Consider the following 235,065-nt stretch of genomic DNA (forward strand, 5'->3'; position numbering starts at 1 on the left):
CTGATAAATGCTTCGTTCAGGCTGTATCTTAATTTAAGTACAAACACAAGTGCACTTCTTCAAAGATATATTACTCATTTTAATTGCAATCCATCTCAGCTGAAACAGGACTGAGGCAAATTCTCTCGGAATGAAAAAATAAAGAAAACAGTTTGCATACGAAAATATATTTAGACATTTAGACCTTTTTGCATATTAGCTACAACCAATTAATTTAGCTCAACACACAGATGATCCTCTGCTGGAAAAGAAAGGCAAGGTTTAATCAGGATAGCAAGCAAATGAAGGCACCTCGTTTGGCGATCGGAGAGCCGTTACCAGAAAGTTTAAAATGATCCGTGTAGCTAACATGGTAAACACATTAAGGCACTTCACGTTCCACAAAGTCAAAAATCGTTTTACAGGCTTCCTGCAGAAATGCAGCTGAGTGTCCACTGGGCGACTCTTCTGTCTTTAGAGTCAATCAGATGTTTAGTGCAAGGAGTGTTTTTGCAGTGTGGTTGACACTGTGTGAGGCTTTGCGTTTTTTTTTTCAGTAGGCTATAAATCAGAGCTGCAGCCTGTAAAACCAGTTATAGTACCCGAATGTGTTGCACACGCTAAAATAGTTAGGAATTCAGTTCAGTGTGAAACTCATTGAGACCACATCACAGCAAAAAAAAAAAAGAGAAAGAAATCTGTACATGTTTTTGACACGATAAACTGCAGAAATATACAATCAAGGAGACAGAAAGACAGGAATATGGGAGGGATGGGAATTCTGTAATCTCTATGTAATATGTAATAGTCAGAGTCTGTAGTACAGTTTCTACGCTGCAAGTCCTGTTGACACTAGAGCAGAGGTGGGGAACTCCAGGCCTCAAGAGTTCGAGGCACCTCTGCACTAGAGGGACATAGCAAAACAGGTGATCAGTAAAATTAGCAGCAAACCACGAGAGGAGCCGTACTTAATTCGGGTTAGTACTACTTCAGAACTTCTTGATGCATTCTCAATCATCCAGGAAAATAATTCTCCAAAAGTTGATTCTGTTCATCTGGACGTAGCGTTTTCTGGGAGAAACGTTTCGTCATCATCCAAGTGATTTCTTCAGTCTCAGCTGACTGCAGGTTTCCCCAAACTTATAAACAGTACATTTGGTCTTTGATCAGTGGGTTTGGGTCAGTGGTTGTTGATCAATGGTCATGAGAATTTGCATAATTATGATTAAGGAACTGACCTCCCAACCCATTGTTCCTTCAGTGGGCTGGTTTCAGTCATTATGCAAATGTACTGTTTATAAGATTATGAATGATTATGAATGAGTGACGAAACGTTTCTCCCAGAAAACGCTACGTCCAGATGAACAGAATCAACTTTTGGAGGAGTACTTCAGAACTTCTTTAAAGTTTGGACTCAGAAATGGAGATGTTTTTAATTTATAGATAAATTGGTCTGATATATCAATGTAATCATTATTAATTTGTGACATTTAATAGAATATACAGGTATGCAGGAGCTCGTTTATTCACTGTGGTGTTCCAGTGGGACATTACACTCCCTGTTTTAAGTTCACTTTGTTAAAAGTCTTACTGATCAGTACAAAACCTGTTTTGCATTGCATTTTACCACAACGAAAACTGGTGCGCTCGATACAGAAGCCCCAAATACAGCTAGGAGCATTTTGGGGGTTGATGATTCCCTCAAAATATTGAAAATACACAAACTAAACCTCATCAGTTATTCCTTGCAGTAAAATACTCCAATATGTGTGTGCTGGACTTTCATAGAAGAGCACAAACCAGCTCCAACCAGAACAGAACAGATATGAGAACCTCAGTACCCAAATGAGCAAGAAGTCAAGTATCGGAATTAAGGAAACGTATGTCTCACAGCTCCTCAGCTTGCCTTCATCATATTCAAGAGATGTTTTATTGAATGGTACCTGTAAAACATGCGTCTCGACTTGTCAAAGTGGTGACTTCAGTTTTCAGCACAGTAGATTTAAAGTAGAAGTCATATTTGAGACTGGGCAAGGAGCAAAAATCAAAGAGAAGAAAATGCTTTTATTTCTACAGCTCTGCATAAAGCCACTTTTCACTGCTGATGGTCAAGACTGCTGTTTTGCTTGTACCACTGAAAGGAAATCAGGGGTGTCCAACTCCAGTCCTGGAGAGCTACTGTCCTGCAGCTTTTAGATGCATCCTTGTTCCGACACACCTGAATCAAATGAATGGCTTGTTACCAGGCCGAACTGATGGCATGCTGAAGAGGTAATCCAATCATTTGATTCAGCTGTGCATGGGGTAAAAAAAAAAGGAAAAGTAGCTCTCAAGCACTGGAGTTGATTTAAATAAATTTAAATAAAGCTGCCAGTCGAGGCGTCACCATCACTTTTACCTCTCACGTCTTTCTATTTGGGTTGTAGCTGGTTTGTGCTGTTCTTTAAAGGAAGAACTACACATTGTTTTACAAAGATCTTGTAATATTACTTCACTGTTGTCTATATCAGTTACAAACAATCATTAACTGTATTTTATACCCCATCATCAGCATCAGTATACTACAACACAAATCAACGACAACATAAGCAGGTTTGCTGGACAATCACGGATTGGTGGTTGCTTTTTAAAAAGAGGATGAAAACAATAACTGGACCTTTTCTATGCTTTCATCATTTTGGGTCAGATTATGTTGAAAAGTAACTATTTGTATGGAAGTTGTTGTTTTTTTTATTAGAACTGTCTTACAATAAATTCAAAACAGAAAAACAAATCTAATCCAAAAACTGTTTAATTACTTTAAAATCATACATTTAAAATTCTGAATTTTCTTGTGAGTTCTGCAAATACATTTGCCCTTAATATAATTTATTACCATTCAACCCTGACGTTCGGTTATTAGCAGATATTTTTTAAGCTTGTGGCGCAGTAACAAATATACAGCCTCAGTTTAAAGTCAGTAGTTTCAGTGTTCTGTTTCATGTAAACCACAAGCTGCTGATGAGCCAGTAAAGCAGGCTACAGTGCCTTCAATACCTCTTTAACACCATCTGATACTGGTGCCAGTAATAGTGTTGAGCCAGTTCTGTCTTCAGCACCACAATGCAACAGGTTTTAGGACCGACTATGTAGTGTCGGGGAGTTGAGGTAAGTTCTATTTTAAGAAAATCATGGCAGCCAGAAACTGTGGGCTGTACCTACCAATCATTCTTCACTTTCTTGTGGTAGCCCCTCCCACACCAATGATGTCAGTGATCCCAACTCTCGGCCGGGAAATTTTGTGGTGCCGTTCTGATGCCAGGTTTTTTGGCATGGGAACTGGCTATAGACTGGGCACCTGCATCGGTGGAAAACGGGTATGAGTGCCACCCAGTAGACACAAAGCCTTCTGCTTGTATGTAAGAAGAGTAGAAAAAAAAAAGCTGAAACAGACTCGGGCATAAAGTTTATATGATATTGTGCTTTAAATCTTCTTGCACCATCTTAACAACCCCCCTTCCCAAAATCATGCTTCAGTTCCAGCTATATTCCCCTCCCACCCTCCCGCCCAATGTGATGCTTCACACCCAGAGGCGTCCAATCAAGCCTGAATTTTCTCACACGAATGTGAGGCATCACACACCCCGAACCCGAGATCGCACATGAAAGCTACATGTGAACCCATTCACCTCTGAGTCATAGAAACTTACAAATAAAGTAAAATGCACTGAACAAAAAAGAAACAGTCACTTAGCACTAAACAGAAGCAAACTACCCGTTAAGAACGTTTGTTAAATGATCACGAGAACCACAGTGCAGAGGGGGATTATTCCACACGCGCACTGCAGAGATCATACACTAAGCACGCCCAGCTTACAAATATACACAAATATTTACATGCAGAGTAGCAGTCATAGAAATGCATCCACTTCCTCGTCCCCTGGGCAAGAATGGCTGTGGTGGCTTTGAGGAGGATTGCATGCTACATGCTACATGCTACGTGGTACCAGTCTTGGCAAAGCACACATCGGTGACAACTGGAGGCTGACACTTTGGTACTTAGCATTTGGTTCCACAGCGGTGCCTTGTTTTCCTTCGGTTAGCTGCAGACTTGTTGTCTCATTGATCCAATCTTTTGACATTTAGTGATTTCAAAGGTAATTAAACAGATTTGACAGTTTCTTTTACAACTTCTCGTGTTTAAACAGAAGCATAGATTTGCAAACTTCTGTCAGGAGAACTTTTCTAGAAAAGCTTATTTATAGTGTTCACAGTTAAGAATACTGAAGTCACTTTATTAGGTATATCTGTCTAGTGCAGCCAGTTCAAAGAATGAACAAAAACGGACATGTTGTACTATGATGCATGAGGCTGCACAGGTAGGCCTAATACACTGAACAGAGAGCATATAAAGTATATATATTTCAAACAATCTCCTTCCTCTAGAAAGGAAATGGGAAATAAATAAGAACATTACTTCCTTAGAAACATCTTAAACTATTTTCATCCAAGAATTTTACAGCATGGGAAGACAAACATCCACGTGGAACCAAATCCAAGCTTATCTCGCCCCAGCCAAGTAGAGATGGGACAGATAATCATCAACAGAGCAATATATCACAATGCAATCTCCTGTGAATATTCTTGTATATCAGACTAAGCCTGAAAGATTTTAAATTTCAGGTCATAGTGTACAATTTTTCCCATTTCGAGGACATTTTCTTCTTTAAATACCTACTTTGTGAGGTATCACAGATGACTGTATTGCAGTATATTGCAGAATCACTTGTTTAGTGATTCCATTGAGTGCTTTGTATTAATGTGCTAAAGTGCAGAGTCAAACCAAAGTGAATGTTAAATTTAGTGAATCCAGCAGAATGAGGTTATAAAGGTGAGAAAAGAGAGGAAGCGTCCATCCACGTCGGACAGTTCAACTCTAATCTCAGCGTGTTCCCAGTTGTCGTGACTCTTTTTACCCGTGCCTCAATCCATAACTGGCTGTAGCATCATCTGATCAGATTTGGCCTGTGATTAGTGGATTATTGGTTCCCTTTTTATTTGTTACAAGGAAAAAAATGAAAATTTTGATAAAATTGTCACCCCAAACAATTTGGTCAAAGCAAAGATCCCAAATTTTGGGGCAAAGAAGGGGATTTCAACCACCACCATCCCTGGGAGCCCTGAGGGGAGGGGGAGGAGCATGCAGGGGAATAGGGGTGACATCTGGATCTTCTGGTTGGTCATAGTTCATTCCTGTCGGAGAGAAGCAGTGTGTCTTTAAGGGGTTGTAATGATTTCCTGTTTCAAAATAAAAAAAACAGGTAGAGCTGTTATAATTCAGTTTAAATATGCAAACGCTTCACTTGTTTAATGGAGAAGATGCACAGAAAACACAGTTTCCACAATTTGAACAGCCTCGGTCTTACGGATTCTCAGAGTCCCGACTATCACATTCCTTCACAGTAGATTACTCCTTTACTGCTTCATTGCAAAATACTTTAATGTTACAATTCATGATCAGAAAAATAAAAACAATCTCTGATATAAGCAGGAGGACTTGACAAGTCGATGTAGTCACGGAAAAACTGGCACGTGCAGACACAGACAGTATAATCAGGGCTTTGCTGTTTAGCTGAAGACTTCAAACAGTGTAGGTCAATAATAAAATAAGATATCTTGCTTTCACAGCACACAAAGTGCAGTTTTTATATTTATTATTTCTTAATAATGAACACTGATTTACTTTAACTCTTTTAAGATTTGACATTATGCATGAAATAAACAAAGTCCAAGTTTGAAGTTTGAATTTCCCCTTTTTAACATTCTATTTGTCACTTAAGAGCCGATAATGATGATAGACTTTGTTGCACATGTAATGAAGCTGCTTGACAATGATATAAAATCTAGCTGTATGCCCACGTGTGGATTGTTTTATTAGTTTATTATCACCTTTGTCAGGTTTTTTTTTGTTTGCATCAAGTTGTAAATCTGCAAAATTAACTTAAAGTCACATGTAACCACGGTAACTTCTGACCCCTACTTCCGCCGCTTACTATCGCTAGCCTAGCTAATGCTAGCTAATGCTAGGCTAGCGACAGTAAGTGCAATTACTAGTTTTATTTATTGAATATTGTTGTTTTTGTTTATCCCACTATGGCCGAATGTTGACTTAACGTATCTAGAGTTGAACGAGTGATTTGATTTTTGTAGTTTTGTCCATTTTGGATGGTTTTTGTTACTTTTCTGATGAAATACCAAAACGGCCTATGGGATTTTGCATTGAGTTAAATTCCATTTAGATTTTTGAATCTGTTGCGCAACACCTTTGATTAAATGAGCTTTGTAAATATATTTGATTAACTTTGGATAATGTTTATTAGCTTTATTGCTGATATACTTTGATGGGACCCATGAGAATGTTTTTCTATAATAGTATTTTGAATGAAATTCATTATAAGAGATGATGGTTTATTGGTTGTTGTATGAAACATGGCATTAATTACTTGTCTTTCTTATTTATGGATTTATTTTGTCACAGCAGTAGAATGGTGTTTCATTTTCTTCTGTGAATGATAATTTATTTTTTTGACCTTGTTTAGGTCAGGTTTTTTTCCCCCGCGATCAGCCCTGATCAGCACGGGATGGCGAGCCACCCAACCACCGCTGCGTTGCGGTAGGAATAGTAAACCTATGGACTGAATTAAACTGTTGACACATGACCTATCACAGGTCCATGGAACTAAACTAAATCTCATACTGGACTAAACCTCATCCCACCTCCTTTTGGAACCTAATAAGCTGTTTTGTATTGTCAACATTATTTTTGTTTGTGATATATATGCATTTTTTTTTTTGTACATCCGTCTATATATTTCTCATAACAAACATAACATATATATTTTGAGCTCTACTTTGGTTTCCTGTGTTTTATTCACACACTCAGGCTCCATAGTCGAAACTACTTCTGATAGCTCATTGTCTATGAAGCTGCAGTCAGGCGCCCTGGTCCTTTAACCGCGTTACACACAAAAGTCTTTAAATTTTGTGCAGTTTGTCAGTTTTTCTGTCAGAATCTCACTTCAAATCACGTCTAATTATAAACACATATATGTAAATTCAAGACCATATGAACTTTTGGTCATTTCTTTTTCAACAAACCTAATATTTTTTAATGCAGCTGTATGTACAGGTGCGCTGCTGTCGCTCATTAAATCAGTGTGGAATGTAGAGCAGCTCAGTGAAAGTGACCTGTTCACTCTCACCCTTCACTCTCGCCTCCTGTTTTTACCTGTTTGATCATCTGTCCACTTCTCTCGATGACGATGGTCTTGTCTTCTTTGACAGGTGAGGTGACCTGGTAATCATCGCTGAGCAGACCAAGGATCGGGTACTGGTTCCTGTACCTGCAAACGCACATTTAGTTGTTATTCTCAGAGTGTGAGTCACGTGGATGGTTAGAATTTGTCTGTATATACTGCATTCAAGTGATTCACCTGTCACTTATCTTTTTGAAAGTGTAATAGGTGGCAGTTTAAAAAAACAGATCTCCCCAAAACACAATAGGTTAAATAATTTTGTTCTATTGTGTTTTTCTCCTTTTTCTTTCTCTCTTCGGCCAAACAACACGTTCAACAATCACATTAATTAAGAAGAGCCACACTGGCAAGCTGTACAAGTACTCCTGTGAAATTTGTGATTAAAAATCAAGAAGAAAGGCTATTAAAGGTTTGGTTTTCATGTCATTCCACTTAAGATAAATCCCACTCTTATACTGTGTGTCCAAATGGCCACATTTAATGACCTGCCTTATGCAAAAGATGCCCACCGTTCAAAGACCTGAGAAGATAACGTCAGGCTTTGACTGCGGTTGCTGGGTTAGTCCTACACGTCACGTTGCTTCAAAGCATTTCCAGCATGAGCTAGCAAGAACTCAGTCAGTAGAATCAGCAGAGTTAAGGGTCACTTAACGTAAGTTAACTTGATATAAAGTTATCTTGTCTGGCAGCGATCTGTCATAGTTATTTCGTACCTTTTGGTGATGATGGTCTTAGTGACGTTCTTGGAGCTGCTGTTCCTGTCCTGCATCAGCCTTCTGATCTCCTGAGGACCACAAGAAGATAGCTCACACTCATTCCAGTCACTCTGAATTCATTTAGGCAATTTTTTAAATGTGTCAGAGTAAAATGGACCTCGAGTACCAACACACGGTATGGAATTTCCAGTCTTTTTTACTGTTAACTTCACAGCAAATGATGTCGAGCAAAACTATTTCCTGCAGTTCGTGCCGTTTTAATTGCGCTGGTATGTGATGTGAGCCACCTGAGGTAATCAAACGCGCCTGAGGTTAAATTAACTATCGTCTTTCAGTCAGAGGAATGTAGTTGGACCTGAAAGGTGCCGACTTTGTTTTCTTCATTTACAACCTTCATTTATACCATTCAGTTTGTTTCTGCATGACTAAAGACAAATCTGTTGATCATCCAAAATGTAGTAAGTCTGATGGTGATAAAGGAAAATCGTGGTTTACTAAAATTGCTTTTGCAGTTTGCACGTAATTGAATCCAGACTGGTTTTAACTGGAAACACAGCGAGATCAGTGAACAGAATGAGTCGGACGATCTCACAGGAGCTTTTTTTTGGGTGTGAAAAATGGCCGACGGTAAAATCATTACCTTCACTATCAGTTTATAATCTACATATAAAAAGCCTATTTATCTAGATATTTCTACCTAGAAACATCTAATCAGACTGCTTCCGCATATGCAGATCTCAGTATTAAACTTTGTGACTATATTGATATTGAAGCTGATATTGTGTGGAAAAATAACCCCACTTTAGTTAAATTCAAACTGAATGGCTTTGCAGTACCTCAAACGGACACTTGAGGCTGCTAACTGACTCCATCTCCATCCCCAAATGGCTTTTAGTGTCAAAATACCAAACTTTTACAGCAGCAACAGGCAGGCCTGTAGAAAAAAGTTATTTCTATAGGTTTTCCCTCTTCTTAACAACTGTGAGAGGGCAGAAATTAGAGGCGGGGCTATTTGAACTCAAAGTTGGACACAGGCAGCTGTACTCATCTTTGTTTTAGTCCATCATTACAAACCTGTTGGTCTCATCACAGCCAGGTCTCCAGATATAATTAATACTTGATCTGTATTTAAGGTTTAACAGATTCTTTATAAAACGAACTGAAAACCGTTTTGAAAAACAGCTATTTTACATAATATCCGGCTGATTCTATTTAGTCTCTTGATTCTGAGAGCGCCGGTTTGTCTCGACTGATCCTTTTGATATCTCATCTTCAGGATGAAAGTCTTCCATCTTTGACTGGCACAAAATTAAACAGTGTTGATGTGTTGTGTGTTGCAGACCTCCTCTTGTTTGGAGATGGTGGTCTTCTGCTGCTCCAACATGGTGAGAAGCTCTGTGATCTTCAGTTGAAGACTCTTCTCTGAGGACGACCTGTCAGTGGTGACCTCTGTCTGAATCCTTGTTATCTGGGTCTGGAGAGATTAGAGCAAGAGACGGAGAGCAAACCAGGAAAAAAAAGGAGTTTAGGTAAGACTACGACTGGGAGCATGTTAGAAGATATATTTTTATGTTTCTGGCCTATAACGTGCAAGCGAAAAACAATGCCTTCCTTAAATATAGCACCGGGATGCACCGTCATCTAAAATTAATCATTATTTCATGGTTTCTGGTACCAGCACTCACTATGGGAAGCAGGCAAACAGGAAGCATTGTGATACTTGGGTCCTGCTATCCATGTGGATGTTATTTTGACACATACTACGTACGTAAGCACTGTTGCAGACCACGTACATCCTTTCATGGAAACAATGTTCCCTGATGGCTGTGACCTCTTGCAGCAGGATAATGTGGCCTCCCACAGAGTGAAAATGGTTCAGGAACGGTTTGAGGAGCACAACAACAAGCCTCCAAATTCCCCAGATCTCAATCCAATCGAGCATCTGTGCGATGTGCTGGAAAAACACATCTGATCCGTGGAGGCCCCACCTCGCAACTTACAGGACTTACAAGGCTCTGTCGCTAACATCTTTGTGCCAGATACCACAGCACACCTTCAAGGGTCAAGTGGAGTCCATGCCTCGATGAGTCAGGGCTGTTTTGGCAGCCGAACAGGGACCAATGCAATATTAGGCAGGCAGATCTTTGGCGACAAATCAACTTTTGTGCAGCTTCTGTAGCTCGCCACTTGCCTATCTGAAAACCAAACTTCTGTGGTCTATTTTTTTTTTCATTTTGATGAGAATCTAGTTCTTCCTGTCTTACCCTCAGCCTCTCGATCTCCCGATCTTTCTCTCGGGTCAAGGTGCTGAGCTGCTCATTGTACTGACGGGATAATTCGTCTGTTTTGATCTGAAAGGTGGAGCTGCTACCTTGTCCAGCCAGCTGACAGGAGGGAGAGACAAGACAAAAAGACAAAAGATTTCAAAACACATTTTGCTAAATAACTGCATAACTTTCTTTATTTAAAGAGATGTATCTCATGAAGGGGAAAAAAGCATATCCAGAATGAGATGCTTTACCTTCTGTCGGAGCATCTTGTTCTCGTTCTCCATTGCTTTCATTCTTGCTTCCATCTCTTTCAGCTTGAAGTCACGATTCGAGTCGCTACTCTGTTTGCTCATGATCTGGCTCTCCAGTGAACGCTGGGCGGCCTGGGATTCCTTCAGAGACATCTGCAGAAAGACAACACACACAGACGCTATATAGACGCCCGAATCCAACACAGTCAGAAACTGCAGTACCTGACTGTGTCGAAGAGTAACATTTGTTAAACTGAAGGTCAAATTCTTGCCTCAACGTCGACCTGCTATTTGTGCACATGCAGTAATCCATACTCTGAGGAATCACTACAAACATCTTGCGTGTCCTCATTCCAAATAAAGGATTGCCTTTTTAGATGAACTGACAAACAAAAGTAGCAAAGCTACTTACGTTTCTCCTTCTCTGATACATGAACCCATGCAGATAGATTCACATTTTTAAAGATTAAAAAAATAGCTTTGTTGTTCAGGTTTTTCTCATTTTGATCCTTAAGTGAAACATCTCCACTATTTGCACAGTGACGCTGGCCAGTGACTGCAATGAAATACAGTCTATGAAGAGTGCAACTGAGTCCTGCCCATGCTTGAAGGCAAAACAGTTCATAGCTCTCTGTTGTCTTTGCAAACATGCCTCCAGAAAACTCTGGAATTCTGTTTTCATAGTCGGCCCGCATGAAAGAATGGAAGCGCCTTTGTTTCTGCCAAGTTTCATAGTGTCGTGATAATACGTAAAGTTTGTTTTTTGATTTTTTACACACAGCCTTCAACTGTAGTAAAATACTTCTCTGTGACTATTAGTGGAAATGACAGCAGTCACTCTTAACAACCACAATGTATCCTTCCACATTTCTCTACCATAGCTACCCAGGACCTCCTCTGCTCCCTGCTCCCTTCACCTACATGTCCATTGAAGTCTGCTCCAATCACCACTCTCTCCTCAATGAAAACTCTCTTCTAACACTTAGTCCAGAAATCCTCTCTTTCATCTGACTTCCAACCTGTGGGGCACACACTTTAAACATTCGTCATATTTTCTTATTATTTCCAGCATGAAACTCTAGACCCAGTCTGGCACTCTCTCCACCTCAACACTATTCACATAGGCTGTATCCCAATTCAGGGTCTGCAGCCTTAAAGGCCGCATTTTAAGGCCGATTACGTCACAGCGACGCGACGAAGGCTGTCCCAATTCGAAGGCTGCTCGAAATGCGGCCCTCAAATGCGTCCTTCATTTCCCTGAATTTTAAGGACGTGGCGGTGTAGACTTCGTGGCCCAACATATCCCAGAATGCATAGCGCGGCGGTGGGTGTGGATAATTTTGCCGAAAAAAAACAGCGGATGAGGGGCGCCCGAAGAGGAAACTTTAAGTAAGTACTGAATATTATGTCACTTATTTATGTGCATGTTTACTAACAAAGATCATTAAAACATTATGTGACATTAGTGACGTTTGTACTAACTTGGTTTTAAAGCCTTTACTTTAAAATATACGCCGTTCAATAGCTGACCTTAATCAGAGAATGATCAAAGCTCATGTAGAAACAAACAAACAAATGAACAAAAGATTTTCTCCTTCATTTCTGTCAAACAAAGCTGTATGAAACGTTTCCAGCTGTTAGTATCATGGTTGCTAGGCAACCTGGGCAGCGCAACGGATCGCAACTACTCCATTTTTCTTCCTATCTACACCATCGTAGAACAGTTTGAATCCACCTCCCTTCCACCCGTGTCTCCTGAATACACAACATATCTATGTTTCATCTCTCCATCATATCATCAGCTCTCTCCCTTTACTACTCACAGGTCTTACATTTAGGGTCCCTAATCTCACATTTACACACCTGCCGTTCCTCCTCTGTCTTCACCCAACAGTAGCACATTTTCTCCCATTTCCAGTATCTCATTCTTGATGATCAGCACATTTGATTTAACGCAAACGTTTAACCCTCTCCATTTATGCAGGGAACAGGCACTAGGAGCACACTGGTTTGTGATCCTCCGTCACTGGATGCCAACAGTATGGAGGTGAATTTTTAATTTTACATCTGGATATTGGACTTATGGGCACTTTGACTGACAGCTGGCTTTGCAAGCACTTTGGTGAACTACAGTAGCTTGTTCTGGTGTAGAGACCTAAAGATAAAGGCAACAAAAAATGTAATATTTTTCAGCCTTGGGTAACCAAGTTCTACCTGCTAAGCAGAGAGAGGCCACTAAAAGAAACCTCTGACACTGAAAAGCTTAATAATTTTGGCTGTTTAAAGTAGGGCTGCCACGATTAGTCGACTAGTCACGATTACGTCGACTATCAAAATCGTCGACGACTGATTTAATAGTCGACACGTCGTTTGAAGCTTTGTAAGATCCCAAAAGACGCAGGAATAAGTAGTAGGATTTAAGAGTGTAATAACGGACTGAAACAGAAGATGGCAGCACTGCGTGTACAAGGATGCCAGCTGCCGTTAAACATCAAAGAAGAAGAAACTGTGTCCCAGAATTCATAGCGCGGCCCATCGCGGCCCTGCTCAGTTTCCAACAATGGCGGCAGCTGGTTAGTTTTAATATTACTCTTATTACTCTTTCTGGGTCACAAAATAAACGTTTTACATATTTTCAGGCGAGAATGTAGCTGTGTAAACTTCAAATATCTGCTCAGTTTATCAAGACGCCACATATTTTCAAAAGCGCTCCAACGTTTTCGGAGGCGTCTGTTACCCACCAGCTCGATAGTTAGCCGGGGGCAAGGCTCCCCACCGGACTCCCGGCAAATCGTTTTCAAACCCACTGCCATCTTTCGCTACTCAGGTTAAACATGATATTTAAGTCACTTAGATAACTTAAAAATGTTGTTTGGCTTTTTTCAGTGTTTTATTTGTTCCTGAGTAAATCGGTTTGGATGAGATTAGTTTTTACACAGCTGAATAAACATCAAGCAGACAGCTGATTATCAGAAGTGTGAGATGCTCGAGAATATACTCCGGTGTCCTGTTATATTTTAGATAGCAAGGAGCAGACGGCCGAGTTTATTAAACTCCACTGCAACAATCTGCAAATTTCATTAAAATTTAATAAACTATCATCTTGTCTTTATTTTTAGTTAGCACATACCTTAAACACTTAAAGCTGTAAGCTAATGATAGTTATATAAGAGCAGATGCATGCTAGTTCAATAAGCTGTACGTTTTACATTGAATGGATGATGATCTGATTAGTCGACTAATTGCAAAAATAATCGCCGACTAGTCGACTATCAAAATAATCATTTGTGGCAGCCCTAGTTTAAAGTAATTTTGTAGCCTCTCATTGGTCCATTTCATACTGTAGTACCAGCCTCTCCCTCAGCCTGGTTCTGCCTGCAGGTCTCCTCTTCCAAAACCCTGCCATGCTTGCTCATGATTGTCTGATAGTTCGGGTTCTGTCTCTGCTGACGTAGACACTGACATTAAAAGAAACTGTACTGGAATTAAACCTGCTCTTTTCCCCTCCAGTGTTTTTGTGGTATTATGAAACAAACCAAATACAAGTTACTCAACACCATCAAAACGGTGGTTTCTCCAAGCACAATTTGGAGAAACAAATTTTGTTCATGAATATTTGGCACACACACTAACAGACAGACACACGTGGAGTACCTGGAGCTGTCTGTTGTTTTCTCGGACGGTCGCCAGGAGGGAGTCATACTGCCGAGCCTGGTCTGTTTTGAAACTCAGATCTCTCTCCAAAGATTCCTTCTCACTCTCCAGACGCTGTAATATCAGAAAGACACAAAACACACATTTGCATTTTTGATTCCTTGTCAGTTTAAAACGTTAATTGTTTTTCTTCACCAATGTAAGCACAATGAATGTGACTCACCACACCTCATTCATAGTTTGATACTATCTTTCTGGTGTCCTGTACGTGCCTGTCTAATTGAAACTATTTAACTAACTCGCACCCCTGTGAAAAAGCTCATATACGATGCGTGAAGCCTTTGGGCGCATACTGTTCTACCCTGACAGACGCTGCTGTACAGATCTGAATGTTACTTATGTAGCCACGCCCGCTGTCATGTTCTTCCCTCAGTGCTGATGTTACACTGATTGCGTTATCAACCAAATAGGTTCAAGTGGACACGGCAGAACCATGAGGTGTTGATGTTACGGTCACATTTACACTCCTGACTTAAACCCTTTAATACTGAAATTTGAATGTTTAATATAGAAGCATATTATATGTACCGGTATATTTATTCCCCTACAATATTATAAAGTGTTAGTGTTTCTTTGACTTTCTTTCTTAGGAGATGTTTGCTTGTTTGTTGTCATCATCCAAAGAAGGACTCATCCAGGCTGGAAAAACTGATCAGGAAGGCTAGCTCTGTGGTCGGCATGAAGCTGGACACTCTGGTGTCAGTGGCAGAGAAAAGGACACTAAAGAAACTGCTGGACATTATGGACAATGCTGGGCATCCTCTGCACACGGCCATTAACAACCAGAAGAGTCTGTTCAGTGACAGGTTGCTTCTCCCAAAGACAAGAACCAACAGACTTAAAAACTCCTTTGTCCCACACGCCATCAGACTGTTTAACTCCTCTCTGGAGGGGAGAGGGAGGGGAGACAGGAGGACAAAGGAGGGGGGAACAACTAAGCTGTAGTGCCTCTTCACTTCACTGTGCAATTACCTTTTGTGCAATACTTTTGTTAATAGTCAACGGTGCAATAGACCTCAATACTTTAAATGTGCAATTCACTTGTATTTTTATTTTTATTTTTATTCCTATTTATTCTATTTATCCCCTTTGTATATTTTATCTATATATGTCTTTGTATTTATATATGTGTACATATATATATATATATATATAATATTCTGTAACTCTGTAACTTCTGTCGGTGCTGTGCTTTTTTGGAAACCGAATTTCCCAGAGGAACCCACCCGAGGGATTAATAAAGTTTTATCTTATTTTATGTACTGGAGTTTTCTCAGTTGCTTAAAGATGATCTGACAGCTTTGATTTATACTGCTGTTTGTGTTTGTTACCACAGTTTTTTATTTTCTTTTGCTGTCGCCGCAGAGTCAAACTAGCGGCTCCAGTTTCTCTCCAAGATTCCAAGAAGACACAAAGCCGATCCACCCTACTTTTTATCCAGATACCAAGCACTGTGCTGCAGAGGACAGTGTCTGAGTTCTGGTGACTGAGCTGGGACTCATCTGAAGTGTTTCTCCTTCTTACCCGCAGGTCCTCCGACATGTGCAGGAGCTCCTCTCTCAAACTGTTGAAGGTGGACAGCAGCAGACGCATGCTCTTATCTGCAGTGAGACGAGTCTGACACAAACACAGAGAAGGTAACACCAGAGAGGGGACAGAAAAAACAAAGGTGTGAAGCTCAATGCTTTGCAGTCGTAAATATTCTTTAAAAAGCGGCCCAACACAGATGCTACTGGTACAGACAGAATTTCAAACGGTAACTAATTTAACCTTATTAATAATCTTATCTGGATATGATTATGAGGTCCTAAGTTTCATCATCAGGAGGAATACATTTGTGTCTTTATAATCTCAGTGTGTAATAGTGAGTGTGAAGAACACTCCCCATTTACATGTGATACAATTCAACCTATTTCCTTTAATGGCAACAGTGTATTACAGCCCCTGCATTAAAATATTATGACTGACAGTATTGAGCGCTTTACTAAGGTCTAACAGGATAAACACAGAGCTGAATCCACTGTCAGAGGTCATAAGAAGATCAATCTAACCTTCACTAGTCCTGTTTCTATACTGTGATGAATTCTGAAATCTGACTGAAACTCTTCAAGCAGAAAGTTCCCCTGCAAATGATCACCCAGCTGTTTCACAGCTACTCTTTCAGGAACCTTTTAAATAAGAGGACGGCTGGAATTCAGCCTATAATTAACTAAGACATGTGGTTCCCATCTATCCAAGTACTAACCGGGCCTGACACTGCTTAGCTTCTCAGATAAGACGAGACCAGGTATCGTCAGGTGACAGGCTTGAATTTGTGGGATCATATTCTCATTGATAGCAAAATGTGTTATTAATTAAACTTGTGTATTATTGGAATCTTTCTGTCTGTCACTTACCTGTAGCAGGTAGCGCATTTGTTGCTTGGTCAGTTCAGTAGCTCCTTTTGGAATCAAAGCCTCCACCTCCTCTTTATCCACCTGAAGTTAAAGAATGACAAAAACACTTTTACTTTCGTTTTTGTTTCCAGGGACTTTAGTCAAAATCTCTCACATTCTGCAGAAAATGTCTGGAATCTGATTAGTTTCACGCTTGTGACTCATTTTGACCGCAGCTTATGTTGTTGTGTCTCTCTGAGATCTCCTCAGATTCACTTATCAGTTACTTGTGTGATGGAAGATTGGTTCTCACCATGGAATCTTTTCCCAAATTCATCTGGTGTTTCCTGGAACACAAAGCAAGGAAAACAATGATTAAAACAGCGTGTTTAATGACTCTATCTGAACAAAAACATGTTCATCTCTGATGATGCATCAAAGATTTGGGCTCCTTTTGGTGCACAAACTTATTTTATGGTTGAAAAATGAAATTTAGGTCCATACTGAGATTAGGCACCATACTTAAGGTCACATAAGGATCATTTCCTGGTGCTCTGCTTTTCTACTAATGTGTGGATAAGGTTATGTGTTTTCCTGTGTTCCCAGAGGAGCGCCTGTTGGTGCCACTCTGACTAGCTCCTCTGTCCCATCCATATTCATCAGGGTGTGCGATCTGGCTAATGACAGCTGCAGCATTTTAAAGAGGTTTTCAGCTTTTCACGGAAACATTTCTTGATTATATGAAAACATCCTGAATCTCACCAGACTTGTCAGTGTGATATTTATTTCAGCCTAATTGCTTAGTCTGGACTGCGAGTCAGCGCACGTACAATAGTGTGGAACAAGTAAGTACATCTGTGCTCGGTGATTTCGAGACATGTAGGTGGTTGGCAGGAAGGTGAAAAGTTATGGCTACCCTCTCACTCACCCACACCTCATGAATCAACTGGGTGTTAACTTAATGGAGCTCCATTTCACTCCCATTGGCCTTTTTAGCAAACCTGACCTACAGTTCATGTCATCATCCTTTTTTCTTACCTTGGTTTCCTGTACTAACATGCAGAGTGATGTAATTAAGCAGAAACTGATGACGGTGAATATATGCAAAATCAGCATGGATCATTCAAAATACATGTGCTGTACCAGGTTACGTTTTCAGGTGTACATACTGTATAATAGGGGTGGGGGGAAAAAATCGATACTGTGTAGTATCGTGATATTTTGTTTGCTAATAAAGTATCGATACAGGGACAGCAGAAATCGATATTTTGTTACAAAAAAGGTTTTTGTGCTCTTACTTCAGAGCATGTTGATCCTTTTTCTGAGCAAGAATCCTGACATTCCTTCACTGTCCAAATGTGTTTAACTTTTCTTTGGCAGCAATAAACATGACAGTTTACTTATTTTAATTTAAGACATGTTTTATTTTAATTAAGTTTAAAACTTTTTTATTTAATGTAAAATTATATTTTGTTTTAATTTACTTTCAAATTCTTCAGTTGCTGAAGGGGCTGCATAGTTTTCATAAACTGCATAGTTCAGAATAGCTATAATTGTACCAGATGGTTGCGTTCAGTTAAGTTGGACTAGACTGTAATACAAACCGTTCAGTTTGTCAACAATAAAACTGAAATGAGAGAAAGACTGAGTGTGAGACTTTGATATTAGATAAAATGAATATTGATAAAGTTTACCTTTATGTACAGAATCTGAATATCGCAAAATATTTTAAAAAATTGCAATAATATCGTATCGTGGGATGTATGGTGATTCCCACCTCTACTGTATAATCAATATACGGACGTAACATGCAGGCACTCCTTATGATTCACAGACAACATGTGTACAGCTATATACACAATAAAAAAAACTGCAGAATCCACTGTCAGCAATCCCAAAAGCACAAGAAAATTCCAAACCATGTGATCCAGAATGCTATTACCACTCTTGCACAGCTCAAACACGGCACAAAGAATCTTTTAATCAAGTTTTCAATCTGATTTGAAAATCAGTTTCTTTAATGTAAACCATCTCCAACAAAACTCCAACTAATCACACTCGTGTCCAAAGCACCGAATCTCCCCCAAATGACAGAGCAATCACACAGTTTGCAGATGACACTGATCACCACAGTTCTGTTGTCTCCCACAGCAGCTGCAAACAGTGCTCACACACTGTATAGACCCAGTGCTGTGCTTCATCTCCGTCTTTAGTATATTGATTATAAAATGGGGAGGGACATGCTGGGTGTGTGGATATCTGAATGGGCTTCACCAGAGGTACTGCATGACCTCACCTGGGAATTTGAAGGGGAACTGCGAGGTACTGTAAGAAGATCAGAGACGAGAAACTGCGGGAGTTACGAGCGGGAGAAACCAACCCGAAACTCGCCTTCAACCTGTTTGAGCATGCAGCACATGAAACTAATCCAAGCTGCCAAACCCAGAGTCTGTCTCCATGACAATCTCACACAGCTTATCTTAATGGTGTACAGCAGTCCAAGTCAAAACGATGTATGCGTATAACATCTCATCTTTCCGTGGACAGACAGAAAGGTGTGATGTTAAAGAAACATCCAACATAAAATTACACATCATCATTCGTTGTTCTGATCTCTCAAAGTTCACTTGAGGAATGAAAACAATTCTTCCATTAGATGATTGGTGCTTGACGATGGGGTTGCAGATCGTGCAGGTGTCAATAAAAGATCTCCCACAGGTTTTTTAGTTTTTCATGTCTGTGTGGACTGGAGTCATCATGGAGGCCCCTCCCCTCAGGATAGGAAGGTTTCATCATAGCGTGGAGGTGAACAACTCCATAATGGTTTGAAAGACGACTCCCTCTAATGTAGTGGAGCATGACGCATTGGGTAATTTAACCAAAGCATGACACAGATGTTTCTCAGTTGTGCTAAACTCTATAAATCTGGTAGAAATGGAAGATTCTTTTGCGAAAGGTTATTTGTCTGGCTATAAGGACCGGGGTTTCCTTTTGTCCCCTGGTACTTTACTTATTCCAGAGTAAGATATTTGAAATTTCCTCTTCAAAATAAATCCATACTTCTCAGTTCAAACTTTTCTTTTTTTTTTTTAAAGCATATCACACAAAATAAAAGCTTCGTGTTTTGACTAGGTCATGGCCAGCTTTGCATTCTGCACTAAAACTGTTGCAGAGCATGTCTGAGAACCAGACAATAGATGTCCACATTTCACATCACTGCTTAAATAGCAGTGCAAGAAGTTGAAACAGGGAGCTAGAACCCTGTGTGAGTTTTTTTTCAAAAACTCACTCTTTTCAAGTAGTTCTTGCATCTACTTTATATAAGAATAGAGGTTAAAATGCTAAAATTAAATAAAAATCAAATGTAAGCTTGGATTTAACCCTCTCAAGGCAGACGTTGCCGATTTGCAACAGTTAAAAACTAACAACCTGATTACCCCACATGCATATTTTATGAGTTTTTTTTTACTCAGAAGTACCACTGCAGGACTTGGTTGTGCATTAGCAACAAAAAACTTAATTTGAGCCTGAGAGGGTTAACCTCAAATTATGAAGACTCTTCCCTTGGGCTATTTTATTACAAAACACTGCATATAGTTTAACTGCTATGCAGATGATACCCAGTTATATTCACGCCAAAAATATTCCTAAAATGAGAAACATCCTGTCACATCCTGTGATGCTAAGAAACTAGTCCACACATCTGTTACAATTGGGGCTTGACAATTGGAATTCCTTATTATCAGGCTTTTTTAAAAAACCACAGTCTAGAAGGAGAGACCATAGTAGGCTCCAGAACTGAATTTTAAATCTTTCATCTCACCTACAAAGTCTTGAATAATCAGGCTCCATTATATCTTAAAGGATTAGTACCATATCTTACTATCATACCTGAAATCTGTCTGTGTTTGTTCCTTTTTCCAATGCAGGAACTCCTGCAACACTTAAGGGAAGAGGAAAAGTTTTATTGACTGACCAACGCGTAATTTTTGCTGTGATTTGTTCCTTTTCCCGCCAACTCTTCCTACACAATCAGAAGTTGAGCAATCAAACTTTGCAACAAAGAACAAGATATGTCAACAGGCTAAAACTACCAAACTTTACTTTGCTATAAAAGGATTGCATCGTTTTAATTTCACAACCACCAGCACAAACAGGGCATCTGCTACTTGTTTATTCAGTGGTTCTTAAAGTTTTAGAAAGGGAGGCGGAGCCTCTCCTCTGAAAACAGCTTCAAGTTTGAATTCAGGCGACAGACATCTTATCTACTTTTATGATTATACAGTAAAAAAATATTAAAAAGTATATTTTTTGTTTTGTTTTTTAAATGAACTGAATGAAGCATATCATTAATGCTGGATCAGATGACCCAGAAACATCCATTAGTTATGGCTCAGGCTGCTGGCGGTCTTCCCATGATGCCTTGAAGGTTTCTTCTGTGCTCACGTCATTCACTCCCCATGTGTTTTATTACTGTCTTCTCTCTTATAATGGCTTTTGTCCCCTCTCCCTATGCTCTCTTTTCTTTTCCTTCATTCCCATCGACTAGTTGAGGCACAAAGCTGCCCTTCCCTAAGCCGAGTTCTGCCAGAGGTTACTTCCTGTTAAGAGGAAGTTCTTCCTCCCTATTGTTGCCAAGTGCTTGTTCATAGGGGATGTATTGATTGTTGAGATTTTCCCTCTAATTTTGTGGGGTGTGTAACTTACAATATAAAGCATCTTGAGTTAGCTGTTTTTGTAAATTAGCACCAAATAAAGTAATTTTAATCTTGTGTGTACACTGATGTGGATGTGAACTGCCTAAAGTTTACTTACTGTCCACGGATCTTGGACACATGCTCGGAGATGTAGGAGTGGATGTCGCAGTTCTTCCTGTAGACATCAGCCAGCAGCTCGCCGAAGTAACGCGTGTCCAGCTTTGTTGGCTCTGGTATCTCCTTCAACTCAGTCCTCACCTCCCTCCTTGAGATCTTCTCTATCACTGGAGGTGGTTTCGACTGTATGACATTAACAATCTCCACCTCCTCCACTTCAACAGCATCCCCCTCCTCCTCTTCCTCCTCCTCTTCTACCTCCAATTCAACCTAGAAGTACCAGGACAGAAACAGATCCATAAGCACTGCGTTTTATCCGAATGACACGATTAAGTCCTTTTTCAGTCTTTTTTCATGGTTAGTTAGCCAAAGGCTCTCGGAAACAGACACTGCATCGTATTCAAGAGAAAGCAGACATTTCTGCAAATCTGGACAGCACACATCAAATCAATCAATGAATAAATAACATTCAGATCAGAAGTAAAGTAAATAAGTCTGTTAGGTAATCTGTTGGTTCTTGCTTTCCTCTCCAAAAAGGTATTTTAAACATTTTTAAAGAAAATCACCAGAAGTGACAGCAGGAAATAAGCCACACAAAGCAATTCAGGATTTCACGAGTCAGTATGATGACATGAATCTGTCATCTTTGTCTGTTTCTCAGCCGATAACTGTAAGGAATGCCATTTTGTGCTTTAAGTAAATTCTCTTCTCAGCTACATGTTGAACACCTGCCAACAGGGATCACACTTGAAAAGAAATCCTGACCGAATCACAGCTGCACTAAACGACATCTTAAACCTTTTTAAGGTCAAATAAAGGTTAAATAAACACATTGAAAACTGCTGCTTCAAAGACCCCACTATTCTTGAGAGGACTTTCTAGGAAGGGTTAAAAGCCAACTACCAGGAGGCTGCACTCCTTTATTTACATAAGGATTACTTAAATATGTGGGGAGACAAGGCTTGGCTGGCAGTTTGCATTCCAGTTCATGTCTGAAGCTGATGGGGTTAAGGTCAAGACTGTGCAGGAAACTTGAATACTTCTGCAGAATTGTCTTTATGGCTTTATGCGAAGACGAACCATTGCGTTGAAATGCTGAAGGGGCTTCCCTGACCTGCTGGCCTTCACTACAAATAAAGATCCTATCCAGGCCTGAACCAAAAGTACTGATCAATATTGGACATTTAAAAACAGGTGGCTGAAATCTGCCATGCTATACTTCCAAACTACACTCAATCAAAGACAAACACATGTGTCAGCTGCAGCTATGTGCATGTAGCAGCAGAGTCGGGTCAAGCTATCGTTGCGTAACTGGTTATTGAACACGCTGAGCTGAGCTACTGGCTGTGTGTGCTCTTCCCACAGAGAGCACCTTCACGCTCTGCAATCGTTTGTCAGTCACACTTGTTCGCTGACACACGAGTGCTCCAAATCAACATCGTTTACAAAGTAATGTCTCGTATCGACCTGTTTTCTCAGATGTTTTTATTGCAGAATTGCAAAATGCTGGCTGTTAAAAAGCACTTATTCACAACTCAACCCTCCAGACCTTCAGTGACATCTTACAACAAGACAATCTCATCTCTGAATCTTTGCAGCTGAGGGAAAGTCCCAAGTAGTGGCTATAATTATTTACAGAGGAACAGAGAGACAGAGAGTGACTGAGAGGAAAAAAACACTAAATGGTTTTTCAGACATGTTTGTGTTTTGCCCATAATTTGAGACATTAATATTTCATTCAAGTTTACACACGAGGGGAAAAAAACTAAGATGAACGAAATGAGTCGATACTGTCATATTAAATCTTTAAAAAACTCATTAATATAATAACTGCACTTTGATTTTATATCTAATTTCACTTTCTGTCCACTACAGTAGAGATATGTTTCACTAATACAATATTTGGCAGGTATTTTCACAGGGATACAGATTTTACAGGAATAGTCAAGCTGTAGTTTTTTAACTTTTTCACAATTTTAAAATTCTATCCATCCATCTTCATCTGCTTTATCCGGGGCCGGGTCGCGGGGGCAGCAGCCCAAGCAGAGAAGCCCAGACCTCCCTCTCCCCAGCCACCTCCTCCAGCTTATCCGGGGGAACACCAAGGCGTTCCCAGGCCAGCCGAGAGCTATAATCTCTCCAGCGTGTCCTGTGTCTGCCCCGGGGCCTCCTCCTGGTGGGACATGCCTGGAACACCTCACCCAGGAGGCGCCCAGGAGGCATCCTGTCAGATGCCCGAACCACCTCAGCTGGCTCCTTTCGATGTGGAGCAGCAGCGGCTCTACTCTGAGCCCCTCCCGGATGGCCGAACTTCTCACCCTATCTCTAAGGGAGAGGCCAGCCACCCTTCGCTCATTTCCGCCGCTTGTATCCGCGATCTCGTTCTTTCGGTCACTACCCACAGCTCGTGGCCATAGGTGAGCGTAGGGGCGTAGATCGACCGGTAAATTGAGAGCTTCGCTTTTACACTCAGCTCCCTCTTCACCACGACGGAAGAGGGTGAATTTTAAAATTGCTTACTAAAAAGTAACGTACAGCTGGGGCTCTTTGTTTACAGTTCCAAAGAGCAAACAGGGAGGTGATGTTCGCGTTAAGTTTTGACTTAAAAAACAGGAAAACTTAAAACTGTGACGAGTTTTACGTTTTAACTTTTAACTTTTTTTTCATGCATTAAAACTCAAAACTAAAACTAGACTGAGCTGTCTGACCTGTTTTTAATGTTACAAATCACTAGTTGCACCCTTTCCAAGGCTAAGTATTAACAATTAAATTAATAACACCTTATAAATAACAGTAATAAAACTAATAAAGACTCATCAACGAACACATACTGTTCAGTTTTCTTTTCTTTTTTTTTTCTTTTTTTTTTACAGTTCACAGGTATAATTCATACTGACTTTTATGTGAAAAAAGAACCCTACACAGGTTTCTACTGTCAGTGTGATCATGTTATTGCCTGACTCTGAGCACAGTATGTACTAGCAGGTTTTTTTAAGGCCTACCTGTGACTTGTCATGGTTTTGCAATGTACATCTGTGAGAATGCCAGCATCAACATAAAGAGTCTGGCACCACCGCTGAAACTATTCCTCTTCCTGCTTATGCATTCTGTTACTACAGAATGAGTACTTTTTACTTTCGGTACTTTAAAGTACATTCCACTACTAACGCTCCAGTTCTTACTTAAAAGGTATTTTTACGTGTTGAATTCTACTTATTGCACTTTTAAACTCAGGTATTTAAACACAGCAATTTGGCCAATTTGACGACCAACACTGACGCTAACACTGGAAATCATGGCATTAAAGCTGCAAAAACAGCTACTTTATTATGTTCTAGAACTTTTTTAAAGATTTCTCTGCATTTATTTATTTAAAAATACCTGCCTGAATGATCTTTCCGGACTGAACAACTCAGAAATTTCTTTTTAAAACTAAATACGTTGGACTAAACAAAGATAAGGAGAACGACTGTTTTATGAAATCATTTCTTCCTACAAACTGTGGCTGAGCAAAGTGGTTCAGCCAGATTCCACACAAGCTCGAGGGAAGATCACAAGCTGGAATTTCCCACCAAGTGAAGTTTAGAGCAGTGTGCCATTGGAGAGTCAGCAGGTCCTGCACAGAGCACTACAGGTGCAGCTTCTTTCACCACTGTCACAGAGGTGTTTATTCACAAATACTGTGTTGCACAGTGCTAAAGAGAAAGGTGTTTTAAAACATTTCGCTCATTTTTGCTACAAGAGACAAACACAAGACTACAAACAAAAGAACTCTGCAGGATTTTTCTATAATTCATGCAAAAAAAATACTTTCCCCTCCACATGATTAAACACTGCACACATACACAAAGAAGTTACTGCAAGGTTGTGTCAACAGATTACATCATAATTTACAGCTTTTACAGATGAACTAGTATTTCAGCATATAAGGTACATAAACACTACCAGTGGGAATCTTGGTTGTAATGCTGCAGGTTTCTTTTATGCATGGCTCATATAATAAACTGCTGTGTAAGTCCTATCAGGAAACAGTGGCACAGGAGGTGAGTGGGTGAGTGTTACTATTGTTAAAATAAGGGTCAAGGAAATTCCAGAGAAGGGAAGAAAAACACATGTAGTGAAGCTGTTTAAATGCCTGAAAGACAGCAACAAGCTCAAGTAACTTCTCACAAGCTCTGGGGAAACAGAAATGCAAGACAATCGCTTGCCTGTGTGAGACAAGCCTGACTAAACCAAAAAAACTGCTGAAGTTTCAAAACTTTAATCCCTCAACAGAAAGAAAAGCTTATCTCAATGTTATCTTTAATTTTTTGCAAAGTGAAAATATAAACATCCCTCTAATCCTGAGAAAACCCACAGTAAGTTTCATGCGCATGATCTGTGTTACGTACTAAGTTAAGTCTCCCACCTGTTAGTATATTTTATTTGTACCTATTTTATTTTATTATTTATTTACTTGTATTTATTATTGCTCTTGTTTGGTTTCTGTGAAGCACTTTTAAATGTGCTATATAAATAAAATTGTATTGTATTGTATTATGAGGCACAAGAGACAATGAAAGTAGCACAAAAACATGATAAACAGTAAGTAAAATGCACGTTTTTCTATAATAAATCACACAAAGAGCGATTTTGTTTATTAAAACAGGTCCTGGTCTCACAGAGGAAGAAAAAACAAGCGACTCAGATGACGCACAACTCTGGTATTTGACAGGCTGTAAATCCTATCTAGACACTGTGAAACCTCGAGGTTGGTTAATGATCCCACACAGAACTCAAAGGTCACAGCAGTGCCAAAGACTGGCATTACTTTCTCCTGTTTCTAATTCTTAAACAGTAAGAGTAAAATGGGAAACAAAAGGAATGAGGCACAAAAACTATAACAGCGTGGAGGTGGGTGTGCCTGCTAGAATGACATGCCTGTCATTCTAGCAGAGAAAAGGAGCGTAGAAATGACTGACGGGCAGATCAGTCTGGACACAAACACGACTCTAAACAAGCCACTTGCTATCAGCAGACATGCTGGTAATGGCGTGTAATCTATATAATATTATTATTTTTCACAGGTTAGTGTCAAAAGTGTAAATATCCTCCTTTTTTTAATAAACTACATTATACAGCTACACTCACCAGTCCCATTTAAATTGACTTGTTTTATAGCACCTGCAAATCTGTGATCTCTTTTATCTGTAAACATGCACATACAGGTTGGTAGCAATGTGGGTAGTTCCAATGAATAGAATCTCTCACAACGCACGACAGACAACTGGTATGAATGTCACGGTAGATCCGCACACTGATTTAACAGTCTTTTAAAGCCACTTCCCACACGTCTTAGATTTAAAACACAAAAAAAACAGATATCAAAAAGATATAAAACCGCAACAAAATCTTCAAATTGTATATATTTATATATCAGGTCAATAAGTTTAAGGCTCTTTGAGCAAAAAACTGGATTTTTGCTCAAAGAGCCTGAAATTAAACTTGACCCCTGAGCTCAGTGCTCAGTGTTTGTTACAATGTTTGCTTTTTTGTGCTATTTTAAAGCCTAAAAATGTGTTAGCTACTCAAAAATAATACCAGTCAGTATATCACTACAGATTAATGCAAATAATCATTAGTTACAGCCTTTCAGCAGTATGAGGGTAATTAATCGCGTTTCATGTTTACCATCTCAAATGGGTGAGGTTCTCCAGTTTGATTTTCTTCTTCCTAACTGGAGATAAGATTTTTTTTTACCTGTGATAAGAACTCAGGTATTTTAAGTAAACGTGGTAAAAAAAAAAAAAAAAAAAGTTGAAAAAGCAGCAGCTTCCTGTTTCGAATGCAAACAAAACTCTTTCAGCCTTCAGTAGCTGACTGTCACGGGCTATGAATGGAGCTTCCACAAAGAGCAGTAACTCAATACATCATCACCTCACTTCTTTGGCAGGCCTTCTGGTCAATGTGTGTGTGCGTCCGTGTGTGTGTGTGTGTGCAGGTCAGTGCATGAGCCGCACAGGCTCTCAGAAGCCTGAGTGACTGTGAAACACTAGAGATTGTTACTGGAGAGAGAAGAGTCACGTTACCACACAAGCCTCTTTGTGTGAGTCTCTGTGAGTGTCTTTGTGTGTGCATACTGAAGAAAAATCCTTATCATGCATTTGTGTGTGCATGACTCAGTCTGTCTTTTTAAGTCTTTTTAAATTATTTAATTTAAAAATAATTTAAATTATTTTAAATTATTATGAATTATTGAGCCAGGAACAGTCAGAAGCCGCATTAAAATGGGGAACTGAGATGAAGGTGGGTTGCAAAGCTGCTTGCACATATGCATCTACTGTTGGCAGACTGTTGTGCTTTCTGCTGTGCAATCGGCCATCACGTGAACGGCAGAGACACCTGCTGATCTGTCAACATCTTGGCAAGCCTGAACAAACATTAAATTTAATTTTTAAAGACATCAGACGTGTAAAATCCTTCATTCACAAAAGTGAGACACGAGACATTTTAATCTTATTAAAAATAAACATTAAAATGGGATATTATTACAATAGAGTTTAATGCTGTTTTAAGCCAGACCTTTAGTTCACAGTTTTATCCAAAGTTTTCAGATTCCCTCAGTAGGAAATAAATAACTCAAACACTGGAAGCCACCGAGTAAAACTAAAACAGGAACTCAACAGGATGCATTGAACAGGTGGGATATTTGTTAGCTGGCAACACTGCATGTGTTGGGTTTCCAATTGTAGTGCAGGGGCCTCTGTGATTATGACTATTAAGTTTGACCTTTAACAGGTACAGACTGTGTTACCTTAATGATTAGATGCTTGGATGAACCACAGTTTTGTAGCTCAGCAACAGCACTGACATGTAGTGCATGCTCGTGAAGATGGATTCAGTCACTGAAAACAAAAAAGGCACCGCACTGGTAACCAGTTAAGCTTAGACTATCTGTCTTACTCATTTTTTAATGAATTAGAAGCAACTGAAACAACCTGCCTCCATAGTGCAGTGCCTTATACATTCGCCTAAATTTGAGAACGTGTCAGGAAGGGCATATGGTGTAAAAAATCTGCAAAAACCGCAACATTCAACGCTACTCGCAGTGGTGACTCCCTTGTGAATAAGGGAGCAGCTGAAAGTAGCCAGAAGCAGGTAAAACAACACGAAAGCCTACCAAGCACATAGACTCAATGTCACCATAGCAACAATGAAACTACCTTGGATGTAATAAGCGTGTGAAGCAGTCATCATTAGCAACTCTCTTTAATGCTGTCACAACACAACTACCTTTGATTTGTTTAGTTTACAACTAAATAGTGTGAAAACCAGCTGATTTCAGAGTGCCGCCCAAAGGAGCAGACATTTATTTGCTTGGCACTTGACTGGATGGGTCATCTGTTTGGTACTAACGGCAAACTTCAGTCAGTCAAATCAGCAAGTGATACGAATCATGGAACGCCGAGGAGGACAAACAAGCCGCAGTCTGAGAAGCTGCAAAAGCTAGCAAGCAAATAACAATGGTAACTATGGCGTTAGCATGTCATTAGGTGATTCTATTGTGCATAAAAGGCAGTCACAAACTGAAAATAGTCAAAAGGTGATTGGATGAACCATGTACTGTCATATGTAAAGCATGCAGTACATGATGCTACTTTATTAATCAGTAGTCATAGGACACTGAATGGGTCCAACAAACTGTGGCTTGGCCACAAGTCCACAGCTTGAAGCCAAACCACAGTTTGTCTTGAAGGCAAGACGGATGCACATGTGATAGTGATATCCTACAAGAATCCAGCTGCACCGGAAAGTATTATTTACACAACGTGTTCATCAAATAATGACTATAATTACAAAAACATCTCTGGGCTTTTGGATATGAAGAGGGCAAAAGGTGGGGCTCACTCTGAACAGGTCAGCAGTCTGTATTTCTCTCATTTATGTGCCTTTAATAAATTGTGAGAAAAAAGACAACAAGCATGAATGAGATCAACATAGCTGTGCCGGCTTTTTAACTACAATTGATAAATGACTTTTAATCTGCTAATTTAATGGCAGTTCAACTTTCACAACCACAAACCAAAACAAAATGTATAATCCATTAGCTTCAAAGAAAAAATAAAACATGACACTGACAAACTTGAACAGACACTATGAAGTCAACTCAACTGGAAACCTCACTGAAGCCAAAGTGATTGCAGCATAAGGTTATAACTCTGTGTCTGTGGGTGTTTATCATCAGAGAAGACTGAGGAGCAGATGGTATACTCATGATAAAAAACATGATGCATTTCAGCTCTTTGAAACTTGCTGATGTTTGAAAGGAGTTGACGCTGCAGAAAATATGACAGGAAACTCACGTCAGACAGGCTGGATCTGTGTGGATCACCTGTTTGATCAGCTGTTGATCTTTTTAACAAGATAAAAAAGTGGAAAGTGATCATTCCTAAGAGATTCCTTAAATTTAAACATTTAAAACATGATATCCTCATTCTTGCTTCACCTCAATGTGACTCCCTTCTTCACCATCCTATAATTAGGCTTGAATACCTCACATACCACACAGCGGTGAGAAAAACCCTCTAAGGAAGCATCGGTGCATAAACCCTCAGAAACCTTCAGCTCAAACACAGATAATCACGTTCACAGAAGATAGTCGTAAAGACTGCATCCTCCACAGCAAACATGTCTGTCAACAACCACCCTGCTTAAATACCCATGAACCTGTAGTTCTTAATTTGGCAGAGAATTTTTGTCAGAGCACGAAATACTTCAGGGAATCCTTGAAATCTGATTCTTTACACGGTATCAGAGATGTAGAAGTTTCCATCCATCGTAAAAGACAGAAAAATGTGCTGAATGTTGCTTCCACATCAAATATCTTCCTAAGAGAAACTACAAAGCCACACATTAATGCGTTGACCTTTACTATGTGAGAATTTACTATGTGCTTGCTGAATCATAAGTCATTAAATCAGACAGATCTCCTCTTCGGGGTCGTCTCCCTGTGCACCTCTGCACCTGTTCTAGCCCTGCTGCTATTTTTAAATCACTCCATGCAAGCACATGAAAAATTTACGGGAAGGCAAATCCACAGCCACAGCCAAATGTTGTCCCTGAGGACTCCACAGTAGAAGTCTTTGTTAACGGTCTGGTCCTGTGGGACACATGTAAAAACCCTCTTGGTCCTTCTACTGACAAATAAAGGTTGAGACAGTTTGACAAATATGTTAAAATTGAGGTTCACAGTTAAAAAATTGCGACATATATTCCTGACATTCATCCAAGTTGTCCGAACAGGAGTTCCTTGGAGCTAATCTGCCCTAAGATGACCTTTGAGATGGAGTCTCCAAACCTTAGGATCCCTCCCCTGTTATTCTAAGCTCATATCTGTTTATTTTGGACAACTGTTTTTCTTCTTCATTTTTTCTTTATTTTGTTAAAAAACTGATTGCAACATCTTCCGGCATATAAGCATTAATTCATGAAGAAAAAATCAGAGAAATTATGAAAACATTCTTTAGCTGCAGCCCTGTTCTCGTTCGTCAGAGAACCGTGTTGTCCTCTAAAACTTGCTCCGTGCAGGTAATCCAAGTGCTTTCACACAAAAGTGGGAAAACACGAACCTGGCAGGGTGAATGAACAGGTCAAAACTACTGCCACACAGACAAAAGCCCTCCCGTTTAATAAAAACGAATCCTATCCTCAAGCAACAAGATTTCGCTTCACATAAAGCAAGAAACACATGTGCAGACATGCTTTTTACTATACCTTGCAAAAGCTGCTACCATGTGAAATTTGCGTTTCATTGCACCAGATGTCACAGTCAAACCCGCTCCCAGGTCATAAATATGCTAATATATAGCATTTTAACTTCAGCCTGTACAGACCTGCAACTGTAAACTTGCATTTGCATGCAAAGCAGTGGAGCGGTGTAGAGTGTCCTACGGTCACTGCAGGCTTATGGGCAGCGTTTTAGGTAGTGATGCATTTTAGAGAAGCGTTCCTTGCGTGCCTGTGGAAGTCTGTTTATGTTGTGTGTGAGAGAGAGAGAATAGGTTAAATGTTTTTTTTCACTGTGGGTAACATTTTCAAAACTGGTCCGGCAACTTTTTTCTCCTTTGATCTTTCCGTGTTTATCGCTAGAATTTAAGCCGAGACTTGGCTGGTGACAAACATGATGCAGATCACAGCGGTAATGGTTACCTGATCAGTGCAAAAGGAAGCGCTATATTCATTTTCTTCTCTGTAGGCGCCTGATACAAGTCAGATCTACAAAACAGAGTTTGATCTTGAGAAGATTCAGTTATGCCACACCTTCCATTCAGGTTTAACTGATACTCTTTGTTAATCAGTCGCGTCGTGTTGCTTTTGGAAACATTTTATCTGCCGCTGTCACACACTGTACAGCCTATGAAACATGACTTCATTCAAACCAAAACAAAAATGTGGACAGCCTCCAAAAAGAGTAGCTGGGACTCTCTATCACATAGGTGTCAAACTCTGGCCCGCGGGCCAAATTTGGCCCACAGCCTAATTACATTTGGCCCGCGAAGCCATACCAAATTACTATTAGAGCTGGCCTACTGGTATTATACAGCTAATATATATATTGTTTAGTATTAAGCTTTGCTTGTTCCATATTCAGTTTTCCAGCAAAACTTATTTGAGTCCATAAGAAAAGATTCATTCTTATATCTAGACGAAGATTTTTTTTTCAATAAATATTAATGTTAGCCCGCGACTTTGTTCCAGTTTTGAATTTTGGCCCACTGTGTATTTGAGTTTGACACCCCTGCTCTATCAGTTCATTTAGAACTGAAGAAGCCTTTTGGATGAGAGGTGAAACACACAAGTCCAGTTCTCTTCGTTTCAAGCGCTCAACGATTACCTGGATGATGTAGAACCTACACAGATGTGAGGCAGTTACAGTGGGGCAAAAAAGTATTTAGTCAGCCACTGATTGTGCAAGTTCCCCCACTTAAAATGATGACAGAGGTCAGTAATTTGCACCAGAGGTACACTTCAACTGTGAGAGACAGAATGTGAAAAAAAAAATCCATGAATTCACATGGTAGGATTTGTAAAGAATTTATTCGTAAATCAGGGTGGAAAATAAGTATTTGGTCAATAACAAAAATACAACTCAATACTTTGTAACATAACCTTTGTTGGCAATAACAGAGGTCAAACGTTTACTATAGGTCTTTACCAGGTTTGCACACACAGTAGCTGGTATTTTGGCCCATTCCTCCATGCAGATCTTCTCAAGAGCAGTGATGTTTTGGGGCTGTCGCCGAGCAACACGGACTTTCAACTCCCGCCACAGATTTTCTATGGGGTTGAGGGCTGGAGACTGGCTAGGCCACTCCAGGACTTTCAAATGCTTCTTACGGAGCCACTCCTTTGTTGCCCGGGCGGTGTGTTTTGGATCATTGTCATGTTGGAAGACCCAGCCTCGTTTCATCTTCAAAGTTCTCACTGATGGAAGGAGGTTTTGGCTCAAAATCTCACGATACTTGGCCCCATTCATTCTGTCCTTAACACGGATCAGTCGTCCTGTCCCCTTGGCAGAAAAACAGCCCCATAGCATGATGTTTCCACCCCCATGCTTCACAGTAGGTATGGTGTTCTTGGGATGCGACTCAGTATTCTTCTTCCTCCAAACACGACGAGTTGAGTTTATACCAAAAAGTTCTACTTTGGTTTCATCTGACCACATGACATTCTCCCAATCCTCTGCTGTATCATCCATGTGCTCTCTGGCAAACTTCAGACGGGCCTGGACATGCACTGGCTTCAGCAGCGGAACACGTCTGGCACTGCGGGATTTGATTCCCTGCCGTTGTAGTGTGTTACTGATGGTGACCTTTGTTACTTTGGTCCCAGCTCTCTGCAGGTCATTCACCAGGTCCCCCCGTGTGGTTCTGGGATCTTTGCTCACCGTTCTCATGATCATTTTGACCCCACGGGATGAGATCTTGCGTGGAGCCCCAGATCGAGGGAGATTATCAGTGGTCTTGTATGTCTTCCATTTTCTGATGATTGCTCCCACAGTTGATTTTTTCACACCAAGCTGCTTGCCTATTGTAGATTCACTCTTCCCAGTCTGGTGCAGGTCTACAATTCTTTTCCTGGTGTCCTTCGAAAGCTCTTTGGTCTTGGCCATGGCGGAGTTTGGAGTCTGACTGGTTGAGGCTGTGGACAGGTGTCTTTTATACAGATGATGAGGTCAAACAGGTGCCATTCATACAAGTAACGAGTGGGGGACAGAAAAGCTTCTTACAGAAGACGTTACAGGTCTGTGAGAGCCAGGGATTTTCCTTGTTTGAGGTGACCAAATACTTATTTTCCACCCTGATTTACGAATAAATTCTTTACAAATCCTACCATGTGAATTCATGGATTTTTTTTTCACATTCTGTCTCTCACAGTTGAAGTGTACCTCTGGTGCAAATTACTGACCTCTGTCATCATTTTAAGTGGGGGAACTTGCACAATCGGTGGCTGACTAAATACTTTTTTGCCCCACTGTACCTCACATCTGTTAAATCATAGTATTTAAATGTATATATGTTACCTTACCCTAAAGTAAAAGCCCTTAACAGCTCTTTGTACCGTGCTTTAAGTGTGCATATTTCTATTGTAAAGATGGGCATTTTAACAAGATTGATGTGCCTTTGGAGTCAGCCTGCAGAACTGCAGTTTCTAGCAGGTATGCATTGGCTTCACTTTTCAGGCCTGGAGGTTGCAGCTCATGGGTGAATTTTAGGGGTGGGGGAAAAAATCGATACTGTGTAGCATGGTGATATTTTGTTTGCTAATAATGTATGGATACAGGGACAGCAGAAATCGATATTTTGTTACAAAAAAGGTTTTTGTGCTCTGACTTCAGAGCATGTTGATCCTTTTTCTGAGCAAGAATCCTGACATTCCTTCACTGTCCAAATGTGTTTAACTTGTTTTTGGCAGCAATAAACATGACAGTTTACTTATTTTAATCTAAGACATGTCTTTTTTATTTAATGTAAAATTATATTTTGTTTTAATTTACTTTCAAATTCTTCAGTTGCTGAAGGGGCTGCATAGTTTTCATAAACTGCATCGTTCAGAATAGCTATAATTGTACCAGATGGTTGATTCAGTTAAGTTGGACTAGACTGTAATACAAACCGTTCAGTTTGTCAACAATAAAACTGAAATGAGAGAAAGACTGAGTGTGAGACTTTGATATTAGATAAAATGAATATTGATAAAGTTTACCTTTATGTACAGAATCTGAATATCGCAAAATATTTTTAAAAATTGCAATAATATCGTATCGTGCGTTAAGTATTGTGATAATATCGTATCGTGGGATGTATGGTGATTCCCACCTCTAGTGAATTTCCCTTTACGCTTCAGATTCTACCTCTTATCCACACTGTGCAGCCTCATTGCGCTATGGCTGATGATGAATATGGGAAAAGGTGAGAAGTAAATGAACGGTCTGCAGCATCTGCATTTGCATCTAATAACCAATCCCCACCCCTCTCAAGTGCTCAGGGAATGTCTTTCAGTCCTCAGATAACAAAGGTCAAAAGGCCTCCGTGACATTCAACAGCACTCCAGCCGTCTCTGCACACTACAAGAATCCATCATGTTTTGGGTTTTGTTTTCTGAACTTGCTCCCCTCCCACGGGGATGAACAATTTTAGCCCTCCAATCCTTCCGGCCTCACCGGTGGGTCTGTGTTCATTACAAACATGCTGTGTGTTGAGAAATGTTTTAGTCAAATTTCCAAGAATGTGTCACACAGTAAGAGTGGCGTTTGTGCTCAAAGTGGCTTCAAATGACTTCAAAAAATGTTCAAAATGAAAACCATCATTAAAGTCAGGAGCAGACTGACAGACATTTCTTTTTCTGAGCCTGATAAAAAAAAAAAAAAGTCAGGTAAACCACAATTTGCTTCATGTCACTTTATCCTCACTAAAAATGAAATCATCAAGAAAGAATTCTTCAAGCAGGTCAAGAAAAGCTGATTAGTAATAAGTTGTAACCGACGAGCTGACGGGAAAGAACGCTGCGAGCAAGTTGGAGCGAAAGCAGATTAGAGGCAGGGGTAACTCCAGGACACTCTGCAGGCGGTTGATGTACGAGCAAAGACTGTGATTACGAGGTTTTACCTTTTCATATCAAACCGTTTTATTCTAAGATTAAGTGAAAAGAAATGAAGAAAAAGACAAAAATGCCAAAGAAGACACAGAAAAAGATGAAAAAGTCATAAAAGCAAAGAAAGAACACAGGAAGTGAGTCAGTTTGACCAGACGGGCTTCACCGATGCTGATAAAAAGTGGCTTGTGATATTTTCATCAGACTATCAAAACATGCAAATGACAATGCTGTAAGCTTATAAGGCAATGTAGCTACCTATAATCAGGCTGGTACAATATTTGTTGAATTGCAAAGTTTTACAGCATTGGAATAGTTAACTAGGGTTTCATTTACACAAGCCATTTCTTTTTTATCAAATGGTCAAACGCAGCTTTACCTTCACAATAAACAAGTCAAAGGTCATAAAAGTGGAAATATGTCAGTGATAAAGTATTACATAACTGTGGACTGGCTGATTAATTTGTTAGTGGACTTAACAGACTTAATGGTGTATTTGATACACAGGATTTTCTTCGGCTGTGTCAAGAAAAAAATGCCACACCAGCTCGATAAATCAAAGATCCTCCCTGCTGTAACAACAGCCATATACATGACACTGCAGGTTCAAATCCAAAGAATGCATCCGCCTACAGCAAAGGCCTCTGGGAAGTGGCCAGACACACCTCAATTTTCACACCCACCCAGCGTGGTTTGTCAGTGTTGTGACCGTTTCAGGTCCTGTGATTACGAACAAAGTGCTGTGGTAACAGTGTGACTGTAAAGCAGGGCGTTGCTGCCTGCACAGAAAGCACGCATGTGCAATGAGTTGCCCCTGGCTGAATTCATTTTAAAACAAAACCAGATAAAAACACTTGCTATGCTACTGTATTTGATGAACTAGTGTTCCCATGTTGAGACTGATGGGTGTGTCTCTGCCTAACTGACAGATGAACTCCACACCCCTTCTGCATTTTTCCGTCTTTTTCCATTTTCATGTTGAAGAAACAGCTTTGACTTCAAAGTGTCTGTAACTACAGACAGAAACCAACAATTGTTGTATCAAAAATATTGGACCATGATCAGATTTTTCTGTGTTCAGATTATCAAATTCATAATTTGATTCATAACAAGTTGAAGTCTTGTCTTTTGGGTTTAAATTTTGATTTATTTATTTTTTTGTTGCATCAGTGCTGATACTCAGGTACAAGCAAACAGTCTTTCGGTGATTAGACGTCAATGTGCAGCATGTTTATAACCACACAACTAATGTAGATGTTTAAATATTCGCTGAAATGCGGCAGAAACAAAAGATAGTTTTAAACGTTTTAACTGTCCAGTCACTCTCTGCCTCACAACTTCATACTGTTGATTTAATTTGTATATAACTGTAACGCAGTCCATCCTTTGCGTTTACATGTCAAACACAGTTTGGGGGTTTCCTTGAATGCTTGCAGCGTGAACCTGTTGAACTAGACTGTGGTGTGGTGCAAAACCTCTTCTAAGTTTTTCTTTTTAATCTCGAAATGCCACTGTCAGATAATGGACCCACCTCTGACTTGTTATAACAAGCTACAGTCTCATTTGCCTAATGGTGTGTTCATCACTGACATGAAATGTCTGTTGGTGGAGTTTCGATCTGTATTCCTATTGCTGCTGACTTTTTTCAAATATTATCCTCATCATTATTTGCACTTTTCGTTCGTCTTAACACCATGAAACCAACTAAATATACTTTAAATAGATTTGAAGCTTGTGCTTTTGTAGCTTTAAAATCAGTGATGAGTAGGGATGGGTATCGAAAACCGGTTCTTGTTGAGAAACGGTTCCCACTGTTTCAATTCCTTGGAATTGTTTGCCATTTTTGCAAACGATTCCCTTATCAATTCCAGTCGCCCCGAATGACGTCACCACGTTGCGGAGCGTCATTTACCTGGCAGGAAACATGGCGGCTCAAACGCTCAAAAGTTTGGTTATACTTTACAAGAACGGATGACAACAGGGCAACTTGCAATACTTGCAAAGTAGATATTTCATTTAAGGGAGGAAACACTGCGAATATGCAAAAGCATTTGCTCACAAAACACACGATGACCTTAAATGAATGTCGTGTTTTTAATTCTGCTCCGGACTCGTGAATCTCAACCCAGCAGCAGCGGTAACGTTTGCACGTCCTCTCCCGTTAATGCGGCAGGTAAATAATCAACTAACAGTGCAGATTATGTTAGCGCGATCTGCCTTATTACAAAACCTGCCGTTACTGTGCATTTAGGTGACCATGATGAGACAGACAGAGTCTGGCTCAGATGCTGGCAGTTCTCACTGCAGTCTACCAGTAGCGTCTCCTTTCAGGCCAGGATAGACGAATGTCACCGAGCAGTGACTCAGTTTGTGGTCAAAGGCTTGCACCCATTTGCCACAGCAGATGCCCCCGACATTCAGTAAGTGAATGTGTTTAATTGTAGGCAGGGACATTACTGGATATTCTTGTGTAATTGCTACTGAATAATTTATGTTATACTTTGTTATTGCTACAGAAGAATATTTATTTTATTATTTTACATTTACAATTTTTTTCCCCGGGGACCCTGTGACACCCCATTGAAGAGCCGTAGGCTGTGGATCTCTTAAGATGTCACTGTTGGGTTTGTAAGGCCATGTTACTCCTAAATTTCTATCTTGTTCAAAGAGAAGATATAAAACAAAGTTCTAAGCTAATCGACCTTAGTGTTCTCCTTTTTAAAAAAGAATCGATAAAGAATCGAATCGTTAAACAGAATCGAAAATGGAATCGGAATCGTGAAAATCTTATGCTAATGCTTAGGCAGTACAGAGACTTCTGCTTTATAGAGCATTTTGTACCCATTAAGGAGGCTTTTGTGACTGGGTGAATGTGAGGTCCTTACCTCCTCCTCAACACTTGTCGCAGGGCTCTTGATAGGACTGGTCGAATGGCTGAACACAGATGAAGACTTCCTGCTGGTGCTCTGAAACAGCCGGCAAAAGAGGGAGAGAACAAAGAAGAGACTGTCAGACATAAAGAGAACTACAACAGACCTCAGTCCTTGGGACACTGAACCCATAAACCCCATTGAACTCCATCAAAATAATCATCATTTATCTTATTTTATTTGAGAAGCCCTGTTTGAAACAAGCTGCACCACTCTGTGATGCAATATGAATCCACTAGGAGAAAAAACTCTGAATCTGAAGCTGAGGCATCAGAGCAGTCGGAAGCTGAGGCCCGTTAGTAACATGAATCTTGCTCTGCTAGACCCAAACATGGCCTCACTGTCCTACAACACTCAACCCCATTTTACTTATTCGTTTCTAAGGTTCTTCCTTGTATTCTTTAAATAAATAATTACATGGTATACAAACTCTATGTCCAACATACAGTGTGTTTAAATAAATCTGAATTTGTGATTTTGTATCATGACCTTCAGGATATCCAGTTCAGAGCACTAATAAAGAACAGTGCAAAATAAATGGAGCTCATTGGGAAGTTAAGTGCAACTTGGAAAAATTAGAAAGCTTATTATTTCCCATTTGAGGGCGTCTACCCAGCAACAACGTGCCAGAAATTTGAATACAGCTGCTTTAGCCTTGTATGCTTTAGAAATGTTTTTAAAAATCCTGACATTGTGAGCATTGTTGACACTTGTTTTCACTCTGAAGGCATTAACAAAACCGAAAATTGAATCCGAGCCAGTAAAAATCAAAATACATTCCAATGAGGCAAACAAGCTGTGAATTAGACAAAAAGCGGTCCATGGGTCATGAGGTGTGCCGCTAAGACACAGTAGAAATCTGAAATGCTCAGCTATTTTTCCCCATGAATCTATTGATAATAAAAGTATACACGGATGCACACGCCAATTAAAAGTTTTGCAATGCTTTAAAAATCAGAAAACAAATCGGTACACCAATACACCAGCGGCAAATGTCGTATTTTAAATGAAACATGCTTTACCCATGAGAAACACTACTTCATGGCTCTACTTGGCTACTACTTTTTTCCTTTCTTCTCCACTGAAGCACTGTTGTGTGTAATTCTCCAGGATGCTCTTGTAAGTTACTCGAATTCCCATTCCTAATCAGTCAGTCCTATTAAAGTGAGACGTCTGGACAACGAACCGTTTCAAAAATGATGTTTAACCCTTTATCTACCATGGGCCGGCTAGCAAGCCCATTTTACAAAATTAAACAGTTTAAGAAAGAAGACGGGCTTTTAAGGGAATAATCAGTGTATAATGACAGCACAAGACATTCACAAGGTATTGTTGTCTGAACACAGACAGAACGAATCCCCTCTGCCTAGATTTACCATGTCTGCTTCTATTCCCTTACTTTCCTGAACGATGAGATTTTAATCTTTTTACAATTTTATAGCCAAGATAAAAAAAAATAAGTATTCGAGGCCTTTATGAATCTTGGTCAATAAAGGGTTAACAAACACCTTTGATGATTACTTGAACTATGAAACAAACGAGTGCCAACAGTTACACTGAAATCTGGAAACCTAAAAATGATAAACGGTCAAATACAGCATGTAGTACTACTACATTACTATACTACATGCACAGCCTCCGGTCATTAAGAGCTAACTATAGAGCATGGCAGCTTTTTCTAAAGTGAAAGTCCTGTAAGTTACTGGCACAACAAATCAGCTTCAGCTCCTTTATTAATTAAAAAAACGAAAGACGAGCGGCAGTTAAACACTCGATCACCAGAGTCTACTTGAGCAGATGTGGATCCCATCAGGTGGAACAATAAATGAGTCTTCAAAAGTCAGGGCGTGCCGCCTCAGCAGTCAGACGGGGTGTGGCAGCACGTCTTTATCACACACGGTGTGAGCACTTTCAATGCAGTGGCTTAAGCAGCAGAATGAGCCTGAAATTGTAAGTAGCCAAAGTAAAAAAAGACGCAGAGGAAGTTTTTCAATTCTGCTGCACTCGACGCTAGATATATGAAATAAAATCCTCATTAAAGAGGCAGATAAAAATGTAGAAAGCTGATATAATTCAAATGTTTTCAGCCTGCAGCAGAAACCTTGTGTAAACCATTGCAGGCGCAGAGGCCAACATATTCAGGAAGCGATTACTGGAGCAGGGAAATGTTCGCTGGCAAGACTTTGGGAATTGGAGGACCACACCGGTGTCTCGTAAATCAACAAATGATCAAGGAAGATAAAGATTCAGAGAAATCGGAGCTCAGGCTGAGTGTACTCAGGTAGCAAAACTCAAGAGACCTAGAGCGCACTTGGTAGTGATCATGAGGACGTACTGCTAATAATGCCATATCGTATTTTGCCAGCGAGCCTTAAGCTGTTTGTTTTACTGGCAATGGGCCGAGCTGGCAAAAGTTCCTTAATCCTTGAATAAATGTGGGGAGATAATGCAAGACATTTAAAGCACTTTATTCTTACCTCTACTATAGTAACTTTGTATACTTCACCATTAAAATTATTCCTCATTCATCATAGCTATCCGTGGCTTCTTCTAATTGGCTTCACCTTACAAACTGATGATTTTAACTACAAGTGGATGGTGCTGCTGTTCTCACAGCCAGAGTCATGTGCCTGAGATGACCATTTTCCTTTCTAACTGAGCTCATAAAGAGCTAAGAGCAGAAAAAACTGCCTTTACCTGAGCATTAATAGGAGCCTGAAGCCTGAACATCTGGGTCATACATTATCTGCCTTTTCAGCACGGCAATAATTTACTGGGTAATCAGTTAAGGAAACTAAATACTGTAATCAGAGTATCTAAATCTAAAGAAAAGACCCCCACCTCAACTACTAACAGTTATTCAACAAGGCTAGCAGCCCCCTTCTAGGAGATGTTTTGCAGACACGGTACGACGACCTCCATGTGTAGCTTCAATGTGAGCGATTGGTTGTGTTTGGTGTTTGTATATAATGAACAGAAGTTCTTGCCGTAATACAAGTAAGTATTTATGCACTCATGCATTTCTTTAAAGACATAAAATAATGTTAAAAAAATTTCAACTAAATGTTTTCTGGCTTTATTCTGGATATTTACTTTACTCTGCATATTGTTTTTAATCTAATGAAGCGATACACATGACGGATTTTCACTCTGCTAAACCCCACTTAAAAAAAATAGCATATGCAGTAGTGATGTGTCGGTCGCGAACGAAGTGGCTCTTAGAGCCGGCTCTTTTTAGGGAGCTGAGCCGAAAGAGCCGGTTCTCTAAAAAGAGCTGGAATTCCCATCACTAATATGCAGTATAATGGATTGCATTTATATAGCGCTTTTCGGGGCCCTCAAAGCGCTTTACAATTCCACTATTCATTCACTCTCACACTGGTGGAGGCAGCTACAGTTGTAGCCACAGCTGCCCTGGGGAAGACTGACAGAGGCTGCCATATCGCCCCATCGACCCCTCTGGCCATCACCAGCAGGCGGTAGGTGAAGTGTCTTCCCCAAGGACACAACGACAGACTGTCCGAGCCAAGGCTCATACCGGCAACCTTCCAGTTACAAGACGAACTGCCAACTCTTTGAGCCACGATCGCCCGTATTAAATGGGAAAGGCTCTTATAAAGGCTTTTATATTTACATAGTAAAAATCGAAATTCCTCCTTCATGCCAGCAAATCAGAAAAAGTGTCTTTGCACAAACATCACCTCAGCCTTGAGAAAATTTACAGCACAGTGAGAGAAATGAGAAGCTGATGCCATATTAGGAACATGCTTACATGGCTAATGCTTTCCTGATGGCTGACCCATACTATCTGCACACAGCAGCTTCCCTGCTCTGATAGCTGACTGCAACTTAAACCAATCACCCATCTAAAGATGTTTAACAGCCATGTGTGAGCAGAAACTGATTTATACCAACACAAGATCTAGTAGATTGCATCAAAACCACCAAATCTGTACTGATACTTTAGCATTTTATGCTTGTGTTTTTATCTCTAATGGGTAAAACGCTTAGTTTTAGTGAGTGAAATCAGTCAGTACGTAGCCCACTGTACTGTGTTAAATAAATTTTTGGGGGGGAAATGCAAACACATAACAGTATGAAAAATGTCTGAACTTTTTTGTGTTGACTGTCACGTCTAGTTTATTTATATCTAATGTAAATAGCAGAAGATAACCGAATGTGCTTTAGAGACAGGCACATTCCAGGCCTCCAAAGAAAATACATTTCAAAATACATAAAAAGTTGACAGGTGTGTTTTGTTGTGTTAACCAATAATGATAGTTATTCAGTGGTCATTAAAATGTCTGATGATTAATTTCAAACACACATGGAAAACAAACACAAGTAATATCAAAGCAGTGGTAGAAAAAAGTAATTTTTATATTAAAAAGAAATCCCTGAAAGTGCTGCCTGAAGATATCCGATTTCTAATTAAGCTTCTGCAAGAATCTCATGTTTTGGAAACTCCCTGCGGTGTTTTGCATCACACCAACAAAGAAGAGTTTAATGTGGGTGATTATTGTGGGTATTGTAAATAACATATCTTAAGAAATCTTCATTCTTAGTTGCTGTCAGTAAACCATATTCCTTTTTTGGTTTGCCTCCCAGTATTTCTAACTTTTGAACTGACTAAATAATAAGAGTTGTGGGGGGAATACTGGTTGAATGCGCGCATGGGCCTCACCTCTGTCATGCTCAGATCCTGGTACATGTAGTCGTTTTGGTTGCCGATACTCAGCTGTTGCATATTCTGCAGGTACATCGGGGACACCACCTGCTGCATCACAGGTTGCTGCATCATAGGCTGCTGCATCAGGACGAAGGACTGCTGCTGCTGCTGCTGCACAGGCACCAGGTACCGCAACGTCCCATAGCCGGCGCCGTTTACCGCGTACGGCACCGCGGACACCTGAGACACCTGAGACATCGGCGTCACCGACGACACGGAGCTCCCGGAGAGCACAGGGCTGGGGGAGACAAGCCTTGTAACCATCGGCTCCGGAGAGGCCTGTAGATTCTTGAAGCTGGTCGTCGTCGTGATCGTTTTCTTGCTCATCTGAGACATCTTGATGGATCGGCCCAGAAAGTCACAAAACCGACGGAGCGACAGCTGAAGTGGGGAAAACGCACAGCGGGATAAAACAGAGCAGGTCTGTCAGCGCTGGCTGGGCGGAGGAGTCGATCCACCCGAGTTTAACTTCCACCTCTGCCGAGCAAAGTCTGGTCAGAAACGTACTGCTTGGAAAGGAAAACCAAACTCTTGAGGGAGGCGGGCGCTCTACTCCTCTGTATGCAAATCCTGGCGTACGCGCCACAAAGTGGGAGGGCGCAGGGCGAAAACGCTGCTCACGACTTACAAAGTTCAAACTCACTGCGCTTCGTCACAATGGCCACATAGTTTGTAACCTGTAATAAACGAGTTACCACCACGCCCTGATCTTGGCTGTGCGGGGAATGTGTGCTGCATGCTCCTCCAGCACCGCCAAACACTTTACCTGCACACCTGTGCTAAATGCTGAAGAGGTGTTCTCCTTTCTTTAATGTGTTGTATGTCAGGTTGGACTTTATATAGGCTGTACCTGAAGAAAATACAGGTAGCCAGTGAAGTTTGACATTAAAATGATGCAAGTCAGCCGCTAGGCGGAGACAAACACTCACTTATGATACAGACAAACACTGAACAGCTAAAACAATTACACATAATGTAAGTTCAAATGTAAGCACACGTTTTAGTAAAACAGTGAGTATATAAACTCATCACAATAAGATGTTGCTTAGTTTTTGTTTATGTGAAATTGGTTGCATAAAATGTTCAGCACGGCTGTAAAATTATATTTGACCAAAGGCAGAGTGTAGAAGTGTTTGCAGTATTATTAGTTTTGTAACAATTTTTTACTCATTAGCTGTGTTTTTATTAACATTTACATAATCACATATTTGAAAAGTGTAACTTTACTTGCTTTTTAAATTTATACAAAATGAGACTTGATAAAATAAAAATAATAATAACTCTGTGAATTAATCTTTGTAGCATTATTTCTCCTGCCTTTACTCAAAATAACAGATATTTCTTTGATTCTAGCATTTAAATGCTGGTTAAACAATTTAATAATATAACTCTTTAATAAGATGCATTATCTTGGACCACGCTGTTGCACTTTTTCCTGTAATACTGGGTTGCCACAGCTGATAATCAGGTTATCCCGCCCTATCCCTAGCATCCTCCTGTGTCACACCAACCTTCTGCGTGTCCTCCTTCACTACAGCCAACATTCAGCATCCTACATCCAGTGTTTCCTCTGTTCCACCTCTGCACATGTCCAAACCAGCTCAGCCTTGCCTCTCTATCTTTTGTCACCAAACTGCTCTACCTGGGCTGTCCCTCTGTCTCTCCCTCGACTTCCTGTCTTCTTCAAAGTGTAAAAACCATTTCCAAACCATCCATCATAGCAATTCTCACTACCATGTTGTAAACCTTTCTTTTCACTCTTGCTGCTGTCTGTCACAAATCATCACTCTCCACACACTCTCTTCTTCACTTCCTCTCCTCTTGTCTCCTTTCTGTTTAACAATACTATTTATTTCATAATGTTTGCCCTTATTTTATTTTTGTTTTTGCTGGCTTACTGAATTAAGACAGTAGCCAAACATCTCCACTTTGGTCTGGTCACACAAGTCTTGTGGTTTGCTCACATGTAACTTTGGAAACCTAAGTTGTGCTGCCATGTTGTTGTTGTTTTTGTTGTTGTAGTTTAAGAGAGAGAAGAGGATTTCTCCTTGAAACCTTCCTAAACAAACCATACTTGTTTAGTATTTTTCTAATTCCCCTCTCATGAACATTTAGCATGCTAACCGAAATCTGTAGAGTCTGAGATGTAGCTTTTGGGCTTCTTTTTTTGGGCTTCTTTTTTTGGTGGTGGTGTTGTTGTTGTTGTTGTTGTTGTCGTATGTTTTAATTCCCTTTATGGGGGGAGGTGGGCAGGCAACAAAGTCTCTTTTCTCAGATTATTATTATTATTAAGATTTTTATTGCATATTTAATCTCCAAAATATAAGTGGTTATTTTAATAAAACATAACAAAGATTTTTTTTAAGTAGAAATTGTTTTTATTTGTAGTTACTGTTACAGGTACTGCGTTACACCCAATGACTGCGACAGTGTCCTCACAAGTACGGAAAGGCACACGTGTGAAGGCCAATTCTCGCGATGAGATGAGAATGCGCGAGAACGAGCAAAGGGAACCGTCAAGGAAGCGGCTGTTATTTATCGAACCCAATAATGGCTGCTACCCAACAAGTCTGTTGTTCTCTTTGCGCGCTGGTCGACATTGGAGGGTCATCCATATTTCAATCGTCACTTTGAAGCCGTCATTACCTCCGGTAAGAAAAGGCAAACAAAGCAATGCTAACTTTGCTGATAAAACCGTTTTAAAATACCGTCAGTCGCCAGCTGTTTTGTGTCTTTTTGTCCAGCTCAGACTGGTTCCGCTATCGCGTTCCGCCAGACTCCACTCAGAAAATAAATAACTGAACTATGCGGCAGGTTTTGGTTTGTTTTGTAAACGTGAAAAACTCAGTGCTAGGCTTTTTGTGAATATGTAACAACCACTCTCAAATTCGGGAAGGTTTAAAACGTGCCAAACTGCACCAGTTTTAGTGAAGCTGTGCTAAATTGTTATAGACCTATCTATTCTCTTTGACCTGCACATTATGTGCGTGCAGGAATCTCATGGCATGCTATTGGCTCATTAGCTTCTGAATTTAAAATCATGATAATATGTTATCCCAAAAGCAATTGTACAGGCATGGGGCGGTTACCTTTATAATATTAGACTATAAAATACGAATTTCCTCAGTGGAGTTCTGCGTGTGCAGGGCAGTGGCCTTTATTACGGCTAACCCTGTGACGATTTCTCCATATATCCGCTTTAAGCTTCTTTTAATTCACCCTGTGATTGAAATTCTCAGACAGATAAATTTCTGCATGATAGTTTGAGAAATTGTCCCGGAAGAGGTCGCAATTAGTTTATTTCCAAGATCACCAGTCACCTCTGCATCCTCCCAGCCGTCGTGTTTATAGTGTTGGAGGATATGGCGTGCATGTTTTTTGTTCCATGTGGTAGGAAATATGTGTTTAAGGAAACTTTCAGCGTGTGCCTGATTGAAATCTAAGCTTTTATTTTGAAGTGGTCATTACCGGTGTTGCATGCACCTTGCTGCTGCAGCAGGGATTATGTAATGCAGCCTGTCTGCAATCATCCTCTGGAATAACCCTGCAGGCAAGCGGTGGCTATGTCACTGTTATAGAACAGGATAATGGTCTGTGCTCATTCATTTCACTGTGTCTTTCTCGGTAGCACTAGATGTTTCTCTTTCACTTTGAGAGGATTGTTGGTTTTGCACTCTTTCATGCCTTAAAATACATTTTTTACAACAGTTTCATAAAGTATTGTTGTCATATTCGACGAAGCAAGTTCAACCTCTCTTAATTTAGTGTAACAAGGGTTTGCCTTCAAACTGAAATTTCTCACAGCTGACCTTTTGAACTCTGGTGTCTCTGTAGTTGCTCTGCTGGCCTTGCTGGTCTCCCACAATGCATTGCCAGATGCGTTTCTGTGTGTCTCACCAATCATCATAACAAAACCCATCAAGCCACCCAGTTTACACCAGTGCAGCAAAACGGGAAGGTAGGAGCCTGTCAACCACCGTTCTACTCTTTGTTTGTGAGTTGCTGTTTTAATCAGAGACAGGTAAATATTTATGGAAAAAACACATGTTGAATCTCCTTCTTTTTTTTTAGGTCCTATTCTGGTCTAACTTGTTCCTCATCTTTACTCCAACCATGTCTGGTTCTGGAGATTTACCAGGTGAGTAATTCCTATGACAGGAGTATTCAAATTTCAGTCAGGACTAGTTTTCCATTGTTAGAATTGGGCCATTCTGTTCATGTATGCAGAAAGAATAGTGCGCTTGCAGCTATGCAGAAGCATCTGAATAAGGCTTTTATTTCGTTGTATTGTTGCCTGTTTGGGAAGAGTGTAAGCCTTGTTTTAATACTTCTAGCTACATGTATATTTCCTCTAGATGTGTAACATGCAGGCAATCATGAAGTTGCTGTTTTGATAAGAGGACAACTGCAGTTGTTGGCTACATGAATCATTTTTTTTTCCTGCTTGAAAGGTGGTTGAACAAGCTTTGTCCAAGCAACATGAATGAAGCCATTTGTCAGTTAGACAAAGTTAAAAGTTAGACTCTTTTTTTGGACTTACCCTTAACCGTAAACCTAAATGTAAGGCTTAGTTCTCATGGTGCCAGTATGACATACTGGATTTCCCCCATGTTTGTGTTGTTCCTGCAACTGGATGATTAATATTGTTCCAGGATCAGCGCTACGTATCATACCAGCCACATAGTTGAGATGTCATAACCTTAAAAACTTTAAAAGTAGTGTCGCAAGTGGTAATTGTGGGTGTGTAATGCAATATTTTGTAACCACAGGTGACACAACCCTTTTGTTTTGTTTTTTTTAACATGTTACAGATGATTATCTTCGAGGCTTTTTACCAAAAAGAAAACTTGAAAAAGCTTTCTAACACATGATTGATGTTTGTGGGGTGGGGGCGTTCTTCTGAAGTTTTTCCTTCAGAAGTCAGGCGAGCTGATATAAAGAGAAGCAGTGTAAGGAGCAGGCTGCCGTGGATGAATGGACCCTTTTTAACATGGGAGACTGGCATTTGGGCCTGGGTTAAAATGAAAAGTCACTGCTGGCATAATATTTTTAGACTTTATATATTTTAAATTATGCTTTTAAATTTAATTTTCAGTTGTTTCTTAAGTGCAAAAGTGTCAGGTGGATTTAATTCAACAAGGTCAGGTTTAAGAGAGGACATGGATTTGAGTTTATACCTTTTTTTGCAAACATTAACTATGTTTAAGAAAGTGGGTTTTTTTGTTTGTTTTTTTGTGTGAAAAATGCTGCGGGTTGTCTATTTGTGAATCATAGAACTGTGAGATGCTCCGCTTTGCAAAAATTATTGCATTTTGTGCTAGTTTTACTGTTTTTAAGGTTGAGTATTAACACAACAACATGACTGGTTAGTTTTACCGGCACAGAGATCTCAGGTGGTGATTAAAAAAAGAAAATCCACATTGAATTTTGTTAACTGTGAGTACAACCCCGTGAATACCAAGCTCTACACGATTTCAAGATACAGCAGATTAATGCTTTGAACCTTAATGACCGTGTAAACCTCGGCTGCTATGAACACACACACAAAAATCTGCAGCTTTCTGACGTCATTGCTCCTGAAAGTTACATTTTAACAACCCGTTCGTAACTTTCTCCTCTTTATACCGTTTTTGAGCTTTGTTCCATTATTTTATTTTTTGCATATGTTCAAGTTTTCCTCCCAATGCAAATTGTTGGCATGTGACTGTTGCCAGTCATGGTTTCTTAGTTGTGGTTAAGAGATCAGGAGTTGTTTTTGTTTTTCTAGTTTAAAGCATGATATTTTTTTTATAAATGAGTCATGCAGAATAAATGAAACTTGGGAAAAAATGTGGCATATTTTAAGCTTCGATTTGTAGCAGCAAACCATACTTCACAGATGCTTAATTGAATAAAATGAAGTTGAATATCTAATCAGCACACTTGTCTTTGCAGCATATTGCTGAGAAAAATTGCATAATTTTGGCATCTCTCATCCTTACAGGGAGAGAATTAAAAAATTATCAAATAATTTGCTTTTGTTTCACTTCCATGTTTTCCACTTCATTCTCCATATGAAGGCACTTGCAGTGGCTTCACGCCCACCCTACAGTTTGGGAGTCAATGCCCTGCACACAGAGTGGTGCATTGAGCAGTTGCTCTCCAGATATCTCTGGTAACAGAACAGCTTACAGCAGCTCATCCAAACAACCATGCTCAGCCCCCCTCGGCAACCACATTCTCTATCTGAAGCTGATAAGCTACATGATTGTTGAAGTAGGCAAAGAACAGGCAAATATACTGAGATATTGATTTATTAGTAAATTGATGTAATAGACTGTAACTTCTGTAGGTCCAAAAATAGTTTCCCCACTCATTTCACATCACTGGGATCAGTGAATAGGGTAACTGCCAGGATGCCGTATGATTAATTCTCAGTTGCATGTTAATGTGCAAAAAGTTCAGCATGTTCCTGTCCACATATAAAAGGATTGCACACATTGTTTTGTCTTCCCCACCAAATGCAGCTGAGCAGATTTCAAGTTAACACATTTATAGCGAGTCCCACGCTGAATCACACACGTCCATCAACTATTAATATCTGTATGTACTATGGTTTATTATTGTTCCTGACACGAACATTAACAAAACAGATGCTTATCACAACATTTGCCTGAAACTGGAACTTACAGCAGTAGCAGATATTTCTCAACAGTCAATCAATATGATGTAAACATTAGAAAACCTATAAATACACACTGTTCTCAGGTTTATATACCAAACATGTTTTTTGGGTTTGTTTTTTGTTTTTTGGGGGGGGGGGATTGGGAGAATTGGGTCAGGGTGTATCCACAGGTGTCTTTTCTCACACAGCAGGATTTTCTGCCTTAGCAATATTTATAGTATTTTAAATAATCCATGTGTTTTAGGCATGGCGGAGAGGGCAGAAGGCAGGGTACGTGATAGATAATTAGCTGTGGCGTTTCCACAACCGCACAGTCTAACACGACGTGTTCTTAGCAGGTAAAAGGTCAGCTTATGTCTGAACTGACCATGTAGTAGGGGTGGGGGAAAAAATCTATACTGTGTAGTATCGTGATATTTTGTTTGCTAATAATGTATCGATACAGGGACAGCAGAAATCGATATTTTGTTACAAAAAAGGTTTTTGTGCTCTGACTTCAGAGCATGTTGATCCTTTTTCTGAGCAAGAATCCTGACATTCCTTCACTGTCCAAATGTGTTTAACTTGTTTTTATGGCAGCAATAAACATGACAGTTTACTTATTTTAATTTAAGACATGTTTTATTTTAATTAAGTTTAAAACTTTATTTAATGTAAAATTATATTTTGTTTTAATTTACTTTCAAATTCTTCAGTTGCTGAAGGGGCTGCATAGTTTTCATAAACTGCATAGTTCAGAATAGCTATAATTGTACCAGATGGTTGATTCAGTTAAGTTGGACTAGACTGTAATACAAACCGTTCAGTTTGTCAACAATAAAACTGAAATGAGAGAAAGACTGAGTGTGAGACTTTGATATTAGAGAAAATGAATATTGATAAAGTTTACCTTTATGTACAGAATCTGAATATCGCAAAATATTTTAAAAAATTGCAATAATATCGTATCGTGCATTAAGTATTGTGATAATATCGTATTGTGGGATGTATGGTGATTCCCACCTCTACCATGTAGGGGACATGCATTGTCATGAACCTGTAGGTAAGCTTCAGGGCTACAGTCCGACACAATATGATGATCGAACCACAATCTCAAGCAGTGAATGTGGGAAATCCTGCTAATTCTAAAACACATCTCAGAATGATTTTGGAGACTGCACTAGACGAGGGAGAGCTGGTGTTTAGTCCCCATTGGGATTATTTTTTGTGTTTGCAGCCATCGAGGGATCTGGGATGGGGATGAAGCTTCCTGTCGGAATGACCCGGCGTGCCATCAGCTATGACGATAATCTGGAGGCCCCCATGTCCACACCGCCTCACGACATCAGTATCAACAACCTGTGGAAACGACCGATCATACCCGAAAGGAAGTTCACACACCTGGCTGAGGTGACACACGCTGCTTTACTTTTAAACTGCCCGTATTTTCAGTGCGTGGGTGCTGATGATGTTTTCTCACCAGGAGGATGAGAGTGGTGCGAGTCAGTCTGCAGCGCAGGACACTGGAGCCTCTAGACCACAAGCTGTGGTGAAAACCAAGGCTTCTTCCATCATCATGAATTCTCTCATCAACAGTATGTTACTCCTGTTCATGATGATATTCTGTATTAAGGGTGCATTTATCTGAGTGAGTGTTCTTGACAAGTTTGATCAAATACTACAGCAGAAACGTCAAACTGATTTTACATCACGGACTGGACGAAGTGGTACAGACACATGAAATTCCCCTTTTTGTCAGTGTAAAGAGCTTTAACTACACATGTAATTTAATTAAATACTTTAGGATTAATTTGTAAGAAGAAAATGTGCAAACTTACAGAAAAAGTTCTGCTACAAAGTAGCTTGTTTACTCATTGTTTGAATTTATAATAATTGTGCATGAAAGTGCATTCACATTAGAATCAAACTGTTTTTCTCTGTTTCAGAGCAAACTCAGGATAGCGTATATAAGTTTGAGCAGACGGCAGGGCTCTCTGACACCGGCTACACTCCCCACAAAGGCCTCACTGCTGAGGAGACGAGACATCACCATCGCGTGCCCGAAACAATCCAGGTCAGACACACGTGTAACCCGTGTGCACCCAAAATGCAGCTGATTATTTCTCACGGTTGTTAAATCAGCCTTGAATTGAATTTTTACTTTATGCCACCAACCTGGTTGATTTCTAACGAGATTGCTCACATAACTGTTTCCACCAATTAAATGTGCAATGTGGAACTGAATCCATAAATTCCCACTGAGAAGAGACCAGTGCCAGTCATCAGCAAATATGCATTAAACCAAAAAATAAAATGCTCCATTCGTGATCATCAGAAGTAAGCTGCTGCACCTGTTGTTACTGGTTTTAGGCTGTATCATTTAATTCTTGTTTGGCTCACCAGTTCTACTGTTTTAGTGGGAGTTTATTATCAAAGGGCTCCAGCTGTTTTTAGACTGATATTATAATAGACTGCACATAGATAATACCCAGCAGGGAACCGAAAACTAACAAAGGAAGCCAATGCGCGCGCACACATGCGCAGGAGACCATAATATTTGGAAGAAAATAACTATAAAACTTCTATTTAATTTTTTTTATATAATGCCACATTAAAACAACAGTCACGACACCTGCTGGCGAAATTGTGGTACTTATTTAGGAGCCCACTCACATATATTCTGGTCATGCCCAAAACTCCGCTCATTTTGGAATGACATATTTAAAGTTCTCAATACAGTTTTCCAGCAACCATTAACAAAAGACCAACAGCTAGCCATTTTAGGAGTATTACCAAATGGTTTTGCGGGAAACAATAAAAAGTATCTTTTAAGAATCTTGCTTACAACAGCACTAAAGTGTATCACTATTAAATGGCTGAATCTTGACCCACCTTCATATAGTATGTGGATGGATAAAGTAAGAGAAATTTACCAGATGGAGGAAATAACATCTGCTCTGCAGATTCAGAGAGAATTGTTTACTGAGCGTTGGCGACCCATACATGCTTTACTGTTTCAATAATTTAGCATAGGTCTTCATTTAAGGCTAGATTTGTCACATGTTATTTACTATTACATACAGTTTTTGTTCTGTTTTCTTCTTTTTTTTGTCTGTTTGTTTGTTTGCTTGGGTTTTGTTTTGCTTTCTAGTTTTGTTTTGTGCTTCCTAATTGCAGTTCTTATTTTAATCTACATTTCTGCATTGCGGTTCCTATAACTGTCCTACTTGTGAACATTGACAATGTTGTAAATTATAATAAAAATTGAGTTAAAAAAAAAACAGTCACCTCAAGGTGCTTTATATTGTTACAATAACAGAGAGGAAAACCTCAACAATCATATGACCCCTATGAGCAAGCAGTTGGCAACAGTGGGAAGGAAAAACTCCCTTTTAACAGGAAAAAAACTCCTGCAGAATCAAGCTCGGAGAGTGGCAGCAATCTGCCGCGACCAGTTGGGAATGATGGGAGGAAGACGGGACAAAAGTGACACTGTAGGAGCGAGGTGGAAATTAATAATCACTAATCATTAAATGCAGAGAGGTGTATAAACATTTAGTGAGTGAAAGAGGCGAGTGAAGTGCATCATGGGAAACCTCTTTCAGCCTAGACCTATTGCAGCGTCACTGAGACAGGATTCAGGGTCACTGGATCCAGCCCCAACTATATGCTTTAACAAAAGCCTTATCTTAAAAGTAGAGAACGTGTTTGTTTCCCAAATTAAACTGGGAGCCGTTTCCACAGAATAGAAGAATAGCTGAAGGCTCTGCCTCCCATTCTACTTTTAGACACTGTAGGACCCACAAGTAAACCAGCAGTCTGAGAGAGAAGTGCTCTGTTGGATTGATGCTGTACTACAAGGTCTTTAAGATAAGATGGGGAAGGATTATTCAAGTACTTATATGTGAGGATTTTAAATATTGATTCTGGATTTAGCAAGGATCCAATGATGACCTGACGTTGCCTTTGGAGGAACTGCTGTTGCAAACACTTCCTCTTTCTCTTCAATTTCCCGTGCTTTAGGTGCTTCAGGGTGTTCTGCCTTAGTTGCTTGTTATTACAAATCCTTAAAAAGCCTAACCAGGGTCATAGTCTGCAAATTAGCTGTGGCTAGAAGTCCTACATATACTGTGTCGGTTGCATTTTTGTTTAAATGCAGTGTTATTTATGTGTTGTCCCTGGTATAAAAATAAAAACAATACAAATAAAAGCATTTGCCCTGCAGGCAGCATGTTTGTTTCAAAGTGAGTAAAGTAACTGTTACATTTTCACAGAGGTCAAAGGTTTACAGTGTGTTTTGTTGTTTCTATTGTAGAAACTCCAGATCCAGAGCATGGAGGCCAAGGAAGAGCGCCAGAGCTCCTCCGCCCAGTCCACTCCATCCAACACACCACACAGCTCCCCTAAATCACAGCGCAGGTACAACCACACACTTACACTCAGTGTCCTCAGGTTGTCAGCCTGCTCGTCTAAACCCAACAATGTGATAAATGCTAAAAACCTAACCGTGTTTACACTTTGTGTGTTTGTGAAGAGGCTGGTTCGGTAGTTCGAGTTCAGAGCTCAGTATCGCCTCCTCCTCCAACAGCAGTTTGGACATGGCTGGAGTAGACGTCGGGGGAGGAGGAGGAGGAGGAGGTGTAGTGGAACGATGGGGTGTCTTCGGACCTCGACCACCTGTCCATAAGTCGACCTCTGACCTGGGATCAGACTCCACAACTTCAGGTAACGGCACAGCCTCAGTGTGAACCTGTGGAAATGACTTGAGTGTTTGCTTGTCTTGTGTAAACAAAACTGGAAAAGGTTCTCCTCAGAATTCCCACGAGACGTGTTCAATACAATAAACAAAATAAAGAGTAGAAACATGAAGCGCTGCGGTAATAAACTAAAATAACCCCTCACTATGGAAGAACAAAGACCCATATGACCAGTTCAGTCCAGGAGTGGGGTTAATGAGTGATTGAATGAACTTCAGACTGACGGTAAACACTGAACAACATTCAGGGCTGACAACCCTGAGAGACTGATCAGTCATTGGCTTTTAGCAATGGCGAGCTGAGATTTCTTCATCGCATTGATATAAAACTACAGCTCACCGATGACTTTTGAGAAACTGCGTTTAGGTCTTTACATGTGGGATGTTCAGTTTGAATCAGAGACTTTTAAAATCTTCTTCCCAGGATGACTTTCGGTAGGTAACCCGAGAAAAGTAATATGTTTGCAGGGACCTGAGTGAATTAGATGTTTTACAGCTTAAAGAATTTTTTTCTTTCAAAAGACGTTTCTTTTATAGAGTTTGTTTAAAAAAAACAAACAGACAGCTGCTTTATATTTATAGTGTGGTGGGAGAATCAGATTCTTTATTATTATTATTATTACTATTGTTATTGATTTTTTGGGGGGGGGGAAGAGATTAAATTAGGCTGAGGGGGTTTTCTTGAAGATGGAGAAGCAGTTTTGGGTGTGTTTGTTTTATTTTGGGGGGTTTTGGTGGTGTGGGTTGTGTGTCTGTGTTATAATGGGAATTATTTATTTTTATTAATTGGCTCTGACTAGGGATGCACTGATACCAATACTGGTATCGGGTATCGGGGCCGATACTGTAAAATGTGTGTGTACTCATACTTGTAAAAGTTAACCGACACCATGAACCGACACTAACTTATTTCATTAATCAGAGGCTGGCATGTCATTTCTGTTGTAGTTTGTTAGATTGGCCACTAGGGGGCCAATTATTATTTTATTTGTTATTTATTTTATAATTTTTTATATTTTATTAATTTTATTATTTATATAATAATAATTATTTTGTTTGTTTACAATATGGACTCTGCAATAATTTAAAAGTTTATTTTATTCACAAACCTAATTTGTATTTATTTTATTCCAAACAGAAGTGTTTATTTATTATTCTGAAAGCTCGAGGCAGTACCAATAGATCAGTGATATGTGGAGACTCTGCAATAATTTCACAGAAGTGCTTATTTTTCACTTGAAATTTTTGTGGTCATTTTTATTAAGATTTTATTTTTTAACGGCAGGGAATATAATAAAACCTGTCTTCCAATTAAGTGTGTGTGTGTGTGTGTGTGTGTGTGTGTGTGGTAGAAGTATCGTTTTTTTGTACTCTGTATCGGCAAGTACTCAGATCCAAGTATCGGTATTGTATCGGTTTGAAAAAATTGGTATCGTTGCATCCCTAGCTCTGACAATGAATTCAAAGAGATAATAATTTAAAAAGAAACCCTTATTTGTGGACACATTGTAAAATGTTTAAAATGTATTGATTTATTATTTTATTTTTTTAAATATTGTCACTTTATATCAACCACCTTCTGAGCCTCTTGCAAGTTGTATTATCATCTTTTTTTTCCCAGCAGGCTTTGCTCTGCAGGCGTACCGTGGCGCTCAGAAGCCGACCCCGATGGAGGTGATGAAGACGCAGGCTCGACTGGCCGACGGCTCTTCCATTCAGAAGGTGTCTCCACCCATAATGGAGATTCCCACGGTGGAGGGTCGGCGGCATGGAACCCGAACGCACAAGCTCAAACCGAGAGATATGAACATCCTGACGCCCTCCGGCTTCTGAGAACGCAAGCTGCCTGACGCACCGACCACAGGTCCCATGAAATGATGACGTCCTCGTGCTTAGTTCAGTGCATTCCAGTTCTTCTTTTTTTTCTTTTTTAAGTCCAAATCTCTTCAAATGTTACCGTGTTTAGGTCATTAACGCCCTCAATTTGAGGTCCGGTTACTCTTCCAAATATAAATCCAACAGATTTTGCACTGCCTAAACAGTCCTGTATAAGTTTCTGTCGTTAAGTTATAATTTAACCCACCAAGTAACTACCTTGGATCTGTGAGTGCAACGCTATTTGCCACACAGGAGTTAGATGGAGAACGTTGTAAACAAACCTCCACTTAGTCTAATTTAGGTGGCAGGGTGGCTGAGCTGTAAGCTAAGCACCCGAGCTGACGGTCAAACATCACAATTTACAGACGGACCTCCTAATCAGCTTTGACCTACAGTAATTACTGCAATAATCCCGTTTTTGGTCAGTTAATCCAAGCTTGTGGTTTTGCCTCAAAATAAAAGTGGACCAGTAAATCTGACTGACTGACTGATTATCATCTGACCTGCCAGACAAGAACTCTTACAATCATGTTTCAATTTAGATCTTTTTTTTTTCCCCACGTTATCCAAAGGCTTAAACATCTCTGACTTGAAATTATGCTGGTAATGACTTTTCCCATTCCTCCATAGATTTGGGGGTGAGCAGCTTTATGTAAATATTTTTGAAATATCAACTGTGGAACTTAAACTATTTCATGGGACCTTTTAACAGCAGCTCTAACCACTTAAGATAACCACTGTGCTGTCCACCATCTTTCCCATTTAAAAACAAACGTGGTTATATACATTTAAAAAACAAAAAAGAAAAGCGTGATGCATATTCAGTGTTTCTTGGATGTAAAATCAAACGCATTGACCAACCAGGTCAGCATGAATCACCCCACAATGAAGTGAAGAGCTTATGTTGGTGAAGCTGAAACTGAAGATATAAGTATCATATACTAACGCACTTTATCCTCATCATAACGTCTAACTCGACCCCAGACCCTCTGCTGTCACGCAGCCCTCCAGGGTAACGATGCTAAAGCTTCCTCTGATATGTTCTGCCTGTCACTAAAATATTTTTCTTCCATTTTGGGATGAATAAATACTAAATTTCTCGGGTGCAGTATCAGTATCAGACAACATAAACAGACGATTCTCTAATTATATTGTAACAAGTTTTGTCTCAGGAAAATTGTCAGGCTCCTCCTCAAACGTTCCAGTTATTTCTTTTGCAAAAAATTGTTTTTGTTTTGTTTTGTGGGATATTTAATGTATAGATTGAAGTTTGCTTGTTTTTTTTCCCACTTCCTCTTTTGCAGAAGATTTTATTCCCTTTTTGGGTATGAGAAAAAACTATCTTAGTAAATTTAGGAAGAAAAGCTAAACGATGGGAAGAAGTTTGTAGTTGGTGCTTATTAGCTGATGTGTGCCCAGTGAGCATCCTGCAGAAACCATCACAGATGCTCTTTCTGCTTTTGGCAGTTTCTTTTTTCTTTTTTTGGGTCCCCAGTTGCAACAGTGTGCAAACAAATGTTCTTCATCTCTAAAAGGCCTTAATATAAGAGGAAGTAAATGTAATGCAAGGTTTTATTTTACTTCCCTTAGTGGTCCTACAATGCTAGCTTACTGGTAATTATCGATGTTATATGCAAAGTTTCTGCAGGATGATGCATGCTACGCTTCTTAGAAAATACTGGGCGCTGTAGTAACAACGCTAAATGAAAAGGTGGATCCTGGTTGGAGTTACTGATGATGCACTCTTGTTATGAAGTGGAAACGGTCCCTTTGCTGGGAATAGATTCGGCGTGGACGATTTCATGAAGTGGAAAGTTCCAAGTCCATGTCATCTGCCACCTGTAACTCTGCTGTGGTGTTTAGTCACATGTTTCCTTTTGGTCCTGTGTGAACAACCCTGGACACAAAAGCAAACGTCCACACTGTTGTTAGATGTGTAGCTATTAAATGGCTGTTTTGTTTTTTTGCTGTTATTTTTATGTTCACAAGTGCTTTGTGTTTAAAGTGTGACCCTTTAAATCTCTCTCCAGACCGAAGCATCAGAACCGAACCTCCTCTGATTGTACGTGTGACTCTGTAGTGACTGAAGTAATTTTTGTTTGGTTTTTGTTTTGTTTTGACCAATTAATGGTTCAAAGAAGTTTTCCTGGATTTTTAGTCTCTGTACAGTTTTCTTCTCTTTGAGAATAAATGTTACACTCTCATCAGCCACACAGGAGTCAAGTATTCATTGCGTGTGTTTAAAATCTGTTTCGTCAAACATTTTAAACAGACCCTCCTGCCAGAACAGTTACATTCATCTGTTCATTTTATATATAAAATAAAAACAGTTATATACACACAGTGACATCACTTAATAGTTTATCTCCCACATCCTGCTTTATCGTGCTTTTAAGCTCTAAATGTTACCATCATTTCTAAAATGAACATTTTGCAGACTTTAAACTCCTGATTGAGACGATACACTCAACAGCTGTGTTTATTGCAATTATAGATCCGTTTACAGTTATAGTGGTCTCCTGTTTTACAACTATGAATTTAATTTAGCTTCATTTTTATAGATCCAGAAACAACTGTCTTTTATATACAGTTGTTGTTGGGGTTTTTTTGTTAGCTGGTGGATGTTAGGATGCCAACTTGAAACCCATCTAAGGAAACTGTTTCAGTTGACATCTTTAAAGTTCTGAAGAAGTGCTACATCTTCATTTTATAGAAAGTCTGTGGCTGATTGACGAGCAACAAAGAAAAGAAAAATCAAGTTTTTATTTTAACAAGTTTTCTTTTATTGTTATTTGGAAATGCATCATCATGCAGTCTTCAAGTTATTTGGCACACTACACTGTAGAAAGAAAAACATTTCCCCTCTGCTTCTGTTGCAGTGCATCTCGAGCCTCAGAGATTTCCTGCAGCGTGAATCAGTCTAGTTCCCTAAAAAACAGAAGTCATGTTTAACCACATCCAGTACATACATGACGTAAAACAGTCTGTCAGCCAGCGTTGGTCCACCTGACTCAGAGATCTTTACAAAGTAACCCAGACTGCTCTGATGATTTGACCTGTGAAACATAAATGTTATTTCAAACCAGTCTTTCCATTTAGGACAACAAAGTTGATACCGGCTCACTTTGATGAAAGACATTTTGGTGACAGGTTTTTTAATTTTGTAGGATGAAAAATATGAAAGTGCATGTGAGCTTGTTCAAAAAGATCTATGTGGTTTATGGATGCATGCCAACAACAACCTAGAGATGATCACTGAAAAAGCACTTTAGCTTCTCTTTATGGTTACTGTTTACTCAGCAAGAAACGCTGGGAAAGTCAAATCAATATCAAAATCCTAGATTATGCATCCCACATTGTTCCACACAAACAGTCTTTGTCCTACAAACAGTCAGTTTGTTGGGATCTGGTCACCTGAGTTCTGTCTTTCTGAATATCCTGACATATTCCTCATATGTCAGGTCATAATCCATGTCAGGAAGCTCGTGTTAGAATATCTCTGAGGTGTATCTGTGACTCTGCAGCAGCCTGAAACTCCAAGAAGAAAGTCGAGTAACTGGGCAGCGATAGATCGAGCAGTCCACCTAAGCATAGTTTTAGAGAAGACCAGCATTAGTGTTCCCTCTACTACATGGACACAAAGTGAACAAAGCTGGAATTCCTGGAATTCTCTGACATGTGGTCATAACACATCGTAATCCAAGCATCTCAGATGTGTGGGTCATCTGTGACGTTTTCAACTTGGAGAAGGTCGACGTCCATGCTGAGAGCGTCTTTCTCCCCCTCCTCCTTTCACACCGTTTAGTGCCCTCCCTTCCAGGCTTATCCAGATCTGTCAATACACATCTTCAGATACTCCCTCCTACTCTCCCTTTTTTGTCTTCTTCACTTCTCCTGATATCTCCATACATCTGGAAAAACAGCTCCATGTCTCTCTGCAGTTTGGTGTTTCGGCGGTCGGCGTCTGCTTTGGCTCGCACCATCTTGCGAATCTTGATTTCAGCAACACTTTGGCTGCGCTTCTGCTGCTCCAGGCTGGCCCGCAGGACTGCAACCTGCCTCTCAAGGACGTCATTGCAGCGCTCCAACCTGCAGAGACACCATAAAACGTGGTGAAGGCTTTAAGCAAACACTGGTGGCATGCCACACTGCCAAACATCAGTTTTAATTATTATATAGAATCATTTATGCTGATTCTGTTACAAGGGAGTTTTTCCTTGCCACTGTCGACGAGTGCTTTCTCATAGGCGGTTGTCTGATTGTTGTGATTTCCATTATTGTTGGCTGTATGTCTGTGAAGGTTCTCAGTCATCCAGGTCATTGTAGTCAAAGGAGCTTGCAAAGAAAAGCGTCTGGACTTCTTTAAGTTGCTTGAAGACGTTTCACCTCTCATCCGAGAAGCTTCTTCAGTTCTAAGGTCAAATCTGGGACTCCCCACCATTTGACCTTAGAACTGAAGAAGCTTCTCGGATGAGAGGTGAAACGTCTTCAAGCAACTTAAAGAAGTCCAGACGCTTTTCTTTGCAAGCTCCTTTGATTATTGTTGGCTCTTCATCTTAAAGTGCTTTCAGGCAACATGATTTGGCACTATATAGATAAACTGTATTCAATACACTGAAGGTATTGGTGTCTCACCTCTGTATCCTGGTCTGGTACTCGGACTTCTGCTGGGCCATCCTTTGTCGCAGCTCATCCAGGAGTGAGTGGGTGTCCCTGGGTTGTAGATGATCTTCAGCCCCCTGGAGATCAGGAGAACCTGAGGGAAGGAAGACATCTGAGCTGCCTGTACTAAGAGGGCTGCCACTACGTACTGAACCCGAGGCTGGAGAGTTTGGGTGGTGGATGTGGTCGTCATGGTCAGTATCACTGTTTTCATCATCATCCTCGTTGCTATCTTCATGATCGTCTTTGTCACTGTTTTCCTTCTCTGCTTCCTGATTTGAAGGCAACCCTCCATTTCTGACTGGACTAACTACACCGACATCATCACTGCTTTCATCCAATGGTAAAACCTCGCAGGAAGACCATGAAGAGGAATCCCTCGTGTGCTCCACTTCTTCAAGCTCTGCCTCATCTTCACCAGTTCCAGTGTGGCCTCCGGAAGAGTTCATTTTCAAATGTCCATCAGTGACATCCATCATCGGTGGGTGTAGAGACACTCTGCTCAGATTGTCATAGGCGGAAGGGGTGCTCTCCTCCTGACCCTCACTGCTGCCCCCACTGGCTGTTTCTGGCACTGCACCCTCTTCCTCAGCACCAGCAGAGCTCCAGAAAGCAGAGCTGGCCTCTCCTGGGCCTGGCCAAACTTTGGTCCAGCCCATGAGCTCTGGTCTGGGCTTAGAATTTTCTGGCACCTGGAAGCTGGTGTCAGAGGCTTGAACATTTGGACTGGGTGCTATTTGGTGAGCGTTATGTTGGTGACAGTCGACGTTATGTCTGTCAGAGTGGTGCTGAGTGGGCTGACTGGAGGAGGGCGTGGGGTAGAAACAGTTCCCCGGGTGAGAGGAGGTGTAGCGGTGTCCGAGATGTCTTTTCGGACCGGAAGACAAGTCTGATTTGGCAGCAGCTGAGAAGGCACAGCTAGACAACAACAAAAAGTTAGAATTTGAAGTTGAGGCACATTCTTGCAGCTGAAATCATTTTTTCTTGCAAACTTTAAAAGTTTTAATGACATCAAGTGACAATGAAAGAATGCAAGTAATGATGTGAAGGAAGAACAGGTTGTTGGGATAGACACAAAGACTGGGGATGATTATCTGGGATCATATCTCTTGCACAGGAAGCACGTGAGCAAGGCTTAGATAGAAGACAAAGTCTGGAGGAAAACAGAAGAGGACAGGTACCTATGGCAAGCAGGTGAGGTGTGGGTAAAGCCACACATTCTCATTCCCAAGACATCACAAGTTGATGCTTGGTTAGAAACCTGGTCTCATCATATTTTAATTATATTTAATTTTATTTATTTAGCACCAAATCACAACAACAACCACCTCAGGATGCTTTATATTGTAAGCTAGAGACCCTACAATAATAATCAAGGTATACCCAAATATCATCATTTTCTGAGGCACTGATTTTAATAAGCAGTGTTGGGAAGGTTACTTTTAAAATGTATTCCATTACAGAATACAGAATACATGCCCCAAAATGTATTCTGTAACGTATTCCGTTACGTTACTCAATGAGGGTAACGTATTCTGAATACTTTGGATTACTTAATATATTATCATGCTGTTTACAACTACATGAATGTACTATTGCTGTGATTTATTACTGTTACTGAAGGTCCGCGGCTCCGAACCGTAGTAAAGGGACCTCTGGCTAATACGGTGGGTTCTGTGTCGGGCTCGTAGCCGAAAACTAGCTTTACTTTGTTGTCTGGGTCAACTTTGTTTGCGAGAGACAGAGAGAGGCGTTGAAAGGCTGCTCCAACGGAACTTATTGTTTTTGGAGGAAAACACGAACACGGTGTACAGTCGAGTCTTAATAGCTTACTTACAACTGGGCTCGTCAGGCTCTCTTCTTGGCTGCAGTGGTTATTATTATATTTACATGCTTCCAGCTCCCGTTTTTGCTCGATGACAGCTCGTACTTTTCCTTTTTCTTCCTCCCTCGCTCACAGACACATAACGGGTATGACAGTCCATTCTCCCTGCAGCACGGACTACACTGCCTATGATGCTACATTCTTTAGAGCTATACCTGTAGCATTCTGCCTATTAGCTTAGCACAACTACAACAAAAAGGCCTCTCTCACCCAGGAAACAGCAGAGAGAGAGCGTCACCCTGTAACCATGGCAACCGTAACGCTGCCGCCTGGAACAACAGAACGTAGCTGTCAAACAAAACCCAAACAGTCCTGACCCGCCACAATATGAAACAGGGAAGTACCGCCGTGTAATCCGTTTATTTCAACAAAGTAACTGTATTCTAAATACCACCTTTTTAAACGGTAACTGTAACGGAATACAGTTACTCATATTTTGTATTTTAAATACGTAACGGCGGTACATGTATTCCGTTACTCCCCAACACTGTTAATAAGGAACAACAAAACTACAGGATTCCACAAAAAACAACCAGAAGCCAAATTGTTGAGTCCTCTTTACACCTATTTATTGCACTTTAAGTTGCTCCTACTTTGGTTTGGCAGAATTACCCAGCGTGTCACAATCTGAGGCCAGTGGCTACTGACAAAGTTGACATGTTGACAGTGAGAATGACTTGGCCATGATCTCTATTGTTTACAGCTGTGCAAAATCCTGTCTCTTGTTCGTTTGTTGTTGTCTCATTTCAGACCTTTTAGATTTGGATCTGGAGACTCTGTGTCCTCTCTTAGCTGCTATTTGTTGTTTGTCGTACCTCTTTGGGTCTGTGTGAGCTCCGCCCTTGTCTCCATCCTCCTGTATCTTCTGTATCTGAAATGTGTCCTCATATTTTTGTTCGCTAAGTGAATTGTGTCTTGCTCCTTTCTCCCTCTGAGCTTTGTCCTTATCTCTTCTTCCTCCCTGTAAATTGTGTTTTCTCCTCTCACTCAGCCGGTGGTGTCATCTGTTTTCCATTTGTGGGAAGTGTCCGTCCTTCTCCCTCTGTGTAAATGTTGTCCTTGAGTATTGTGTGTGTGTCTTTCCTCTTCCCTGACCTTTGTTTTTGTGGTGTAGCTGCTCCCTAGATCTCTTCTGTATTTGTCATTAAAGTCTATCGACATATTACTAATCCTTACATTAGGACCTATTTGTGAGTACTGACTTGGTTCCCAGAGCACCCAGAGACAGTGTAAGTTTTGAGTTGTGAGGTTTCCACATTGCGATTGTTAGCTGATGGTGAAGTTGTTAGGGCAGGTCAGTTTTACCTGGAGCTCTCTGCGTCTGCAGCAGGCTGTCCCGTCTCCCTGAAACGCTCTGCTATGAGAGGCAAAGACAGCTGGCGAGGGCAGGGCAACGGGTGGAGATGAGGCTGCTTCAGAGCACTTGGAGATCCATGTGAACTTCTAGTTGGGCGGGCATAGACGGGTGGAGGAATTTTTGCAAACAGAGACTCGTGTTCTCTGATCAGCTCTAACATTAACACCTGGACCAGCGCTGCACCTAGAGCACAGACAGATATTCTCATTAGACCTCGCTGCAGTCAGACCAATCAGATGACCACTATTATATCGGGCTAGTCGGGTGTGTATGCTGCTCACTGTGTTCTAATATTAACTTAAGGAAGAAAGAAGCACTGGCTGCAGCACATGGAGCATAATAGCATCACAGCTAAGCAAACATGGAGTCATGCAGCTGACTAATTTGTGAATTACACTTCTAAACGATGACATCATCATTTAAAACCATGGCATACCGTACGTATTAAGATTAATGTTAAGATTCTTTATTTGTGATTGTAGAAAGATTCAACAACATTTATTTTGGTGACTATCAACCAACGGCAACTGATAAAAGTGGCTTAAAAACTCACATACACACAAAAATACTAGTAATTAAAAGAGCTATCAAAAGTATCGATCAAAATAGCAAAATGTATCAATGAGAGGAATACATAAAATTACACACAATACAAAATATATAAAGATATTTATTAAAGCTGCTCCACAGTGTATATTCTGGCTTTTTGGTGTTTTGAAAGTGACTTGTCAGTCACAAAGAAGACACACCCTAAAGCTTACCCTGCTTTATCATCCATTTAACTCTAAATATGGGACCATAACTTTTAAAAATGAGCTTCACGCTGTACTAAAGAATATCTGAAATTAGTGACTAGTGAGAAACTCATCTTCAGGTCAATCACCGAGGTCATACCCATGAGACGAGTAGTAGAGTCACCCCCTTGTGGCCAATAAAAATCATGACGGTTTATGGCATTTCTGCATTAACTTCTCTTTTCACACTTGGAGGCTGCGTCTGCCTTTAAAATAAAATCCACAGATGGCACAAGTGTTCATGTCCTGTTTACCTCCCACGATGCTTTGTGGGTCTTCGGCTTTGGCTCGGAGGATGTTTGGTCCAAACACGGTGGCCAAATTCTGGACACTCATCTTGTTGGTGCAGGAGTAACTGTGGACCTCAGTCAGAAACCTGCACAAACACACACACACACACACACACACACATTTCCAGTACCCATGACAAGACTAATCAAAAAACACTCATTCGGGGGGGGGGGGGGTGTGGGGGGGGGGGGGGGTGTCTTACTGGCAGATAAAGTTGAGCAGATTGAAGTTTGCAACTGGTAACTCATGAAGAAGAATTCTTAACTCCCTTAAACCCTAAAAGAAAAAGGGGAGCAATGCATCAAGGTGACATGTTAAACCACTGAAGGCTAAAATAAGAGTGCAGATTTCCAGAGGGGTGAAGCTGCTTTTAATCAAACAAACTGCTTGATGGTGCAGTGTGCAGTTACCAGTGTGCGGTCACTCGACAGCTTTTGTCCACAGAGCAGGAAGTCCTGGTAGTGGCTGTAAGGAACCAGCGGTTCAGGCAGCTGTCTGAGGTAGAGCTTCAACAGTGATGCCACCGTGTGGACGTCTGTGTTACTGCAGATAAAACGTTTTATCTTAAGAGAGCAGATCAGAAGAAAAGCAAAGGGAACATTCAGAGAGGAACTTTACCTATCGAAGGATGGCCTCTCTCCTGAATCGAAAGCCTCCTGCAGCTCTTTGACTAAACTGGCCCGTCCAGGCTGGCGAAACAAGCCCACTTCATGCAGGCCTCGCTCTCGAATGAAGGTCACGCATTGCTCCACCACCAGAGGAACCAAACGCACCCCATAACGCCGCTCATACAGCACCGTTTCCTCCAGGCGCTGACCAAAGACCCCTGCAAGAGGGCAAGATTTACTGAGAGCTCTTTCTGAAGAGTCTTCAAACCATAAACAATAATAAGACTTTACAGTGTTCGGTAAGACTTGTAGGTGACCTTGCACATCACATAGCTCTAGTCGCATAGAGTCAATTTGACAACATGAGCAAGAGGAGGCAGGGATGCATGCATGAACTGTATCTGGGATGCTTACAGTGCCAAAGTGTTGTGTTTGTATAACAACACATCTCAATCCTTAATCTCAGATACCCTTCATCTATATCGAGCAAAACCAAACGAAAGCAGGATATTTTTAAGCTGTGTACCAGTGAAGAATGAGAAATAAAGCCAAGGAATACATGTACCTGTGAAAGGGATCCAGACACCCTTGTTAAGGCTCTTCAGCCACTCGTCACCCTGACCGGCGCTGTTGGATAAAAAGAAATAGGAGCCTGGGCTGGCCAACACATCTCTGTTACCTACAAACACACAAATGGGGAGATGTTAAGGAGCTTACTCAGGTCAAGTCTGGACTTGTTATAATAAATCCAGATATTATTACCTATCCTCATAGTACGTTTATAAAAAATCAGATCATAATTTAATTGATTATCACTTGTAAAAGCAGAATAATGGTGCAACATCTGCATTTCAGTCACAGCGTTTACAGTTTCATTCACAGATGCTGCAGCCTCACTTTCACTTCCCTCCCTGCACGCATTTCTTCTTTTTGTTCTTCTGCTTGTCTCTGAGATGTGGAAGTGGAAGGCTAGGTCAAATCACAATTGGCTGGAAGCTCACTTACAAATTAAAATTTAGTGATACGCTCCAAGGCTGGAGGGTACCCTGGGTGGGTAAAACACACGATCAGACCGGATACATATCAGTTAGATTTTGAGCAAAGAGAAAGAGAACAAGGTAATGATTGAATCAGAATAAATATTTCAAGTAATTTTGCAGACACGAACCATAATGTTACTCTGTCAGCAGTGTTGTCTGGATGAGTCATCAGTGACTAACTGTTGTGATATTGGGTTGATGTCATTTTATTTGAAAGTGTTCTGTTTTATTCTGTTATCGTTTGCCCCTCCTCATTAGTTTCAGCTGGGTTTAGGCTGTCACACCTGCGCCCAGTTAGTCATTGGTCTCCTCAGTGTATTTACCCACGGATGTCTTTTCCTCTGATGGCAGATCATCTTGTATTCACTGTAGTAAAGTAATTCAGGTCTTCCTGGATTCCCCACTTTTTTTATTTCCTTGTGTGTGACTGCTGGACGGTTCTATTGATGCTCCTTGATTGTTTGCCACATAGATTGATCTCCTGTTTATGCCTTGGCCTCTTTCGATTTATTCCCTCTTTCTTAATATAGTGCTTCAAGCAGAACGGAGCAAAAAGATAACACGCTTAAACAAACACCCTGATTTTCATTTGCTCTCTTTAAATCCAGCAAATGTTGCCTCAAATGACAGACTTTATCATACTAACATTAGACCTCTCCACACTTGATGAGTAAAACCTTTAGAGTTTGAGCAGCCTCACTGTGCATCGACTTCCTGAATCAAACTGTTTTTATCTCTCTTCCTTCTCTTCCCTTTAAGCTTTCTTGTGATTGGCTGCCCATCATGAACACACACTGGAGCAGCAGGAGGGCGGAGCTTCTGTGGTAGAGTGTGGGGTTGCAGCAGTCTGTCTTACTGGATTACGATTATTCTTTGTGGCACTGATTCAATAAGATGCTGGAAACATTCCTCTGACATTTTGGTCCATGTTGATGTGATAAAATTCATGCAGCTGATGCCATGATGAGCCCAAAAGTGCTCTACTGGATTGAGATTTGGTGACTGTGGAGGACATTTGAGTACAGTGAGCTTTGTGACGCATCAGCCATTAGAAGATGGGTACACTGTGGTCATAAAGGAATGGGCTTAAGCAGCAACAATACTCAGCTAGGCTGTGGCAGTTAAGTGATGCTCAGTTGGTCCTAAGGGACCCAAAGTGTGCAAAGAAAATATCTTCCACACAACCAGCATCCTGAACACAAGGCAGGATGGATCCATGCTTTCATGTGACTTACATGAAAGCATGGATCCAAAGGTAACAGCAGAAATCAAAGCTGCTGACTTTGTTCAGTCCCTGCAAACTGTAGCTCCAGGTATCTGTTCTTAGCTGAGCTTAACTTCAAAGTTTGGTTGTAATGAATTGTTATTTGACTTACTGTCGTCTTCTTATCACCTTGAAACAGTCATTTCCCTCTGATTTCTGCATCAACAAAGCATTTTCACCCAAAGAACTGCTCACTGGACAGTTTGTCTTTTTTTAAGCAGTGCCCTTTAAACCCCACAGACAGGCTTGTGCAGAAAAATCCCAGAAGATCAGCAGTTTCTGAACAGACCAGCCTGTCTGCCATTGACATCCATGCCAAGTTCCAAGTTGCTTCCACATTTTGAACTTCAGCAGGCTCAACCATGCCTAAATGCACGGAGTTGCTACATGTGATTAGCTGATTATATATTTGTGTTTACAAGCAATAGGACAAAAGCAGACTAGATCTTCTTTTAGTAATTTCATTTATAGTTATAATGAGGAAATTCTATATTTTCTATTGTGGCATTGTTGTATTTTTAGAATAGTAATCCTGTGTAAGCTGGACTTCAGCAAAGCAGCACTGTTGTATCTATATATACCCATTCACATATGCATTAACCTTCTGATATAACCAGCATCAGGACACAGAGACATCTCCCCACTTTAATCACTGACTCTTGACGCTTTCCTCTCTCCTCTCATCCTTTCATCCTTTCATGCTCCACTGTCTGTACTCCTCAAAGTCACATGAAACACACAGACACATGTGTCTGAAGCACACTAAAACACACACATCATCACCTGAATCTGAAGACCCTGACTCAGCATTTAACAAGTGTCACTCAAGGGCAACACACACTAACTCACACAGCTGGAGTTTAGGAGAGATTAGCGATGGTGTGTGTGTTGGTGTGTCTTACCTTTGTGGCCCGTACTGTCATGCTTCCAGGACTTGAAGCAGCTGAGTCCCATGCTGCAGCACTCCTGCGAAGCGCAAACTTCACACGGCAATGAGGAATTTTTTTTGAAGACTAGTAACTGAATGTGAGCATTTCGGAGAGTGCAGTTGCATAAAGATGGAAAAAACAAACAAACAAAACAAGAAACTTCTAATTTTGCTGTCGTTGCACTTACTCTTCCTCCTCCTATCAGCACCCAGTTGCATCTAGCAGTGTTTCAGTCTGGTTTTGAACATCTTGGTAGCTCAAAAGGAGTTGGAAAAACCTTTATGGGAGATATTTCTGGATGGACGTGGACCATGACATACACAATCTTGGAAATGTCCTTGGGTGAAGGTAAACTTTAGATTCTTGGTGGATAATACTGCTTAAAGAGAAGTTCTGGTAGAAATATTTTTAATATGAAATTCCAGATGGAAAACTGGCCCAGCAGGAAGCTTTCTTGGGAAGTTTCAGATAATTTTTTTTCTTTCTTGTGTCTTCTTGTTTTCCTCTTCTATTACTACCCAGTTTTAGTTAGTAGAGTAGTTTTGAACTTCTTGGCACATCATAAAGAGCTCATACTTGTTCAAAAAAACTTCAGAAACAGACATCGTTGGTGGACAAAGACCACAAAACACATGTTGTTGTATAGACTTTGGTCTTTTTTTTAGTTAAAACTCTTGCAGAGATGCATTTGATGAAGAATTGACCTCAATTTCTTGATGAATACTGTATCAAATGTACATAAAAAAGTGATCCTGATAGTGACAGAAGCTTAATACTATGGAGAATTGTTTTTTACAAAGAGCTTCCTTCTTAAATGTAAAGATAATCACACATTTCTTAAAAAGAAGTCCAAGTGGATATCAAACCTTAAATATAGGATCCAAATGATTCAGTTCCTCTTGAAGATGATTTCTTGGTGGATATTGTAACGTCAAATGCCTTAAAAGGAAGTTTAAACCAAAGCACGAGATCCAGAGGGATATTAAAGTCCTGGAAACCTCAACTTGGCCTTGATTGACAAAAATTTCGACAAAGAATCTTGTAAAGCTGCTGTTCCTATCTGTAAACAGACGAGGGGTGTGAGATTTTAACTTCAAATGGAATGATATCTCATGGTTACACAGCCTCTTTCGATACAAGATTTCAGCTTTGGGGTTTGCTGGACAAACACATTATGGGAGGTTCCTGGAGGGTGTCTGTTCTTCTTTAAAGTTGTCATGTTAAATTAGATTTCTAGTGGATATTACTGGACATTAAGCAAAGGGAAGTTCCAGTATACTGCATTCTTTCCCACCTCTGCAAGCAGACAGCTCATCTCTCATGCTCTTCTTAAAATAGTTTTCCCATCTTCCTTTGAAAATCTTCATTGGGCTTGAGCACCTTGTGTTGACTACCTAAACAAAAAACAATCAAAATTTTTGGCAGCATTTTTTTCAGCCATCTCTGCTCTGTGAACACAAATGAAAAGATGCATAGCAAGCACAACCTTCCAAATGTTCCAAGTTGCTTGTTAATGAAGCTTCTTCAAATTCAAATCTTCTCCCTGCAGAACTTCTGTCACATGTCAGTCATTACCCCAGCAAATTTCTCTATATCCAGACCCCAAAACGTCCAGTCTTCATTTTTCCTTTTCCTCAGACACCCATGAACTCATCACTACCTCCAGGAGTGAAACGTCTCACTTTACTTCCTGTATCTCACGATGACTATCAACGGATCAGCATGATTTCCACCCGTCTCTCCCTTTGCATTTCTTTTTCATTTTATATTTTCTTTCAGAAGTTAAAAAGTAAAACCATCTATCCCCCTCCCCATTTTCAGTCCCTCCTACCAGAGAATCAAACTACTCCATCCTCTATTTGGAAAGACACAATCTTAATACTTATTCCTGCATCCTTCCTCGTCTCCCTCTTCACGTCCTTTGCTTTATCTGCTCGTTATCTTGCAGTCTCGCTCCAGTTACACTCTACACATCTTAATGTCCACGTCATTGCCAGCCCTTTCCTTCTTCTTCCTCCTCTCCATCCCTTTCTATCTGTATCTCTCGTTGTCCCTCCCTTTGTCCCCATCCAGCTTGTCCTTCTGTCTCATTCCCACTATCCCCTCTCTCTCTCTCTCGCTCTCTCTCTCTCTCTGTCTCTTAATTTCCCAGCAGTCTGTATGCCCCCACTTGCCCCCCTCCCCATTTACCTCATCAATAACCATAGTCTCTGTGTGTGCGTGAAGGCTGTGCATTAGGAAAATTGGTTCACTGCGACGCAGTGCTGTTTTACCAAAGTAATCACAGCTGATGGTGAGAGAGAGAGAGACAGAGAAATGGAGAGAGAGAGATGATCTGGCTCAAATTCTGCTGCTGCTGAAGTATGGCCTGCTGCAGAGAGCGTGCACACACACACACACACACACACACACACACACACACACACACACTGGTACCATGATTCAAGCAGACATCAAAGTAAGAGAGGCTGGCCGGTCCAGTCAACTTTTGAACTCCATTAAAGTATGAGGAGCCTCTCTCGCAATACAGTCCAATTCAATAAGCTTCATTGGCCTGATGTAGAATATAATGTACAGTGTACTCCTGGAGCCTTTTTCAATACAAGGAGTCAAATAAACAGTTGTCCTGCCTACAGGTTAATACATCAAAAGAATGTGGACATGTGAACTTTACAGTCAAGCTCGACCCCACGAGAACAAAAACAAAAAAGGAGTGGTCGATTTTAAAGGGGGCTGAACAGCCACAGGTATAAAGGGGCCCTCTTGTGGTCATATGAATGACCGCATGTAAACCATCCAACATTTGGACAGATCTAATGTTACACAGAATCTGTATGAGAGTGTCTCAGCTGTAGGGCCAGGGGCTCCTGTAGTTGAAATGATGCTGTAGTGATGTGTAGGTGGACCAGTTTATTTTAGGTGTTTACCCTAACATAATCTTCAGGCAAACTTTGACTTGTTTTAACATTTGACAGCACAAAAAATACCTTAACCCTTTAAGACCTACCATAGAACCAAGTCCGCCAGAGCTTATATTATATTTTTACATGCTGTGGAGCCATGTTTGGGAGCATTTCAAGTTGCTATACATCAATACAACCATTACAGCCTAAATTTTAATAATATGTCTGCATTAAGTGTATAGTAATTACATAAATTGCAAAAAAGTGCAATAAACTACAAAAAAATTGAAAATTGTTTTTGTTTTTTTAACATATATTTCTAGTTAGAGAAATTTAAGAGGCTTATCCCTCAAAACTGTAAATACAAAAAAGTTGCACAAAATAGTTTCCCACCACAGGAAATTTATTTTGAGTGTTTTCATAGTTTTATTTTTGAAATACACCAATTTTTATACACTGCAGGAAAAACGAAAATAAATATTATAATTCAAATTTGCAAAAAAGCAGCATATGCATCAAAATAAACTATTTCCAGCAGTGCAATATGAGTCCTAAGCATCCCAGAAACGACACAGAAAGTCATAAAGTCAAACATAACTTTTAAAAACACCAGTATAGGCTCATGAGGCCCTGATGGTAAAAAAACCTACATTTCCGCGAAAATGACGTCACTTCCGGTTTCGGGCAGGTCATGGCGGACATGCGATAGTTCACGCCAACGTCTATTCCACCATAGTAAGTGTTATGAACAGCTGATCGGATCGGCAAAGCGTGTTTCTGGAATATTATGTTTTTGTTGCTGCAAGTGCTTTTTATGCAGTTTTTGCAAAGCTATATGTGGAAGGAAACTGTGACCGAGGACAAGCTGATGGCATAAGATGTAAGTACAACTCCTCCTGTTTCATATGCAAAAAAAATTATTGCGCTAGCTTACGTGGTTGCAGAGCTACTGGGATTTAAAAGTAGTTGCACAAAACGGAGCGTGCAGCTCCGACCGGTTTTAAAGGGGTAAGTGTCATTCTTTTATCCTGAAATTTGATGATTTTTCCTAAAAGTATCCAAAATGTGAATAAAATCTTTACTTTCCCCTGGGGCTGTTCCGGGCCTAATTTAATCTGTATCTGTTCAGATGGATTTTAGATCATTTCAGTGAGTGTGGCAAACAGATGTGTAAGTCCCACACATGCAAGGTTTCCTAACACTGCATTAAATGTACAGACTAGTTTGCAAAAAGCAAACTAATATTGATAATTCTAGATTGTACTCAGGAGGACTGTCTTTATAATACAGCAGTGAAGACAGTGTCTAATGATTGTGGTGGTTATATAATAAAACAGAACAGTTCCAGAAAGTTCTTCCCTTTTCGCTTTTAATAAACTACTTTAAAGTCATTATGGCAGTTAGTTTTTCATGTTTTAGGTAAAATGATGTGTGAAAATACACATTTATCACTGAAAATAAGGGTTGTAAATCCTAAAAAACACGCTCTCCCTGCTCTTGGAAACATTAATTAGACTTTAACAATTGTTTACTGATGTCAGACGAGCTATTTTTACATTTTAAATCAATCTATGATTCAAAATTACTTATTATGATTGGCCTGGGTCACAACTCCCCTGAACTAGATTCATGAACAAATATGAACAGTATACAAAGGTTAATGGCATTATAAAATTGATCTGCAAATGGATTCTAGATGCAGTCTAGTAAGATTGATGTCCCCAACCTAAAAGCAACCATAATGTTAACATGTTCAGATGCTGCCAGATAACGCAGTCGAGCACTACCTGTTTGAAAGCCAAACAATCTCCAACAGCCATCGCGCCTAAAGCTTTTTAGCCCTGTTGAATCACTTCCTCACTTTTTCTGAGACAACAAGCAGCCTTAAGTAGGAAAAATAAAAAACACAATAACAAACACAAAAATCCCAGTTTGCAACACACAGTTGTATCCGTGTCTGTCTGCTCGTGCCGTACTGTAACTCTGCTGGTTTGTGTGACTGATTGACTATATTCTAATCACAGCTGAGAGCTTTCACATCTGCCTGTCAATACATCTGGCAGTGAAAAGGACACTCTTCATTAGAAAGTGGTGTGTGTGCGTGTGTGTGTGTGTGTGTGTGTGTGTGTGTGCGTGCTCTGCACTAAATTAAATGTGTCACGTCCTCACTATGACTGCATGTCTGTAATGAATCACATGCGTGGAAATATTGCTAACCAGGAGCTCGTTGTCTTCTTTTTCTGAAAAAAAGAAGAAGAATTGATCTCCTTAGTCCAGCAACCTCTAATCACACACACATATCAATCACATAAACTGTCCAGTGGGTTGATACTATAAAGAACAATACAATATAGCACACAGACTATTTATATACTGGTTCTGTTGTTAAATTGTAAATGAAAGCTGTTCATGTTACTCAGGAAATATGTTAAATTATCTACTGAGGACTTTATGTTTTAAAGAATTGAACTTGTTGTTCTGTAAAGTGTCTGTGAAGGTTCTCAGTCATCCAGGTCATCGTAGTCAAAGGAGCTTGCAAAGAAAAGCGTCTGGACTTCTTTAAGTTACTTGAACTCACCCGAAACTCTGGCTGATTGGGACCCACACCCAGTTTCACACCTTGGCTCAGGCGATTAGAGGATCATCAGGGGGTCCTTTTGTCCCTCTGTGGGGGGAAACTCCCACTAGGTTTATATCTGGGACTCTCCACCATTTGACCTTAGAACTGAAGAAGCTTCTCGGATGAGAGGTGAAACGTCTTCCAGTAACTTAAAGAAGTCCAGATGCTTTTCTTTGCAAGCTCCTTTGACTTGTTCTGTAAAGGAAATTCCTAAAAAAACAACAACCTGACCAATAAAAGCACTATAATTGCTTTATAAGGAATGAAAGCCTGATTATTGGGTAAAAAGAGAAGAATATACAATGAAAAAGTCCACATTTTAAGATAAAATAGGATTTTGGAACTCAAACTAAGTTCTAAATATAAACAAAATGTCAGATTCAGGTGACTAAAATATGAGGTTAAAAATATCTGCACACCTGAATGAACGACAAGTCTTTATGATGAAGGAAAAAACAGAAACTGATAAATTATACACTGTAATAAAGAGTTCAGCAGAAAAACAGAAAATGTCCTGGTAATTTTCTGCCAGTACATTTTGTTTTTTTTACGGCAGTTGACAGACTTTTCCATAAATGATAAAACGGAAAATTCTGTAGATTTACAGTATACTCTGTACTATTTATGGACATTTCCTTCTGTATCACTAACTGATATTTTCCTTTAATAGAAAAATTGAAAGTTCTGTTTATATAGCATTTTCAGGCACTTCTTTCACTGTAACTCATTAAATGTACTTCTTTATATCCTATATTTCTATACAATTACAACCTAATACACCACTTGCGCAAAATTTTGTAAATTAAAACCTTTTACATCAATCTGTGCTTAGTACACAATAACATTGGTACAATTAATGTCAACTATTCTTCATTCTCCTCAACTCAAAAACTATACTAAAATATAATGACAGCACCCAACTTGTCATTAAATGACTCACAAACTCACAAATTTGAGCATTTTTATTTCCTTGAAATCAGTTTTCCCAAATGTAAACGTGTTTATATACATTCATTCAAGTGGCTCCAAAGTGTTTTATTCAAACAGACAACCTGACAAACAAAAAATGTAATATTTAACAATATGTTTACATTTAATAATATCCAGAGTACCTTTAAGTTAGAATCACTGGTTGTTTTGCCTCAGCCAAACAGTTATGGTGTGGTTTTCATCCATGTCTATCCACTCATGATACAGTATACACACGTAGTCAGTTATAGCCACTCACTTTTGATTACTGAATTGCATTTACTTCATCAACGAAGTGAATTTGTGTGAACATTTGTCCTGGATCAACTCTGTGGGGTCTTTAACTTACAATATAACAAACTTTGAGTCAAGATTTGTTGACTGTTGATGCCACACCAGAGTCTATTTAAAGAAGTTTAAAGTTTACAGTGGAACACCTATATCTATGATCGGATTTTCAAACACTATCTTTAACAAAGAGAGAGTAAATTATCAGGAAACAAATACAGATTAAAACACAATGGGAAATAAAACATCTAAGAGTAATCCTGAAAATGTCAGGAGTAAAGTCACAGCAAATGATATGAGGCTATTCCTAGACGAATAGCTAACAGTGTTACACAGGAGCAGTGGCAGCAGTTTCTATCAGGTCACGCAGATCAAGCCACCACAGAAAAGATTTGTAATTTTGTAGAGAACATCATCGACGTGCTCGCAGTCGGCAGGTGTAGAACTGACGTTTTGCCGGGACATCCCCTTCACTAACAGAAAACCAGTGGTCCCAAAAGAGACAGAGACAGCTCCTGAACGTGGCTCTAGGTGCAAGAAAAAATGCAAAAAACTATATGAATGCTTGTGCATGTGCTGCATGCAGACTCCGAACACAGATGAAAGACAGTGAGGGGCAAAGTACAATAATAAGTGCTTGTCCGGATGAAGACAAACTGTAAACAGCAGCTAAGTGAAAAAAGATCTGTGTCCACAAATCCTCAGCAGTGACAACACTTAAACAGCATAGTTCAAAATCCTCAGTGCACACCTTTTCTTGTTTTTTGTTTGTTTTCAAATTGTCTTAGCTGTTTAACTTTAAGTAGAGGGAAAAGTACATATTTGCACCACTAAAAGGCCTGTCAGCGTCTCTACCACCTCAGACGCTTGAGAGACTTCCGACTGCCCTCCAAGGTGCTCAGGAACTTTTACTCCTGCACCATAGAGAGCATCCTGACGGGAAACATCTTAACCTGGTTCGGGAACAGCACCATGCAGGACAGACGAGCTCTACAGAGGGTTGTGCGTTCAGCTGAGCGCACCATCCGCTCAGAGCTCCCTGACCTGCACTCAATCTACAGCAGGCGGTGCTGGACCAAGGCCAGGAAGATCGTGAAGGACCTCAGCCATCCCAACAACGGACTGTTCTCTCTGTTGAGGTCAGGAAAGCGATTCCGCTCCCTGAAGACCAACACAGAGAGACTGAGGAGGAGCTTCTTCCCGCAGGCGATACGGTCTCTCAATCACACCACCACACAGGACTGACCCACACATATAGTTCTTACACACACTGGACACTCTGGACATTGTTTTCACTTCATCACTTTAAGCATATTTGCACAACACTGGACATTATATTCATTATATTATATTCATTATATTATACTCATTTCCAGTTAATATTTGTACAGCTGCTGTTATTGTGTGTATATATATTTATATTTCTCATACATTCTTATATATGTTTATATATGTCTATACTGTGTATTTTGTTGTACAGTTATCTTATTTTCAACTTTAATTTATATATTTTATCTTATTCTTTCCCAGTTAAATTACCCTTCATTCTAATTTGTGTTGTAGAGTTATCTCATTCTTAACTTAATTTTTTATATTTTATTTTATTTTATTCCTTCCTAGTTAAATTTACACCTTTTTTATTTTCATATTTATTTATTTATTTATTTCCTATCTTATTCATAGCCTTTTTTTTTTTTTTTTTTTTTTAAGGTCACGAGCAGTTGTCCAAGCATTTCACTGCATATCGTACTGTGTATGACTGTGTATGTGACAAATAAAATTTGATTTGATTTTGATTTGATTTGAAATGTTAGAGAAGCCTCTGAAAACGAGGTCGCAGTTACTTCCCAAGCAAAAACTTCTGCTTATGCGCACAGACCCTAACCTGCAACAAATAAGACCATAATAAGACAAGTGATTACAAAGTGACACCAGAGGGTAGAGGAAGAGCAAAGTGACACGTTGTGTGTGCACAATTTCTCTTGGTACGACTTCATATGCCAGTGTGAGTCCTGAATGCAGCCTGCATCGTAGTTTTAGATTTTCTGAGTTGTTCAGTTCATACAGGAAGTTATTCAGAGGAAAAAAAGAGAAACAAAAATACATTTTAAAAAGTTGTTTTTTGTTGCTGTTGTTTATGTTTAAGCTAAAAAATGAATAAAAATACAAAGGATTATAATACATGTAGAGTTGCATACAAATAACAACATTCTGTTGCAACATAAGCAGTTTATAAATAAATTAAGATACATACCTTGAAAAACTAAACAACCACAACATTAAACTCTCCTTATTTGTAGAGAAGGTGATCAGGCTTTTTCTTCATTCCCTGAGACCAGCTGGATCATCACCAGCTTGTATCTTCATCCTTTTTTCACTCACTGAGGTCTTTTATTTTCTTGGCCATTTCTCTGAGCTGGAAAACCAAAGTGTGTGTTCACATATGAAATAAGGAATATTTTCGATTAGTGATAGGTGTTGATCCACTTCTCAAATAATCTCTAAGGACTTGAATTTTTAAGAAAGACACATATATCTCTGCATATATCAGCCTAAAAGCTTGATACAGACATTGCAGTTTATAATATGACAGCATCCCCCACAAGGCATATAGCACCCCTGCACACCAGCACTGTGCTTATATTATACTTCAATCAAGATATAGTTATTATTTATTTATTTATTTATAATTATTATTATTTAATCATATTAGCACAATCACATTAGCACAAGTACAAAAATATTCCACATACTTGATTCACATGCTGCTCAGCATTTCATAAATTACATTTTCAACAAATCTTGGAGTAAAAATAAAGTTACAAGGAAAATGTGTCTATTTGCAAATATTAATGAAACATTTCTATGTGCTACAGAATGGACATAATGATAAATGTGCTGAGGTGAAAATAAACTTTCAATAATATTACCACTCTAGTCTGTTAATCGCCAAATTAATCTATGCTGGACAGCTAGCTAAAAGTCTTTACTTTAGCAGCCCAAATAAGAGGCTAACATTAGCTTTTGTTAGCGTCAACCAGGAAGGTCTGAGGCTTAAACTATGGTTAGTATAAGTTTGCCTGAAACCTTTTAACGTTTACAGTAGAGGCAACCGTAAAGCATAGGTATTATTATAGTATTTATTAGAGTCTAAAATAATTTCTTCCTCTCTATACATTAGTAGAACCATGAATTTTTCACTTTTCCCAGTTATCTACATGGCGGACCGTTGCTAATTAGCTAGCTAGCAGTCACAGCTGTGTAAAACCCACAGAGAAGCAGACAGCTAACTATAGGATTTATGAAAACCGGTCCAGCCACTGGAGGGCAAAACTGGTGTTATCATAGTGAAAAATAATTTAACATTAACTAAAATTAAAAGCTTAAGTCATGTTAAACCTAAGTATCGATTATTTGAAAAATGACTCGGCAAAATATTCCCGACTCATGTAGAGACAGGGCAAGGCGTTCCCAGGCCAGCCGAGAGATATAATCTCTCCAGCGTGTCCTGGGTCTGCCCCGGGGCCTCCTCCCGGTGGGACATGCCCAGAACACCTCACACAGGAGGCGCCCAGGAGGCATCCTTGTCAGATGCCCGAACCACCTCAGCTGGCTCCTTTCGATGTGGAGCAGCAGCGGCTCTACTCTGAGCCCCTCCCGGGTGGCCGAACTTCTCACCCTATCTCTAAGGGAGAGGCCAGCCACCCTTAGGAGGAAGCTCATTTCTGCCGCTTGTATCCGCGATCTCGTTCTTTCGGTCACTACCCACAGCTCGTGGCCATAGGTGAGGGTAGGGACGTAGATCGACCGGTAAATTGAGAGCTTCGCTTTTACACTCAGCTCCCTCTTCACCACGATGGACCGGTGCAGCGTCCGCATCACTGCAGCCGCCGCACCAATCCGTCTGTCGATCTCCGGCTCCCTTCTCCCATCAGACCCCGAGATACTTGAACTCCTCCACTTGGGGCAGGAACTCATCCCCGAACCGGAGTGGGCACTCCACCCTTTTCCGGCTGAGAACCATGGCCTCAGATTTGGAGGTGCTGATCCTCATTCCCGCTGCTTCACACTTGGCTTCGAACCATTCCAGTGCGAGCTGGAGGCCCCCACCCGATGAAGCCAACAGAACCACATCATCCGCAAAAAGCAGAGATGAGATTCTGAGGCCTAGAAATCCTGTCCATAAAAATTATGAACAGAATCTGTGACAAAGGGCAGCCCTGGCGGAGCCCATCACCCACCGGGAACGAGTTCGACTTATTGCCGGCAATGCGAACCAAGCTCTTGCAACGGTTGTATAGGGATCGAATGGGCAATGGCACCCCATACTCCCGCAGCACCTCCCACAGGACACCCCGTAAGAAATGAAAAGCAGAGTTCAGTAAAGTTCCCTAGACTCTGGCTATAGCTTGCTTATTTGGTAAAAAAAAGAGAAGAATATTTGACAAGAAAAGTCAGAATTTTAAGGTTAAATATGGTTTGAATTAGAATGAAGTTCTTAATAATAAAAACATAAAAATCTGGTGAGTAAACAGTCTGAAGACATGATCAGTTTTTTAGAGTGTAAGACCACTTGTCTGACGGTGTTGCCTTTCAGTCTCCGTTTCCCCTTCCCGTCTGTTTGTGGGCGTGGCTCCTTCAGCTCGTTTTAGGCTCTGAACTGCACACCTGTCCCCATTCGAGTACTCATCAGCTGCAGTGTATATATACAGCAATCCTGTCATTCACTGATTACTCTGTCACACAATGCAGTTGAAAGTCAAGGCTAATAGTTTTAGCGTTTGTTCTCAAGTTTAGTTTACTCGAGCTACTAACGCAGCTTTCCAGTGCCTCAGATTTTCCATGTGTGCCAAGTGAAACCTCTTATTCAAGAAGCCTTCCTTTCTTCTCTCCATCTGTTCCTCAGGAATGACTTCTGACGCTCACTTTTTCCATGAGATCGTTTTTAATAAGCTCTTGAAAACGGTCATGTTCTTGTCTCAGAATTTGAAGAATGCCAGTTGTTAAAGGTGCGGATGTCTTTACTTTGAATGTTTTGAAAAGAAATCTAAGTAGTGGTGGGCGTGAAACAGTATCAAAGTGATGCAACAGTGCCCTTTCATGTCCTCTTACCAAATTAAATACGTTTTTATCAAGTTTCATTAAATCTTATCTTAAACTGTGAATCAAATAAACAAGACTGATTTAAATATATTTTGGACTACAATATTTATGTATACATTGTGTTAAATGTAAATAAAGCTTCTTTTAAGTGAAACTGGATGTGTACAAGTAGCAGCTGCAGCTTTTTTATGACGTTTTTAAAGGAATTTCAACATTTCTATCACAGGAGGTAATAAAATGGAGCTCATCTGGACAAATCCAGCATTGACGTCATTGCACAAACCCTGAACATTTGCAGCTAATTGAAAAGACTGCATTTAGACCATAGTATTTGTGTCGTTCTCAAATTTAGTTGTAAAACTTAAGATATTTTAACAGCCAAAAATAAATTTTAACTACTAATGTTTAAGCATCAGTTGGTTTTTCCTTCGTTTGATTATGTACGCTGTTAATTTCTTTTTGACCTAGGATGATCAACACTAAAAGATTTATTTAAATTAGCGCATTTATGAACAGTCATCTGTGAAGCAGTGAAAAAAGGTGATCCTTCAATGATCCCTCTGAATCAACTCTGGGCCTAGAAATGAACTCTGAGCAACACCATATGCAAGAACTGTGACGGGGTTTGGGTTTTTAAAAGGTTGAGAGATTCTAAGATTCAGAGATGACTGAATATCACACTTTAGTGCAGAGCTATGTAGGCTGTAAACTAAATTCAATCTGACACAGCAGAACAAACCTGTTAGCAACTAATTTAGCAGGGATATTGACAATATAATAACATAAGTTCTAGACTTTTTGGGAACTCTAAGTAGGTCTTTGTATTAAACCAGTGGTATTATTCCACAGTTTGATTTTGGATGCATGTCATCCCCTTTAGTCCTTCATCTATGATAATTTGTCAAATGAACCAAAAACAAACTCTTTACTCATAAAGCATCCCAAGAAGAATGAATAACCAGTTTTCATGTTTCTGGGTTTGTCAGCACATAGCAACAAAAGTTAAGTGTTCAAGAGAAAACTTTAACCTCACGAAGTAGTAGTTATCAAACATAACTCTGGTTCTATGCTTACATTTCAGCATGTTTTGTTGTTATTTGCTGTATTTAGACTTTATTATTATTATTATTTGTTATGTTATATTAGCTTTGCAACATTTAATTTAAAGATCGGAAAATAAAAGATACTGCTCTAAAACAGCATCAGTGAGTAATAGCTTACTTTTTGTCTGTGAAGGTTCTCAGTCATCCAGGTCATCGTAGTCAAAGGAGCTTGCAAAGAAAAGCGTCTGGACTTCTTTAAGTTACTTGAAGACGTTTCACCTCTCATCCGAGAGGCTTCTTCAGTTCTAAGGTCAAATGGTGGAGAGTCCCAGATATAGCTTACTTTTTGTGGATCCGAGCCTTAATGCGGCACTGTGTTTACATGGAACCACAGTTATGTATGATTTGCTGGTGGATCGTGTGCCCCGTGTCATTCATAGAGTACATCACCTAATGTCCTGCATCATCCTGTATCCACAGTTTCAGACACAGTAAATGGTAAATGGCCTGTATTTGTATAGTGCTTTACTAGTCCCTAAGGACCCCAAAAGCGCTTTACATATCCAGTCATCCACACATTCACACACTGGTGATGGCAAGCTACATTGTAGCCACAGCCACCCTGGGGCGCACTGACAGAGGACTGTCAGTACACTATGTTTTCTCCTGAAGGATGAAAGAGGAGCCTTTACGGGGTGAGGCTAAGGGTCGAGGCAGGAGCAGCCCCCGTGTCCTTTTTCATTACAGCTGGCAGAGGATTTTACTGCCTTGAAGTTCACTGGAATGTCCATGGCCTGGTTTCCTGAAGGACATAATATTTTATTGCACCACGGACGCCATTTTCCCCATTCCTTCTTTGGCAGCTATGCCATGTGGCAACAAGTGGTTGTGTTGCTTTGGCGGGGCGTGGAATAGTGGCCCGAGGAAGCTAAAGAAGAGGACGATAAGTTGCTCGAACAGACCTGCAAGAGCCCAAAAAGCAGATAGAAGAGAAGCAGACGACTCCACAGCTTCAATTCCAAATACAGGTAAGCAGATAGATCACTGTCACTAAACACGGCAAAATCTGTTGTAACCAGTGAACTGTTTTGCAAATTATTACAAATGTTACTTTTTAAAGTAGTTTATTATTGACTTCAAACAATAATGTATGGTTCTTATTATATGATATATATTATTATATTTTATTTCAATTTGATTTTTTTTTCTTAAATTGTTACTTTTATAGCTAAATGAGTTTGTACATTCGAGGAATTTTTCTTGTTGCTTCAGTGACAAACATCCAATGTGGGTGTGGGGTGAAAAAAAAAGCAAAAAAAAAAATTAAAATAACTTTTAAAATATAAAAATAATCTATAAAAGATTTTCTGTTTATAAACTGATGGAGATATGCAGTAGGCTGCAATGCAAGTAAAAATATGAACCGTGCACCAAATGTTTAAAATGAAAATTATAAGAACTATGTCCATTACTGTGAAAGGATAAATGCACAGAAAAAAACATCAATATAAGAGTTGGATGCAGTGGTTTTATTTTTAACTTGGAATAAGTGAAGCAGTACATTGGTACTTAGCACCCAGGTAAGATGTGGTTCTTTACAGTTACATTGGAATTTGAACTTGTTTACATGTAGTTATTCCTGAACGATGCTGAAGTAACTCTGCATGAGTCGCAGTTAGTAATAATCCTTTTGTATCTTATACTGGGGTCTGGGGTCGACCGTGGCTCAGGGTGGTTGGGAAGCGCATCTGTAACCGGAAGGTCGCCGGTTCGATCCCCGGCTCTCTGTCCTGGTCGTTGTGTCCTTGGGCAAGACACTTTACCCTATCGCCTACTGGTGATGGCCAGAGGGGCTGATGGCGCGATATGGCAGCCTCGCTTCTGTCAGTCTGTCCCAGAGCAGCTGTGGCTTCAACTGTAGCTGCCTCCACCAGTGTGTGAATGAATAGTGGCATTGTAAAGCGCTTTGGGTGCCTTAAAAAGCGCTATATAAATCCAATCCATTATTACTGGGCATTGGAATGGTTTATCCTTTTACCTCCTTTAAGATAAGCCAGCTTCATTCTGATTGGATGCTCTTCGTAAACAACAGGTTTGAAGGGGGGTGGGTTTCCTGTGCTTTTTTTTTTTTTTTTTTTTTTGGCTGTCCCATTTGGTTCTTTAGCCGTCAGAATTGTTGTCTGAAGACCAACAAGGATACCCAATGGATTTATTTTGCCAAATGGATCATCATGGCATTGCCGTATTGGTCCATTTGATCAACCTTTGTTTTTATTATTTATTTTATTTTATTTTCAGTTGTTACAGACGGGACAGACATGAGTGAGGGATAGGAAAGGGAGAAAGAAAGAGGAAGGAAAAGAAAAACAGAAGGGGAGAGGGACAGTGAGAAAGGGGGGGAAAAAAATATCTCCGGGATCACCTGTTGAGAGAAAAAGAGTAGAAAACAAGCAAAAAAACAAAACAAAACAAAGCAACATACTATACACAACACCATCGCATTAATCTAGCTAAGTGTAAACAGCAGCAAATACCAAATATTGAACGTTGTTGTGCAGCACGCAGGACAGACAGCGCACAATGTGCTTTGAAGTAGCAGCCAAGAAAGGTGTGATTCAAGTCTACGAACAGCAAACACCTGTGTGCACACCTGTGTGGATCGGCGCGCTTGTATTCAAATGGTTTCCCCATGTAATGGTCTGCAAGAGGATGTAGAGAGCCATAGCCCTGTCCCCCAGGGCATGAAGCAGGCATGGAGGAGATCCAGGCCCCAGACATCCAGAGGTCCCAGAGTGCAAGAGCCCAAGGAGGACCACCGGAGGGGCATCCGTGCCACCTTCATGGGAAGGGCTGAGGATCCCCAGACGAGGGGTCACCCAGTAGCCGCCAGGCAGAAACTAGAGGGGGCTGCACCGGCGTGCCCGCCGGCTCCGCCGGCAGCCAGCTGTGCCAGAGTGAACCGAGCCGCAGGCACAGAGGCCCGAGGGCCCTCCGCGCCCCGGAAGAGGCCTGACCGAGCAGCAGGCGCCAGGCCCCGCCAAGTAGCCACCGGGAGTGAGCTGGCACATGACCTGAGCGCCCAGCCCCGGACACCAAGAACCAACAATGCACCGACCCCTGAGGGCATCAGTCACTGGCAGGGAGTGTGGTGAGGGGAGATAGGCCTCCACACTTGGAGGGCCTGGGAGTTCCCAGAGAGGTGGAGTCTAAGACCCGACCTGACATATAGACACAGACAAACAGGCACACACAGACACAGACATGCATTCCCACCCTCATGCACACATATACAAACACTCAGCACTCACCCAACGTAGGAATAAACGTAAATGGACATGTACACACAATCACACTCCCCAAACATACTCTATACCCTGGGTCCAGGTATCCTCGCCCCCAGAGGGGGAAACGGCACCCAGACCCAAGAGATGTTACCCTTCCCTCCGGGGTGGAGGCAAGCAGACCGCCCCAGGCTCCGCAGCAGCAGGGAGGCCAATCGGACAGCAGTTTCAGCGGTTTCCTGTGCTTACAGAGCCAATAATAATAATAATGATAATAATAATAATCAGTCTGGAAGGAGCATTTAGAGCCAATGTAAGTCTGAGCTTTTTTAATTATTTGAAGCTTAGTTCACGTTTAATATAAACATCCAACATTTTAGCAATACTCTATATGACGCACAATAATAAGCTAACCAGCCAACCAGAATTTTTATTTATTTTTTCATAGCCATGGTGTTGTGACATTTCACTTTGCTGCTTTATTTAAGCCGTGGTGTGAAAAGACAGAATCTCGTTCTGTCCTGCAGTATTCTTAGTGTGTCGCATGCACGGACTGTACACAGCAGCAGTGTGTTAGCAGACATAGTGCTGATTGTTGGAGCTCTGTGGTCTGGACAGCTTTCAGAGCTCAGTTAGAGCTGTTGTTAGATTTCCTCTAAGTGTATTTTCAGCTGTATCAGATGACCTGTTAAACTACAACTGAACTGAACCAAATAATCCCCTCCAATTAAAGCAGTCACTCACCTATCTCAACCATCCAGGCTGAAATTTATCCTATTACGTAATATAGAAAAAGGGTACAAAGCAATAGAACTTAAAGGAACACAGTAAAAGTCAACTTTAGCAACTTTGGCTGTTTCAGCAGTTGTCCAGAGAACATTTTATGGTAATTTTCCAATGACAAAGACTCTTGAGGTTATGAAATTGTTATTAGAAGTAAAGAAGAAAGCAGGCTGATGTCACAAAGCAGCCCTCTGCAGAGATCTTAAATCTTCAGACTGCTGACTGCCTCCTGATTTATATCCAGTCAACAGCTGTTTCTTTTAATCATTCCTGAAGGAAGTAGCTTCCCTTTTACTTACAGTAACAAGGTACCATAACTCTGACCTGATTTTAATCCAAGCAACATTTCCTTTCCCCAGTTTGTATTTGCACAAGAACACTTCAAGATAATAACTCAAAAACAAAAAAGCTTTAAAAAAAATATTTTGCCATTGTGTTTTGTTAGGAAGTTATTGTGATTTGAGAAGTGTTATTTGCATGTCATAACCCAACGGTGTTGTCAGTCTGGGGCCTCCATGGTCGACCTCCTAACATCAGTCAGGTGTTAACCATATTCGGTCAGGGTTAAGTTATTATCCAAATTTTTTATTTATTTATTTAAATTTTTTTTTTTTCCCAAATCATGGTCACAGTACATAATGGAAACGTTGCCATTATACACAAAAAACAAAACAAAACAAACAAACAAACAAAAAAGAAACCCCCCCTCCCTCCCCACCCGAGGCTCATGTAAAGAGAAACAAAACAAAACAAACAAAAAAATGTATGTCACACATCTGGAAAATACGTTTTTATATAGTCAATAAATGGGTTCCAAGTCGCAGAGAATTTTTGTTGTGATGGGAGAACTCTGTATCTAAGTTTTTCCAAATGTTTTAACATCAAAATGTGCGCAATATAATTTGAAATCCTTTCCTAGCTTGTAAAAATGTGGCATATGGCTAAAACAAGACCCACACTGTCAGCACATCCAATCAGGAACACCTTGTGCTTTGTTCTAGATTTAAAATTTAGGCAGTGAATTTTGTTTGGAGCAGTAAGAGAAGATCTTCTAAGAAGAAGATTTTGTTTTTCACGTCCAAAAACAGAGTTAAATTAGTTTTTTTTAGAGAAAATAAGCAATTAGGTAATAATAAAATCATTGCCTAGCCAAAAATAATCAATCCCTATACAGATGACTCAGGCACAAATGACTGGTATTTTAAATAGATCATGTCTTGGTGGCTGCACTTTTACTGGGTCCTATCCTTCAGCTGTATTGGTTTCTTATTCTGCCTATCAGTAATTAGGAGTGGCATACTCTGTGCTCCTGGCAGTGGCTGGTGAGTGAGTGTTGGATATTCTTAAGTGAGTGACAACGGTCCTACATGTTGTCAGTGAGAGTGAGCCATCCTCACTGCTGATTTACAGTCGATCAGAGACAGCCGACCCAGACGGGCACAGAGAGACAGATCTATGTCTCAGGAGGGAGGAAGAGAACCCTGCAAAGGAACAACTAAAAGCCCCTCAAGAGCAAAACTCCTCAACGTCTCATATGCGAAACCAAAATGCAGTTATTTCATGACGCAGTTCAAAAGCACGCTGCAGTAGTTTTGACTATATTAGAAGTTTCACTTATTCTGAGTGACTGAACAAGCTTGGGGCTTCTACTACTCTTAGTTGACTAAGAAACTGCATATTTTGAGAAGCATGAAGGATTTGTCTTTCAGTTTATATGTTTAAACAGCTGGTCACAATCTCCCATGAACCGTTATGCTATCATGCTACCTACACATCCCTAACTTCACCTTCTGCACAGAACATCATAATATAGGCTTTTCTAAAAGGTCAGTGATAAAGAACCGAAACCCTTGAGACTGTGTGCTATACCTCATGTTCAGTGTTGGGGAGTAACGGAATACATGTACCGCCGTTACGTATTTAAAATACAAATTATGAGTAACTGTATTCCGTTACAGTTACCGTTTAAAAAGGTGGTATTTAGAATACAGTTACTTTGTTGAAATAAATGGATTACACGGCGGTACTTCCCTGTTTCATATTGTGGCGGGTCAGGACTGTTTGGGTTTTGTTTGACAGCAGCGTTCTGTTGTTCCGGGCGGCAGCGTTACGGCTGCCATGGTTACAGGGTGACGCTCTCTCTCTGTGTGTTTCCTGAGTGAGAGAGCGCCTGTTGTTGTTGTTGTGCTAAGCTAATAGGCAGAATGCTACCGGTATAGCTCTAAAGAATGTAGCATCATGGGCAGTGTAGTCCGTGCTGCAGGGAGAATGGACTGCCATACCCGTTATGTGTCTGTGAGCGAGGGAGGGAGAAAAAGGAAAAGTACGAGCTGTCATCGAGCAAAAACGGGAGCTGGAAGCATGTAAATATAATAATAACCACTGCAGCCAAGAAGAGTGCCTGACGAGCCCAGTTGTAAGTAAGCTATTAAGACTCGACTGTACACCGTGTTCGTGTTTTCCTCCAAAAACAATAAGTTCCGTTGGAGCAGCCTTTCAACGCCTCTCTCTGTCTCTCGCTGGCAAAGTTGACCCAGACAACAAAGTAAAGCTAGTTTTCGGCTACGAGCCCGACACAGAACCCACCGTATTTGCCAGAGGTCCCTTTACTACGGTTCGGAGCCGCGGACCTTCAGTAACAGTAATAAATCACAGCAATAGTACATTCATGTAGTTGTAAACAGCATGATAATATATTAAGTAATCCAAAGTATTCACAATACGTTACTCTCATTGAGTAACGTAACGGAATACGTTACAGAATACATTTTGGGACATGTATTCTGTAATCTGTAATGGAATACATTTTAAAAGTAACCTTCCCAACACTGCTCATGTTCTTAAAGTTAAGAATATGAGGTATAGCACGGAGAGCAACTATATTATTCCAAAAAACAACAACAAAAAACAGAGAAGAGTTTCTCCACTTCACTCTTAAGAGTGAAATTTCTCATTCAGGTGCAGCAACAGTAAATTTTAATGCTCTTGACTATTTTTAGAAGCACTTTATGTTTACCAGCACAGAAAAGCATGTTGTCTGTGTTATATTCTACTCATGAAAAGCATTTTTAATGTTGTTCGCTACTTTGGTGATATAAAGGTTAATCCAGTTTCATGAACAAAGTAGTGTATTCAAAGTACCAGAGATTTTTGTTTTTTTAATAAAAGCTTCATCACTCAAGTTTCTACTGCTGCCGTTAACCATTTACATAAAAACAGTTCATAAAATCATGAATATAGATATGCATAAATAACATATATATTACGTGAGTGCAAGATTACATTCCCGCTGCCTCGTGGGAATTTGTATTGACCTCATGTAAGAGTAAAAGACCCTAAGCTTAAAATGCTGATAATGTGCCAGTAAAGAATTTATATATTTGTATCGATAATGTTTGTACCGGTTTGTTTGGCACCTGTCATTCCTAAATTCTAGTGCGATAACACTGCCTCACTCGTGTGTGTAAAGTTTAATGCTAAAGTGTGGCGATTCACTCCTTAGTCTGTGAAGCTAAATGTGAAATGTCCTTTTTGCTTTTTAAAGCTTTCACAAAGCCTTTTTTGAAAATACGTTCTCCTTCTTAGCTTTGCAGACACTACCAGAGTGTGGAGAAGAGGCCTGAGTCAGGTCGAGTGTTGACAACAGTACAATGGGCAGAAAGGACGACAACTCCGAGTACTGGAGAGGTAACATTATTTCCTCTTAGGTTTTGGCCTCATACAGGTTAATTATTGTCTGTGTTTCCTGGAACTGTTTTGAAGTCTCTCTCTGTCCTTTGGTAGATGGCGATGACTCCAAACCTGATTTACAAACAGATACAAAGACTGGAAGTTTCAACCAGTGCATCCACCGCACCACCTCAGAAACTCATAACTTGGTAGGATAATCTTCTTTCTGCTGAGTCCCCCTAAGTTTGCATGAGGCTTTTTTTCCTTATTGTTAAGTACATTAACATTAATTAATTAATTACATTATATACAGTGCATTACATTATATTATTTGTTGCTAATTCAGATGAAAAATAACAGGTGTGAATGAGTAACCGATTAAACTAGGAGCATCATCTAATATGGCAGCAGCAGGGTCTTGTGTAATATGATTACCCCAAATAATCCACTGTGATTCAGTCGATGAAATAGGATCTCTATATAAAATATATTTTTGTAGTTGAACTTTCGTCTTATTTTGGATGGGAACACATCCCAGATGCAATTAAATTGCTGTTTGGAAAACTTTAGCTTGCTAAACATTTCTTATATAATCTAATGGCTTCTCAACACTTCTATGATTTTATCTTAATATATAAAAAAGGACAGAACTGAGTCTTTTATGATTTCAAACTATCCCATTATTGGAATTAAATTCTATGAAAAAAATGGACATTTTTTCAAATTGACACTCTGTTTTTCTCTTTCGCTTCTTATCCATAAATCTGACTCAAACACAACCAACGCTCAGGCTGATGACAACGCTGGCAGCGCCAATGATGATGAAGTGCAGGAGGGTCAGAGGGGAAAGAGCTGTGAGGATGATGAAGAGGGCCACCTGACCTATCACATCGGCCTCGTGATGAAAGAAAGATGTACTCATCACATTTCCCCCCTTTCCCCTTATGCTTTTCTTCTAAAAGGGCAACTGACACCAGAATAGCAACTCTAGAAATAGTTTTCTGTTACCGTGATCACCTGACTACTTTCACTGCTACAGAGGAACTGGCTTATTATTTAATTCAATTCCTCTTTTGTACAATAAATGTACTCTCAGGCACTTAGTCCAGGATGCTTAACCTTTCACTTTTTAATTTGCTGGAATGCATTACTGAAAATTAACCAAATGGTTTGTGATTAAACTTGAACTAAACCTCATGCCATAATTTGGAAGCATCACACAATCGTCTGGCTGTGGAAGAAGAATGAAAGGAAAGCGACTAGTTGACTTTTCAAATGTGTTTGTGACAAGTCAGAAGCTGCAGGAAGTGTGTTTTAGAGTGTTTTAAAAGTGCTCTGCTCTGGACTGCACTGGTGATCCAAATAAATATCTGTCTGTCCTTCCCAGATGAAGTTGTCTCTGCACTGGGAGAAGGAGCATTTGGAAAAGTAGTGAAGTGTATAGACAGAGAGAAGTAAGAACGCATGCTGAAAAATCCTTAGAGTCAATGGGTATTTCTAGTGCTTCGAGATTAGGGATGGGTATCGTTTAGGTTTTATCTGATACCGGTGCCAAACCGGTACTTTTGAAACGGTGCCGGTGCTCAAACCGGTGCTTAAAGAATGGAGAACACAAAATTGGTCCAAAAACCTCTCATGTTCAGCTGTTTTTTTTGTAAAAAGATAACAATGTTAGCCTTTTCTGCAGCTATGGGGCATATATGGTATCACTCTTGGCTGGAAGCAGTGCTTAAACAATGGAAAAAACACAAACTTTGTCCAAAAACCTCTCATGTTTAACTGTTTTCCACTTTTTCTTTGGTCATTTTAGCCTTTTTGGCCAGGGTGAAGGGAGTATCTGCCATCAAACAAGAAGACAGCCACATGTAGCTATGATGATGTTTGCTAGTTCACCTTACATGCATTAATGTAATAACGTGGTTAGCCTACTCAACGTAAATTACACACGAACAACATTAAGCTACTCACGCAGAGAAGAACGGCTGCTGCTGCCATCATCCTCATCATTTCTGCTACACTGGCAGGGCTAGGGGCCAGGACTCTCCTCTTCGGGTTTTTGGGGGATGTTGCTAACTCCGGGTCCGATAACAGGCACCACACCCGCAGTAGATGTGCTCGGTGTGAGCTCTCGCAGCAAGCTATCAAATACGGCGCATTTTTCGGCTTTTCGCTTTGCGTCGCCAGGTGTTTCATCGGATTTGAGGTGTTACTTCCTTTGCACAGTATCACAGTATCAGCTTAAAGCACTTGTTGCTGGCGGCTGAGTTTGCATCTTTTGCTGTGAAGTACAGCCAGACTTTGACCACTTCGCCTTGGGCAATTTTAATCTGTAGCTCTGCTCTAAAAGAACGTACGTACCTGGACCCGCCTACTATCCTCGGAAACGTAAAATGATTGGCTAGAATTCAAAGTGTATGACATCTAAGAAAAAATAAAGCACCGAAATGTGCGTTGCTTTTCGGTCTGGTTACTACCGTTTATGTCAGAACCGGTGCCATCATGGCACCGGATACCGGTACCCATCCCTATTCGAGATTAAATGTTTTTTTTGTTTTCAACATTCAGAGGTCCATATCAGCTTTAAACCTCATATACACCTCTGCATGTTGTGTGTCTGTTCGACAGAGATGAGCACGTAGCTGTGAAGATAGTGAGGAACATTGAGTGTTTCTGTGAAGTAGCGAGGTCTGAGATCGCTGTGCTGGAGGAAATCAACCGCCTGGATGATGATAACAGATTGTAAGTGTAGCTTACATGAAATCCAGGGGGTTACATTTTTCCTTGACAGCATTCAGTTAAATCTTTTTTCTTCTTGTTTAACTGATGGGCTGCAGGAAAGAATAGCTGTGTTATTGCTGTTTGCATTAATTTCTCATTCTAATCTCCAGCGATTGCGTTATTAAAGTGATTTATCGTGTCTTCTGACAGCGCCTGCGTGAGGATGCTGGACTGGTTCGAGCATAAAGGCCACGTCTGCATCGTGTTCGAGCTGCTCGGCCTCAGTATCTTTGAGTTTCTCCGGCAGAATGAGTTCCTGCCGTTCAGCGTGGGGCAGATTAGACGCATGGCCTTCCAGATCTTCAAAGCTGTGTGCTGTGAGTCGGGTGTTTACTTCTGTGAGACGTTGGCGATCTTGGGACTGAAACATCTCTTAGTTCCTAAAGACCTCTTTATTGTTTGTGGGGTTTTTAGATCATTTTAGGAGAGAAATCAAAACTAATGTAGTGTAACAAAGCGTAACCCTGTTAGCTTGTCTGCCACTACATTTTGATCAACAGTAGCTGACAAACAGGGAAAATTACTGATTCATTTTTTTAAAAAAAAAGTGTTTTTTTGCCTTCTACAGGGACAGTCGAACACTGTGTTGCTCAGCTTAAAAAATGGTTGATTTCATGCACAATCGTATTGTGCATTTTTGTGTGTTTTGCAGTTCTGCACCGTAACAAACTGACCCACACAGACCTGAAGCCAGAGAACATCCTGTTTGTGCGCTCTGACTATGACCTGGAGTATAATGAGGACTTGGTAAGAGTGCAATATCACGTCATGGTTTTATTTTAAGGTTTGCTATGTGATGAAGGATGTTTACTAGAGTGTGTGTGTGTGTGTGTTCCTGTTTGTGTGTATGCGCCCCTTTTTATGTCAGGAGTGTAAGGAGAAGAGGCTGAGGAGTCTTGACGTGACGGTTGTGGACTTTGGCAATGCCACATTTGACCACGAACCCCATGAATCCCTGGTTTCAACGCGTTACTACCGAGCTCCAGAAGTCGTACTTGGTACACAAACGGCTGACACATGCACACACACTCCTACATGAACACTCAGAGAATTAAGCTCAGTTATCTACATTTGTTTTGTATGTGTGTTCTCAGGTCTGGGCTGGAACCAGTCATGTGACGTTTGGAGTCTGGGCTGTGTCATGATGGAGTTTTACCTCGGACGTGCACTCTTCCCGGTACACACACACACACACACACACACACACACACACATGCACTCACACACAGTAGTATAACTGCTGGTTTTGTTTCAGACCCATGACAGTAAAGAACATCTGGCCATGATGGAGAAAGTCCTCGGACCGATCCCCCCACATCTGCTCAAACAGACCAGGTAGCTACACATATAACTACACACACACACACACACACACACGTCAAAGACAAATGAAATCAAGAAGCTGGAGGACTGCGGTTGTCGAAAAGTCATACTTACAACTTACAAGAGAAAACACAGAACTACTAATAGGAGAGCGAATAGAGAAGAGCAACAAATGATAACTAAGGACATTTGAGAACATGGCATGAAACCATGACTAGACAAAAGGGCTAGAGCAGTCTAATTATGCATTGCCCCTACAAAGATCCTTCCCAAAGGGTTTTCTGCACCATTCTCAGGGTCTCATAGGTCGTTCGTACCCATGGAGGCTGCATAAAAGCATCCCTAATTGAGTCCCAGTTAAGTGCAGGAGTGCCTTAACTGGCAGTCCTGCACTCAGCCTGCACTGCATACTGAAAGAGCACTTCATTACATACATCTGAACACTGAGGTGAATACTCTGAATGCAACTTTTCAAATAGCTCAAAGTTCAGCTGAATTTCCCCATAGTCTGCAAATGAATGCATATTTGCACCCACAGATGCAGATGATGAGAGAGACACTTTCAGTGAAATCCAAAAGAAATCATGTTAAACATGGCAGAAATGCTGCATTACATTTGTGCAAACAGACACTGTGCATGTGCCAATAAACAACTCTTATATGCAGCATTTTTCTAAAGAACTGTCCAAGGAACTGTGCACAAAGAACAAAAAATATATAAAATAACACTTTGATTAAAAAGATTGTGCATCTGCGGGAAAATGAAGGGTCTGCAAATGGTGATATAGAGCTTATCCATGATCTCTTTTGTGAATATGCTCTCCTCAGCTCCAGGTGTAATTTGAAGTAGTGTGTTGTGTGTGTTGACAGAGTGTTTTTGTCTGCAACTGAATATAAACACTGTGCGTGTAATCTGTGTAGGAAGAACCATTATTTGCACAGCGAGTGTCTGAACTGGGACGATGAATACATCAGGAAACACTGTCGACCTCTCAAGGTACCCAGCACTCACATCAACAGTCAGCTTCAGCTGTGAGCTGGGACTGGTAGCTGTAGGAAATCTGATTATTTCTGTCTCTCAGCTGTACATGCAGACGCAGAACGAGGAGGAGAGGCAGTTGTTCGATCTGCTCAGCTGCATGTTGGAATATGATGTGTCCAGACGGATCACCCTGGAGGAGGCACTGTGGCACCCGTTCTTCAGCCCACTGAGGACGCAGAAGCAGCAGCAGTGCAGCTAGCTAATGCATGCGTACACACACATGCACATACACACGTTTTCATATCTTAGTGAGGACCAGTGTCACGTCAGTGGGAGGATCCGGGGGTTTCTCTGTGAATTTCACATTCCCGTGGCAGCGTGCTCGGTGCTTGCTCAGATTTGAAGTTCAAGTTTTTGCTGTGGAAAGTAGCTTTCTTCCCACACAGACTGTACAGCGGACGCTAATGTTTTTGTCACTTTTTACGGAATAAAACTTTTGCGACTTCGGGAAAAAACGGCGTAAAACAAAAAACTGTACTTAAGCTGCGAGAAACCGCCTTTGTCCGCCGATCAACGGACCCTAACCCTGACCCTTTAATAAACGCTAAGCAGAATTGATATTGTCCTTGCAACATTGGAATTTCATAAATGCACGGATGGGTTGCTGAAGAATAACGTCACAATAATGTGATTGGTCACTTGCAATGTTGAACCTGGAACAACATTTTCATGATGATCTGGGAACAACACCAACACGACGATATCAGATCATCCTCGCTCGTACGTGATTGTCATGAGACACTCTTACAAACAAAATCACGACAGTTTAGTAATGCAGTAATGCAGCGTGCTTACGGGAAAGTAACAGTAATCTCATTGCTTTTTTTGCAATAGTAATCCCTATACTTGTTACTTTAAAAAAGTAATCAGATTACAGTAACACGTTACTGCCCATCTGTGGTGAGGACATCTCATTGGCATAATGCTTTCCCTAGCCTCACCATCAAAAATGAATACCATACTATAACCCGTAGCCTAAACCGAACCATGACCTAATAGTGACCCTGACACTTTAACCACATTTTGAGCCTCAAAAATACCTGAACAGGCATTTTGTCCCCATAAGTGACTGTTCGTCCTCACAAGTATAGTGGCATGCCAATTTTCTGTCCTCACAAAGATCTTTAAACATGTACACACACACAAACATACAAAGACGCACTAAACATCTACCTCAGGCTCTAACTAAAGAGTGCAGATTATTTGATTGCTTGGTTTTTAATTCTGAATTGAATTTTCAGCTGTATTTATAGATTCAAAGAGCATTCCTGTTTGAAATAATCCCACCACGATGCTATAATCCTCACAGTGCTTAATTCCATGTTTTCGATTATTTTTTTTTTGTCAGCTGTTTGTAATAAAGATTTCAGATTTGATGTGTCCGAAATTTATTCTGTCCCTAAGTGCTGATCCCATTCAGGGTTGCAGGAATATCGAGAATATCTGTGTAAACCCTGGAGAGGTCCCCAGTATAGAATTGCTGTTTTATATGATTAATTGGTATTGTTTTTGTAAAAGTACTTTCTGCTCATGTGAAATCATGTTAATGTCTAAAGAAAAAAACAACACAAAATGTTGTTTTTCCAGAGTTTTTCAGATACAAACTTGCATACTACAGCGTGTATACACTAAAAGGATTGCATTTTTGCAACAAGTTCATCCTCAAAAGATAAAAAATAAAGTCATCGAGCTATATTAATATAAATAATATAATATAATAATAATGTAGAAAGAGTATTTTTACTCAGTTGTTTAAATATAGAATTTGTATTCTATTTTTATCCTATTGTATATTCTATTCTATTTTATTCTACTGTATATAGTATTTTATTTTATTCCATTCTATTCTGTACAGTTGTGTACAGTATATTATTTGTATTGTATTCTAATTTTTGCTATATAACTTTTGCACTGTCCACTTTCTGCTGTGTCAAAACAAATTTCCCACCTGTGGGACTAATAAAGCTTATCTTATCTTATCTTATCTTATCTTATCTTATAAGTTGGTCATAATGTCTAAACAAAAAAAGGAAGAATGTGGAGATTCCTATTTCATCAAGAAGTTCATGTTTGGGTGTGTAAGTACGTAATACGATAAATTGGCATTTGAAAAACACACTCGGTATGTAAAGAACAAAAACTTAAAAAAGTGGGAATTTTATGTGTTTTGTACTAAAGTTTGTGGTAGTTGAGATTTGGGCCTTAGAGCTACTAAAAAAGGACGCTGACAGAGTCTCTCAGAGCCACCAATGACCATTTTTAACATTCACTGTAACTATAATGAGTGATCTCTACGGCAAAGATAATCTGAGTGACCTTGCTGGCACAGAGCAGCATGATGTAATGGCAAATATTTGTTCAGATTTTTAGCTGAGCTTATTATGCTTAATGTAGATGCTGCAGCCTATCAGTCTAAAGTAAATGTCAGCTATCTAAGCTCATGCTGAAATCTCTGACATTTGCTGGTGTAACTGCCTTGTTGATACAGACCGCTGACATGTAAAGTGGACGGTAATTTCAAGATTTAAGTAGACGAGGAAGTCTCCATGACTGAACAGTTATCCAGGTATGAAATGTTACATGTGCAATAGCTGCTACTCCGAAAAACAGCCGGCTCATCGGCTATCTGAGAGTCATCAGCTGAAATTACATGGATGTAATAAAACAGGATGAAAACAAAATGTGTCCGAGAGCCAAGGCGCACTATTTATTGATAACGTTATCGGTTCCGCCTGTTTCCACACATGCAGCTGCATGTTGTTTATGATCCGTATGACCTCAGTTTACTTTTCACCAAAGAGACGCTGCATATCTAAAGCCATAGGCTGTAATTTTAAATGCAAGATAAGGTTGTCAATTTAGTTTTTTCCTGTGATAAATCTGGAAATTTCCATCTTTATCCAGTTGAAGATTTTGTCAGTAAAATTATCAAAATGATGGTTAAAAGGATTTTATAGCGACTAAGAGTATTTAGGTCCTAAAAAGATGAGAATTCTTCAGACTCTTGTGAATGTTGCCAGTTTAATAATCACTTAAGAGCTAACTGCACTACTTGTGTAATAACAGTGGCAGCACTTCAGCTCATTAACTGACTGTGTGGTCACTGTAACTGAAGACTGCTACATGTTCTGGTTGTAAATGGACCTGTTCTTATATAGCGCTTCTGTGCTGTACATTCAACTTGTACATTCACCCAAGGACTTTTTTCTACGCTGTTTCTAAGTGCTTCCTATCTAACATTCACACATATTCATACTCCGATGGATGCATCGAGAAACGTGTGGTTCTTGCCCGACACATACAGACTGGGATCGATCACCTGATCCCCACTACACAACACTGTTGTGTTATCCCAAGTTCTGTAGTGAAGTTTTGATGTATAAAGCTAATGTCCTTTTGGCACAGCTGCTTTGTGTGAAAGGTAAAGTGTAAACACTGCATCACTGGTCGACCTCTTGACCTTGGTTGTATCACAGGGCAAACTAACAGAGACATACAACCATTCATAATCACATTTACATCAAGGGCCAGTTGATAGAAGGAAGCCTGAGTACACCACAAGAACCCACACCGATACAGGGAGAACATATGAAGGCTTCAGTGGGCCTTGAACCCAGGACCTTCTTGCTGTGAGGTGGTAGTGCTAGCTACTGCACACATGTCCCTCCTGCCAGGACCTACCTGTGGGACAACTGTTTGTGTAATACTAATTTCTGCTCTGTAGTTTTCTGTGCTGCCGTTTCATCCATCCATCTTCTTTTGCCCATCCAAATTCAGGAAGCTTATTAAGGCACAGGAAAGCATGCAAACTCGAAACAGAAGGGCCCCAGCTACATGGTGGATTTGAACCCAGGACCTAACCAGACCATCGTGATGTGCTCCAGAGTTTGTGAGTCAAATTCCAGAATTTTATCAGCATTTTGACAAATTATCAGTAGGGATGGGTACCGGTATCCGGTGCCATCATGGCACCGGTTCTGAAATAAACGGTAGTAACCAGACCGAAAAGCAATGCACATTTTGGTGCTTTTTTTTCCTGAGCTGTGATCCACTTTAGATTCTAGCCAATCATTTTACGTTTCCGAGGATAGTAGGCGGGTCCAGGTACGTACGTTCTTTTAGAGCAGAGCTACAGATTAAAAACGCCCAAGGCGAAGCGGTCAAAGTCTTGCTGTACTTCACAGAAAAAGATGCAAACTCAGCAGCTGCAACAAGTGCTTTAAGCTGATACTGTGACACTGTGCAAAGGAGGTAACACCTCAAATCTGATGAAACACCTGGCGACGCATAGCGTTTTTTTTAAAAGCCGAGAAATGCGCCGTATTTGATAGCTTGCTGCGAGACCTCACACCGAGCACATCTACTGCGGGTGTGGTGCCTGTTATCGGACCCGGAGTTAGCAACATCCCCCAAAAACCCGAAGAGGAGAGTCCTGGCCCCTAGCCCTGCCAGTGTAGCAGAAATGATGAGGATGATGATGCAGCAGCAGCCGTTCTTCTCTGCGTGAGTAGCTTAATGTTGTTCGTGTGTAATTTACGTTGAGTAGGCTAACCACGTTATTACATTAATGCATGTAAGGTGAACTAGCAAACACCATCATAGCTACATGCGGCTATCTTCTTGTTTGATGGCAGATACTCCCTTCACCCTGGCCAAAAAGGCTAAAATGACCAAAGAAAAAGAGGAAAACAGTTAAACATGAGAGGTTTTTGGACAAAGTTTGTGTTTTTTCCATTGATTAAGCACTGCTTCCAGCCAAGAGTGATACCATATATGACCCATAGCTGCAGAAAAGGCTAACATTGTTATCTTTTTACAAAAAAACCAGCTGAACATGAGAGGTTTTTGGACCAATTTTGTGTTCTCCATTCTTTAAGCACCGGTTTGAGCACCGTTTAAGCACCGGCACCATTTCAAAAGTACCGGTTTGGCACCGGTATCGGATAAAACCTAAATGATACCCATCCCTAATTATCAGTTAGTCTGGTAACTTAGGACTTCACCCCGTCATCTAAATATGAACACTTCTGGCTAAAGAAAATGACATGGATGTTGGCAGAAATGATCAAATTAAAAACATGGCTCCACAAACCACGGTGTGACATCAAAGTCATTTACAGAGAGCCAGGAGATTCCAGAGACTTGTAAACTGACTTTCTAACAGGCTTCTCATCCCACGTCCTTGTGGGATTTCTCCAGGCTGTACACAGACAATGTCCTCTGTGAGTCTCTGTGGAATATCAGGCTTGCAGTAAGTGGGCATAAAGGGCGTAAATATTCGGTAATTATAGTCATTCTAATCTTGGGACTGGTCTGAACCCCTCCAGACTTATCAGGAGTGCACGTCAAAGTCTGTGAACTGAAGCACTGAACTTCCTGCCCCCTGCTATCACTGACCTCTGACCCCTCGTTTCACATGGAGCAACGGAATAAATATCCAAGTTATACATAAATGTTGTTGTGCTCACATTTCTCCCTCCTACAGTCATTCAGCACAGGGAGTACCAAAGAGAAGTACTGGCCTCACTCCTAAATATTTCAGGAATTACCCTGGTTTTTCATAATTTATCATAACTAATAAATATATGGCTAAAACAGATGACATAATAAACCTGAATTCCCCTTGACTGTCAGATGATATTTGTGATTTTTTTTCCCTGCCAAAATATTATACAGATTAAGCAGATCAAATATGAATCAGAACTATAGCATAATTTAAATAATTAAATTAGACAAACAAAGAAAGCAAAAGTTTTGACTTGAACTTTATTAGCTCCGTGGCCTGTTCGTAGCCAGGCTCGAAGGAACTGGGTGTAATCACATTGAAGCCTGAGGTGCAAATATGGTACTTAAAAAAGCATCATATTTAGTGATAATATAATATAATATAATATAATATAATAATGTACTTCAGGGGTTACAAAGCCTATTAATCAATGCTTTATCCCTCTGAGAATCATTCACATGTGTTTTTGTATCTCGAGTTTCCCAGTTTATTTCACAGACTTGTTGTGGCCGTTTGTGGTCCTGCATGAGCTTCATCATTGGTGACTGGTTGCAAGAGTGCAGGGTTTAGTGTGTCTCTTCTAGAAGCAGAGGCTTGAGTCTGCACATTTGGTTGTGGGTCGCCTCTCTCTGTGACAGCTGCTCTGGCTGCCAATGAGCTGCCTGTAATGCAGGAAAACATGGCTACCAACTGCAGCCGCACCTCCCTTTGCCAAATGGCATACACTATAGGGTTGATTAGTGAGTTGGAGAGTCCCAGCAGCCATATATGATTCTCAATCACAGCTTTGAGAGCACAGCTTTTACAAAGAATGTGCACTATGGACACCACAAAGAAGGGGCACCAGAGGACTAAGAAGCAGCCCACGAGCACCGCCACCGTCCTCAGGGCCTTGACGTGACTCCAGTAACTGATCCTCGGATATGAATGGTGAGGCTTTTGCTGGTTATGTTGCCTGTGGTGGTCACCATTCCAGGAGCTCGCTTGCCTAACGCGGCAGATCTGCTTCTGGTGGTTGCTGGCGATCTTCAGGATATCCAGGTAGATGTAGATGAAGATGGCGAGCACTGGGAAAAAGACGACGCTGAGGAAAATGACGATGGGCACATTGTGAATCACAGAGAAGAAGGCGCAGAAGCCATCATAGTTTGATTCCACCTGCAGCTGCCGCACCATAACTGAGGACAAGAGGACATGAGGTGTTTTTTTTATATATTCTTTATATATTTATATGCTCAGATTACAAATCAAACAATGCAAAAACTTCATACATTTTAGCAATAACAAGGTGACTGTAATAACTCATTTCCTTTCTTTTTATAGTATTGCAGCGTATCTTGACCCTGGAGACAACACTACACTGACTCCAAGAAAATAGTGACTGTTTTGAAGGGGAAAATATATGTGCAGTACAATGAGTCTGCACTTTTTCTATGAAAAAGTATCCTCTATAAAAATACTTCAACCCTGCATTGCCTACGTTTGTAGAGTCTTTTTTTTCTCCCTTTAACAGCACATAATTGCATTTCTTGGTGCATTACCTCCAAACGTAGGCCGGCTGAATGTAATGCAATAGAATGTAAAAGCCTTTGGCAGGGTTTTGCATCACATTAACTTTGTGTATTTGCATCAGGTTGATTGATCTGGCCAGTACAAACCCTTACATGCAGGTCCGCACCAGCCAGGGCCTTAATTAGGCATTCATCTAATTGGTATTCCTTAAGCTATCTGTTCAAAACAACACTAGCAGTGTTAAAAGAGGGGTAAAAAAAACAGTATTTAAGGGCTAATACTAAAAAATTAGTTACTTAGCACCGCACCAGGAGAACAAACAACCCGGTCACAAGCCAGTGTATTCCCAGTGCCGATCCCATGCCAGGGTAAATGTGGAGGGTTGTGTTGGAAGAGCATTGGCCATAAGATCTTGGTCAAATCAAGCATGCAAATCATCCAGAATGAGATTTCCATACATCGGTCAGGACTTGGATTAACAACTGCCTCTGGTGCTGTTGTGTGTGCAGGAGACCAGGTGAATTAGAAGCAAAGAGAGTGGTGGGAAAAAGAAAGTAAAAGGCTTAAATGAGTTCAGAAAAAAATGGCTTCCATTGATTCTCTAGAGAGATTCATCAAGCTGCAAAGGACGTGTAACAAGTTAGCAGAGATGGGCAGTAACGCGTTACTTGTAACGCGTTACTGTAATCCGATTACTTTTTTCAAGTAACGAGTAAAGTAAGGGATTACTATTGCAAAAACGGTAATTAGATTACTGTTACTTTCCCGTAGGAACGCTGCGTTACTGCGTTACTAAAACCGTGATTTTCTTGCGAGAATGTTTCATGACAGTGACGTAAGCGAGTGTGATGTTCGTGACAACAGCTGTGTGCAGATCAACAATGGATCATATATCGAGTGCAGGAGAGAGTATGAGCGTGCAGCGTTTAAAGCGTGGAAGTACTGACCTTACTTTGAGTTTGATTCCATAAAAAGTGACAAAAACATTAGTGTCCGTTGTGCGTGGGAAGAAAACTTCTTTTTACAGCGAAAAAACCCCCTAAACTTCCAAGCAAGCACCGAGTAGCTACGACTGGGAAACTGGGAAACTCACAGAGAAACTGCGGTATCCTTCCACTGACCGCTGCGGCACACCTGCACCAGGATAAACCTCCGCCTACTCTACTCCTGCTTTACAGGTGAAAATAGAGCAAAAGGACCGCTAGTCTTTGACTTTATTTATTTTCTGCTGTGTTTTACTTGCATCTGAAAGAGTGAGTGTAAACACAAATATATATATATATATATATTTTATTCAATTCAATTCAATTCAATTTTATTTATATAGCGCCAAATCACAACAAATGTCGCCTCAAGGCGCTTCATAGATACAGAGAAAAACCCAACAATCATATGACCCCCTATGAGCAAGCACTTTGGCGACAGTGGGAAGGAAAAACTCCCTTTTAACAGGAAGAAACCTCCGGCAGAACCAGGCTCAGGGAGGGGCGGCCATCTGCTGCGACCGGTTGGGGTGAGAGAAGGAAGACAGGATAAAAGACATGCTGTGGAAGAGAGACAGAGATTAATAACAGATATGATTCAATACAGAGAGGTCTATTAACACATAGTGAGTGAGAAAGGTGACTGGAAAGGAAAAACTCAATGCATCATGGGAATCCCCCGGCAGCCTACATCTATTGCAGCATAACTAAGGGAGGATTCAGGGTCACCTGGTCCAGCCCTAACTATATGCTTTAGCAAAAAGGAAAGTTTTAAGCCTAATCTTAAAAGTAGAGATAGTGTCTGTCTCCTGAATCCAAACTGGAAGCTGGTTCCACAGAAGAGGGGCCTGAAAACTGAAGGCTCTCCCTCCCATTCTACTTTTAAATACTCTAGGAACAACAAGTAGGCCTGCAGAGTGGGAGCGAAGTGCTCTAATAGGGTGATATGGTACTACAAGGTCATTAAGATAAGATGGGGCCTGATTATTTAAGACCTTGTATGTGAGGAGCAGGACTTTATGTGCTGGAATGTGCAGAAAATAGGTTTAAATGTTTAACTAATTTCTTCCAGTCAGAGAATGTTGCATATAATTAAATTTTTGCTTGATGCATAAAGTTAAAAGATTAAAACTAACAAAACAAGTTTTAAAAAGAGACTTTTCCATTTGATTACATTTTGTATGATGGATTATGTAGAAAAAGTAGAATTGGGCTGAAAGATCTATCGCTTTATCACCTATTCAGGTTGTAAATCGTGTTTTTAAAAAGTAACTAAGTAACTAAGTAACTAAGTAATTAATTACTTTTGAAAATAAGTAATCAGTAAAGTAACGGGATTACTTTTTGGGGGAAGTAATCCGTAATTAATTACGGATTACTTTTTTCAAGTAACTTGACCAACACTGCAAGTTAGTGTGGTTAAGGATAGAGATAAACTTGCTAACAAGTAAAGAGAGTGTGTTGAGAAAATAGAAGGCTCGTTTCTGATGAATGAAAGAGTAGATGATGGATGGAGGACAGTTAATGAATCAGGAAGTGTGAAGGGCTGCTAAGGAGAAATTCTGGGAAGAGAAGGTGGTAAGGAAAGGTCAGTGGTGCAGGAGGAAAGGAGGAGGAGGCTTCAGAGGAGGCTCATGGATGTAGTGATGGAGGACATCATAAAGGCCCGAAGAAGAAGAAGAAGACACGAGGAGAACATGCAGAAACAAAAGCTTGGACGGAGAGTTTCATATTAAGCAGTGGCATCAGTTTTTGTTGCTTTTGCAGTTTAGATGAATGGAACACTTGCAAGAGGACACTTATTAGATTTGCCATTGGAGAGGAATAAAACAATGGAGTTACATGATCCGTCTCACTGGACCGCAGCAGTTCAGATTTTACCGTGCATGCCTGTAGGCCTCTCATTACGGGAGTAAAACACCCTGAATACTCATATGATAGAAACTTATCAGTCAAAAGGAAGCCACACTCAAAAGTGCACGCAGGCAATCTCAACGTGATCTGCAACATCCTGAACAAGCCTTCCTCGAGGACTCTCGAGGTGAATACAAAGTAAAATGAGATTTGTGTTTCTCATCCGTAAAGTCCAGTGGTATATAATTTGAACTTACAGTTTTGGAGCAGTGACTAAATCTGGGGCTTTTGCTTTTCCAGGTAGAAATTTCAAAGAGGAGCATTTGAACTCTTAGGTCAAATCCAGAGTCTAAACCTTGTATCGCCCCTTCTTACATATGCCTTTAGATTACATAAAAGCACAGTCCTCTGCATATTTCAACACACTGATTGATCATTTCTGTTTCTCACCTGGCATAAATCCCATGGTGAGTGAAATGATCCACAGAACCAGCAAGGCTCCAGCTGCCGTCCCCTTCCCAGACAGCAGCGAGTATCGCAGGGGTATCTTGATGGCAGCATAGCGGTCCAGTGAGATGAGAAACATGGACATGATGGATGCTATGCAGGGTGATATCACAAATACCATTCGCAGCAGGCAGCGGGTCTTGTCCTGGCCAGTGGAAGGCGTAGTGTTTGAGGGACGATCAGCGAGACTGACATTCCTGCTGAGGTCTTCTGTGGCCAGGCCAGTGATGGCTACGCCAACCAGACAGTCGGCGAGTGCCAAGTTGAGCACAAAGCACCAGCTCTGGCTACACTTCTTGAGGAGTAGCTTAAGTAAAGCAGCAGCCACGAGCAGGTTTGTGGAGATGATGAGGGAAGAGGCGACGCTGAGCATCATACCCATCACCCGAGGGGAGTGGCCAAAGGAGGTCACTGTGGGTTGGTTGGAGCCTATGTTGTCAGGAGTCATCCTAAAAGGCGCTAAGACGTATGCTTGCCCAGTTAAATTCACAAAGCCAGTGTATAGCTGCAATGGGCCAATGTTGTTGTGATCACAATCAGAGATTTAACTCTTACAGTCATTGTCCGTCAAAACACAAAACGTGAATCTAGCAAAAAAAAAATTCGCAAAGATCCTCAAACACAAGTTTTGAACTTATTTCAGGCTGTTTAACATACCAAATGAAACATCAGATATCACAGTACTCAGTCCAATGGCTAAAAATGTGACTAAACTGAAGAAGCGTGCGTTCAATCACCGCAATCAGAAGAATCTTCTCAACAATGGCCCATTAAATGAATCTAGCTTGCAGTAAAGAACTTTAGGAGAGTTAGCTTGTTCTGAAAAGCATCCATTGGATCTCGGCAAACTCGGCTGTATCCTTAAAATCCCTTCAACTAATGGAAGGAGGACAGAAACGCAACAATATCAGCAGGTCTCTCTTATCCCCTCCCCTCTCACACACAGTCTGCAGACACACACACACCATCGTAGAGAGCACATATATCCCCTTCACTGCTCATCCGCTGCTGCTGTTGCCTCTTTGTGGTTGAACCTTGTCCCAGCTTTCCCCTCTTCTCTCATTCTCTCTCTTCCATGCCGGAAGATTCCTACTTTTATAATCACTTTATTGTATTTATCATCTTTAATCGTGAGGGTTGTTTTTTGTTTTGTTGTTTTAACTAGGGCAGGTTAGCACTAATGCTTCCTTTTAGGGAAGACATAAATCATTTACAGTGGGTGAGTAACTAATAATAGTAAACCACCAAATAAGATTTAGCTTTTTAGTTCTGCGATTGTGAGAAACATGTAAGAAGAGGCTGTGTAATATAGTCTTTTAACTCCACTTTAAACTATATATATCACTATTTATGGCAAAAAACAACTAAAGGAAAAACACACATCGTAGTAACTGTGCTTTCCCACCTGATCTCTACTTGTGAAGCACATTTGTCAAAGCTAAGCTAAGGTTTAAAACTTCTGTACTTCTGTAAATTTGTTGGCTCGTGTATTAGTACTACTGCTCACTATTACTTGTGGTTACTGGAGGAGTAGAGCCAGAGTTGGTGCCAACCTAAATAACTAATACAACGGGCTGTAGCCGGACAAACATGATGCTTGGACTAAGTTGATTTTTTAATGGAATGAAATTAAATGCTCAATCACTTGCCAAAAGCAGAGAGTTTCTAAGACTTGGTTTCATACAGATGTTCTATGCCTATGACTTCCAAACATGAACAAGAGGAACACACATTGCTGGTTGTTGCACATATTTTTGGCACTGCCCTCTGGTGACAGCAAACAGCTACGTTTTGTAGCACATGCCGGAACTGGAGTTACATCAAATAACTATTATTTTACTACAGCGCCTGTTCAGAAACAAAATCTTAAAGTATGGAAACTTTTCATGGGTGGAAAAGAAAGCATTTATTGGGGCATCTACAAGACAAATTTTGGGCTTAACATCTGTAAATCAGTGTAGATAATTTTGACAATATTGAGGGAAAAAATGAGGTGCAAAAAACAAAAACAAGGTTGGGAGCTTCCACCTAAAACAGACCCTTAAAAGTTCCCATAAATCTGAACAATTTAACTGTAACTATAGATATCATAGGTATGTAAAAATGCTAATATTCCTAGCATATTTATAATGAAACTTTCTACCACATAAAATGGTAAATATCTTTCCTATTTTAATAAATGTGTCGTTTTGCTGAGCACCTGGGGTGTTTTTGCCTTTTGGTGATAGTGTTACAGAGAGTAAAAGGATGCACGTGTGGGTATTAACTGTGAGCAACATTAATAAAACAAAGCAAACCACATAAAGTAGATATTTACTTTTCAGTTACAATGTAAGCAAAGCAATGGTTTGGATTATGTTGATTCATCCAGTTTGCTCCTCCATAAAAAAGCCAGCAGCATACATTATATTACCTTTCAGAGTGTGTGATAGCATATTATCACCACATGTATCCAAGCAAATTTTGCCCTGTGGACTGCAGGTTTATTGTTTGAGTGTCCAGAAGTGCAATAACACGGGGACGTGTGACAGCGGAGCTGAAAAGAGACACATTTTCAGACTTTTGTGGTAAGAATTAAGCTGTTGTTCTTTCTGTTGATCATTACCTGTGACACGGTTACATTAAAAGCAGAAGCCGCTAAAGTGCAGTGCTGAATGGGCTTAGCTGAACTCCAACCCTGCTGGCTAGCATCCTATTTTGGCTCCAGAGTCCCCAGGAGAGACATCTGGCTTGATGGGACAATTTTCCACTAGGATTCACACACAAATAGATCAGACTAATGATGCTTTCTCTCTGCACACACTTCAAACAGTACCTGGCATCACACCAGCTTCTAAAACCTGCAAACAGCAGCTATATCCAGCTGAAGAAAAATATCTATAATGCGATCAAATCTTATCAAAATATGGTGATGATTAGCTTCATAGTCTGGATACCTGTTACCCATGCTTAATGTGTAACAGGCTTCATGTTTTTAATAAAGCATGTTTCTTTAATGTTATTTTTAAATAAATTAACATTAGATTTTATATATTTCAGCTGTGTTTAATCAAAGTTATTGCTGCATGTTTATTGAGGGTGCAGAATCATATTTTTGAGTGTAGAAGTGTAGAAGTTATCACTTTAAAGTTTGCAGCTGAGTTCAGTGTAACTCACATATATATATAAAAGTCTACATTTTCAGATGTGCTGATGAGAGTTTTCATTAAATAATGCTTTATTTTTCACATTGCAGTGATTTTGAAAGCAGGCACTGTACGCATTAAAAGTTCTGGAGGCGAGAGGTGTCAGTGACTCAGCTGCAGACTTGCAGTTAGCATCAGAATTTGCAGGAGCTTTTAGATATATAGAAAGACTGGATAGAAAGGTTCAGTGTACAATGATATGTCCAAATTGCATTCATTAGTCATTTTGTTTATTGAAAATTTATTAGTGCAACTTAAATGTTAAGTTAGGCACATTTATTGGCACATTCATTCAGCCCAATCTCCTCCTTATGGGGTGATCTTATGGTACTTTTGTTCCCAAGATTCAAAGAGTCATAGATTTATACATAAATTTTCTGTTTTCCCTGTGAGGTCAAACCTAAGAGGAATTACTCAAACTATTGAGAAGCAAATAATGTTTAACGAAAAACTAGACAAGTCACAGTGTCATGATGATAAAGTAGCAAAGCCTGTTCCATGTTACGTTCAGGTTTTACCTCTTCTTCTCCTCTATCTGTCTCCATAAATGCCTTACTAAGCTGCACTCACTCACTTTTGTTCATACATTGCTTGTGCTTTGCGTTTCACTCTGTCTCAGCGAATATGCAGAACATATTATTACCTAATAGAAGAGAATAAATTTGAAAGGTTCTTGAAAAACAAAAAGAAGATGGGCATCAGTGTTTTCTTGATTGGAATAAAGTGGATAATCTATGTTGCCAATGTGCCTCTGCATCTCCGTGCGTGTCAGGGGCTCATGTGTCATTTTTGGTCATGTGTTTGTTGGTGTGATATGCTCCTTGTCCCTCGTTTCCCTGTGTACACGTTTGTGTGTGTGTGTTGTGGTGTGTTAGTTTTGCTGCAACGCCAGGCCTGGAGAGTCTCCTGCCTTTGAGCCAGCCACACCTGGGATTAATCACTCACCTGTTGACGATTTGCCTAATCAAGGAGGCCTACTCAAGAGAACAGTGGAGTGGCAGTTAGTTCTCAAACTCATATCACTGTGGTTTCAGCTCCTGTTGGAATGGTTAGTGTTTTTGTCAGCCGGTGGATGGGACTGTACTCACTGCGGCATCTCTTGTTTCTAGGTGGATTGCGGAAATGTGTGGTGGGAGCAGCACACTGTTGTGCATAGGCACCAAGGAGGACAAGGCATCACCACATATCAAGGAGAAGAATCATGGCATCCAGATTAGGAACGCACTGTGGATTGTTGGCACTGTTTCATAGTTTTTCATTGTAAACACGGTTTTTCCATTCAGAAAGTCGTGCATTTGAGTCCTCCTTCAACCAACCCTGACAGTGCCAGAATATATGGATGGAATAAATCTAGTTATTATCTATCTCCTTATGCAAAAAAACCCAATTACTGACATATTATCAGCCACCAGAAACAGCGCTCCACTTGAGCTTTCACCTTACTCAACAGAGGTTTTAGACAGGGAAAACATCAAAATAAAAAAAGAGACTCCATAGTTTATATTTCACAACTGTGCAGTATTTGCAAGTATTTGCTTCTTTGTTTGTCCACCAAGGGCCATGCATGTTTTTGGGGTGTGGAATGAAGGTGGGGTACCGTGCATGCAATGAAAGCATGAAATGAAATATTTACATCAGCTGATCCATCCACCCCTTCGGTCTAGACTACAACAAGGTGACTGTTGGATAGATTGCAATGAAATTTTTAGTACAGAATTTTACATTCAGCCTGTCTTGTAACACCTCAAACTATTTTTATTACTTTTTCTTGCAATTTTTTACAACTTTAGCACCAAAAACTTTTCAAGTCAGATTTTGTTTATGGTTCTTGCAAAACTAATCAAAGTCCTTTTATACTGATGAGTACCCTGTGTTTTCTGCTAATAGGAAAATGTTGCTGTGACTTGGGAAACTGGGAACCGGGCAGGAGGCAACAGTCAATCAGATAAGAGGCACAAACTGAGAAGTAGGTTGATTGCCAGCAGGTGTGAAGACTGCTGCTGGGCTTCATTCTGCAGATTATTAGTTTGGTTTATTGGGGTTCTGGCTGGAAAACAAAGGACTTTGATAACTCTTAAGAAATCAGAAACATTTCTCTTACTGTTTTAAAGTTATGTTTAGTACTGAGTGTGAAGAGTTTAGGGTGTTAATACCCAGACCCCTCACCACACTCAGTCATTTAGCTCATCTTTCCATTTCTTTTTCTATGTAAGTTAGTGCTATTTAATAAGTGTCCGTTGAAAGTTCAGGTTTGATGGTGGTGATTTGTGTTTATGTGATTTGTTGATGTGGTTCAGGTATAATAATCGTCAGTGGTCCGACTCTTTTTCTCTCTTTATTACAGTACGAGTAAAGGGTTTAATATACATTTTATTAATTATAATCAGTTAACCTACAATCTGTTGTGGCCTCTTTATTGAAGCTCCTGTTTTATCTATTGCATGTTACATTTGCATGCTGACATTCATATCCAGGAAGATGAAAATTAATGTTTGGTCATCGCAGTAAAAGTCATTTAAGCTTCAGGGATAAAGGGATCTGTCCAGCTAGGGAGCATAAACCAGTATGAATCCATTTCACCTGCTTTTAATGTAAATGAAATTCATGACAGGTGTGCCACAGAAGCAACACCTTTCATTGCGTTGCTTCTGGATAATTTTGCTTTTTGCTAGTGGCCTCGTCATTGTATAGCAGGCAATGAGTTTCAGACAGTTTTAATGAAAAAAGGCCTGTTATTGATGACAAAAGAGAAAATAAAGAAAGTAAATAAAGAAAGAATTAAAGAATTAAATTGTGGGATCAAGGAACACAGAACAAGAGCACACACAGTAAAAACAAAGAGAAAGGGGAGACTCAAACAATAAATACACAAGGCTAGGCCTAGACCCATATCTGCTCTTATGTGCAAGGAAGAACATAGGCACACTGTCAGAGGCCTACAAAATGACCGTCAGTGGGCTACTCATGGGAATGTTTCTAACCAAACTGTAGGAAACTAACTGCATAAGCTTGGCTTGTGTTCCCAGCATCCTTTAGCGGGACCTGTGCATCATACTGGTCTGTGAGCAGCTTGTCTGGCATCAACCAGAGAACACCAGAACTGGCAAGTGTACCACTGGCACCCTGTTCTCTTCACAGATGAGCGCATATTTACACTAAGTACATGTGACAGACATAAGAGCCCGTAGACACAGTTGCAAACTTCCTGCAGCATCAGAACAGAGAACCAATAGCAGTGCAGAGTTCCTAATGTGACACAATCACTGGGTCTATACTGTTTTGTTATCCTCAAAAGCCTCTGTTGTTACTTCCAAAGCCGACAAATCAGTGATTCTAAAATCATCAGCTTACAACTTCCATATGTCCAGTGTGAACAGTCTCATGTTATACATGACAAATGAAGCTAACAGAGGGATCAGGATGGGAGTCCTGTAAAACTAATGAATATGTCAGTCCAGCCTGATTGCTGTCACACCTCGTCTGTGAGCCCACACCAGCAGGACACAGGTTCAACTAGCTTAGTCCACAGCAACCTGAGGGGAAAGAATCTCTCTTTTATCACATGCAACCCTCCCTCTCAACACACTAAAATAGCTCCAACACACACACAATGTGAGAATGTTATTCACTCCTGCTAGACCTTTCAGGACCGTTCAAAACAAATCGTGGGTCAGCAGTAATTGTGCCCAGTGCCCAGCAGCCCTCCAGCCCAGGGAGCTCTGATTGTGTTTATACTCCTACAGTCACAGCGAGGGATTTTCTCCATCTGGGGTTTGATTTGAAGGAGTTTCAGAGTTTTTTTGTTTTCAACCAAAGCAAGGATTTTCTAAATTTTGGAATATCAGTCTGTCAGTAAAGATTTCTTCTGGGAACAACTCTTAAGGTTAGGATGGTGTTGTGTGAGTGATGCTGTCAGGATGATGGAGGACAGGGGATTTTGGGCTAATACACAACAGTGTGACCTTCAGTAGACTTTGAATTCCTGCTTTCAGCTCATGATATAACATTTGTCACATATTTTTTCACACTCCCTCCATCATTTAATATGTGAATGAATTGTAGCATTCAAGATTAGATATTTGAACAAGTTTTACAAGCTCTCTAAAGAAGAAACATTTTATAATGTAACAATAATAATATTACTTTTTTTGTTGCAATTTTTAACCCCGTGTGTAAACAGCATATTGGAGGAAAATGCCAAGTTTTCAAGTGTTGCTTGTGTGTTTTGCCAGACTGAAGATGTCTTTAAAGAGGCGCCTGCTGTCCATGTTGTTGTGCTGTGTTTACTGCGTGGCCTCGCTCTTCTGCCTCCATCCAAACCGCAACAACTGCTTCTCTGCCGGAGCTCGGTAAGTCTGCGTTTTCATATAGAATCTATATGAAAACGCTGTTACTCCGCTGTTTTTCATGAAAAACAGCGGAGTAACCTCATACATATTTTTTTAAATAATGTTTTTAATCATGTTTATGGCTTTACAACAACCACACAGTAGCTAAATGACAGGAAATGAGGGAGAGGAATGCAATTAAAAGTTCAAGCTTTACATATTAATCATTATGTCAAAGGGTTTTGCTTAATCTTTGATTCACCCCTCATAGCCTGTGCTAGAAGCAGCTAAGCTGTAGGCTCAGTTTCTAATCCAGACTAATCTCTAAAGAAACACACAAAAAAGTACATAAGTAATCTTCACTCCACTGTGGGTCTGAATAAAATAGTTGCTTAAGCTATAAACTGCCTTCATGCTGGACTGCTAGAGGAAGAGTGGGGGTGGGGTGGGGATAAGGCAAAGGAAAGACAAAGACGCTTGGTGGTCCGCAGGATTGCATCAGTGAGTATCCATAAAACATACACTCACTGTTTACTCACTGCTCATCACTGCAAATATTTGATCGCCCAATCACATAGTAGAAGCATTCTCCACACAGTAAAATGGAGACAAAAGGTGATTTAAGTCACTCTGAAGGTGAATGATATGGTTGCTGCTGTCAGACTATTTCAGAAACTACTGATCCACTGGGATTTTAACTCAAAGCCGTGTCTAGACTTTACAGAAAATGGTCTGAAAAAGCAGGGGTAAATGCCTTGTTGATATCAGACATTAGAGGAAAAGGCCAGACTGCTACAAGCTGATTGGGAGGCAACAGTAACTTGAATAACCACTCATCACAACAAAGGTTCGCAGAGCATCCCGAAAGGCACGACACTTTGAATCTTGAAGCAGCAGAAGATGAAAAATGTTGCCTGGTCTGATGAGTCTAAATATCTGTGACATTCAGATGGTATCGTTAGAATTTTGTTAACAACAACTGTGCTCAATCATCCAGGTAAGGAAATCACAAAAAGTTGATTCTGTTGATCTGGACGTAGTGTTTTCAGTGGGAAAACGTTTGGTCACTCATCCAAGTGACTTCTTCAGTTTCTGCTGACTGCAGGTTTCCAACCTTATAAACATTTGCATAATGATTGAAACTAGCCCACTGACTAACAATGCACTGTGAGGTCAGTTTCATGATCATTAATATGCAAATTGTAAACCGTGTTTTATACATCGAGGAAGCCAAACAACCTCTGGCTAAGCGGATAGCAGAACACAGAAGAGCTACCTCGTCAGGCCAGGACTCTGCAGTCTATTTACATCTGCAGGGCAGTGGACACTCTTTCAGTGGTGAGGATGTAACATCCTGGACAGGGAGGAACGCTGGTTTGAGCGGACAGTCAAGGAGGCCATTTATGTGAAAAGGGAAAGATCATCTCTGAATCGAGGAGGGGGCCTAAGGGTACATCTTTCACCATCCTACAATGGTGTGATTGCAGCCAACTCTCTGTGAATGGTACTCATGACTACTGATCAGTGGTCACTGGTCATGACAATTTGTATATCTATTTAAAAATCCCACAGATGTTCAGATGGTAGATCTGAAAGAGCAGCACAGGTCACCTGTATGTACGACGTAGTGTTAAAGAAGTGAATCTAGACTAAATTTTGGAGCGATTCTCTCTCCATCCTGTTTTTTTTTCTTTTCAAACTCAGTCTTTTCTCCTTTAGGAATCTGGTGTCAGTTGTCCAACAGCTTTACCAACGAGCCATTCGGCTGCTGCGCACCACTCTGTGATTCCACACCACTTCCTGTGCCTGAACAAGTAAGGCTGGATTTCATCAAGAATGCCCTCTAGAAGAAGAAACAGAGGAAATGCATCCCTAAACGTTCGGACTGCAGCGTTTCCATCCACTCAGTTTCCCTTGAATTTGGCTCCAACTGCCCATTTTTGTTTATTATTGATATTTTCCAACTATAGTTTAAATGTAGAGGAGAAGAATACCTAGCCAATGTCTATTTTTCTACTGATGAAGTTTAGCATTGTGGATATTTGCTGTTTGACATGTGAGTGATGTGGAAAGGACATCAGCAGTCCTCTTTTAAAAGCATTTAAGGGGTTTACTGCAGTTTTTTTTATTTACATAAAAAAAGCTGGGTAGCCGAAAATTTGCTGATGTTTGAAATGCAAGCACAAACTTTCTTTCCTCTGCTAATAACTACCAATGAGCTGTTTTTGTGTTCTGTTTCTACTGTATCCTGTGATGTAAGTGCTGTCTTCACAGGTTCAAAATGCAGGAAAATCCACAAGAAACCGAGGAGCGTGATGCTCCCGAAAAGGAAAGAGAATGATAAAAACAAGCCAGTAGATCATAATCAAAACCCAGTGAATGCAACCTGGACTAACTACTAAAGCTTAAACACTGCAGTAACACTTGGCTCATTCATTGCTAATATGTGCCACGGTTGTACAAGAAACATAAGCCTTAGACATGTTAGCTGAACCATGTTGCCCTCATGCCCTTTACTCCTATTACATAAGTGAAACTGTAGCTCAACATTTCATCATATGAAGAATTTCAGGTGTCATATTTTGAAAGGTAATGTTATTTGTGCACAGCATTTTTATTTGTGTACCTGATGGAAGTATGTTTTCATGCTGTGCAGCTACCTGATGAGCAACTCTCAGCACCAAACAGATGCTGTTTAAGGGGGGGGGTTACTTTTTTTAAATGCTAAAGTAATGGGAGTGAATTTATTTTTGTAACACTTGCAGGTAGTGAAGGTAGTTAGGTTGCATGGGTAAGTTTAAATACAACGGGTCAACCATGCAAACCAACAGCCATTAGACAGTGCACAAGAGAGGTGAGGAAGAGAGCACAGGCAGAGTCGGGGAGGTGGGCGTAGATGACTGTCAGGGGTGATTTTTGGCTAAAGGATAGCAAAAAGAGTGAAAGGGAAGGTTTACAAGATGGTAGTGAGGCCTACTCTGATGTACAGTTTTGAAATGGTAGCACTGCCGGGAGGCAGAGCTGAAGATGGGTGGCTGTAGCTCAGGAGGTAGAGCAGGTCACCTACTGATCGGAAGGTTGGTGGTTCGATCCCTGGCTCCTCCAGTCTGCGTGTCAAGTATCCTTGGGCAAGATACTAACCCCAACTTGCTCTCCGATGCGTCCATCGGAGTGTGAATGTAGTTAGAAAGCACTAAGTGTAGATAAAGTGCTTGTGAGAATGGGTGTGATTGGGTGAATGAGGCATGTTGTATAGAGCGCTTTGAGTACTCCGGGAGAGTAGAAAAGCGCTATATAAGAATCACTCAGTTACCAAGATTTACATCAGGAATGACAGGATTAGAAATGAGTAAATCAGAGGGACAGCTCCGACAAAGTTACAAAGAGAAGGCTGAGATGGTTTGGACATGTACAGAGGAGGGACAGTGCAAGTACTGGACAAAGGATGTTAAATATGGAGCTGCCAGGCAGGAGGGAAATAAGACTGCAGAGGAGGTAGTGAAGGCGGACGTGTAGATTGGCATGTAGGTTGGCATCACAGACGAGGATATGGATAGGGTGAAATCGGGGCAGATGATCTGATATGTCAACCTCAAGCTGCTTCTTCTGGAGCAGCCAGAAGAAGAAGAAAACAAACACAGTTAGGTGTGAAAGAATCCAACAGGAAATCATAATAAAATAAGAAAGAAAACCTTGCATCATATGTAAAATCAATTTCATTAAGAAATCGGAAAAAAATAAAAACTTGGGTTGTTTCAAGTTGCCGATTTTATGTTTTATTGAGAATGGAGTCTCTCATCTGTTGCAAACACGCAAGAAAAAAAATGCTGAATATGTGTTGCCATACAACTGAGAGCACAAAGATAAATGAGTAAGGGTTCATTAAAGAAATATGATGATGGAAACGCTAGGGTGTGATTAAATATATCACAGTTTGAATGCTGTGGATGGATTTTAATTTAATGTGCTACCTGAAAAGATATTAGAAAACTATGTACTTTTCTTACTTTTGTATGACTGCGTGTTTCACACTGTTCAGGGGAAGACCTGTTCCAACTCCAATAAAACAAATTCAGCTTTCCTGAAGATCTATCAGCTGTGGTGGTTAATTATATATTTGTATAGATGAACACCCAATAAACATTTAGAAATAAGTAAACCATCAGTAGCCTAGCTAAATCACTAGTTTAAAATTGTTTATTCCATCAAACTTTATTTTAAGATCACTGTTTTCATTTTTAGCCACCTGAAATTACATTTAGCATTACTTTGTTTATTTATGTTTTATTTGTGTAAACACTGCTTTAACCGTAACGACATAAATTACATTGCTTGATTACTTTAGTTAGACAAAAGGCGTTTTATTTTGAAAGTGTTAACGGAAATCCTGTTTTTACAAATTCTGCCACACGCTAGCGTAAATGGGAAGCTAACGAAAGGTGAGAAGTTTTCCGCCGGCATTTTATTAAAGTCAATGCATAGTTATTCTCTGACACATGGGAAACCAAGCTGCATAGAAGGTCGCGGACTTTATCTACAGCACAGGTACGTTCAGTTTGACAGTAACTGGTTGCCAGTTGGTAAATTTGCTAACAGACCGGCTAGTAATTTTTTAGAAGTAGCATTTAGCCTAGCAGCAGCCATCTGTTTCGAGGCGGAACGCTGGAAGCAGGTGGGCGATCATCTCTGTAAAAAAAAAAAAAAAAGACCATTTTATAAAATGATTAAAACTGTATTATATCATCATATGATTTAGATTTCATTAATAAAATAGCTTCTTTGTCATTCTATGACGAGTAATAAAAATAAATAACTTAATTTATTTCTCTTGGCACTGTTGCTATCGGTAACGCATTCCGTGCCCGCCTCTTGCACCCCAGCCAATCAAGACGCCGAAAATGGTATTGACTTTATTATGAGCCAATAGTAGGGTCACAACAAATATGACGGCTCTCCTCACCGTGTTCGATACTGCTGGGCGTCTCTTTCCGGCGCAGTATGCTGGGATGCTGATGCTGAGGCACTTCGTTGATCTGTAGCATCCTCTTTTACCTCAATGTTTGTCGACATGTTGTATTGTCTGAGGTGGCAGCACTGCGTTGACCTCTGTCTGGGTGGTCTTCTTCTATTTTTAGCGGGGCTGCAGCAGGTGGAAGCAGCTGCCGCCGCCACGGAGATGGCCAACTTGAACTGGAAGCCGTTTATCTATGGAGGGATGGCCTCGATTGTCGCAGAATTCGGTACGTGGTGCGCCGCAATATCCACACATTGACCATCAGGTGTAATTTTGGTTTTTTTTGTATTTTGTATTTTTTTTTGGGAGTCGGGGGTATATGCTTTAATGTAACACGAGTAGAGCGCGTTGTATGCAAATGGTTAACCGCCAGTATTGTAGGAAAATGCATCACTACAGATAACACTGGCTCCAAAAAGGGAAATGGTGCATGTAGCAGAGAAAATGTCAAAGCCATTTGGTGATAATTGTGTTCCCCATTCTGCAATTGAAGGTGTGTGGCATTCACAAAGTTCAGTCCAGATTGTTGAGTGCTGACAAAAGTCTGGTGTTTAACCTCAGTTTGTGTCTCTCACACAATCATCACATTCAAAATCATATTTTTTAGATTTTTTGCTCCATGCAAAAGCCCATTTAAATCACTCTTCATCAGCTACTCTTTGCTATTTAATCCTATTGTCTACTATTTGTATATTTTGTTCCAGTACAGTTGGTGTGGAGCATCTCCAATTTCATTGTACATGTACAGTGACAATAAAGGGCTATTCTATTATTTTTTTCCCCAGAGAATATGAGGCAAAATTAAAACATTTCATCTGTTGCTCTATTTAGAGTCTTAAAGAATGAAGAAAAATACATTTTCAGTGTTTGAATACATGTTGCTTAGAATTAGGCTGTAAAACTAATAACACAAAGACATTCTAAGAGCAAGTAGCCAGTAGCAAGAGCCATGGAGGCATTCAAACTTAAATTTTAACAACAAGTGTCTCCATACAAGTTCAGATTTACTCTCTGCTCGGTTCTGGCAGGGTTAGTCCATTTTACATGGACCTGTTTGTTTATTTTTTTGCAAATGAATGAGAAGTTCTGCAACTATAAAAGACATGCTTCTCTTTTTAATATAAACAATAAGTAAATGTGTAATTCTGTTGAATAATCTGTGGTTTGAGTGCTGATTAAAGTAACTGCTAATAATAGTTTTGTCATAATCAATTTGTAATTTTTAGGCGTTCATTTCAGACTAATCTTTTTTTGTTTGTTATTTATTTTTATTTATTTTTTAAATGCCAAAAATAAACTTTTTCTGGAAGTTATGCTTCTACCACTGTCTTTCCTCTTGTAGAACTCATCTATTGACTTCAGTAGAGGATTTCTCTTTTAACATGTTTGATGTTTACTGTGTATGATATGAACATAGAGCTACATAATATACATTTGTTTCTGTATTTCTGTCTTTTTAAAATAATAAAATAAAATAATAAACCACATAAAATGTGTTTTTAATCCCTATTTATCATTATTTTTCATTCTCAGGCACATTTCCCATTGACCTTACTAAGACCAGACTACAGGTCCAAGGTCAGTCTCAGTACACAGAGGTGCGCTACAGAGGCATGTTCCATGCCCTGTTCAGGATCGGGAAGGAGGAGGGCATCCGGGCGCTCTACTCTGGGTATGGAATATTATCTTTTAGGCCACTCATTTGATCTGCATGTCATAGTTTCACTGTAGAAGGGTTTTTCGTGATGCATCTCTCTAGTTTACATGAATGCTATTGCTTGATCAAGATTAAAAATTCCTGTCTTTGCTTAATACGTTTTTGTTTTCTGACTCAGCTGAGCCTTTGTAGGCTGACTGTGCACATAAGCAGTGTTGGCAAAGAGCCTGTGTTGCTTTACCTAACGGATGTCTTAGCATTTTCTGTATTTTTTGGGCCATTTGATGTACAGAAAAGTCTTAATAAATTTAACTCTGTAGCAACAATGTTAAATAATCTGGTTTATATCCCTTTGGTGGAATGCCAAAAGCATTGATTGGCTCCATCATTTCTTATATGTAGGAAAGTCCATTTGCATTTAATATTTTCTCTAATGTTATAAATAATTCTGCTATCTAACTGTCTACATTGCTTGTGCTGCAGAGAAGCGACTGCCCCCCTCGCCAGTGTTTTTCATTTGAGCTTTACTGAGAGCTAATACACTTTGAAATAAGACTCCGCTGTAAGTTTAAGTGGGGGTTATTTGAATAAAGATTTCCTTAGAATTTCAGTCCTACCAGCTCTTATTTCCAGGGCGTGTGCATACACTCCCAGGTAAATTATTGTTCCTAGAAGACTGGGAGATCTCATTTTCTTTTTTCTCCTTGTGCAGTCAAATAAATAGTCTTACTTGCTACTCACTTCTGATATCATATATGGGTGACGCAGGCTGCTGCTGGCTGCTGCTGGCTGCTCTGTTAAAGCAGTTTAGTATTCTATTTTAGCTTCATGATATTTTGTGTAAGGGGGGTAGAAGGGAGTCGGGTCACGTATGGTTAGAGTGGTCAGCAGCTTGGGTTAGTCGGGATATGAACTTCAGTAAATATGAATGCACTCCACTGGTTAAAAATAAACTCACCACTGTCAGTGTTTCTCACATTGAAGTTTCAAAGTGTTATTGTCATATGCACAAAATATCTGCATATAACAAAATATTTCCCAACATGTTTCCCTGTACAACTAAATTTTCCTTTGCTGTCCACAACAGATGCAAAAAATGCTCATATAAAATAGAGAAATAGAATAAGTGATCATTTAAAGGAATAATAAAGCATATGAGAAATACAGTAAAAATATATAATATGCAAAAAAATATAACTATATGAGCTGCAAGGGGTCTGTACACAAGGCTATGCAATAAATGAATTTGAATTTCAGCCTAAACAATATTTGTGCTGCTTCTACTTTGAAATAATTTTCTCTTTTGGCCTTCAACACATCTCTTTCCTTGATTTTTACCCCTTAATAAAAATCCCTGCCATGCTGCAGTGTGTTTGGTTTAGTTTATTTAACTTTTGTTAGGTAAGGTATAATAAAAGTTAAAGAAAGATGAAGATAAAATATTTTATTTGCCATTTGTACACATGCACGAGGTCTGGGTTCATAGGAAATCTAGTTAAACAACTCTTTTCTTATTTAATAAATCCCTTCCTTTTGAGTGATTGTGATGAATATCTATAGTCTTACTGACCAAAAAACACATAATTAAGCAACCCTGTGGTCACATTTGTGACTCCTTTCTTTGCACACATTTTCTTAAATGAGTTATTGAATGACACAGTTAATAAATTCTCCAGTGGAAATATTTGTGAGGTACTTTGTGGCCATAAATACCTGAACAATGCAATCAGCTGTCTCTCGCCCTGTGGATGAACTCCAACGCCACTATCTTGGATTGGAGCTGGTGGAAGGTCAGTAATATCCTGGATTGCCAGAGTAGCTAGCTGGCGAGCTGTTAGGGAAACCACAAGGTGGGAAAATTAATAATATACTTGGGTTGGCTGCCCAAGAAAAGCCTAAAGTCCTCTGAGTTCTCTAAATTATGCCTCCTTGTCTCTTCTGTCCTCTATCCTCCTGCCAGTGACCAGGAAATCGGTCTTTTTCCACCACGCTGAAAAATGTTTGAATTCTTAAAATTCGTGTGGAGAGCATAGAGAACAGGCATACAGGGGAAGCTGCTAATCAGACTTTTTGCTCTTGTGTGTACGATTTCACATTTGGTCTTGTTGCACCCTTCTCAATTTAACTAAGTCCTAAATGGTACCATGTCATGAGCGCTGTTACACCTGAGATCGTAGCATACATCAGTAAGTGGGCAGTAACAAACCAATTTATGATGAAGCTGCACCACATGCCCTCTTTAACTGAGGCGCAGAGGCAAATATGTTCTCATTCTGTTAAATTCATATTGCCTCCACTCCTCTGCTCACATTTCTCGTGGGTGGAATAAGACACAAGTTGAGGATGTTGCAGTCTGAGAAAAGCAAAAAGTGTGGGAATCATTCACTTCTCATTTATCAGCCACATCTTCAGCCCTTTGGTACTCACCTTCTGAAGGAGAAAAGCTGGATGGGTGTTCACCATGTGGTTTTTCTTAACTGTTTGCAATCATCAGAACAAATAGAGTTTAGAATGTGCCACAGCAACAACTTCATGACAAGTAAAGGCTGATTATTTGAACATGATAAGACACTGTGAATACTCTGTTACATTTACTGATGTGGGGAGGGAAAAAATTGAACATTAGTCTGGAGCCTTGATGTGCTCTACGATATGCAGTAATAAAGACTGAACACAGAGCTGCTACACTTTGTGGGCGGCTGAGCTGAATTCAGCTGAAAGCCCCGTGGGGAAAGTAATGAAATCCATTCTGAAAAAGATTAAAAACAAGCTTCTCTTTGTTTTTAGAGCATTCAGGTGTTTTCAGAGCACTTTCTAAAATCCACTTTCTGTGTAACGAACAATAGCTTGAATTTCACAATCCTTAATAAGGTCAAAATGGTATTGACTTGCATTCATAGCCACGCAAGTACGTTCTTGATATATACTCGCTTTAGGAACTGACTTGAATCAAACATTTTTTTTTTAATCTTCTCCTCACAGAATTTCCCCGGCTCTTTTGAGACAGGCTTCTTACGGGACAATCAAGATAGGAACCTACAATTCTCTGAAGAGGCTATTTGTCAGTCAGCCAGAAGGTTGGTATCACTATTTCTAACTCTAATATCTTTTTTTGTGTCCTTTTACTAAGTTCTCCTTAAAAGGCTAATTTTAGACTGTCTTTAATTCACAGGGTTTCATTAGTTAGTTACACAGAACCCAGCTGAAAACTTGATAGTATTCTCACATTTATTCTAATCAGCTAAACCAGACAACTGGCCAACCATGTAGGTGGCATGAAATTTTGAATAACAATTATTCTGTCCTCACAGGAAACTGATGCAATGTCCTTTAACATGCATTTGATTTGTAAGATTTTAGTTTGGGCTCAGCCAAAACCAGAGATTACAGTAAGCAAATGCTTTTTAAGCTATCTTGGATCTTCCATAATAAAAACAGAACGGACAGAGAGTCATTTTCTTACATTTGCATTTTAGCTGGTTAACTGATGCTGCTATTCAGAGTCATATCTTTGACCCCTTTAACATATGAAATGGAAAAACTATGTAAAGCATTTTAGTTAATGTGTTAATATAAAGACACTGGGCTGTGCAATAAATAGAACTGTGACTTTTTGGGAGGGGAATAAAAAAGAAAACCCAAGCAGTTATGTGGCACTTTGGTCATCTCTTTACACCAGGGGTGGGCAACTCCAGGCCTTGAGGGCTGGTGTCCTGCAGGTTTTAGATGTGTCCTTGATCCAACACAGCTGATTCAAATGGCTAAATTGACTCCTCACCATGTCTTGTAGTTCTCCAGAGGCCTGGTAAGAACTAATCATGTGATTCAGGTGTTTTGACCCAGGGTGAGATCTAAAACCTGCAGGACACCAGCCCTCGAGGCCTGGAGTTGCCTACCCCTGCTTTACACAGAGGTGCATTTGTATTGTGACGTCTGTTGTGATTTTTTTTTTTTTCTAAATTTCTCCAAATATCTAAACACCCTCCAAACTGTACTAATGAGAAAGTCTAAAACTACCACTGAAACAATAGAAAACTGAAACTAAACATTTTCAAATGATTAAAAACTGAACACAGACAAGTAAACTAACTGAAAATAAAGTGAAATAAAAACAAAAAGTCTAAATCTGGGACTGTTGTGGAGGCTAAAAAGCTGAACTGGGTTCTGTTTATGGTGCAGACCTCCACAACAGTTCCCCCTTCTTATGTTACCCCCCCCCTGCTGTAAAGGGTTTTCTTTTTTGTTGTTGTTGTTTTTTTTGTTTTGTTTTTTAAAGGGCCATCTTCCATTCAGCATACCCAGTAATGATGACTAAATGGATATTTCGGCTGCTCCTTTTCTACAAGGATTCATCATAACAAGTAGCTCATGGTTTGATCTGGCAGAGTTTTGAGCCCGATGCCCTTTCTGACACCCCTCCAAAGGGGATTTGTGTTTCCAACTGGAATCAAATCACCGTTGGAATACTTGAAGTAATATTGCATTGCATCTTGAGGATCAGTAAGCTTACAAAATGAACTCCAAATGGTTTAAACATACTATGTTATTGGCTTATATAGTACAGGAGAGGAAAGGGATCTGTCACAGAGGTAAAGGCCAAACATAGATGAGGTTGAAAAAGAGATGCTCCAGAAAAAACTGTTTTTAAACAGACTCCTTTTGCTTATTTTCTGCTCACGCAGGTTCTGTGCTGGATTTTATCAGCACAGTTAAAATGTAGGCAGCTCTGCATATGCACAGCAACAGGGAACCAAGTAAGGCAAAGATAATGTGTTACAACTACACTCATTAAGATGTTTGATCATTTTTTCCCAGCAACGGCATCATTATTATTGACGATTCTTCTTCTTCTTCGTTGTCGTCTTTCTCGTCTTCTTCTTCGCTAGTATTCACTGTCTGACAATATCTAATTTAGTGGTGCGGGCACGGATGTAACAGAGGTTTGTGGCATTAGCACTAGAAGCATGGTGGAATTAGACAGGAGAAAGGGGAAAAGATTAATATTGCTGTTTATTTATTTTTTAAATGGTAAAAACTCTGCTACGCAAGGCGAGCGCTTTACAAGCCTGCCGTGATCTTTAAGGCGAACTTTGAAGCTCAGTTAAACAGTCCAGAGTGAATACCAATAAATGTCCTTCTCTAATGGCTCCCTGAGACACAACAGCCATTTCTTCTTTCTTGCCAAGTGTTGAGTTGATCATTAAGATACACTGACATTGAACAGGAATGGAGCATAACCAAAGCTGCAGTGCACTGATTTACCTCAATTTGACTTCTAGCCAGTATTTTTTATTATTTTTTTATTACTATGCAAGTCATATTTCTAGGACAGCAAACCAAACAGCAGAATATCAGAGTCATTTAACATTGTAGTGTGGAATAATTAACACAAAATTCGGCTTCTAAAATGCTCTTGGCCTTCGATAAATCTGGGGTTGGTGCAGTTTCATAACTATAAAAGTCTCCATGGCAGGTGAACCAAAAATTGATTGTGCATGACCGTGCTTCTCTTGCTTTTCATTTTTTCATGCTCATTCTTTTTCTTTCTGTTTGCAATCAATGCTAGTTTTGTGCATCAAACATGAAAACCCCTTTGCAAATCTTTTCTTCCTTGTTTGGATTACAAAATATTGGGTGTTGTGTTGTCACTTGTTTGAGATTCAGTGGATGAAAAGAGGTTAATGATGTTTGTATGTTTGTTGGAAATGGTTGAAAGTAAAGCAGTTATATGATAATTTGCCCCTGGAAATGAATAAAATACATTCACCTTAGCTGAGCGGATGTCCTTTATTTGTTAAAAATCAAAATCAGCCTTGATAAAGTAAACAATGTAAGAGAAAATGCAAACACACCAAGGTCCCAACATTTTACCCAGGTTAAGTTGGACATTTCTTTTTTCCAACATATTTCCTCTGAATAGAGCGACAATACAACACCTGTGTTGACCCATCTGGAAGTGAGTGAGTTATCATCCCGACAGTAATTTGCAAGCTAAACAACAGGCAAAGTGCGTCCAGGAAGGAAGGAAGGAAGGGACAGAAAGATGAGTGGGGATGGAAAAGGCAGGAAACTATGAAAGAGGCTGTTTTGATACTGACACTCTGATAAGCTTTTATCCATTTGTCACACATATATTTGATATTAAGTGTGCACAGCACAAAGTTGCATAATTTGTTTGTGCCAGAAAAGGAAAGTGATGTTGTTTGAGACTGAAATTGGCTTCCTTTTTATATACTGTGGTATGCAAAAGTTTGGGCACCCCTGATAATTTTCATGTTTTTCCTTCATAAATCATTGGTTGTTTGGATCAGCAATTTCATTTAAATATATCTTATAGCAGACAAACACAATGATATTTGAGAAGTGAAATGAAGTTTATAGGATTTACAGAAAGTGTGCAATAGTTACTTAAACTAAATTAGGCAGGTGCATAAATTTGGGCACCCTTGTTGTTTTATTGATTTGAATAGCTTTAGCACTAATTATTGAAACATAAAATTTGTTTGGTAAGCTCATTGACCCTTGACCTACATACACAGGTAAATCCAGTCACGAGAAAGGGTATTTAGGGTGGCCAATTGCAAGTTTTTCTCCTCTTTGCATCTTCTCTTGAGAGAAAACAACTCTCAAAGAGATTGTTCAACATCATGGTTTAGGGGAAGTATACAAAAAACTATCTCGGAGATTTCAGCTGTCAGTTTCCGCTGTGAGGAACATAGTGAGGAAATGGAAGACCACATGGACAATTGTAATTAAGGCTGGAAGTGACAGGTCAAGGAAAATCTTAGATAAGCAGAGGGAAAGGATGGTGAGAACAGTCAACGCACACACCAGCTCCAAAGACCTACAACATCATCTTCCTGCAGATGGTGTCACTGTCCATCATTCAACTATTCAGCGCACTTTGCACAAGGAGATGCTGTATGGGAGACGAATGCAGGAGGAACAAGTACAATGTTCTGGAATGGCCATCTCCGTCCCCCGACCTGAATATTATTGAAAATCTATGGTGTGACTTAAAGCGGGCTGTCCATGCTCTGAAACCATCAAACCCGACTGAACTGGAGATGTTTTGTAAAGACAAAAGGTCCAAAATACCTTCAACCAGAATCCAGACTCTCATTGGAAGCTATAAGAAGTGTTTGGAGGTGTTATTTCTGTAAAAGGAGGATCTACTAAATATTGATGTAATTTTTCTGTTGGGGTGTCCAAATTTATGCACCTGCCTAATTTAGTTTAAGTAACTGTCATCCAAAGACATAAGTGGGAGGGGGGGAGGCACCATCCCAGCCACCTTGGCAATAGTTGTTGTGGTTTGATGCTAAATAATTTTTAAAGTCAGTATAAAATATAATAAATTGAATTTAGATAGCATTTGTCAGCACACTTGCCAGCTTGTTGTTGAAATGTCAGATTTCTATTCCTTGATCCAGTGTAGACACCACATTGGGTTACTACAAATGAGATCAACCATCTGAGTGTTTTTAAGCCACTATGCACAATGTAGATTATAGCAAATATGAGAAAATTAGATAAGCCAAACAATGGTTACGCCTTTGATTTTCTCCCTCTCTCTTCTCTTAAAACTGACTGTGAAGTACTGTGTGCTTGATAAGAGCTCTGAATAGGAATCTGTAATTTCAACTTGGTGCCTTTTAGCATATTTTTAACCTTTCCACCTTCCAGAAATAGCTATCCTAATTTTGTAGCTTTTACTCAAAACAAAGAAGACTTCATTTCAGACAGGCTCTAGTTAAGAGACAGGCTAACAGCTAATGTTTCTTTTAGAGGCTAATAATGATTTCTGTGTTCAAATAATTCCAGTGTATCATTTGCTACCGTTGATACACAATATTCTGTAGTATGCATTTAAAGAGAAAAATAGTCAGAGGTTGGGTAGGTTATCACCTACTAGCAAAATATTTTACAAGTTAGTTAGCAACTTGCCATTAAGGTGTCACTTGACTGTGCATTGTCTGCTTAGCCATGTTGGCCACTCCATTCTGCTTGCATGTTGTTGTTTTCAGGCCATTTCCTTTTTTTTAATTTAAATTTATTTTTGGCAACTTTGGGTTTAGTTTTTTTTTTAGCTCATGCTCAGACTTTAATGGCTAGTGCTGTTGGCCTGCAAGCAAACTCTCATATCTGTCTAGAAACAGCTGTAAACACTGAACTGTGATAATACCATTTATACATTTTCATGAGGATTATTTTCAGCATTATAAGAAATGTAAAAAAAAAAAAAAAAAGTGTGAACAACAACATCAACAGGGGTTAGGAAGCGCATCTGTAACCGGAAGGTTGCCAGTTCGATCCCCGGGCTCTCTGTCCTGGTCGTTGTGTCCTTGGGCAAGACACTTTACCCTACCGCCTACTGGTGTTGGCCAGAGGGGCCGATGGCGCGATATGGCAGTCTGCCCCAGGGCAGCTGTGGCTACAACTGTAGCTGCCTCCACCAGTGTGTGAATGTGAGAGTGAATGAATAGTGGAATTGTAAAGCGCTTTGAGTGCCTTGAAAAGCGCTATATAAATCCAATCCATTATTATTATTATTATTGATTTGTCATTTTTAAGGATGTAAGATATTTAAAAGGGTTGATTCTTTGATATGTCGATTTTTCTCATTGTGATCAGACGTTGATGTGAGATGTTGAAAGTACAAGGTGCAAAAAAACTTGAACTTTTATTCCTCAACAGATGTTTCAAAACAGGCCCTAAAATAATGCCAATATGTTTTTTTAATGTCGCAAAAAGTCAACACTTAAGTTAGTTTGCATTAAAAGAAAATTTATTTATATTTTAAACTGTATACACTATACAGTAACTGGATCCTTGCAAATTTAACACTTTGTTCTGTAATCTACAGACATTAAGAAGAAATAATAATAATTGAACTGAGTTGTCTCGGTTGCTGTTCTAAATAATTACACTGATGTTTAGACCCAGAGAAGATGCAATAGTGTACCAAAACTGATACACAAAGCAAGAATTAAGTGTTCATAAAATTTACGTTATCTCTAGAAATAACCCTTTAGACATCAATTCATAGTTAATTATAGGATGATCTTAATAATTGTTAGTTTGCCGGTTGGTTTTGGCTCTGTCTTGACTCAATTTGTGTCATTTTGTGACAGATGAGACGATGGTCATCAACGTCTTCTGCGGTGTCGTGTCTGGAGTCCTGTCGTCCTCTTTGGCCAACCCTACAGATGTTCTCAAGGTGACCACTAATGTTGGCAGTAAGCCCTAGGATATTGGAATATGTGTGCTGTCAATATCAAAGCACTGCTTTATTATTTATTAAACAGCAGTTGTGACACTGATATGATGAGAAATACTCACGCATGTGCTCAGAAACAGAATACTAGTAACTTTATAGTTGATCCTTTTTCTTTTTTTTTAAACCTAATCCATGAGCCAAAAGTTTAGCAACTGTTTTGTGTTTCCGTTTGTTTTAGATCAGAATGCAGGCACAGGGCAGCCTGCTCCAAGGCAGCATGATGTCCAACTTCATCAACATCTACCAGACAGAGGGCACCAGAGGGCTGTGGAGAGTGAGTGCTGCATTTCGCTGTATAGCTAGGTCAAGGTGTTTTTGGCCATAAAAGTTACAGTAAGGTCTGGTCTAGTTAATCTGGTCCAATCTATCCACAGTTTAGCACAAAGCCTAAAAGCAACTTTTCTATGCCTTCAAGGAAAATAGACACCCATCTTGCTTCATTCTGTTCACTGAGTTGCACTGTAAGTGTGTCACAGTCTGATTCATTTTCTCCACCCTTCACTTCTTCAGGGTGTCATCCCCACAGCACAGCGAGCAGCTATTGTTGTCGGAGTGGAACTTCCTGTCTATGACATAACAAAGAAGCACCTCCTTCGTTCCGGCCTCATGGGAGACACTATTTTAGCACATTTCATGTAAGTTTAAACTATTCTTAAAGTCTGTCTTTAGCTGTGCAGTAGCAACAGCTGTAACAGTAACAGCTGTAACAGCTGTTAATCTGCATTCTGTGTTTTTCTGCAGTTCAAGTTTTGCATGTGGCTTGGCGGGGGCACTGGCCTCCAATCCTGTAGATGTGGTCAGAACTCGAATGATGAACCAGCGAGTTTTGTCTGGAAACCCCATTTACAAAGGAACATTGGATGGACTGATGCAGACGTGGAGGAATGAAGGCTTCTTTGCTCTCTACAAGGGATTTTGGCCTAACTGGCTACGACTGGGACCTTGGAACATCATTGTATCCTTTAAAGAAAACAAAACTTGAACTTGGATCATTTCTAGCTCTTAGAAAAAGAATTAATTCCATAAAAGACCCGGAATAGGGTCAGAAATAGTAAATCTAGATATATAATATGGGGAAAAAACTGCTTATACTTTAAAATTTAGCATTTGGCCATCCCTATTAGACTCGGGCTATATCATGGTGTTATGGTATACCAGGGTAGTTATAAATCCCAGTGGACATGACTTCCAGTTTTTAGGCCTGCCACTTCTTATTTTGTCAGACCCAGACCTCCCTCTCCATAGCCACCTCCTCCAGCTTATCTGGGGGAACACCAAGGCGTTCCCAGGCCAGCCGAGAGATATAATCTCTCCAGCGTGTCCTGGGTCTGCCCCGGGGCCTATTCCCGGTGGGACATGCCTGGAACACCTCACCCAGGAGGCGCCCAGGAGGCATCCTTGTCAGATACCCGAACCACCTCAACTGGCTCCTTTCGATGTGGAGGAGCAGCGGCTCTACTCTGAGCCCCTCCCGAATGGCCGAACTTCTCACCCTAACTCTAAGGGAGAGGCCAGCCACCCTTCGGAGGAAGCTCATTTCCGCTGCTTGTGTTCGCGATCTCGTTCTTTGGGTCACTACCCACAGCTCATGACCATAGGTGAGGGGAGGGGCGTAGATCGACTGGTAAATTGAGAGCTTCGCGTTTACACTCAGCTCTCTCTCCACCACAACAGACCGGTACAGCGTCCGCATCATTGCAACCGCTGCACCAATCCGTCTGTCGATCTCCCGCTCCCTTCTCCCGTCACTCGTGAACAAGACCCCTCCAGGTCAGGGACGAGACCCTGACCCGGAGTGGGCACTCCACCCTTTTCCAGCTGAGGACCATGGCCTCAGATTTGGAGGTGCTGATTCTCATTCCCACCACTTCACACTTGGCTGCAAACCGTTCCAAGGCGAGCTGGATGCCATCACCTGATGAAGCCAACAGGACCACATCATCTGCGAAAAGCAGAGATGAGATCCTGAGACCACCGAAGTGAAAGCCCTCCGCCACTTGGCTACACCTAGAAATTCTGTCCATACAAAATTATGAACAGAATCGGTGACAAAGGGCAGCCCTGGCGGAGCCCATCACCCACCAGGAACGAGTCCGACTTATTGCCGGCTATGCGGACCAAGCTCTTGCAATGGTTGTATAAGGACTGAATGGCCCGTAGCAATGGGCCAGACACCCCATACTGCCAGAACACCCTCCACAGGACCCCCCGAGGGACACGGTCGAATGCCTTCTCCAAGTCCACAAAACACATGTAGACTGGTTGGGCAAACTCCCATGCACCCTCAAGTATCCTCGAGAGGATAAAGAGCTGGTCCAGTGTTCCACGACCAGGACGAAAACCGCATTGTTCCTCCTGTATCCGAGGTTCGAATGTATAGAAAGCTTATTTTGTCCTCAACTTAATTAATTTCACTGCCTCCATGTCTCCTCTCCTCGACCTTTGCATTCCATTACTCCATTAAGCAGAAGGATGATGTCCATCTCAGCCACTGTGTTCAAAACCAGTGTCCACTCCTATGTATTTTTATTGGATTTATTTTATGCATTTATGAAAATGCATCAATTTCTTAGAGAACATAATTACACACTAATCAGTTTATATTTATGAGTGAAGTATGCTTCGTTTTTGTTTGTTTTATGTTGCTAAATAACTTCTTCTTTTCTTTTTTTTTTTAACGGCTGGCCACTGGCTGTACTTTTAAAGAAAGTCTGGCTCCTTGAAAGAAAAATATAAAGAAATTAAAGGAGGCTTGAGACTTTTGCACAGTACAAATTAAATTGACTTGTATGGCAATCAAGTAATGGACTTGGTGAGTTTGTTCAGCCTACCCCATGAACCATCGTAGTGCTGGCAATGATGCTCTCTGTCAGTGTTTTCATTGGTGCAATTTGAATACCAACTTTTTTTGCAAGGTAAATGCATTGAAGTATTTGTATCTGTCAATCCACTGTCTGTGTTTCCTTAACATACTTCTCAGTTCTTCATTACCTTTGAGCAGCTGAAGAAGCTCCCGTTTTAACAAGAGCCGGTAGTGCGACTGTGTGGGTCGGTTGGACTGTGTCAGAGATAAGTGGGGCATGAGCATGGCACCAGGCGATTTGGCAAATCTATATTTACACTCCCTTTGAACAAAAACCAGTTTCATTTCAAGTTTGTTTTTGTTTTATTTATTGTTACTGATTCTGTTTTAAAGACTGCTGTGGTTAATGATTTCGCTCACCATTTCACACTCCTCAGGCAGCTAAATGCGTAGTTCTAGCAAAAGAGGGAAAGCTTAGAGGACAATGTGTTTTGTTTTGTTTTTCTCAGCTGATGAGAAACAGATTAGTGTGTATTGCATGACTGGATTTTTAAACTTGGGCTTTCCGAGGACAGAGTTATTTGCTCAGGATTCTTAGACACAGCTGATGCACGTACGGAGGAAAAAGGGTGTTAGATTTTAAAAAGAATGTGTAGAAAGCTTTGTTTTAGGGGAAAGATGGCGCATGAAATTTGCTCAGAAAATCTCATTTTAACTGCTGAACAGAGGAATGGCGTGAATGAGTGGTACACGTGACAAAGTGACTCTTACTGGTAGTCACAGTAATAAGAGAGATGACGGTACAACAGAGTTGACACTGTTACAGAGAGATGATGGCTCTTCCACTGAGCTGTCTCTGTGGAGTTTGGTGGAAAATAACCCAACACATTGACTTTTTTTTGTTCATCTAAAGGTTTTTGTTATTCATTTGTTCTGTTCTGTTGTTTTACAGTCAGAAATCTGAACCATCTGAGCCTGTGAAGAGTAAATATCACATCAGCTCTTATTAAGAAGTACTTGATTCAAAGCAGCAGCCAATCCTTAACAAAAAGGTTTGTTTTGTTTATTTTTTCAGTTCTGTTCACATCCATCTGAATCAGTATTAGGATGTAGTCGGTGGTGAGCAGAGTTTGCTGCCACACAAACAAGAGAACAATCAGTACATAGTGTAAATGTATGTACAGACACATTCACACTCAGAGGTGGATGTATTTTACCTGAGGCATGTTCCTGTACATACAAGGCCTTATCTTTCCTCTTTTAACCTCAGTTCCTGTGCCAAATTGCGTCCCGTCCCGAACTTGCACTTGGTCTTTGTAATAAGTCACTGTAGTTGATGTAGATTACTCGGTGACATGTGCACATTTGTAAATCACATTCTCTGAACTCCACCCATATAAAACAGACCAGACATATTTACATTTATTTTTAACTGCTTGCTTAAATTTTATTTAAAATAAACATTTTTTTTCCTCATTTTGTGTCTGGTTGCTGGTCAAATTCAGTTTTTTTGTTTTTTAGGTTTTTTTTGCTTAATTGATCAAAATCCTTTAACAGCACTGTTGTAGGCAGCCGTGCTCTTTAAGTTATATTTGACTAATATTTAATAAACCAGCACCACGTTGGTCACACTCATCCACATAGCTGTGCCATCTTTCTCTCAAATGCTAAAAAAAACCTGATTGGATTTTGTGAATCTGTTTCTTCTTCTAATTGCATCACCCTGTCTCCTCTGGTTTTGATTAAAAGACGCACACGGTGTCCACTGGTACTGAATCTCTGCAGCTGCAGAAATGTTTTTGTTTGTTTTTTTTAGGCTGCATTTGCACTACGTACAGTAGTCCTCCTTTCCTGCCCTTTAATTACATGTGCTTAATAATCTGGCCCTGAGAGCGCATTAGTTTGTCTCAGCATCTCAACTCTTCTCTATCATGCTTGCTTGTCTCTTTCAAACACCTTTGGGCAGCACTCTTCCATAGGAGCATTAGGATCATAATTTTATGCATCTTGTAGTTTAATTGGAACAATTTGTTAACTGCGTAACACAATTTTCATAAAGGCAGCTGTTTAAGTGCCCTGCTTAAGCCTGGGCCTCTGTGTACTCTAATGATGCTAATCAAACAAACGGGGCACATGGTACCCACCCAGTTCTCCTTAATTGAGCCTGACTTTAGAATCCTGAGTAAAACAGACAGTCTTCCAGTGTAAATGCTGTCGTCCTGTGCACTTTTTTTAAAGTGACTAATAGTGAATGAAGTTTTCCGAGGAGCAGTTGGTAGGTTTTACCTGTCCTCAAACTGCTGTAGCGTTTAATTTCTTTTCCAGTTTGTGCTCCAGAGTTTGTAGTGAGCCGTTTCACTTCGCGTCTTTGTACGTCTAAGTGTGACGTGCTGCTCTCAGAGGTCACTTTAAAATAGGTTTTCCTGGAGTCCTGGGAGCGTTGTGCTGTTACAGCCTTACGCCTGTTAGAGATGATATTCTGTAATTATATTCTTCCAGTCCTGTTCTGACGGCTCATCACTGCACTGAGTGTACTGAGTTTTGCACTTCAGTTTTATTTATTGTCTGCACACTGGTAATCTGAGTACAAGGTTTAATCCACGGAGTGGGTTAAAGACTCAGGTGGAGATGCAGCTACACAGGGATGTTTTTCATAACATGGGTACATCTGAAAACAAAGATTTAGCTTCAGTCTACACTGAAGTAACAATACTGCAGTTCTAAGTGTGTTTAATAATTTCTTTTATTAAAAAATATCAGCAGGGAATTCTAGGCAGAAGTGCAGACCTGCCTGATTTCAAACTTGGGTTTTTGTTTTGTTTTGTTTTTTTAAATTAAATTGTTTTGTTTCCTCCTCAATAACTTCCATTAATATGCTGAAGTACTATAAACATATGCTACATTATATGTTTATAATGCTTTTCTTGGATGGAAACCTTTGATGTGCAAACAGCATTTTCAGATGTACCCATGTAAATGTGGATAATATTGAACATTTAGTTAATATACAATTGTCTTCGATTCATTCAACATGATACACGTAAACTAATATTTTTTTTAAAATGATGAAATTACTGGAAAACCAAATTGTCATTTGGACTGAAGAACTTTAACTTTAATTCTTTTTGGACAAACTTTTTCAAGCTGTTAACTTGGGTAAAGGATGGTACACAAAAATATTATAATTACTTATTAAATCTGAGTATAACGGCTACTTTTTGCACATTGTTGTGAATGTAAATGTGATTGTGATACTCAGACAGGTAAATGATGAGGCTTTCTGTCGTGTACTTATTTATGAACAGAGCTGAACTGAACAACAGTTGAAGGTCGGCTCATTTAAATTTACAGAACACGTTTTCATCTCACTCCTTCTAATGTTCTGTAAAACCAGGAGTGCTGACTGACATTCGCTCTCATATTTCATGTTTCCACGAATGTATGTCACAGTGGGGTAATTCACTTTCTGCTCAACCTGTTTTTCTGCTTTCCAGTTTCCCCTGTGATATGTCTACAGTTCAGATGATGAATGCTCATAATAAACATCAGCAACATAGAAATACTCCCTGTAATCCGAAACCCCGGGCTTCAGATTGCTCTAAACAGCAAGTTTCACGTCTTTTTGTTTGTTTTTAAATTTTTTTTTGTCATTTTTTTTTTGGGGGGGGCTCCTCAAATTTAAATGAATGATGTCAATCAGGGTGGATACCCCAAATATGGTCATCTTAGGTACAGGGCTCTGGCTGTGACCACAGAGGCCCCACCCACATGCTGTGTGTGTGAGGGACAGCCAATTTAGAGGGTTTGATTCAGACACAGGATGAATTGAGGGGCTGAGCAAATGTCCAGTCTAAGATAAATGGGATCATTTAAATTGTGAACTGTGTAAATCCACTCTAGTACAGTCCAACGGTAAAACCACGGAGCTGGAAATTCACTGTAATGTTCTGTGAACTGTTCAGCTTTTAAATGTCCAAAGGTTTCTTTTCTTTTCTGATTGTCAAATATTTAGAATCATGATTGTACAGGATCATTTTATGTTTGAAGATGACATTTCAATTTTTATTTTTATTTTTTGGCTGATCTTATGTGACAATCTGTAGATTTGTCTATTTATTCGACTCTCTTCAGTTAACCTGAAGTCAAGACATGTTTATTTTATTTGTTTGGGTGATTTTATTTAAACTGTTCAGGTGCTGTGTGTCAAGCACATTATTTCACATTTTCGGGCCTAGTAATTTTTCCCACGGTGTGTGCCATGTTATTATTTATTTTTACTCTTATTAACAAAACTAAAACACTGTTACACTGACTTAACGGCCAATAATTTAGTGTTAAATTTTGGGCATTTGGCATCAATGATCTTTGTGATGCAGGGGAAATGGGTTTTTCTGGACACGTAGTGTATTGTTTTTATTGTTTAGTCATACTTCATGAAAACATGTAATTGAAGGTTGGATTTCATCTATTAAAGTTCTATCAATGTTTCTTGTCCTGATGGGTCCGGACACACTTAAATTTCATCATTTTACTGTTTAAAGTAACTTAATTATGAAACTTTGTAACTGCCAAATTTTCAAAGTGTGAAAGCAGAAGAAAATCTTTATTTTGTAAGTGTTCTCTTCACTCCCACTGATCATTTGCACTTTTATTTGTGATTAGCTTGTATCATTGCTGTATAAAGACATCTTTCTTTTTTCCTTTTTTTTTTGACAGAATATAAACTCACTGTTCACTTATTATTAAAATATAAGCTGTGATTATTAATTTCCTGTATTTCGTGTGTTTGTCAGTTGATAAAATCTATTTCATGGATTTTTAAAAAATATTTATGATGAATAAAAATGTATGCAAAAGTAGATGATATAAGTAAATAACAGTAACTTTTTATTAGTATTGGTAAATATCATTTGTTCTCTTGGGGGAGAAAAGTTAGAAGTTATGTGCTGTCACATTAATACCACATCTAAGAGTTAAAAATAGATATTTAAAGTTTTAGGCAGGTGAAGAAAAAATGCTGTAAACAAAGAATGCTTTCAAAAATGGAAGTGTTAATCATTTATTTTCATTAATCAACAAAATGCAGTGAAGGAACAAAAGAGAAATCTACATCAAATCTATATTTGGTGTGACCACCCTTTGCATTCTTCTAGGTACACTTGCACACAGTTTTTGAAGAAACTTGTTTGGTAGATTGTTACAAACATATTTGAGAACTAAACACAGATCTTCTGTGGATGTAGGCTTCCTCACATCCTTCTGTCTCTTCATGTAATCCCAGACACACTCGATGATGAGATCAGGGCTCTGTGGGGGCCATACCATCACTCCCAGTACTTCTTGTTCTTCTCTATGCTAAGGATAGTTCTTAATGGCTTTGGCTGTTTGTTAGGGGTCGTCATCCTTCTGCAGAATACATTTGGGGCCAATAAACAATCATTTATATTTCTTAAAGCATTCTTTGTTCACAGCATTTTTTCACACCTGCCTAAAACTTTTGCACATTTGAGAAAAGATATTTATATAGAGAGCAAGAGAGTGATATCAAAGCATCAGCAACATGGAAAAGACTAAAAACCCAACGGTGATGCACACAACTGTGAAGCTTACTTAGGTCCCCAGTGATACATCATCAAGGTTCAAGGACTGGATGAGGGATGGGGTAAGTGAAACAGAAAAAAACTAACAAGGAGACAATCCCTGTTTTATTAGTGAGGTTAAAAAGAAAAGCAAAAATGTGTTTTGAAGTAGATTGCATGACTATTTGTCATGTTGAAACCTGAAAATACACAGATTCCCTTGTTAATAGGATAGTTGACCGATTAATCAGTTTATCAAGAGAATAATTTCCAGGCCTACTTAGAGGAAGGTTTCACTTGCATGTACAAAAAAACGATCTGTGTTTGTTTCACTCATTTTCCCAAAATTGAGGCAACAACCTTGGACCTGTCTGACAAACTGTTTGGAAAACTTACATTAGTATCTCACAGCTGTGTTCCCCGCCTTCCATTACAGTGCACAGAAAGCCTTCTGTGCACTGTAATGGTTTTTGCCAGGCCTGTGGCACAATTGCTTCGCTCATGTATGAAAAGACATGACATGGCAGACGTGTTAATTTATCACGTTATTCCTTTCATCTTCATTATATCACCGTATATAGTCAGGTGACAAAATGGGCTGTTTGTGAACGCCAAACAAATGAATAACATTTCTTTTTCCTTGCAAGCTACATATTCATTGTATAAAAATAAATAATCAATTACAAGCATGATTAGAGTCACATATCAGCTAGTGTCTGGTTAAGGCCAGCTTTTTTTCTAAATAGCAAAATAGGCTCGATGTAATCGCCAGTGTTGGGAAGGTTACTTTTAAAATGTATTCCATTACAGATTACAGAATACATGCCCCAAAGTGTATTCTGTAACGTATTCCGTTACGTTACTCAATGAGAGCAACGTATTGTGAATACTTTGGATTACTTAATATATTATCATGCTGTTTACAACTACATGAATGTACTATTGCTGTGATTTATTACTGTTACTGAAGGTCCGCGGCTCCGAACCGTAGTAAAGGGACCTCTGGCTAATACGGTGGGTTCTGTGTCGGGCTCGTAGCCGAAAACTAGCTTTAATAGCTTAATAGCTTACTTACAACTGGGCTCGTCAGGCACTCTTCTTGGCTGCAGTGGTTATTATTATATTTACATGCTTCCAGCTCCCGTTTTTGCTCGATGACAGCTCGTACTTTTCCTTTTTCTCCCTCCCTCGCTCACAGACACATAACGTGTATGGCAGTCCATTCTCCCTGCAGCGCGGACTACACTGCCTATGATGCTACATTCTTTAGAGCTATACCGGTAGCATTCTGCCTATTAGCTTAGCACAACAACAACAAAAAGTCCTCTCTCACCCAGGAAACACGCAGAGAGAGAGCGTCACCCTGTAACCATGGCAACCGTAACCGTGCCACCTGGAACAACAGAACGTAGCTGTCAAACAAAACCCAAACAGTCCTGACCCGCCACAATATGAAACAGGGAAGTACCGCCGTGTAATCCATTTATTTCAACAAAGTAACTGTATTCTAAATACCACCTTTTTAAACGGTAACTGTAACGGAATACAGTTACTCATATTTTGTATTTTAAATACGTAACGGCGGTACATGTATTCCGTTACTCCCCAACACTGGTAATCGCTGACTAACAACTCCAGAGGTAAATATCTTGCTAGGATTATGATGGGCTGCTAGTCCATCATGCATATTTCTAGAATCACTCTAGAAACATGTATGTCTCTGGACTGTGGGAGGAACCACGGAGAACACGTGCAGGTATAGAACATCCAAGCTCCACAGAGAACGGCCCCAGAACCGTCTTGCACAACAGTACCAAATAAGTGAAAGTGATTTTAAATGAAACTGACTCAACGAAATAAACATAAGTTGTAAAAACAACTTTTTCAGCCTTGCACCATCATCAGAAATGCCTCTCTTCTTATGTGCTGATGAGCTGAGAAATGTAAATATTCTCTCTGCTTGGGCTTTATGGACAGATTTAATGTAGAAGCGTGTTCCTGCTGCACAGAACTGTTCACACATTTCATTGAATTTGGGGCATATTAACATTGAAAAAGTGCAGAGAGGGCGTTGTTTACATTTTAACACTGAGAGGAGTCATTAAGTAAATCAGCATCAGCTGTGGCAGCTGGTCGCACAGCTGAACTGTGGTTTTATTAAAAACTCTTTTAGAATTTAATTTGAGTGAGGTTTCACTGCTGAGAAGGGTGCTGCTGCGTTTGCACAGTTAGATGCATGTGGATATATTTGTGTTTTGGTGTCTTTGATGAAGCTGCCTTACAATCCAAGCTGAGTTCTCTGTTGAGCTTCAGCAGCAAATATGTTTGCTTGAATTGTTTGGTTTCCACTTTGCTCTGGATGTTTTTATTTTCTGTGGTACTAGGATCCCTACATGTGTTTTATCTGAAGAGATAATTTTTAAAAAAAATACGGTTTGAGTTTGCTGTGCTCGGTAAGCGTGTCGCCATGAAGGAGGAAATTGCTGCCGCTGTGTTCTTTTTGGCTCGGCTGGTGAAGAGATACGGATGTCTGGACAATGACAGCAGAGAGCGCTTTGCTGCTTCCCTCACCTCCCTTCTGTTTGAGAGCTACAAGAACCACTGGCACCCAAGTGCACCCGCCAGGGGTCAGGCCTACAGGTCAGTTTCAGTATTGTTTCAAAATGGCTGAAGGTCCTGCTTCCTTTTAAAAATAAAAAGTTAACCAAACATAATTTTAAAAATTAAAACTCAATTAAATTTAAGAGGAAAAACTTTGTTTCAAAGCTTGAATGTATCTATTTGGCACTCTCCTTTAAGTTGTATGGATTTACTATAAGACAAGTTGGTCGGGGACCCACAGGAAATCAGATTATTTGATCAGAAATAAATGGTTAAAAATAAAATAATTTAAGTATTATTTTTCAGACTGGTGGTTTATGTACATGTACTGCATCCAGAGTGTTATTGCAGGCATTTTAACTTTGAATATAAACTGCCTTGAGGTGACTGTTGTTGTGATTTGTTGCGTGGCTGAGTCGGAGCCTGAGAACCTTTTTGTAGTGAACAGCTATTTTGTAAAGTATCTATTCTTAAAGGTCTCGCTGCTGAAATAAGGTAAATGTTTCTCAGTAAAAATTCTCAATGAATATGCTTGCTTTAGTAACTTTGTTATTTTGTATTTTTTGATACAATTACTGGTTTTATTTTTAATGAATATCACTTTAATGTTGCAGCTGCTGATTGTATTAAATATACTGAGCTATAAAGTATCCAAATTTTTAAAATTGTAAGTCTATATCCTGGACTCTGCTGTATTCCTTGAACTCTTCCTGAGCAGGTTTATGTATTATGGCAGGACGCACAGTCTTGCTTTAGGGGCCTTAGGGGTATGCTCGGTCTGCATAAATGTTTAAAATTTATATTGTGGAAAAATAATCAAATTTATTCACCTTACTTGGTGGTTTAAATGTTGTGGCTGAACGGTATTTATAATCTATTTATTTTATATTTGTATGAACGCAGAAGCCAAACTCTGACTTTAAAAAAACAACAAATTTTTAACTTAGTTCTATTTACAAATCATTGAGCTGTTAAATAATGGCAGTGCCTGCTTTCTGTTGTGCCAGTTTATTTGCATCACTGAGCTCATCTTATGTTGCCTAAGGTTATGAAACTCTTGCTGCCTTCAGAAATGCAACAAATATTATGAACCCACTTTGTAATTGAAAGTATTGATTCTTTACTTAAAATACCAACTGTTATACTTGAGTTATTTAACCTTGTAAATGATCAAAACACCTGGAAAAACACTTAAAAATGGAAATGTATTGTAATGCTCCACTCTACTGGCCTCAGTAAGAAGCAGGACTGCAGCTCTCAGGTTTATTCACAGGAACATAATGGATATCCATCTAAATGTTGGCGGGTTAATTTTAAGCTTTGCTCAGCTGCTCAGAAAAATTCTTGACTTAGAATCTGCTCACTTTATCTGAGCAACCAAAGGAGAGGTCTGAAGACTCAAAGTACAAGAGTCTTTACGGTGGTGCAGGGAGTAGAAACCAGCACAATAGAAATACATTTGCATTGCAGCTGTGCTTAAGTAAAGTACTGGAGTAAATGCACAAAGTTGCGTTCCACTGCTCACTTTGAGTGGTGCTAGACCCTGTAATATTAGGTGTTGTGGAGGGAAATACCCCCCCCCCCCCCCCCCCCCTTTTTGTGCTCTAATTAAAATAAATGGGGCTTGCATTGCACACTATAGGCAAATCTATAGTTCTATACTCTGTATTTTCTCATTTGATTCGGGACATAAAGAAATCGTACAATTTTAGGATTCATGAAAGAGACATCTTCAGTTTGTTTTTGTACCATTTAAAGAACTAATGTGCTGATGCCGTTCCTAATTGTCTGGCTTTAAACCACCTTTAACTGGCACAAACTACCACTCTTCCATCTATATTTTAATTGGATTTTTACTGGACTTGATATCTTGGTGACCATGTGAAATTGCAACACTATATAAAATACTTGCTTTGAGCTGCCCGGTGCTTTTCAGGTGTCTGCGTATGAACCGTGTTCGGCTGCAGGACCCGGTGCTGGAGCAGGCCTGCGAGCGGAGCGGGGTGAGGTACGAGGACCTGGGCCTGCCCCAGGAGCTGACAGTGTGGGTCGACCCTGGAGAGGTGTCCTGCAGGTTTGCTTTAATCATTAGTCCCCTTGCATTTGTGCGACGCTGCAGGTTACATTGTTTCAAAGTCCTCAGTCCTTTTGGTTTCACATCTAACTTACTAACCAGATGGTGACATCATTAAGACATGAATAACCATTTATTTTAATGTCAGAGTTTAAAAGCAGAGTTTGAAGTAAATGCTTAATTATAATCTAATTATTGATCATCCACACAGTGACAAGACTTGAGGAAAAGTGCAAATAAATTGATCTAATCAACATTTTTTTTTATAGCTCAAACAGATGGTGATAATAGTTAGAAGTGTCTTTATGCCAAAGCTAGAGCTAACAAGTGGTTCAGCGAGTTACAAACCTAATGTTGAATCAATAAAGCAAGTGTGTCTTTCTATAATACACGAAATCTTTATCTCAACTTCTCCTAGACCACCAGGAGTTAACAGCCAAACTGAAGGTTCTTATCTATATCAATATACCATTGCATTGGCTGAGAACCATTAAGCAAGACGATAAAATGACCTGTTTTTTGTTAACTATTTTACCTTGTGCATCTACCACACCTATAGTTTCATTTTTACAAATAAGCATCTGATTACTTGTAATTAAGTTTGTCATGGGCATGTACTAAAATATTCATAGTTGTGTACTTGATCATTGCTGTTAAGGGAAGGCATGGATTGTGACTGAAAAGGGCTGATTTGGCTTCTTTGCTGGAGCTTTTTTGTCCTGATTTCCTGCCACTAAACTAAAGACATTTGAAGCACATGAGTTGGGTTGATGTTGTCACAGCTCTGGCAGGTTTCTAGAACTTTAGAACAAGGAGTGGTGGGGGGACAGTGTTAAGGTGGAACTTCTGGTTGGTGCATATACTGGCCTCATAATGGAAAAGCCCTTTATTGTCATTGTACATGTACAAAGAAATCGTGAAACCTGAATTTGCCGTCAGTTTCTCCAATGTTTGTTTGAATCCCTGCAGGTATGGTGAACACAGCAGTCCATTCTGCGTCTCAGTGGTGGACAACTGTCGGCGCGGCGATGGGGAATTGTCCCGCCGCATCCATGAAGCTGTGGAACGGGCGAGTCTCGAGGTCCCATCAGGAAGCTCATCAGACGAGGATGAAGACGGAGGTGGAGACAACAGCATGAGCACGAGTACCAGCAGCAGCAGCCTTTCAACCCTCTGCCCTCAAATCCCACCCGTGAACAGTGAACCCAAAACCATTCCGACTGTTAGCAACCCCAACAGTGTTTACAGGGTGAGTTCAATATATGAAATGTAGGACAATTTAAAGCCTCCCAAGCTTGTTTTATGACGATGACGATGATGATGGTAGCGTTTTTATATCTCAACATTTTCATTCTTTGTAAGCTCATTAACATGAGACTTGGAAAATAGGCTTCCTGAAAGTGCAAGTTGATTGACCATCTTCAGGAACAGTCTTTTTTTTTTTTTTTGGCTAAAAATGTAATTCTGCTGAATAAAAATGTTAAAGCTAGAGCTTTACAAAGTATTTTTAGTAACTTCTCTAAGAGGTCTCAGGTTTTCTAAATGACTTTGTTGTACCTGTCTTCAGTTCAGCGAGTTCTCTCCAGGTGCCCCTCAGACCTGGCTGAGGGAGAAGCGGAAAGGCTTTCCAGGAGACATGTTCCCACCTCACGGCGCTCCTGCTGGACCGCACTTCTCAAGCCAGAAAAGCTTCAGATCCTATCGAGCCACGTTCACCTTCACTGGGCCTCGTGTTGACAAGTACCACTGGGTCAGCAAATCGCGATCCTAGCCTTAAAGCTACAAACCAGAATCTGGTTCCTGCTGATGTTGGATTTAGGCCACAGACTTTGTACATCTTTTAAAGGATAAGCTTATTTGTACCTGATTTAAAGTATTGCTGTTTAAGTATGTTTTTAAAATGTGAAAATTAATATTTTAAATAATTCTTCACTCTAATTGTCTTTTTTAAATTAAAGTGTGAATAAAGTAACATTGAACTGTCATTGAAAAGAAATAAATAGATTCATGCCAGCTCTACTGGCCATAGCATGTCTTGTTTTGTTTGTTTTCTCCCTCTCTTAAACAGTTTTTAGTTAACCTAACATTTAGGACTTTAAGATAAAACATCCCAAAAGTTCTTTGAAAAACACTGAATCTATATTTACCTGTAAAGCAGGTCAGTCTGGAAGGAAATACAGCTGCGCTGGTGTGTGTGGTGGTTGTACTGGTAGTGTAGTTAGTGATTAGCGTGTAAGAACAATCAGCTAACGACACTGCCTATACAGCCACCCCAATCACACTGACCATCAGAAACTTGTAATCTTGCAGTAAATGCTTGGGTTGTAATAAAATGTACATTTTTGTCCCGTTTAGCTTGCCTTTCGTCAGTTTCATTTTTACTCTTCATTGAAGGCCCTTGTGCAGCGTCTGGTCCTGGTGTCACACCTGCAATATTTTTAGCAGAAGTGCAGGAGATCCTTTTCTTGCATAATCCTTGTTTCTGATACCTTACGAGATTCATCTGCATCACTGAACGGCGCAGGAAATCATTCCTGAATTCAGCCATCTCTCTACAACCCATCCAACTAAGCAGAGAGCAATAGATGCACAACCTTAACATTTGCACATCCTCTACAGTGAAAATGGAAGTGTTTTAAAGTTACAAATCCAATGTCAATCATATCTAATCTGTGTAATATTCTGAGATTTTTATACTTGTTATATTTTGTAACTTTGTATTTAATTTAGTTCAGTCAGTTAAATGGAACCACATGTGATTTTCACACTTCTAAAAAACCCACTCACACCTTGCTTCAGGTAACATCAATAAAGCACATCGTGGGCAAAGTCTCACAGTGGTTTCACCTTTAACCCCCAGTGACGGTAATGACTCATGCCTCCCCCCAGACCTTGGCTCATGTGATGACTCGCATGATGAATAGCAGGTCAATGAGCTGCCAATAGCTGGGACTGTCTGCCTTTTATTTTTAGAACAGAAGTGTTTTGGATACAAAGTGAAATGTCTTCACAATCTCAAGCAGCTGCCACCTTTTTTTTCAAGCTCTTATAACCAATGCTCCCTCTGACAGGATTTTCTCTTTAATGCTCCAATGGTGTGCAGTGGTTATCCCAGAAAACAGATTATGTTTATTTGGAAGTTGTTCTGGTGGTTAACATGTTTTACAATTGAACCGTTGCAAAAATGTCTTCATTATTCATTATGAAGCGTATCTGGCATAAAACTATTTGAATCAGACTTGCAGAGCTCCCCACTACGGCGACCCTTTGGGCAAAGGAGCAGCCAGCTTAAGTATGTTGTTTAGGGCAAATGAGTACATACAAATTACAACACAGTTTTATAATGTAATAGTGTGTGTCAAAAATAGCTTGAAGCATTAGCAAATGCCATTTTCATGTTTAGTAAATGTAAGGGTACAGGGAGCAGATTACTCAGACTGGAAAAACAGGGAATCTGTAACCCTGTTCCGACCAGGAGCCAGATCTGTTTATCAAAAAATCCAAAATCCACCACTTAATCCATATGCACTTTATAAATCCCGACACAAGTAGAAGTGCAAAAAGCCTTTTTTTCATGTGATTAGCTCTGAGCAGTCAACCTTCAGACACTCCAGGAGGGAGCTGAATAAACTAGTCCTATACTTCTGTAAAAGAGTGAAGTCACCGCTTTGCAAAGCCACGTCTATGCCTTCTAATGCATTTTTGCCGTGGAAAAAAAGTTTGAATGAGTCACATGCATTAAGAGATCATTATTAGAACAACAAAAGCAGTCACACTGTCTAAGACAGCTTTTCTCACTCTTATACTTGGTCTTTGGTAACAACGTATGGGCCTTAGCAACACAACCATACTTTGTGTGTGTGTGCAAGAAACAGGTTGTGTCATGTTTTAATCTGTTTCTATAAAGCAATGACTTCTTAAAAAGTTAATATTGGATGTAAAGACAAAGTCTAATACGTAATTTTAGTTAGAACTAAATAACAAAACCCACTCCAGTTAAGGATTTTTAACTTTTTTATTTATCCACATCTACAAATCTGGAAAATCCACATTGCAGGGAAAAGCAGGACAGGGACATAAAGCTCTAATTAGATTATTATTGCTGGGTGAAGATCCAGAAAGGGTTGAGGTTTGAGCCTGATGGCCTTTCCATCCTCCATTACCAAAACAAACTCTTCAACTGGCATGTATATACACATTTAGTATAGTGCATAATCATTACTTTGACACAACTGGATGGATTAAGTAAACTTGGAAAGTATTTTTACTGAAAAAAAGTAGAAAAAGAAAGAATTTCGTCATGTTTAAAATGTGCTGCGTTCTTACCTGTCGTTGCTGCAGTTCTCGTTCTGTTTACAAGTGACCACTGCTGGAGAAACACAACTGTCTCCACAGATACCCTCTACTGTGTGTGTGTATGAGTGTGTGTGTGTCCATGTTGTACGTGCCTCAACTTGCCCGGTAAAGCAGTAAACAGTCGCCCTGACCACCAGGACTGGCACGTTTTGCCCTATTTACAAATCCCCAGCACTCTTGTGTTTTAAGTACATTTGTTTCTACCCCACATTATTTGGCTCTGATGTAAATGAAGAATCACTCTCTGGCCTGTAACTATAGTTTAAACCTACTTTCCCTCAATTTCCAACAGAATACAACTCCAGAATGGAAAGATTTTCTTTAACACAGGGGTGGTGTTGCATGACAACCTGGGGCTGTTGTGGAGGTTCTGCAAGAATAAGTTGACCTGAGTCCTGTTCTCTATTAATTTTCTCTGTATATGAGCTTTTTTGTGTGGGATGCGTCGAATGCTGAAAAGTGTGTTTTGTTGTATTAATGAATTATTGTGGGGGGAAATTCACAGTGATACAGTAGTCATTAAAATTTGTTCAGAATTTGCTAATTAAATCAAATCAAATCACTTTTATTGTCACATCACATGTGCAGATACACTGGTACAGTACATGCGAGTGAAATTCTTGTGTGCGAGCTTCACAAGCAACAGAGGTGTGCAAAAATACAAAACCAACAAGCAAAATATAAGAATGACTAAATCTGAGAGTTATATGAATAAATATATGTACAATATAAGAGTGTATGCATTACTGAATGTGTATACTAAATATGTTTTTCTACGTGTGTATATATATATATATATATATATATACAGTGTTGGGAAGGTTACTTTTCAAATGTATTCCATTACAGAATACAGAATACATGTCTCAAAATATATTCTGTAACGTATTCCGTTACGTTACTCAATGAGAGTAACGTATTCTGAATACTTTGGATTACTTAATATATTATCATGCTGTTTACAACTACATGAATGTACTATTGCTGTGATTTATTACTGTTACTGAAGGTCCGCGGCTCCGAACCGTAGTAAAGGGACCTCTGGCTAATGTGTCGGGCTCATAGCCGAAAACTAGCTTTACTTTGTTGTCTGGGTCAACTTTGCTAGCGAGAGACAGAGAGAGGCGTTGAAAGGCTGCTGCAACAGAACTTATTGTTTTTGGAGGAAAACACGAACACGGTGTACAGTCGAGTCTTAATAGCTTACTTACAACTGGGCTCGTCAGGCACTCTTCTTGGCTGCAGTGGTTATTATTATATTTACATGCTTCCAGCTCCCGTTTTTGCTCGATGACAGCTCGTACTTTTCCTTTTTCTCCCTCCCTCGCTCACAGACACATAACTGTACAGCAGTCCATTCTCCCTGCAGCACGGACTACACTGCCTATGATGCTACATTCTTCAGAGCTATACCGGTAGCACTCTGCCTATTAGCTTAGCACAACAACAACAAAAAGGCCTCTCTCACCCAGGAAACACGCAGAGAGAGAGCGTCACCCTGTAACCATGGCAACCGTAACGCTGCCGCCTGGAACAACAGAACGTAGCTGTCAAACAAAACCCAAACAGGCCTGACCCGCCACAATATGAAACAGGGAAGTACCGCCGTGTAATCCATTTATTTCAACAAAGTAACTGTATTCTAAATACCACCTTTTTAAACGGTAACTGTAACGGAATACAGTTACTCATATTTTGTATTTTAAATACGTAACGGCGGTACATGTATTCCGTTACTCCCCAACACTGTATATATATATAATAATAATGTATAGGGATGCAACGATACCAATTTTTTCAAACCGATACAATACCGATACTTGGATCTGAGTACTTGCCGATACAGAGTACAAAAACCGATACTTCTACCACACACACACACACATGCAATGAATTGGAAGACAGGTTTTATTTTATTCTCTGCTGATAAAAAATAAAATCGTAATAAAAATGACCACACAAAAAAATTTCAAGTGAAAAATAAGCACTTCTGTTAAATTATTGCAGAGTATTCACATTGTAATTTTACAAAATATCACTGAACTATTGGCACTAACTCGAGCTTTCAGAATAATAAATAAACACTTCTGTTTGGAATAAAATAAATACAAATTAGGTTTGAGAATAAAATAAACTTTTAAATTATTGCAGAGTGTCCAATTTCATATCGCGGTTCGAGTATGCTGAGAAGACAGTTCAATCCTATGCGTTCCACGACCAGCATTGGCTGGTCATCCAGAGCGATAAAATGAGTCAGAGCCTCTGTTATTTTAACTGCCCGTGGATTTTCTCTTGACATTTTTCATCGCTTTTCCAAAACCTGAGTTAAAGTTGGCTGTTCCGGTCCACACTGCTGACATTTTGTTTAGCCTAGCTACAGCAGCCTCCAGTTTCTCTTTTTTATCTGGAGCCGCCAGTCTCACTCGCCTAACCCTGTGCCTGTTTAGCGCGGGATGTTCCCCTAGTGGCCAATCTAAAAAACTACAACAGAAATGACAAGCCACCCTCTGACTAATGAAATAAGTTAGTATCGGTTCATGGTATCGGTTAACTTTTACGAGTATGAGTACACACACATTTTACAGTATCGGCCCCGATACCCGATACCAGTATCGGTATCGGTGCATCCCTAATAATATATACTTTATTGATCCCCGTGGGGAAATTACTTGTTTTTTCTCTGCATTTGACCCACTCACTCAGTGAAGTAGTGGGCAGCCACTAAGCAGGCGCCCGGGGAGCAGTGTGTAGGGACAGTACCTTGCTCAGGAGTACCTCAGGGTAGCCTTTCAGTGGATTTGCTATCCCTGCCCTCCTCAATTGGGCACTGTTCCCGGAGACGCCAGTGGGTCAGGGCGCCGTCTCATCACCGTTGGTGATAAGACCCACCACTGTAGTGTCGTCCGCAAACTTCACAATAATGTTGGAGTTGTTAATGGCCGTGCAGTCATAGGTGTAGAGTGAGTACAGGAGAGGGCTCAGTACACACCCCTGTGGAGCACCAGTGTTCAGTGTGATGGGGGATGAGGTGATGCTGCCCAGTCTGACCACTTGGCGTCTGTCAGACAGGAAGCTAAGGATCCAGCTGCAGAGGGAGCTGCTCAGTCCTAGATCCTGCAGTTTCCTGTCCAGTTTCGAGGGAACGATGGTATTGAATGCTGAGCTGTAATCTACAAACAGCATTCTCACATACGTGTCTAATTAATGATGATTCATCTCATAAATCATGACACACTGCTCTCCTCTACATATGCTGCCTTTATAGGGTAAAAGTATTGGCATCAGCAATATTAGACCTATATTTGTATACGGATCAATGCTAAAATTTGCATTAGTATAACACATCAATAAGTAACAGCCATGATCCACAAATGAAAAAAACCTTCCCAGGAAGTGGACGGACAGTCTACCAAAATTATTGCAAGAGAGCATCGATGAGTCATCGAGGAGGTCACAAAAGAACCCAGAATAACCTCTAAAGAACTGAAGGCCTCACTTCCCCCAGTTAAGGTCAGGTTGTCATTCACCAATAAGAAAGAGACAGGGGGCAAAAATGCTAGCCATGGCAGAGTTCCAAGATGAAACCACTGCAAAAGAACACAAAGGCTCGTCTCACATTTGCCAAAAACATCTTGATGATGCCCAAAACGTTTGGGAAAACATTCTGTGGATTGAGGAGACAGAAGAGGAACTTTTTGGAAGGTTTAAGACCTGTTACATCTGGTGTAAAATTAACAGATTTCAGAAAAAGAACATCATACCAATAATCAAACATTGTGGTGGTAGTGTGATTGTTTAGGGTCACTTTGCTGCTTCAGCACCTGGAAGACTTGCCATAAAAAACCTATAGTTTGTATATATACTGCATGTACTGTCTATTTGTGTGTGTGTGTGTGTGCACAAACTTGGCCAAAGAAAGATGATTCTGATTCTGAAAAACCTGACTGAGAACCATCAGTTCATGCCCTGGTGTGTTTTTGGACAATGATCCAAGACACACCAGCAAGTCCACCTCTTAAAGGCTAAAAAAGAAGAAGAAGAAGAAGAAGAAGACAAAGAGTGTGTAGTCAAAGTTCAGACTTAAACCAGATTGAGGTGCTTTGGCATGACCGTAAACAGGACATTCAGGTTCAAAAACCCTCCAATCTGACTACATTAAAACAATTCTGTAAACTGCTTGCTGTTATGTTGCTTTTATTCTACTGTGTACAGTGACCTTGAGTGTTTTGAAAGGCGCTTTCAAATAAAATTATTATTATTATTATTATTATTAATTCTACAAATAATAATTGGCCAAAAAACCTCCTCAGCAATGTGAAAGACTTATTAGTTCTCGCTACCATGGGTTGTACAACCAGTTATTAGGTTTAGGGGGCGATTACTAATTCTCATAGGGGCATTTTTCCCATTAATAAATAAAATCACCATTTAAAAACGGCATTTTTATTTTTTCGTAGGTTATCTTTGTCTAATATTAAAATATTCTTGATGACCTGAAACATGTAAGTGTGACAAATATGTACAGTACAAAATGTCTTCTTTAATCCCTGATGTCGCAGAGGATCGTAACAATGTAGCGAAGCTACAGTACAAACATCGGTTTCACTTTTGAAGCTATTTGTAGCCGACTAAAATGAAGATACGGAAACACACATTAGTATTATTCACGTTTTTTAAGCCTAGCACGTTTAAAACGTTTCTTTTGAGACGCCACTCTAAAAAGAAAGCAGTTCGGAGGAAGCAGGAAGGACGTTTGGCTACTGAATGTGGCTTTTGTCACAGCGGGCGAACAGTCAACCAATGAACCAACGCCTTTAACTTCAAAAAGGTCGCTTTCGTCCAATCACGCACGTCGACATTACGACGTGGTTGTTTCTTGGTCACATCCGGTCATATATATGTTGCCACGAGTTAGCGGCGAATTTGGAGCGTGTCCATTTTGAACAGCCACTCGGCGTCCCCGGTATTTTCAGTCAAAGTAAGAACACGTTTTTATTGTTATTTTGGGTAATAGCAAATATAAGAGTAGTAAATAGTAACTATGGGAGTTCCGGTTTATATCGTGCTTATTTCCATCGTGATTCTTCTGCGGCGACCATTTTGTTCGTGTGCGGTGTTTTCTTGTTAGCCTGTAAGCATGGCTAGTTCGTTAGCTGCAGCGTGCTAATGTGCGTTAGCGCGGCTTTTGCACGCTATGAGTCTCTTGTTCTCTTGATGATTCTCATCCGTTGCGCATAATGGCAGTTTTTAAGTGCACTTTATATAATCTAAATGGTTTTTGTGTTTGGTTGGTTGCCCATCTGATAGCCGGGCCTGCTGTCTGCCCCGAGCGGTAACGGAGCAAAGCGCGGTCCGCTTAAACGTTTGGACAACATGGAAGACTCACGCTCTTTCTTTCCTTTCAACCGCTGCTGTGGGGTCACTGGTGCACGCACAACTGCGTGTAACTGTCGTATTACTGATGATGGTCGGTGGTGTGTAAATAATAAATAACCTGCCGATTATGGCGCCATTGCAATGATCGGACTAACGCTTTAACTTAAAATTAGCATTCAGTTAGCATTATGTATGCGGCTCTTTATTAGCATTCCGATTTATGCTCAATATTCTCTGAAAATAGGGACGAATAGAAATATATTTTAGGCCATGTTTCGGCTCTCCTTATACAGTAATTTCCAAACTCTGGGAAAAAATAGTTTCTCTTGCTACTTGAATTTAAATGAGTACACTCTTTGTGTGTATCTGTTTAGAGTTAATTAGTTTTTATCCCGGGTGTTTTTAAAGCCATGTGCCTATTCTGTTGTTTTGTTATGATGCTATTGGTTATGTTTAACTATTTTAACAAAGGACCTTTAAAACTATACATTTTTAAATGTAGGATCCTAAAAATGGCTAGAAATTAAAATGTAAAGTAACAAATGTTTAAAATACTACACATGATTTGTTGATCACAGAAGATCAACAAATCATATAGGGCTAAAAACATACATTTATTATAAGCTAATAAAAGCCATTCTGTAGTTTAAACGTCAGTATTTTCAGATGGAAGTGCTGCCTCGTTTTTTGTTTTGGTTAAACTTTGCAGTTAATAGATCAATAGGATCCTGTTGGTAAATAAATCAACAGCATTTTAGAAGTTCTGCCTGTTGCAGAGTATGTAATGTACATTTAAGTATGAGTGAGTTTAAAACCAATGTGAGAGCGACTTAAAGTCGGCATAAGTGTGGCTGAATTTTAATCAGTCTTATTTGAACAAACTAGCAAGTGAGAGCAAAGATGGGATCAGGTTGTGATATGAACAAAAGGTTTCTCGTCCTTGTTGAAGAGTATTTATAAAGCATCAAAAACTTAAAGAAAACAATACCGCTGCCAGTTAGTGTTGTGCGTGAATTGATAAATGTTGGTTTAATGTAGTCCGCTACCTACTTCTCCAACCCCTCAAACTTTCTTGTCCCGTCTCAGTCATTTGAAGATCCCACCGTCAGAATGGCAGACGCTGACAACCTGCTCATGGAGACATCAGAGCAGAACGGCAACGAGGGAGAGGAGGAGCAGAATGGAGCTGAGCTGGAGCAGATGGCCGGGGACGAGGAGCAGGACAACAACACAGATGGCGGAAAGATCGACGCTAGCAAAGGAGAGGAGGATGCTGGGTGAGTGTCTGGTTGGACTGTGGTTGGCCACATGTGATGTGTGCGAGCATCTCGTGATGGCACGATGAGCCCTGGGAAAATAAACTGAAACCTTGTAAATGGAGAAATGTTAGCAATGTCTACATGTAATTTTACAGGAAAATGTTCGTGGGCGGCCTCAGCTGGGATACGAGTAAAAAGGACCTGAAGGATTACTTCAGTAAGTTCGGTGAGGTGTCAGACTGCACCATCAAGATGGACTCGAACACTGGCCGATCCCGAGGCTTTGGTTTCGTTCTCTTCAAAGACTCTGCCAGCGTGGATAAGGTGACTCCCCTCGTAACTGAGCATAATTTCATCCCGAACGGGCTCCAGAAGCTTTTATGGGGGAACGGCTCTTAGTAATATAAATGAATCATATGCTAATCAGCCACACTGCCTTGTCTGCATTATTAGTCATCTCTGTGATGATGACTCTAATCTGTGCTGTTATTGTCCGTTAATGGTAATATATCTGTATCCACAGGTACTCGAGCAGAAGGAACACAGACTGGATGGACGCAATATCGACCCTAAGAGGGCGATGGCTATGAAGAAGGATCCCGTCAAGAAGATCTTTGTTGGGGGTTTGAACCCAGAAGCAACTGAGGAAACCATCAGGGAATACTTCGGCGCCTTTGGAGAGGTTGGTTTCAAATAAAATGTATTTTAAATATCTGCAGTTAGAATGCAGCAACCACTACATCTCTTGTATGTTGAGGCTTCTTGGTTAAGTGTTTCCAGAGTTAAACTTGGGTAGATGGTAGTGTTATTTTTATTCTCCTGTACAAACTCCGTGGATGTGTTTGAAAGCCACTGACTTGCCCAATTTTGTATACTCGTGCAATTCAACACATTATTTACAGTTTTAATCCTGTTCTTACAGCTAAACTGGTCTAAGCCATAAATTAACCACATGTACATCACCACAGGCCAGTAAACAACAAAGTTGTAGATTAATTTGAGGAAGTCATCCTATTAAGGATTAATAATAACTGAGATATTCTGGCACTTGTTTGTGTGTTTGAAGTTTGACTAAATGATGTGGCTGACATTTTTAAAGCAGAGATAATTTACTCTTGAGACTGCCATACTACATGCACCGTATTTGTTGTTTGTTGTTGCAAAATGTTTTCTCTGATCCTCCCTTTTTTCTTTTTTTCAGATCGAAACCATTGAGCTCCCAATTGACCCCAAATCAAAGAAAAGGAGGGGATTCATCTTCATCACATACAAAGAGGAAACCAGCGTAAAGAAGTGTCTGGAGAAGAAATACCACAACATCCAGGGTGGCCGGGTAAGCAGTTATTCCAGAAGTGCTGATGTACAGCTGGAAATCAGCTTAAATTCTTCTAATCAGCGACCTGGTGGACAGTGCAGCCTCACCTGTGATCTGTTTTGGTGAAGAGTGACAAGGATTAAGCCACTACAGATTAACTTGTTGCAAACTGATATTTGACCAAGTCAGTAGTTAAATCCTGAGTTAATGCTTGAGACATTTTTGAAATGTACTGAATGAACTTTGAGTTTTCTCTGTATACACATGGGAAGTGGGTCACTCTTTAATTGCAGATGTTTTTTTTTTTTATAAATATTGCACGGTGGTTTTAACGTTAGTTTTGTTTTAAAGGCCACATAAAGGAGAGAGTGGAGTTTTCAGTATGTATATCTCTTTTAGTGTGAGCTGAAAATTGCTCAGCCAAAGGAGGTGTACCAGCAGCAGCAGTACGGAACAGGGCGTGGAGGTGGCTACGGAGGCCGAGGAGGCAGGGGCCGCGGAGGTAAATGAAGATGATCACCCTCTTCCTTTCTGGATTTTCTTGTTTGTTTTGAATCTGTATGATCGGGTAAATGCTAAGAGGCTGCGTCACCGTTGACAGCACATTTTAGTGGTAATGGGTATTTTTATGTAATTTGGAACTTCTCATGTACAGAGATATTGGATGATATTGAAGTTTAGACCAAACTCATGTGCACTTTGTGTTTCAGGTCAGAGCCAGGGCTGGAACCAGGGCTATGGAAACTACTGGAACCAAGGATATGGCAACCAAGGCTATGGCTATGGTGGATATGGCAACTACAGCAACTATGACTACTCTTCTGGTTACTACGGATATGGTCCTGGATACGATTACAGTAAGTGCAAACATGCAGACGAGTTGTAGCTTGGAGTAACAGTTAACTTCTAGACCTTTGTTTGAGCTGCTCCATTTGCTCTGATAAACTTGCTAACATAACGTTTCAGATGTTCATTTTCCCCTCAGTTATATTTCTATAGATGCATAAAGTTGGTGCTGCATTAACAACCTAAAATGTGCCAAAACACATCTGGCTCGTGTTTCCTGGTTTGACTCTTGGAGTCTGCCTCGTTCCTGCCACCCATCTTTAGTGTTTAAGACTTCTTTGAGTGCCATGTTTTCTTCTCAAGCCTCTAGAGTGTAGTTTGGTGAGCTAGAGAACTGGGGTCCTGTCCTGCTCTTTACTTAACACTCAAACATCATCTGTCAGATGTTGAGCTCTTGCTTTAATACTGCGTCTCCTTCACAGACCAGGGCAATGCCAGCTATGGAAAAACCCCAAGGCGGGGGGGACACCAGGCCAACTACAAGCCATACTGATGGTCACTTGGCAGTGCAAGGTATGACATTGCTGCAACGCAACATGTGCGACTGTGTCCTAGTGCTACGTATTCCAGTTTAAACAGTGGATAGACTGATTAGACCCCCGCTCACACCTTGCTGTTGTAATTTCAAGTTCGGATGAGTTCCCCTTTGATTTGACCTGTCACTGTCCCAAACATAGCTGTAGGGCCATTCCTTTCCAATCGTTTGTTTATTTATAAGGAACCCCATTAGCTTCCACAATAGTAGTTGCTAGTCTTCCTGGGGCCCAAACCATCGAATACCACCAAATAAAATGTTACACAATGAGTTGGATGCAAAATTCTGTTGTTCTGTTTTACAATTCTGAAAATGTAAACATGTAAATATTAAAAATTATAAAAAAAATACACAATTTCCATTACAAGTGACATTACCCTCTTACAATTTTTACAAATAAATTAAAAACTGCTTAAATAGGTTTTTAGGTGATTTTTAAAATTATGAATAGAAGCCAATTCTCTAATTGCATAAGGCAACTTATTCCACTGAAAAGATGCTCTAAATATAACAGAGTTTTTCAAAAAGTTACTTTTAACTCGAGGAGTTACTAAATTGTGGTTAGTTGAGAATCGTGTAGCATGATTATGTATTTCATCTGGATACTGCAACTGAGCATAAAAAAATAAAAAAATAAATAAAAAAAGTGTGGTGTGTTTACCAGTATTGCTTTCTTTAAAAATACAAGTAAGCCATAGTGTAATTTAGCTTGTACAGAAAGCCAAGAAAGTTTATCGTGCATTTTATCAATACTTGTATAATATGAACAGCTTAATACTAATACTAATCGTCACCAGAAATGCCAGGCAGTTGGATTAAATATTGTGTTTTAATGATAGAACACAGGTCCCCAAGATGTTAGAGATGTTAGGCAGCCACCTGCTGACCGACTGCAGTTAGCATGTTTATCATTGTTCAGGATTGTTTTACTGTTGGACACAGATGCCTGCAGACATAACTGATGACTAGTTACTCTTTTGTTTTTATTTTTGGTTTCTTTTTAATGCAACTCCATTCGAACACCTGGAGGACACATTTATAGTTGGCGCTGTGTCTCAGACGAGTATTTGATCACAGTAAACTGGCGAACATGTGGACGTCCTCCTTTAGCCTCAGACTGACCCAAACAGATGCAGGAACTAACACGAGCATAACTATTTGTACTTGAGTAAATTGGCTGCCAAGAGCATCTCTGCTGTTGAAAGTGAAATAGAGAACACTTAGATGTTTCACTTGGCACTGAGCTACTAATAGCTGCTGTAAGTGGAGAACAGATTGAAGTTTTCAAGTTAAAATACTCATAGAAAGCTCTCTTTTTTTAAAGTTTAATTTCCCTTTGAAAATATTAGACTTTGACTGGTTTGTTCCAGCTGTGTCATTAATGTGTTTCCCCCCTCAGGACTCCAGTGATCCAGTGAGACCGACGGCTGGACGGACACACACTGGGCCAGACTCGACCTCTTTTATGACAGAAGACCATTTGTACAGAAAACACCAGAAATGTAACTTTTTTTTTTTCTATTTTCTTTTTTTTGTTTGTTTTTTTTTTGTTTTTTAAACCCTATCAGTTTTAGTTTTTATTTTTCCCTCGTGTTTTTGTTTTTGTTTTGTTTCCTCGTCCCCTTCCACATTTCCACCGGAAGTGTAATTTTTACTGTACTTTTTGGTACCTGTTTTGATTCTATTGTATTGTAAGGGTTGTATTTTACATGTTTGATGGCTTTACAGGTTGAAAATCTTGGCGCTGTAAAGGAGCTTTTTTGACAAATAAATACAGTTTTCAGTAAATTTTGTTCTGATGCTTCCAGGTTTTGGGGAGGAATATGAAACATTGAGTGGGTTTAGGATTAAAGTTCAAATGTCAAGGATAATGTTGATTATGGAATTCTTTTCCCCCTCCCCCCCTTTCTTTCCTCTTTGTCCCTCCTTACATGGATTCCAGTGTACCTGAGAAGGATTTTTAACTTGCCAGATATCATCAGTTGTAAAACAGGTTAAAAGACTGTTCCAGGCTGTTTGAACCCAACATCTGGAAGCCTGTGGGATGTGCTGGGAGGGGAAATGTTTTGTCTCTTTAGATCGTGTTCTTCATACGCCGTTGGTTTTAGAAATGACCGTTTATGAAGTTAAATGTCTTTTTTTTTTTTTTTTCTTTCTTTTTTTGTCTTGACGGACTTGAGGGCCAGTGTCGTCGTCTCAGCCAGTGTCTCTGGCATTTATTAGTAATAAACATTCTGGTTTGTAATGATCTTTGTATTTTTAATTCTTAATGTTACTGTTAATGGTCCAAGTCATTAGATAAAACTGTTTCAATAGAAACTGTCCATAAAGGAAAAGGAAGTTTCCTACTGAACTACAATTGAGCCCCTGCGGTTTTTATTTTTCAGTCATTTGTGAGTGATCCCAGTTTGTTCTCAGCATGCCAATTCCAGGGAATCCCAAATCCAAACGTCTGTGTTCCTTGGATGTCACCTGGACCTCTGTCCACACATTATGTGCACGTAGATGCTTCATGCGTTACTTGTTTTGTTTAATTCATCACTATTGATGCTTGGTGCATGAGGTGGCATTCTGTGATGATGATGAAGGATGCACACTCGTCAATCTGGGAGTAATTATAATCTGAAGTATCGTCTTGCCTGTGGAGTGGCGACCGTGCATTTCTGCAGGTGTCTCTGTAGTTTGGTGTTGGGGCTTTGAACTGAAATGTGGCTGTGCGCAAACAAAATGCGTTAAAAAATAAATAAATCAGGTCTGTCCCAATGATCGCTCAGATGTGGCTGAAGTTGAAGGAAAAACTGCCACGCTTTGTGGACTCCAGGTAAGAAAAGCAATACCTGACGTTCTCTTTGAAGCCTGAATGAAGAGACTAGAGTGCAAGTACACTACGGTAAACGATGGCAAAGGCAGGGTAGTGCTTTTTGCACTTCAGCTGATAACTCCCTTCCCCCAAGCTGGTATCTTTTGTCTGTTTTTCCCGTGTTCATTCTTTGTTATACCTGGAAAAAAATGAGCCATAATGAGCATCTTGCAGGTAATTGTAGTTAGAATAATAACCACATTTTCATTGGAGACAGCTGGGCAACACCCAGAGCTATCGACTTTATTTTCATCTCTTTGTTTAATTACCAGTAAAATAAGCACAGTTTACTAAAATCAAATCCTATCCTTTTGGGAAGTATTGTTAATGAAGTTGCTGTTTCCACTAAAAGCCACTAGATGGCGCTGCTGTTAAACTCAGCTCACACAATACCGTTTTTCTCAGTCACAGGCGAGTTTAGACCCTTTCATCAGAGCACCCTTAAAAACCACTAATTAATAGTGTTAATAACACCGTATCTTAGTTTATTTTCTGGAATTATCTTTGTTCTCTAAATGGCGTTCAAAACATTAGCTAATGTAGCTTAAATCACCAGAGATTATTAGCTAACCTTCTGTTTCGCTAGTCTGCTGGTATATCGGGAGTTGCCAGTCAGGGCGCTGATGTACTTATGAATTATTATAGTTTATTTTAAAGAAAAATCCTTTCCTGGTCGATTTTGGCTTCAGTGTTCAGATTTTGCGAGATGTATAGTCGTGTAACTTTTACAGACACTGTCAACAGTGGAAAGTCCATTTTAGACTTACTCTGGTGTTTTAAGAGCGTCTTGATTGTGGATAATTTCAGTTGACTGAAGAACAAAAACAAAGGTTGCATGAATGGCAAATGAAATTACTTATATGAAGCAAAAACAAACACACAGGTACTTTAGCACTTTTTAATTCAAGTTTACATCAGCATTAACCCTGTACTTCATACACCTGTAGATTCAATTACAGGTCTTTTAAACTTCAACTTCAGCAATGGCTGGTAGCACCGGGGCCTTAAATCTTCTGGTCTGTCTGCACGTGATGCGACAGCTAGACTTCCAAACATAGACTACACCTGTCTGTCTTTCTTCTGGTCTGTTTGGTGAGGCCGCACCTTCCAATGTCTCTTTGGCTTTATCATCTTTTTCAAAGCCTGTCTTTCCATCCAGGGATGTCTCCCCACCGCTCATATCAAGAGTCCAACCTCTCCTGGGGTCCTTACGGCAAATCCTAACCCTGACTGGAGCCTTATGCCCCTCTGAACTGGTGAAAATGGGTTGACGTGCTGAACCATCCGATTGTGAAGACTGCCTGTTTGTTTTGGTCCCTTCGTTGGGCCATCCTCTGCGGATGAGTCGGGCTGCCATGAGGAAGGAGTCAGCCTGGCTGTGCAGCATCTCGGAGCAGTATGACAGCGGCGGCCCGGGCATGGCCGACTTAGTGTCCCGGTCAGAAGGTGCTGGCTTACTGCTGCCTACCATCCTTCTGTTGTTGCAAGTTGCCACCTCTGTTGCTGTAATACAGAAGGTATAGATGCAACAAAACATTATGAGTAGCCACTTCCACAAAGACACAAACAGAACTGTAATTTTGCTTCATTCATTATATTTTTGTAATTTCTTTCAGTATATTCGTAACTTTCTTTGAATTATGTTCACACTGCATGATCAATTATGGAGTGAACACATGGGAGACTGAAAAAGACAAAAAAAAAACACATTAAACAACAAAAGACATATTTATCACCTCTATTTACGTCCAATATAGATATGTCCAAATATTAGCAATAGTGTCAGAAATCTGACAATCCACAATTCACAAGCTATTTTATAACACTGTCATTAAGTGTCCAGTAAGGTTATTGTAATTAACTAAAAGTAAACTAAAACTAGATGTGAAAAAAATATTTCAGTTAAGTTAAATAAAAATAAAAACTAGACTTGAAAAACATTAAAAACAAACTGAAGCAATTTTGTGAACTTGGAAAACTAAACTAATAAAAACGAAACTAAAGCTGTGATTAGACAAATATTTTCAAAGTGATTGGCTGAAAGAATCTTTGTTGGTGCTGAAGGAAACTGCAGATACGTTTTACTCCGTCTCACTTTAACATCACAAAAGGGATGTAGGTATTAATCTGGAGGTAAAAAAAAAAAAGGGGTGCTGGTGGTAGCACAACTTTTCTACTTGTGCAGCATTCAGATGAATCTTAACTGAAATTTCTCTTCAATCAAAAAGAACATTTGTAGTTAGAAACATGTCAAATGCATTGTGGTGCTTGAACTTAAAAGCCATATGGTTCCCTTTCCCCCTGCTGAGCAGATATTATGTGGGGTAAAAGCTCTGGTTTGCTGCTGAACTCGGCCACCTTGGAGAGACTTTGTATTGCTGATAAAGAAAAGCCAGTGTTACATTGACAGTGGCTGGTCTGTAACCTGGACTGTGTCCAGGGCTTCTTCCTTCCTTGCTGTTTGCACTGATTGCACTGACATTCGGTCCCTGGTCTTTACTTTTGGAGTTCAGCAGGTTTATCTGCTGTGAACACGATTTCATGTTAGTGTCTGCTGAGCAAGCAAATTTAAAAAAACGGTTCTTGTGCCAAACTAGCACGGCTCAGAGCATCTTTGTCTGCCAGCTCAACCCAGTTAAACATGTTTTTATCTGAACTTGTCCGGCTCTTATCTAGGGTGCATCTTATAGCTTTAATGCAGCTGCTGCTGAAGCAGTTTGTGTTCATTAATTCTCCAAGAGGTGGAGGCAGACGTCTGTAAGAGCAGCTGCAAGCGAGACCACGACAATAACAATGGCACATTGAAGCAGCCTTTCCTAGAATGTGGGGAACTTTACTTGAAGTTGTGAAGCTCACCTAACTGGAGGCTACTGAAGCTGGATTGATCTGCCCTGGAGATGCTGACAGCAGCCACACCGCCCAGGCGGAGGAGGGTACAGGGTGTGCCAGCTAAAATGTGAACCCTTAGGACCCCTGGTGGAAAAAGTCTTGGAAGGAAAAAAACAAAAGATTAGAACTTAAAGATTAACTGAAAACAAGATTTAAGGCTTGATGCCAGCAAAGAACCACTTTTTAAGCATGACTGATACAAATTCCTGTACCTTCACTAGATATTTAATGTCATAATCAAATATATAAATACATTAAATGATATATGGTATAATGATCAACAAGGACACGCTGTCACTTTGGGAGCATCACCACAGTTCTGTCAATATTGGCAATAATAGCTAACTCCACACTGACAGTGTCACCCCCGGACTCTCTGCTAAGCGACCTATGGACACTGGCTGGATCTGCACTGTCACTGAAAGCAGAGGTTCTCTGTACTTTGCACAGTTTTTACTTTGCAGTTAATTCAGGGGTTATTTTTCTTCTGCTTTACGCTTTTTAGTCAATATACTTAAAATTCATTCACAGTGGTCGCAAAGAAAACACTTTAAAAGTTTTAGACTCAAATGTTCCCTTCAGACCAACTAACCTGCAACATTGGTCTGTGTTTGCAATCCTGTAAGCCTCGGTATATTTGTTTATTATTCAATACATGTATACAACTCAATCAAAGTTGAGTTGATATCAAACATTGGATAAGACATTGGAATTTTTCAGTAAGACTGAATTATGCAGCCAAAAGTAATAAATTATTTTTCAGTATTTGACTCACCGTAGACAACAAATATATTTAGGTACATTTATGTAAAGACACTTAATTTTTCCAGCCGTAAAGAAACTTAAAATAAAAACATGCTGTTAAGTAGACTGTTTCAGTCCAGACTGTGTCATTTTTTTCAGCCTCGCTTTTGACGTAAACACAGTGTGAAAATCATACAGTAAGGTTGTTATTAATCATGAGAAAAATATAAAATTTCAATAGAAAATCTGGGAAATAAATATTAATAATGCAAAAGTCAAAATCAACTTTAACTCTGAGTATTGTTTTTTTAACCACATTAATGAAACTCAGACTACAAGAAATGCATGATGATGATCAGCTCTAGCCAGACCTGTACAAAAGCATGCTGCTTTAACGGTGATCATTCATCTTTAAATATTTAGATTATCGACAGTTATGTAGTTAGAAGCACACTAATGCAAACTATGACGTGGGTGTGGGTTCAAGTTATACCAGATTTCAGTTGAAGATCCTCATTTTTCTCTGTGCTCTTCTTCGTCTTCTCAGGACTGACTGATCCACTTCTGCGTAATCTCGATCTGAACGCTTTTTCACCTCTCTCTCTCTCTCTCTCTCTCTCTCGCTGACTCCCACTCGTTCTCTCCTCTCTGCAGCTCAACTGCCACTTACAGGATTAAAATAAGAGGAAATGTGGCACTAAAAACAGTTTCGTTAAAAAGAAACAGTGCATGTGCGCGTGCATGAGCTGTTTACATACATATTGACTGTGCAAAAGAACAGCCCTGAAAAAACAAAAACTAATAAACACACAGTTTGCATTCTGCATTCAAACCTGAAAGTTGCAGGAAATGATCTGAAAACCAGGACTCAAGGTTACTTCGTGTCCTTGCTCAGGTGCTAACCTGCACATATCTGTATTTTTAGCACAGCAATGCACAAAACAAAGTAGCCCTGTCACACTGCAGCTCAGTGTTGCAAATAGTAAAAGTGAAAGTAGGTCTGTTGGCAACTTGTAAAAACAAAAACAAATGCTCTTTAGGCTGTGTCCCAATAAACAGATGTCATAAGCATACAACCACTTAAAAGGATGTGTAAGCACATTAAATACTTGGAGTGCTTTCTTATTTTCACCAGTCAGATTAGTCCACCCACAGTGTTGGGGAGTAACGGAATACATGTACCGCCGTTACGTATTTAAAATACAAAATATGAGTAACTGTATTCCGTTACAGTTACCGTTTAAAAAGGTGGTATTTAGAATACAGTTACTTTGTTGAAATAAATGGATTACACGGCGGTACTTCCCTGTTTCATATTGTGGCGGGTCAGGCCTGTTTGGGTTTTGTTTGACAGCTACGTTCTGTTGTTCCAGGTGGCAGCGTTACGGTTGCCATGGTTACAGGGTGCCGCTCTCTCTCTGCGTGTTTCCTGGGTGAGAGAGGCCTTTTTGTTGTTGTTGTGCTAAGCTAATAGGCAGAATGCTACAGGTATAGCTCTAAAGAATGTAGCATCATAGGCAGTGTCAGTGTTGCCAATTTAGCGACTTTGTCGCTATATTTAGCGAGTTTTCAGACCCCCTTAGCGACTTTTTTTCTAAAAAGCGACTAGCGACAAATCTGGCGACTTTTTCTGGTGTTATTGGAGACTTATTTATGACGTCACGTGAAAGCGCAACAAGCAGCGGGTACTGTGGGCACCTCACCCGTGCCAAAGTGCTCACGCGCAGAGGATAGTCCTCCCCCCGCTGCTATCAGGGCAGAAGATGTTCACACCTATGCGTCCAAACTGCAAATGAAGCGCATGAGCGAAGCCGCTGCTCCCGCACTGACTGTAACGCAGTCAGTTCTTTTTTTTTTTTTTACTGTTATGCTGTTTTGTGGATCACAAGGTTTAAAACTACTTATAAACACACACACAAAGTAACTCCACCAAAGTGCCTATTTCGGGTCACTTTTGCCGGTCCAAGCCCGGGTAAAGGAGCAGGGTTGGAATTGTGACATTAAAAAAACAATAATTGCTAAAAGAAATTTAATTTGTAGTTTAAATAAATTCTAAATGCATTTAGGACGTTTTTTACTCACTTTATGTCTCTTCCACGATGTTATTTCTCTCTCCAACAATGCAGGTTACAATTACATTAGCATGGCCAATTATACAAATTAGGTGATGACGTCATTTAGCGACTAATTGCGACTTTTAGAACAGCCAATAGCGATTTTCCTTACTGAGGAGTTGGCAACACTGGGCAGTGTAGTCCGTGCTGCAGGGAGAATGGACTGCCATACACGTTATGTGTCTGTGAGCGAGGGAGGGAGAAAAAGGAAAAGTACGAGCTGTCATCAAAACGGGAGCTGGAAGCTTGTAAATATAATAATAACCACTGCAGCCAAGAAGAGAGCCTGACGAGCCCAGTTGTAAGTAAGCTATTAAGACTCGACTGTACACCGTGTTCGTGTTTTGCTCCAAAAACAATAAGTTCCGTTGGAGCAGCCTTTCAACGCCTCTCTCTGTCTCTGGCTAGCAAAGTTAACCCAGACAACAAAGTAAAGCTAGTTTTCGGCTACGAGCCCGACACGATCTATTAGCCAGGGGCAGTGTTGGGGAGTAAAAAATACATGTACCGCCGTTACGTATTTAAAATACAAAATATGAGTAACTGTATTTCGTTACAGTTACCGTTTAAAAAGGTGGTATTTAGAATACAGTTACTTTGTTGAAATAAACGGATTACACGGCGGTACTTCCCTGTTTCATATTGTGGCGGGTCAGGCCTGTTTGGGTTTTGTTTGACAGCTACGTTCTGTTGTTACAGGTGGCAGCGTTACGGTTGCCATGGTTACAGAGTGACGCTCTCTCTCTGCGTGTTTCCTGGGTGAGAGAGGCCTTTTTGTTGTTGTTGTGCTAAGCTAATAGGCAGAATGCTACCGGTATAGCTCTAAAGAATGTAGCATCATAGGCAGTGTAGTCCGTGCTGCAGGGAGAATGGACTGCCATACCCGTTATGTGTCTGTGAGCGAGGGAGGGAGAAAAAGGAAAAGTACGAGCTGTCATCGAGCAAAAACGGGAGCTGGAAGCATGTAAATATAATAATAACCACTGCAGCCAAGAAGAGTGCCTGATGAGCCCAGTTGTAAGTAAGCTATTAAGACTCGACTGTACACCATGTTCGTGTTTTGCTCCAAAAACAATAAGTTCCGTTGGAGCAGCCGTTCAACGCCTCTCTCTGTCTCTGCTAGCAAAGTTGACCCAGACAACAAAGTAAAGCTAGTTTTCGGCTACGAGCCCGACACGACCTATTAGCCAGAGCCCAGCACCATAACTTAGTTCAGATTATGTAAAATGCATATTTCTCACCTTATTTACATTCAATATAGCATTAGCATTAGCGTCAGAATTCAAAATCCATAATTCACAAGCTGTTTGCTAAAACTTTCTGTCTGCTGGGAAGGAGGACACAGTTTGAAAAGAGCTGCCTGCTGTGACTGGAAATAAGGTTTTCAGAGTAGCACAACATGTGATTGGCTGAAAGAATCTAAACACCTAAGACGGAGTTGAGAAAACTGCAGATATTCTTTTATTTTTTGTTTCACTTTAATGTCAGTATAGAGATGTGAGTGTTAACCTGGACGTGCAGACAGCTTTAGTAACTGGGAACATCTTATATGCTTTGCGGTTTTTAAACATAGAAGTTTTTATTTCTCCTCGTTGAGCAGAGGCTGTTTAGAAAGAACACTGGTTGCCAGTGAAAGCCATAAAGAACAGTTCACAGAGAGCATCTTTAGAGGCATGTTACATTTTCATCACAACAGATTGGCTGTTTGAAAATTATAACCAAAGATGCTTGAGGATTTGACTTCTGCTAAACTCAGCAACCTTGGAAAGACTGTTTGGCTGATTGCTGATTAAAAGGAAAAAGAAAAGTCAGCATTATCTGACGGTGGCTGAACTTTAATCTCAGGTGCAGGACTTCTTTCTTCTTCTCTGTTTGCACTGATGCAACATAACAACATGCCAGAGTGATCACGGTAGCAGGACCGCTGGAAATCAGGATGTTGGTTTCTGTTGAGCAACGGCATTTTGTAAAACCCGTTCTTGCGCCAGTCTGGCATGGCTCAGAGCATCTGTGCCCGCACGTGACATGCTTTTTGATTGCCTCTTGTCTCTTATCTTGATTTTGAGTGAGTTGTGCCAGTTTTGCTAACATTCCAGACAGCAGTGTTTCTTAGAGAGTTGGATTTGATCTCAGAGAGTTGCTTTTTTTTGTGTTTGTTTTGAAAAAACTAAATAATACTATATGTTTTGCGACTTGAATCCATCATGTTGGACTGCAGCTGATAGTGGTTCTTGTTCTGCTCTGCTGCTTTGATGAGCTCAGCATACTGGCAACACCTGCTGCGGGTTCAGATTAGATTAGAACTGCAGATCAAGGACAAAATAGACTGCAGAATAAAGGACTCATGACAGTTGACTGACATCAATAATTGACAAAATGGTAATCCGGGCAGGCTGTCACCAGGACAGTGGGAAAACCACCAGACTTTAAGGACTTGAGGAATCTGATTAGCAGCAACCAAACCTTCAAAGTGAAAGCTTGGCCAAAACTACACTGACTGCATTATCATCTCTGATGATAAAAACAAAATCGTCAAATATTGTTAAGTGCATGTCCATGTAAAGTCTGGTGGAAGAAGATGGAATTTTTGATGTTTCATTTGCTTTGCAGCCATCATGTAGCTTGTAGCTCTATCATGGATTGGCTGCTTAGACTAGTCTATTGTTTCTGAGTGTTACCACATAGTTAAAGGATCAGTCTGTCTTCCAAGTCCCACCAAATCAGTTATGGCCTAACAAGTAAAACCTGTGGATGTTTTACAAGGGTGCACAAGAAACGCATTTCTGCAAAAGACAATCAGATCTACAGAAAGAATCACCGGCACTGGTCTTCCATCCATCCAGAACCTGTACATTTCAGGGTTAGGAAACAGACATCTCTGCAGAGTCCTTACATCCCAGACATAAACTATTTAACCCTGCTGCCCTCAGGCAGGCGCTACAGAGCACTGTTTACTAAAACCAGCCATCACAGAGATGGTTTCCTCCCTCAGGGTGTCTCACTGATGAACACTGTGAAATAAGCCACTGCTCTATCATTCAGGTCATGTGTACAGTGCACGTCTTAGTTTTGCACATATAGTTTCTTAAGACTTTCTGCAATTTGTCTTTTCTTAACAAAACAAAAACTTTTTTGAACCAGAACTGAAGTTAGATTTTTTGTTTGTGTGCACAAACTTGGCCAAATAAAGACATTTCTGATTATCTTTAATGTCTGGTTGCTACAGAGGCTGTATTTATTTCTTGTCACACAATAGCTGCCTTGGCAGATTTGGATTTGAACGCTGCTTTGCTTTAGCAATCTTACTCTCACTATTCCCTTACATTGTGAACCCCATTTTAGACAGTGTTTGTAGGTTTACCACAAATTTGAAGTTGTATTGTTTCAGTTTCATCATTTAGCATGTTGTGACTGTAAGTACACATGATCAGCTGGGTAACTCTCATGTACTAGTGTGAAAAGGCTACTAAAAAAAAGAAGAAACATCTTGTGTATGTTGGGCATTAAACATACAGCCCATAGCTTTTTATTCTTTTCTCTCTGCTGCATGTACTTGGCCTGCTTCCAGGTGTTGAACAAGTCGAGAACAAAGAGGGTGTTGAAACTGCTCCGAACTACTTAGTGAAGTGATTGCTGGCATCTGAAAAATACATTTGCACACTCTGAAACCTTGTACCCCACTCATTATATTCCCAGAATCAAAGTTAAGAGTGGGATGGAAGAGACCCGTGATCGAAGTCCATCAGGGTCAGTTTGCTGGGTTTGCAGAGCGGCCATCAGTCTAGGCGAAAGGTAATGACAATGCTGCAAAACAGTCATTGAACAGCAAAGTAGTTGCTCTGCAGACCTTACTGTGTCTATTGTTCATCTACTTAGAACCTTGGTATTATCTTTGACTTTGTACAATTTCATTCAATTGTACAGTGATTTATGTCACATTCATTTTCTGCGTGTGGGGAAAAAAGAAAGTAGACCGCCATCAACACATCTATTTCAGGATCTCTCAGTCTGTGGAGAAAGAGAAAGGAGAAAATGGCTTTTGTGTGTTGCTGGTGTGTAAAATCTAACATGCGTTGACGTTAACATGATTAGTAGCTGCTGTCATACAAATATGTGACCAAAATGAAACTGGGACATCTGATGACATTTGTTTTTGATGGACCAGGCGGCTATGAAATTCCTATCAAGCGTTCCTTCTTTTTGTTGGACATGTTTATTGTGACAAAGTCACGCGTACGTTACTTTCTGCAGGAAGCACCCACAAGAACACCAGATGTACACCAGCTATTTAATAAATGCAAATGTAAAATTTGACACCTCTTGTTGTGTTTGTAATGCATTTTTTTCTGATAGTAAATAGTTTAGATCAGGGGTGGGCAACTCCAGGCCTCGAGGGCCGGTGTCCTGCAGGTTTTAGATGTGTCCTTGATCCAACACAGCTGATTTAAATGGCTAAACGACCTCCTCAACATGTCTTGAAGGGCTGTATCCCAATTCAGGGTCTGCAGCCTTAAAAGCCGCAATTTAAGGCCAATTACGTCACAGCGACGCGACGAAGGCTGTCCCAATTCGAAAGCTGCTCCAAATGCGGCCCTCAAATGCGTCCTTCATTTCCCTGAATTTTAAGGATGTGGCGGTGTAGACTTCGTGGCCCAACATATCCCAGAATGCATAGCGCGGCGGTGGGTGTGGATAATTTTGCCGAAAAAAACGGCAGATGAGGGGCGGCCGAAGAGTAAACTTTAAGTAAGTACTGAATATTATGTCACTTATTTATGTGCAAATGTTTAATAACGAAGAACATTAAAACATTACTGTTGGCCACATGTCGGCAAAGTTATGTGACATTAGTGACGTTTGTACTAACTTGGTTTTAAAGCCTTTACTTTAAAATATACGCCGTTCAATAGCTGAGCTTAATCTTACAGAGAATGATCAAAGCTCATGTAGAAACAAACAAACAAATGAACAAAATATTTTCTCCTTCATTTCTGTCAAACAAAGCTGTATGAAACGTTTCCAGCTGTTATTATCATGGTTGCTAGGCAACCTGGGCAGCGCAACGGAGGCTAGACCGTCCGATTTCACAAGCCTCCCACTTCCGGCATTAATGGTCTTTGAGTACGCGGCCCTTGAGGATCGTTGAGGCTGCTTACTTTAAGGCTGCAGACCCTGAATTGGGATACAGCCAAGGTCTCCAGAGGCCTGGTAATGAACTAATCATTTAATTTCGGTGTGTTGACCCAGGGTGAGAGCTAAAACCTGCAGGACATCGGCCCTCGACGCTTGGAGTTGTCCATCCCTGGATTAGATGATGCAGAACAAAATTCAGCAAACTCTAAATAGGTTAAAAAATATTTAGAAATTCCAGTAGAAGTTTAAAAGCATAACTTTTCAAATTCTCACTCAATAACGTAAAAGAAATCTTTATGTGCCTTATGAAAAGTTAACTAGCTGATAGTTATACTGAAGAAAGACGGAAGTACTGATGCTGATTGTCGATATGCAGACATTTCTGCTGTTCCAGTGGGTAACTCTGACTAAACCTGTCATTGTGTTTGAGAAAACAGCGACAGTGGTATTCAAGTGCAACGGGAATGCACGGCTATGCTGGAAAGGTAGAAGGACGGCTTTATTTTCACAGCACAGAGGATTGTCAAAACCTTTTTCCATTCCTTTGTTTGTTGTTCTGGATTTCTCAAGCTATTTAGGTTGATCTACATTTACAGACAGGCATTTGTTTGTTGGCAAAGAGCAAAGTCGTAAAGCACCAATCATTTCTTTAGTGTCTGTCTTGCTAAAATTTTATTTAAAATGTTTGCCAACAGTGTTTTGGTCTGGACACCGTTCCCTAACATTCACGGTGCATTCTTTAGTGTTCCTTTAATGTGGTTTGTTGTTTAAAGATGATGATGTGTATCATTAAATGGAAAGTTAATGGTGATTGTTGTACTGAATAGAGTCTGGGAGAGGTTTATGTACTTATGGCTTCCTTGGAAGGAACAAAGAGGTGACCTTTTGATGCCAAAGCCAACTTTTTGCGTCATGTTTGTTTGTCTAGTTATTGAAGATGAACATTCATGGTCTTGTGCCCTGACATAACAGGAAACAAAGTGAAGGAAACCTCTTCTAGAAACTTTTAATTAAATTAGACTTTTGCAATCCAGCTAATCCAGCTATTGAAAGACAAACTTTTCTTTATAATCAAAATGCAACGAAACCTTAATCACAGGTTAAACCAAGGTTTCAATTTTCTTCCAGGTCTAATGAAAATACTGTTTTGGTTTGTGGTCATTTTCACCAATTGTTCCTTTAACTAAGTCTACCTTCTGTTGGGACAAGAAAGTTGAATTATTTAAAAAACAACCTACATTACATCTGTATCCGTTTTTAAAATGTTCTTGTAGGAATTGGTCTCTACCTACAAACAGCGTAAATATTCTTTCAGGAAAATGAGAAATATGTCATCCTGTTATTATTCAGGTATAAAGTCCACTAACGTTTATACTTTTCTTTTCAGTAAAATTAAAGAACTAAAGCAGTGTTACATATTCTTTTCCGTGTTTTTCTTTTAATCCTCTGCGCGTTCCAGTGGAAAGTACAACTATATCAAAAAAATAAAAAATTTAAACCGGTGTGTCCGGATTATCCTGTCAGGTGATCGCTTGTGCAAAAGGGCTTAAAAGAGCTGCGGAAAGCAAACATCACCTGTGCCTGCACAACATTGAACTCAGAGCTTTCTTATCTTCAAACACAAAAGGTAAGGCATTTTATTTTATTTTGCTTATATCCTCATAAGGTCATTTTCATGCATTAATGATGCAATTAATGATGTGAAAAGTGTATGATTTTAATTTGAAAAAGTATTGTGTGTCATCAGTCTGTGCAGTTAGATAACTGAGCACTGAAACTGTTATTCCTTTGCAGCCATATTAAATATGTGTACAGTTATTCACTGGCCACTTCATTAAGTACACCTGCCTAGTACTGGATTTGACCCACCTTTATTTTTACAACTGCCTACAGTTTTAAGGCATCGATTCAACAAGGCGTTGGCAACATTTCTCAGATATTTTGGTTCATATTGACATGATAGCATCACCGAGCTGCTGCAGATTTGTCAGCTGCACATTCATGATAGGACTTCTCTGTTCTACCAGATCCTAAAGATGCTATGTTGCATTGAGATCTGGTTGCTGTGGATAGCATTTGGGTGGAGGGAACTCATTGAGAAGTTCAAGAAATGAGTTTGAGATGATTAGAGATTCGTGACATGGTGCGTTATTTTGCTAGAAACAGCCATCAGAGGACAGGTGCACTGTGGTCATAAAGGGATGGACATGGTCAGCACTCAGCTAGGCTGTAGTGGTTAACCCTTTCATACATGAACTATGACAATCACAATTAGGATTTTTTTCTTAAGTATTCTTATTTATCTTTAGGCATTAAAAAACCATTTTTGAGCTTCACTTTTTTAAACACGTACTTTTGAAAGTACACTTTGACAACACTGACTGACCAGTGGATGGCAGGGTATGGAGTGACAAATCAGTGTCCAATTTAGTGGTTTATGTGCCATTTATGTATACCATCAACACTGACACAAATACAAGAAAACAGCCTTTGAATAGCTGTCCACTGCAGTGACCACTATTCATGAAAGGGTTAAATGATGCCTAGTTGGTACTAAGGGATGCAAAATGTGCCAAGAAAATATCCCCCAGACCATTACAGCACCAGCAGCCTGAACCATTGGCACAATCTTTCACTTTCTTTATGCCAGATTCTGATCACACCATCTGAATGCCTCAGCAAAAATTAGGACTCATCAGACCAGGCAACATTTTTCCAATCTTCTATCGTCCTGTTTCAGTATGCCGGCTCTTTGCTGATATGGGTGGCAACTAGTGTGGTCTCCTTGCTGTTGTAGCCCATCTGCTTATAGGTTCGACATTTTGTGTATTCAGAGATCCTCTTTTACATAGTTTAGGTTGTAATAAGTGGTTATTTGACTTACTGTTGCTTTTTTAATCAACTCAAAGCAGTCTGGCCTTTCTCCTCTGAACTCTGATATCAACAAGGCATTTTCATCCAGATAACTGCTGCTCACTAGATCTTTTCTCTCGTTCTTTGCAACCCAGCAGATCAGCAGTTTCTGAAACACTCAGGCTGTGTCGCACTGCTGACACGGTCTCTGCGCAGAAAAAAAAAAAAAAAAAATACACACACACATATATATATATATGTGTGTGTGTGTATATATATATATATATATATATATATATATATATATATTACAGGATATATTACAGCAGTGAGCTTGAACTCTGGGTCAAAGATTTAAGTTGCAGTTATTTATATTTCCCATCACCTTAAATCTTCAGTCAAAGAAAAGTATCTTTGACTGTGTATATATAGATGTATCATATATAAGAGACAAATATTGTTCGTTTAATATGTTGGCGTTACTAAATTTGGCTCAATGCGTACATATATGTGTAAAAAGAAATTGTACGAGCTGTGATAACTGTTTCTGATAGAATGAAGAGTAGACTGATATATTAAATATTCCTTTATTGGGTGAGAAAATCAGACCATGTCATAACTGCTTTAAATCACACAGAATAGATATCAGAGCCTTAAACAGGCTGACTTCTGCTAAATGGGTCAAACTGGGCAGAAAGTCTACAAACACATAACATCCTTATAGAATATGATGTAACACTATAGATCAACTTACCTCAGAATATATAAAGCATATAAACAATTACAGCGATATGATGCAACAAACACAGCAGTGCTACTGATCCAAAATACTCAAAGCTTCATAGAACTGAAACAAACATTTATTTTTAGCTCCATTCTGCTGCTGATACATACTTTAGGTTTCTGAACATTAAACTTGTTGCTGCCTTTCATAGTGTGTAACTTGAAGGCCCTGAGTACTTTCTCCCACACTGAAAACACTGGATGATAACATTATTTGAACATTACCTAATAAGACTGATTCAGGACAGACAATTAGTTATTCTAAACTTTTCTAGCAGTCCTTCACAAACAGGGAACAGTCTGTCTATTCTCTCCATCTGCTCCTCCTCTTCCTCACACACTGCTGAGTTTGTCCTGGTGGATCATCAGGGGTGCAAAGCCTCACAGATGATGTGCAGCAGTGGGTCCCTCAGTCTGTCCTCACTCTGGACACTTGCAGTCGTCACACATGGAAATCAAATGTGTGATAAGCTGCAGGATTCAAACACAAGCGTAACTTATAAATACATGTTCATACTTTTATTCCACAATCAGAGAGAAAGAAACAGAGAGAGAGTGCAGGACAGACAGACAGGTGACAGTCTCAGGTGTATACACTGCTACAAACAGGAGGATTTAGTGTTTGTGTTATTACGAGTGCTAAACAAGAAGAGTTCCCAGCTGGTACAGTGGACACATGTGTGACTCCTGTGATTAAAGCATCTTTCTTTCAGCTTAACGAGTGAACCGTCAGCTCGTTCAAACACACGTTAAAGTCCGTTTGGCTCGACACCACCGAACAGAGGTAGTAATATAACATAGCTGACTTTAATTATCCATGAAATCATCACATTCTCTGTAGGATTAATGTCAACTACTAAACGGCGTATATTTTAGAGTAAAAGCTTTAAAACCAAGTTAGTACAAACATCACTAATGTCACATAACTTTACCGATATGTGGCCAACAGTAATGCTTTAATGTTCTTCATTATTAAACATTTGAACATAAATAAGTGACATAATATTCAGTACTTACTTTTGAAAGTTTACTCTTCGACCGTTCCGCTTCAGCCATCTGCCCTATTTTTCGGCAAAATTATCCACACCATCGCTATGAATTTGAGCAAACAAAATTTCTGTTTTTAAATCTGCCATTGTGATTATCTGTATAAGTGAAATATCTGATTATATTGTCAAGTTTTAAATGCACTGGTTAGGTGTGGTTAGCTTAAGTCACAAATGATGGTTAATAAAGGGTTGTGGCTGCTCTCTTCCACAACAGCCTCACAGTTTACTTTGTAGTGCAACCTTGTGATCTTATGAACTTTCAACCTGGTTCCTCCTTCAGACTCCATCATGACTGACACGATGGTCGTCACGCAGCCTCAGCCTGTGATGTATGTTCAAGGGTCGGATGAATGGTCATCTGGGTTATTTGACTTCTGTGAAAATGTGCCAGAGTGTAAGTGTCTCTGATTTAAATCTATACCACAGCAAGTACTAATTCACTGCCAATGCACTGTGCTTATCGTTTCTCCCTTTTAAGGCCTTTTTGCTTACTTTTGCTTACCCTGCTTCGCCTGTAAAACTTCGAGAGACTACGGGGAAAATCTCTGTCTCCCTCTGGCCGACTGGGTGAGCGGCATGATCCCGCCGGCCACCATGTCCATGAGGGTCTCCATGCGACACCGCTATGGCATCACCGTAAGGCCAAAATTAGATTTTCTTTTTAATGTATCCATATTTCACTCACTTAGCCTTCAGGCACTCTGTTATCTGTTGCACTAATACTTTTGAGAGGAGTTTGTTTCAACGTGCAGCCTTGTAAAACAACCTTTATAACATGACCAAATTATAACAAAAGAAAGATTATATATCACCATATTTTGGATTTTTAAAGGAAGAAACTTTATTTTCTTAAATCATTCTGTGTCTGAATATTTTTTTTAGATCAACATGCATTGTCAATATTATGCAATCTGCTCTTTATCTATAAAAGGGTGCTTAAGACGATTTCTTACCTAAGCCATTGGGGTCTTTCACCTCTTACATATTAACATAAAAAAATGGTCTGGTTTGCCACTTGCTGACCAAACGTCACTGTGTTTTGTTTTTAGGGCACCATGTGTAATGACTGCGTGCTTTCGACATTCTGTGTGTCCTGTGTCTGGTGTCAGATGTCCAGAGAGATGAAGAAACGAGCGCTCCCAGTCGTTATGGTTGCTACTAAAAACGTGTAACCTCTTCCTTCATCATCATGTCTGGGGCCACCATCCTCATGGAGTCTTAGCAGCACAATACACTTTAAACAGAAATCCAACTGTAGCCATCCAAGCTTATTGAAGTTAGGAAACTGAAATGAAGTAAAAGAAAACTGTTTTTTAATGTAATTAAACTATCATCAACTATCTAAAATAGTGCTTTTTAAATTTTATTTGACATTTTTCCCTTTGAGAACAAAAATTCTTCACCGAGGGGTTTATAATGACCACTTATTAGCCAAAGAATACTTTAACTTGAGTTTAAAGGGTGTTAAAAGTGTGTTTTTGTGTAATCTCACATACTTTAGTCAGGTTTGTATTTTATTTTTATCTGGCATAATGAAAATTTTAAACAGATAAACTTAAATTACATGAAAATCCAAACACTGTTCTTTCATTTTTTTGTCAATAAAATTATGTGAAAGATACATGACTCTTATTTTTCTGTGTTCATACAGCACGCTGTTAACAGATGGTAAACATACAAGTGTATGAAAGTGAATTTCAAAAATACATAAAAGAAAAAGGGTTTGGTTACCTTTAGTGCTTTAAAAGTGTAACACAGCAGAACACAACACTGGATGCCACTTCTTTTATTGTTTTCTTCTTTTTTTAATAATTAATTTTGATTATGTAGTAGTAGTAAAAGTAGTAATGGCAGAAATTAGTTGGGTGCCAGTCCTTCAAACTAGCATGTGCTAGTTTACTGATATTGATATTTTTTGGTAAATTCAGCTGTTTTCTGTTTGAAGGAAGCTAACATTTTTCCAGTGATGTATGATCCTGACAGAAGGTTCTTCCACAGTGCGATGTCTTTTTTTAAAAAAAATTTAAATCCTGTCCCTTCTGGCAGGTTTCAGGTTTCAATCAGAATTATAACAAAAGGATAAAGCACAGATGGAAAAGCACAATGTATCACAAACTGATGCACCTGTAAGAAAAAACAAAGGGAAAAAAAAAGTTCATTCAGTATATGAGGACATGCATTGATGTATGTAAGATGCAGAGAGGTTTGTAGTCTCTTATGTTATGTAGTGCAGTTTCTGATACAATAATCAATTTTAACTGTAAGTTCTTAAGAGACTATGAGCTGTCAGTATCACACATTGGGAGTCAATTCTGAAAACTGATAAAGTGTTTAAAATGTAAAATGTGTGTGTGTGTGTGTTTCTATTAAGGATTTCACTCACTCTTTGAACGAATATCAAAGTCTTGGCCCTTTAACAGAGATGTGTTACAGCGCCATCTGGTGGTTGACTTTCATTGGAGATTTTTTTCCCTTTAATTTAGCTTGAGGCAGGTGCATGGTTGCTGATTGTTCTTGAGAGGATTTGTGTCTCTATATCTGGGGAAGTTAAAAGATGATGAGTTTTCTTGATCGCCTCCATCTATAGCAAGGAGAAAAGTACATACTGTAATCTTGCATGTAGTGTTTTCAATTTTCAGTGCCAGGTCTATCCATTATGGGGTCCAGCAGAGCTTTAAAGTCACCTATTGTCATTTTTGAGCTATAAATATACTTGTAAGTGATTCTTTGGCATGATTTATTTTATCTTCTGGTTATTATCTTGTATTCATTTTTGCTGCCTGCCTGTCTCCAGTCCTTCATTCATTTAATTTTCATTCCTTGTGCTGTTTTATGGTTGTCTGTCTCTCTGTGGTAGACAGACTGATGGCCTGTCCAGGGTGTACCCTGGTTCTCACTCCATGGCAGCTGAGACAGGCACCAGCACCCCCGCGACACTGAATTGGAAAAGTAGGTTATTTGGAGTGCGGCATCCTGTCTAGTATTTCTGACCCTAAAAGTCTTATTGATGATTTCAGGATACACGCAACAGCTGTTTGTATTATAAGGTAGAAGGGCAGAATATCAGAAAATGCTATCTTATGCTAACTAAGACCCAGTGGAACCCCATTTCCACTTAACAGAAACCGTACTCATACGTCAGGATTGTTAGATGTTCAGTTTAATGTATGGACTTGAAATTCACTTTAAAGTGCGTTTGTTTTACTTCATGCCATCCAGCTTTCATAAAATTTCAGACAGAGGATAAAACAACAATGTAAATTGCAATTTAATATGACATCATATGAATTACTGATATAGCAGTAACCTGATGAAACTTGCATCATGTTTTAGTCTAAGTTGTAGCTCTGATATATAAATTAATCTCTATACTATGTCTAAACTTCAACATTAGCTTGACAGGTTTAAAATGAAATGCAGTGTGGTCATATTTCTATGGAAGAAACTGGAGTTTTAGTAAAGCCACAAATCCAGTCAACACTGTCTAAGGAGCTTGGACACAAAGCAACTGGACTTCTTCAGAATATGTTTCACGTCTCATCTAAGAAGGTTCTTCAGTTCTAAAAGCAAATAGTCCCAGGTATTTTAAACCTAGTGCTAGGGGGGTGTCCCCCTACTAGAGGATTGTTGACCCATTATTAATAATATGCCTAATCACATGAACCAAGATCATCATCAGAGGTTTCATGTGAAACCACTGTGAAACTTATCACCCTATCATTTGACCTATTGAGGTCCCCTGAGGCAAGATGTGAGTGGGGGTTCACCTGGGAGGAGATATCAAGATTGCATTGTAGGTAGCAGACAGTTGGTGTCGTAAGCCACCCAGTCTGGCCGTTCACAGTGCACGTAGACGGCTTCTTTCACTCCTCTTTCAAACCATCTGTCTTCTCATTCCAAAATGTGAACACTGGCATCCTCGAAAGAGTGACCTTTATCTTGTACTGTTCACAGCCATCCAGTCATCACAAAAATGCACTTATGTGAGTGGAGAGTTCTGCAGATAACCTACTAACAATGCACTGATCTACAAAGAAAGATGTCAGTTCATTCCAGTAACAATCATTCCAGCAAGAGCAGCACAAATATTAGGTCATAACAAACGGCTTCGATGCAGGTATCCCACCAATCTACTTACCAAATAGCACAAGTTTTATGTTCCTAACCGAATCGATATGTTATTTTTTAAAACGTTTTTGCAGCTGTTCTCTGGACAAAACTGATAGGGACTCATCCTCCCTTAATACAAATTGTGCCAAGGTGTGATGTCGCAATCTGAAAACAGCTGATCTATCTGGCATAAGGAAGAAAAAAATCAGCTTATCATCAGATCTTGACGCAAACACGTTTGTTACCAAGGACACACTTCAGATCTAAGCCTGAGTTATTTGCTGCATTTTGAGAGACGTTGCTACTTGGTTTGAAACAGATGAATGAGGAAACCAGGCTGTCGTGTTTTAATTCTTTACCAATCTTTGTGTGGAAATGGGGTTAAAACCCGAAATGCCAGATTTCAGTCAGCTTCCTGGAAAACACAAGAAGTCTGCCTGCACAGGTTTAACAACTCTGTGACAGGCCCAGGGGCAGATGTTTCGCTGTCTTCACCAAAGTAAACAAGAGTACATAGCTAAGTCTCTCTTTCTCTCTCACACATACATGCACACAGTTCATGCTAAGATAATAGTGAATAGGAATAATCAACTATATTAATAACATGATTGCAGCTTTTGATCAACACCAGTGGTGGATCTGCCAATTCTGGTATTCTATGGCAAATGCCAACTGGGCTCCATGGTGCTAGGCAGTGAGCACAGGGCCAAGTAGATGATGTTCGGCCCTCAAGCCAACCTCACAAAGTCTGCATATTACTGTTTGGTCAGAGACATTTACACCAGTAGTCATTTAGTAACTCTGGTAATGTTCCTACTTGGACAAAGGAGCAGATACCAGTCCTGCTGATGGGTTTAGGGCCTTCTACGGCCCAGTCTAGCTCTCCTACTGTAGCTATTTGTCCGTGCTGGGAGGCACAGCAAACCTTCTGGCAATGGCATGTATTTATGTGCCATCCTGGATGAGTTGGATTCCCTGTGCAACCTCTGTCGTGTCTAAGTATCATCTCATGTTACAAGTAGTGACACTGACCCTAGCCAAATGCAAAATTAGTTAAAAACAATCAGTAAAGATGAAAATCCATTCCTGTTTTGGGGGTTGACTCACTTTTGCTCCTCTAGTGCACCTGCTATTAACTTCATCAGCACCAGAGAAGCTGGAACTGATTAACGACCCCCTCTGCTACTTAGCCGACCAAATCAATATCCCAGATGTTTAGAAGTGTGTCTTGAATTTTTTTGAGAAGTTTATTTCCTCTGACATCAAACCTTTTCATGAATTTTTAATCCACTGTTTTAATCATTTGAGTGTAAAATGACTGAGAAAATACAGAACAAGTTTATTTGACCACCACCAAATAAACCAAGGTTTATGTCACAGCTGCCCTACATTAACAGTATTGATCATTACCAAAATATTTCTCATATTTCATTGAAGGTTAATCTACCAGTATGGACAATTATATTTGTAATGCTAAAATATAATCATTATTGTTATCGATGACTTTTCATAACTACTTTTCTACAAAAAAGCAGACAAAAAGAAAAAGCACATTATTATTTTAAGGTGCCAAATTACAGTTGAAATCCTAACAGAAAAAAATGTTTTAGTTTTTGACTTCCCAGATAAGTCCAATGTTCCGGCTCACATTTCAGTATAAAAACGTGAATTCAGTTAGTTATCTGCCTAATAAATACCATTAAAATTATTTAGCTTTAAACGGTTTTTTGACATAAAATTTCTGAAGTATTTGTGTTTTTTGTGTTACGCTTGGTGTTCCCAGAGCTACAGTTCAGTTCATAAGGTAAATGTATACTGCATAAATGCTGTCTTTACGAGCTAAAGCCACGACATAAGTATCCGGTGTGATGGACCTCATTAGGTAACCTATTGTTGGTCATTCTGACTGGGCTCCTTCTACCGGTCCCCCCAGTCCAGCCGCCCAGTCAGATGTTACGCCCTTGGCGGCTGGCATAACCCATATAAGGCGGATCTTTGCATCTTATATTAAGATCCTCTTCCCGCCTCCTTCACAGCGATGCTGTGTAATCAGAATGTCAGCGTTACTCAAACTCAGAGAGATGTGGAGCTCTGATGCGAAAGGTTTCGGTGAGGACAGAGCCAACGCTTTGGCGTCACGCCCGCAACTTTGACTCATCCACGCACGCCAGTTGCTCACTTCATCTCACAATAGGACATTCCAAATGCATGACCACTCCTAATGCAAATCATAACAATCACATAAAGGAACATAAAACATCTATTGTTCCTGTTGTTTTTTTTTTCGGTGTTAATTACACGGAATTGCCTGGCGCGAACTTTGGGTTATAGGACAACTTGACCTGTCGTTTTTCTGCCCACAGCTTTTTAGTTCAGAGGGCACGAGGTCACTAGAGAAAGCAAACAACAACAACAAACAAACAAAAAACACACACACACGCTTGAGACATGTATATGAATATGAAGTACATGCATATGAATAGAGAAAGCTTCCGTCCCGTCAGTAATGGGAATCCTCAGTATGCAGCAATACCACATATAGGCAACACTTCCCCGGTGAAGTGAAAAAACTTTCTTTTGTCTAAGTGAAAGCAGTATGGGATCATTTTTTTTCCGCATTAGACAATGACCTTTCCAGTTGCCGCACCTTCACTTTAATATTAACACAAAGTTGCGGAGTGAACCGGTGCGTCCGGATTCTTCTGTCAGGTGATCTCATGTTCTCTAAAAGGATTTAAGACATGAAAACTTCTCGGAGCTTTCAGAGATCCGCTGTGACCGAACATCCACCTCAGAGCTTTCTAATCGTCAAACACAAAAGGTAAGATATTTTATTTATTCGTTTAGTTTCGTTCCCATCCACATGAGCTCAGACTTTATATATTAACCACAGTAAAATTATAAATATAACGAGCAGCAGTTTACTGTTTTAATTTAAGAAAGTAATGATATTATATTAATAACCAACATGTTGACAAGTAACAATTTGGGACTTAAAAGCAGAGGAACTCTTTAATGGTTATTGAGAAAGGCTGGAAGTGTAGTGAACATTTACCAGCTTTCCTGAAATACACACCTGATTGTAAGAGGACTTGTAGAAGGAATTTCTCACCTTGCTCTTTCTTTTAGGCGCAATCATGACTTCTAAAATGGTTGTTCGGCAACCTCAGCCTATGATGTATTCCCAAGAGTCTAATGAGTGGTCAAGTGGGATCTGTGACTGCTGTCAAGATGTGCCAGGGTGTAAGTGTCTCTTAATTATCTTCAAAGTTTATAGAGGACTTTTGCTCTGCTGTGCTCGTCACACCTCTGTGACAAAGGAACTTATTTTGCTCCCTCGAAGGGAAAATATTTATTCCTAATAATCTAATTTTTAAAACAGTACGAAACAAAATCAAAAAAACAAACAAAATCGCTGTTTTCGTATTTACCTTATCTATAAATAAGATAAAAATGAATCAAAGAGTGTTTTTTGTTTTCTGGACCTGAACCACTTGATGAAATCCAGGAAGCCACACCTACACAAAGAATTAAGGTCGCGGGTTGTAGTATGTTTTTTTTTAGAAAGGCATTGGTCCAAGAAAGAAAAAAAAATCTTTAACATCCTCATATTTTCATTTGTATTTTCAAACATGTGGTGTGCGTCATGTGATTGGTTGTTTTAATCAGACAAAAATGACAAAAAATAATTGTATTTCCGTCATACTTAGGTGTTATTTTTCAAATTTAACTCATAACTTGTACCCACATGCACAACTATAGCACTCACACTTATTTTTTCCAAAGACATAATAACCCAGTTTACACTATTTTCAAAGATCTGATTTGTTTGGCATTCATTTTCATTTCATTCTCTACAAAAGGGAATTTCTATTCTAATAACAATTAGCGTCTTTTAAGAGCACATGCTCGCCTTTTTTTCTTTTCTACATTAACTTAGTGTCCTTGCATAATTTCAGCATCATAATGATGTTAGATTTTATTTCTTCTGAGTTATTACTTAAATGGCCAAACCAAAATGACGATAGGACAACTATAGGACATTTTATTTTCAGTTTAAATCAATAATAATGCTACTTCCTTAAACAGATTTAAATCAGACGTCTTTCTGACACATTCTACATAAATAGCGAGGTTTATTGTCCTGTTTTCTTCATTAAGCATTTCAGGATTTTACGTGAGTGTGTGTAGTTGAGTGTTTTCCTGGTTTCGCAGTCCATATCATTTGCTTTTCTCTGTATCTTTGCCTCTTTCAGGCTGTTGTGCTTTCTGGTGCTTGCCCTGCTTTGCCTGCATAACTTCAAGAGATTATGGTGAGCCTCTCTGTCTCCCCCTGCTGGAGATTTTCAGTGGTTTTCTCCCGGGAATCACCATGTCCATGAGGGTCAACATGCGACAGCGCTATCGCATCAGGGTAAGGCCAATGTTTTCAGCTTTATACAGTTAGTTCCCGAGATGTTTGGACCAATATAATTAAATACATCAGACCCTGAGCTTTCATTTGAGAGATTTTTTTTTTCTTTAAGCAGGTAACAACAGGTGACCTATTAATAGTCATTAAGTCAATGGTAATGGTCTTATAGCTAGAACTGAGCCAAATAAGCAGAGTTTTAGAAACTAGAATATATTTGCTTTCAAATCAAGTCTGAAACCTGCATTTGTCCTTCTAGTATCAGATTTCGGTTTGGGTATGATCTTGAAAAGGTCACTGCTGACCTGGTGGATGTTAATAGGTAAAGCTACAAAAACCAAACAAATCCATCTGACAGATAGCAAGAACATTAGAAGCTGCCAAATAAACAGTTTGCTACGTTCAGAGACAGAAAGAACATACTCAGGAAAATAAACACGCCTAGACGTCCCCCCAAAAAGACAATAGTGGTGGATGATCGCTGAATCTTTTTGTTGGTAAAGAGAAGCCTCTTCAACAGATCCAGCCTTGTGAAGAGCACTCTCCGGGAGAAAGGCATGTTACACAAGTCTACAATAAGGATTCGATTTCACAAAACCATCTAAAGTGTGTTCACTTAAGGTGCTGAAGTCCGAGCATTCACCAAACTACATTTAAAAAACTACTTTAAACCAAAATACATTAAAAAAGTCAGCTGTGTCTCAGAGGAAAGACGATCCTGAGCAGAATGACTTGAAAATAAAAAGCATGAAATAGTCTCGGAACAGCTCATGATCCCATTAAACAGCTGGATGTTGAAATGTGCAGAGTTAGAAAATAGATTGGATGGTGCTCAACCCTAAAGATGGGCACTGTTTTCTTTTTTTTTTTAGGTCAGAAAGTGGAATATTGTACAATTGCTCGCCAATTCAATGAAACTTTTTGGGTTTTGATGACTTTTGTTGGTCAGTCTGGTAAAGGTAAACAGTGTATTGCAGCATAATCATCAGGAACTGTAGAAAACTCACCTTAAGGAACAATAACTCCAAAACCAATTCAACAGAGTGAAAAGCAAAAGGTTAAAAATACAAGATTTTTCAGTTCAAACTGCTAAAACACAACCAAACTGTAACCGCACATCAAAAAACCCTGATTCATCTCTTTTCACAGGAAACATTATTTCCATATTAATGTAAAAACTGATCAGATTGACTGTTTATTAACCAAATGTGTCTGTATTTTATCTGCAGGGCACCATGTGTCGGGATTGTGTGCTTTCGACTTTCTGTTGCGCCTGCAGCTGGTGTCAGATGTCCAGAGAAATGAAGAGTAGGAATGTTTCAGTTGTTATGGTCGGTGCCAAAAACTCATAACCTCTTCGCTCTTCATCATCACCACCTGGGCTGCTGGTTACTTAATACAACACCATCTGCGTGGGATGTCAGTGACATTTTACACCGATGACTTCTTTGAGGAAGAGTAGTGCTCATGTCACTGACAGAAACGTGTCTGTAAATATGACTTTATTAAAGGGAGACGGGATCACGGCTTGCTGACTAAAACATAATAGAAATCTCTTAATAAATGTTAAAAATATATAATGACCTTTGACTTGAATTTTAATCGTAATCTTTCTTTGTGAGTTTGCTTACATACACAACACTAATGGTTGCATTTAACAAGTCACAATCTACGTTCACAATAAGCACTGGGATTCAAAAATTTGTATAAAAAACTGAAGAATGTATTTTTTTATCCTGCTTGCAATTAAATAAACAAATAGCACAGAAATAAAAAGAGAGCATGGAGGTTTTATTTATTTATTTATTTGCGTTTATCACCAATAAAAAAATAACTGCAGTGTGTTCAGAAAGCAGTTAATTCTGTGAATGTCCCCTGCGCCTGGGTAAGACTCCACCTCAGGCTAAAGGCACACTGCACAGGAAGCTCCTTTAAACACTTGTAAAAAAGCGACACGGCCACTAGAGGGAGTCAAACTCTTTACAATGAGTCCAACAGCTCGTTAAGGTTGAGGTCAAAGTGGGTCACACAGGATCAGACTGACTACAGCATCGCCACTCATGTTTCACCTTACTAGCTGTGCCACCTGTGTGTGCAGGAGGAGCAACACGTCATAAAAACACCACACAATATAAGATATTTCAGTGTAGTTGATAAATCTTTGTTTTACCTCTGCAAAGTTGTGGAAGTCAGAAATGAAGCTGCAAGCAATTTCATCACTGTCAGTAAGTCAATGTAGAATAAAGATGAAGTTTAGAATAGAATAATTTTGCTTGTCTACAGGAAAAGATGCAATATTATTATAAACACTGCAATATTACAAGTTTAAACTAAACTGTTACTTTCCTTGAAAATGATCCTCGCCTCAAGAATTCTTCAGGTAACAGAAAAATAACACAAATACAAGTTTTTAGTGTTTTTGTTTCACTGCTGTATGTTACAGATAAGATATAATTTTAATTTACTTGATCAAAAATTGTATTTATAAATGATCTCATACCCACGAGTTGGATAAGCGGATTAAAATGGATGCTAAGAATTATCTCGGAATTTTGTCTTCCCAAAGTCTCAGTGTAATTTTTCCCTTCTGAAGCCTGATAATGGGTTTCTGCATTGTCATAGTTAACACCATTAACAAGTTAGCATTTTGTTTTAAATGTAGGCTTTCTCTGCCTTGAGCTGAGCATGAACAGGTGTTTCATGGATCCAGAAAACCTTTTAGTCTCTTTAATCCTGTTATTTTGGCTTTAAAAGCACCATTTTTGTTGTTGTGTTATCCATTTAAAGGCCTTATGGATAAACCACCTGACTTTAGCAGGTTATAGATCTGTGCTACTACTACTTTCTGTACATGGTAAAGAAAAAAATTAGCTGCTTTGTATTTTTAGAAGTCTTTATTTATGGCTCCTGGAATCATTAATGAGTGTTTTAGTCTCCTTTAGCTTGTTGTTTTGGTTTTAATTTCACAGGACAAGCCGGACAATTTAGCAGCCAAAGAGACAGATGATTTTTCTCAAAAGTCGATAAACACAGCTGAACAATGACAGCAGTAAAACAGAGAGGATGCTGGACCTAAAATGCATCACAAGGGCATTTTAGCTTGTATTTAGCAGCTTGTTTTGGTCTTTTTCTGCTCTAAACGTGTCCAAATTGATTGATTCAGCTTTAAACTTGTGACATCTGCACTGCATGGTCACCTCGGTGTTTGCCAAGACCAATTACGTTCAAAGGAGGATGAAGAAATAGCGCTTTAGCCCCTTTTGCTTCAGTTGTGGAGTCTATCATGTCATATTTTGTCAAATTACTCCCAATAAACTTTCCCACTTGTTTAGTCCCATTTGTGTTCCAGCAGGGACAATCCTTCCCCACTCCTGGCAAACGTGGCCCTGGTGTTCACTGTAAATTGCTCAGTGGTTTGTTTTTAATGGGATTATAATGACAGTTATGGTTTGCAAGAATTGATGTTTGTGACTTTTATGAGGTGTGAGTGAAGGGGCGGGTCCAGGCGGCTCATAAAGGCTGCAGGAATGTTAATTGGTCGAGGGCAGTGCTGCCCTCTTTGTTCTGCTCTCTCATACTGGGCTTCTGTTGCGCCCGTTAAAGGCCAAAGAACTGATTTAAAATCTGTGACTTTAACCCCACACACCCTATACTTCCCCCTACACACACACATGTAGACAACTTATCCCACTTACAACTCCCCTCTGTTCATCCCCTCCCATTCTTTCTTCCAAGTTTTTCCCTCCCACTCCCGAAGAGAATGGACCTCTTTGCTTCTCTCATTTCCTCGGTGTTCCCTAATCAGGTGGCTGCTGCTCCCCTTTCTGCAGGGTTTGATCCAGTGTTGGGGGAGTAATTTTATCACAGTTTTTTCCCCTTCTTCTCTTAAGGCCACACGGATGGTTGCACATCCAGTGACGAGCCAGATGACTTGGCGCTGTAGCGAGGGAGAGGTTTCTGAGCCCCAGAAGGGGATTTATGTCAGAGAGTCATTGTTTATGTTACGAAATATTGAATAAATGAGCACACTTCTGACAAAACTAAAGAAAGTTACTTTTATTTTAGCATGCACTGGTTTCTATTTTAACCAAATGCCTTCAGGCCCTCACATGCTGATGATTATCTTTTGCTTTGCAAAGTTTTTTTGGGATTTGGTCTTTTTTATATTATACAAAATTCCTGGAATTGCTGGATTTTTACATTTTTATTGGGAACAGACTGAAATATTTTTGTTGCACTGGCACTTGGGCCGGACGAGTGAAAATCCTCTGAGAAGTTTAACTACACATTTATTCCCTCACATATCTTCATGCAATTTGAACAGCTGACATTATAAAGAAGTCATGCTGTAGTAAATGAAAGAAATGGGACTCTTTTGGACTTAAACTGTAAGAAATAAAGGTGTGAAATTACAGGAGAAAAGGTCCTGGTAGCTCATTGCTCAGATGAGTTTCATGTAAGTTTTTTTAGGTCACAGAAACTTTTATTGTGAGCTCATTAAACAAACAAACATTTCACTAGCAAATCAAGAAAAACAGGAATTGTTACTGTCATTAAATTTTTATCTATTAATTTATTTATTCTAATTGTTTACTTAATTACTTTGGTGTAGTATGACTGTAATTTTGTGGCTTGACAAATCGGTCTCAGGTCCTCCTTATCCAGTCACTGTGGAAAATAGAGGATGCTGTCACAATGAAATCCAAGTATGGGCTGTAATAATCTGTCTGCCCGAGCAACCAGCAGGGCTGGACAGGCTACTTGTTAAGTTATCTATAAAAAACCGAGGCTACAGATAATCTCCAGTTATGCTCAATCAGTGACTCCTTGGAGGGCAGAACCTGAGATGACAATCAGAGGTCATGAGACGGATTTGAACCTGGACAAACTGGAATCAGCCCGAAGCTGCCGAGTTGTCCTCTGGTTTCCACCATAAGAGATAGAGACCTAGTCTATCTGCCCGGGTCTCTCTATAATTTCCTGGGGAAGTGTTCCTTTTAAAAGACAAGGTTGGAGTTGCCCGGGGAGTCGGCTGATAACAGCTAAGGTTAAGATGAGGCAGGAGGGGGAGGCGTAGTCCGACGTGCTATCAGACGATGGGCCTCCGAGCAAACAAACAGCTCTGACCTCTCAAAACAACGGCAGCAGGGAGCAGCTGATAGGGAGAGACGGATAGGTAGAGGCTGGTGATGATGCGGCGGGAGTGTGTGTCTCGGAGTGTGTGTAGGGGAGGTAACAGGGGGCAAAGGGGCTTGCAGGGCAAGAATTATCTCAATGTCTCAGTGTCCATTAAAATCAGAGGGCTGTGTATGTGTGTGTGGTGGTTTTCACGGTGTCTTAAATGCCCCAAGATAATTTCAACTCGGGTTTTGGTGGAGACTCGATGCTCCAGCAGTTCCCCTGATAGCCACACAGGAAGCCACATCTTTTATACTTTTATGCTACTTTCTTATTTTAAAGTAGCTTTTGTATCTTCAGAGCATGTGCCATCTGTCGTGAAATGTGAGTTTACATCCTTTTCAAAGTAAAAGAATACACCAGCAATACACCTGTTTATGACCAAAAAGCAAAAAAGATCAGTGTGTTTTCTCATGATACTAATGTCTGAACACGGCATCAGTTACATTTTACATATTATATAAATCTACAAAAAAACAAAAGACACAATTTTGTTGTACATGTACAGTGATAATAAAGGGCTATTCTACGCTATTAAATAATACAGCACATCATTATATTTGCTGTTTGTACTGGAGTCTGTAGACACACACAGACAGATGGAAAAAAATTGGACTAGTAATTGTGGGGTAATGATTAACACAAGGAACAGAAACTGTGAAACAATGTAAATAAAAAAAATATAAAATAAAAAAAATAAATATAATATAAATAATCAGGATACAGATTTTTTTTAATTGTATTGACTTACATTTTGCATTATAACATCATAGGATTTAAATTTTGGATCAGTGTCTTTCACCAACATCATCTCTTACAGAAAATCAATAAATTTGAAAGAAGTTTTAGTCACACCGATCCCTCGAGCTCGTTATCTGTGCACATCTTTTGGTTTGTTTGCATAATCACAATTTAGGTAAGTTCATCTACACGACTCAAAGTAACATGAAACTCGACAACTGTCTCCAGTGTTTAAGTAACTCGTTGCACCTGATCGGCCACCCTGACCTCCTCCCTTAATCATTCAGAGTGAAAACAGCAGCGTGTTAAATCAACGGTCGGGGCTACATTGGTGGGGTGGGCTGGCTTTGGGTGTTGTTCATATCACGATTCATAGAATAGCAGCTAAGTAACAGATATATGTGTTTTAAATAAATCTAATCATGCAACAGGTGATTGTACTAGCAGATAAAAATGACAAATGATTACGTAAAGAAAGAAGAAGCCGTACAATATTCAATATTAACCTTCTGCCTGCTATATCAATCTTTCAGATTTTCTCATCTAATGCAAAGTTGTTTGAATTCATTGTAGAAGTGTGGCCGTGCTGTGCGTACATGTAGATGCACGCGTTTGCCTGTGACACAGAGACAAATGAGAGAAGGCAGAGGTGGGAGGTGTAGCAGCAGAGGAGAGTTCAATGAAAGGGAGGTAAGGTTAACTAATTCTTTGATTACTGAACCTTGTCATTCAGATTGGGCGAGGGCTTTAACACTCAGTGAACACAGAAAGGTAATGCTGAGGGCTGGAGACTACAGGATAGGTTTACTGAATGGTAACAGAATCTGTTTTCAATTAAAACATTTTTCTTTTCTAGCTGTTTTGTTTCCAAATAAACAAAATACATGATTCCAAAAAAACCCCAAAGTTTTTAATCCAGATTTATTAATGTTTTTGTCATTAAACAGTAGCACTAAATTTACTGAAGCCAACTTTGGCCTTCTTTTTCATTTATACCGAATCTGTCGTCCACTAGTGGGCAGCAGTGGGAGTCAAGCTCATGCACTGAAGAGGATCTACACTGTTGTTAGCCTTGATATATAGCCGCTGCAAACAACCTCTAAGTGCATCTCAAGGTTCATTGAAGAAGTGAATAAGATCTATAACTCTTGTGTAGATGTCTGTCTCTCTCTCTTTTGGTGCGTCTGACAGCATCTCTTAAAGTCTTGTTTCATCCCAGGGATGGTTAATTAATTAATTTAGTTTAAAAAGACAATAAACACATTTTAATATTAGCTTGAGCTGCACTCTTTTTGAATGTCACAGGTTCATAAAATTGTAATTAAAATGTTTGATATTCACTGGATTTCTCTTGATTGTAATATGGTTTTATTTGGTTTTGTTTAAATTTTTGTTTAAAAGTAAATTTATATTCAAACAGCTTAAATCAACTCATGTTATTATTCATTGATTTGATAGCAACTCAACCTACAAACCTAGAAAATTATTAACATTTATCTATAATTTCTCCATTTACATTTCTTTTTCTATTTGATTCTCAGAAGCCTGATCAGCATTTATATATACATAAATGTCTCTGGCCTCAAGTTTTGGATATCGAGCGCACCAATCAGGCTTGATGAAGGTCATGTTCAATGCATCACAGTGTAACGATTGATTATTATGCAGATTTCTAGCAAGTTTTTAAAGTTTGAGCTTCAATCAATCAATCAATACTTTATTTATATAGCACATTTAAAGACCAGAGGTACACCAAAGTGCTTCTCAATAGTAAAATATGAAATAAAATTAATTACATATGAGTACGATAGTAGAGTACAAATATATTTCCAGACAAAACAAAGCACTAATTAACCCGGGAGTAAAAGAAATATTTCACTCCTAGTGTAAAAGTCTCAAATCCCTCTGAAGCTGTGAGATTCCATATTTGCCATTATTCTCTTTGACAATAAGTGTTTATATTCAGGTTAATATAATACAAATCAAAAGTAGTAATTCAAACCAAATCCAGGCTTTGGTTACATGTGTATTACATCCAATACATCTCTAATGTTTCCAGAGATCTGAGAGTTAATGTCCGTTACCGTGAGAGTGCAGGCTCACCAGAATTACCTTTCTGAGTCTGCAGGAGTTAAAACTGTCCAGAGCAGCTCTGCGGGTGCTAATGTGTGTGTGCGTGTGTGTGTGCGTTTATAGAGGGCTTTCGTTGGAGTCGCACAGTCCACATTGTCCTCGGTGTAGTGATATTTTGTACATAACATAACCGAGCCCATTGTTGTGTTTCCTGAAGTTTCCTCAACTCAACATCGGTTTTAAAGACTCCATGTTGCATTGCTGGTTTGTTAGAGGATATTTATGCCTTAATCGTGTTTTAACATCTTAAAAACTAATTTCAAAAACACCCTCGCAGCCTTAATAATTTAATCAGCCGTTAAAAAACAGCTAAAGTAGCTTGAAAATTTTGCACAAACATCTATCGTGTTTGTATTTCTTATACCTTGATATAGGATGAAAGGATACACTGAATAAGCCTGTTGCTAAGTCCTTTGGTTTATAAACAGGTCTTTATGGCGTCATCATTAAATTGAATGTAATGTCACTTACTGTGGACGGAGAAGTCAAAAAGCAAACTTACAACGTCGCAATTCGAGGACAACTTCTCTCTGCTGCTGCATATTGGGTGTATTTTTATATATGTGAGTACGCTTCCTGAACCACAACACCACTTACCACCCCCACCTACCAGCCCCCACCTTCAGTCACCTCCACCTCCAACCCCCAAACCTAGACTCTTTGTCACCGTGGTGATTGGTAGACTAAACAGCGTGCAATGTTCACCAGATCCACATCCCACTGGATCATTACAAACATTAAGACGATACAAAAGGAAACAAAACTCGTGACCCCGCCCCAGCCATGTGTCCCCCTGGCCTCCTCACGCTCTTTATTTTAAGTGCACGGTCACATGGACATGCTTTTGCACACTCACATGCATACAAGGCTGAAGCCTATATTCTTAACATTCTTTGGCCAGTAAACAAACGGGCCGGACAGATGCATCACCCCCAGCAGACAGACAGATTTTGAGGGCTGGGAATGTTTACATTGGTCCTGTCGCCCTCTGAGGCCTCAACCAGATTCAGGACGAACTTAAATAGAGAGGAGCAAAAAAACACCAAGAGCCAATGTTTGTCAGGTCACACACTGGAGATGATACTGCTTCTGATCGCATAGATTCTCATATTTTATTCATAACTTGAGTGATGTGAGTTTGAATTGGGCCAAATGAAGGTCTTATATCTGCGGACGGTCACTGAAACACCCCTTTATCTCATAAAAGAAAAGATTTGCACTGTGATTTTAAGTTGATGCAAATTCAAAAAAGATCCTATTCACAGGACGTTTTGTCCTTTGGCTCGAGGCAGGTTAGAATATGATATAGGGAAGATGAAATGCACAGGGATTAAAAGAGAATAAACACACTAGAGTATATTACTGTAAGTATTTCCAAAGTAATGCATGATGTTTTAAAGTCTGAACTAAAGATTACGGGTTTGTCTGTTCTTAATTTTCACCCAGACATATAAGTGGACACGCTGAGTCACTGGCATTTTCTAAATGAACATGGTGACTGACCCGAACATGGAATATCTTTCCTTAAATAATCACCAAAGTCTGAGGTAAGTATGACAGAAAATGATTGGTTTGGTTGTGAGTAACATTTTACTATTTGAGTCCCACATAATGCCCTAAAGCGGAACTAAATCAGGCTCTCTGTGGACACAGGCTTTCTTAGAGTTTGGCGGTGGATCCTGAAGTGGTCTCAACCTCGCACCTCTGTTTCTTGTACAGATTCTGAGAAACAGAACTATGAATGAAAACAATGAAATACCTTTCCCTGAAATATACATTTTATTTCTCAGATGGCCTAAAAACTATCCAGATTTACCAGGCTTATTGTTGTTTTTTAACAAAACAAAAAAACCTTCTAAAACTCCTGTTTCTCAGAAGTTTCTTAAGTATTTTAGGATCCGTATTTTTCTCCCATTTTACCAGATTGTTTACAAAATCAGGTGCACATACACAAATCCACATGATTGATTGATTTTTTTTGATTGAATCTTTATTTTGAACATGTTGAAAAAGTACAACAACATAGAATTAAAAGAGACAAATGAACAAAGCAAAACAAAAGGAAAACGAGCAACCACAACTACAAATAACTTTCATGTTCAAAAAGGAGCAGGAAGAAGCATAAGCTTATTTAATCCCGCCCCTTTTCCACTATCTAGTAATCAATAGACTACAGAAATACCTCCTTGCAATTACATTATATGTCATGTGTATTTTTTTTTATTATTCATTTTTTTATATATATATATACATATATGTTTCTATCTATCCATACATACTTATATACACATACGCACATATACACATTTTCAATAACCCCATTAACACCTCAAAGGATACACAACCTACAGATATATATATACCCATACCAACATACCCGTGCACCCGCAATGGCAATTCCAAAAACGTTAACCAATCAGTCTGATTCAAGGACGTAAACAGCTAATCACTGTGCAGGAAGATCCGTTAGATACTAAATTAATTGGCTTGCTAGGTTAGCTTGCTTCAATTCTCCTCACGTACGCCCATAGTTTTTTTTATCCATCTTTCCCCTCACCCCCAGTCAGTTTAGACACCTTTGCCCCTCCCTGAAACTGGTTGTGTTGGAGTTTTCTTCCTGTTAATAGGAGGTTCTTCCTTCCCACTTTCGCTTAGTGCTCATCATCTGATTATTGTGTTTTCTCTCTAATACTGTTGGATATTTACCTTACAGTATAAAGCACTACATATTACATTGGCATTATATAAATAAAACTGAACTGAACTGTGAAGATAGTTAAAAAGAGATGTTAAAGCATACCAAAATACATGCTGGTGAGTTCAGTAAACTATGCGACTGATGTGTAAATGCTATTTGTTGACTTCAGTAAAGATGGAAAACTAGTCAGGGACATGAGCTTCAAAGCTTTGTTTTAAAAACCAAAACTATACCTTTTTCTAATCATATTAAATTAGACAAGCTATATACTCGGGTGTTTTACAGTAAGTGAAAAATGGAGATTTTCACAGTGCAGTTTCACCAGTTCACACATAACGGCCCCATCGCTGATGTTTGTATCATATAACATCTGTAGTATAAAGTAAATCTAAAACAAATACAGCAGCATTAACTTGACTGTTTGAAACTAGGGGGCTCCTGTGATGAAGTAACAGCTGTTGTTTCCTACACACACAGACGGTAGTTGGTATGACATCGTTAAACCATCATTGAATCTTATAGGGAGGGTGTTGAACTGGATGGCTGGGCATAAACGATGTAAAAGTATTTTTATTTGTCCAAACCCAACCAAAATTTACATGAAATGTTTTTTACGAAGCTAATGAGAAATGATCTCGTCTGCCGTGGACCTATCTGGACACCTCACTTTAGAATGAATAGTTTTGCTCCCCCACTGTGAATGAGATAAGATAAAATAACACTTAACTGATTGCCATGGAGAAATTCAATAAGAGGACTCTTATAGCCTTAAAGTGGGCATTTGCATCTATTATGAACTTCCTTTTTCTTTTCTAAATATTCTTTTAAATAAACAAAAAAAAGGCTGTGACCCTGAGCAAAAATAACGTTTTTTGTGATCAGCACTAAAGTCATGACCGAATGAGAACCAGCCAGCAGACATGTTGGAGTCCCTGCGGTCCCGGATACGAATGAGCTGACCACATTTTACCTAGGCTCCACATCAGTCAAAAAGATATACGCCATTTCCTCCACACAGACATGCTCAGAAAAAGCCTCCATCCCAGTCTCCATCAGTCAAGCCCTGCGGCCGATGAACTTCCATCGTCTCCAAAGTTGATAACAAGCCTCTTAAGCTTGGCGGCTAATCAAGCTCAAAGGAGGGAAAGAAGAAGAGATAGTGGAGGAGAACAAGAGGTCTGCCTGTGGATACAGAGATGTCTCCCTCTCTTTCCTCTTCATTTTCAATTTTCTCTTATCACCCTCTCTCCACAGGGGGAGGTGGAGGGAGGCCTAATAGCTTGCGAGGGGGGCTCCCGTTACTCTCCGGGGTCTTTCTACATACCAGTCATTCACTTTAACTGGAGGGGGGAAAAAAAGAGAAATGTCTTGATAAATCATCCAGGGTCACCCGGCTTCCATGTTCCTCTGAGTTAAAGAGATAGGCAAGGAAGAAAAAAATGAAAGAAAGAAAGAAAAATGAAAGAAAAACAACAACGCTCTGTCTCAGACGCCGGTTCCCTCTTTGATGTCCGGCCCATCAGACAAACAACATGAAGCTGAAATAAACGGAAACAAGTGGCTGCTGCTGCTCTCTGTGGTTTGCACTCGAGTTCAACTCTTTCTGCTAACAGCCTTCCTTGACCTGCTCTGGCGACATCTGCTTGGCATGAAAAAATGTTTTCACATTTAATTTAGCTACTGTATTTTTACGTACAATCTTTATTTGTCTTTTTTAAAAAGCTACCTGTCTTTTAACGTGTTTGCAGTCATTTCAAGACATTTTCTGAGAAATTTTCTTTTTCTTTGCAATTTTAAACTTGAAGATTAATAAACTCTTTGGTGTACGTGACTAATGCCTCAGCTCCATGACTGCAGTCTTGTTAAGAACATAACGTATTTCTCTGGAATGTCCTATTATTTCACAACTATTTTCAGACAGATTATTTATTCATTCATATGAGTGTACGATATTATTACATGAAAGTGATGTAATGGGGAAAATCCAGGAGCTCAGCAGTAGTAATAAGTAGAATATGAGTGAATCAAACAGTGAAGAAAATGAAAGCCTCTGCAGTGATCGTCAGGTCAGCCTGCGAAGATTCTTAAAATAAATTCAGTTTTATTCATATAACACCAAATCACAACAGTTACCTTAAAGTGATTTAGATTGTCAGGTAAACAACTTAACAATAAGAGGGAGAAAACTCCAACTATCAAATGACCTTCTATCAGTAAGCACTTGGCAACAGTGGGAAGGAAAAACTTGCTTTTAACAGGAAGAAAACTCGGGCAGGACCAAGCTCAGGGACGGGCAAACATCTGCTGTGACAAATGAGAAAATTAGTTTTAGTGTTCACTGTCTTAATTTAGCGTGGTAGCATGCAATCTGTGATGGTCCCAGTTTTGTTGGGTTAAAATTTTGGTTCCAGGTTTGATTTTATTTTTACTTTTTCTGGATCATCAGTGTTTCCTTATCCTGCCTCCCCTCCCTTCCTTCTGCATGGTCAATGTGCAAGTCCCATCTGTGTTCCCCTGTCTAAATTCAGTTATATTTAGTTTTTAGTGCCTTCTTTTACCAGTATGTTTTGGTTACTTCCTGTTTTACTTTGATGGATTAGTTTTCTCTTGGTTTTACTTCCTGTTTTTGGTTCTCACCTGAATGATTGCCTGTTCTGCTCTTGCTGTTTTCACCAGCGGTTGACTGTGTCTGCCTTTGTCTTGTGCTGTAATGAGTCCTTCAGTCTAGTCTTGCCTCTTGCCATTTGGTGTTGAGCTTTCCTGTTTGCAGTCTTATCATTTTTATGGTTTGGGGTTCTTGTTTTTTCCCCCTGCCCAAAGGGAGTTGTGCTTCTTTGTTATTTGTGTCAGCCAAATAACTGGTTGCCTTGTTCTGTGTTGGCTGCCCCCATGTCTTGCGCTCAGGCACTGCTCTCAGTGATGTCACTGGCACAAGAAGTCTAGCTGGAGCTGAGGAGTGTGTGACTGGTTCTGTAGTGATATGACCACAAACCAAAGTATTGGACAAATATAACCTGATTAACCTTTGCTTAATGAAAAGAAATTCTGTATATAGCAGATGATTCTGCACTTTTTAATGTTTTTCATTAATGCCACTTTTTCCCCATGTGGCGTGATGGATAACAAAAATGTTGAAGTCAGAGTGGAGGTCAGGCTTGTGTTGTGTAGCATGTGTGACTTACACTGATGAGGTTTTCAGCTCATTTCCTGCTGTTTATTTTTAACTTTTTACTTATTGTTATTTCTACTAAGTTATCTAACCTTCACCATAAATCTGGAAAATGTTACTTGGGACTGAATCAGAACCCACGTTAAATCCAGGCTGTGGCCCCTTTTTTAAATTCCTATTTCTGATTTGAGCATAAAATTAAAAAATAAAAAAAGGGTAAGTGTTGTGCAGTGACACAGAGGATGCTTTTCAGATATGAGTTAAGCCTAATCTTAAAAGAAAAATCAAAAGTTTTAGTAACACTTTACAATACAATAATAATACAATAACTAAGGGACTAAGGGCACAATTCCCCTGTAATTAAATTGAATTTCAATGTATTTATTTGCATGTATATTATAGTTATATTTGAACAAATACTTAAGCGTACTTTCAGTAGAATGAGGGGGTAACAAGTCAGGTTTTTACCAGAGGCGTTGTTTTGGTACATCCACCTGCTGCCCTGTTGAGGCGCACTGATATGCATATATACACATCCAAAGATTCAGTCTCATGACTCATTCTCAGCCATTTGCTCTCATCTTATTCCCACAACTCTCTTACTTCATCTCCTCTCCCTGTGGTGCCCCTCCTCATTCCTCCTGCCCTTGTCATCTCTCCGTCCTACATCACCTCCACTAACCCTCATATCATTCAGCCTCTCCACAACCTCTGCTCTTTCCTTGTTTGCTCCACAGCTATTTTTCCTATATTGTGAATGACTGGTATTATACATATAACCCTGCAGCAGGTACAATAATAAGGCCCTCTTACGTTTGAATACTTGCCGTCTTTTCCACATAGACAGAACTTACATTTGAATTTATTTTTCCCTCTTAGAACATTAAACATCACCAAAGCTAGAGCTGAAAGGATACAAACTTCAGACTTTCTTATATCTTAATGACAGAGTTGTGATATTGATAAATCTTTTAACTTAGACAGTCATCAGTTTTGCTGGCTTTGTCTTCAGGCTTCAAACAGACTAAACTTTGTTAACATTGTAGCTCTTTTCCAGTCTTATCGACCAAAACGCTTTCCTCTCATACCGCTTCTTTGTGTGCCACAGCTTTGTTACTTCTTGTCTGTATTAATGTCTTTAACCTCTTCGTATTTTTCTAATGTTATGGTTTTCTCTTTCTTTTTAATCAGACCCTCTGTTGCCAGTACACTTGCCCATAATTGTGATTGGTCACATGCTGCCAGTGCCACACCTTTCATGTGAAGGTGCAAGGGAAACCCTGGGTTAACTTATCGAGTTGATAACCAGCTTCACGTGATTGCTTATCCACTTAGAGTTAGAGAATCCAGATAACAGGAAGATACCCGGGGTATGTGGAATTCACTTTGTAGTTCAGATCCCAAGCTAATGCAGAAGTGTCAACAGCTTGATCAGTTCCTCTGATGGTCACTTGAGGTTGGCCCCAAAAGTGAGACAATACCTTCTGATGTCCAAGTAAACTTTACAGCCTGGTATAAATAATGGTTTTTCACCTTTAAGGATAGGTCTCCCTTCAACACCTGGCCTATACATCGCATGAGTCTCTTTGCTAGCTCTTACCTCTAAACTCTCAACCGCATGTGTGTTGTCAGTGCCCTTTAGAGTGTTTTAATGGAGTTGTGTGATTATTTCTATGGCTTTCTGTGCAGACAATCCAGGATTTAGCAATATGCTACTTAGTTAGTACTGCTACTACAGTTTGTGAATGCAACTTAGTAACCAAGTTAGCATCAGCTGAATACTTGGATGATCTGATATCGTCGTGTTGGTGTTGTTCCCAGATCATCATGAAAATGTTGTTCCAGGTTCAACATTGCAAGTGACCAATCACATTATTGTGACGTTATTCTTTTGCGCACCAACCCATTCGTGCATTTATGAAATTCCAATGTTGCAAGGACAATATCAATTCTGCTTAGCGTTTATTAAAGGGTTAGGGTCAGGGTTAGGGTCCGTTGATCGGCGGACAAAGGCGGTTTCTCGCAGCTTAAGTACAGTTTTTTGTTTTACGCCGGTTTTTCCCGAAGTCGCAAAAGTATGACATCACAACATTCTGATTGGTCACTTGCAATGTTGATCCTGGAACAACCTTTAGTATGATGATCTGGGAACAACACCAACACGAGGATATCTGATCGTGCTGAATACTTAGCTAAACATCCTCTCATTTGTTTGATCACTCCTGGGTCTTATAAACTCACGTCGATGGCCAAAATCAAATGTTTAGGGGTTTTTTTGTGGTCCCACAGGCTGTGCCCATCTTTCATATACAGTTTTTAGGACGCATTAACAGACACTTCATTCTCTCTAGGAGGAAACCACTTGATTTTGTCATTTCAGTTTTTAGGCTACTTAATAAAATGCTTCTTCTAAAATTACTGTGATTGCAGCTTCCCAGAGTTGGCTTTAATCTCTTCGTCTCTTGGCTTCTGACTACATTCTTGTTTGTGTTGGGAAGAAAAATTCCAAGAAATATTTTGTGAATAAATGTGCTCTTATCTCTTTAGGTGCTTCACACTTTATTTTATGGCAGCTCAACGGAGCGTTTCCCCAGTATTGTAGTATTGTTGGTTTGAAAACAGTGAAGATTTGAAGGGGTCACAGTGTCAGAAAGAGGCCGAGCCTCATAAGAGGAGAAATAAAAGTGAAGTACGCTGTTAAGAGTGTGCGTTGAAAAGAGAAACACACACCTCTACAGTTCCTCTCTATCTAGCCCCTGTCCCCCTCCCTTCTACCCCCCTCTTGGTTCTCTAATGTCACTCCTGCAGAGCAGATAAGGCCGAGCTGGGCTGTCAGCGGACGCCATGTCTGTCACTGTTCTCCCACACACACCCATACAGAGAGAAAACCTGGGCCTGACAGTGGAGGAGTAATGCTTGGGTTAATATATTAGTCCATCAATTATGGGTCAAATATTGTCCTTTTGATTGGAACGTAATCAGATAGCTCTTACCAGCATGGTTGGAAATGCCCTCAAGATGCACTTAGGCAGGACTGTAGTTTGATTGTCCGAACCACCAACGACTGCTTCAGCTACGGACAGTAAATGTAATGCATCTTCACTCGAGTCATCAGGGAGGCAAAGCAAAACCAAATCAGGCAGCTCATACAGTAACACACAGCACATTTTACACTAAAGTCAGATTAAAAGCAGCATCGTCTCATAAAAAATCTGATAGTTTGTTTTCTAAACTTCAGATGTAAATTTATGTCTTTTTGCAATGAAGGTGTGCATGAAGGCGCTTAACTGTGAGACCAGAGTTCACATTATGAATCTCTGGTTAGGTTTATTCTACAGAATCTCTTTGGTTAAAGTAAGGCACCATGTTTAACGTTTCTTGGTTTAAATATAATAGGAGTAGTCTGTTTTTGTTGTTTTCTCCACATCTCACTTCTGCTTCCCACTCAAGAGCGATGGGAGTTACATGTTTGGAAATTTTGGAAAGCATTTCAGGTGAAATCCAGGGTACTGTAGTTGCACAGCACAGAAAGAACAAGATCAGAAGAGCAGAGGGTGATTAAATGGATGCTACGTGTGGTCACATGTGGTAAGGAGTATTATGCTAACCAGAGAAACACAGACAGAAACAAGTAGCTCTGAAAGGATCCTGAACTGAAGCTGGATGTTAATTTATTATTCATCATTTAACTGGTGATTCTATACATGCAAGCTTCTTCTTTCATTTGCGCCCTTTAGGGGCCTCCACAGTGGATCATCTACACCAAGGGTCCCCAATCCCAGTCCACGAGTGTTCCTGCAGGTTTTAGATCTCACCCTGGGTCAACACACCTAAATCACATGATTAGTTCATTACCAGGCCTCTGGAGAACTTCAAGACATGTTGAGAAGGCAATTTATCATTTAAATCAGCTGTGATAGATCATGGACACATCTAAAACCTGCAGGGACACCGGGCCTCGTGGACTGGGATTGGGGACCCCTGAATCTACACCTTACCCTGTGTCTAGCATCCTGTCTTATGAATCTTCTCTGTGCTTTCCCTCTTTTCCTGATATGATGAACGCAACTCATCATATCAGCTTTTACCATATCAACCTTATAATTCTGTCTTTATTGGTCATAGTTCCTACATTCCTACTTCCTTCTCTCTTGCTTCCCCCCCCTTCCTTTGACTTTGGCCAATAGTGGCACAGTTTCCACCTTGAGCTTGTTGGATAACATCATGTCAAATTTGGCCAAGATTTTACGCCAGATGCTAATCCTGACTCAATTTCCCAGGGTTGGGACCGGCACTAGGAGTACACTGGCGTATGCCACCCACCAAAGCTGGGTTTTATGTCTCAGTTATCACTGAAAGTTATGGATAATGTGGATAATGCTTCATAATAACCGCCTAAATAAGTATCTAGAGACATTTGAAAACACAAGGTTATCCTGCCAGATGGTGTGGGGTGTTTTATACATCACGTAAGGGCTTGTGGTAATGCTAATTTATGTGAGTAGAGATTTAAGCTGTATCTACATTAAAGCCCTAAATGTTACTCAGCTTTTGCTGAAGCACCATCCACAGACTGTCAGTCACTAAAAAACTTAAATACACTTCACCTTGATTATTATTACTAATTAAAACCCAAATTCTATGGAGTTTACTATTTATCTAATAACTTATATCCAGTTTCACAGCGCTACTATAGCTGCTACTTTTAAAAAAAATAAAATGTAATGTAAACTAATGTAAAAATCTTAACCGTAACTCCTAAAAAGGTTTACCAATGGGAAACTGAGCCAAATATTCTTTTTACAAGGTACCAATCTGTATGAATTAGATGGTAAGTCACTCTCTTCCACTCTGTCTCTCTCGGAAGACTGAAAATAGGCACATTATACCATTAAGGCAGCCACTAATCATGCTTTACCCTTTTCCTCCATGTCTTAATGTGTCTCAGCTCAACCCCCATTAGTGGAACCTCCACACCCACATTATCTTACCCATCACTTGTATTCTGTATATAGCAAACATATCACTGTCAAGAGCTTTTGCCAAATCTAGTTAATTTTTTTGACCACATCTCCTCCACCAAACCCCGTGTTTGAACCCAAACGGAGTCGAGGAAAGCCATGTGTCCCCTCACCTACAAACACACCTCAGCACTTAATATCCTGCAGTGACTCCGGAGTAGTTTCTTTGAAATTGCTGGCCCTTAAGAAGCTCAAGGTGTTGCATATTATCAAGGCTTAACAGTGGAGGTAGAGTGGAGTAAAAAAAAAAAAAAAATCCAAAAAGGGGGGAAGTGAACAGGGACAAATGAGGGGGAGCGAAGCAAGAATGTTTAAAAAAGGAGACGAAAGAAGCAATAAAATGGCCAAGAAGGAGTGAAGAATCTCAGAAGGAGGACATAAAAGGGTGAAGGTTCAGGACGAGTGGGGAGATGTTCATTTATTTACTCTCTGTCCTAAAACATAAACTGATAATAAGTCACCCAGCGGGGGCTTTTGGATCTCCTTCCAGCCATTTTACAGTAAAGGATTATGGGTCATTAAAAAGAGGAACTGGATCAAAACAATGTGTTGCGATGAAAAATTGAGACAGACAGAGTAGCAGTGGAACTGAACGCGATGCACTTCCGCGAATTAACTTCCAAAAATACTAAAACGCCTTCAGATACACTGACGGTCAACCAAAGCCTCGTGTCCCATGATTCCTCCGGTGCCATCACAACTTGCTTGCCTTGTAAACGTCAGTGAGGGGGGGGCAGGGGGTTATGGGAGGGAGGGGGGTAGATGGTGCTAAGTCCTGCAGAGATTGAAACCTGCAGAGAGACATTTTTCTTCTCAGCTTCACCTTGTGCTGAAAAGTAAATGTTTAAGCTAGCAGCGATAAACAGCCCTAAATCATCATTGCGAGCCATGAGTGCACACCTTATGGGGAAATGAAGGAATTCTGGAAAATAAAACTTGTCCCTTGGCTGTATCGCAGGGTCTATCACAAGTGTGACAGAGCGTAGCTGCGTGTGTCGAAAGGAAAAGCTCGAGGACGCAATTTTACTTTGTTTTCCCAAAATATATTTGGTTTAAGATCGGGGTTGCCAACCTCCTGGCTGACATCCCTGTCATTGTTTCGGATCCTGTCAAAATATGACGGAGGGTCAGCTCATCCCTAATCCCAGCGACATAGATAGAGTTGCGGAAAAAATTCCTCGGGCTTCATTTTATAAAAGCACGCTTAAGGGAAACACTATCTTGTTTGATTCATAATGGAAACAAATGCCTGTCTTTCCTTCAGATATAAACAGGGTTTGGAGTTTTTATGTAACAGTATATTTGCTTCACTTTCTCCCTCTGTCTTCCTGAAACCCAAACAAATCATTAATGTAATCACAATTTTCCAGTAGGACGGTGGTGTGTGGCCGAGAGGTTACATGCCGCAGTTACAGTAGAAGATAGAGCACTGCTGTAGAGGTTGACGTCTTATTTTGGTCAATTAAGTTTCCACAAACAAAAGATCTGACCTGGTGGTTATAGTAAACAAGCCATGATATGGACTTTACTCAGTAATTTAGCAGGAAGGCAGAAAACCTATAACAAATAACCGGCTGGTGGGAAGCTGCAGCTCGTATAGTTACAAATAAGCAGCTATAGAGTTTATTAGAGATACTGTTTCTTCCATCCCTGTCTTTATGGCAAAAGCCACTGTTTAAAATTCTGTATTTAAATATTTGCTTCCTGTGTGGTTATTGTGGGTAAAAAAACCCCAAAAACTCAGGATTCTCCCAAAATATGTTGCTGTTAGTCAGATTGGAGGACAACAACCACTTGCAAGTAAAACTTTGTAGGACTTCATATTTATTTACTTATGTATAATCGATGGTAAAGGCAGAATTGTGCATTGTGGTACTGTGAGGGAATAATGTGAAAGTTTAAGGGTCTACGGGTGTGAAAGGCTCCAGGCCCTACAGTTCTGTGCAAACATCTTCAGTCAGCCCTCATTTCTTTATATTTTGCTTCCAAGGAGTGAGACTTTCTTGCAATTTTTTAAGTGGTCTTAAAGAAAACAGCCTGACGGAGATCAAATAATATTTTTTTACACTAATGACATGCTTATCAAAGACTTATTAGTTGAAAACTTGGCATATCCCAGCATGGCATGGAGCATCTTCTTAAACAATTTGAGGAAATTCAAATCAAATCAAATCAAATCAAATCAAGCTGCCGTTCTTAAAAAAGAGAAACAGGGAGAAAAACTGGGCTTCTGGAGTTTTCTGGAGTGATGTGGTTCAAATAATTCTCAGTATGTACGGAGGAGGTCGGGACAGAAGTGATTAACACAAACTGACAGTTTGGTGCTCTATTTCAGTCGGTGTTTTTGGATATTTGGTTAAAACTGATGGAATTATGAATGCAGAAAAGTACTGTCTGATTTTGATGCTCCATGTAATACCACGTGGAAAGCAAAAAGTTATAAAAAATATGATGTAGTAAAAGTTAACCCATCATTTTAGAAGAAACTTTCCCCAACAGAGTATATTTTATTGCTTCATAAGCAGACAAGAGGAGCCATGTTAAATGATTACGAGGAGGAGTCTTATTAAAAAATGTACACAAGTATCACTTATCAGTATAAATGTGGTGCAGAGACCCAGGTGGTCCCCTCGCCCCTTTTCAAGCTCTTAAGACTACCATGACCTGGATGACTGAGAACTTCCACAGTCTCTAGCTTTGTGTTGGGATGCTGTTTATGCAGATGCCTGGAAGGAGCTGAAGTTGTGTTGGAAATACAGTAAGTTTGTCTCCTGGCTGCAGTCTGCACTTTACCATCATGTTGTAATCCATATCTCCTTTCCTGAAAACTGAAACCGAACTGAAATCAGCTGATTTACGCAGGAAGGAAAATAAATACTTTTTTTTTTTCCTTTCTTTGCATCCATCATGCAAATAATCGAAGAAGATAATGTGGATTGCACAACACTGGACATTATATTCCTCATTTCCAGTTAATATTTGTACAGCTGCTGTTATTGTGTGTATATATATATATTTATATTTATATTTCTTCATACATTCTTTTATATTTCTATACTGTGTATTTTGCTGTACAGTTATTTTATTTTCAACTTTAATTTATATATTTTATCTTATTCTTTCCCAGTTAAATTTACCCTTCATTCTAATTTGTGTTGTACAGTTATCCCATTCTTAACTTAATTTTTATATTTTATTTTATTTTATTCCTTCCTGGTTAAATTTACCCTTTTTTATTTTCATATTTATTTATTTCCTATTTTATTCATAGCCTTTTCTTTTTTTCTTTAGGTCACGAGCAGTTGTCCAAGCATTTCACTGCATATCGTACTGTGTATGACTGTGTATGTGACAAATAAAAATTTGAATTTGAATTATTTGAATTTGACCCAGTTACCTAGGTAACTGTAATGTAATAAATGAATCTAGTACAGAAAGTCTTCACATGACTGCATTATATACAAATAGAATACGATTACAGTTACGCATTATTTTGAAAAGTGTTACACTAACACAAAAGTTGATACATTGCGGCATGTTTACATTGCTGGTGAAGAAGCAACAGATGAACGAAGCTGATGAAGCTACAAACCGACACCCGATCAGTTCAGCCTGCCTCATCATGATCAGCCAGTTATACGCTTCCGTGTTTACAGACACATAATATACAAGTGTAGATATGATATCTACCATTCTGCAACGATGGGGGTGGTCACATTCTTCTTCTTCCACACAATAGGAAGTTCAGTTCATTCACATGCGTATTTAAAACTAACTGTAAAAAGGGAGTTTCCCATTTTTTCGCCCCCTCAGAAAATCTTTGATGAATGATTTTTAAGATAAAAGATGAGAACCTGAATGGTATTACTGAAGAAATTCTGCAGCATAGAGAGGTGCTCCCAGACACTTTTTGAGACTCAAAAGTGAGCAGAAAACACAAAATTGCACAAAAGTCGGGAGTATTTTTCATTAAGTATGCAGCACTTATTTGCTGCTATTGTTTTTTGTTTTTTACTAGCGATCGCCACACTGTGGTTCAGAATCAGGCGGTGAGGTAAAAGTAACAAGGCTGATCCTCCTGGCCGCTTTAACCTCGTCGATAGCCACTAATCTGAAAACAAGCGAAAGACACACCCTGTATGGTATTATTTCATTTGGGAGTATTACCATATGGACAGCACAGGGCACAGCCAAGCAACTCACTCCCCCCCCACCCGACTCCCTGCCCAACACAGTCCCCTCCACCTCCCACTCAGTATCTCTCAGCTCCCAGGAAGCTGCCGGGCTTGGCTGGAGCCAGAGTTCTGCCCCATCCATCATCCTTATCAGGGAGAGTCTGGCTGTACTGAGGAGCAGAGAGGAGAGGAGAAAAAGAAAAGAAGAGGAAAAGATCAGTTTTGGCTTCAAACAAAATTCAGTATTTTTAATGGATGAAATAACATGAAAAAAAAGAAGTGCTGAAAATGACATCATGCTTCAGCCTTTCACAACCTTCGTGATGCACGCAAGGTGGCGGTGGTGGTGGTGGGGTGTCCAGCGGTGATAAGCCCTGATACAAACAATAACAACAGGCACCATCCAGCCACATCAAAGCCCCCATTTAGATTTGGGGTTTTGGCTTGTTCAGAGAGTCCATAGCTGGGGATTGGGGGCTGTATAAGGGCGGTCTGCAGTTACAGTTGCTCATCAAAGCCTCTGCAGCAGTCTGACCCGCACCAGGTCGGTTTGGAACATCTTTTACAACTCTGTTTCAAATAAACAAAACACAGCTAGTCGGAGCAGAGGAATGTCCAAGCCCGCCGCTTTGGTCTTGATAAAGAGTTTATGGTCCACGCAGACGGACCTGTTGCTTACTGCTGCGGATAAAGAACCGAATGCCATAACTGTCAGCGTGTCCTCAGATGTCCGAGGGAGCGTTAAACAGACTGGAAACACTTTCACTATCAAAGCAGGGACTGAGGAAGAGGATGTGTTGTCTTTGTTATAGTTAGTCAGGGCTACTATGAGTAATCAGAGACTCCCAGGTTAGAAATTATAGAAGAGGACTTTTTTTTTTCATTCAATCATTGCACCAATGACATCATTAGTAGTTACGTACAGATTGTTTATATGTATAGGAGTTAATCATCATCAGTTCATTCATTTTCTTATTAAGCAAAGATGATTTTGAAAAAAGCAAACACCACTGTGCAGGTGTAGATTTTTAGATTTACATTTTTTTAAAATCTGTTTTTATTTCATATTTCCTGCTATCCTTTTGCTCTTGCTGAGAACATAACTATATAATTCAATATCTTAAGAATAGGTTCAAAGCACATCTTTAATTGAACATGATCTCATTTTGTATAAAGTCACCTCATATGCTACAGAACACTGCAGAATCAGAAGGAACAAAGCCCTTATTCTCACTGTATATGGCAGGGGTGGGCAATCTCAGTCCACGAGGGCCGGTGTTCTGCAGGTTTTAGATGTGTCCTCAAACCAACACAGCTGATGTAAATGGCTAAATTATCTCCTCAACACGTCCTGAAGTTCTCCAGAGGCCTGGTAACAAACTAATCATGTGATTCAGGTGTGTTGACCCAAGGTGATATCTAAAACCTGCAGGGACACCGGCCCTCGTGGACTGAGATTGCCCACCCCTGGTATATGGCAAAACAATCAAATTAGGAGTTCTACTTCTATGTGCTGCTTTAAAATAAATGAACACAAGATTAAAAACTCTTTAATGTAACACATATACATATACATTCATATACATAAAAGCATGAGGTAGCATCAAGTGCAAGATAAAGTTGTCAGATATACTGACACATGGATTCAAAGTCATATTCTTCCAAAATCTATTAAAAAAAGGCTGAGACTAGGAAAGATTTGCATCAAATCTGAGATGGGCAAAAGATGTTCCTCGAGGTAAATGCAGTAAAAAGTCTTTTATTGCAATTTCTTTGACAAATATATGAAAGATAATCTGTGTTTTATGCTTTTCTGATTCTGCAGAGACGCTCAGCAGGCCCCATCAACGCCAAAGGGAAACAAAAACACATTCATCTTGATGATCACAAAAAACAAGAGCAATCCATCTCGCTGGAGATGAATGGGCTTCTCCAGAGCTGGAAACGTAATAAAAGTGGCTCTCTAATGGTGTATAGTTGTATTAGGGCCCGCTTTATAAAAGCCATAAGGCCATTGTCAGCCAGGCAGGGAAATACAGCATCATTACAGCGCTGTACAGACGTGGATCAGTCTCTGATAACATTAAAGCAAAGCTTCCTTTGTGTGGCGGAGGTCTGCTCTCCACCACTGTAACTGGTTTTGGCGTGCGCCAGACGAGCAGCAGCTTTGAAGCTGCAGCACGTCACAGCGGCCCGAGGCTCTGCTGATGTCGCAGAGCTGTGCAGCTGACAGGATGAGCGTGCGCCGTTTGAACCGGAGGCGCTGCTCGTTGCACGATGTGGATAAAGCTAAATCCTTAAGTTTTGCATGTTTTACAGATTCACTGAGAGAGGTATATGGTGATATGGGTGGGGTAGCTGTAGCTAAGGAGGTAAAAACAGTCATCTACTAATCAGAAGGTTGGTTTCATGCCTGTCTGCATACCAAGTATCCTCAGGCAAGATACTAACCCCAAGCTGCTCTTGGATGCATCCACTGGAGTTTGAAAGTGTGTGAATGTTAGATAGAAAGCGCTAAAACATGGAAAAAAGTGCTGGTGTGAATGAGGTATGTTGTATAAAGCGCTAAGCCCGATTACACTGCCAGATATTACACTGCAAAACAAGAATGTTGGGTATGTTAAAGACAGAGAAACTCACAAGTCCTTTCCTTATGAAAGAAAGTATCTAGTTTACAGTAAGTTGGACATATGCTAATGTTTAGCTTGCTTCCACCTGGAGACCATCGTTGTCTATGAGCCAGTTGTATCCTGACTCGGAAAGGGAAGAAGCAACTTTTGGACAATTAAGACTTTAGGAAGATACATAAGTAAGTACATTTAAGTAAACTATGTAAATGCCATTTTATTCAACCTCCAAAAGTTGATTCTGTTCATCTGGACGTAGCGTTTTCTGGGAGAAACGTTTCGTCACTCATCCAAGTGACTTCTTCAGACTGAAGAAGTCACTTGGATGAGTGACGAAACGTTTCTCCTGTGACTGAAGAAGTCACTTGGATGAGTGACGAAACGTTTCTCCTGTGACTGAAGAAGTCACTTGGATGAGTGAAGTCACTTGGAAGTCACTCATCCAAGTGACTTCTTCAGTCTGAAGAAGTCACTTGGATGAGTGACGAAACATTTCTCCTGTGACTGAAGAAGTCACTTGGATGAGTGACGAAACGTTTCTCCTGTGACTGAAGAAGTCACTTGGATGAGTGAAGTCACTTGGAAGTCACTCATCCAAGTGACTTCTTCAGTCTGAAGAAGTCACTTGGATGAGTGACGAAACGTTTCTCCTGTGACTGAAGAAGTCACTTGGATGAGTGAAGTCACTTGGAAGTCACTCATCCAAGTGACTTCTTCAGTCTGAAGAAGTCACTTGGATGAGTGACGAAACGTTTCTCCTGTGACTGAAGAAGTCACTTGGATGAGTGAAGTCACTTGGAAATCACTCATCCAAGTGACTTCTTCAGTCTGAAGAAGTCACTTGGATGAGTGACGAAACGTTTCTCCTGTGACTGAAGAAGTCACTTGGATGAGTGAAGTCACTTGGAAGTCACTCATCCAAGTGACTTCTTCAGTCTGAAGAAGTCACTTGGATGAGTGACGAAACGTTTCTCCTGTGACTGAAGAAGTCACTTGGATGAGTGAAGTCACTTGGAAGTCACTCATCCAAGTGACTTCTTCAGTCTGAAGAAGTCACTTGGATGAGTGACGAAACGTTTCTCCCAGAAAACGCTACGTCCAGATGAACAGAATCAACATTTGGAGATTTATTTTCCTGGATGATTGAGAATGCATCAAGACATTTCAATATATTCATCATTGCTTGAGTTTACTAACTTAGTTTTTAAAGAAAAGTGGAAACATTGTACTCCAAAAAAGATTGTATCCATTCCTGACAGAAAGTTAAACAATCTGCATGACTTTGTAAAGAGTGTTTTTATGCTGAACCAGCCATAAGGCTTTGGTAATACCCTGTCACAGTCTGGGTGAGCAGCTGGAAATTTCCACTGAGTTGCAGATTCACCTGTATCCACCCCTGAACAGAGCTTTCATTTCCTCACCTGTGCAACTCACCTGGAGCTGGTCTGAAGCAACGAGCCTCAGACATTTAAGACCCGCGCTGACGTCTTCACACCTCAAATACACCAGCCTGCCTGGCTGTGACATACCCTGCTTTAAGATCATAAGATCAAGGACCGCCCCCTTTAGATTGCTTTTCCAACACAAAGGGTACAATAGCGTATTTTTTCCGCATGTTCCTCACTCGCAACAAACATCACAGCTGGAATTAGTCTGGTCTAAAAGATACCTCGCAAAAATGCTTCCAATAAAAACACTTTGGAGCATCTGCTCATCCCACCACCCCTGCTCCGCCCCGCCCCAACTAGTCCAATTTAAATCAATGACACTGTTCACCCCAATGGTAAACACTACTTTTAATTATGAAACCTTTCGAAGAACTGGGACGCAAGCCATGTGGCCTCCTCTTATCTCTCCCATGTTTCCTGTCTCTGTACTGTAATCGCATTCCCGCTTTAAAAAAAATCCCACAATTCTAATCTTAAGCCAATTAATATCATTGCCAAAATCATGAGAACAGAACGATAACATCGGTAAATCAACTTGCTGCACTGCTAAGAAAAGAAGTTTTAAAATGTCATAAAGATCCAGCCTGTAGCTATGAATAAAACAACAAGCTTTAGAGTCAATGTAACTTTATTAAACAATTGAAGCATTAATACAAAAGATCCTTGAGGTCAGTTTTGTGCCTTTTATTGTGTACAGAGACTAGAATAAAGGAATAAAGAGCATACTGACATGAAATGAAACGCAGCGACTGAAACAGAGTTAAATCAGTCCAACAGAGGAAATAATCAAAGTTGTGGATGACCTCGACAAAGGTCACAGGCATCAGTTTAAGATGCTTGGTGCTTTTAAGTAAGAGTACAAATGTGTTTTTTGTAGGATATAAATCACAGGTAGCCCTGTGATAGACTGGCAGCTGGGATAGGCTCTGGCCCCTCAGGAACCTAAGCTGGATAAGCAGTCGGGAAAATGGGTGGATGAGTGGATAAATCACAGGCAATTGCACTCTGCTGAAACATAAAGACAACTATAGGATTTCAATTTTTAATATATTTACTATGATGCAATTCTAAATTTGCATTTATTTTTCAAGAACACATTTTCTCAATTTCATCATTGCAACATTGGGTTTAAATCATTTAAATCAGCGGTCCCCAACCCCCGGGCCTTGGACCGGTACCGGTCCGTGAGTCGTTTGGTACCGGGCCGCCAGAGTTGAGGCTCAGGTGTGAAATGTATGGTTTTCAGGGTTTTTATCGGTTTTCAGCGTTATTTTGTTATCGTTTTTATCGTTTACTCAGTTTTCACGTGTGTTATGAATAAATCTTCTTTTTTTTCCGTACCGGTACTAGTTTTATTTTGTTGTATTTATCCGCGACACCTTAAAGGCCGGTCCATGAAGATATTGTCGGGCATAAACCGGTCCGTGGCGCAAAAAAGGTTGGAGACCGCTGATTTAAATAATGAAAATGTTCTATTTTATTGGCATTTTTGGATGTACTACTACTTTTGACGAACTCTACAATGATCAGGAAATGTAGTAAGAAAAAATTTACCTCTGAAATGAAAAATGTTCACAACTGAAAGAACTTTACGCTGCTCTATTATTCATATTATTCATATTGGAATGAATTAATGTTTACTAAGCTGGGAATCTTTTTTACCTTATTTTTGTTTCCTAATGCTGACTGTGCTCAAATCTGTAACTTGTAAGGAAGCCTGCAATAAATCCAGAAATCCAAATTCCCCAAATAGCTTTCCTCTACCTCAATATCTGACAAGTCAGCATCTCACTATTCAGGATATTCCTAATATTACACACAGTGGAAAACCATCAGTCATGGATTGGCCTCAACATTATTTGAGCTGCGTGGGATCGTCTCGAGAAAAGGAAGAAAGGACAGCCGACATCGAAAGAAGAGCTTTGAATGTCCTCCAAGAAACTGTTGAAAAATAAAAGTAGTCCCAACAGATATTGACTTTTATAATTTCATAAGATTTTAGGTTCTTTAATTCAATGCGTGTTTGCACGTTTCCATAAACTGCTGCACGTGTAACCCATTTTCCAGCAAAATATGATGAGGTGAACTTTTTCACACTACTGTAATTTCATATATTCTGTGTATTTAAGTTTTAAATCTCGTTCAGTCAATGCTAAAATATTGTTTCAAAGTCTTTTCCATTACCCATTAAGGTATAAAGTAAAAATATAAACTGTTTTTATTCTAATCAGGTTTTTAGGGGTTGAGCAGAGAAAAGTTCATTCTCAGGTCATCAAAAAACTCAAAATACCAGGAGTCAGTTCTGAGGACATGACCTCAGTGTCCTTAGTGGTTGCTGTGGTCTTAAGTACTCAATCTTTTAACCTGACACCAAAATTGCAGTTATAAATTAATTTATTTCACTGCCATCCTGTGCAAGTTTGTAACACACCAGGCTAGAGAAACCAATACAAAATGCTTGCATCTCATTCATATTAATGAATGGATAGTTCCTATATCCTGAGATTAATATTTTGAAAATGGAAGTTGAGACCAAATGAGCTGTTGGACACTCAAAAAAAGGTGCTGTGGGCTGTAAACAGACGTATGTATGTCTGCCGTCCAGGCCACAGCGTGCTCATAAAGGGCAAAGCTCGGAGGCTCCCTGACAGATACGGAGATGTAATTGGAAGCGTCTGGCGTTGCGTGTTAGCCTGCGGCCTCAGTGCTTCTGTCTACACGTACAGAGAGATTCCGACCTGTACGCACACTTAAAGTTGAGTCACAGTATATCATGACCCGATGTCACAGGTTTGCTTTTACACTGATCTATTGGCTGTGAGAAGGGAGTGGATGCCTGTCTGCCCAGAAGGCTAATCTTCATTCGGTTATGAAGTAGTGAAAGAGGAAAAGGGTAAAAAGCCACACAAATACAGAACAAAACCAGGAGAAACACACACACTGTGGTTTGTGTGAGTTTTTAAACGTGTTAAAATTGTAAAAGCTGATTTGATTGTTTTTTTTTTTAGCCCTAATTAGCAAATTTTAATTATGTACTTACAAAATATTTTACACGGTAGAAAATCAAGTGGCGTATCCTTTGTGCCAACCAGAAGCAAACAAAGAGGTGTTTTGTCATGCATTGACCTTAACTGCAGGACATTGTTTGTCTATACCTTTTAAAACTTGTACATATTTCTCTTGGAAAACTGATGACAGCTGCGTTATTAAGGCTTAAGCACATGTATGACTCAGGTTTGGGTTAAGCATTTTGGGTTAAGATTTAGGAGATCTTTTCACTGTGCTCACTTCCCGCATGTTATCTGTGTGGCGTGTGGGTTTCCGTTGTGTATTTTCGTAGATGAGCCAAATCATGGTCAGTTGGACCTGGGAATCAGCTGGTAATCAGTGATAGTGAAGACAGGTTTGCATGATTAGTAGAGCAGGGAGTAACTGGGGCACAGGAGAAGTTTCTCTAAACAGATGTACAGCTACTTTCAGCTGCCCCCTTATTCACAAACGGTCACCACAGTGGGTAACTCCAAGTTTGATTTCCTGGAGATTTGTGTCTCCTCCCAGGATCTTTCACATGTTAGGTAAAAGTGTAAACTATGGAGCCACAGATGTACAGAATATACCCAGGTTTTGGTAGCCCATTTTTAAACTGTGCAGGTGAGGCTGGGAAGGCTGGGAAGGCCCAAGTACAGCCAAGTACACACACGAACAAGTGTCTCTTCTTTGGGGTGCAACAAGACCTTTGTCCCAATAGGTCAGGAAAGGATTGAGGTCAAAAGTAAAAGAACACGACTCTATAGCTACTTAATTTTGTAGACTTTGGTTCTCTATTGCAGCGTAACTCCTTCCTGCTACTAGAGTGACTAAAAAAATAAAGAGCTTGCTATTGGTTCTTTCTCTTTCACATGTCTTTGAGGCATTTTCAAAGTTGCTTGATAAGACACCTGAAGGGACTGTTTCATATCCTGCCCACACGCTCCTCCATAAAAGTGTGATTGACTTCATCTAGTCAGGCCATCTTTAATGCTACCAAGGAGGTAAAATTATTGAAAGTTATACAACCTTTCTTGCACAATTAAAACCTCAGCTAGTTTGAGATGAGCAGCTTCAAAGATGTCTGTCTGGTGACAGTGTAGGTGAGTGTCAGCAAAGGGCTGTGCAGAACCATGCAGGTTTCTTCAGACTATAGAGAGTAAAACCTTAGTAGTACTGTGGTGGATCCTCTTTTTTTCCCCTCCAGAACTGCCTGAAATCTTATGGCGTAATGGCGTCGATGAAAAAGGTGCTGGAAGCATTCCTCAGAATTTTGGTCCATAGTGATTTGATAGCATCACAAAGTTGCTACAGATTTGACAGCTGCAACTATATGATGTGAATCTGCTGCTCCACCAAAAGTGCTCTATTTGACTTAGATCTGGTGACTGTGTTGGTATAATGCACTCAGAAAGGGATACCTTACCTACACGATTACACCACCACGTCATTATAAACAGTGTTGGGGAGTAACGGAATACATGTACCGCCGTTACGTATTTAAAATACAGAATATGAGTAACTGTATTCCGTTACAGTTACCGTTTAAAAAGGTGGTATTTAGAATACAGTTACTTTGTTGAAATAAATGGATTACACGGCAGTACTTCCCTGTTTCATATTGTGGCGGGTCAGGACTGTTTGGGTTTTGTTTGACAGCTACGTTCTGTTGTTCCAGGCGGCAGCGTTACGGTTGCCATGGTTACAGGGTGACGCTCTCTCTCTGCGTGTTTCCTGGGTGAGAGAGCGCCTGTTGTTGTTGTTGTGCTAAGCTAACAGGCAGAATGCTACCGGTATAGCTCTAAAGAATGTAGCATCATGGGCAGTGTAGTCCGTGCTGCAGGGAGAATGGACTGCCATACACGTTATGTGTCTGTGAGCGAGGAGGGAGAAAAAGGAAAAGTACGAGCTGTCATCGAGCAAAAACGGGAGCTGGAAGCATGTAAATATAATAATAACCACTGCAGCCAAGAAGAGAGCCTGACGAGCCCAGTTGTAAGTAAGCTATTAAGACTCGACTGTACACCGTGTTCGTGTTTTCCTCCAAAAACAATAAGTTCTGTTGGAGCAGCCTTTCAACGCCTCTCTCTGTCTCTGCTAGCAAAGTGACCCAGACAACAAAGTAAAGCTAGTTTTCGGCTACGAGCCGACACAGAACCCACCGTATTAGCCAGAGGTCCTTTTACTACGGTTCGGAGCCGTGGACTTTCAGTAACAGTAATAAATCACAGCAATAGTACATTCATGTAGTTGTAAACAGCATGATATTAGTATTCAGAATACGTTACTCTCATTGAGTAACGTAACGGAATACGTTACAGAATACATTTTGGGGCATGTATTTTGTAATCTGTAGTGGAATACATTTTAAAAGTAACCTTCCCAACACTGATTATAAAATAATTTGTTTAAACTGAGTCATTAAGATCTGAGGTGTGTGTCACAATGTAACTGTAAAAAGTGTCATTGGATATGCTGATCTTCATCATCATCATCAAATGGTTTTTCCCCTTCATAAATAACCTTAGCTGAAATAAATTAAAACAGCAAGTAACATTCAGATATCTTGCATATATATTTTTTCAAAATAAAAGTCTTGCCCCGAATCTAGAATCAAACAACCTTATTTTCCCAGTTAACGTGCATTCATGCAGGTTGATTGCTGGTTATCTCAGGAGGAAATCATCCTGGACAGAAGCAGTTAACACATTCAGCTACACAGCCACTTTACGCACTTTCACGTAGACAGACTTAGTCTTTCTTGATGCAAAGAGCATTACGCTTTGGCAAAAATCCCAAACATTTAAAGGGATGGTACTAACATGAGATCGCTGATAGGGAATCTGGACTAAACAACATGTGACAAAAGCAGAATGAACCATAAATCCCATCCGGGGCTCAGCGAGAATGAGAAACCATGAGTGGCTGAAGCGAATGGCCAGATGTGGATCGGTGCTGCTGAGGAGCGAGACAGATTTATGGCCTCTTCTTTAATGAGGTAACATCCTTTTCACTCATAAGACTTTGAAGAACTATTTTCTGGCTCCCACATACAAGAAAAGGCAATTTTGTTAGAAGTGAATTGAATATGTAGAAGGGACAGCGGCGGATACTGGAAACAAAAGTAAAATTCAACAACTTTGCCTCCGTAGTCACTGAAGCAGCTTGTGCAGAAAGGAGTTCTGGGAGTAAAAGGGAGGGTGGTGGAAAAAAAATGAAGTTACAGCAAACATAAACAGTGCAAAATGATTTACAATCCTTTTCTTGTGTGAATGGAATTTGCAGTTATGATGTCTGTAAGTGGTGGGAAAAAACTAAATTACACTAAGGGATCAGCATTCTTGAGAAACGTATACATCAGCTGTAGAGATAAAGATTTATTAAGACACAAGCACTTTAATGTTTTCTAACCAAACCTTTTCATACTTAAACATCAATTAGCAAAAATAAGACGCCAGACGTGGATTTTAATTCAGCTATTACTAAAAAAGAATCCATTATTGTGCTTTGGTTTATTTTATTTAGTTATTGATTTTTTTGTTGCATCATAAGTGATGCTGAAGAAATCTGACTTTATTATATTTTTGAAAAATTCAAATTTGAACACAATTTAAGGCAAGAAAATCTCCAGTTACTTTGCTTTGGAAGCATTCACTTCCAAAGACAGCTACGCATTAGTCTTAAACCCACACCAGGAAAATTAAAAAGTTTCTCATCTCTTCTGCGCATAACTTCCAAGCAGCGACCTTTAGGGCTAAAAGGTGAAGCCAGTGGTACCAGAAACTGCAGTTCCTCTAATGACCATTTGGCTCCAATCAATCTCCGTAGACTCCCATGTTCAAAGGCCTAACTATGTTTACAGCCTTGTACAAAAGACCCATTTGTACACATTTTTAAACTGCCCTACGTCCTTATCCTGGACCTCCCAGCTGTGTTTGTCCTGTCCAATAACGTGAGGTTAATTTTATTCACCGACCTTCCAACAAGAGTTTGCTTCAGTTTTGATAAGTGCAATTACATAGTTAGATTATTTTTAGTGGTTTGCTAGAATAAAAAATGGATAACTAATCTTAAAATAGTTTAAAAAAAACATTCCATGATTACAAGAATTAATGAGGAATATGCTTATCCACAATGTCAGAATTTGCAACGTGTATATCTGTGAAATAGAGCTGAAATTAAAGACTAATGTAAACACCTGCATAGCTTTTTTATATATGTTGCTTTTATGTCTTTATGTGAAACGATCTCAAATTAAATCACAAGTAATTAAGATTTTTACCTTGATTTTGATTAATGAACAATTAGCATTAACACACACAAGGTTTGTACTGTAAATGTGCTCAACTGCTACATTTTGGATCATTTTTTGATGATATGATGGTGTTCCAAGTTTGACGACATCTTTAAGATGAAAAAAAAAAAAACGGACACGGCATTTGTGTCTGCTACAAACTGTTCGACTCCATCATGTTTCCATGCCGCAGACGGGACAGGGCGGCGTCATGTGACAGCACACTGTAGTGTTTTTTAAAGGGGACAGTAGATAACAGGGAAGCATTTGCAGAATTTTAAAACAAACAAACAAAAAAATCACATTACTGACATGGATTTATATGAAGATTACATCGATTAGAACTTGGGAATATTGGTTTTGATTCATCGATTCATTGCGCAGCCCAATGATAACAAAAAAAAAGCAGAACCAGGATAGCGACATAGCTTCCAAATGTTAAATCCAGTCACATGTCTTTTCCAGACTTTGGGAACAAAAAATCAGCAGGCGTTTAAAAAAAAAAAAAAAATCTAAACCTGTTTAAGTCTGTCTTCATTGGCAAACCAAAACATTCCTGGATTTTTAACTGACATCTCACTAAATATTGATATCTTCAAATGTAATTCACCTAATGTCCTAATTCTCGTAAGTTTACACAGACTGTCACTCTGCTGAATATTTTGAGAATGTTTAAAATCTTTCAGTTACTGACACATATCGCTGAGTCTTTGCTTTCTGCAGACAGAAATACTAATAATAGCCACTTCACCCAGACTCTGGACTGTGGGGCCCTTTGACACTGTTGGGCCCCGGGGCCTATGGCCATTAGACTCTATTTTAATGACGCATGTTTATACTGGCCTAACAAGAAGGATGCTTTCACTTACCATAACAGGAAAACACATCTGTTCATGTCAGTTTTTTACCAATTATGTTCTAAAAGTTGCATACAGCTGTTTTTGCCCAATATAAGATCACATTCCTGCCCTCTGTATTACCTCTTATCAAACCTAAGCCTCCTCTATTAAAAATACAGGGAGGTGATTAAGGCCCCACAGCAGATTGCGTCGTATAAAAGTGAAGGGCCTCGGCTTGTTTTTGCTGAGGCTGTGGGCGGCCATTTATGAGCTGCTAACATGAATGAAACAAGGTTTTAAAACAGAGTGGGGAACAGAGGATTTGTGTGGCTGCACTCGAGGGCCTTGGCCTGAAACACTAGTGCAGATTGTGCTCGGGTCCTGAATGGCAGAGTCATCACCCTCTAACTCCTCTGCTCATTATACATCCTCTCCGCCTTCACTCAGCAGTGTTTGAACTGCACCGAAGGACCCTGCGAGAATGAGAAAACACCCCGCCAATTTCATGAATGGGCACAGGACGGGTCCGCTCTCAAAATAAATCAAGGGAAAAAAACAAGGTGGGTAAATACTGCTCGTTTCGATGGCGACTGAGAGCGACAAGAGTTGACATTGAATTTCCGTGAAAGTGATGTAATCCGCTGGTCTGGGTCAGACCGAGATGTTATTATCTTAATTTGGGGTTCATTAATCGCCGGTGGAGCGGGCTGATGACAAGGTTTCCACCTTGTCCCAGCTGCACGGAGCTGCCAGCTGATTTAGGACGGCTCCCTGCCTCGGTATGTAAACCATTTTCAGCAGGAATGTATAAGCAAGCCATAAAAATAGGATTTGGCCTGAGACGTACAAGACAGATCGTGCCGTAAAACAACGCTCCCCATCTCCACCGCAGCCTGGCGGGGGAAGTCGAGTTGTTTTGGGGGTGGGGTTGTTGGTCAGTTCTCACAAGCGAAACCAAAGCCCACAGGTTCAAAGTTCGGGCGTTCGGAAAAAGAGGGGGCATGTTTTAAACTGAGAATGGATTATAAGATCCAGGACGCTGTAATCCTCCTTACAAATAAACTATATATAATGTACAACTCTCACGAGAGGGCTCGTAGGGAGGAGACGCTTTCACATCCAGGCAGGAAAACGCACGCCTGCCTTCATGTCTGCACACATATGCACATACCTCAGAACGTGATAATAAAGAGACGGCAAGAAAGATACTTGGTTTGAAAGAGGCTCTGCAACCCTGAAAAATATTGACAGCATGATGCGAGGTAGCAGCGCAGCTTAAAGCTTTCACATCCGTCATCTTTCTGGAATCAAAGTCAGTTACGTTTAAAAGCACGAGAGAGAAACCAAACGAGGGTTAATTTCAAGATTCGTCAGTCCTGAAGAGAGAGGCTCAACACAGCAGGAGTCTTTGCCAATGATCTGCCTCTCTTTAATTTCCTAGCATTAGTCATGACTGGGATTGTAATTTATTTCCAATTTGGAGAATACTCGTCCTGAACAAGTCACAGTTACGTCTGCGAAATGTTTTAGAAACATGGATTTGCGTTTAATCCTAACCCAAACAACCCAAAGCAAACTGGCCCTTTTCTGCATTTACAGATTAAAAAGCTGTTTGTCATCGTTTCTTCTTCAGCGTGTTTAACCATCAGAAATAATGCAGATAGCTTTTGGTGAATCTGAGCAGGGCTGGAGATAAGAGAAGATAAGATATTCCTTATTATCTCAAAATTTGGGAAGTTCGTGTTACGACAGTCAAAAGCTTGAAGTGCAGTAGCTTCAGTAATATAGAGTTTAACAAAATCAAATAGCTTAATAATTTACTGAAAAATGAGCATTTAAACGAGGAAGAAGTAAAGTGGATCAGTGAGTAAAAATCTAAACCTGATTAAATGCAGTCGCTATGCTCAATTTAGATGCAGTTGTTATGTCTGACTAATTTTCTGCCCTCTTTGCAGGAATATGTGATGTAACTGAGTTAATTCTGCGCGTGATTCACTACCACAGACTACGCTGTCATGTGCTGTGTTTAGGTGTACTAACATGTGAGCACAAACATGTGCTTTGCACATGTGAAACATGAGTTCTGTTACAATTTTTTTAACTTAAAGATCAAATAAGAAATTAAACTTGTCAAACTGTTTTTCCATTAACCTCAAATAAATAAGGAAACCGTAAAGCCTTAAAATCTAAGAAGCCTTTAGATCATCTATCTCAGGCTTCTTCTATTTGGGTGAATGTATTTTCTTTTAATTCTAATGCAAATATTTACCTTTTACTGCTTAAAGATATACATACACTTTTTGTTGCCCTCAAAGGTACATGTAGTTACCCGATAATTGAGCCAAGAGCCTACATTTGTGTAAATTTCTGTTTTTCTGGGCGTATCCCATATGGAAAAGAAATAGTAAAAACTTATATGACTTATAAAATCATATAAGGCTTACATGATTTACTCCTGAAAGTGGCCACTTTCTCATTACTTTCATATATTTTGTTAGTAAGTATCCAAAACATACAAGTTTCATTATATAATTTTTCAAGGGATCTTATATCTGTTTTTACTCTTGTATGCTTTTCATACAAGTTTCACACAAGACAGATACAAACTTTATAAGATTTATATATATCTTTTCCATATGGGATGTATCTGAGAAATGAGCGACTTGTGCAGTCAAGTCAGTGTTTAATTACAGTAAATGTCATGCATCTATTTATATACCTCTATACAGGTGTATCTGTGTATATATATTCCAGATTACTTTCAATATGCCTGATTTCTCTACCAGGTATATGACTTATTTAGATTTTTCTTTATACAAAGAAACAAACCAAAAAACGAAGATATTAAGTCTAAGTGAAGTTTTGCAACTTTAATAGCTGAATCCAGTCTTCTTTTTTTAGTTGTATTTATGTACTGCAGAATGAAAACAATTGTTATCTCACAGCAAGTTAAATTGCACAGTAAAAGTCGTACAGCTTTATAGAAACCCCACCAACCCATTGATTCCCAATGGGCAAACCCTTGGTAACAGTGGGAAGAAAAAAACCAACAGCAGAGCCAAGGTCGAGGATGGTGGCCATCTGCTGTGGTGAAAGAAAAAAGGAGGACAGAAATACAATAAACAGGACGAAACACAAGGAGACAGCATATGTGCGAGACTGCAACTGACTTTTTTATTGTGCTGGTTCAGAGCAATACAGTACGCCAAAGTCCTTTAAACATCTTGTGTCTGGATTTATTTTGCTTCTTATAGTATTTCTGTTGAAGAGCGCAAGAAAGTGAAAGCGGCTCATGTGAGGAATGGTTCAAGAGAAATTGCTGAACTAGACAAACTGACAGGGTCAGAGTTTAGTTTAGATTTGAAAGTGTAGCAGGCACATGCACATACATGCCAAGCATTTATCATATTGCTGTGTTTGGTGCGTGCCTCCTGGCAGACAAAATTATTCAAGATCTATATTCAAGATTTTAAACTGACGTGGGAGGTCTAAAGGGTGTCTAACTGAACCCAAAATATAAGAGGTCAAACAAAAATCAATTGAAACACCGTCTTTGTGGTTTTAGTCATAAGGTTTTATATTTATGCAGCTGGCTCACAGGCTCAGTTGAGAATTCGGTTAGTTAGTGAAGGTGCTTTTATTTAGTTCAATGCAAACTAGCTTGTCACATGTTGTGTGTTTAGGTGTAGTAACGTGTCACCGTAAAGGAAGGGATTTCATGTCTAGAGGTAATGCTGCACGTGGTCCTCTGTTTGTTAGGCTCACGGAGGTCTGGAGAAATTCATGAGCAAAATTTAGTTAGGAAAGGGCTGGAGACACAGCGGGTTGTTGTTAAAATTCAAAATTATAAACTTGTCCCCCACAGACGTTGTTTATATGCAATGAAAGAAGTTTCCCGTGTTTGATCCTTCTTCTGTTTGAGCTAAATTTTTGCCAGATTTCTGATCTTTCGTCCACATTTTAGATTTGCTATTGTCTTTCCTACTGTCTGCATCTCTACACCTACAGGAGTCTGCAGGTTTGTTATTTATGCACTGGAAACGTGCTTTGCCCTTGTGAAGGTGGTTGGGGAAAGAGGGCAATCATACTGTCTTTACTCTCTCCAATCCAGTTTCCTCTGATATGAAACAAACGTTATGTTTTCAGATTCTTACAATGGCAGTTTTTAATGAACACAGTGTTCTGTTGGAGGTTAGTATGTTACCAACATTTTGATTGGTAGTTTTAAATTAGCCTGCTCTTTTTTTCCCATTATATATATATTTTTTGTGTTGGTTGTTTTATGGGTATTGAACGTCTCAAAGTTGGACATATTGTAAAATTCTGAAACTTTTCATGGTCTAGCATATAAAGTTAGTTTAAAAAATATATTACCAAACCCATCAGTGGTCTTTTTTTTTAAATGATCTTATGTACTGGTTAAATCCAAGCAATGGGTAAAAGTTAGTAACACATAAGAGGCTTTGAACCAGCAATTTGTTCAGAGGGCAATTTTTTGAGTCCTTTGGTGATCTTTGAGACTTGACCATGAAGAAGAATTTAAAAACCTTTCTTTGAGTCATATTGGCAGCATCAGTTAAACAGTGATGTCATTCACCTGGAAGTCATGGAGAAAGAGCCACTGGACACCAACTTAGCAAAAAAGCTGCTCTGCCGTAATGAGCCACTCCTTCATTTCCCAGCAACGTTCATAATCCAGCCTCCGTTATTTATTCTGAGAATAACCGCCGCCGTAATTTGTTCAGCTTGGTGGCAGGCAGCGCAAATGCTTCTCATGCAAATGAGGTAAACGTGTACACCAAATTACAGCTTGTCATTCCACATAACAGAGCAGCAAGCCAGATGATTCACAGGGGCGATCGTCCAGACGAGCTAGCATGGGCCGAAGAAGAAAAGAGCTGAATGAAAATCTCCACGAGGCAAAGATGATTTCTTACTCTCTGAGGCTGCAGTTTGATTGGATTACAGTATGAGTGTGTTTGCAGGGGATAAATCAAAATTCGGTTTTTGCTGCTGAGAGCTGGTGAGGATTTGGGGAGGTGGTCTCACCTCGTAGAAACATTTGAGAAATCAATACATACACACGAAATTTGTGTACCTTATCGCACACTGTTCTTTTTTTATATTGTCGTGTTTGGATGCTTACATGCAGTCTAATGCATGGCAGGGGTCATATGTTAGAAGCCCTGCCATAAAAAAAGCCCAAGGGGCAAAGGGGGAAGGAGAAGAAAGCCGGTGGAAGAGGAGGAGGGGGAGGGTGGCGGCAGAGAGGGCGTCTGTTTTTCCTCAGGAGCGAAGCTGCAGAGCGAAGTCGACATGGAAAAGCCGGGGAATGGGAAAATGGTGCAGAGAGCGGCGGGATCGCGCCTTAGCCGAGCTCCCAAACTCCCCCGTCTGTTCGACTAGACTGGGCTCAATCGTGCTCACGTTAATTCAGCTGACCCATCATTCTTGTTTTATCATTTTATTTCAGTTGATAACAGGATCATGACCTCACAATTAGGCTGGGTGGATTGATTGAAACAAGTCAATACCCTACGATCCTTTTCTCCTCTTTAATGTTTCTCCTGTTTAAACTACGGATCCGAAACACAAACAGTGAGAATAAACGTGATGTGATGCACTCAACTGTTGAATCCCATCAAATATTTTAAGCTAATTGTAGCCCAGGCTATATAATTCCTTCTAATATTCTTACCCCACATAAAGTTCATGCATGATGCAAAATTGTAGTAAAAATAGTGAAAATGTAGAGAATTGCCAGTTTTCAGTGGCATGGTTATGGCATGAACTCCGTGTTTGTGCAGGAGTAGCTTTGCATGAGTGGCAACAGCGGTTGCCGTCTGTATTTTTTTAAAGACAAAAACATATTTACTGCTTAATTTAGACTTGCCATTAAAAAAAATTGGGATAAGTAGCCAAAAAATGCAAAGGAACAAGATGTCAGGAATGCTTCTGTTCCACCATTATTGTGCCACCAGCTGCGTCTTCTAGTGATCCAGCTGGAAGGCGACCTGGATCAGCTTTAATATTATTTTGCGCCTGGGCTTTGTTTTCGACTTGGTTAGGTTCAGGAGACGATTGTGGACAGAATGGTGGGTAAAATCCACCCTTTCCTAAATTTTTGCACATGTTAAAAATCTCCAAAAACTGTTGTCATAAAAGAAAGTTCTAGATGAATTATGTGAGATTCAAATTTGTGCTAAGTGCTGCAAAACCGAGGCAAATTTGTGTTCATTTACACACAATTTGTAACCATTTCATAAAATATTTGATTATGCACTCCTGCTAAATTGCATAAGGTCCCTGTTTTTTTTGTTTTTTAAGAAACACACATTATATTGAACATAAATCATTAATCATTTTGAATGGTTATGCTTATAAAGGCCCAATTTAAGCAACAAAAAGCCAATAACTTTTGAGTAAATGCATGTTTGACACATTTAAGAAAAACAAGAAAATGATTTAATCACACGAGCTTTGGCTTTTTTTAAGATGCCGAAACTCAGCAGCCTGGTTTCATAACTTTTTGTCAGATGCTTGCATGCATGCTATACTGTTGTCGAGATGATAAAGCTCTCATTACCTTTCCCGTTGCTGCAAACAGGTTGACAAATTTAATTCAATTTTATTTGTACAGCACCAAATCGCAATAACAATCATCTCAAGATGCTTTAATATTGTAAAGATCCTATGATAACAGAGAAAACGCCAACACTCAGACGACCCCCCCCATGAGTAAAAAATGCAACAACATGCAACAAAAATGCAATCTTTTTCTTAAACAGTATTTGACCTTGGTCTGGTGAAATAGGGGGTTCACTGGCACCAGCAGGGCTTAGCCTAGATTGACCCCAAGTCTCTCATCTCCCTTTTCCCACAGGAGGACTGACCTGGGCGGCCACAAAGCATTCACGGTCAGATTTATGTCCCGGCCACAGAATTACACCCTACAATTCTCAGGTCATCTCTCTCTTATGTGTAATTTAAAGTAGTAACAGTTATCTTTAGTTTGCATATTGTAACATGATTGCTTTAAAACTCTGAGTGTAGACTCAACACGAGCCATCCAGAGGGGCTTTTCTGGGAAAACAGTCTGTGCTCCATATCTGGCAGCAGCAAAAGCATTTTGATAGGAATAAATAGAAGGTAGGCTGGATCAGTGTTATCCACCATGTTCGGACAAAGAAACCAGTGCCACCCACACCTACATTCACATAACCATGTATGCTTGACCAGATTACAGAGGGCAAGGTTTCAAAATTCTCTAGAAACATTAAAACTACACCAAGGGCCATATAACTCAATTGTATTCAAACCAGTTTTATTAATATGCCGTCAAATCCAACAACAGTCATATCAAGGCACTTACAGCTACATGATGGTGTCGTTCCTCTACTGGCATATCGAAATATTTTGGCAAGACCGTTTCTGACAAGGGCTAGAGTAACTGTACTTTCATAAAGAAGCGTGTAAATCACCGTGGCCTAAGGCATGCCCTGCTTTATCATCTGTTTTGCTCAAAACATAATAATAATTTACAAAACGAACATGATTTTGAATTAAATAATACTGAAAACTAGTAAATAAAACCGTACATCCACCAGCCAAATGTGTTATCAGTTCACAGAGAAAGGTAGGTCAAGCTAAAGAAGGCTCATTTTTCCATAGACTTATATACAATGTGACTTCTTTTTATAACCAGAGGTATCGCCCTCTGCTGGCCAGTAGAAAGAATGCAGGTTCGAGGCACTCACCAATGGAGGTCTATATGCACATCTCAATATTTCCCTTTGACCACTTCTTGGTTTAGTTATTATTGTCATTATTATTTATTACTATATAGAATAATGTGTAAGACTTGGCTGGGGATGTAAGCGATTTTTGTAAGATTTTTGATGCAGACTGAAGTTCTCATGTAACTTTGATCATTTTATGTGCAATCAAAGAGAATAGTTGCGATTGTTGGAACATGTGTAGTTTTAGCATATCAGAAAGGTCTTTTTTTCTTTGCTTAAGTGCTTTCTCTCTAACATTCACACTCTGATGGATGCATCGGAGAGCATCTGGGGCTTAGTATCTTGCCCGAGGATATTTGGCGAGCAGACTTGGGCGGCCTGATTGAACCACCAACTTTCCAATTAGTAGATGCTCTACATCCTGAGATATTGAACAGCTGTACTGTACAAAACTCAATGGGGTAAGACCTGGAACTGCATAACCGTATTAGGCACGAACAAGTCTTTATCTCTTGGCAAAAGCTGTGTCTTGATGTGTTGCTCACTGGCAGGGTGAATCTTCACCAGCTGTATTTTTTCCATATCTAAACCAAAACATCTGAAAATTTGAGTTGCTGAAAATAAACAGTTTTCAGCTGGCACAGACAATCGAATGTTTTCACACTTGTACAGAAACTATAGCTTTGCATTAAGTTGAACTTTTTACAGCTGTATAAAAATCAGCAACAACCACAAGCTTAAAATAACTTTTTCTCTTTTCTTTTATGTTCATTTTTGATTTTATAAGATCAGTTCAAAGCATAACCTCCACAATCATCTCTACAGAGACTCTGGAGTGTGCCACCCATTGTGAAAATCTACTTGAGGAATTACGTATTTGCCATGGCTATTAACACAAAATTTGCACTCATGAACCTTTTGTAAGTGCTGACTTGTATAGAGCAGGCCTGTTTCACCACCTTCAGCGCTCTGACACTCGTGCACTCGTGCATATTAGAGGTTCGAAGTCGACGCAGAGAAGATGATTCATTGCTCGCAGTGTGAGATAACATTTTAAATTTAGCTTGCTTTGCCTCATTTTCCTAAAGTACCCCTCTCGTTTCTGAATAATGCTCTTTGCGGTTTACAGGTCTGATGAGGGAGGTGTGAAAAAATATCAGGGAAAGTACCGCCACTGCTGCCTCGCCTTCAGATGGCATCCAGTGGCTGATACTGTAAAGGTCATCCCGTCAGCTGACAACGGGCTATGGTTATGATAAGCATCCAGTCAGAGCTCACGCTGCTCTGATAGGCATCCAATCTGAGTCTGAGAGCTTGTCGTTGCATTCCTCGGGCTGATCTGACACTATCATGAGGCCTAATGCCAGCTGGGACACAGAGCTGCTAAGCTATTTTAGGGTCTTTACAGATAAGAAAGAGGTTCAAACACAGCTGAGACAAACTGAAAGAAATCTGTCCACGCAGCACTCAAAACCACGAAGAGCTGCTTTACTTGTTATTTTCTGGTCACATCCGAGTGAGATAAACCCAATTAAACCCTGAACAGTGAGAGTTTTAGAGTCTGTAAATAAACTGACAGATGACATGTAGGCTTGGAGGTAAAAGTTAAAGTCTGACCTGGTCAATAAGCCAGTTATGGCATGAAACAATTACTTTGTTTTGTCAAAGCTTCTTTAATCAATTATTGACCAGCAGAGATGGGCAGTAACGTGTTACTTGTAACGCATTACTGTAATCCGATTACTTTTTTCAAGTAACGAGTAAAGTAAGGGATTACTATTGCAAAAATGGTAATTAGATTACCGTTACTTTCCCGTAGGAACGCTGCGTTACTGTGTTACTAAAACCGTGATTTTTTTTGCGAGAACGTCTCATGACAGTGACGTAAGCGAGTGCGACGTTTGTGAAAACAGCTGTGTGCAGATCAACAATGGATCATATATCGAGTGCAGGAGAGAGTATGAGCGTGCAGCGTTTAAAGCGTGGAAGTACTGACCTTACTTTGAGTTTGATTCCATAAAAAGTGACAAAAACATTAGTGTCCGTTGTGCGTGGGAAGAAAACTTCTTTTTACAGCGAAAAAAACCCCTAAACTTCCAAGCAAGCACCGAGTAGCTACGATGTAATCACAGAGAAACTCGCGGATTCTTCCACTGACCGCGGCACACCTGCACCAGGGTAAACCTCCGCCTACCCCACTCCTGCTTTACAGGTGAAAATAGAGCAACAGGACCGCTAGTCTTTGACTTTATTTATTTTCTGCTGTGTTTTACTTGCATCTATTTGAAAGACTGAGTGTAAACACAAAAAATATTTTATTTTATGTGCTGGAATGTGCAGAAAATAGGTTTAAATGTTAAACTAATTTCCTCCAGTCAGTGAATGTTGCATATAATTAAATGTTTGCTTGATGCATAAAGTTAAAAGATTAAAACTAATAAAACAAGTTTTAAAAAGAGACTTTTCCATTTGATTACATTTTGTATGATGAATTATGCAGAAAAAGTAGAATTGGGCTGAAAGATCTATAGCTTTATCACCTATTCAGGTTGTAAATTGTGTTTTAAAAAGTAACTAAGTAATTAATTAGTTTTGAAAATAAGTAATCAGTAAAGTAACGGGATTACTTTTTTGGGGAAGTAATCAGTAATTAGTTACTGATTACTTTTTTCAAGTAACTTGACCAACACTGTTGACCAGTGGAGGTGCAGAAAAACGAGAAAGCCAGCTTAGATACACACAAATGTCACCGTTTTGCAGGTTTATAGGTCAGGAAACCGGTTAATGTGTGTAGCAATCAGTTGGATATTTACAGATCTACCAGACACTGAACAACACTGTCATCCTAGTGAAGTTTAACCTCAAAATCTGCTCTTTTATTTGCTTCTTTATCTGGTACATTTGACTTACTTTCCTGACTGAGAGGGTCTGTCTTTGTTACGGTGCTTGGCAAGGACCGCGCAGTATTTCTGCCATAGCTCCCCTCATGCTGCTCAGCTCAATGAGCCAAATGACTGTGAGCTTTATTTCAGCCCTCAGGGTGCTCTGAGTTTAAGGTAAAGTCAACGTTGAAGTGCCTTAAACTGATATTCTTTCTAAGAGCCAACAGGGGGCCACTCGTGCTGTACTGCGCGACTGCTTTGTGTATGACAAGTCGCTGCTATATCGATGTACGCTATTCCCGTTAGGTCTGGCCTTGCTTGTCACATCTGGATTTAAAAACTCTGGATGGAAATAGATGTTAGGTCCATCATTTTTTTATAGATTCCCGAGTAAACCTACATACAGCACTTTATTTTGATATTTCCAGCCAGATTGACCCTTTTCACATTACAGAGTCATTCAATTCCAGGTTAGGGTCAACATTTCTGACTAATGCAGGTTTTATTCTCATGTTGGCCTCAAATATGTTTAAAGTATGTGGAAATTTGACCAAGGTTTTGTGGAAACATTACAGCTGTATGTCAACACCAAGGACATTAATCTGGAGTATCTCAGATCTTCTGGTTTTCAGGCGTAAGTACTGCAGGGTGCATGTACTAATGCACATTCAGCTGGACCGTAAGACCTGGCTTGCAGTTGGGCTTTCAATTTATCCCTGTGGTGTTAGATGGGGTTAAGTCAAGTTTTTCCACACTAAGCTTGGAACTCCTTCATGGATATGTTTGAGAACTCTGTCATACTGTCTTGGAAAAGCACCTTTATTAGACGTCTACTTTTCTGTATTATTATACAATGCACTTTTGTCATACGCCTCCAGTCTTTCCACATATGTTTGCACATATATTCTATGCACTGGGTGTGGCAGTACCTTTTACACACCTCCTAAGATTGCATTAGACTGTTGAGTTCTGTCGTTAACCTTAATGTTAGGTTAAGGTTAAAATGCGCCGTTCACAAGGTCAGTAGTAGCTCAGCTCATTGGCTCCGACGAAGCTGCGATAATTGATGCACCGCCTCGGGAGCAACGGTAAGTTGTGGTACTGGGAGATGTCTTTGACGCAAAGTTTTGTTGTTAAGGTGTGTTTCCTGGAATATCACTGTGTGGTGGAGAAATGTTTAGTTTCTGAAACTATTACTCTGTTCACTAAAAATAAAAGCTTCGAAGAAGGAAGAACGAAACCTACCAACCATCTCGCTGTGCAGAAGAAAGCGTGTGGCTGAGGGTTGATATCAGTCATGTTTACACATGTTGTGCCGTCACAAACATGAGCCTTTCATCATGCAGACTTCCTGAACGGCGATACCGTTGATGGTTGTAGCTCAGTAAAAGAATATTTTTTACATTAGACTTCTCACAACAAGGTTTGTGGATTTCTTTGAGTGATTCCAGCTGCATATTTCTGGGGTTTTGTTCAAAGCAAAGCGAGTGGCATCTAGTTCCAGTATAGTCAAGATAAGTCTCTGCAGCTGATATCTCCCAAAACTGGGCAATCACTCCAAAACAGACGGATAAAAAGCACCATGTTTACATTGAACTTTTGTGGTGAACTGTCCCTTTAAGAGCTAGAGACAATGCTCATATTGATCCTGTAAGCAAAACCAGGTTTAAGGGATTTGTTTGTCTGCCGTTGATTGATGCGGGACTTTAAAAACAGAACCAGCAGATCCTCCAGATTTGTATACGTTAATCATTTTAGTGTGTCGTGAAAAAAATCTACCCTTAAGCCCGCCTTTTGAGGACATTTGCCGTTTGTCTACCTGCAGCAGGTAACATCTGTCACCTGACGAACACGTGTGAGCTCAGACATTTTTAGCCTGGGTGGCCCCAGCAGGGCAACAAAGCCCTGGCCCTGATGGTTGACTTCCTACCTTCACCTCTCCCTAAGCTCCTTCCAGGTAAAAACTAATGGGCGACTCCACATCTGTGGCCCATTCGCCGTTTTAATGAGCAGGAGCACGAGGTGGAGAGCGCTGAGTATGAATGGACAAGCAGGAGACTTTAACTAGCTGCCTCTGCCATTAAGAGCCTGTGGGGCAATTATGTCAGCAAACACAATGACCTCAACACTAATACAGAGTGTTACTATACACAACAGCCTTCACACAGCTTATTCTCCCTATTTTATAACCAACGGGTAAACAGTTTGTCTTACATTGAGAAATCTGTACATATAAAAGCTTTACACAGGTATTCCTGAATCAAATTCCTTAAATGCTACAGAAACACTTAAGATTTTGTTTATGCTTGTTGAAGTTAGTGTAATCATGATATCGGCTCCCTAGGAAACAGATATCCAGGGACTTTGTTGCCTCAATTACATCCAGTCATAGCCTTAAAAAAAAGTCCCCTGTCCATCCAGATTTGGTGGAATTTTATCTAATTTCAGCCAATACAATACTGATTAATATTTTATGAATTAAAGAACTGGAATATGTAGAAATGTCCATCAAGACTATATATATATAGATATATATATATATATATATATATATATATATATATATATATATATATATATATATATATATATAATCTAAATGCAGGTTGTGTTTCTCGTGGGGTTTTGTCTCGCTGTGTGTTGTATGGTAAATCTTTTTTCCCAATGAGCTGTAACAACAGTAAAAACTTATTGTTCCCACATGTAAGGGTGGCAGGGTGGTGCAGCGGTTAGCACTCACTGTGGGCTCCCAGCTAGAAAGCTCTGGGATTGAACCTGCTGGTCATTGTGGGAGATTGTAAAGGTCCGATCTAAATATAGAGACATCTTTTTCTTTTCTCCTTTTACTTCGAAACTGGACATCTTTGAGCTTTATTTAAAGAGTTTATTTGTAGGCCAGAAGATTTCAGTATATTGATATTAGAGCAATATGGGAAAAAACCCCACAAACAGACACAAACAGAATCCACTCAAATTACCAGTACACGGAGGATTAGAGAGAGAAAGACAAGAGCTGACCTTAAGTGCTTTTCAGTTTTGTTAGGCTTTCATTTTTATACGTCGGACTTTTAGAGATGCTGGTCCCTGAACCATCTCCACGTCAGGATTTCTCAGGGTCAATCCTTTATGCCGATGTTTTGACTGTCAGCCTCGCTAAACCCTCTGGGGTCGTCTGACACAGAGCAGCCACCCTCTGTTAAATCTGCTGCTATGAAATCATTAGAGCCGGACCTGCCGGTGGTCCGTGAGCCCGGAGCACAGGACCCGACTCGGTCTTAGTTTATGCTGATGTTTTCATAAAGAACAAAGCAGGGACCAACGTGGATGATGCGAGCTGTATCTGATGCATTTCTAAATTTTAACAATGTAATTAATATCTGAACTCTTACTTATATCGTTCTTTTAATTGACAGATCGTTTGGTCTTGAAGATGTGCACGATTAGTTGTATGTTCCTTAGAATACATTTGGACTTTTTAAATACAATATAAATAATTTTAAGTCATTTATTGAGCAAAAACATGATTATTTGGATGCCTCTGATGTGGGAATCTGCATCTTGTCCCCGTTTCATGTGATTACAAACCAGATATCTTCAAGTTTTTGACTGTTCGTCAGACAAAACAAGACACCGGTAAAACACTGGTCTCTTAGAAACAACGATTTTCATTTTTCATGATTGATTTTTGTCCTTCAGTTGATATGCTATGCATTTAATAACTTTCTGCAGTGTTATAAGGAGTTATTTCTTCATCAGCATTAACTAAAAAAATACTATAAAAACAAACAAACGAATAATTTTCTTTTTTAAAAATTCTTTTTGATGAAAAACCGCAGGTGCTGACAAATAAAGAGATTTCCTTCACAACTCCCAGAAAGTGTAAAAACTGTCATGAGCTGCTAATAGACAGAATAATCGCTGTTTTATTAAAAGCCTGAGATGTATAACTTGAAAATGTGTCCACATGACTTGTCAGATAAACAAAACAAGGAGGTAAAAGGTTTATAACTGAAAGTGTTGGAGTTTATGTCAGTTTATGTCCCTTCAGCTCGTCACCGTCACCTCTCTGCTCCACATTCCAGCCGCCCCGCTCTTATCTTTATTGGCTGAGGACGGGCAGAATTGCAGCAGTTAGAGGACAGTTTCTGGAGCTTTGAGACACAAATGACCAGAGAGCAGACGTGCATGGAGACGACAATCACTTATCAATAGATAGATGAGAGGAGAGAATAAAATGTACGAGAGGTGAGGTGGGCAGCGTCAAACATGTGGAGAATTTCCTTTTTGCTCAGATAATGAAACGGTCAAGAAAGTGAGACCAGGCTGGAGGGGAAAAAAGCAAGTGTGGAGTGTGTGTAGTAAAAGTAAATGATCTGGTAAAGCTCCCAAATGACAAACAATAAAATATGTTTAGCGTGATTTTTGACTCCAGTCTGCTCGGGGTATATTTTTGTTAATTAGACTACAGCAAATAAAACATTCACCAGGATCTCTGCAAGAATTTAAATTTTTATTGATTACATTACATTAAACTAAAATACCACACCATCTATAACCAAAATCACTGTTGTTCCTGATAAACATGCAAAGAAGCCACAGACATGACCGTCCTGTTTGTTTTGTAGGAGTCGGGCATGCAACGCAGATGGCTTAGCTGAGTGTTTAATGTGAGTCATATGAATGACATCACTGACAGCGAGATCATATTTCGGGGAGGAAAAATAAAAGCGGAAACAAAAACACCCAGGAAAGTTTCATTGTTCACTGCGTTATGATAACAGCTGCAGATGTGTGAGAGTGTCTGCTTTACTAACATCAGAGGAGCGAGAGAGAGGGACTGTGGCAGGGATGGCAGATCGTCTTTGAGCGTCTGATTTATACAAAACTGATTTATTCATTTTTTTGTGGAGAAAAAGGGGCTCAAGCTGCCCGATACTGGCCCTGTTGACTGATCTGTAAATAAGGGGGAATTAGCAAACATAGTGCTGATGTTTATCTGTAGTGTTGTGTTAAAATGTCAGTGCAAAATGCAAAAAAAAAATTGTGATGGAGAGATTATTTTTAAGATAATCTCTTTGTTTCCCCGACACAAAGGAACACATATAAAGAAATAAGCATAAATTAAAAAGATGTCACAACTGCTTATTGGCCAAATTGTTCTTGTAAGTATCAGTACTGACCCACAGTTTTATAGATGCAGCCCTTTAAAAGATTATAGGACACACACAACATGTTGTCCTCCTGCAAAAGTGTGTAAATTGCACCCACAACAGGAAAAGCGTTTGGCTGCACGGACGGATGGCAAAAGATAAAAAGCTAAATAATAACAATAAACGACAGACGTCACATTGAACTGCTGCTGTATTTTCAAATCATGCAAGCGAATCCACAAATGTGAAGACATGAAACAGACATGTTTGAAATTTACACACAATTCCATGACATCATCGTGTTTATTGAGATTTCCCATTAAAACGCTCCTTTTTTCTGGAATTTTGAATCTCAATTACAAGAAAAGAACAATAATAATTTAATATCAAGCATTTTACTTTATGTTCATTCCATAATGTAATTTATAATGCCCATACAAGAAACCCCACGTACAAGTATTAAGATGTAGACAAATAAAATCTCTGAGACAGAAATCTTAAGATCTGGAACCATGAAACCAAATCTGCCCCACTGCATGCAAGGATAACAGACATTAATCAATAACTACATAACTAATTTATGTGCAATTTGAATGACATACACCCTCAAGCAGCAAAACAATAAAGTAGACTGTGGTAGAATATGTGAGATTTACAGAATTTAACAACAAGCAAAACTCAAACTGACAAAAACGAGAATTTAATTCAAATTTCAGTTTTCAGAGATTCACCGAAAATGATTTTCTGTTGTTCTACAGAGATTCGACCTCTGCATGAACTCAAATGCACCAGCATGGAACAAAATAATCCCACATTAACTATTAATTGACATTTTTAGCCTCTTTTGCACCCCGTCCTGCTCCTCTTTAACACTCCACATAGTGGACACTGGAATTTCTTCTCCCATCGGGCACTGGGCCTCTTAGGAACTCCTTGACCCTGCAGCATGATCCACTTTGCCCACATTTCCCAGAATGAGAAAGAGCCGCCATGTCTAATTGTACCCAATGGGCTTAATTAGCTTTGCGTGCTGGCGTCGACGTTTGCCAGAGGTGGATATATGTATATACTGTAAGAGCCTCTGCATGATAAACACTTGGAGCTGAGCGTGCTCTGCTGTACTGAGCTTGCTCGGCTTTGAATCAGGCTGAATATTTGTTTGGAAATGTGGAGTTGAGGGTAAGCAATCTGAAGAGGAGGGAAGCAGTGTCTATTGAAAAATCTACATGATGACACAAACAATTATGAGGAGAATTCATAACAGGGCCAAGATGGCTCCTTATGACCTATTTTGGATGTTTCTCCTGGCAAAG

General features: G+C 39.8%; 11 protein-coding genes across 19 annotated transcripts; 7 read left to right on the plus strand and 4 right to left on the minus strand.

Annotated features, from left to right (window-relative positions):
* Positions 1-654: 654 nt before the first annotated feature.
* Positions 655-43,794, minus strand: pof1b (POF1B actin binding protein). 2 transcript variants are annotated; one of them, XM_087847517.1, is made up of 13 exons: positions 43,162-43,794; positions 38,433-38,513; positions 21,416-21,684; positions 16,914-16,947; positions 16,622-16,702; positions 15,750-15,842; positions 14,166-14,279; positions 10,512-10,664; positions 10,255-10,374; positions 9,333-9,464; positions 7,988-8,058; positions 7,247-7,361; positions 655-5,211 (listed from the first exon to the last, which is right to left on the minus strand). In XM_087847517.1, the coding sequence occupies exons 1-13, from the start codon at positions 43,540-43,542 to the stop codon at positions 5,206-5,208; spliced, it is 1,650 nt and encodes a 549-aa protein (XP_087703643.1). In that variant the 5' UTR covers positions 43,543-43,794; the 3' UTR covers positions 655-5,205. The 2 variants fall into 2 exon arrangements, with proteins under 2 accessions (XP_087703643.1, XP_087703642.1); XM_087847516.1 differs by having other exon boundaries at positions 655-5,256.
* A 1,921-nt stretch (positions 43,795-45,715) lies between these two features.
* On the plus strand, positions 45,716-58,688 carry LOC102784503 (putative monooxygenase p33MONOX). 3 transcript variants are annotated; one of them, XM_087847519.1, is made up of 9 exons: positions 45,716-45,857; positions 47,041-47,200; positions 47,278-47,344; positions 51,087-51,259; positions 51,333-51,444; positions 51,796-51,923; positions 54,165-54,268; positions 54,384-54,574; positions 56,227-58,688. In XM_087847519.1, exons 3-9 carry the CDS (start codon positions 47,320-47,322, stop codon positions 56,436-56,438), a joined length of 945 nt encoding a protein of 314 aa, XP_087703645.1. In that variant the 5' UTR covers positions 45,716-45,857; positions 47,041-47,200; positions 47,278-47,319; the 3' UTR covers positions 56,439-58,688. The 3 variants fall into 3 exon arrangements, with proteins under 3 accessions (XP_087703645.1, XP_087703644.1, XP_087703647.1); XM_087847518.1 differs by having other exon boundaries at positions 47,041-47,164; XM_087847521.1 differs by having other exon boundaries at positions 47,041-47,164; positions 56,230-58,688.
* Positions 58,689-59,290: 602 nt separating this feature from the next.
* Positions 59,291-69,346, minus strand: LOC102784779 (rho GTPase-activating protein 24-like). Its single transcript, XM_087847522.1, has 9 exons — positions 69,287-69,346; positions 66,646-66,759; positions 66,091-66,298; positions 65,883-66,015; positions 65,675-65,748; positions 65,436-65,557; positions 64,336-64,570; positions 61,119-62,063; positions 59,291-60,572 (listed from the first exon to the last, which is right to left on the minus strand). The coding sequence occupies exons 1-9, from the start codon at positions 69,336-69,338 to the stop codon at positions 60,332-60,334; spliced, it is 2,124 nt and encodes a 707-aa protein (XP_087703648.1). The 5' UTR covers positions 69,339-69,346; the 3' UTR covers positions 59,291-60,331.
* Positions 69,347-83,098: 13,752 nt separating this feature from the next.
* LOC102799659 (dual specificity protein kinase CLK4-like) lies at positions 83,099-95,543 on the plus strand. 2 transcript variants are annotated; one of them, XM_035905334.2, is made up of 13 exons: positions 83,099-83,267; positions 89,889-89,990; positions 90,087-90,181; positions 90,763-90,886; positions 91,360-91,426; positions 92,598-92,711; positions 92,901-93,067; positions 93,403-93,497; positions 93,619-93,748; positions 93,845-93,927; positions 94,006-94,085; positions 94,995-95,070; positions 95,156-95,543. In XM_035905334.2, the coding sequence occupies exons 2-13, from the start codon at positions 89,954-89,956 to the stop codon at positions 95,312-95,314; spliced, it is 1,227 nt and encodes a 408-aa protein (XP_035761227.2). In that variant the 5' UTR covers positions 83,099-83,267; positions 89,889-89,953; the 3' UTR covers positions 95,315-95,543. The 2 variants fall into 2 exon arrangements, with proteins under 2 accessions (XP_035761227.2, XP_006785191.2); XM_006785128.3 differs by having other exon boundaries at positions 89,897-89,990.
* Positions 95,544-101,113: 5,570 nt separating this feature from the next.
* LOC102799947 (glucose-dependent insulinotropic receptor) lies at positions 101,114-105,925 on the minus strand. Its single transcript, XM_006785129.3, has 2 exons — positions 105,421-105,925; positions 101,114-101,799 (listed from the first exon to the last, which is right to left on the minus strand). The coding sequence occupies exons 1-2, from the start codon at positions 105,923-105,925 to the stop codon at positions 101,114-101,116; spliced, it is 1,191 nt and encodes a 396-aa protein (XP_006785192.3).
* Positions 105,926-117,379: 11,454 nt separating this feature from the next.
* Positions 117,380-136,491, plus strand: slc25a14 (solute carrier family 25 member 14). Of its 3 annotated transcripts, none has more exons than XM_006785131.3 (9): positions 117,380-117,535; positions 118,126-118,230; positions 119,538-119,676; positions 122,644-122,738; positions 128,796-128,881; positions 129,120-129,215; positions 129,452-129,576; positions 129,683-129,896; positions 131,922-136,491. In XM_006785131.3, the coding sequence occupies exons 2-9, from the start codon at positions 118,167-118,169 to the stop codon at positions 131,961-131,963; spliced, it is 861 nt and encodes a 286-aa protein (XP_006785194.1). In that variant the 5' UTR covers positions 117,380-117,535; positions 118,126-118,166; the 3' UTR covers positions 131,964-136,491. The 3 variants fall into 3 exon arrangements, 2 of the variants coding, with proteins under 2 accessions (XP_006785194.1, XP_006785193.1); XR_015719728.1 differs by lacking the exon at positions 117,380-117,535 and having other exon boundaries at positions 117,970-118,230; positions 131,922-132,796; positions 135,239-136,491; XM_006785130.3 differs by lacking the exon at positions 117,380-117,535 and having other exon boundaries at positions 117,970-118,230.
* A 3,299-nt stretch (positions 136,492-139,790) lies between these two features.
* btg4 (BTG anti-proliferation factor 4) lies at positions 139,791-144,023 on the plus strand. Its single transcript, XM_087846922.1, has 4 exons — positions 139,791-139,963; positions 141,861-141,998; positions 142,968-143,247; positions 143,566-144,023. The coding sequence occupies exons 1-4, from the start codon at positions 139,791-139,793 to the stop codon at positions 143,767-143,769; spliced, it is 795 nt and encodes a 264-aa protein (XP_087703048.1). The 3' UTR covers positions 143,770-144,023.
* Positions 144,024-151,173: 7,150 nt separating this feature from the next.
* LOC102776456 (heterogeneous nuclear ribonucleoprotein A/B-like) lies at positions 151,174-157,473 on the plus strand. The gene is made up of 9 exons (XM_006785134.3): positions 151,174-151,332; positions 152,817-153,007; positions 153,145-153,313; positions 153,513-153,671; positions 154,191-154,322; positions 154,704-154,806; positions 155,015-155,161; positions 155,573-155,663; positions 157,085-157,473. Exons 2-8 carry the CDS (start codon positions 152,841-152,843, stop codon positions 155,641-155,643), a joined length of 948 nt encoding a protein of 315 aa, XP_006785197.1. The 5' UTR covers positions 151,174-151,332; positions 152,817-152,840; the 3' UTR covers positions 155,644-155,663; positions 157,085-157,473.
* Positions 157,474-159,429: 1,956 nt separating this feature from the next.
* On the minus strand, positions 159,430-163,306 carry LOC148100985 (uncharacterized). Its single transcript, XM_087847523.1, has 3 exons — positions 162,672-163,306; positions 161,402-161,532; positions 159,430-160,048 (listed from the first exon to the last, which is right to left on the minus strand). The coding sequence occupies exon 3, from the start codon at positions 160,014-160,016 to the stop codon at positions 159,510-159,512; it is 507 nt and encodes a 168-aa protein (XP_087703649.1). The 5' UTR covers positions 160,017-160,048; positions 161,402-161,532; positions 162,672-163,306; the 3' UTR covers positions 159,430-159,509.
* A 1,216-nt stretch (positions 163,307-164,522) lies between these two features.
* On the plus strand, positions 164,523-175,678 carry LOC102776938 (cornifelin homolog B-like). 3 transcript variants are annotated; one of them, XM_087847524.1, is made up of 6 exons: positions 164,523-164,593; positions 167,989-168,084; positions 170,950-171,052; positions 174,391-174,504; positions 174,589-174,746; positions 175,160-175,678. In XM_087847524.1, the coding sequence occupies exons 4-6, from the start codon at positions 174,399-174,401 to the stop codon at positions 175,280-175,282; spliced, it is 387 nt and encodes a 128-aa protein (XP_087703650.1). In that variant the 5' UTR covers positions 164,523-164,593; positions 167,989-168,084; positions 170,950-171,052; positions 174,391-174,398; the 3' UTR covers positions 175,283-175,678. The 3 variants fall into 3 exon arrangements, with proteins under 3 accessions (XP_087703650.1, XP_087703651.1, XP_087703652.1); XM_087847525.1 differs by lacking the exons at positions 164,523-164,593; positions 170,950-171,052 and adding an exon at positions 165,187-165,309; XM_087847526.1 differs by lacking the exons at positions 164,523-164,593; positions 167,989-168,084 and having other exon boundaries at positions 170,894-171,052.
* A 5,256-nt stretch (positions 175,679-180,934) lies between these two features.
* Positions 180,935-184,388, plus strand: LOC118453810 (cornifelin-like). Its single transcript, XM_087846924.1, has 4 exons — positions 180,935-181,041; positions 181,350-181,463; positions 182,477-182,634; positions 183,861-184,388. Exons 2-4 carry the CDS (start codon positions 181,358-181,360, stop codon positions 183,981-183,983), a joined length of 387 nt encoding a protein of 128 aa, XP_087703050.1. The 5' UTR covers positions 180,935-181,041; positions 181,350-181,357; the 3' UTR covers positions 183,984-184,388.
* The last annotated feature ends 50,677 nt before the right edge of the window (positions 184,389-235,065 follow it).

This window comes from Neolamprologus brichardi, chromosome 10 (genome assembly GCF_056152115.1).
Source record: "Neolamprologus brichardi isolate AB-2024 chromosome 10, ASM5615211v1, whole genome shotgun sequence".
NCBI lineage: Eukaryota > Metazoa > Chordata > Actinopteri > Cichliformes > Cichlidae > Neolamprologus > Neolamprologus brichardi.

Coding starts and splice junctions, on each gene's coding strand:
- pof1b (XM_087847516.1), bottom strand. CDS start 43,542: ATGTCTCAGATGAGCAAGAAAACGATCACGACGACGACCAGCTTCAAG. Junction 38,514..43,161: donor AGGATCTGAGCATGACAGAG/GTGAGGCCCATG, acceptor CGGCTGTTTCAG/AGCACCAGCAGGAAGTCTTC. Junction 14,280..15,749: donor ACATGTCGGAGGACCTGCGG/GTAAGAAGGAGA, acceptor CTGATATTACAG/CGTCTGGAGAGTGAGAAGGA.
- LOC102784503 (XM_087847519.1), top strand. CDS start 47,320: ATGTCTGGTTCTGGAGATTTACCAG. Junction 51,260..51,332: donor AGTTCACACACCTGGCTGAG/GTGACACACGCT, acceptor TTTTCTCACCAG/GAGGATGAGAGTGGTGCGAG. Junction 51,924..54,164: donor GCGTGCCCGAAACAATCCAG/GTCAGACACACG, acceptor TTTCTATTGTAG/AAACTCCAGATCCAGAGCAT.
- LOC102784779 (XM_087847522.1), bottom strand. CDS start 69,338: ATGGGACTCAGCTGCTTCAAGTCCTGGAAGCATGACAGTACGGGCCAC. Junction 66,760..69,286: donor TGACAGTACGGGCCACAAAG/GTAAGACACACC, acceptor GTGTGTTTGTAG/GTAACAGAGATGTGTTGGCC. Junction 66,016..66,090: donor GAGAGGCCATCCTTCGATAG/GTAAAGTTCCTC, acceptor TTTTATCTGCAG/TAACACAGACGTCCACACGG.
- LOC102799659 (XM_035905334.2), top strand. CDS start 89,954: ATGGGCAGAAAGGACGACAACTCCGAGTACTGGAGAG. Junction 93,928..94,005: donor TCGGACGTGCACTCTTCCCG/GTACACACACAC, acceptor GTTTTGTTTCAG/ACCCATGACAGTAAAGAACA. Junction 95,071..95,155: donor AACACTGTCGACCTCTCAAG/GTACCCAGCACT, acceptor TCTGTCTCTCAG/CTGTACATGCAGACGCAGAA.
- LOC102799947 (XM_006785129.3), bottom strand. CDS start 105,925: ATGACTCCTGACAACATAGGCTCCAACCAACCCACAGTGACCTCCTTT. Junction 101,800..105,420: donor CACCATGGGATTTATGCCAG/GTGAGAAACAGA, acceptor TCTTGTCCTCAG/TTATGGTGCGGCAGCTGCAG.
- slc25a14 (XM_006785130.3), top strand. CDS start 118,047: ATGTTTGTCGACATGTTGTATTGTCTGAGGTGGCAGCACTGCGTTGAC. Junction 119,677..122,643: donor ATCCGGGCGCTCTACTCTGG/GTATGGAATATT, acceptor TTCTCCTCACAG/AATTTCCCCGGCTCTTTTGA. Junction 129,897..131,921: donor TGGGACCTTGGAACATCATT/GTATCCTTTAAA, acceptor CATACTTCTCAG/TTCTTCATTACCTTTGAGCA.
- btg4 (XM_087846922.1), top strand. CDS start 139,791: ATGAAGGAGGAAATTGCTGCCGCTGTGTTCTTTTTGGCTCGGCTGGTG. Junction 139,964..141,860: donor GCCAGGGGTCAGGCCTACAG/GTCAGTTTCAGT, acceptor GGTGCTTTTCAG/GTGTCTGCGTATGAACCGTG. Junction 141,999..142,967: donor CCTGGAGAGGTGTCCTGCAG/GTTTGCTTTAAT, acceptor GAATCCCTGCAG/GTATGGTGAACACAGCAGTC.
- LOC102776456 (XM_006785134.3), top strand. CDS start 152,841: ATGGCAGACGCTGACAACCTGCTCATGGAGACATCAGAGCAGAACGGC. Junction 153,008..153,144: donor AAAGGAGAGGAGGATGCTGG/GTGAGTGTCTGG, acceptor GTAATTTTACAG/GAAAATGTTCGTGGGCGGCC. Junction 155,162..155,572: donor TGGTCCTGGATACGATTACA/GTAAGTGCAAAC, acceptor TCTCCTTCACAG/ACCAGGGCAATGCCAGCTAT.
- LOC148100985 (XM_087847523.1), bottom strand. CDS start 160,016: ATGGTAGGCAGCAGTAAGCCAGCACCTTCTGACCGGGACACTAAGTCG.
- LOC102776938 (XM_087847524.1), top strand. CDS start 174,399: ATGACTGACACGATGGTCGTCACGCAGCCTCAGCCTGTGATGTATGTT. Junction 174,505..174,588: donor CTGTGAAAATGTGCCAGAGT/GTAAGTGTCTCT, acceptor CTCCCTTTTAAG/GCCTTTTTGCTTACTTTTGC. Junction 174,747..175,159: donor GACACCGCTATGGCATCACC/GTAAGGCCAAAA, acceptor TTTTGTTTTTAG/GGCACCATGTGTAATGACTG.
- LOC118453810 (XM_087846924.1), top strand. CDS start 181,358: ATGACTTCTAAAATGGTTGTTCGGCAACCTCAGCCTATGATGTATTCC. Junction 181,464..182,476: donor CTGTCAAGATGTGCCAGGGT/GTAAGTGTCTCT, acceptor TGCCTCTTTCAG/GCTGTTGTGCTTTCTGGTGC. Junction 182,635..183,860: donor GACAGCGCTATCGCATCAGG/GTAAGGCCAATG, acceptor TTTTATCTGCAG/GGCACCATGTGTCGGGATTG.